The following is a 288358-nucleotide window of genomic DNA, read 5'->3' as shown; positions in this document are numbered from 1 at the left end:
ATTTTTTGCTCTCTCACAGTTAAGGCTAACACTGTCAAAAACGTGGAGGAGAGAGCATCATCATTATTTCCTTTTAGAGCCTCAGAGAGGGCGTGTGGTTGGCACCTCTGACCTTATTAAACTATATAGTTTAGTATTTTTTATGATGGGCCCAAACTGACACCTTATTCCTGCAGAGGCGTATTGCTCTGCTCTGACATTTGCTAAATTATCCTTCCAAAACTCATCAGAGGATTACTGATGTACCCTCTCGAAATTGCTGTAAGAAAGTAACCCGTATGTGACACGGTGTAATTGTTTCGACAGTTTGCCACAGATCAGAACTATTTCTAGGTGTTCTCCATTGGTGAAGCGTCTTCATTAGTCAAAAAGCGTGGGCGGGACTCTTGCTCTCTGCAGCGAGTCAAAGAGAAAGGCAATAAAGGGAGGCAGGAGCTGCACTTTGCCGACGAGCATCTCTGCCGTCCTGCTAGACTACAGTCATCACAGCCCCCCAGGATCTGCGAAACAAAAAATACACAGGGACTTCTCTGGAAAAGGCAGAGTTCATCAATGTGACTCCGTTCAGTCCGAAACTGCGCCGTTTACCTGGATAAGTCCATCCCGAGGAGAAGAGACAGCAAGAAAGAGAGAGAGAGAGACAGAGACGAACGGGAGTGGAGTGTCGACGTAGTAGAATTGTGAAGGAAAAGAGAAGAATATGATTGTCAAGCGGCACTTGATCTTCATCCTTTACAGCCTCTGTGCAAGCGTCTTTAAAGGTGAGCGCTGGATGTTGCTGTATAGAGACGGGCGTGGTGCTTGGAGGTGGCGGCTTGCGTTAAGTGTAGCCTAAAGCCCATATGTGCTCATGTCACACGTGAGTTCAAGTACACAGTAGACAGAGAGTTGATTTCCCTTATTTTTACAAATGATGTGCGTTTGCGCAGCAGTTTTGGCCGGAGGACGGCTGTCGTTGTGTGCTGGAATGCCTGGAAGTTGAATTGTGCGGTGCAATGAAAAGCAGAATGCGGCTGCACAAGTTTTTTTTTTTTTGTATCGGAGACAACTTGGATGTTGCTCTCCCTTTGGTAGTAAGTGACAAATAAAACATCCGGCTGTAGATGAGTCGCCTTTCACTCTCATCCTGTATGTTCGTTCGTCCAGTGCTGTCCCCTGAAGCTGACACAGGGATGCACGAAAGGTTACAGCAGCTGGTGCCGTGCGTCTTGTTTGTTGTGAGAGCGGTGTCATTGACTGAATCGTTTTTAAGTCGTACTGTCGGGTTTCTCTGCGCCTTTTTTAAAGTCATTTCACTCATAACATCAGTGACTTTGCAGAGGGGACAATAAGTCTCCGATACAGCCGTGGCTGCGTTTGAGTTGAGCTTTTGTCTCCAGCGCGGCCAGTTTGCGCACCGTGTTTTTAAGTGCGCGCGCGGACGCGTTCTCCAGGCTATACGCATTAGCCTACTGACCGCGCAAGCCATGTAGTCGCTCATTCAAAGTTCGGGCGGCTGGGAATAGACGCAGGTAAGATTCGCGTAATGCAGCTCTGCAGCCAGGCGTCAGTGTCGACAACTCCCTCAACTCCCCACACACCGTCCCGCTCTTGGACATGCTTGCGCAGCCACCGCCCTGTAGGCGACCAGTGCGCAGATACATAACGCCTACAGCAGAGGGGTATGGCAGGGACTCCCAAATCTAAGCAAACAAAGAAAAATATACTGAGTCCAATTCCACTAGATTCTGTCCTAGATGACAGCAGGGGGAAGATTTGTCTTTGTCACTGCTTATTCAGAGGACTGTAGGGAGGAGACAATAGAAGATGATACTGACAGTGACCTGTGATCCGAGTGTTAATCCTAAACAGCTGATGAATCTAATGAGTTAATTAGTTAGTTCATTGTGATTATTATTTTGCTTTTGGCCGTCTTTCCCTGCGGCAAGTTTTGACCCCACACATTTGTTCAATCCCAGCGAGTTGTCAAACTTGAGATGTCATCAAGTGGCTATATATCCAGCTGTGGCCTGATGACACATTCAGCTGGCGCCATGCCCTCTGACAAAAGTAAGATAAGCATTGTGTTTTGCTTGCTCTGCGACAGAAGGAACACAGTGTGCACACAGTTTAAAAGCAGTTTTCAGGAAAACTGCTTTTCAGAAAAACACCCCTCCTGTGGAGTGGATTGTGGTTAGGGTTAAATGATCATGCATGGTTTTGTTTTAGATGATTTGCTAACATTCAGGCAGCCCTTTGTGTCTGACCATGTCAGCATTGTATGAAAATGAACTTGCAGATACCTGGAACTCACTTTGAAAACCTTTTAGATGGTGCATTCAATGATACTCCGTTATCTGGGATATGAGAGATAATTGGCCTCCAATAAGAATTGCATTGATGGGTTATTTAGTAAGGTAATGCAAAGTAAATATCAATGATATTTAAGGATGGTAATGTGAATGTGGTAGGATCTTGCATTACCAGGTTGTTGTTTGTCAGCAGAGCGTGAGCACATGCAAACAATGTGGTAATGCTCTGTAAGGAGGGGCTCCTTACAGAGCATTACCACACAAGAAGAACAAAAAACTGTAGATGGACTTCATGGTCAGTTACCCGGATTACCTATGTTAAGGTTACGGTTCTGCAGGAGGATTTTAAAGCTATGCTGAAATGAATGGAAACAATTGAAACTGCTTGGATGCTTTGGAAAATGGTTGGAAGTAATATTCTGCAAGTGAGTTATAGTTAAAGGGCGATATGGAACTTCACTAGTATGATTATTTAAGGTTTGATGTGGGCTGCCCTGGATGCTCTATCTCAGTTTTATAGACTGAAGTTAAATCCAGAATAATAAATCAAACATGAAAAAATGTTCAGCTGCAAATCTTGACTTTAAAATGAGAGTGTACCATTGCAGGCTTGAAGTGATTTGCTCTTACAGTAGTTTATGGCTGAACTAATCAACTAATCACTTCACCATCTTTATCTCTTTTAGTGATAAATGACCGCATTATATTGCTGTTTCAACATTTAGCTGTATCAGAGGTCTGTGCTAAAACTATGCTTTAGATTCCATCTATCAATTCTGCAACGTGTACAGCAAAAGCTCAAAAGCTTGAAGGACGAGCATTTGTTGCAATAATACCATTAGCATCAAGAGCTAACACAACAGTGTTGAGTAGAAGTGGACAACAGAATGCTAGCCCATTTTGCAACAGATTTGGGTTCATGACATCCTGCCAGAGAGAACAGGGCACATAGAGGGTTTTATCATCTTGTCCAAAAGCTCTACTAAGATACTGCCCACTTCAAGGGCTACTTTAATTATTTATACTATGTGGCTTAAGTTTAGACACATGAACTAGGAGCGCCCAGGGCAGTGTGCCAAAAGTCTGTGGAGAAAGCTCCTGGAGAGCACACACCTCCAACAAGGCTGCACTCCAAATTTGTTATTAAAATGGTAAAAAAATACATGTTTCATCTGCATTGGGATTAGGATCTGCTGCAAAATACACAGAGGTGGGGAATGATTGAATACATGTGCCAGATTGTTTTCATTTAAAGAGCAGTTTGGGAGTAGTAGGTAGTCTGTGGCGAATATTCTAAGAATTCCCTATCTTGCGGTGTTAACAAGCCCATTTAACAAACTGCTGACGTGCATCTAGATCTTGCTCAGGCCATGGCTTCACCTCTGAGCAAATTCCATTACAATCTGTCGAATGAATGTTTGAGATGTCGTGCCTGCTAACAGACAACAAACCAACAAATGGGGCTGAAGACATAACCTCGTCGGCGAAGGTAAAGCGGTTCATGCGTCCTCCGCGCCATCACAGCCTAATCGACAGTTAAATTGCAGTGCGCCGCATCACACACTGCAGTGATACTGTGGACAAGACCTCAGCCTCAGCAGCTCTGTTCATGCTCCATAATGCTGTGAGTCCTTTCATGCAGGCTCATCCCTCTTGGAACAACTACACCATTAGTATTTTGTTTAAATGCATTGCTGGACTCTTATCTATAGCTGCAGCCGCCTATGGAGTACTACGCTGCCTAAATGTTTAATATGCTGTAGTGACAGAATAGATTTATTCTTATGTAGAGTTAGTGTAAATCTATTGTCCTCCTCTCTATTGTGCGTCCTGCCTTGTGCTCAAGCTCTGAGTGTGAGGCCCTGCTATGTCCGTATGTGCACCAGTAATAACTTATGCCACTCCGTGAGGTGTTGTTGAATCACTGCACCAGAGTCATCACACAAACATGTTTCACCAAAAGGCAGCTGACACCTGACAGACTTGTCAGAGCTAGGTAACAGTTTAGGTGGCAAGCCAGCTATTAATGCTAATTAGCCATGTGGTGCGGCTATACTTGGTCTCTTTACCTGTGGGCTGGTTACGCCAGACATGTACGTTTTATCGTCGGTGTGTTTCTTTGTTGGTCGCAGCTTCTCTGGTTTGGTCTGACATTCCTTCCACACAAGTGTTTCATCACTTTTCTTCTCACAGAGCCCAAAAAGCTCCCATACCGCCAAGGGAACTTGTCTTTTGTTTGAGCACGGAGCCTTTCATCATTTCTTATCTCGTCAGACATTTTGGCGTGTACAACCTGCAGGTGACGTTTTTGCGTTGGTGTGTGTTTGACCATAACGTGTGGGGGCAGTAATGAGGGCAACGCGTAGAATAAATGAAAGTGTCTGGCCTTTTTTTTTTTTCTAACAGCATTTAATCTGGTATCAAAACCACAGATATCAAAACCGCAGACAAAGAGAGACAAGGAGGTTGGCTTGAGGATGAATAATTCTCTCATAATGTAAATGAAAAAATGTCTTCCCTGATTAAGGAGGGAATTGAGGCAAGTCATTAAAAATGCAAAAGTGCCTTGTAAAACGTTTGATATCTCCTTCAAATATTGGCCCAAAAGTAGACCCATCCATTTCTGAGGGTTAAGACTACGACCGTGATTACTAGATTGGATTTGTGAAATTAATGAGACCGGTAGAACAGGATATCATGTCATCCCTACAACCTTGTGTGATTATATGAGATAAATAGTTTGACAAAGTTATAGAATTATTATTAAAAAGTTACATTGAAAGCATCTCAAAACATGTCAGAAATGCCACTCCACATTTGCTGGACCACTGGACAAATTGATGATCCTCAAAACCATATACATTTTCAAAAAATAGCACCTGCATGTGGAAAATTGTATTTGTCATTGAATCATAATCAAGCAACTAAAAATGCTTCAGCAGAAAGGCAACGTTTGAAACATTGCCTAGAATTTAAATCCAAAGCTCTTTCATAAACAAGTATGCACAGTAAGTGCATGCACATTAATGCACACATAACACATCATACAACGCTTTCCATTATTTAAATGTTTTCATTTGCATTCACCGGGATGGATATGCCAACCGATAAGAACAAAATACATTGAATGTACATGAATTTTAACACTTTCTGGTCTGTATGCATATGGTTAGGATTCTGAGTAGTACGTATCACAATCCAATCAGCTTCCACCAGCCTAACAATAGTGTAAAATATTGATTGTGTAGAAAAACAAAATATTGTGTTTTCAGAATTTCAGAGGGCCAGGATTAAAATCAAGCATCAAAGTGTCTCCTTTTAGCTTTCTTGGACAGCCTACAGTTGTCTGGGGCAGAAACCAGCTTATTATACAGTAGAGTATAGAGTGAGGATTCCAGCAGCAGCTTTCACAACACTGGGACTGTGGACATAGATGTGAAGTAGTGTCCTACCTGCACAGTCCATTTGTTATTTTGAGTAGTACAGGATTTATGTCACAATAGAATTTCCAGCTTGGATCGGGGTGTATCGAACATCTCTCGAAATTAAAACATGTTGGACCCAAGCGAGAGCGAGCCCCAAATTGTCATATATTGTGAGAGACACTCCCTGTGTCTCTCACAATATATGACAATTTGGGGATGTAGCCCTTGAGATGTATGCACGGGCGCATCTCCCGTGGATTGGAATAATCAGGCAGCAGGAACAACCCGGCGGAGCTGAAGGGAAGGTATGGCAGAGGAAGGTGCTTTACAGTCAAGGATACCCGTTGCTCAGTGCTCAGGGTTAGCTTAACCCTGCAGAGCGTCTCCCAGCTGCCAAGTGCTGGCTCTGGTGCTGTTCTGTATACCACTGCAAATGAATAATCCAGTAAAGGGGACAAATGTGCTCCGAAAGAGCCGCTGCTGCCCCGCTTGCCTTCTGTTGACAGATATACATCTGCAGGGATAAGCCTCAAGCCAGAGGCAAATGTGCTCAGACAAGTGAGGAACGGGCTTAAAGATTAGCTGCTTGCTTCACCAACCAAGTCGCGTGCTGTCAGTCTCTCTTCGCTATGCTCTTTGTCATAGCGCTTTTACACGCCATGGCCCCTCCGAGTGGGTATAGGCTTAGCAATGAAGCCGATAGACTGTAAGGGCAATTATAGTACTAAAGATTATTTTGACCCGAGTTTGAGCAAAAGAGGTGAAGAGATTTTTCTACTTCCAGGAAAGCCTGTCTCAAGATACTCATGATACGTTTAAAGCCACGATTGGTCACACTGAAAAGTAGTTAAAGCAGTGCTTACATCAATCTCAGGCTCCTGAAGAGGCACCTGCGTTCACACATCTTAAAAGGGAAATCTCCCGTAGAACAGAATTTACATGTGTTCCGATGGTCTCGGGACAGCTGAGTCAATACAAAACTCAATCTTAACATGAACGACTAGCTGCCGAAGCTGAAAGCCAAGTATTTCATTTGTCAAGTCATCAAGCAGCAGATACTCTATTTACAACACAAGGAGACTGCTGTATGTTTCAAGTTTTATACCTGTGTGGAACTGACTTCATAGTTGAGGTAGGATTTTGTATTTCTGTTTGCAACCACATTGATTATAACCAGCTGTGAACGGAGGCGGATTATTAAAGCAAAGTAGTTTTTTATTAAGTCATTTATAATGCTGCTAATTGTGAATCTGCTTATGGTGTATGATATATATTCTGATGCATTTCAGAGCACTACACTACACAAATGTAGGGATAAAAATAATACCTAATGAAATAAAGTTCTATACATTTTATATATAACATTTCTGATTGAACATTTGATGAATGGCATTCGTCTGTGCTGTTGGAAAGGTGGTAGGCGTATGTACAGTGAGAGGTTTATGCATTCCTTATACTTTCAGTATTTTGCCCGAAATGAAGCCTATACTTCATTTTATGCCCGTTTGCAGTGTTGACCTTTACCAATCTCTCTTGGCCCTCATCTCTGTTGAAGTGGGCTTTGTGCCCGACAATGGATGAGCCTCTGAATCTCATTTAGCCTGTGTGATGATCTCCCTTTTCTCCTCTTGCTGCAGTCTTTATGAACAAAGTTAATATTTTTTTGTTCAGAAATGACAGCCGTACACCATTCCCTGACCCAGCGGGCATGTAATCTGTTTTAGTCTTTTTATTTTTTTTTTTCAGAGTGGATGTCACATAGCCTTTATGTTTTCTGTTGAGCTTTTCTGATAATTATCGCAGAAGTGGTCCTCATTCTGCTGAGAAAAAAACAAAAAACGCAAGTTTGCTTTATGACAGTGAGAGAGGGGTAAAGTGCAGATTCTTAACCGTGAACAATTGGGTACCATCATTATCTGATTGCTCTATATGTCATTTTCTGCTTCTGTTTTTTGGGAGGTTCCCAGAAAGAGTGATTGACTATCTGAGGTATCCCACTGCAGCCCATCACCTGGCAGCCTGACTAGAAGTGACTGTACTTGTGTTGCGTTACGTAGGTCAGGGCCTTTTGCAAGTGCACAAACAAAGCCTCAATAAGGCCAATACGCCGAGGAGCCTTTCTTTTTTCAGATATTTAAATGTGCATTCAGTTCACACAACCTTTCCTCTCTGTCGTTTTGTTTGAACAACGCTTCAGTATTAAGGAACAGGAGTCCTCAGTGAGAAGGCAGCTTTGGTCAAGCCTTGGAAAATGCTTCTTGTGTAATGAGTATTCAGAGTTGGTGCATAATGATATGCTCAACGTTGATATTGTAAATAGGTTGTTGTAATGTGTTTATGTACTCGCTGGCCGCTGGCTTTAAATGTTTCTATTTTTATGTGTAACACAAAAATTCCATCAGTCTCACAGTCAATAGGATTTTGCATCACTGGGTCGCTGCGCTCATAAAGCCCCTTCAGTCGAGCAGTGAGGCTGGACGTCTGAGCTCCAGATAAAGGAGACTCTGTTGGACTGTCTTTGGAAATTTGATAGCTTGCTGGAATAAGCCACGCATTTTCATAGACTTGTAAGTAGCACATCATGGCAAATGTAGTTATCTATTACGAGTTAATGTTTAGCATTTTATGGCTGTATGATTTGATATGGTTTGTGCATAATGCAAAATTAAAGACCCTGAAAATAAATAAAAACGATGGAAAGGAAAACGGACAGATTTGACTTGTGAAAGAGAAGGGAGGCACAAATAAAACCCATTCATATTCTCAGCTGGCTGAATCCCTCTCAGGGTTATAAGGAGCTCTAGCCTATCCGGGCATATATTTTGCAGAATGCAAGCAGGTGCACCTGTCCACCGCAGAGGCCATCATAGACAGACAGACGATAACATTCATGTCGTGAGGCAATTTCGTGTCTCCAGTTCTCTTCAGACTTTAAGGTTTCTAAACTTGTATGGAAACCCGCAGGAACGTTCGGAAAAACGGCAACTTAAAGAGCACATACTATAAACTTAACAAAGAGGAGGCTAATTAAAAGTGTCTTCAAGTCTGGCAATATTGACATTGACATTTTCCCATGTGCTTTTCTTTTTTCCCCCCTCTATTCCACAGTGATGTTATCATTGCAAAATAAGTAAGGTGACTGTTTATGTGCCTGAGAGCATCCAGAAAAAAATGCACCACTCCAACAGTTTGTTTTCTTACAACAATTAAATTTGACAATTTTATTGAGCAAACTTGCTTGTAGTTATCAGTAGACTAATTCCCACTGCATTCGCTGTCTGACGGCAGTAGAACATTCAACTGAATCTCTGCATCTTTACAGTTGCATTATGCAACCAGTCCCTGACAGTTTTTCAAGAAACGTTCTCTGCTGTATGTTAGTAATGTTTTGCCTCTTATTATTGTTGATGTTGGAGCAACAAAATAAAAATCCAACAACCTAGGAGCATTTTACACATGCAACATGGCTGCTCTCCAGTTGCGCCTCGATGGTAGCTCTCTCTTGGTAACCACATATATATGGATGGACTAAAGCTTGTGTGCCAAACACACATCCCGATCATGCTGAGTAGCCTATAGTATAATATCAACTTTAAAATGTGCACTGCTTTACAGGATGAGGACTGCAGATAAGTACCTGGTGCACAATGTCTACTATAATTAATGACATGCTGTGCAGATCAGTTATGCAATGAATTGCATATTCTCATTGCATATTTTAACCAGATCTGCTAATGCTTATACAAATGTTAATCGCAAGGGTAATGTTTTAAATTGATTTCAACATGCAATCAATATCACAGAAAAGGTCCTTAATGTAAAAATGTCCCCTAACTAGTGAAGAAATTCTGTGTTAATAGATGCAATGCAAAAGCAGAAACATTAACACATTTCGCTTCAGTGTAACAAAATATGATTGTGTTCTCCATTGCCATCCTTAAAAGCCAACTTCGGAATAAAGACACAAAAAGCACAAACTTAAGCTCATGCATGTTTATACCCTTTTATTGACTTCCTCTTTAAAGGCTTCCCACGGGTCTCTAAAGCTGGAGTGTAGATGCTGAATGCAGGCATATTTGCAGGGGAAGGTGGGGGATAAAAGCATTGAAACTCATGTCCTCATAAAGAGGGATCAGCAGTCTGAACGGGAGCTGCATACCGATGCAAGGGATGCCAGTGCTCGGAGCCAGAGAGCATGCTTTGCTGGGGGAAAAAAAAAAGCCTTAAATCTGCTAAGCTGAGAGCAAGAGGGGGAAAGGAAGAGAAGGTGCGAAGCAGGAAGGCACACAAACTGGAAACAGCAGAGAGAAGTAGGTGTAATGTAATCTGCCATTTCCTTCTCCTGCTGTGACTGGGGAATGTAAAAGGGGTTAATGCAGTTTTAAAATAATGGTTAAACCATTACATGTGAGATAACGTAGCACACTGTCTTTCCTCAGATTTATGCGAGGAAAGACAGCTTAAAAGATGTTTAGGGGAATTAAGCATGAATCCAGATTTCAGTGAGTTCCCTGTGTTCAGAGGAGCATTACAATTAGCGAAGATAGATGACCTCCTCTTCATAGAGACTACAGTGCATTGGGAGTTGTCTTTATGGGAAGTGTTTCACCACCTGCTGACTTGCTGCATGAGCGTGACATTCTGAGGGTGTGTTCACACCGAGTTTGGATGTTTGGAGCATTTTATTCAAACCCTGGAGCATTATTGTTTCAGTGTGGTTTATTTTGGCAGGCATGAACGGTGCCTCTGAACCGCAGGTGTGCAAGTTAAGTAACCGCTCTGAGAATGAAGGTGCAGTCATCATACAGCATGATGTCTTGCACATTTTGTTCCAGTGTTGTGAAGCTGGAGCAAACTGCTTTTTTAAAATTACTTTTAAGTGCAATGAAAAAACTTTTGACACAGTTTGTGTCTTCAGTAGAGTCAAAAATAGTATAAATCCATTAGCTTCATATGGTGTGACCTTTCTTGAAGAGTACAGCGAAAAAATATATGTCAAATTATTGTTAATATAAGCACTACAAATATGGAAAAAGTTAGCGACGCAAAGGTGTTTAGAGGTAAGAATAGTAGTCCCATAGCAGATGTAAGGATTCCACTTGAGACTGTTTACAATATCACCATCTATAGGAGAAAAGATTATTTTTTTCCCCCAGATTTCCCAAAATTCACTGCAGCAGAAGTGTGATTTCCCCTGACTATAATTGCGTCCGCAGTGGAGTTATGAATTGCAGCCTCATGCTCAACAGTCTTAGTCTTTGGGGAACATTTAGTCTGACTAACACCCTTTGAAGTGGACTATACGGTTCATAATGATACACTGGACCTACTACGTGCCCTGAAAAAAAGAATAAAGGGTGCAGATGAGTTTAATTTATAATGGCCACTGTAGTAAAAAGTGTATCCTGTGCAGTTCATTTCTTTAATTGCTTAGTCACTGACAGTTTGCATATGCTAACTATACCTTCTGATATTTAAACAAATATTTGGCTTTAAGTACATGCATTGATTAAATGGTTTTTTGTTGCCGTATAATTGTTGAACAGGCATTATCATCAATGCGTTATAGGGTCTTTCATTTACATTATAAAGACTATGAGGTAAGTGACCCTGTTTTTAAATGAAACATCTCCAGGTGTCCCTGGTTTTAGCAAATGGTTTTCATGGCAAATCACTTTTTCTTTTTGCAATTACACCTTTAAAAGTGACTGTGAGCAGAGCTTGAAGTCAAAATACCCAAAGAAGTTCCAAACCCAATATGGGGAATAAAAGAAGAAACGGAATAGTGAAGGTCAGAGCTTATAGAAACAAGCGATGCTCGATGCCTGTGACAACATGGACTGTGTTGAACTAGAAAAGCTTACTAATATAAATGCACATACTCAAATCTGTTGATTTTTCTCTAATGGGATCAAATTTGTAAATAATTTAAAAAGGCATCAAAATGGTTAAGTTTAACTTATTAAGTGTCTCTTTGTGTCATATTCTGCTATGGTGTTTGTAACAGGGTTGTCTCGCCCTTACTCTTGTACATTCAACATTCAATTTGATCAGTTATCAGCACCCGTCATCAGCCGGGTTACTGCCCTCTGTTGGTTGAGGCATAAATTGTAAAATATTGTCATTGAGGACTTTTAAATTGCAAAGAATTGTATTATTTATGCAAAGTAAGGCTAACAAGATTATTTTTGAAATGTTTTACTTGCAGATTATTTTCTCAATGATCGATTGCTTAGTAATAAATATGACAAAAAGGTGAAATAGTGTCCATCAGATTTATTAATCAACTAAACATTCTACATTGTATAGGCGTTGCCTTCTAAGAGCTGTCCCTATTGGGTTTATCCTGGTGTGCATGCAAAGTCGTGAAGATGCGCCCTTGTGCTATGCACCTCCCTCGCTTTCATCTGCACTTGCGACATATAACAGCCGTGCGATGGTGTAACGGACCATTGCCGATCCGTGATCCGTACAGATCCCACCTCACAGTTCCGCACCCATGTGAACCACGGATTATTTACAGTTTAACGTTAACCATCACAGTGTGAAATAAAGTTTTACTGACGATCGTTATCCGCCAATATTCAGTCAAATATGCAATCAGGATATCGGCATTCATGCTTTCTAGTTGCCGATCTCTGATAATGCGACCTTTGTAAACAACCGATCTGTGTTTGAATCAACAGGAGGAGAACTAGTAAAGTTGGCAGCATCGGTAATGGCCAACGAACAAAGGTTATATTATGATGCGGTCAGGCTCTGTTCAGAGGAAATAAGTAGGTGAAGGTAAATTATGACGTCATCATGATGTGTTCATATTTAATCTCGTAAAATGTAGTGTTGGTGAGAAACTTGAATAAATCCAGTTGTTTGAAGGAGATGTTTTCACAACAACATAAATAGATATTAGAAAGGGAATTATGCCTTGATAACAATAGCACTAAGCAGCTTATAATACATCATTAAAACTACTAATGACAAGATTTGTTTTAATCAATAAAAATACAATATTTTCTTTCCTTAGAATTTGAATTGTGTGTTTTTATGAAGACAAAAACGCTATGAATTACTATAACAAAGTAAAAGGATAACACTTAGAATTTTTTATGGTTCACACTGACTACAGAGCGGTTGAAGTGATTTTTGGGACGATGGGAAAAAATGTGATCAGGGCTCTCGAAAAGTTTAATTTGTTCCCTTCTTTTGTGCCGATACGATCCACAACTCTAATCCGTGATCCGATCCGAACCGTGAGTTTTATGATCTGTTGCACCACTATGTGGAACCATAGTTCTGCTCCCAATTTTTTTGTCAAGTGCAGTGAAGAAGTAAAGAAGATGAAGAGGTCTAGCGATGTCCGTATGTGTACCAGCTGCCGGGTTGTTGAACCTTCATCCCAACTGCAAAAGATGCCTTGTCCATGTCAGGCTAGTGCTTACCTTGCCGGCTGCCCCTCCCAGGTCTTTGCCCCAGGTTTTTGCCCCAGGTCTTTGCTCGGTTGCCTGTGGAGGGGCTGCGGCGACAATTGGAGGCCCTTATGGCACTTCAAGTTGAAGTTGGCAGAGATGACAGCTGGGTAGATTGTCAGGATACCTTACAGGCAGAAGAGCTGGACATCTTCACCTGCGACTTTCTTGAGAACCCAGATGAGGACCATTGTGATGGGCACAAGTCTGCTGGCTCAGCCTCTGCCATAGTGGGTTCTCTTCCTGTCTTTCAGCCTCACTATAGACTGATGACAATGAGGGATACAAAGCCCCGCATTCCCGTCTTTCCCCACCTTGGTCAGGAGCCCTGCAGCAGTGGCTTTCTCCTTTTCCGCATCATCTAACCACCACTAAGCCGCTTTTTTCAGGACCTGCTGGGCATCATAAAAACGGCAGCAGATTGTGAGCGGCATCATGATGCTAGCAATACAACCTGTACCTGTTCGTGACCTCTTAAGTTGAGACGTCTATCAGCAGGAGCCACAGACCAGTCATTCCCCACTGTTACCTCATTTACCAGAACTGGATATGGGGAACGGGTGTCCTTTTCAGGGTCCCGCACTTTCCTCTAAAGGGCAGTTTCTTCTCAAGTCAGTCTGCACAAGGGCATGACGGAAATCTTTCAAACCCGCAAGTGACTGCTCTTAGAGGACTACGCCTATTTTCATGGAATCTGGAGTAACAATATGTAACTAACATTTCAGCTCCTGATTTCTTTTTTTGGCATATACCTTACCTTTGTTGGAGCTTTTCTCTTAATCACTGATAATCACCATTTTATTTTGTTTACATTTATCTACGACATAGATTTTGTTTGTGTTTCAGATCAATTCTTTAAAATGAAAATAAAGAGAAGTATGATATTCGGTCAGAAACGTTTTGGTTTCAGATATAGGAAAGTGGAAACAGTGGGACCAATGAGAAGAGCAGACACTAGTTTTACTCTCAGTATGAACTTTGTTAGAAAATGCCATAGGAAAAGATGTGCTATTTTGGATTGTGCTGCTGAAATAGCAGGAAATAAAGCCAGGATGGACCCTACAATAAGCTCTTATAATGACCAGTCTGGATAGACCCTGTCTTTTGTGGGCTCAGAGATGATTACACATTTAGTATCCTCCAGTACTCCAGGAGTGTGAGGACTCACACCTGGTGTGTTCCAGGTGACCTTAACTACTGGAGCTGTAGCATCCCCCAGATAATGACCACTCTGAACCCTAGAAGCAGGCCTCATCACCCCATAAATACAGGGACCATATGGACTGGCGGTGGAAAGCTGCCAACAGTCACTTTTCAAATGGACGCATACTTGCAGGAGGCTTTTGTGCTGTGGAAAAATACTTGTTTGGCATTTTCACAGATTCATGAAGACTGTGTTTTGTGGAGGCTGTAGTTTAGTTACAATGGCCAAATGGCAGATGTCTCTAAAAGTGTAATGCAATTTGTCAGTGTGTTCTCAACCTGAAGGAAACTATGTTCAGATATACTGACTACATCTGTGGTTGTGGAGTGTTAAAGTGCCATGTTCAGGGCAAATTCAGGATTATTGTGGAACATATCATTTTGAATTTCTATTTTCCAATAAGGTAAGTTTACCAAAATATTAACCAATTGGAGTTTTAACACATTACTCACAAAACGGAGGCGTCTAGAAACCAAAAATGTGGTACTGAAGGTGCTTTTAGGATCTACTGTCGCTTATGTTTCTAGACAACACAGCAACACATGGCCCATAGGTCTGTGAGCCTTGGACATGAGTAGGATGTTTATGAAGGATGTGGTTGCTTTGATATAACAAATTGGTCACTAGAAAACCACCAAGGAGTTGCAGAGCTTGGACACTATTCAAAATCCTATCCTCTTCCTTCTAAAGGGAAACACAATGTATGGAGTTTTTCTGCATCTATAGATTGAGTCCTGATTGAACAATCTCTGTGTGAGGTAGCTTGATGTAGATGTGGTCTCTCTGGACACGATTGCTTTTTGTGGTACACACCAACCAATTCTGCGATGCTGGTTTTGAAGCACTGATATGACTCAACCAGGGATTACCAATCTACAGTCTGACGGTTTGCTTCATATCAACAAGGTTTCTGAAGACTCCAAGTCCTTTGTGATACAAAGTGAATTATAAGGTGTTCTTCTGTGTGAAAATATATTAAATATTTTGCAAATGTTTTTCTTGGAGGAAAATATGACAACCATTACATCACAGAATCATGTCACAATAATCCAATAAATAAATAAACAAGAAATACAATAATAATGTAATAATATTCGAAATGCCTGAATAACAAAGTTTGTAAAATAACAACAAAAATAAATTCATTGTAATGTTTGAACAATCACCACATTTGTTGCTCTGCTGATTGAATGAACATGACATGGACAGAGAGAGGAGACGCATGTTTGCATGGGTTGACGTCTACATCAGCGCATACTTGTGTCTGTTTGTGTGCGTGTGTCGTCGTCTGTGCATGTGACACCTGGATAACATCACAGGGACTGGAGTCAAGCTTACATTATTGATGTAACCTTGTGCTCAACTGAACATAATGCAAACTGGATGCAGCAGTGCCACAACTAAACTCTCTCTAACCTTGTTAACAATAACATCTGCATTTGGATATGTTATCTGGAGAATGACATCTGATCACAGGTCTTTGCATTTCACCCCTGGGTTAGCGTTTTGCTTATCTTGATTTTGTCTGCACTTTGATTGGATCTCAATGTGTAAATAAGGTAGGTGGAGCGAGGTGATGGTAAACTAACAGGCAAACAAGCAAAGCCAACAAAACCCTGATTTTGCTGCTTCGAAATAAAGGGTTTTAAATAACAAGACAATGGTTGACTTTTATTGTGAATATTTTACAGGAAAATGTGTTTAGCACCAAATTAGTGACGCTTTGTTGGTGACTATTCTTCAATAAAACAAGTCTAGTAATACAGCAGGGAGGAAGAGTAAGCAACAAAAGTAATTGGCAACTTTTACTGTGTAGAATTAACGGGATATTAAATGTGTTTTTCTCCGTTGTGCAGCTGCTCCTATGATCATGATATATATATATATATCCGGCCACTAACCGATCAGGCAGGGCGCATGGAGGTGTCAGTGTGGACACAAATATGCGGACACAGCTGAGTTCCGATCCAACGCATATGATTACAAAAGTCCCTTTAAAAAGCCAGGTGCATCCCAGGCCTCAGTGTCTCAGAATAATGTTTTGTTGTTGGCAAAGAGTCAGAGGAGTTGTTGGAACTTGAAGATGCACTGCCTCCAGCGCAGTGTGTGTGATTGCATGAGTGCGTCGGTAGGCCTGCAACAATTACTTTATTTGGATGATATATTGTCTTAAAAAATGTATTGTGACTGTCCGAATTGTCACAGATATATTGATCATATGAATGCATAATAATGTACACCCTTTCAAAGAGCAATGACATTTATTTTTTAGGAATATTAAGACATTGGAATTGGATTGTGAAAAAATATTAGAATAACACATACATAAAATAAAACCACACAACCGAAACAATAAATATAATGGACTCTCTGGCTCTGTTAACAAAAACGTGCAATGTCCAAGTCTTAATGGCAGGGAAAACCCTGCTGGTCGTTTGTTTGGTGACAAATCTTTAATGTATCTAAAGAGCGACAAGGAAATGGAAAACCGTATGTTTCATCACTTGGATTTATCACATGAAAAAAGCATTAATGTGCACAGTGCAACTATAACTGATGATACTTGTAATTGTGTCTGACTTTAAACCATTTTCTGTGCTCTACTTTCTTCACTTTCCAAACACAATCAGTGAAACACAATCAGGATATTTTAAGATGTTTTTCTCGAACACTGCAATGGGCTGATCCTGAAGTACTTACTCTTTTGCCAATGACAACGCAGGAGCAGTAATAAGAAATATGGGTTTTCAAGATATTCTTAGCTCTACAAAGTCTTTGTCAAATGTATCCCAGATTGACAGGCTCCAGTGGGATTTCCACATTCAGTAGTAACACTGAAACTATAACCCGATGTCATTTATTCAATATGAGACAAGAGTTACCTCAGAAAATGGTTTAAAGCTGGTACACATCTGATGAGTTGCCTACGCTTTATTGAGGCTCACAGATTGAAAGTTTAACATTCCAACACGACTTCAAACCCAGATAATAATAATATTAATAATTGTTGTATTACAATCTTATCACAATTCTCGTTAGTCATATAATTCCTAAAGAAATCCCCTTTTACATTGCGTTCCATTTTTCCTTATGTTGCGGAGTTGTTATCATTGTTAAGACTGACCTACAAAGCTCAAGTGGCAAATACAATAATAAAATAAAAGAATAAAAAAAACCTAAAAGAGAAATTTAAGCAAGCTGTAGGAAATACTTTACATTATTTGTAAATGTTATACTCACTTAAAACATGTGTGTAAAGACATATTTTTCTAAACTTTGCCTGTTCCACATATATTCACAATATATTTATACATAATACATTATCATTAGTATGCAGATGTGTTTCACCCTTCAGTGTATGTTACTTAATACATCTTTACAACACATTTTCTGGTCTTTAGTGACCAGCGCTTGTATAACGCCAATTCAGCCATAGATCAGATTAATATTGCTTGTAAACCTCACAGAGCGTATTATTTAGAAAAGAGTATATATTTTGGCCATTCAAGACTTCTTTCACAAACGTTCATACCACATATCTGTATTTCAAGGTACTGTCCTTGTTAATTGCATTACAGTGCAGGGAATAATGCAAAAATGTTTCCAAAAGCAGAAAGTGCTCAAATGCAACATCATAATATTGACCTCATCCTGCAGCACACAGAGCTTCCTGTTGTTTGATATGCCGGATAATGATGTGACATTTTATGAGGGAACATTATGTTCATGGAAATCGCCCCTGCAATATGCTGTCATGAAGTCAAAAAGTGCATCTCTTAGAATCGTTCCCAATAATTGGCTTAATATTTCCGCCTTATAACAGACAACAATCACATTTCTGCTGGAACCAACATGCAGTTCCGTTGAATAACTCACTGTACCATTATTTTGACTTCATGGTCTTCTTACCTTCATGTTATACTGACCAAATCAGTGTTTCAATGAATAGGATATATGCAATTCATATTGAGATTTGATGTATTTGAATGCAGAACTCTGTCTTTCAGTAATTGGAGACGTAGAGCTGTAAGAAGCTGTAAAGACTGGTTAGACTGCTAATTTGCATTTAAATAAAAATTTACTTTAAAGTGAACCTCTTATGGTTGACATGTTTGAATAGACAGTATAGTGGGTATGCTGATAATATCAAAAAGCACAGAGCTGCAGCAAAGCCCCCCCGAATAGGAAGGATGAGGAAAATACAACTGTGCTTTTCTTCCCTCCACATTTACATGTATAGCATTAACGAAGGTGACGGGTGTGGGAGACTATAACGGCAAAAGTGGTAAAGTTGATAGATTGTTTAATCATTGCGTACATTTAATGTACCTTACACCTTGAAAAACAGTCGATTGGGGCTGTCTGGAAGTGCCATAGATGACATGAAATCACAAACTTAAAAGCCACTTTTACCTCATGACTTTTTCCCCCTCCACGTCCAATTGACAGAACCCATATGTAATGTCAGTGTAATTCATGCAAATTAATTTCTTGTAAGTACAGTATGATTTCTAAATTTATACACCACATTGAGTTAAATGTAGCAGGTCTCGTGAGTGCTGGGTTGTACATGATGATACCGCACGAGATTAATCACAACGGGCATATCTAATTTAGAGGCGACCTTTTTCAACCTTTTCATATACTATCAAAACAATTCATTTTGTACATGATATTAATCAGCGCTTTAAGGTCTTGTCTTTGAAAATGGAGAGGTCTTGTGAAAAAAAACGAATTTGAATGCATTTTCTGCGAGGACAAGGCCACATTATACACGATTACCAATCGCTTTTCATTACAACACATTTTGTATGTATTGATGTGGTATTTCTTGTTATTTGGTGTGAATTACATGTGATCATCACTTTTGATTGAGCTAATAGAGAGTCCATAATTATTCAGGGACTTATGTGCACGAACAGATGCCTCATTGGCGTGTTGTTTCCTGCTTTAGTTTTTGAATGTGGCAAGGGCTTTGAGTTTAATCAAGGACTCGACTGCTTAGTCAGCAGCACACTATCTGTGATGTGTTTCTTTTTGAAAAAATGCCGCACTTTAATGTTCTTAAATAGTGACTCAAGGCTTTTCCCTTATCAGATGAAATACAGTCACTAAGTTTGGGCATGAGAGAGAGACGGCATGCATGTCCAAGCAACATTTGAAACTGCTAATGAATCAATTTTTTGGCGTTGCATTCATTCCCGAAGCTATTTTTTATGACTTGTTTTTTTTCTTTGTTATATTATCCCTTCATTTACACTTATTTCCCCGGCCTGAACCAAACACCACCCCCGTAAGAGCTGCAGTCTGCTGCTTTCATCAGCCTTGATTATGTGTACATACTATAGCACCGTATGGAAGCTTCCAGCAATCTTTTGTCCTCCGCTATACAGGAAATTGGTTCCATTTGTTTATTTAATATACACATGAAATTATTTATATACCAAGCTAAGAAAATAACCGTGACATTTAATTCATATTTAAAGGTAGCCCCTCTCCATGTGACACATAGGAACTGAAGAAGATGTTTTGCATTAAACCTAACAAATCCTCTTCTTTTGCCCACTTGTATCGGAATTGCACTTCACAGTGTGAAGTGCAATTCCGGTACACTCCTTCAATGTGGGGTGGTCAAATTTTTCTTCAGGTTACATGATAATCAAATCAAGCATGTATTTCCTTTACTGTATCCTTAAGGATGCTGGTGGGAAGGATTTATTTTCATAATCTCTTGGCAAGTTATCACGTTACACCTTTCCTTCCATCCATCCTCCATCAGAAACTTTAAAGATAAACAGATTTACCTAGAAGCGCCCCGCGTTTTTTAAATACATTTACAGTAATGCACTCTCCAGTGACTTTCTTTCAGTTGTCACTGTGAAGGGGATTTTGTCACTTGATTAAAGAACACTTTCTGGAGAATTGTTTCCAAATTAGAGTTGAGACATTTGCAGAAAAGTCAATTCTGAAGATGGAGCACATCTACGTATTGTCTCATATCTTCACACAAGTAGATGTTTGACCCCCTGGAAGTGCCGAAGACTGAAATGGGGGGGGGGGGGGTGGTGAAGTTTTCAATAACTTCCTGATCCTGTCATACCTTTACACTGGCCTTCCACGTGGTGCATGTGGGGAATTTAGTTTCTTATTGATTCGCTTGGGGAACTATCTCACAGTTAAGTGAGAAACCCTGAACATGCAAGGAAAAACAGTCTGTTATATATGGTGGCAAACGGATCCCAGAAATAGTCATAACCTTCACAATTGTTACATTATTCTTAAAACCAGGGTGCTTAAGTGCTTTTCGCTCCGACTTGCTCCGTCTGAAAAGCTGCACAGTAGCAGCCTTAAAGGCCTGTTTGTGTTCAGCAGTTACGTAATTGGCCTGCATTCACAAGAGATTACAGTGGGGTGCCTGTTGCTTGCCGTTTTCGCTCGCACTCTATCAAAAATGCATGGTAGGCCTAGATGTGAGGATTCAAAGTAATAATAATCATAATTAGGATGATATTTCATGAGTAAGGAAGTATTCTTATCCCCTTGAAGACAGTGATGATCAAGTTATCTGCTTTCTTAATTGTATCCTAGACTGATGAAAGGTGCTATTTGGATCTATTTATATAATCGTAACATTAGTACCCTTCACCTTATAGCTTCTGTTTGTAATATGTGCCAGAGGATTAGATCACATCCACACACCAAGCTAGAAAAAGTTGTCTCTCCATTAAAGTAAATTATTCACACAGCATTCTTCAGACGTTCTTCAAACTTGAGTTTTATTTTGAAAATGCTCTCCAGAATGGATCGATCTGAAAATACCGGCCTCATCGTGTTTTTGTTAATTCAAGATGCCCACTTTCTGTCTCATCCAACCCACTCTGTTAATTAACACTCATGCCAATACAGCCGATCACATACAGAAAAACAGGAGGTGTCATTAATCTGTGTTCATGTGTCTTTTGTCAGTTTGAATGACATCTCATTGCAGCAGCACAGGAAATGCTGTTTACCTGGGTACCGAGTCATGATGGAGATTTGCGTGCACTGCTTACACCCACAGCTTCACATTTCACAAATAATTGTCACTTGTAAATTGCACATAAACTTGCGAGTCCTACAGGGCTCACTTCTGCTCATGCATGGGTTGCAGGTATTGCATTGTTTTGATTGGTGAGATGGATCAAAATAGAGCGAGAGAGATGAAATGAATGTTGAAAATTAAAAACAGTAATTGCATCAGAAAATATGGCAACGAGAATAATTAAATTGCAAGTTTTGCATTACTGAAACACTCTAAAGACGCTGGAGAGCAGGAGGGGGACAGAATGGATGTTTACAGCTGAGACAAAGCAGAGCCTTTATTATCGGCCAATATTAGCTTATCACATACATGTGGGTATCAACACATGTGTCGGCCAGTAAGGATCTAGATCACAACTCTTTAGTAACCAAACCAAAAGGATCCTCATTGGAAATGTTTGTTAATCCTTATGCGAGACACAGACCGTCTAAGATTTAAACCAGCTCATATGCAGCATATAAACTCTATTGAGGGTCGCAGAAAAGCTCCAAGCAATACCCATGTCCGTATCCTCATTATTGCCACTGCTCTGAGTTTGAAGAGGGTGCTTATGCTTATCAAAGAGTGAATTATCAAGCATGACATAAACAGGCATAATTAGACCATCAATCAAGTAAATTAGTTATGGATTATCTCTCTGTAATTGACCCTTTTGTATTACGGGTTCAAAGTGAAACTGAACCGAATATTTTCACAGTGGGCTGTGGCTGTTATTTATGTTTTCCTTCCTGCCTCTTATTAGTATAGAAGAGGGAATTTGTTTCTTGTATATGCTCAGCAAATTCCAGCAATAACAATCTCTCTGGGCTGAGGAGGGACTCGTTAGAAATGTGTCTGAAGGCTTGCAGAGTAGCACAGGAAAGAGAATAAATGATAGAAAAGGGGCGATAGTCTGTTTTAAGTGATGAATCATATGCTAATACTCAAAGGCAAAGCTTGGCTGTGAGGAGTCTATGCCAATATGGCACTTTCAGGATCCTGGAATGTAAATGCTTTCTGGCCGGGCTTCTCTGAGAACCCTAAATGAACTTGACGTACTGTATCAGAGGAGATAACAACAAAAGAGCTGCCAATGTGCGGAGGTGATTTGCATTGAGGCACTGCTGGGCCTTCTGCTATACCTGAGTGAGCTCTCAGACAGGTTTTCAGACACTCTTTGGTAAAGCAAGCAGCAAGTCTGTGATTGTGATGTCTTGAGATGTTTACTGCAGGAGGAGGTGGGGCAGCAGTATCTCATCCTCTGTACAGCCCCACGAGCCCGTGGCTGTTGCTTAAAAAATCACTTGACCAGGAAGTTGAGTGAGCACTTTGAGATTTGGCCACAATCTAGTCAAACTACAGTGTTTTTCCAGGTGTAGTGGTTGTTGGGTTTACTGTTGGGTTTTATGCCTGGGTCATGCAGCTTTAGGACGCATGCAAGCTCAGTACATAGACTGGAGGAAAAACAATGCATGCAGCATATGTGACATGATCAATGGTTCTCTGAAGGGATGTGTAAAGCAACATATATGCCACCCTTTGCTGCTTCTCAAATACAAAGATCTTTTGCATTTCTAAGTCTTTATATTATTTAAAATTGAATATCTTTGGGTTTTAGACTGTTGGTTGGACAAAACAAATGAATGCTAATGGACTAGGGTCCGGCAAAATGTACCATCCGTGATTTTGGTGTGATTTTACTTGAACAGAGGTCACGCCAGGTAGATATTGAGGTGAGCCACCACAGCTGTGTGTAATAGCAAGAGACACCTGTCAGCTAAGCAAACACAACCTCAAACATACCACTCTCTTTACATTAATACCTTCTGAACAGAAAAGGAGATGCATTAGAAGAAGTGACATTAGCTATTCAGAGCCTAACTTCTGCTGCAAAAAACAGTTGACTTTGTATTTCTAGAGAGAAGTTGGAAGTTTTCCAATTCACTTCAAAACAGTTTTATTCAGAGCCAGCATCTAGCAGCCATCAGGGAGCTGCATCTTAAGGCACTTCCACATTCATTTCAACATTCAGCCATGGTTGTTGGCGCTCTGGGCTCAGTATGGCATCTGTGGACCTTGGCATTTCGTTTTGTCCTTTCACAAATTACTGAAAGCTTCCAAAGTTTGGAGTTAAAAAGTTCAGCTTGAGTAGGACTTTTGACTGAAAGCATTTAGTAATTTTTTTAAAATTTCAGATGCATTTAGGTCTACATCAGTTTACAAAGCACACTCTGCCATCTTTGTTTTTGCATGAACCTGGATTTTGACATTTTGTGCAGTGCATTGGTGCCGATTCTCCGTGCAGTGAACAGTAGTCAGGTTGTTAGAAATAATGCACAGGAGTAGTTTCTCTCTGTATCAGTGTGTGGCCTGTTAAATCTACAAATCATTATCTAGACCTAACAGCAGACAGTAGCAGCACGAGCCAAATAAAAAGTAGTGAAAGGCTGCTCTGACAATGGCTGCTGTTGTTTATAAACAATAGGCTTCTCAGTGTTTAAAAATGTCAGTGTCTTAATTAACGTCATAAATTCTGTTTGCCATCTTTTTATGAATGCATGCACAGGCTAAACTCTTCTTTTACTATCAGAACTATTCAGCCCTATCGGCGCTATCAAGCTCTTTTTCTTCAATATCTGAGACACTCTGATATTCAAAACTAAATTGCATGAAGATAAAACTAGATGTCTGTCTGCATCTGTTTTAGGAATGTGATTCCACACATAAATCTGAATTTATGCCTTTAATAAACCCACACTGAACACATTCCACATCTGTTGAGAATGACGTGGAATCAGATACTCTTCAGATGAAACCAGATGACAAGGTCAGGAACCAGAATACAAGCTTATTATTTTAGACAGGGAAGCACTGATATTGGATATCGGGCCGATACTGACTCAAATAGCCGGATTGGGTATCAGCGACAATGGGGCAGATCAATTCAATTAATACATTATATGCTGGAATTTTAATTCCTATTTAAGTTTTGACCAATTTGTTGCTGCATTAAAAGGTTAACACTTGAACTGTTCCAGTTTATTTTGAAGATTTTTCACCAAGTTGCTGTTGATAATATGATTTATTATTTTAACAATCAACAATTTTATATATATATATATATATACAATTTTGACATTGGTATCAGGACTGAAAAGCCGTATTGGTACATCCCAATTTCAGACTTTCTTGTTTAAAAGCACTTATTTCATGGTGTGACTTATTTTCCATTTTTACCATTGCAGTCATTGTAGCAGGAGGTAATGATTGTGGGGCACCGGTGTCTTCAGTATTGGATAACTGCTGTCCTGTGTTCCAGTTGTCTGAGTAGTGATGTGGTGATGGTGGTGGTGTCTCTCTGTGTGTGTGTGTGTGTGTGTGTGTGTGTGTGTGTGTGTGTGTGTGTGTGTGTGTGCGTGTGCGCGTGCGCGTGTGTGTGCAGACGTCTGTAGGGAAGGCCCATGCTGCGGATATCTGTCACTCACGTATTCCAAAGAGCTTATCGCAGAGGGAACATTTTCTGCTTCACCAGTCATTTGAATTGAGATTTTTTTTTCTGTATGTCTGCGTAGTATATATTCTTACAGGATGAAATTGACAGTGTTAATACGAAACCTAGATATTAAATACCAGATGTGCTGTTATTTGATGTGGAACTACCAAACTATTTCAAATTCATCTCACGTTAGTAAAAAGCATCAAAGAACGGATGATGTCGGCTGACCGAAGCAAAGCAGAAGTGTTTCTAATTTTACACCTTTGTGAATATCTAACTTTCCAAAAGTTCGTTTTTTTGTCGGCTGAATGAATTTAAATGTTTGCCCTAAGTGTAATTGTCATAGCTATGAGTGAAAGGCGTTTGATGTGGTTCTTCAGTGTTCTCACAGTGGGTATTAATGTGTTAGCCGTGATGTAGCAGATGGTAAGGAGATGCCTCAAGTGAAAGTCCCTTAAAGGCATCTGTTAGTTGTTCTTCAAGATAAACACGAGTTGCTACTGTATGCAGGAGCCGTTACTGACAGTGACATCTTTCTGAGTTTTATCATCATTAATATTATTATGATCATATCAGATGATTAGCCGTACTTTCTGATCAACATCAAGCACATGCATTTGCCACAATACCTGTAATACGGCTATGGACTGTTGCCTTTAATGTCAAACCTCATGAAAGTTGTGAATCATTTCTGATGCTCATCCCAGCGGGCCTGACTGAATGCACAAAAGCCTCATGATTGGTTGAGAGATTGTGATAATTACCTTCAGTGCGGTACAGTAACACAATACAGTTAATATAAAGCTTTCTGTGTTACATGGTCCCAATGTGTCAATTTACTGTCATTTCAACGCCAAGCACACTCAAAATAATCTCATGATGCATTTAAAGAATTCAACTGAGCTCCTCTGAATTTTATAGATTTATTTGAACAATGATGAAATGAACTGCCTGATCATCACCACACAAATGCATGAAAGGAGGTTAAAGGCTCTTTATATGACACCCAGAGCATTAACAATAGCAGCAAACAACTATGTCCTATGTAAAGATACAATGGAGTAGTGTGTTTGTGTGCTTTAGCTGCATGTGAGCGTGCACAACTGGCTAGCTCATGGCGGCCGACCGATGGCCTCATTGCGGAGATTTAGTGCCCAGACTCTGGTTCGCGCTCAGATATACAGGTCAGCTCTGTCTGCAGTGTTGCCTCTGTCTGCGCTGTTAGCACTGTTAGCTGCGAGCCCATGTTAAGAGGCGTGGGGAGTCACTAGATATGTGCTTTGATTTTCGAATTTAGCACTTTTAAATTGTGTTGATTTGCACAGTTCACAGGGTCTGGACTTTTGAGGAAATGTCAGATTTAAAGTCTGTCAGTGCAGCAACCCCTAATCCTGATAGATTTTTAGACAAATAACATAAAAGCCTTATCAAATTGCATCCTGACATTCATAATATCTGTATTTTACCTCTCACTGCTGCTTAAATTCATTGCCTGCCACACATTGATTTGGCCTCTGTATGCACTGGCAAGACCCATACTAATTCCTCAAGTAAGATATTCAGCCATTGCCCTTTTTAACAGCACCAAAGTTTCCTGACCAACTTCACGATAATAACCAATCGGCCCCTGAGTCTGGTGTTGTGTTGTTGCCTGGAATTTATTTGTCCTCCCATAAATTATTCAGTATTTTGCATCGACTAACTGCCATACCTTTAAGGTTACGTACTAAGACCTTGGCACACCTTGCATGTTAATATGGTCCGACTCACAAGGTGAAAGACAATCCCAAAATGACCAAGGCTTTAGTAGAGTTATCCTAAGAGGAAGGAGTTTTGTCATGCTTTCTTATTGTTTGTCAACTTTCTGTGGTGCCAGGAAGTCTGTACTTTTTCTCAGTCCCGTATGTCATGCTCTCAGCTTGTTGCTATCTGAGCAGCTCAGTAACAGCTTGTTGGGCAGAATGTCCGATTATTGCACTGTGGAAGGCTCCTTTGTTGTCAGGCCAGCATAGTGTGAGGTATCATGGCCTGTCACCATCAGGAGGTCAATGCAGATCCTCAGTCCATCTGTCTAGACACATCTACTGCGAGGACACATCTCATCCCCTCTGACACTCAATGCAATTACAAGCGCCTGACAGAGGAATGGCAGCCTGCAGCCGAGATAAAACAAGCTCACTGTGAACCATGTTGCTTACATTCGATCTCGCTGCTAGTCAGGAAATGAAGTTGAACCTGTGCATGGCAGTTGTTGTGGTCGCCTCGGATAACTATATAAACTTTCCTCTTTCTCAAAGTTTCAAGGCTGCTATACAGTTGGTCAAGAAACCCCCCCCCCCCCCCCCCCCCAAAAAAAAAAAAAAAAAGTGCGCTCTAGAAAAACTTAAACTTTTAATAATTTGCTAAGATTATAGAATGTTGCAATTCTCATGCATGTGATTTTAGGCATAGTTAAAAAAATAAGCATATACAGTTAAGGTACTATTTAAGTTTTATTCATAGAGGAGTGCTTATGGCAGCCATCTCAAATTGATAAAAGTAAATATTGGCCCTGTCTCTTTTGTCCTCTGTTTTTAGAATCGCTAGGTAGGACGCACAGACAAATCTAATGCAAAATACAAAATAAAATCTCAATACAGCAATAAAAGTGCGCAGAATATTATTCAAGTGAGTGGAATGATGATCACTCGATTGTGCGGTTAACATTGGATACAAACACCTCAATTTAGATCCTCTAGATCTGACCTGTTAGCTTAAACTAAGAAATCAAATTGAATCTTACTCCAAACAGCAGCTATGAGAATCCTGTTGAGAATGAGCTGTGGACAGTGCAGCAAAAATATTCCTCTTTCACCATCTCCACTCCCAACAGCCACTAACAGGAAGGTCACAGCAATATGCAGTTTACTGACGTCATGTTCGGTAATGGGTAACGAAGACCCTCAAACTTTCAAAAATTGAAATGGCTATCTCCTGCTGCCACCTGGGGCTACCACAGTGCGAAATGTCCTACTGCAGGTCTTAAGTGATGTAAAGACCTACTGATCAGCAGGTAATAAGTGCTTTGGAGTATTTGCACCTAAGCCTTAGCTGTGAACGTAAAGTGATGATTGTATAGTCAAACTCCTGGATGTACTGTAGGAAGTTGAGGTGATAAGACAGCAGGAGGAAATCACGCCTGCATTAGGTGTGACTTTGGTGCCTGGTGTAACTGCAGTGACTCTCACTGCTCAGAATAGAAAACACAGGACAGGCTTTGAATTGATCGTACACAATGTAAGTGGTAGTCTGGGAGCAAACAATACAGTGTTGGAAGACTCTGCCTGAAGAAGTTGTCTTTCTACACCTGCCATTCCATGAACAAAAAAACATGAAATCTTACAATGCAGCCTGGTCCAGTCCCAAACAATGTGTACTCAAATATGTGGACAGTCTTCCAATGGAGGCACTATAGCAACGGTGTACATTTTAAAATATCAGCTCTTTTCTTTACAGGGATGAAAGTTTCATCATCAAGTCAGGTCAACTGAGTAGAATCTTATGGTTGGGTTTATCAACAATGGCAGAACTTAACAAAATGTTAAACTCTTTTTATAGCTTGGACATTTTGTTTTTTTAATTCTTGTGAAAATTAATAACATTTGGTAATCGTGGCAAAAATCTGATTGATGCAGGCTAAAGCAATACATGGTAGTCATTTTTAACGCTACTTGTGTAGCTCAGATCCAAGCTGTATGATAAATCAATCATACAGGGGGCGACTGTGGGGGCGACTGTGGCTAAGTGGATAGCAGGGCCATCCTTCAATCAGAGGGTGGGTGGTTCGATCCCCGGCTCCTGCTCTGCTAGTCGCATGTCGATGTGTCCTTGAGCAAGACACTTAACCCCAAAATTGCTCCCGTAGTTGTGCCTACTGTGTAGAAATGTGATAGAATCTAAATTGTAAGTCGCTTTGGATAAAAAGCGTCTGCTAAATGACTGTAATGTAATCATTTTTAGCAATGTTATCTTATTTCCAACAAAATATATTTTGTCCATTCATGATACATTTGACAAATGTTCCTGTTGTTGGTTCAAACAGCCACTTGATTAAAACCCAAAATAATATGAGGATGAATTGTTTCGGATGTAACTCTCTACAAATAAATTCTGAGCAAAGGTTCAAACTTTGACATCAACTTTTTTTTCTTTGATTACAAATGAAGCATTGCAGTATTGCTGCTTGCAGCTGTGATATTCTTTTGACTCTTGCCCTGTGAAGTTTGTATTTTAACGTTACAGTGCATGCCGTATTTGTCTTAATAATGATCCCAGACATATCACTGTTTCTGCATATAGATGTATTTTGAATCCCTGAGGTTTTGACTTGTAAGGCCTACCTGACTCGGACTGCATGTAGTATAAAGAGTCACTGTTGTGTTCGATCAATCAGCAGAGCTAGTTGTAAAACATTGTTTTACACGTCTACATGTTAGAGATTGTTACGTTAGACTGTTGTCTTGAGAATAAAAAAAGCATCCAGTGCCGCGGGTAGTTGTGTGAAGATACCTTTGGGAAAATAATCTTCTTTTGAGAAGCATATATATTGCACTAGTAAAAGAGTATCCGTCAGACCATTTGCAGTCTCGATGCGCTGACATCAGCCATCTTGCTTCTTTAAACTGCCTATTAGCTTGGGTACAGTAGTGCTGATGTGGTGGCTCAGGCTGCAGGCAGGCCAGTTTTTCCTCATTTAAATGTATTCAGGCAAGGATTGCTGGCCGCACATGCTCACCTCCAGTCGCTCCATGCCTCAGGTTCAAAACACAACCACCTGGGAGCTGCCCAGTACAACTGCAGTATTTTGCTACTGATCACTGAGCAGCTTCTCTGAAGCAGCTGAAGGTTACTTACCTTGCTTTAGGGCAGCTTTATGCTAATCCTTAACAGATTTTCCCAAATGATACGTGGATCTGAACCAGTGACCTTCTCTTCGTAAGTCTGCATTGATTTACTAGTTGACAGTTTTGTCATTAGTAGGCTACTGTGTTGGTTTATGGTCTAATGCCGTCATATTGGTTTTTCTGACCCTCTTTCCAGGGTGTCATTACATATTTTGCCAATTCATTCCATAGAGTTTTAAAGGGTCAGTTTACCGGAATTATATACACTTCCATTGATCCCTTGTGGTGCTGTGCTTTAGCTTATAGTTGAGATATGCATATTTTAGCATTCTGCTGCCTATTCAATACAGTAGAGGTGAGTGAAGCTCAAAGCACTGAAAGCGTCAACAGCATGTGTTTTTCCATAAACAGTTTCCCGGTTACTCTGGATAATCCACAAACCTCGCCAAGACTAGTTTTCACTGGAATTTCTTTATAAACAAATAGTCCCTATGTTAACGGTTTAAAGTGAGGTCTTTCGGTTATTCAGAGTATCAAGGACTTTGTTTTTGGAAAGGAATATTTTTGAGAGCCAAAAACTAAAATGACTTTCACCTCCACATTGGGGTGCTAGCAGAAGTTTCAGTTTCACAAACGGATATCTCAAAACTTCTTCACATAAAGCCTAAAACCATCAGCATGGTTGGATACTGTTAGTGATAGCTGAATAAAAAACAAAATAAACACAATCATTTTCATAATATGAGTGATTGACCCCGTTTTTTACTTGCAGATATTTAAATCACTTGAGACCTGGCTGTACAGTATATTCACAGTTCATAATATATTTATCTATGATTGCTCACCTCTGCTTGCCCCGTCAGTTCGTTAAATTTGCTAAACTAGATAACCAACAAAATTTGCAAATAATCCCCATGTGGCACAAAAACTCGACAGAGAAGCATACTCCCTGAGATAAAAGGAAGTGTCGGTGGAGGCAAGAGGAGGGATTATCAATTCAATCTGATCTCCCACGCTCATTCATTACAGCAATATGTTGTGTGTGCATTCTCCAGCACAGTGTTTTGTAAGAATCATTTACATTTTGGAAGATAATCATTCTTTGCCAGTTTGGGTGTAGAGGCTCTTATTATAAAAGATGATTATCCAGTAAAATGTGACATTTCCAGCAATTACGAACATTGCAGCTGCTGTAGGGAACATGGGATCTGCGGGTCTGACAACAAAGCAGACCTGACAGTTGAATGTGGGATTTGTACATTAAGATTTAAGAACAATTCGGAGAACTTGAGAAACCACTAACTACTCTTTGTACTCATTCAACAAGTTCAGCACTCATCTAAACGCACTTATCCTTGCAAGGTTGAAAGCTTCAAAGTCAGACAAATAGCTCCTTTTATTTCCTCAGCTGTGAGTTTGTCTCCATTATGCAGCATTGGCTGTGAGCTGTGGAGTTTGCACAGAGAAATACTGAAGGTTGCTTGAGCAAAGTGCCTTCCATACTCAAGCGAAGGACAGACTTTTGAGCAAACAGGTTAGTATTATTTCTATCAACACTTATGTGTCTTTGAGCCAAACTGAACTCCAGACATTCTCTGTCAATATTCTCCTGCAGTATAGGATGTTCAGATTACAAATAGGAGAAATTCTTGAAATTTTTTTTAGAAAATATTTTAAATCATCTGGAGTGAAATTGTTTACACTTTGTTTGAAAATGATTGAGATAGCAATAGTTTCAAAAGTCTTGGCCCTCATCTGGGTTGCTGGAAGTAATGAGGATTTTGCACTTCTGGCATGTAAATTAATGTTTTCCAAACATAACAAACGTCTATTGCAGTCCACAAAGAGGGTTTCAAATATTACTATAAAATGTATTTTTAGTACACCAAAAGAATTAGGGAATAAGATACAACACAGGAAGGATACATTTAACACTAGCTGATGGTGTAACACAATGGAATGGCAGCTAAGCAAAGAGCGAGAGTGAATAGTTTTCCAGATGTGGTGTGCAAATTTGAAAAGACACATACTCATAGAAAGCAGCTAACTAGGATCCTGTGAACTACATTAGAGACTAAACAATCACTTTAGCAATTTCAGAGTCATCCTCCCTAATATCACATTTACTATGATGCACAACATTTAAATGTACCTCACTCTACAGTGAAATGGTCACCACCTTAATGTCATTATGGAGATAAGCATATTTGGGGTTCAATTTACGTTTGCTTTCACCTAGAGCTGGGCAATAATTCAGTATGATAATTTATCGTCTTTCAAGGGAATCATTGATAATTTAAATAAATTGATAATAACAAGCACATTCTACCACAAATTTGTCAGAAAATCTGTTGCACTAAAGTTCTTAATTAAATAAGATAATACTTTATATTTGTCAAGTATTTAATTCACACAAACCTTGTGGTTATTTCATATAGACGATTTAATTATGGAATTACTAGAAAACACGCTATTTCTGGGTCGACTTTGGCTCGTATCGTCCTTCAGTCAAAGGATCAGCGGTTCGATCCCCAGCTCCGCTAGTCCGTGTCAACATGTCCGTGGGCAAGACACTTAACTAAAGCTGTTCCTGTGGTGTATAAATGGGTATGAATTATTAGATTATCCTGATGAGCAGGTGGCACCTTGCATGGTAGCCCCTGTCATCAGTGTATGAATGGATGAATGAACATGTAGTGTTAAAGCCCTTTGAGTGGTCGGAAGACCAGAAAAGCACAATACAAGGACAAGTACATTTACCATATTTCATGATATATATATATAAATATCAAGATAAGTATTGAGCAACATCGTGATAGAAGATTTTGGCCATATCGCCTAGCCCTACTTTCACTGCGCAACAATCGGCGTAGTGCGTGACGCTATGGCTCATGCAGATGCCCATGAGAGCGAAGCCACTCTCTTATTCAAAGAATATTTTTACTTAGCCTTCGCTGGATATTGGTTTCATGGAAACATCACAAGCAATGTGTGCATTTATAGTCCATATACATTCAATTCAATTCAATAAATTACACTTCACACTGAAAATATACAGCATTTGTTGGGGCTACACAATAAATCTGACATCAAATCAACTATTAAAGCGGTGTTATTCAATAAGCACAAATGCAAATCATATTAACTGTCTGCAACATTAGAACAACTCCCACGCATACTGTACAGTACATAGTCAATATAAGACAGTTCATAAAAACCTCTTTCAGAGTGGGTATCTCACACCGCATTCTCCTATTCTCCTAATCTATTTTGCAAGGGCACCATTGCTGCATCCTGACTTAGTGCCCAAGATGATTGTGGTTGGTTTAAAGAAACACAAATAAGCCACAGCCCTTTTCTCCCTATACCAGAATGATACCTTTTTTTTTAGTGTTGATACAGTGCTTTGGAGATAGGTCTGGCTATGCGAGATTAGAGTGGGGTTAACACTTTAATTCCTGTCATCAAATGTCTGCTCTGTTGATTTGCGTTAAATATAATAATGAATAAATAGCTGAGAAGCAGTCTCGTCAATGTAAAGATTTTTGTTTAATAGTGTGATCAGTGTTGAGTATCAGATTGGATAGTGGCATGTGAGAATTTTGATTTTCTTTTCTATAAAAATATTTATTTTAGCTTTTAATATGATGTCTGAAGCAAAGAATAATCCTGTATGAAGGACTGTTAGTCTGTGCTGGAAACTCAGGTGAGCGTTCTTTTTTTATGCTTAAAAGTAGGCCTACACTGCTTTGCAATTAGGTCTCATTAGCATTTAGATTTAATGTGAATGGTGTTATTTCTACAGCTTCCTGTGCATTATACATATCCTAATGTAATCAAAATAAGTTAACTCTCATATTGATGATGACTGACAGTATTGCATTGAAAAGAAAGTCTGTATGTCTCTAAATAAATTGTAATGGCAGTGGAATAAACACAAGATCAGAGTCTCTAATTTATGTAGTACACTACAATATTCAGTGCACAAGAAGTTATCATTTCTGGTTGACCTTAAACTGAGTGAAGACAAATCAGCTTAAAATGCCAGAATAAGGCAGAAAAGGGAGGTTTTCTAAATAATGTGGCATACGCCCATTTGCTTGTTGTAGCAGAAGTGAAGAGATCATATTTTTTCAAATCATATTTTACATTCAAAGCCTGGATACCCCTCAGTTTTTATGGTTATAAAATAAAGAAATTAATAAATCGAAGTGAAAATTAAATGTTGTTCTGTTATCAGAATAACGTCTGGAGACACAAAAGAACATATGAGACACATAATATATGCTGTTGATAGCTTGTGTGTTTGCTCTGTATACAGTATACTCGGTGCATACAGTAAAGGTACAGGCTGAGGTTGGATGCATGTCAAGCAGTTGCATCGTAGAGGAGGAAGGCTGCATCTGCAAAAGGAATTAAGCTTCAGCAGAGATTACATTACACATCCAGCACCGTTGGTCCTGGAGGTTTTTGGAAGTTGTGTGCCATGGAGTGAAAAATCAAAACAAAGTGCACCGACATGTTTGTGATTATACATTATTTTGGGAGACTCTCTCTCTGGGCTGTGGAGTTTCGACTAGTGTGGAAATTTTAAGCAAACTTTTCCACATTGCTTTAATATTAAACAGTGGTGTGGATTGGGAGTTTCAACAATTTCAAATGGAGCAGTCCCTCACCAACGGGGAGTCGCAAAATAACCACAAAGTTATTTGAATATTGCATATTGCACTTTCAGTTATACTCCGGGATATGCATCAGTGGATACATGGGTGTAGTAGACAAATAATTTTAATAATAACGAAGCTCCTGAAGATTAATCTTTGAAGCGTATGACTGTAAACAGCTGCTGGAGCAGAGAGTCCCTTGTCAGTCTGAATGCAGACGTTTTGAAGATGACTCTTCGGATTCAAGTTTGCACAGTGAAGCCCCCTCTCTCCAATTATAATGCCCCTGTTCAAGTATTAGAGACGCTAATAGAGGAGATGGTTTTTTTTCTTGAATTCGTCATGCCTCTCTCTGGTCAAAGTCAACTGAACTGTCAGGAACCTATGAGCTCATTTCCATATTGTTTGCAGTTGTATAATGACTCGAAATTAGCTTCTAATTAAATCTGAGGAATTCACACTTGAGTGCAGACAGTGTGTGTGTCTGTGTGTGCAAACATCTGAGTATGTGTGGGGGCTGCGTCCACTGAAATTCATTTAGTAGTTCTTCACGGAGGAGGCAGAAAATAATGAGTGATACACGCAAGCGAAAAACACATAATCAAGGATGAAGTTTACTTTGAGCAAAGGTAAATGTTGTTTGTATCAGATTTAAGCTGCAAGAATTATATTATTTAGTTCATCAGGGTTTTTTTTCACAACATGAGATTTTGAGATGATTGCTTAAAATGTAGGGTTTATTCAATAAAATGCCTGACAGTGGAAAATGTCTTATACAAATTTAACGGGTCTGTTCTCAAAAACCCCTTTAACAAGTTTGACACAAAGAAATTGCTAAAATTGGTTTTAGTTGTATCGATTCTGTTATCCGTGTTTCTACACCCTCGGCATTTCGAATGTGTTTTTTTTTTTCTTATCCTGCCTGCTACTGCGTGGTGGCTGCCATGAAAAATCACTTATCAATAACTGCTATGTGTTGGCGCATGCCATCAATCAAAAAACATGTGGGATGCAGCAAAGTAAGTAAGTTTGCCTCTCCTCCGAGGCCTCTTTTGCACACTCTAAATTGCACTTATCGTTATTCAACTAGCTTTTGTCGTCCCGTTTACTTGAATATAACTTCTTGACGTTTTGTAATTGCACTATAAGCTCATCGAGGCAATTTGCTAATTTACTGCACAATGTAAGTACATTCCTGTACACTATTCAGCTACTTCGGCTGTACGGAGGCAGATGGTTTGTTTTGTATGTGGTCGTTAAACCACATGTCCTCCTCGCTCATCGCTTATTTGAATTTGCATTTAAATGTGTTTGACCTTGAGACTTTGCACACGCTGCCTCTTCTTTGTTGTTTCACACCTTTAATTGGCTAATTATTTTGGGTTTTGTGCTCAGCCTGCTTCATTATATTTTGTGTTTGTTTTTATTTTCTCATGGCTTGCTGGCGAGAGGTGATTAGGTAGGAGATTTGTAAGTGTCGGATTTTCTCACTAATTTAGTTTTTAAGGATTCCGTAAATTATCTTGGAACTTGGCAGACGTAGTCTGAAACTGTAAGTTGTGATAAAGCCTGCCTTGCTGTAAAAGGTAGTCAGGTGAGAAGATTAGCATAATTGAAATTGACCAACTGACTGTGAGAGCTGTAGTTTGGTCCGTTGGAATACAACATATAATAAACAGTCTCTCAGAGAGTCTGCAGGGATCACGGGAGAAGAGCTTGTGCAGTAGACCCACCGATCTTGGCACAAACACAGCACAGGTGGCAGGTAACAATGTGAACCAAGACTGAAAACGCTGTGTGAAATTAAACAAATAGCGGTGTATTGTTGTCTGTGTTAACACAGGCTTTTGAAGCTTTGGAGGCTTTAGAGGCTCTCAGAGGCGGAGGTGCTTTGCTTCCTCATCAACACCACAATCATTTTAAGATTCTCCACCCTGTCGAGTGGTAGTGAGAGTAATTGAGAGTTACTAACACATACTCTGTTCATTTTGTGGTATAGCTGACGGATGATGCATTAGATGGAATTGCATGTGACAAATCCTGCAATGAGACAAGCTTTCCATGGCAGCAGAAAAACAGAAACATAGTTCTTAACTTTAAAGCTCAGCATTACAGCACAACAAACAAAGATGAAGCCATTTTACAGGAGAACAAAGGTAGACCTGGTGCTTTAAATCTAAGGCTAAGGCTAAGTAGCTGCACTGAATATCTAACATCTTGATGGATAAAACCTCCAGGTTTATATTATGTGTTCGTCTGCCTGAGGTGCATTAAGGCCCTTACTGATGAAGGGCAACTACTAATGAATGAATACATGTTCATTTAGCTGAAAAACATTCTGGCCTGCCCAGCAGTGCCCAGGCCGAGAAACAAACATGTAAATGATTAGCGTGATGCAACTCTGTTTTCTGCAACAAATTACATTTTCATTTGACATCACACAAGGCCTTTCAGTCACCTTGGAAGCCCTCTGGTCCTGCCCATCAGGAGCATTAGCATGCGGCCTTATAATGTCAAAGAGCTGTCGCATCACATCAACAGTTTGTCATTTTGCTCAGCCATCCACCTGTGGCACAAATCGCGGCCACGATGATGACGTATTTACATCCCAGTAAGGCCACGACACTGATAGGCAAACCCATGTCTGATTGAGGAGGCGCGTAAGCAATCGGGTTCCTTTTAGGTAACACAAATATTCGAAGCAGATGGAAATTGGCCTCTTGAGTATCAGTGATGAAAGCCGTTGCAATGGCTAACTGCAGTTCAGCAGGAACCAGTCTCTGTCAGATACAGACTCTTTTCATGCCCATCATATCTGTCTCTCTCTGTAGATAAGATCTAAGTGCACACTTCAGGTTTGAGGAGCTTTTCAAGCTCCTTGTCCGCTGTTATTGGTGCTAATTTTTACTTGATATAAGGTAATGGAAACTGGTTTGTTTGAGTCTATTTACATTCATGCAGTGTTCTGAATATTGGCTCGTGCACTGGTTACTATTCCAGTGCAGGTGTTAGTCGGGATGTTCTGGACAAAAGACAACACAATCCAGATAAGTTGCTTACATGCCATAGTTTTAGCAAGTAATGCAGCCAACGGTATTCAATGCAGCAGTGTTCAGGGTTTACAATAGAAAGGATAGAGGCTTATCCCTGCTACTGTAAACTGGAACCTTTAAGGCCTATACAGTTAAACTGACCTCTCAGACTTGACCATCAAACGGATGTCAGATTATACATTTAATATGCATTTAAATATGTTCATTTAGAAATGAAAATGCTAATAAGCATAAGTCTTTATGGTGGCTAAAGGATAAATGTTAAAACCTTTCCCCATTATGTGATGCAAGCCTGGTGAAGAATAACTTAAATTTAAAATGTCGAGGCACCTCTTCATCTTATTTCAGCTTTTATTAGAAATCCATCTCCTGCAGGATGGCAGTTTCAAGCTGCATGCAAAGTGCTCTTGATGTTCCCTTTTAGTTTGCAGTGTTTTACGTTTATTATTCTGATTGTAAAGCTCATTGTTGCTTTACCTTTTTAAGGCTTTATGCAATACAGTGAAAATGTCTTCATCGAGCTAAAGGATCCCTTTGATAGATTGGTCGATGCATTCAGACCGAGCCTCTTCATCTTGTTTACTCTGGTCTCAATGCTTCTCAGTATTGCGAGCAAGACCATCTGGTTGTGTGGAAACACTAAACGGCTTACTTTTCTGCAATGCAGGAAGATTCCAGGAGAATAATTACAGCTTTTTTGAAATTAGTTTCCACAGACGGCTGGCAATTTAAAAAGCCTCTGCTTTTACTCCTAATTGCACCAAAGTTTTAATTTATGTTTTTTCAACCTGAAATCCAATGTTTGAGGTGTACCTTCCATACGTATAATACCATCTTCACAGTTGAAGTGCAAGCAGTTAAAGTAGCACAGTGGAAGGTGGCATTTAGTGGCTTTAATAGTAAGCGCCGGAGATGAGGAGCAGCATGATCACACTAAGTTAAATAGAAGAGGGATATCGAATATAATTACATTCAGAGACTGAAAAAGGTGTCTGAATTTTGATTCTGTTATGCATCCATGATTGATTTTTTTTAATACTCCTCTAGTAATATTAATCTTTACAGCTACTGGGCCCTGAGCTGTCATGTTTAATAAAATGACAAGTAGTGAATTTCTCTCAAAACCTACATCAGGTCATCGAATGTTCCACACTTAGAAGAAGCACTGTGAATAAATGCAATAAGAAGTGAATGATCGATGTGTAAGAAAAAGGCAACTGATACTTTTGTCACATTTCCATATTTCCATGGAGGAAATTCTCCGCTATTCCCTTTCAGTATAAAGAAAACAGTTTCCTCCATCTTAATAATCTGTGCACTACCTGATTTTGTGTTGTGTTATTGCAACAATAGAAGGTGCAGGCCGTTTAACAGAACTAATGGAGAAGAGCATGACCCTACTCTCAGGGGACCGTAAAGTCCCAAGATCAACAACATGAAAAAATAATGAGTTCAGTCTCTAAAAAAAGCAACCACAGCAGAGTAACATAACGATTCAGTAGCTGGGCCCAGTGTGCACACTGCCTTCTCTTTATGGCCAGCGTCGCTCCTCTGTATCCTACTTCAATGACTGTGAATGATTAGCGGATGTACAGGGTACTATGATAACATGTCCGCTGAAACACATGGAGGACTCCAGCTTATGTGATCAGCTGATTGTATCAACAACTGGGTTGTTTTAATACATTTGAATAAAGACAATGGAATTAGACTTAATTAGAGCCTAAGGACAGTGATCTCCATAAAGTAGTAAATTATATATTGTTTAAACATGAAACATTTATTCATTTTCACTTAAAGGCAGGGTTGGTAATCTTGAGAAACTAGCAAGAGTATGCTATATTTTAAAAAAATCCTCAAACCGAAAAACCCAACCCAGTGTTGGCAACTCTTTCCCAATGAAAACGGCTAGCAGCACTAGCTCCAAACGTTTTTAAATCAAGAAAGTCGGCAACACTGATCACAGCCCGTCCCTTCAGGCCCCGCTCCAAAGCCAGCCATGCCCCAATTATCATTATGAACGTAAACGACAAACCAGGCTGGTCTCATCCAGCATTCGTAGCGATACATAAGCGTGGATATTTGTAAGGCAACTGCAAAGTCTAGATCAGAGTTGGAGAGCAGTTAAGAACCACTTGATTGCACCTTTTAAGCCATATTAACAGACATTTGATGTAACCGAAAGCATTGTAATAGTCTTAATCGTCTACTTAAACGGTAGAAAAGCAACAACCAATGTAACTTTTAAGTTTAATTTCTTTACATGATACAGAGACATGTGGTGATTACAAATGTTTTGTATCAGTCATGTCAGAGGTTGATGGCTAGCTGAGTCATACCAGCAACAAAAGTGTGCTGAAAAATAAATCTGTCGTAGCAAAGTGAAATATTGCTTGAACATAATGTGGGAAAATTGTTTTTTCCCCCCATCATTTTTCTTTAAATGTACTTCAAGTGACTTTTTGTCAAATGGTTCAAAGAAAGAATTGCCGAACTCCATCCTCTCTTGAATTATTTCCCGTTACAGTGGATATTTTTGCACAACGCACACACGTAATTGTATCCTTACAGCTTTGATGGATGAGACTCAAGAGTTAAAGTCGGTTCGTGCAGTGTTATTTTAGCTGTCTCTTCCGGCTTTCCCTGTTCTTTTGAGTAGACGGATGAAGGTAGGCATGGGCACAGTGAGGGCAATGGAGTGTGGGTTGCCTCAACCCTGTCACTTTGATAGAGTGAATACATTGTGAGAGATAATGGAAACTTTCTATTCAGCGAGGGCTGGAATAAAGAGAGCCTTCCTACTCATTCATCAACATTGATTACTGTAAAGCCCATGGCCTGGAAAGAGCATGGGAGCACTACTCCTCACAAAGACTCTGCTGAATTGCAGGTACAGGAATCAGAAAACAACAAAAGTGCAACACTGCCCTTTTAAGAAACATCACCCCAATTTGTTTTAAGGTGTAGCCCTACAAGATCTGAAACACTGGGCTTTAGGGTTATAAGGGCGGCTGTGCTGTGTGCAGAGTTGCAGAACAACGTCTAACAGGGTGCAGAGGCAAATGTTTTATCGAACGTACACATACAGTACATGAGAGCGGTACAGCCTTAAAAAAACTTTTAGGGACACCATTGAATGCTGACACTGCACATATATTGTGTTAATATAGTCACAGTGAAGATTACCTGTTGTTAGCACTTCAGCAGAGTGAGGACTTGATAGCTGCTCTGCCTCCTCTCACATTGGTATCTTGATATTTTAGTATTCACATAAAGATGTAAAGATATCTGGCCCCAGAGGACATTTTACCACATCACTGTCTTGGATTGGTAGAAGCTTTTCACACATTAACCCTTTGGATGGACAACATGGGTAAAAAGTGACCCGAGCAAAGATTTTCTTTCATATCTTTGAATGTTTTGAATTGTTTACTTAATATTTAATCGATTCTTCAACAACTTTTTTTTTTTTTACATCACACACTTATTTTAATGTTTTAAAAAAGATATATATTTTATTTTTTGCATCACTACTGAGTTTCTGAGGGGCAGGGGTAAAAAAAGTTAAAAGGCGATGAGGCACCTGTGCGCAGAGAGTTTTTTTAGCAGGGCAGCCTATATGGCACTGCATCACCTTGTGTCCACTACTGGACCCTAGAGTGCTCTGCATTGCATTTTGTCCCCTGGAAGAGCACCATAGTGGGCACTTTATCATGTTTTATCAACCAGGCATCCAAGAGGGCACTTCTGCTGTGTTTTTTTCGAGCATGGTTAATTGGGGAAAAAAATGTTATAGTCAGAACTGCTGCAAAAACAGTTAATTTGACACAAGTATGATTATGTTTTGTCTCTTTTTAGAAAACGAATAATACTGTTGATTTTCATCTAGTCTGCACATTTCAGTTAGACAAAACAATTAAGAATTTCTCAACATCCGAGGAGATGACATAGTTTTGTTCAAAATATTTTACAAATAAAGATTCAACTATGTATCAAATCATTTTGAAAATGAAGATGGGCCATTTCTGACCCATGTTGTGCATTAAATGGTATCGGTGCATAAGGTCAACACTCAGTTGAACACAGCTTAAACCGGTTAAAGCTGTTTAAACCAGCTTTATGTTGTGCTAGAATCTAAGATAGCTGAAGTTCATATATTTATTCACTGGCCTCTTTAGAGTTCAGTATCTTTTACCCAAGGATTTATACACACATTCCAGCTTTGCAGGATTCACCAGCATGTGTACTGTAAATAATTAACTTTTTTTATTTATCAGTTATATTTTGAATTAATTGTTTAGCCTAACAAATGTCTGTGTATTGAGAAAAACCCATTTGAGAACTAACAAATATTTGGCATTTTGCTTGATAAATCACCTGGATTTGTTGTCAATTGGTGATCAATATCTTGCTCCAGCACTGTTTAGCTGCAGGTGATGGTTCAGAAACGTTACAGAACTGTTGTTAATGCAGCTCTGAATATTTTAGGCCCTTGTGTGAAGGCGCTCTGCTTGTGTGCTGCAACCCCCCAATTTTTGTCACTTCAGTTGAACTCCTTTCAAGCAAATCGGATAAGACGGGGTGTAGGCTCAACTTCCGTAGCGGTGTAATGGCGGGGGGGTGTTTGCAGTCACAGCTGATGAATGTGAAGTACTTCAAGTTTCAAGTGACAATCACAACAATCTGAAAACATTTATTTTCTCCGCTGCTTGATGAAGCCAAGGCAGCAGCGATAATTGTCATTATATTATGAGCTGCTCAGTTTGCTTCGACACACTCCAGTGGTGCTTGCTTGTCAATATTTTCCCTTCTCCGCCTCCCTGGAGCAGCTACTGTATAGTGCTCACCTTATGGTTGAGCACCTTGTGTTCTGCACTTCGTTAAGAATCTTGTTCCGTCAGCATTACTCAGGTGTCATGTCATATCACACAGCGAGCTGGCTATCAACTTAAAACTGGTTAAGCTAAACAGACCTGGTTTCCTTTTTCATTTGTTTGGGCCCAAGAGTGAGACGAGCTGACTGCTGGCAAAGCCTGCATGAGTGGGCCGCCTTCTTTACTCCCCCTGGGTGATGTTTTTCTGTCCATATCCTGTAATATCCAGCGGAAGTGAAAACTGTAGCATGATTTAAGAACAGTTTATGTTAGCAAACATGGAAAAAGAAAGATAACAGTATGGTGATTCACATATTTAGACCCCTTGGCACATAAAGCTTCTGAATTAAAGCAGTTTGTAGCAAACTACAGTCTTAGGAATAGCTTTGCTATCATGGCGGCTTGATAACAAGCCTGGCGTGTTAGCTTAATAATACCATTTCACTACAGTTGTCTGGAACAGAGTAAAGGCTCTGCTCTGCCACGGCTCTATGTCCAGAGGCCAATTCAAGGAGCAACACTATGAAGATACAAACACAAATTCTGGCAGTGCTGTGAATTAAAACAAAAGACGGAAGCAGCATCAAAAGGGTGGATATGAAAACCGACATCAGACATGAAGACATGTCACATAGACACATGTAACATGCACATGGTGCAGTTTGATAAATGCTTGTCATTGTTGCTGACAACTCCAGGCTGTGTTTGTGCTGACAATGACTTTCTCATTCACTTGTTCTTGGACAAATTGAGGTACAGTATACTTGCCTTATCAGAATGTAAATGCCTGTTAACTAAACATTGACGGTGCCTTGGTTGGCCTCGACAAATATAATTACACACAGCAGACGTCAACAAGAATGGATAAAAGTTGGCAAAATACATTTCTCCCCTCTTGATTCGCTGCATGCAGCTGTATTTCAAGGTTTCAGACCCTGTGAGAGGAAAGCTTTCTTGGTGACCTGTCTAGAGAGTAATGCCGCCACAATAGTTTACAATCGGAACAATAAGAAATCTTGCTGAATAAGCTGTCGCGTGTCCCAGCATGGAGCTGGCCCATTGAAAACCCGTTTTCAAGGCAAATCTTCTGAGGCGCTTTCATGGGTTATTCAATTGATTATGGCAATGTGACAGCAGCAGAGTTATAAATAACAAAGGCAGCTACATTGAGCTGAATTATTTTCAATTACATCAGTTGATCATTTAATAAGTATAAATAGGACCAAGTGACTGCACAATAAATCCTTGATTGATATGTTAGCTAAATGTCTGCACAGCTAAGGTACGAGTGCAATCCAGCAGCCAGCGCCCTCGGCAGGTAAACAAAACCGTCAATATGAAAATGAAGAGTGATCTCTGTTACAACAGCTGCTGCTTGCATACAGTACATGCATCAGCCTGATTGGTGTGACTCTTTAGCATAATGCAAGTATTGCAAGGTGGCAATTCCCGGGGGTGAAATTGTTTTAGAGGAGATGGCGGCCAGATGTGTCTCACCAAGGATTGTGCATATGCAAAGATTCAAATGTGGCTCTCGCAAAGTGGGTGTCAGCTCACTTGCTTATGCGCTCCCACACAATCACTGAAATGGGAGGGAAAAGTCACAACATGACAACAAGCGTTCTGGCACAAAACCGTTTTTAATCTCAACAGCATACCTTTAGTAAGAGCACCACAAGCATTCTCAGCTTCTGAACAGTTCAGCCCAGACCACCCAAACTTTCCTTTCGGCACCAGAATACTGTGGAGCTGTAGTTTTTCCTGCCGTCCTTGTGACGATGTGGTGATATCAAGACACAGGACCAGAGAGAGATATGGTATCTTGCTTCCTCCTCATCTATACGGCTCACGCTGTGATGAACTCACGGAGTCTTATCTGGCTCACCAGGATATAGAGATCGACTTGCAGACTCACAATGACATAAAGAATTGCGTTTGACCTTGAAGGTGGGAGAATTTGGCCCAATACAACATTATATTATAGACCAGTATAATATACCGTTACAATCACCATTTTCCGTCCGCATTTGCATCATTCGACAAGGTTGTTTTTGGTTCTGACACAAATACGTTAAACCTCTTACTGTATATTATCTCTAACATAATGAATCATAGGTTCAAATAGCAAAGAGAAGCTGCATGTTTTCTACAAGTCTGTGAATGGGTGTGCTGCAGTCAAATATCAGCAGGCTACTGTGGGCTTATTAAACATGTTGGATACTGGGTGGGGAGACAAATATGTCCTTCACACAGAGGATTAGATATTATCAGCTTGTGTTTCCCACAGCTAGCCCAGCCCACTCAGTGTACACCTCAGGACTGCATAGTTAAGCAAACAGAGAAGCCTGGAGTCAGGCGTGGTTGCTGGCAGGCCGATGAGGATGAGCAAGGAGGGCTTTGGTATGCATGTAGAGAGGGAAGGATATATTCCTATCTATGAGGCCCGTTTTGATTAGGTCTTGTCTGAGTCTCCATTTTGTCTGTGTGTGTGTGTGTGTGTGTGTGTGTGTGTGTGTGTGTACAAGGAGGACACACTTTCAGGTCATATCTATTTTATTATGCCTAGGCACGGGCGACAGCATTGGCCAGAGGCATTATGTTTTTAGGTTGTCTGTCCATCTGGTCCATTCCATTTTTGTGAACTCAATATCTCAGGAAATCTTGAGGCCATACCTCAAGAATTCATATGCAATTGTGCTCCAATGTCAATTAGGATAAATGATGAAGCGATGACCTTTTGGACAGACATGGATGTGAACTGCAACATGACTGGCTGGCGGAGGCATACGACCGCAAGGCAGCGGTTATAGTTGATGAGGCATCAATGGATGGCTGCTAAATTATTCAGTCAGATCACCTTCCTTTTTATCAATATCGTTACACACATACTGCTGTCAGGATGTTCTGCTGTAACGCTGGTTTCTTACTCAAGCAGGATGCTTAAAAGAAAATAAACTAAATTATTAACTGCACATTGAGGCCTTCAATAGCTTTCAATATGAAGCAGCACTGGGTGCAAATGTTTGCAGTTTCATTTGCACATATAGAATATGTCACTTATATTCCAGTTGTGTATACGTAACATAAAAACATGCAATCTTATTATCTGTTTATTTCCAGCTGATGTCAATCATTTAACAACAAAGCAGCACCAGAGCCAACCTCAGAGTAATTTCCAGTTATTTAGTTGGCCAGGAAACAAGGAACTATAATTGATGGAGCAGGTCAGCCCATCCTCGTAGCAAGCTGGGCTAGTCTCCATAGATAGCAACAAGCGGCAAGCGCGCTGCAGAGTTGCTAATGGCATTTATTATGAGTGGAAGAGATTTGCTGGGCCCGGTTGTGTATTGTTTCTGTCATTCTGTCGAGGTTCGCAGATTGGAAAGCATCTGAGGAGGACAAAGTCTCTGAGCCCACTATCAAATAATTACTATCACACAGCACATATCTGACCCATCCTTCTCTAACTGTGAATTTACCTTGCAGTGAACTGGTAACACTGTAGGTTGAGAATGATTTATTTTTCTATCTCTGTAAGAGGAAAAAAAAGCGGAGAAGAAAAAAAGCCAAGAAATATTTTACAGTAGCTCCACATCTTCAGCACATCACAAATAATAAGAGGGAAAAATAAAATGATTAAATAATATGAATAATGAATACAAAATAAAAGGATTATCTAATATATAAAAATGTGGATTAAAGAGCAATTACCAAGGGAATGGGAATGATTAGTTCTACCTGACCTTTAGATGATTTGAAACTGATTTGATTGAATGAAACCTCAACCGACACGACAGACTCCATGTTGTTTTTTTTATTGAATTTTTTTTAAATTCTGCTTATGATTCAAGTTGTCACTTGGTTGTACGAGTGGTGGCGTGAGCACATTGTTAATAGGGAATCTTTTTTTTTTGCCTGAATGATGATGTGGGTGACAATGAGTCTTAATTATTCTGCAGGTTTGTATGTTATAGGATTTGTTTCTGCAGGCACAACAGAAGGTACACAGCACTGCTTTCCTTCTGTCTAATTAAGTTTGCTTGTGGCGATGGGATCTTGGGCTTGCTTGTCATGACCGCTGACTTGAAATAAAACCTGTCATACTTTCTTCAGTGTCACATTCACTTGATGAGATAAAAAAAAAAAATGGCGCGATCGTAGGTGCAAAGACTTACTAAAATAAATCTGTCTGAACTCTCCCATTATGTGCCAAGTGGGACACACAGATTAAATCTGCTGTTGACTCGTGGGTTTATCAGCAGTCACATTGCCCTTGGTGAGGCCTCCTGTTGCTTGACTTAAGCACCGCTTGTGGCCATGTTTGTCTTCCTTGAAAAGATATTTGCCTTTATAATTGAGACAGGACACTTGGCATCCAGGCCTTGATGTCCCAATTTCAAGGCTATCTCTTAGCACTCTGCCGAGCAAATTAAGTTTATTTTTCTATTTATTATTTCTGAGTGCAAGGTTGCAGCTATGAGCATCATGAGCACTCAGCTTTCTCGTTGTGTAAATTCATAATCAAGTTGTCCTGAAGATGAAAAACAGGCTATTACATACTAATTTATTATAAAATGACAATTATGGGTTTGTCAGTTGCTGCAAAATCTCACAGTTTGTCTTCTATCAAGTTTAGATAACCTCATTTAAAATGCTACGTTTGTGTCCACAGTCATTAGATACATATTGATACTGACGGATCTATTTCGTCTCAGGAAAACTAAACAGTTTTTTACTTGATCAAGTCTGTCATATATCCTGTTTTCACTGGCTATAGTCATTTAATTGCAGAAATGATTGCCGTTGATTAAAGTACAACACTGATATTAGTTGGTGGTGGCAGACAACAGATGATATCTGTCTTACCTGATTGCGGGAGGCTTATATAAATGACCCCATTATAATCAGGGAGATTGAGCAAACTTTAGATTTGTGTTGAAGCTCGAAGCTCTGTCTCTATTAAGTGTGCAGTTTGACCTGAAAATCATCAAAAATCATGTTTGGAGGGCTCTCAGAAAACTCTGCATAACATCGTATGTGATTTAAGGAAGTCAGCTCCTGCACAGCTGAGGTGGATCTTTATTAACAGAACTGAAAAGGAATACGACTTAAATCAGATAACTTGAGCTGCATCGTTTTTTTTAATCTTCATGTAACACTTAATGCTGTTAAACACTGATGGACATTACAGCCTACAAAACACTGCCAAGTATCTTTTTAACTGAACCATTAAACATTTAAATTTCAATAAGTATATAGCTACATATGTTTACATAGTTACCTGAAATATGAGCAATGAAGCAATGCAATGTTTACATGATCACGCTAGACAAATATGTTATTGTTTCTGTATATTTACATCATAACATGGTGCAGAATGTCTCATGAAATGTGTTTGTGATCGGGGGTATTTTTTGTTTACACCCTTGGTGTAAAAGTCATTGGAATAACTGGCTTAAACATTTTTATACTCACACATTTTTTTGTTGTTCATTCTCCATTGGATAGAATCTACTTGATGTACAAATATGTATAGTTAGCCTAAGGAAAGAGCATGTTCTGTCGGTTTTGGTCAGTTATTTTAAATGTTATTTAAAAAGTCCGTAACCTTGGTATTATTTTCTCCTTCGAACGCCAAGTCAGTCACATCACAAAAAACGCCTTCTTTGATCTGAAAAACAATGCCTGTCTACGCCCCTCCCTCTCCTCCTCAACCGCTGAAACACTCATCAACGCCTTCATCACCTCTCGACTGGACTACTGCAGCAGCATCCTGTACGGCTCATCCACCAAAATCATCAACAAACTGCAACACATCCAAAACTTTGCAGCCCGTCTGCTCTCCCACTCCCGCACCAGAGATCACATCAGCCCAGTCCTTCAAAACCTCCACTGGCTCCCCAAAGAATCCTGTTAAAGATTCTCCTCATCACATACAAAGCCCTTCATACCTGTCGGACGTCCTGCACCGACACGCTCCTACCCGTAACCTCAGATCCGCAGACGCCAACCTCCTTACGCCCCCCTACTCTGTCCAAGCACCAGACCTGGGGGGACAGGGCCTTCTCTATTGCGACCCCCTCCCTCTGGACCTCTCGCCCCCAGCACCTCAGACATTCTCTGTCACTCGCCACTTTCAAAACTGCAATCTATTTAAATCTACTTTTCACCTATGATGTGAGTTATGTCTGTTTTGTTTCTTACTGTTATGTCATCTATCAGCCTTGTTTATAGTCATTGCTTTCATTTTTTCTGTTTTTACCATGTAAAGTGCTGTTGAGTGCCTTTTTAGCGCTATACAAATAAAATGTATTATTATTATTAGGTGTAATTATTTGTAATTTCCAATATGTGGGGAATTTAAGAAAATAAATATAATGGTATAAGTAAAGTAAAAGTAATATATAATTGAAATGCCCTTGGGCAGTGCCTCTAATGAGTTAAATTACTTATAACAGTGGTATAACCTCTTCATGATAGACTAATGATGCTTTAGTTTTTGTCAGGCAGTTGTGATGTAATTAAATGATCTTATTATGGGCTTCTGTCTCTATTGCTGCTGGACAGTTTTTTGGCAGTCCAGTGATAAAAGCAGACCGGTTTGAGATGAGATCACTGTGCAGACCACCACTTTATTTTTTGAATTTAGCTATCCAACTTTGGCAACATGACATTAGCAAGGCAGTGAGTTCAGCCTTTAAGGCTCTGCTCTTTTAAGTGGTTTATTATCTGTTTTACTGTATCTATATTTTTACTAGCGTCTAAAACATGTGCCAGAAACCATATCTGTCCGTGCCACTTCATACTTGGTGCCAGTGGCTGGCATTTTAGTAACAAGGGCACTAGAGCTGCAGCCCTTTTCAGACTAGGCAGTAGGATATGAGTCATAAGCCGAAGATTATGCCAACCAGTGGTTGATGAAATGGCAGACGGTTGGGAACTTGTGAAGCATCCCATTAGCTATGTGCTATAACTGTTATCTCCCTAATTACTTATTCACTTTGGGATAATTACAACTGGATGTCACCATTTTAGCTGAGGAGACGGTAGAACAAAATGACTGACTGCTGGAATAAATGTTTTCTGTGACGCAGATCTATTCACTTCACAAAAGAAATCCATCATGTTCATGGTAAATTGTATAAGGCCTGGCATATTACATCGTTTAAAATGAGATTATTTAAATAAATGTAATAGATGCATATGATAATATAGCTCGAATGCACAAATTATCAGCATTTAACCGATGTATGTTTCAAACTCCTTTTGGGTTCCTTATTCAATTATGGCTGAATTATTAGGGGCTATGGGGAAATGATACTCCAATGATGTTGAATAATTAGATTAGGACAATAATAGGATTCAATATATTTTTTTGTCCTCCGTGGCAGATATTTTAATAGGAGTTGAGACCCTACCAGGCCATTAGCCAGATGGGTCAAAGCAACTTAATCTCCAAACAATGTCTTCAAAGGAGCAAATGACCTAATTAGCTTCATAATACACAAAACACTACACAGTGAGTTGCAAATGAAGAAAAATATATTTGTAGTTATTATTTGTGTTTTAAGTGACAACAGTAAAACAGACAAGTTGTGAGAGGCACAATGACACACCCTGTCAAACCAAATACTCGAAAAATATGAGTACATAGCTCTTAGTTTGAAAGAATATTCTTATTGATATTTTTTGACCCTTTTGACAAACTCAGACAGTTGAGGATGAAAGGCTCTAAAATAAACCTTTCCTATCAGACACGCTCATATATTTGAATATCAGACTGATTTAAGAGGTGATAACCTGCTCAGTTAACCTCCATTCTTTTTATTAAGTGATTTCCAAAAGGAGTCCTCTCCATAAAGCATCTTGAACCCCCTGTGGGTGCCATCATGGAGCTCTGCTCATCTGGCGATGTAACATGGTTCATTTGTTTTGAGAACAACTGATTAGCTTTTATTTACGAAAATTCAGTCTGTTTTGACAAGCTGCTCTGTTGATTCAGGAAGTAGAGTGTAACGGGCTCAACACATGGTGGGCGTCAGAAGACAATGGCAGACGAAACACGTCGCCCCCCCATGTGAAGAACTTGAGAATCGACAGGTAATGAATGTAGGTCGCTAGTTGCTAGTTGTGTTCGGTGAACAGCCCTGTGAGCGGTTATCTTAGGAAAGGAAACAAATTGTATTGCCTTGTATTTGTCTCAGTTTTTAATTAATGGAGAAAAACTTAGAAAAAAAAACTTAGAAAAGGAGAAAATGTTTCACATGATGCTGTTCATGTTTGCAATGCAGTGTATCAGAGCAAGAGACATTTATGAGATTGAGAATCTCAAAAGGCATTTGCATTGTCCTTTTTTGTTGGATCTTTTGGGGCATTATTGCCTTTTTTTGATAGTTTGTGGTGAAAGCAGACTAGAAACATGGCGGAAGACTGAGGGGTTGATATGGAACAGGTCCCTGGCTGGACACAAACTGGGGAAGCTGTATTTAGCTGGTATGTGCCTTAGACCAACCACTACACTGCACGCTTTGCCAGTGTTTCATTGAAATGGATACAGGAGAGGAGACTTGGCCTACTGTGTCTTAATGCCTTAATGCTCCCCCTGAGTGATACGACGTGACACAGACATTTGACCGAAACACTTATTTAAAGGAAACATCCTCAAACAATAACATTTCTACTGGAACACAGACAAAGCAGTGAACTGATGCAACATCCTATCTTTCAAGATTAGCATGTGATTTATCATCAGGTTTTGTCCAAATGAGGTCATCTGTAATTCAACTGCAGTTATCCAATTATAACACTGGAGGTGCTGCATTATAAACCTTTTCTGTAAATCTTGAGAATGCACACAAAAAAACAGGATGTGTGTGTGTATGTGTGTATGTGTGTGTGTGTTTGCAGCTAATAATCCAGCAGCACACAATGGCTGTGATGCTGACTGACAGTGGCTATCTATCCCATTTATGAGCACTGGGGATTGTGGGAATTACACATCTTTACACTCACCTAACAACCACCCACAGCCTTGTTTGACATCACCTCGTGCGGCCTGCTGTTAGTTCTGAATGAATTGTGTTTAACTGGGGAAATGGCGGCTACATTTGTGAGGAGACAGTATTGGGCCTTGCGGGCAACCTGGATGCTCACAGAGTAGGCGTCATTTGCAGTTGAAGTGGCCATTGTGATGTGGTTCTATTGTGTCCCTGTGGCTGCTGTTGTGGATATGCCTCTGTGCTTCTAATACGGCAGCCAACAAGTTATGCAACAATGGAGAGATGTTTCTTGTTTTAGGTGCTAAATACTTGTGCAGTAGAAGAGAACAAATAGACCGACAATAAAAGGCGAATGGTCTGATGTGTGGTGGGGATTGGAGGAGAGCTTTACCCAAGGATTTAAATAGAAGGCTCCGCCTCAGTTTACAGAACTAGGATTACAATATTGTAACCTTCTTTAACGTGACATCATGCCATGGTACTTCCCTTATATATTGAAAGCACATGCTTGTCACATCCGTTGCCCTTAGGCATGAATGGAAGTGTGAATGATTGTCTGTTTAATCCCTCTGATTAACTGTTGAGCTGTTCGTTTCCCCAACTTTTTACTCAAAGCGCAATGATCGAATTGTCTCCGTGACTCTGACTAACAAAAAGGGGGTGAATGAATTATGCATCTTATACCGTTCATTTTCACATCCGATTGAACCAGCTATGTACAGAGTACTAGAGCGCAGTTTGGACGTGATGCCTCATCCTCGCAGTGAATGATGTAGCTTCCCTTTCAATCCCATCAGCCAAAGTCCACGTCTCAGTTGACAAGTAAGCCTTCTGGGATTTTGTTTGACCTTTGTGGTATTTCACCTGCTGTATAGTGCACCAAATCTTTTGTTGGTATGAAATTAAACATCTCAATAATATGCTAAAAAAACAAGCTGTAGAGGTGTGACAAGATTGATCTTTCAAGCAGAGCACAGTTTCAGCCCTGACATTGATCTGGGTCATTTCTAGGGTCCATTTCATTTTTGAATGGTAATTCACATATTTCCCTTCCACAGTGTGGAAGTAGTCCATTTTTTAATGAATTAACCTGTAATCGAGGATTTGTTTTGTGTAACTACACACACACATGAAGCTGTTGAAGATAATGTATGTCTTAATTCAATACTATAGAGATGAATGTCACTGTTTGAATTGCTTGAACATCAGTATCATTAAAGGTTATCTTCTTCATAATGTAATCTTGAAGTTTGGTATGGTGCCATTATTTCTTCTGCCAAAAGCCGTCAATGATTTATTTATTTATTTTTGCCCGAAAGTTAAATTGCCAGGATTGTCACAGTTGTGTCTGTTGAGAGTCCACAGTTCTTTGTCAACGTTCCTTTTTTAATTTCATCCGTGGATCTTAAGTTGTTTATTTATTTATATATTGTGAAAACCAGATCCATTTGTTTTGACAGATGCTTGTTCTGGGGCAGCGGCCAAAGCTCTGCGTGATTTTCTGGATTGTCACGGAAGATTTGTGGTTTGTACTTTGTTGTCGGACAAACAAAATTATTAATTTGGCACATTGGTGATTAATTATCTCTCTGATGTAACTGTTGAACTTGTTTTGGATGGGGGGGGGGGGGGGGGCGCAGCACATTGATTTCTGTTTGGAGCAGTGCTTTGGCCTGTATAAAGCCCAGATGTAGCTCTAGTGCTTATTTAAATTATTTTGGAAGGCTTTTGCAGACAAATGAATTCCTGTTGGATACCAGGGCAGTTTGGATGGAATTATCACAAGAATAACAGCCGACATATTTTTTTGAAAAATTGAGGAAGTTTTCAGTTGCTTCAGGCCGGGGTTTAGTTTATGTGTCTGAGCTGATGTTGTGTTTTGAGCAGAAGAATTACTTGTGGGAGATTTAAGCCGGCCGATCAGGAATCCCTTGAGATTTGACAAGTCATGCCCTTCATGCAGTAGCTGTTAATTATGTGTTTAATCGTTTAGGATGTCTTTACTTTCAATCTTAATAACTCACCCTTTCCCCTCAAGCACTTAGCAAACGCAGTAGATTAGCAGTCATGTTTGAAGGTATATCTCTAAAGGTGACAGCAATGTCATTTTTCACGGGGCATAAAATTTGGCGCCAGGCAGAGACTTCATGTGGGCTCACAATGGAACCAAAAGGCATGTGATTTACAAAGTGGAGAGGAAAGGAGGACCACATCTATTTACTGTTGCTGCGACAGCCCCAAGTGATCAGATTTAATCCTCGCAGGTAGCTAATAGGCTTTTATCACAGAGGAGGTTTGTTCCTTTCTTTGTGTGAGGACAGAGCTGTTAACGAACACGCCGCTCTCCTCGCTGACGAGCGTGTGCTTACTCAACTGTTTAACATCAATTCAAAGGTCCTGTCTGCTCTAAAAGCCTCTTCACGGAGCAGCAATGCTCATAAAATGCTATAGGTTGATTGAGCCTAAACATTGGAAGACCGATGTTTATTAATTCCTTGTTTTCACTATTGTTCTACAATTGTTCTTGTCGCTACTTAAAGTCGACGTCACCCGAGAGAACAGCCAGGAAATGTTTTGCAGTGTTGTGTGGGACACTTTTTTTCCTCCAACCATTTTTGGATTGAACACCGCTTCATCGTTTGAGCTTTGTTTTCTTAGCTTTGATAACGTTGAATTGTAGCAAATCTTTTTATCCACGCAGATGTTTGCAGCAGCAGTCGGTAGTTAACAGTTCACACAGCCCTGCTCCTGCAGCTGGCGTTACCTCTGAGGACTGGTTCAATCACAAGAGGCTTTCATGTGTCTTTCAATTTGAATAGTGACCTCTGTGACTCAGTGGCACGCTGGAGATGTGTTCTGCAGGTTGCAACGCTAATCTTGGCTGAAGTCTAAACAGGGATTTATTAGCAATGCTGCGTACATGCATAACAAATTCCCATCTCAGCCACATTTTAAAAGCTTTTGAGTATTCTGGATGTGTCGGCAAGGATATTTGGAGGTGAGTTTAATTAGAGCACAACTCCCATCTGCAGTGCTGGCAAAAGAATGCATAATAGCTTGAAGACACAAGAAAGCCGCTTTATAAGCTTGTCATGGTTTGGATTTCTCTACTCTTCACTTTATTTCTAAAGTTCTCGAGGACAAGTATTATGGCAGACATATAATAACCTTTTTTGCTTGCAGTATTAGTTAACCGTAGGCGCTCAAAGTATTTCTTGAAAAGGTGTCTCTCTCTGTTGCTTGCATGTAAATGCCGTGTTCAAATATGAGCGAAAGCAATTGCGTATTTCTTTTCCTCCAGAACGGAGCCAGTAAGAGTCTGCAGCCTGACGACACAAGGGAAGAGTAATTGTTGGTCATGTACAGTATATCTTGGCAAAATGTTGGCTCCTTAAACATCACTTCCAAGCAATGAAAGTGGGCCAAAAAATAATTCATTACAATTGCAGCCATGACCTTATAATAATATAGGAATATACACATTACATTGTATAATAAGTTCAAACAGCAGTGAATAAAAAAAATAAAAAAAATGTCATTATCTAAACAAAGTAACTGCCAGATTAAAGAATTATTTATGTCTTGGTGTTCGGTGTATTAAGTAGGTCACGATAAATGGCAGTGTTCCCACCTGTTTTAGTCATTTTCTAAGGCCTCACAGAGCAGCCTTGCTTTCACACTGAGCTCCACTAAAAGCTGATAACTGGGTTAATGGAGTTTTAACACGATCATGGAGATTTCCCCCTGTTAAAGACTTTGTGTGGAATGAGCACACCTGTAAGAGAGTGAATGACAATCATATTCCCAGATTAGTAAATGAGGTTTAGAAGCAATGAGCCCTCAGCTCAAATAGGAGTTAGTCTGTTTCAGCACACTCTTCATCGAGATACAGGGCAGCATGTGCTAGCTCTCTGTCACTGTCCTGATGTATGGCTCTGTTTGAAAAACATTGCCATCTAAGAGTGAGAATTAAGATTTTGTGATTACTTCTCAGATTAATAGAGTATTACAGTCAAGGACATTGGCTTTGTTCTGCCACCAATCCTATTTTAGAATATTAAAGGTGTAATAAGGGCTATTTTACCATGGCACACAATTTCCTTAATACTGTGAATCTGCAGGGGTAGTTAAGTCCTAACAATGACTTTTACCAGAAATGCATATACAGTATATATATATATATATATATATATATGTGTGTATGTATGTTTCCTCTTACAAGAAGTGGAGAAATCCAGTAATCCAGTACCTCCACAAAATATTTCTGTTTGATCTCTGTTCTTAAATCTCTACTGTCAAAATACGACATTGTTTGTGGCCATTTAAATTCAACTGTAACTTTAAAATGCTTTAAGCAGTACAACCAAAAGCATATTCACCTCAGTTGTATTTGTTTGGCATGAGAACATTAAGCTATGGATATCTCAAAACCTTGGTACAGTACATGAAACCAAAAATTCTGCATCTGCTCGGCTCCACTACACTTTTAAATAGTTTTTAGAATTCAAGTGAACTAACCCTTCAATATTGCTTTTATAGCTTATAAGGCCTTTATTAACTATAAAGAGAGATTTTTTTCTTGGGTTTGTCTTTCCCTTGTTCGACAGGTTTCAATATTCTTTATTTTACATGTAACTCATTCTGAAGGGGGATTAAGAGTGCTATTGTTCTCTGTAGAGAACACTCAACATGGAAGCAGAGCAGGGGGGTGACCTCTCGCTCTGACTCTCTCTTGATGTGGCGTTCAGGTATGAATCAGACAGCCAGCTGTGACGGCTGATCATGGAAGCTGTCAGCCAGAGAACTTTTCAAGGCAGTCCAGGTTCATCGCCAACTGCTTCCAAGCAAGATTGATGCCAGGGCTGCGTTGAAAGATTGCTCTCTGGTGCAGTCATTTGGGCACGGAGATTGAGGCTCACCCATGGCAGAGCAATGGTGACACGACTCATCACCGGAGAATTATATGAAGAGAAGGGAGATGGAAAACACAAGGTCCCCACTCAATCAATCCTGTTTACTGAAAATTCTGAATGAGCACCGAATTGGAGGATCAGAGTACAGTAAAACATGAAGCCTGGAGCTGACTAGTTTTTTATTCACAGTGCTGCCGATCGTTCCACAGTAGATGCTTTTTTTATTGTTTTTTTTGTTTTTTTTACTGAATGTTGCTTGATGTGCTGAATAGCAGCATCCCAGTGGTTCACAAACAAACCAGCAAAAAAGAACGGCTTAAACACACAACAGCAAAGCCCAAATTCCCAATGCATTTCACTATTTTGCCCAACCATATGCAATAGTAAACCCTAGTTAGATTCTATTGATAGAGGACAACAAGCAACAGGGGCTTAAAAAGATGCCTTTCAGCAGAAATTTGGCAGTTTAGCTGAAACAGGATTCTGAGCACACAGTCGCTGTCCACAACAGGCTTGTTTAACAGTGCATGGTATGCGGTGGAGTGCTGCAATGTCATTGTGTCACAGAGAAATGTCAAATGCTGTGTTAATATTTGGTTATCTGCGCATCCATAATGTGGCTCTTGATAAGAAAGGCATTTGTATTGTCATTCTCACTCAGACTGATACAGAGTTTGTTGTGGGACTTTTTATTCAATAACAATTTTTCATGAAAGATAAAATTGTTTTCATTCTTTACAGACATAGTTTAAAAAATGGCATATACCTATATTTCTTGCTTCATTTATTTCATTTGTTACGGTCCATCATTCATTACTTCCATCCCCTAATCGTTTTATTTGTTCAAAAGAGTCTCGTGCTCAATGATTTTTTTTTGAAGTATAGTTGGGCTCTCCAGATAATTATTTTACCGGAGTGAACGATTAGCTCTCGAAACAAATTCCTCTACCTATTCCCACCAAGGAGGACTGAAGGTCATCCATCTGTCTGGCTTCATTTTTCCTGTGCTTTGTTGTTGAGTTGCTTTTCCAATATGTGAGGAGAGTCATTCCGTTCAATATACCGCCTGCCCCGGCACTACTGCTCGGCACAGTGATAAATCACAACACAGAGAAACAGAACTTTATTTGCATTCAGCTTCCATCCACTTTTGAAGCTGCCGATTTGAAATTGAATTTTCCCCTTCCCAGCTCTCTCTTTCTCTTCAGTAAGAGGCTATGATCTCAGAGCTCTGAGCTATCTCCCTTGTTTTCAGGGGGAAACCTGATTCAGCTTGAATCTGTTAAAGCTCAGCGAACGTTTGCATACCCATACAAATGCCACTTGCAGGTTACCGTGTTCTCTGCTCAATAGCAAGAAATCCATAAGGGGAAACAAATCTGTTTCAGTGCAGTAGTCTTCCAATCTAGCAAAAACATTATAAGGTGCATGGTCATTTTTGTCAACATAAGTTATGGTGATTACGCTGAGAGGAGAGAGCGGCTGGGGCAGGCCCAGAGGATGCAACCCGCCACCAGATTTTGGAAGATAAACAGCGGGGCATGTGGCAGGATGTTGACTGGCTCCCTCCTGGCTTCGCATGCTGCAAAGGGAATCTATCACGTCAAAGAGGCCATAGCCTCCAGCGTTCTCCAGATTGCTCCCTCTGCATTATGTACTCACACACACATGCACAGTCACACAAGCGTGCCTGCTCAAGGGCTGGCCCCTTCCACTTGACCGCTCTCGGTGGCAGAGAGGGTATATACTCCCTGTGACAGTGGCACTCTGTTGTCCTCCTGGAGATGGAGCTCAGCACCTCCAACCTGCCTCGCTGCCGTGAGCTGGCCCGCATCGAGCCTGGTGTGCTGTGACCTTCATGTCCTACAAGCAAAGGTGAAAAGCTGGGCGATTCTGGAACCACAACTTGCATCCGGCCTCTTGTCGGACGATGGTTCCTGGTTCTGCACGAATTAGAGATAGTTTTGCATTCATCTGTGTGAGTCAAATGATTCAACTGTGTCGCCGGTGTAAAGCCAGGCCAATCTGCTCTGCTCAATGCGATCTGAAAATGACCGACAGAGTGCTGATGAAGACAAGAGATTGCTCCACTTGGATTGCATTTCAGTGTGAGCCGGGAGCCCACTTTTGGAAACAGGAACAATGATATCCCGATAATTTCAACCTTATTTATCAGGATGCATTCAAAGTGAAAGCCCCACATTTCTAGGATGTCATATTCATCCCATGTTGAATTCAAACATAATCCATTATTAATAAATAAGCAAAAGTAAATAATTTAACTTAATAAAAAGATATTAACATATGATGTGTTTTAGTGGTAAAATACATTGAGCCTTAACAATAACAATTGTGTATATTTTTTTGTGTGGTTATAATTGCATGCGGTCACAGAAATGAATTTCAGTTTTTACTCTACATTGTGTTATTGTTAAGCCCCATAAAAAAGCGTTATTCTGAAGAGATGTCAGGCTTCTGAAGCTACACATTTCTGTGGTAGGACTGCACTGTTGCTGCGCTGCATGGATTTAAAATATATCACCATAATCTAGGACAAAAAGTTCTACTGCAACCTTTTTTTTTCATTATCAAAAGTCCAAAAGTTTATACATGATGCATGAGCATGAACATTTTAAGCAAATAGCAAAAGAACTTCAATGTACCTGAATGCTTAAATTTAGCATTCAACACCTTTTTTTTATACCTTTGGTTGTTCAGTTGAGAAATAGTATCACTATTGCTGGAAGGTTACTTGGTAAGGTAACAAAGATGTTAATAGAGTTATCCCCTAGAATTGTCATCATTTCCTGCACACATTCCTCCTCCTATCCTAATAGCAGTGGTAATTCATTGCTTCTTTAACTGCATATCATTTTGTAGAATACTCTTGATTTAACATTTACTCTTGTGAGTCCAAGAGAGAAGTTTGTGGTAGTACACCTTGCAGCTTGACTGACAGAATAATCTGTTCAGTGCAATAATTAACACTCTGAGAAATCTCTCGATCCCACTGTCTCAGCCCAGTAGCACTGGTTAAATGATTTTCTTAAGAGTCGCAAGTTACTTACTACCACCACCTTCACATAGATGGTTTTATGCACCACTGGCCTTAGCACCATTAAATACATTAAGCATGCTGTGATTAGATCTTGAGTGAAGGCATTATGTGAAGAATTGATTTGATCCTTTGAATAATCATTCTCGCTCTCCTTAATACAGTCAATACAGTGGGAAGTAATGAGTATTATGCAGGATTACATTAGAGGTCCTTCGACATTTCACTGGGTCCCAGATTGCTTCGGGCACAGACATCCCTCCTTCCTAGGCCTAATGAAGCATTGTGCACTCCTGTGGCAGCCTACTTAATCTCCCCACCATGGAGGCATTGTTTGAGAAGAAACCCTGTGTTGGGAGGTTGGAGGTGTGAGCCCAACTTCCCATCAGGAGTTCACAGAGTCGACATAAGGTGCCATCTGCTTCGGTGGTCAGTCCAAATTGTTTGAGTTGTTTAAGTGTTTTTAGACCTTTTTGATTGGTGATGATGCACAGAATTATTTCGGTGGTTCTCAAATTATTGTGTGTCGTTGTTCTATGCTAGCCCAGATCTTTAATTTATTACTGGAGCATTGATAGCACAAAATGATGGGGAAATATAGCCGAGTATTTGATTGGACGAAATGTATGTTTACCCTTTCTTATCAGCCAGGTTAAGGGATATCTAAAAGTACAAAATCAAATGCAACTGTTTTTTTTTTCTTGCTTTTTTTTTTACTATATCCCTCTTTTGCTGCATTGTTGTGCAGATGGTCCCTGGGGCCATCTGACAGGTATGATTTGGAAAATGAAAATGTTGTTCCCTGGTAAAGCACAACCATATAATGAGCTACACATACAGCAGTACTCAAATAACCATTTACTTTTCACCAATCTACAATATTGAAGAGGATTGCAGAGTAGGCATGCTGTACCAGTCACAGCAGTTTGGACGATCGTTGCAGCGCAGATACAGAAGAGAAGGAATTTTGGTTGATGGCTACCACTGTAGGTTGGATCGGCTCACAGTTTGCCACACTGGAAGCCAGCAGCACATACAGAAAAAAAGTTTGACATCTCCTTTGTCTCTGAAAATGCCGGAGCCCTGACACTGCTGAACGCCGACTGGCTTTTCTTCTTTATGATTATAGAGTCAGCGAGTGCTTCACCAGATGTCATCACACTGTTCTGTTTATGTTGGCATGTTGAGGGGTGAAACATTGTTATAGAAATGCATTACCACCCTTCATTAAACTGAGACCAATCGCAGGCAGGATTATGTAAATGAACCCTGATATGAGAATCAGTATGCCCAGGACAGCGGTGCCAAGAAGAGCTGGCTGGGAAGCTCTCACTCAGAGCCAAGAGTCTCTGGCTCCAGCAGTGGGGAGCATGTGTTGGTCCCGATGTTGGAGTTACTTTGCATTTTCGCTCCTGACAGTCTTCATCATCCGTTTGGAAATCGTGGAGGTAATTGGGGAATATGTCAGCACAGAGATAAAAAGGTAGTCATTAACTCCTCTTGGAGAAAGCTTTTATTTCTTATTGTTCGACAAATTGAGTGCAGTGGTCCATTTTTAAAACCGATGCAAATCACAGTGGAAATCAATCAAGAACTGACCTTAGCCATCTGTGCATCTCCCTGTTCTTTATCGCATCAGACTGGCTGGTTACAATCTGGCACGCATACATAGGCGCACACATGCAGACACGGAGAGGGAGGGTGACACCACAGTCATTTGCAGCATATTTTTGGAGAAATCACTTCTGTTCTGTTGCTGGAACTGTTGCAATTAATCTACACTGCTTGTTATTTCACAAGCCGCTATGATAAACCGGCTGCATATTCCGTTGAAACAAAGGAAGGGATAAATTGAACACATACTTTTAGATGTGGCTGTATTAGACAATTTAAACAGTCTAACTCAGTATTTTACAATAACATTAAGTGGGCTCCGCACACTGAGACTAATCCCGTCAGCTCAGGGAGAGAGCAGTACCTGCGCAGTAGATCCAAGAGTGCTCACATCCCCACACAATAAAGATGGACATCTTCCCAAGTGGGCACCACCAGGCACATTTTTAATATTCTTGCCATAGAGAAGAGCCTTCATAAGAAGCATCAGCATCTCTGAGTGTGTGGCTGCCCAGGGAAGTAAAGCTCCACAGGGCTGAAGGTAATGGCCATATTGCCTGCAGCTCTACCAGGGGAGGGATGAGTCTTGCCGGAGGCCACTGTCAGGAGAGTAGGGCTGAGCTCAGTACTTGTCACGGCTCCTATATAAGAACCGCTTTGAGATCCCTACCCCGACAGAGTGCTTTCCTAAGTATTGGCGGAGGAAAATCCCGCTAATATTAACTGTTGCTGCAAAGCTCTAATGCGCTCTCCATGAAATGATGATTAGATGACAGCAGCTGGAGAGATGCTCTGGTTTGAATATTAGACCGTATCAATTATTCAAAGATTCACCTGGCTTCTTTGCTCACTTCCGGGCCCCAAGATTCATTGACGCTCCTTCCAAGTCTCTATGGGATGTTCACGGAGTGGCAGAGGCAGCTTGTATGGATGGCTGTGTAAAACAAGAACAACAGTAATTTTGACTGATGTCCCGTGTATCCATAATTAAACTGAACATCATCCCTAGGGCTAGATATATATCAGAAAAGATGAGTCATGCTATGGGCCTGTGGAACAGCATGAAATAATGCCCTTGGTTGTTAGCACTTTGTCAGATCACAATGACCAGACCCCATGGCACCACAGACCACCACTAGGCAGTGGACATTATTACAGAAAGGCCTGTGGTTCTGGTGTGATATAGAGTTTACCCTGAGGATGTTCTGCACAGACAGAACAGGGTTTTATTTTTCTTTTATGATCATTCTGTCAGTGATGTATTGTACATAATTCAAAATGAGTGGAGATGTGAGACCTTCTTTAATAGCCTTTAGAATCTCACAGTGCAGATTGTTGGTTTACTGATGTCTTTTTAAGTGCGGAGGCTCTTTCAGTTTCTTTGATATAAAATTGTGTGTTTGCAGGATTGTGATGAAAGACAAAATGTATCACAACACATTTTCGAGTCTCCCCCCCAGCCCACGGTAATGACAGCATGCACTATGTTCAATATATTTAGGTTGTTTGCAGGTAGTATTTACAGTCTGTCTTCCCTTGCTGGTGACAAACACCTTGCCTATAGCGTAACAGAAGGAGAGAAAAATGGTTTTGATGGACGCATCACCGAGAGCTCCAGAGGACTGTCTGAGCTCTCTGTGCAGCTCTGTGAGGGATTATACAGAGGTTAGTGTAAGAGGTGCTTCTCTCTTCAGCTAAGCACTTATGAGACCAGAAGATATTGTATGTACATTTCAATAACAGTGATATCGGTTAAGTTGCCACAGCTGTTCTTTTAAGATGCTGCCTTACTGCTGTCCAATTTCATTGAACCACTCAACTTTATAGCACTATTACAAATGCTGTACTTTAGAAAATCCCATGGGTTCTTCCATTTGTAGATATATCATCCCTTGCATAATCAGTTAATAGATGCATTTTGCATTGAGAATGACAGCTAAATCTAAGGTCAAAGAGGAGAAGGAAGGGAATCTGTGAATTCGGTGCAGCTGAACACTGTTACTCGATGGCAACATATTGGGCAGCTCTGGTTGCTCTTTCTGGAAGTCTCCTGGGTCCCTCTGGGAGCAGAAACATGATCAAATTTATAGGGCAACAGCTGCCACCCCGCTCTCCTCAAGCTACTTGGCTGCAAGGAGATTTGTTAGTATTCACTCTCATCACTGATAATCTGATACCCACTTTTGACCGAGCAGCATAATGATGATAATTCTTAAGAGTGTCAGCTTATCCCTGACTGCTTCAGTAGACCAGTTAATTTAAGAGTGTGGCTTCCTCCCCTCATACAATAGAAAGACACTGTGTGTGTGTGTGTGTGTGTGTGTGTGAGAGAGACTGTGTGGATATTCTTGACGCAGACAGAGGATTTGACTATAAGGAGGTGTTGAAGTGAGGTCAACCACATTGATCAGTCTGCACAAGGTTCAATCAGTGGTTTTTCAAATGCTCACAACAAGTCTGTTGTAGATTTGATATAACTATGTATTTTGTTTCAATCTATCCACACGCTGAATTATCTGTGAAAGGTGATCAGACATTTTCCATCAAACTTTGCGACGACTTGCTGAAGCGATTGGGCTCGTCAAATTCAGTTTCCCTCAGTTTGTCGTGTATGGCTGTAGTTGCAAGTGAGTTGTGAAAGTATTAGTTGTAGCCTTCCATACTGTGGTAGATAGTGGTGGAAAGTACGAAGTAAATTGTTTTATCTTAATGGCTGCTGTTTAAGCGCCTAACACTGCAGTGTTAAAGTCTTGCATCACAGCTATGACTTGTGTCTACAACTACTCACGGTGCCCCCAGCTGCATATCTGCTGTAGGTGCAATGCCACTGCTTTATTACTGCACCGTGCTAAAAGTACAGATGAACGATCAGTATTAGTCAACAACGATGCAGACTGTCAACTAGTATATTTGATTGTCAACTCAACTATTCTGATGAAGTTTATTTGACAGCCAAAGTCTCTTTGCAAATTATGTTCGTAATAACGAAACATGTATTCACCTTGTATGAAGCATTGCTATTTATATCAGTACCCAACATGACATAAGTAGTTCAATGGGCCTCTTCTTGATCGCTGAAAGGATACAAATGCTGCTTACACATTAATCCATTAGTAACACACAACTAACACTATAATCATCTAGTGATATAACATTCTGGGTTACGTCACACAAGTTAAGAACCACTGACTAAACTAAAAGATTTCAATACAGCGCCCTCCATTTGTGGTTGAAGTAGTCATGTTAGTAGAAGTTACTGGATAAGGAGTCTGAACAGTTATCAATCCCTACAGAAAATACTGTCAGCTTGTGGCATACTGGCCCTACCATGTAAGCTATCTGAGTGGTATGTACTGTATGGCTGAAGAGTTAGAGGAGTTGTTCAAAGAGTCACCGCTGAGAGTCCAAGGCTCAATAGTTTAGGTGAAAGAGAACGTTCATGCTGAGCCGATGATACAGTCTACTGCAACTCCAGCAATTTTTTTGTGCCTCTGTCTTCTGCCTGTGCTTCCTTGCCAAAATTGGATACCGTCCTTCTGTCATGAGTCATTGGTTCTTTTCAGCAATGTGAAACCTGTTCAATCTGGCTCCTTCTTGTGTGCTGATGAAATTGAATGAACAGAACGCTTGTCGAAACAGAATGATTGCGTACTATTCATGAAAGAACTTCCGTTTGTCTAAGTGATACTGTAGCTTTACCCCATGTTATGTATTTTAAGTTGTCAATAGTGTGTGTTGTCAAAGGTTCAACAAACTCATTTTACTTCCCAAATGTTGCTGGATGATTCTTGATGAATAGGTCTCAGACTACACTTTTAACCTGCCTTAACCCTCCTTACACACACACACACACACACACACACACACACACACACACCTACACACACACTGATCTGGTGTTTCCCCAATCCAGTAGCCTACCTACAGCATAGCTGAGACACTCATTAGTTCTCATTTTTCGCAGTGGATCCTGGGCCAGATGCTTATGCTATAGTAGTTCTGTCAGGCCAAGCTGCTGGTGTCAGAAATAATGGTACTGTAGGTGTATGGTTATAAGAAAAGTGCGGTGAGTGCACTTTCTTTCTCTACAAAAGAGGAATAATGAAGTACATGGTCCATGTTCCCCATGGGAGGTGTAATTTAATTTGCACACCTGACAATCTGTGATGTGCATTCCTTTTTCAGGAGCAGAGAACATGATTTATTTGCTCTGCTATTTTTGTCTGACCTAATTGGACATTATCATATCAATGACAGGTGTAAATGTACCAAAGAAATATCAAAGTATATAATTCCCCAAAGGCTGAAAATATAGATATTCAGGCTTTATAGTAGACTATGAAATATGTTATGCTTGCTGTCCTTGGTTAGTGTTACATTTCTAAACTCTGTCAGCTAAACCATGAACACAGATTCATGAATTAACTATGAGACAACAGAGAAATATTGTCACAAATTCAGTCTCATCTTTACACCTTTACACCATCTCGATTACTTGAGCGTAGCACCCTAACTGTGACCGCATGTGGTCACATAAACTGATGTTCTGCCACCCGTGTCAACAAATTATTATAAACTCACTCTTTATAAGAGTATCAGAACCATCAAAAGAGGGTTCTGATGATGTTTCAACCTTCACTTTTACTGTAGTTCATGTGTAAAATGTTGTTTGAGCTCCAATCTGCAGTCCAATATCAGCTGCCCTATAAAACCAATCTCTCCTCGCGCCTCTGTTATGGGATGTTCATCTCACAACAGATGTGTCAGTAATGTGGCCCAGATACGGTAGCTGTCGGTATTATAGGTTGGTATAAAACTGAGGCCTTGTAAGTCACGCTTAACTTCATCAAGGATATCATCTATGACCAGCCCACTTAAAGAATTGAACCATGATATACCATATTAGAACTTTGGTGGAGAGATTGTCATGATTATCTGAGTTTTTGTACTTGAGTTTATGCAAAGCAGTAGCTTGAATTGGGCATTTGGGCATCTTATTTTAGCCCCATTAGCTGCTGAGAGTAGAATGCATTTCCCCAAAAGATCTGCTACGTATATACGTATGTTCACCATTTGGCAAGATTTAGTGCTACTGCAGATCATGAGTGCTCACACAGTGTTTTTTCACTATTTCAACAAAGAGAATGTTGCTATCTCAGTACGTGTAATTAGATTCAGCGCAAACTACTTTTCGAGATTTATTTTTATGGCTTCTAAAACTATTTCATATTAGTTGTTTTTTTCATATAATTGCACCATCATCCAAATATAGTCCTAATCAGCTCCTTTGATTGTACATGTCTGCTTGTGCATGTCTGTTATTTTCTTGTCTTTAATTGTTTTTACTTGCCCAAAATCAAATTGCCTTCCTGGATTAATACAGTTTTTTTTTTATTTAATTGAGTAACATTACCTTACAGTTTATGTTCCACCCTATTTTTTTGGATGGCTAGGTTCATCATAGCCCCATTGATCATATTGTATTAACAATGAGTAAAATTACTTTGTGTAACATGAGGGGGGATCACTGTTAGTGCTTAACTCGTTATCCCCATCCCTCTCTTTTAGCTCACTCCTTTAAACCATTCAGCAAATGTGCTGTAAAACCAACCTCACCACTCACATTTATTATATGTATATACTCGCACGTATTCCAGCAACAGCAGACATCTGATAACTGTGTTCATTTAGTGGTGAAGCAGCCACAGAAAGGGTTGATTTAGTCAGAGAGTTTAGCAACAGATTGACAATTCTTGTCAAAAATAAATAAATAAATAAATCTCTGTAATCTCAGATCACTTTAATATCCCAATAATATAGTATTTTCAAACTTGGCCCAGGATAAGAATAATCATCTTTATAATATTTTGCAACTAAACATAGTAGACTTTGAATTGCCTTATTGAAATTATATTAACATCTAAACCAGAACAACAATAATGCCGAGCCCTTTTTGGCAGACAATACACACATCATGATTTAGGTAAACCTACTGAGTAAAGGCTTAAGTGCTTCAAACTGGCCTGATTGGAAGAATTGCTTCCATTCATTCATTTGTAATTGATGTTGCTAATCTGGAACTGCCTGTAAAATCTGGTGAAATTTTGCAATGACTTTGACAGTTATTGTTCTGCTGAAGATGTGAATCCATGCAGACGGCATCCATTAGCAACATAACAAGCTATCATGAATGAACCCTTAATCAAGTATTGTTTTTTATTATGTAATACAGATGACATGAATCTCAAGCAGATGGAGTTTGGCTTGTTTAATTGGTGCAGGATGAGTAGTATGATAACATGGAAGACTGTCTCTAGTCTGATAGGTGATTTTGTTTTCATGATGCTCTGTTGAATTTCAGTGAAAATTGGCAGTTCGCAAAATAGCAGGGATGAGGTTTTGTTTGACCCTTTACTGTGGTCAAATGATAAAGGCAACTCTTACTCTGTTGAATAATCAATCTACAATCAAACAATCTGTGGCATCTCGTACCTGGAAATTAACATTTATCTATTTTTCATTTGTTAGTTATTTAGTTTATCATTTCCTGCATTTGGAGGTCAAAAGGAAGCAAATCTTAAAATAAAAAAATAAAAAATTCTTTTCTCAAATTAAATAAACTGATGCAAAAATGGTTTGGTCACAGTGCTTCTGCTGATCAAATAAGATAGTCCGTACGTAGATAATTCAAGGATAATAGATATAGAGGATGCTTATTGTAGGAGAAAAAACATGTTTCTACTAATGTAAATTACTGTCATCTATTTTTCGTGTCTTAGGTTAAAAAGAAAGTGAGCCTTTTCAGCTGTTGTTGTATTGTTATATTTTTTCCACCAATAGACAAGACATGTCAGACTTTTATTATGTTAGCCCTGAACATTAATATTGTAATTACTGTACATATTCAATTTAACACTTTTGATGTGAATACTTGATATCAAAACTACTCTGGACACAGATGGAACCTTACATTTCCTATCTCACAAGATGAATCTGTCCCAACAGCCAACTGCGGGCAATCAATCTTTGCGGAGGAAGAGTATTCTTTCTGTCCATCTTGTGAGGGGTGTGATGGAGGGCTCAGCCAGGGACATCACTTAGCCATCACCCCACCCAGACTCCGCCCTCTCTCTAGGGGCTGAAATGGTACTTAAGTAATGGTGTGTGAACGGCCCCTTCCCACGCCATGCATCCATCACTTCAGACACATAGCAATCAAGACACATTAGTCGAAGGGGATTTAATTTTTGATTGCGGAGAGGTTGCTTGGAAGGCGGGTTAATAGAAGAAGGGTAAACGCCACGGCATGCCTTTTCTTTGTGGCATATAGTAAACAAACACATGAATGATATCCTGCAGGAGAGAGCGTTTTGTAGTCAAGGGCATTCAGTGTGCCTTGACTGGGATGACTGCTGAACTGACAATGCTGATAAAATTGAAGCTCTTGTTTTTCTGTCAATATGGGGACATGAGCAAATCTGATGATTGTTAGTCTATGAAGGAACTCTCGGCAAAACTGTCATAGATATCAGTTATGACAGTGCTAAATTACACATTGCACAGGAGGCAGAGAAACAAGTGAAACAGACACTTGTTTGGACAGGGGACTGAGACCAGAACATGTTGAAGTTGTATTGAGAATGTGAGAAGCTTGTCCTGGCAACAGCAGTCAATAGTTATATATTTCCTATTTTCTCTGGAGTGAAGAGTAAAGCCATAAATACATAATTGAACAAAGGCGAAATAGTCCAGTACAAACAAAAACCCCATTAGTATGAGCCACTTGGGCTGAACCAAAAAACTAATTCCACTTTCTCTTCAATGTTGCTGCATGGGGAATAAGATATGGTGGCAATATGAAATTCTCCGAGAGGAGAAAGTCGCTATTAGAAAAAATTGGATCAAATTCTTTAGCACGAAAAGGTAAACGCTTCCATGTGATTGCAATAATGAACATACCGAGCCTCATCTTAAAGCAGTGTCTTCACCCTTAGACCCCGGCAATTGGTGGATTAGAGAGCTATAATTATCAAGCATGGTGTGAGAAAAAGGTATTTATTGGCATTATCTCAGTTCATGATGTCAGCCTGACTCGATTAACTCCTCTAGTGAAGAGTGAATGAGGTTATGAGCCTTATCAGGTGGGATTGTGCCTGTGAGCTGTTTGCTGTTTGCCTTTGTCAGTCACGAAGACCTTCTTACTGATGGCTGGGGTCCGGGAGGCTAAACCGATATTTTTTTAATGGCAGCCGTACAGATACTGTGCTCTCTGTGCAGCACTCTGAAACCTTTGTTCTTCATGCCTCTAAGCCAACATGCCTTTAATCAACTTCTAGACCTTGTGCTGAACAGTAGCTTAAGAGATCTGTTAATGAAAGCAATAAAGAAGCACATGCTCTATGCTCATAAGCAAGGATTGACACTTCAACACATTGCGAAATATGTTTGCAAAGCTATCATCCTAACAATTTATGTCTCCCCCTCATACTCTTGGCATCGTCTGAGGTGGACAGACTGAAACACAGCCCCGATGACAGATGAGGTGTTTGTTCTTAGCTGAAGTTATCTGTGGCGATCTAGGCAAAGACAACAGATTATACATGATGGATGAAAAGAGTTGACTTGCCACTTTTAGTGCAGGCTCCAAAAAGTTGAATAAGTACAACGCTGACATCCATTGCACAAGGATTCAGTAAATCTCTTCTTATCATATGGTGACATACTTTGAAAAACAATAATATCTTGAATGTACCTTTATTACAGAAAAGCCACAGCACTCCCATACAGGAGGGATGCAGTCGGATGATGCAACTACAAGGGCACATTTTAACAAAAAGAAAGAGATGCTTAGCTGGTGACTCATTTTCATTTTTACTAAGCAAAATACAGTGATTTTCATGGAGATGGCAGACATGTCTAGCTCCTTTTAACATTCCTGTTTGGAGAGAAGAAAACAAGTGGACTCAGCTGTTTGATGCCACGGTTATCTTCATACATATGGATCTCTCAGCTGCTGCCTAGAGCATTGTTCAAGCCCATTTGAATCATTGTCAGCTGCTCCTTCCCGTGATTGGAACAGTTTTGCTCCTGCTGGGAGATAAGAGGAAGTTTAGGTTAGTGCGGGAGAATGTGGTCTGAACAAATACATATTCTGTTCATCAACTACAGTATATGAATGTGCCCTTGCTGTTAGCCAAGGGGAATTTCAGTTTGTTGCTTTCTACAGTCATGGGTCATTCAATACTATATCCTCATGAAAGAGGCTTTATAACTCCTTTCAATGGCCGTTCAGTAACTGTAATCTGTGGATGGTGCAGTCTCAAGGTGAATGTGTGTTATTTCTCTTTCTATTTGCTGTGACATGTTGCAGAAAGACTGGATGCCCTCAGAGCACAACTTTGATGAGAGCTTGTGATGGCCTGCCCAGGTGCGAGAATAACATTAGACCTTCCGGACAGGTGGCTATGCGAGAGAGGAGGGCTGGGAGGCTCAATAATGAGGGGTACGCCAGCTAGACCCCCATCTGTTGCCATGCACAGAACTCTGATCCATTAAATTGTGGCACACTCAAGTTTTGTCACAGATGAGAAAATGTCTACTCCTCCGTGTGATCGCTGGGTTTCTAGTACCTTGGAGCCATTTTAAGTCACCTGTTAAAGTACATATTTTAATGGGCCACCTTGTGTCTTCTAGAATTATATTTACATTGACAGTTTTTGTTCTCATGAAGAATACCTACATTTGAAAGGCACAGTATTTAATTTTCACGAAGTACATATTTTCTTCTAACTATACTGTACTTGCTCTGTACTTCCCCATTCTAATCTACAGGGAAGCTATTTATAAAGAGCCCACTCAGCCTGTGTATTCACTAATTAGAATATTTGGCAGTGCTCAGAGGAAGTTGCCTCATACCATAGGCAGTGAAATGCAGTGAAGCCAGCGATAAGAACTCTTTAAAAACAGTTAATAAAACAGGTAGTCCCTCTTCTCAAACCCACTTTTCTTCTTCCTTAACTTCCATTCAGTTGGGAAGGAGGCAGAAATCAGCAAATATTTCAGAACTGCATGTTACTTTAGATACCATTAGGCACTGTATGTGAGAAAATAAGTTATTTTAGAATTTAGGTGAATCAGCCCTTTTAAATATATGTATGGAATGCAATACTGTAATAACTGTGTTGAATCAAACTTGTTCCAAAACACATAAAAAACAAACGTCTGATCCATCTGAAAGAAGCTTGAAAGAAATCCTGTCCTCACCTACAATGCCTACTCTACCTGGGAAGGCACAGGGTGACATGTGTAGGTCACGGTAGGAGATTTTGCACATCATAGTGAATACATCTTTGAGTGCTTGTACATGCCCGGCGTTCTGTTTTTGTCACTTTGAAAATCTTCTTTGACAATTACACTGTGGAAGTGTCATGAGTAATCCACCGTATCCATAGGGAGGAATGTGGATAAGTACTGCCTTGGTTGAACCCAAACAATCTCTTCCTTGAGCTATCTTTTTTTTATGTGCCATGCTCTTCTCTCTCGTTCTGCCCCGTCTCTCTCAAACCGTGTCATCATTACGGCACTAAATCCAGCAATAAACATAATAGGGCAGCTAAAACGAAACACAAGGCTTGTTTTTTCTCTTTTTTTGGGCTCTGCTTAGATATTGTGCATTGTTTTAAAAGGGAAAGAGACAGTATTTTAGGGATGAAGAGTACATTGTGGCACAGTGGGAACTGAGCTACTGGGAATTACCCTGTCGACAGGGATGTTTGCGAGGCAAGCGGTTTCCTTGCAAAGTGGTTGCTGTGTTGCCAGAGCCCGTGGTGTGCCCGGTGTCAAAGAAAAGTGAATTCCCACATACCCTGCCTCAGAACCAGTCTGGGCACTGTGCATCTTCTGGCTCATTTCCAGCAGACATGTCTCATCAACAGCAGGGGTGGAGCGAGACATTTACTTAGTATGTTATCCAAACAGTGACATTATTTCATCATCCCAAAAAAATAAGGCTTTTATTTCTTACACAAGTTTATTTTTTATTTTTTTACCTTGGCTCTACGACTGCTGCAAATATTGTGAATTGTATTACATAAACCATATGATCACTGCGTGAGGTTAATGCTGCATATTAGTTTGTTTTCAAGATTAAACAGCTTTTTATCATTTCCAAATAATAAATAGTAGTTAATCATTTACAACCTGCTCATTTGAAGTCATAGAAAGAGAAGAGGGCAAAAATGTAATGATGATGAAGAAAAATAAAATAAATGATATATCAACTTCTGACCACAGTCAGTTTTTCACAAACTGGCTAAAATTGATTTTGCACTGTCATTAAAGACGAGAGAATGCTGCCGAATGCCACATCATATTAATGTTTTTCCACTGCACAGAGAGGACCAGCTGGCACTGAGCAGTTACTGAGTCTTGCCACGAGCCCAAAAAAAAAAAGAAGCTCTTTAGGGTCATGCTGATTCACTTTTATCAGTGAACGATTACATGCATATCCCAAAAGGCACTCAGCAGGAAATATTCAGGCATGAACTCCAAAATACTCTTCAGGTCGTCAACAAAATGTCAGACAAATTATGTCCAAAGACTGCCACGAAAGCACGAGAGAATAAAACAGCTATACTGCCTTATTGTTGACCTTATAAAATCATAGGACAGTACACTGAGCAGTTTGATTTTTTAAAATATGAACTTTTAAATATTCTTTAGCGATCACTTCTAAATATATTAATGTTGGCATCTTTCCCAGATTTGTGCAAACTCCCTGACCAAACTCCCTGACCCATGCAGTACCTTCACCAGTCCAGGGGAAGGCGTTTGCACTCACTGCTCACTTAGCATACATTTTGTTCATCAATAACTTATGGAAATATTGCGCTGTAACATTCAATTAGAATAATATCAAAATAGATGGTCGCACCATAAGCATAACTAATGGATGTGAGACTGGGGTCACAGTAGCTGTTAATTGCATTACTTAGCCTAATGCTGTAAAGCATTGACATGAATGGAGCTATTAGTTTCACCAGGTTCATTTGTTGTGATGGCATTGAGCAGCATCATCAGAAGAAACATGGTTTGTTAGAAATGTCTTAATTCAGAGACACTGAGACAGCATCACTGGTACGTGATGGGGCCTGATGGTCATCTGAGCCATCATTTAATTTTGGAAAATTGTGTCAAAATGAATGCGAATGTGATGCATACAGATTAAATATGTTATGTATGCTACAAGTAGCAACTTTACAATACCTGAAGAATATCCGCAGGTGGACTTTGTTTGAGCATCACCCACACACTTTCCCTAAACCTGCCTTGTTTATTTCTGACCCATCGATGATTTCTTGCCTCCCAAAATTCCTTTAAACAACATCCAGAAAACCTTGATTGTCTCATTGGCATCGTTTTTCCCCTTTGGCTTTCATTAGGAATGAAAAAACAGGTAGAGTTTGTGGTTTTAAGAGAAAGCCAGAGCCAATAAGGATTTGATTATAAAGGGCTGATGACAAAACCTTTTTTTGTTGTTTTCTTATAGATTTTCTCCTCCATAATTGCAGTTCACTGCATTGTAGCACTGCTTTATAAGAAGTATCAGCACACAAATGCAGAGGCGCAGATGCACTGGAGAAAATACCTTAAAATAGCATCTACGTTTGACTATCTCACACCAAACATCATTGTCGATATGTGAAGTAAATAGGCAGACCTGAACAGTGACACATATTTGGCATTGAAAATAAAATGGCATTAAACAACAGGATGCTGCCATTGAAATCAAAACATTCATCAAAACTGAAAACTGAAAAACTGAAACACTTGACACAGACATAGAAAAATATGAACTTGGAATACTCGCTGAGTTTTTGAGCATGCACTTACAATGGTATTCTATTGCTTCATTTTTTTGCATTGTCAATGTCTTTTTTAGTGACAGGGTTTTGATCTTTTTCAATGTCTCCTGTGTTTTTGTTCTTTCAGTGAGTTTGATTTCCATATAATCTCTATAATGAGGAGGGTGTGTCAGTATAACCTGCCACACACTCTGAGGCCGTGCCTTTTTTCCTTAAAAGGAAAGCTAATAATCATTTCACATGTCAAAAGCTCAAAGTAAAAGTTTATGGCAAACATGGACTTCCCAGGTAAGTTGACTGTACATTTTGTAGATCGATGAAGGTAGCCCATTGGTACTGTAACTACCATTAAACCAGTCAGAGGAATTTCATCCACGAGCTATATAATTTAAAGAAATCTTGAATTGCTTCCAGAGCTGCAGGTGTTAAACAGTAATTGTTCGCTGAGTGAGTGTAGATAGCTGTGTAGCCGGTTATGATGCAGTATGTGATGAAGTAATGTGTCCAATCACGCAGCATTGTTTGAAAAATGTGTCTTATATGTAGACAAGAGACATTTCTGTGATATTAGGCTAAATACATTTTTACTTGAATTAACTTTAATGATGTTGCTCAGAGGATAGACATCCATCACTATCATGGACCCTGTTTCTCTTTCTATTGCCACAGTCCTCTGGCCGCCCACTGGTTCAGCTGCAGCTGAATCTTGTTTTAGCCAGGTAACATGGATCCAACTAGCCCCTTAATTTCCTCCAGCAGCAGCTTTTGAAGGGACTCCAAACAGGCACAAGATGAGGCGAATGATGGAGATGGACTGTTTGCCAAAATCTGGATGCCAAATCTTAAACTCTTTTTACCTTACAAAATCTGAATTTTGTCCTAAAAATACAGTTTCTAACATATCTTATGCATATCTTTGTGTGTTTTTCTTTTGAGTGCCTATTCTGTCTATAACCTCCCCGTCACCACTGCCACAGCCCCGGTGACTTAACCTCCTGCCACTCACAATGAGAGACTAGTTTTGTCATAAATTAGTCAGTTTCAACAAGGTTTTAAGTTTTACCTCGCCTCATTGCCTTCAAAGGCTTTACTAACAATAACAATGAGTAAAGTACTATTCTATCAGATAAGGTAAAGCAGTTGATAAATACCACAGTCCGTAGGTCTCGTTTGGCCACAAGCCTTTGTGATTTGCTTATGCCGTTTAACAAAATTGCCACTCTTCACCAATGTATTCATTTTTGTGTAATGCGTGGCATTATTACACTTGTGTGTAGTGGTTTTTAATTTTCTATAATTCTATGTGGTATCATATTTCAGATATTTGAAGTTCTGGAGTTTGATTTTCACAGAACAGGTTAATTTTACGACTCAGGATGACAGTTAATGATTATATATTACCTATGAGGTATCGTCATCATGATCTGTTATCTCACAGCAAATGATTTGGTTTGTGACTTTGTGCACATTTGTTCTTTAGGACCTGGAGAGCAGAGAGCTCAGAGTAGAGATTAAGGATATGAAGGAGAGATAAGAGATTAATGTAGCCGAATAATTTGTTTTCCTCTGCTTGTGTTTTGTACCCATTCCTTGAAAATAAAACACAGAGAAAATGTGATAAGAATATTAATAAGAATTTGGAATTGCTCCATTACAATGACGCCTATAGTCCATAAAGGGCCTCTGTGTAGAAACTTACTGCAGCAACTGTGGGGGATTTTATTGCACTGCTCCTGGTCAGCTTCCCTCTCGCCTCGAGCACCTGCCTGGTGGTTCAGTTGGCACCTGCATTGGACAGGTTACCACCTGCCTTGCTCCTTTCCAGGAGGCTCTCATGCTGGTCTCCTGGGGTAGTTTATGACAATATGTGGCCTTTATGCAGATTTGCAATTTGGAGGGTGCAGACCAAGCACTCTTCATAAGTACTCCATTATGTTGTCAATATCCCAAAAGTTGAGTCACTCTTGTCCTGGATAGTCGGTGTTTTAAAATGCAATGGGATTTTGAAAGCTGCTGTTTTGAGTTGGGCTTCAGCAGGTTAACCCAAAAGATGAAGGCCTCATTACTGACGATGAATGGAATCCAGCGGTTATGCTCCATAAATAAGGGTGGTCGGTGAAATTTCCAGGAAGCCCTGCTGGAGTTCCTGTCCAAAGGCGGATTCACAGAGTTTACCAGAATCACTCCCCTTGCAACAGGCACCCAAACATCACTGACTTGGAAGCAGTAGTTTGCATCTGCATCAGCTAGGTCCACTATCAAAAAGCTAGCTTTGTATTTTGACAAAGGGCACTGTGGCCCCGAGTATGGTAGAGCCTTTGTGACAGTGTGCCTTACAGTCAAAATAAATTTCTGCAAGAATTCAGCAATGATGGTTCTTGATTGAAATTCCATCGGCTGGTTTACAGAAGTTAGCTACTTTTCAACTAGCAAAACTAAAACGGTTAACAGTGTTCCATGGGGCACAATTACATGAAAATTCACCAGGAAACCTTACCGTTGGTGCAACCTTCTTGTTTGCAGCTCACCTGTGCTGTCATATAGAAAGTGGGACATGGAGTTGGTGATCATGAGCTATTCCTCCATGAAAAAAGTAAATGTGGCATCAGTGGAGGTCAACCACACTGACGGTCCCTCCTCATTATATAGAGTATATGGAAATCACTTCCCCTTCCCCTGATCTCAAACTCCTCCTATCCATCCCAAGAGTGACAGAAAATAGTTTCTTAAAAAATACTCCTGCGACTAAGAGAACACTGAAATGAGAATATCATTAAAAAAGAAGGCTGTTCCTGATTTAACAGAAAAAAATCTAAAGTAAACAAATGTATAGAAATAAAAACAACTTTGTAAGTGCATGCTTAAAAAAAAAACATTCATCATATACTCATGCCCTTTGCCAATAAAACCTCTCAAGATGAGCATAAAACATGAGCAACTTTACATTTTAATATGACTGTCCTGTTGTTTCATAGAAAATTGTATTGTCAATGCCAAAAAACAAAGTCACTGCAGTGGTTATTTTTTGTTCTTGAACTATTGAGTGTTAAGTGCCCCTCATTGTAACATTTCCAACACGTCATGTTTTCATTCTCAACAAGTTTTCAATTCTGATGTGTAATAAAGCGCGACGTTGTTTGCGAGCCGAGGTGATTTATGAAGCATCTATTTCATATCAAGGTGGAAGTCGATGACTTCAAAAGGCTTTAAGGATGACACTTTGAGAATGTGAACAGATTCATCAAAGTGGATTATCTTTGCGGCCGAAAGTACTCTCCAGAGGTTGACCTTTAGAATTCCATCACTGGGACATGGAACACCACTGTGAGTGTGTTTTGAAAGATAAGGGACTGATCTGTCAGGAGAGTGATGAAGTGAGTGTGTGCAAGTACGCCTCACATGTGGTTACGTTTTGACATAGCATTATCCACTGTTTCGCCACACAACATTTGTATGAATTACATTTAGTTGAAGGGTTTGCCACCATTGGCAACCGGCTCTTTCCGTTTTCTTGCATGTAATGACCTTGAGACCCCCTGTTTTTCTACCTTCCGAGGCAGGAGACGTGAACGGAGGCCTGACATGACGGACCAGTGACGAATCAAAATGAACACACTTGACCCAACAGTTCATTCAATTATGCATTTAGCTTCACCCAACACCATTTCCATAAATAGCGTCCAAACTAATTTTTACCTGGCAAGAAACACTTCATTCAATAGATGTGACATGTATTTGCTCCAAGTGAACAGCATTATCTGTGTTTCACAGCTTGAAATCCTATTTTGCTTAAAAAGAACAAGGGCGGAGAGTCTATTTTACCTTTTAAACATTTTCACATTACGGGGCAAAATATCTGGAACTGGGCCCAAACTAACTGCAAGGCGTCACGCAGGGTTTTAACTTCATGTAAACCTGCAAATAATATATCCAAAACTGACTTGCACTCACAGCAAGACAACTGTAAACACGTATTGTATTCCTCTGAACAGCACAAAGTGATGAGAAGATGTAATACAGCAAAGTACAGCTTTTTTTTTTGCACTTGTCACTCCCTGTTCATCACTTTTCTCTTAAGATTGCTTTCCTAAATACTAGGTTACATTTTGAACATAAATGTATCCCGGGGCACCAATTCCTTCTGACACAACACACTTTTTGTCTAAATATAGTCATTGAGCATCATTTTTGCAACATTAAAATATTGTACTTTCAGCAAATACTGGAAATCGCCCTGAATAATGCCATTTAATCCAATTCAGACTGCATTAACTTAAGCAATCTTTTGCATCCCAACTGTGCAGCACTTTAGTCAAAGTATAAATCGGGTGAATAGTGTAGTGGAAAACAATACAAATTCTCATCTCAGAAACGATTGGAATATTATTGTTTTATCAAATCAAACATGAAAATGTCAGTATAATGGGTTTCTCATCTAAACCTTGTTCCCAACTTTTTTGTTCCATGTTGATTTTAAAATGGGAGTTTGGAATTATGCATTTCCCTTGTGTGCTATATGAAGTCTGACAGTGTCACTATCATGCTAGAGGAGAGTAGTGGTGTGTGTGCCATTATCCCGGGGGTTGGCAGATAAAGACTTCGGAGGTTTGAGTCTTGGATTGCCTTAAGCGGGGACCCTCATCTGCATGCACGGGGCCTCTGCAAGGCATTGGTGCAGCCACATAATGTCAAGCAATTTTCTGTAACACAAGAAAATTTGATTTCTAGTAGAGCGATGAGTAGCAACGGATACTCCAAAATCACTTTAAAAAAATCTCAGTTTATATCAAATACAGCTCAGCTGGACTGAAGCGTAGCCTCATGGCATGGTGTCATGCACCCCGTGGTGTGCACACCACAAACCATCTTGCAGGTAATGCTGAGTGATAGAGGACCTGCAGGCACTGTGGTTGTCTTTGTTGCGGTGTGTTTCCCTTATTGTGACTACCACCGGGTTTCATTGTATAGCATACCTGTACACATGCTATTAGAAGATTTCTGCTGCACACTACAATTGTTTGGGCAATGCTCCTGCAGCCCCACCAACACTAAGTATCTTCCCTTCACTCCAAGTTTCAAAAATAAGAAGTACATTATTTGTCCTCGTTGATTCATCCAGTCGTAAAAATGCAACATCGAAATAACATGTTTTACTAATATCTGATTGGTTTGGCCCCATAAAACATAGATTATTGTCCTTTATAAGGTCTTTGCAGACCCCCTATAGCTGGCTACTTGTTTCCACTAGCTCCTCCGTATCCTTGTGGCAGACCTTGATTACTGTACACATGCCTGCCTTTCCTCTTTGGGGAAAAAACCATAAAACAGTGCGTGTTAAAGCTTTTCAGTCCTAAAGCATACTCATCTTAACCCCAACCCCCCCCCCCCCCCCCCCCCCCCACCAGACAGAAGCAAGATGGTTTATTTTCATATTAACTTGCAAGTCTGAATTCATGTTTCTGCAACGAAAACATCTTATTACAACCACTGTCGAAAAAAGTCAATGTTTTGTCGAATGAGCTATCGAAATGGTAAATCTTCAATCAAATCTTTGTTGTTGCTTCAGGCAAAACCATTTACGTGCCATGGTAAAGTTCAAGGCTGCTATGGGCAGAGTGGTGTGGAAGAATGCAAAAAGAGAAGCAAAGTAATTGGCAACGCAGTTCACTACATCATGGCAGTCTGAAAGCTATACTCCTGCTCTTACCAGTTTGATTAATGGCTGCATAGAAGCTACCACTTCAAAACTATGATCATGAATTAAGAAACAATATTAACCTGTGATAGCTGTCTAGTATGGGTCTCTTGTGATAAGGGTAAAAGAGGGCAGGGATCATGCCCCAAATATATAAAAGATATCATATTATACCTCACTTTTTGTCTACATGTGTGGTTGTAACCCCTCTGGAAATTCCCCCTTGCCTTCATATTTGTAATTAGTTCAAATGAGCCTCTTGAAATTACCTTTCTGTGTATCCAGAATGTCTGTTACACTGTGCATTGTGCAAGTTTGCATTTTGTCAGACTTTGACAAAATAACTATTTTTGTTATAAGACAGACTTGGTGTGGTTTAACAAGTGAAAAAGTAGTTTTGACATCACTTTTGTATTCATTTTCTTTACATTGCAGTAAGTATTACTGTATTTTATAGAAGTACCAGTAAGTGATTCAGTTGTTTTAAAATCACACTTGATACCAGCAAACCAGTTGAAGAAAATTCGGAAAGTAAACCTTGTGTCTGGATCTCAGTGCAGTTCAGGTTTTACTGACATTCTCCATTACGTGTACAAGGATTGTATATTTCATTTATTTTTACAAATACCAGTGTGATGTGAAAAGATGAATAGTTCTTATTCTCCACACAGTGGCTCTCACATGACACAGTAGAGTGAAAACAGGTTTTCTCAATTACTCTGGCTCGCCTTGCCATGTTTGTGTTGCTCTAACTGGAGGGACACTCGCAGGCTTTCGTTACATAAAGTGCTCCGATAGAAACACAGCAGAGACAAGAGGAGAAAATTGAAGAAGGAATTGGTTTAGGGCGTTGTCGGGAGGTGCCATATGTGTGCCTGCAATGCTACCTTTCAAAGTGCTCTAGAAGTGTGTTTGAATTGTAGTATTTTCATTGGACCAGCAGCAGAGATGCAAGTTTCTGCAGCAGCAGATGCTGCCAGGAGAGAGGAGAGCATGCTTGTGTTACTCTGAAGGGAGTTGTTGCTGTTTGTGGAGGAGTTGGCACTTTTAATCGGATTATTCATTTGGTATTATTCCTATAAAAAGCTGGAGGCATGACCATTTCTTACAGCTCAACCTCATCGATAATCCACTAAAACACTAAATTATTCACAGAACTCTGAACACAGGTGAGAGGATATTACATCTGTTGAACTTTGCTAGCTGTTTCACCTCATGTTGATTATATTGCACGTCCAAAGTTTTTACTTCCATTAACAAACACAGCTTTGTGTTGCTCTATTGTGATTAAATCCTCCCACACACAAAAAAAGCATATTTTTCAATCAAGAGCTCTACACAAGGGCAGATATTCTACAAAATACTGTGTTAGTCTCCTAAAAGTATGTATCATGAACTGGATTTGCAACACTTAAATTGCTTTAAATTAAAGTGTTACAGATTATCCATATTTGCTCAAATCAAATCCTAGTGTACCATAACTGTTGGAAATCTTGGTTAATGGTTTTATAAGAAGTGAAGCATCAAACTAATTCTGGAAAGATTAGTTAATTAATTAAATGTTTAAGGATTTGTGATGTGCATTTTTATGAATTGTATATAGTGATTAAAACAATTACAGATTAATAGATACAAAAAATAATTGTTTTGCAGCCCTAAACCATATGATTAAGAGAGAGAGAGAGAGAGAGAGAGAGAGAAATTCTGATGTTTTCTCACAAGATCTTTGCTCTTTGAAGCCCAACATGTTTGTTACCTGCTGCTGTTTAAGGGCCACCAACATGCACAGCTGTCCCGAGCAGCTATTTAAACTGCCTTGTGATGCCACGTGTGTGTGTGTGTGTGTGTGTGTGTGTGTGTGTGTGTGTGTGTGTGTGTGTGTGTGTGTGTGTGTGTGTGAACTGAATATGATGAAGTACTTCCCTGTCAAAGGGTTACTTACAGGCGCGTTGTCCCAGGAGAGTTTGTTGTGTGACACTGGCAGAGGGAGAGCAGTGACCCCTGTGATGGCCAGCTGAGGGACTGAGGCTGGCTCTCACTGTGTTAGAGGACAAACCTCTCAGTGGTCGGTTAAACTAATCACCACAGGGACCAGCCAATATTGCTTTGTTACAGGCCTGCGTCCCCACTTCAGAAATGACAGACCTAATGAATGGACTTCATTCTGTTGCATGTTGAGCCTAACAAAATGCAAATACAGCTAACAAGCAGACTGACTTACTGTTCCAAATATGTGCCTCTGGTGGCCAAACTGGCCAAAGTCCCATCTTTCTGCCTCGTTGTGCTGCTGTGTCTCTCATTGATATCTTATCTCATTATCATTGACATGCTATTATCCATTTCATTGTTTTGTTCCGGCACATATTGCACTCATCCGTCTGGTGTGGGATCCTTGTTTATCCTGTACATGTTTTTTGTTTTTTTTCCCATTTTGTATCAACGACATCTCCATGTCTTTACTGAGGTTGTTAGCAAAGCAAGGTAAGCTTTTTTTTTGTTAACCAGTCTGTTGTATTGGGTTGTGTAATGTTTTCCATTGTCCATTTGTTGATCACTAAGTGAGATTATTTGAGGTATGATATCTGGCATCATATCTGGGCATATAAACTATCATGCTATTTCAACAGTTATTTTTTTTAACCAAAATGTTTCATATTCTGGTCACTAGGCATTTCTGAGTCTCATTGATGAGGCAGTGAAGCAGAATTTTTCAAAGAAAACTTGTTTATCTGAGTATATTACTCATTCCAACTTAACTAATCAGTAATGATGCACTGTGTTCCATGAAGCAAATGAATGGATTGTACAGCAAAATAATCCTTCGCGTTTTACAGTTTACTGTTCTAAAGTTTAGTGGTGGGCATTAAGGTACAGGGTCATTGCTGCAGTGAAAAAACAACTGAAATACACCATCGTAGCACCTATCATTACACTTTCATAACCTACAGTGACACAGTTATAAATCATCTAATGAGGATTGTTTAGCATTCAGCACTAATTGTTCACAGAACGTTGCATAGCTACAAAAATCTGTAGGAGGTTTTAAGTGATAAACAATGTTGAGGAGTATAAATTAGCAACTGCTCTCCACATGTTGCCTGGCCAAGCTACTAACTGAATCAATGTCACCAGTTTCACCCTTGCACTGCCTCCGAGTCACAAATATTTTAATGTTGTTGATTAGAATGCTCCTATTCAAAGTCCTTTCAGGTTGATGATATTGCTTTCTGAGAGTCATTACAAATAAGAAGATATCTAAGACCCTGTTAAAGCATTAACTTACTGTATTCAGGTCAGGTAATCATATGAACACAAACAGCAAGGTGTTTACAGTATTTCTACGCAGTGTTGGATTTATTTAATGCACTCATGCATTTAACCATGCGATAAATGTGTTAAACACATTGACATTCTTACAGAGAAGTGTGTTGCTTTGTGCCATGCTATTGATTTTCAGTGAACGTCCTCTTAGGAATGTCAACGTGTTGTACTTTTCAGATAGAATATATTGATATGCTTGCCATGTGCTTGCAAACATTTCCAGTTCACAGCAAGGAGAATCTTATCATGGTGTCTGACTTTGTCAACACTATTCAATTTTGAGGGAGTCAGAGATTAATAACTTCCATGTAAGGAGAAAATAGGAAGAGGCGCAGGCTTGGGAGCATACAGAAAGATTAACGAGTGTCAAAAAACAATACATTCTCCTTTATATAATAGAATGGCATTTGTTACTTGTAAAGTCTTCCCAGTTTCTTCATCAGATAGGACATTGTTCAAGGATCACTAAGAAATGACCCATTTTTGTAGATAAACATTTTGTCCTTTCTGCAGACTTCATATTCATCACTGACCTATATTTAGTCAGAAATACTACTTTTTCCACAAGGCTTGATTTCACCAGTTATGGGTATTGTATGAGCAACATGACGTCTATTTATATATTCTTTTCTTTGAATGTTTGGCCTTGCTGTAAAGAAATGCAAAGATATTTAATGTGTAGAATTGGCCCTGTGGGGGCTAGTGACTGAGAAAAAGGGCAGATTGCAGGACAATCTTTGAGCCTCAGTGTACGTAATACTGAAGGTACCAACATGTAAACCCCCAAACACACAGACACACACAGAGCCTTGCCTCTCAAATAGCCATCTCTGCAAACATGTCATCATTGTTATGATGGATGCTGAGCAGTTCAGCGGAGAAACGCATGAATGCAGCATTGATGAGCATGTTGAATACAGATGCAACTTCGAACAGCAGAAAGATGGTAAGAAGCCAAAAATAATCCTTGACAACAACAGAAACGAATTAAGTGTTCATAGTGTGAACAGTGTCACCAGCACCACCAGCTGGAAGGGAACGGGGTCCTGCTAGTTGTTAGACACTTCCAATTATAGACAGGATGTGTCGGCACACAATCCATTGTAGACCGGAGGTAGAAGAGAGGTAAATACTACAAGACGAGCTTGTTTCTCGAGGAGCCAAGAAGTGCTCTTGTCAGTCCAACCTCCGCGTCCACAGGAAACAGCGCTGTATGACCCCCAGTCGGTGCAGATCTTGGTCAAGCAAGGAAAACCAGTACTGCTTCATATGCAGCTCTGTTAGAGGCTTCATGCACTGTAACAAAAGACATGCAGAAAAAAAAATATGTCAGGCAATGTCTTCTATATGCCTTCTAAATTGTAGATTTGCCAATTTAGATTTAAAAATATTATGACATGAAACTAATTATGCTAAAATCCTCTCTTTATTCTCACAGCAGAATGACAGGATGTAAAAAAAAAACGCATGGAAATCAGTTAAAAAAATAACAATGTACCAACCACCTTAACAGATCCTGCCAGCAAAATCTCATCAACATTCCCTGATAAATCAGATGTGAGCTGTAAATTAATATCACCTCCTACCCCACAGATATACTTAAACTTTCAAGATCTTGCAGGAAGACCAGCAGTGAGTTCTTGAATGCAATTTTCTTTTTTTCTGATGTGTGCTGTGAACGTGTAACGTGAACGTGTAAAAACTTGCATTCCTTAAGAGGCTTCTCAGTAAATCTATAGTGTTTCCATGATTTTTTTTTTGTGTGTACAAAGACAGAGACACAAACATGTCACCTTTGAGGTGGGTGGTTGCCTTGTTTGATCCTCTTCCTGTCATCTTGTGACCTGGGGTCTTCCTTTTTTTTTTGCTTGAAATACGCAATACTATAATCTTAGCACCAGGTTAGCAAGTTAGCTGTTTCCTCTTGTGAACAGAAGCCAAAAAAAAGTCAGTGCACCTTTGCTCTTTTGACAAAGTTTTGTGCATTAAAAAGCAATTGCTTTAACTCTTCTATCTCAACAGTGTTTCCACCACCACAGGCATAGTGCTGTAGTTTATTAAGTTGGGGGGAAAACGTGTCTGAAACTGGGCCTTGTCTATGGTGTTTGGTGCTTTGTCTTGTGTTGGGCACACAGTTCTACTTCTGATTAGCATTCAGTGCTGATTTTGTTGTTCATGCAATGAGTCCTTTTCAAAATCTTACTAGCAGATCTATAGTTAAGCCTGAAGCCTTTGGTAACAATGTTCTGTCCTCATTACATCTAACTAAGTGTCTCTACCTGAAAGACAGTAAAGCACCTTTCTTTATGTAACCAGTGACACTGGAGACAAACAAAGCACCTATCTCTTGAGTGATGATGAAAGGAATTTTCTTACCAAGCTGCCATGTGATATCGGATCAGTGAATAGACTCACATACTTGCCACCCATTTCAGAAACTGCTATTGGTATCGGTACACCTCTAAACACTGGCTCCGCAGAATATGAAGGTCCCCCTCACGCCCCAAACAGACATTGTCAACGATAACCTGGTATACTGTTCCATATTTCATGACCTCAGGCATCATGCACTCTGCTTAAGTTTGCTACCTACTATTTGCGTAATACTGTTTGTTCACTTCTCACATACAGTAGGGCGTATCATTTAGGTCATATCAGAGAATACTTGTAAAAGAATATGCAGAATTGGAGCTGGTGTGTCTTTTTCCCTGACTTGTGTGTAAATAACTACATTCTACCATCTGCATAATTGTTTTGTAGATGTAAAATAATTCATGACTAAGCTTAAATTGTAATCGTGTTTTGTTGTCTCTTTGCAATGTTGTATAGATGTTAAGTTCTAACATTTGACATGTCATGATGGTATAGTCGGTATGGTATGAATACATACCGACTATACTACTTACATTTCCACATTCCTAACATTACGAACTCCCTGTCGGCGTGGGTTGAGCGAATAATCACTGTGCTATCAATGTTACTTCTTCATACTGTACTTCCTATCTAACCTGCTCTTCCCTTGCTTTACCCCCTCATGCTATCAGTGGCTGGGACAAAAAGCAAAGTGAAAGGTGAGTTATTGCCTCCATTTTCTTGCTACATGATTTATGTTGCACATAGTTCCCAATAAACAATGTGTGGATCGTCCTTTTATCTCCCCCAAGAGCCCAGGAAGCATTAACATATGCTGCCTTCAGCAAAGCTTTCTGGGCATTTTTGAACCTTTATTTCTCCAGGAGAAATTTGTTGAACATGCTCACTGTTTCTCAGATACAACCTGCTTCCCATATGTATAGATTCACACATTCACACCAGGGAGCTGCCCGCCTCACCCAGTCATGCTTATTCTCTATTTTGCCACTGTGCAGCTCCAGTGGAGCAGCTGGGGGGTTGTTCCTGGTTCAAGGACACCAACGGTAGATGAGGGAGGAGAATGTTTCTCATTTGCTTTCCCAACCCATATTTTCCCAGAAATACTGTGCACTCAAACTGGAGACCTTCTGGTCACAAGCCTGCTTCTCATACTCTTTATTCTACCGCTGCCCTTCAATAGCCTAATTAATGCTTTGTCCTGATATTTGGCGGTGTGGGTATTCACACCATTGCCATTGAATATGATCTAGTGCCTAATAAATTGTCATATTCAGATGTATTATGCACTGAGAGGAGAAATCCAGCACCTAGGGTGTTTTCTTTCTTGCTGCCAACCCACAAATTACTTCTACCATTTGAGAAAAAATATCCTGCTACAGAATATTTGATGATTCACAGACCATTTCTCTTCCTTTCATATTGGATATTAATTTTCTGTTATTGTGCATGTTCTTGCTGCAGCTGATTATATTGTAGAATCATAGCATCAATACCCCAGTGTCTCAGTGGCTCTGCCTGTATGCTTATTGATGCCACTGTGCTAAAGGGTATTCTGTGAAAAACAAAACAAAAAAAACAACCAATATGCTAATTATTCTGACTTGTTTACTTAAGTTGTGCGGTTGACCAGTTTGAAATTGTACAAGCCTACTGTGTTACAGTGAAATGACTAGCTTCCCAACATACAGTACTAACCAGAATCACATGCTTATGCATTCATTATTGTAGGCCTGTGTTTTTGTTTGTTTGGGTTTTTTTTTTTCTTTTGTTCGTTTTATGTGAACATGACTTCAACCAAACCCATTAACAGCCGATGTTGCTGCTGTTCATGAATGAGTTTTTCTTTTTTCCCCCAGTTTTTCAAAATGCAGGGTTTAGTAATTACAGAAGTAATTGGGGGGCTAGTTTTTAATTAACAGAAGATACACATTCAGCATCTGCACCTCTGGAATCTCGTTCAACATTGAGAAGCCTTTTTCAACAGCACTTTCAGCTCCAATTACGGTTAATAACTTGTATTAATAATGATGAAGATAATGAATATAACCACATGTATCAGTCTTGAATATTGATTAATTGGTTTTATCAGCTTTCCTATTGCATGCTAATAATTATAGTGTAATTTGTGGCATAACTGTTGAAAAAAATAAATAAAGCGTACAGTAGAAGCCAGGAGAAAGATCATCCTAGCAGTTGTCAATAAATTGAAAAAAACATGCCTTTGGATTTATATAGCAAGACCTGCCTATAGATTTATGGCAATGTGTTGACCAGTGCCGGTGCAGAGAAAAGGACAATCATTTATTTAAGTGTAGATAATGTTTAGAGAGAGTAAATTGAAGGTAAACTCGATGTTGATGTTTTTTTTTAACTTAAGCAGTCGGGCAAGTGGATCTGAAATCTACGTGCTTGAAGTCCATATTTACTTTCCCCTCTACAAATTGTTTTATTAATTAGTGGTTTATGAATTAACTAGACTAAAGTTAATTGTCCTTTTTTTTTTCACTGGTTTTGCTTTCAAATTTGCGGCAAACTGCGCCATACATAGACTCCTGTTTGATTAAAATGCTGGATGCACTTACTCATTAACTTTGGTGTGTCACCTGCCGCTGTTTTTTCGCAAAGTGACCAATCAGTACTGTGCATGTGGAACTCTCAACAGAGATGAGAAGGAACTAAGATTCAAATTGAGTTTATTGATTGATTGATCAATCAATTGATTGAGGACATTTAAAAACAACATAAGTTAACCTTTTAGCTACAGTCAGGGCCATAAGTATTTGGACTGTGACACAATTTTTCTAATTTTGCCTCTTTACACGACTCCAATGGATTTGAAAGGAAGCAGACAGTATGTGGTTGAAGTGTAGACTTTCAGCTTTAATTCAATGAATAAAACAAAAATATTACATGAACCGTTCAATACAGCAAATAAACATAAAACAAAAAAATCACAAAGTACATTCCTTTTTTACTTTGAACAATGATGGATTAATTTCTGTACAGGAAGCTGCAGCAACTCCTATTTTGTCTTTAACACGTGGGCTGCTGTTGTGCTTCTGTGAAAGACGGTCACACTCTCTGATCTTTGGAGGAGGCGAGAGATCCGCTGCACTGCCGTTGCTTTCTGAGACGCTATATTAATGACATCAGCCTATTTGTGTCGTTACAGTCATGCAGCTTTGAGTAGTGTTTGTGTACCGAACCGTGAGCCTCGTACCGAACCGTGAGCCTCGTACCGAACTGTTCAATACCAATACGTGTATTGTTACACCCCTAATATATGTATATATGTGTTTTTCATTTTGACCACTTGGGCAAGTAAGTTGCTAGATTTAGTAGCCTGACGTGGCAGTTTACTTGCCCTGGCAAGCAAGAAAGACTAATTGCTGAGCCCTGAATTGCTTAGTGAAAATTTCATGTCCATCCCAAACCCATTTCTTTCATCTAGAAGTAGCAAGGCAACTTGTAATTTTTTTGCTTTTATTTTCTGCAAATGGGAGACAAATGCAGCAACTCTGTTCGTAGTAAACCATATTGCAGAGGTAAAACATGAAGCTAAAATCATAGAGTACAATTATGTTATGTAAGCATTATGAAAGGCACATTCAGGCAGGTTGAATGTGAATTTAACAGCATTTGTGATAGAGGTTATGATACATTTGAAGAGGACAGGGCAAGGATTTTCAGTGTGATAAGGTTTTTTTGAACATCTAAAACATGTTTCTGATTATACAGCGGGTTTTGTGGCGATGGAACATGAATGCATATATCACGGAACAGTCTTTGTAAGTTATATTTGTGTTAACTACTCTTATTACCAACTTTTGTCTCCTCAACATTGTAAAGGACATCTATGCTTGTGGTTGCATAAATCACAATCAAGTTTCTGTTCCACTGAATTTTAATTAATCCTGAGAGAAATCTGTGATTTCTGATGTTGGACTCTAGTCCTCTAGAATTGGATTGATCACTATTGGGAGCATTTATTGTTTCCGTTGCCATTTGTTTGCCATTATGTAGACTTTGTACTCAGCAGAATGTTTACAAGCACCGGGACACATAATCCCAAAGTTCATTTGAGGCACATCACATGTTTGGTCATGTAAGTAAAGCCAGTTGAACGTGATATTTCCTGTTTCACCTGGAGACAGTACAGTGCAACCCACTTTCTGAAGCTGAAGTATTGCCACTTCCCACTTCCTGCACAGCAAAAAAAAAAACACTGCTGAGAGTTTCCCCCAGCTGGGATATTTATTGTCAGTTCTGTGGATTGTCCACCCCCTACCTTCCCCGTACCTCCCCCACTGTGGCAAATCACAGGGGAGGACGGCGCTCAGTACCACCTCTGAGTCGAGGGAGGTTTACTTTTGCTCAGGTGCTACTCAGTAACAGGCACCAAATGTCCTTTTTGATGGAGGGTAAAGCTGACAGACAGCTCACTTTGTCTTGGTTATTTCCTCTCTAACAGGCTTCATCTGCTCTGTAACAGCTCAATCAACTGACTGCATCATTTAAGATCACACTATCGTTGCCGACTATGAATACAATGCAGAGCTTGTCGTGTGGTAGGTCATTGCAACATTGCCATTGTGTCCGTCTGATCTGCTGTGAACTGTTCTTGTTTACAGCTGATGGAAGCATTGTAGAAAACCACTATAATCCCAGGGCAGATAAAGGATGCATACGCTTGACTGTGTCTTGATAAGATTCCACACGAACACATTTAATGCAAGAAAGATTCATATGAGATTTGGAAAAACCCAACAGGAGAAATTTGCACCTGGAATGAAAAGAGCAGTTGAGATAAAAAATAACAAAAATGTATGCAGCTGCATTGCATCTGAATAAAAATGTTCATTCACAAGTGACATGTCTCCTCCAACCTCTTTGCATATGTACTTTATTGCCTGATGCAAATGGAGTGCAAAAGTGAGTGACATAGAGTACATTACTAATCTTGAGAAAAGTAATCGCAGCCTTTGCTTTTACCATAATTACATATGGATTTTCTATGACTGAATGAATTGCATATCGGAAGGCCGGTTTAGTAAAATTTGTAATGTTCCCTGTCGATTTTAAATTGTGACATTATCTAAAGCTGACTAAGTTGGAACCAGTAGTTTTCAAACATGGATCACTTTGGACAGGTAATTTAAAGATTAGCTGCAGTTAATGGATCAGATCTAGATTTAGTGCTAATTAGCTGCTGCCCTTAAATAGTTACTTAAATCTCTCCAATCAACTAGGCTGATAGCTTTTAAAATGGCACAGCTTATTGAGTGTCTCAGATCAGCAGGTTTGCCATAAACACGAGAAGCATCTTTGCTGGTGTTGAACCGATATAGGGCTTAAATTACACTGTCAGCTTCAATGATTGATTTTGGTGACAGATATGACCTTTTTGTCATAGAAATAAATGACATGATATTTTTGCCATTTTTTCTCCTTTTAAGAATGTTCAGTAAAGGTCACTCGAGGTGAAAACAATCGGATATGATGGGGATACTTCATGGGCCAGTTGATAAAAGAAAGCAGCCTTTCTTACCTACTTTCATAACCATTCACTTTCAAAGCATTTCCTTAATCAACACTTACAGTTTAAGGTAATGAATGTGTCAGGGAGCATATTATATTCAGATATTATATAAATGCCTGTGTGGTCAGATTCATCACGCTGTTTGCAACATCTCTGTATATTCTACCTTATAATATGACTGAATTCATGGCTGTACTGTAGTTCAGGCCTATACTGTATCAAGCTTTTTATGTTTTAGTTGAAATCTAGAGTTTTGCATTGATCAGATCCTCCTTTCTTGTTTTGCTTAACCGATATTTTGTCATTTTCACATAATTTCCTCTCTTGCCCTACTCACACAAACTTTACATATTACATCATATGCCCCAAATAAATAAGCAATTAGTACCAGCTACTAACAAAGCTGTTGCAATCTCATGACTATTTAAAATTGCGACAGACAGAAACCACATAAGGGGTTTGCATGCGTTAGTCTTCTGTATACTGGCAACATCTAGCCTACATTTTCGGAAGTAGTCTTATTTGGACTATAGTGAAGGGAACATGTTGTTTACATGATATGTTTGAAAGAGCGCGTTAGCACACTCCAGTAACAAACAGTATGGAGTATTAATGTGCTGAAAAATGTCTAAACAGCAGATAAGTTATATATGTATAGCAGAAGCTCTTCCTGTTTTGACATGTTGTCAAATATACACGTACTATATTAAATCACACATGAAAGTATGATACGAATTAGACATTAAGACCTCTTTATCTACAGAGAGAGAGATGTATTAGTAGAGTAGAAATGGCTTTGTTGAGTAGATTTCTAGAGCCATTATGTGAACTGGTTTAATTGTTTCAGAATGGATGAGTTGTGTGTATTCATTTTCAGCAGTCCTCCACAGAAGGGTCAGCATTAATCTAAGACTCTTCACTCCCTTTGAGGTAGCACTGTTGTTAGTGTTGGCAGGAAGACCGGATAAATGGCACTAAGCAATAATATTAATACCACTGTGTAGAATCATGTGACAGGCAGTCATTATCTGGACAGCCCAAGACCGACACTCTCGGGCCTGATTATGGGTCTTTCTGAAAGTTTTCACTAGTTTAATGTACAAATGATCCTCACCTCCTATGAATCACTCAGGTCTCTCTATTCAGGGTGTGCCTCTCTGTAAGAGAAGGATCACACAAGTCACAGCAAGTCACACAAAAGCTGACAGTCATATTAACAGTCTTTAAAATACAGTAACAAACTGAGACTAGCACTGTTGGTGGTAACACGTCTCACAGTGCCCTATTAATGATGCTAAATCAAAGTGTACGGCTCAGGGGATCTGCCGAGGATTTGTTCATTTTTTAAATTCCATGTCAGTGAGTAATTGTTAAGTTGAAAGCAACAAAGGAGTGATGTAGAGCAAAGTAGACCTATACTTGACATAACATGTTCATAACAAGTGATACATCTTAACCTCATTTCGGGCTAATGGTGTATAATGGCAACAGAATCCTTGGAAGAGTTGGTTGTATTTATTTCAGACAATAAGCTGAAAATAAAATACCAAACTTCTGGAATGCTAACCACCTTCAGTAACTAACATGCGTTTACATGCAGTGCATACCTTACAAAGGCTTATTGAAGTGGTGCCACATCATCAGTTCATAACCGAACAGAAACATTTTATTTACAAGAACATACTGCGTTTAAACATGAATAGTTTTAGAGCTGCACTAATTGCACAGTTTGGATGGCTGACAGAAACATCAGCTGTTCAGTCCAGGGGAAAACTAAAACCAGTACTGTGGCACTATTACAATGGAGATGTGTTTTTCAACAATGCTGTTTACAGTACAAAGAGGTGTGATTTCATTACATTAATAAAGCTAATGAAACGGTGTGTTTTAAGTAGATGGTCCTGGATTGTGCTGTGAGAAAAAAACAGCCGCCAATTTTCATTTCATGGTCTTGGGAATTTGCCTTTAAATAGATTTAAAATATGTTTCAACTAAAAGTTGAACTTATAAAACTGTGGAAAGATGGATTTTCTTCAAAGTGAAAACAATGTTTTGTGTAGTTTCACCACGTTACCCCGTGCCAGTTAAACCCAGCACCTTTCCACTGTTACAGCTCCCAATTTAGCAAAGTAAAAAGGATTTTATCACAGAGGCCTTTTTGGCTGAAACAGATTCACCTGGATTTTATTATAACTTCAGAATACTGTTGTTTGCATCAATGTGAGGATATAACAGATTAAATCATCATGAAATGTGCTGCTATGGTGTTTTTTAAGTGGACAACTGAGCATAACTCAGAGCCATTTAAACATTGGCTTCACAGATTTGAACTTGTCTACATTTTCACAGTTCCCTCTGCTCGCTCTCATGTCCTTCTTCAATAACCTTATTGGAAAACACTAAGAGGCAATTACCAAAGAAAAACGGAATTAATGAATTGAACTACAATCATTTCCGTTGACATAATCTGCTATTGTCATAGTGGCATTACAGGAGACCTTCACACTGTTGCTTTTACCGTGTTTTATACAGTGTAGTATTGCTGCTAATACAATGATCACTATTTCTGCTAACAGAAGTCAAAAGTGCCTGCCAAACAAGCAATTAAAATAATTAAAATGTGAATTTGAAAAGGCCTTTTTGTTCAGATGGAATTGAAGAGGTGATTTTAAATGATGATGCTGAATTAGCAGTCTGAGCTTGTCTGGCAGGACATCTCACTGCCTAGGTGTCCTGTCAGTGAATTCCAGTCATCTTTCATCTTGAAGCCAGACATAGCCACTCCCAAGAGCCCTGCCTGTGGTGTTAAAGCTGCACTCTGATGTATGAGGGGGCAAAAGGTCAGAGACATAGCTGAGGGCAAGGCCTTAACCATAGAAGTTATCAATCAAATATTGACATCATTTTAAAAAGATGGTTACCAATATGGCCCTTTCACTTAGTCCTGGCCAAAATTCCATTTTATTCATGTAATTTTCCTTTAAAGGGTTTCTGTACAGCATACAACATTCTCTATCCTTAGACCATCGATATAAGGCATGCCAGTTATTAGACAAGAATATATAACAGTAAAAGATATTAATGTATGACTCTCGACATTAGTAGAGCAATTTCATTTTGGCAGGATTCCCTCGTTGGAGAAAGAATTCACTGGACCAAAATTAGAAATGTTGAAGGTCATAAGTCGTTTTGAAAAAGCATTCAGTTTTTTCAGAGTTTGTCTGAATATTCTGAGATGTGTAGTCCAGGACACAAACTGAACAGAGCGTGTAAAACAGCCAATGTGGTTTAACAGACATACAGTAGCTGCCTAGTAGTAGCACCAAAAAGATCCATCTGTATGACTGTAACACATGATGAAATGACAATAGAACTGGTCCCAGAATTCAGCTTTGGTGTACCATATGCAATTAAAGAGGTGAAGGAATCCAGGTCACCTATAGAGAACTCAAATATTTCTGTCTCACAACTATTTAAAGTATTCCCAGAAAAGCCCACCTTTCACCTGTATCTGCTCTCATTTAAAAGGATTTATACATTTGAACAAGATGTTTTCAGTGCTTTCAGAAATAAGTTTATTGAAGAGCACAAATCTTAGCAATGGGTATACTGTAGGTCTTTAGTTTTGTAAGTAAGGTTGGATCGGTTTCTTCAGAGCAGGCTGTACTGGATTTTCTAAATATGGTACACAACCATTAGTCCTGGAGTTATTTACAACAGAGAAAGGAGTTGGTGTTACAATCTATGTGACCTCTGAAGAATTATGTCTGCTGAACTCGTGGATGAGTCATATGTGAAAGTGTCTTTTACTTCTTGTGGTGTTAGAAAGTGACTGAGGCAAGTGAGGATAAGTTATTCCAACACAAGTAAAAGAGGAGTAACACAGGGAATCCAACAGCATGTTGAGAACAAAATGTAAGCCACGCTTTTACAAAACTTCACACTGAGTTGGAACTCAGAGCTGTCTGTATTTGTTTCACTTGGGAGATGGCAAGCTCTATTATTTCTTGTGCTCTCCACCAAGGAATGCACACCACAAGAGGCTTCAAGTTTTAATTAAATGGAATATTTATACACTGCGGATGTTCAACTTCCCTTTCTCCCAACATGCTGGCAAATAGGCCACGCAGTTTAGAGTTAGCCAATTAATTACAATTTTGTCAAGTCACAGCAATTGCAGTGATTAATTGCTATGTTCTCAAGAGTATATTGTTCATTTAAATACCTTGTAAGTAATAATACAAGATATTTTATTTTATTTTCCAAACTTCTCTCTTTTCCGCTTCACGGCATTTACTGTGTACAAAATAATGAGAATGAATTTATTTGTAAAAAAAACAATTTGGGTTTGTTTTGTTTTTTTAATTATTTTTAATTTAGCATTCATTATAGACAGCTAGTTTGTCAAATATGTCATTATTTCCATAAATGACATATTTGACATACTGACTGTCTGAGATTCAAGGTCAATTTTAATCTCCCTCCAAAAGATGAAAAATTGCGTTGATTAAAGTAATTTTATGTGTATGTAAATCAGAGATTATTGCTTTCTTTGCAAGAGAATTTCTCAGACATTAAAAAGAAAGTATGCGTTTAAATGTGTCAACTATTTCCATGAAACAAGAATGTAAGACTTTCATCCATTATTTTTTTTTATCTTACCATTTAGTTTTAGTGGCATGATTAAAATGCTCTTCTTGAAATTGTTTTCATAGGTGTTGCCTAGACCTAGAAGTATAAGCAGTCTTTACATTGCAGGTCCACCAAATCAATGTCAGACATTCAGTTTTCAGTGTGGATACATAAGTGAATCGTATATATGGCATTTTGTCATTGACAGGCAATGTATGAAGTTGCCATGACTTATTAGCATGCAGAAGGGAGCTCATCCCCTCTAACATCTCTATCAGCTAAAAAAAAGCCCTCATAGAATTGAGCACTAGAGGTGAACTTGTGGTTTGATAAACTGTCTGGAATTAATTTCATATGAAAATGTATAATTGTTAGCATTTTGTAATGAATGGAGGCATCGCCTATTTCATGAACTATTTTCTGAGTTATTTGTTTTCTTTTTATCCTGCCTGCCGTTTACAGTTTATTCTGTAGTGGTGTGCTTGACTGCTCTCCAGCCATTCATCAAGGCACTGCTTTCCATTATTTGGTGCAGTCAGCTGAAACTGAGAAAGGCTTTTGGGGTGGTATGGCTCATTCTTCCTCCACTAACTCTCTGTTCTCCTCAACAGAGATGTTCTTCGTATTTTTCACCTCATGACCTGGATCAGTGATCATTAGATGAGTCGTGAAATTATACATGCAACACGGATCTCGTATGATCCGGTTTTCAGACCTGGTTTCCCTGAATGCTGTGATTTTCCATCAGAATCCTATCAAAACAGAACCAAAAAAATGTTCACATCATCAATAATGATAAAGCACTCCATTTACATGCATCAGCTATCTCTCTTAATCCTCCCTTTAAGTATAATCATAAAGATTTCTATCTCCCTCATATTCTCATTTTCTAGATGCCCAACCAGCCCATAAGACTCGCAAAATCAATAACCTAAAGTATCATATTCTTGGCTTCTAATATTGCCAGGCTCAGATTCCATCAGGCTACGGTCTGAGCTGCATTCTGATAACGGCATGAAGAGGGGCTGGTTGAGATGAAATGAAATAGTTTATGGTTAATGCACACTCAACCGTCAGACATTGTGAACATCTCTATTCAGTATTCATATTTATACTCTACACTTGCTGCACAGAGCTCATCCCACGCTAAAATGTATAGCGATGAAGAGCAGACATTTACATCGGTGTTTTAGCAGGTATTTCTGTGGTTCCCCTTTAAAATCTAATCATCACATATTTGTATTTACAATGAAGGTGCTGTCCTCTGCTCCCCATTAACATGTCTAAATTATTTCAGCTGTGCAGGTAAATATTTGAGTCATGAGGCAGTGCCACTTGATTCTGTATGAGAGTTAATGTCACCGCGGAGAGAGGCGTCAGCAGCATTCTGACTGTGCAAAGCACAGCAAACAACTTGACTAATCTCATGTGTGCTGACATTGTGACTGATGATCAGTGTGCTGGTGGCCCACCTGAATGTGGACCGCAATCTCCCAGCTCAGGGTGATATTGCCAGTTTCAGCTTTCATTGGAGTGGGCTCTTTGCTTCAGCAGTAAAAAAAATAAATATAAAAACAGCAGCTCTCAGATCCATGTGGCCGTCATAACAAAAACATTGTGAAAGGAGAAAAGCACTGCCAAGGGACCAATTATATCTTTAAGCTTTAGACCCATAAGCAGGCTGATGTAGGAAATATTTTTGATTAAAAGCACAAAGGCACAAAACAAAACAATAAAAAAGTTTGGATTTTAATTGATTAAGTTCGGTTTTAGTGTAAAAATCGGTTTTCAGTTCAGGTTTCATCTTTTCATGTTTTTAATCTTAACCTCCCTTTCTGGAAAGCTGAAGCAAAGCTGAATTGGAAATAGTGAGAGAGAAACACTGATGTGATTTATCACATATTGGATTTTTCTTTTACTATAGCACTTCATGATATTCATGGATTAAAGGAGAAGAGTTGCCAGCATGAACGCTAAAAAGGGCTTGTGTCCCATAACAGGATCCTTCTTTATGGGGACCTCTGGGTTTATGACTGCCTGTGTTCACACATTCGCGCGGATCTGGCACCTCTCATGGTAAAAAACAAGAACAATAACAACAGCTAAGCAAGTGAGTGTTTGTGCTGCAAATTGGTACAATGGCTAAATTTGAGAGAGAGAGAGAGAGATTTGTTGTGTGACTTTTTCTCTGTTGCGGGACTTTTTCTCACCCCCTCAACCACCTGATTTACAAAATGAAGCACTCGTGTTTCAGAGGGCGCCTGCTGCTTTCATCAAGATATCTCAGGTTACTCAATCCTCCCCTCACCTATTCAGGTCCCATACTGCCTCCTGTGTGGGAAAACTGTCAAACTGCAGTGCAACTGACTTTGACTGAAAATAAGTAGCCCCTCTCATTTAGATGTAGGCCTATATCTAAGTGCTTGAAAAATGATACAGCAATGCCCGGTATTAAAGTCATTTAGCCTGTAGAACTGATATGCTTTGTGTTTAAGAGATGGTATATCCTACCCAAAGGCATATTGCAAAAGTGCAGGTTTATTCCTCATTTCATCACTGCACTTCACTGAGTCGTCTTGGATCATCAATAAAGCAGACAACCTTCATACCTCCATCACTCCTCTCAGAACAGTTTGTTCCATTTCACTGAGTTGGCTTTTATAGAAAAACACAGCCATAGTCCAACATAATCTACACTTTTACCTAGAAGCTTTTATTGTATCTTTCCATACCTACAGTATTTGTTGGTTACTTACTGCTAAGGCCATGTGTTGATCTGTTGTATTTATTCTGATGTCACACGTTTTGTTTTGTAGATTTTGTAGCCTTCCTTGTCACACACACTAGGACATGTGCGTCTTTAAAGTGAATCAGTGTGTAGAGGGTCACACAGCACAGTGTAGCACCCGTGAATCAGTTTGTGGTTCAGTGACTGTTGTTTGGCGCTATACTGTAGAAGGAAGGCCGACCGCCCTCCAATCACCATCTCAAGAAAAATGAAAAATTCAGTATGGCGCGGGGGATTATGTTTCCACAGAAGGGACTGCATTTGCCATACTCTAGACTGCAACAGAATGTCAAGACTGGAATTTCATGAATGCATTTGTGAAACCCAGTTAGCTGGAGTGCACAATAACCTGCGCTGCCACTTCTTTTAAAACACTTGCTACTGATTATGTGAACAGATTTTATTGACCTTGCAAGCATAATTTAAAGCAATTTCCGCAGTACGTTTTTGCACCAACCAGAACTTGAGGGATTGAGAATTATATGTTTAGATTTTACTTTCTTCATATCATTGTTGTGAATAGTGAGCAGTAAACACTAGAGACAGGCAGCAAAGATACTGGGAAGATGGTGGGGTAGATGATATGACACAAAAAGTTGAAAGATATGCAGGAACTGACAACAACACCTCCACATGGTACTCAATGCATCCACATCAATTTCCCTTTTTAATATGACATGCATAGCTTATTTTGCTGGACTACCGACTGACATCCAGCCAACTGCATTTGAATTATTGTAATGATGACATGATGAAATGGTGGCGTGTCTGTTGATGTGATATTGGGTGATTGGGCGTAATGAGCAGATAGGTAATGTGCAATCTTGGAGTCCTATTCCCATCACTATTTATTGTCAGCCTCACCTTCACCTCTAGCTTACAATGGTCTCCATCAGGACAATTGAGGTCAAGGAAGGTCCACAGACCTTCTCCCCCATTTGAGCTGGACTAATGAGGCAGACAGCTGTTCCCTTAGTTGAAATGTCCCTGGAGTGAACTGTACCTTGGAGAGGCAGAGACAATGTCACCTTCATATTCAGGCACATGACAAAAGGAAAGCAAAGCAGGAATCAAGAGAGAACATGCACACAGATTAGCTTGTAGACAGCTAAATGCTCCCAGGCAAATACAGCACATTCAGCTTCAAGCATGAACTCAAGGGCTCTAACACAGTTGTTGTTTACTGTTGTCATCCTTAAAGGGGCTGGTCTGGCCAGGCTCATATTAGCTTACACTTTGTCTTCTCACAATTCCCTGCAAAAAAGTATTGGTTTTAAACATCTGTTTCTGAAGCTTGGCAGAGTTCAATAAAACACAGGCGGGATAGAAATGCTTCTGCAATGTAATTAGGGGACTTTGCTGAGACGACAAGTACAAATGTGGAATAAGAAGGTAAAATCCAGCAAGGCTGGGTGATTAGGCCTCATTTGGATGTCTTCTGCACACTGTGACGAGCGGCTGTTTCAGGGCAAGCCAGTCGCTCGGATCGAAGGTCCACAGTGTCTAGGATTATGTGTCAATTTACCACCCAGCTGCAGCTCTCGACTCTACAGCAGAACATGACTACCTCTAATTAGGCCATGCTACCAATTAGGGCCCTGCAATAAGGCAGCGAGGAAGGAGCTCTGGGAGACTAAAACCTACCATTGTCTCCACCGTAAAAAAAACAACACTGTTTTCTAGCACCAACAGCTGTCGAAGGCTGAAGTCCATGTCAATGAGGCTTTCATTACGCTATCTTTGGTTTACTGTGCTGTAATGAAGACATTAATGTAATTGGGCGATATGATGACAGAACATTAACTTTGAAAGGTGTCAAGTCTGAATGGTACATTAATGTGATTCAATGAAAAGACCGTAAGAACCAGTCCAAAACAGCAATCTATTTATGCCACGGCCATGACCTCAAACTCTGTCTCATAATCCCACAGGTAGCCAAGGTCAGTTCCCCATAACTCAGAATGTGACGGTGGTGGAGGGGGGCAGAGCCAACATGACCTGCCGTGTGGATTACAATGATAACACTTCCCTCCAGTGGTCAAACCCTGCACAACAGACCCTATTCTTTGGGGACAAGAAAGGTGAGTAATATTCCCAGAGGATAATGGCTGTAATGATAAAATGATGAGATATGATAAAGATGTCATAGCCAGATCACATTACTACAGGAGCTGTCTTCATTCATTTTTTTTTTTTTTGGAATGTGCAAAATTGGCCCTGTCTGCCTTAGACCACATCATTTTAGAATACAGTAAAAGACAGGATAACAGGGAAATGCATGTAATGTAGAAACAGACTTTCAATGAATTTATTTCTCCATTGAGGTCCCAGGGCACAAACTAAACGGAAATAGACTGTTTTTGAATTGAACTTTTGTAATCACGCAACACTGACAGTGTTGTTTACAACACAGTAACGCCTGTGGATTGTGAGATGATTGGGCTTAATTAGCATTTTAGCTGCCCTACATTTGTTTATAGCTGTTTTGATGTCACTGAAAAGAGTGCACTGTTGCAACCTTGTGAAACAAGGCCCAAGCCAGGATGAATTATAATGTGCTCTCACCAGCCAAATCCAATTTAAAGGTGACAAAAGTCTGGAGTCGATAAATTGGAATTGGGGTGAAAGGGAGTATAACAGTGGACTGGTCTTGTAAGAGTTGGACTGTCCATCTTTTAGTGTTTCTCACAGCATATTACCCATTCCATTTATGCTGTAGTCACTAATACAATATCATTGGTTCAGTGATTGGAGATTAACTTTCCCTTTGAATAACAATTGATAGGAGAGGGAGACGCCAGAGTGAACCAACAGAATGAGAGTCACAGTCTGGTTTGAAGAAATACTTTCTCCCTCGCAAGTGATTGGATTTAGTAATGAGGTCTAAGGTGTTTTATTAGATGAAATTACTTCCAAATACAATTAAACAAAAGTTAACTAAATCTTAAATATATACTCTTGTGTGAATGGTGTTAATGTGCCCAGAGATTTGAATTCAAGCAAAAGTCATTGAACCAAAACCATTCTCTTTTGTTATTTTTTCTGTATTCTCTGCAATATTTCATTATTGCACTTTTGAAATCCCCAAATTCTATCAGAACAAATCTCAAAAACCTTCACTTCTCTGTACTTTGAAGAGATGTAACACATGATGAATGATTCAAATCGTATCTTTTGGTTATTTCATTTGGTCTAAATGAAGCCAGTTAAGTGTGTTTTGTTCACATGTTTCATCTCCTGTGAATAGAAATCTGTATCCACATGAAAATCCAGAAGGCTCCTGTTATAAGCATGTAAGGGGAGCTTTAAGAGCACAATATGTATGAGCCACTTTGCCCTTCTTGGGCAGCCATTTATATTGCATGACAGAATCCTTTTCCTGAGCCATTCGGATGACAAAATGAATGTAGTCCCCTCAGCAGAGGTTGCCAGGGCTAAGTATGGAACACTTCCTCTCCATCTCCTTTTAAACAGCCAAATGAAAAGCTTTATTGGCACAACTAATATGATGCCTGTGAGGCCATCAGGAGAAACGGGAGGCGTGGAACAACACGGGCTTCATGTGAGGAAGAGGGTGGGACACCTGGGAAGAAATCTCTACTGTGCCAAATCACCAGTTAATTGCTTGGCAGAGGGCTGCAACTGTCCTTCTCCCATTTGTTGTGCCTTCTTGTAGGAGCCAATGAAAAATGTTAGATTCAACCTTATGCTACATTTCAGTCAAACAACTGCAGACTGGCTGAGCTTGAGGCAGGGTGCTGAATAGCTGTTCATAGACTGCTGTCATTCAGTAGATTAGATTAATATAGCTATGTTGCATTTTCGTGTTCACAGTGTTTTGATTTTTGATTTATTTATTTTTTTCCTGCTGTTTAGATTAATCTTTCATTTTCCCTGCACTTGTTATCTCTGTCCATTGCCTCTGTTGTCTACCTCTCTGCTTACAACAATCCCCTTGGGTGTCCATGACAGCATGGCCATATGTTAGCGTTTGATGCACTTGCAAGTTTTCCCCACTCTCTCCTCACAAAGGTAGTTTGTCATTGTGTGTGTGGAATCCAAAAGAAACTCTGCTTTTACAGATTTTGTGTGTGATTGCGGATGCTCAACACATACAAGTAATGATGATAAAAAATGCTGTTCTGTCTTAAATTAGACAAAACGCTCTGTGAGCCATTTTTGAAATCTCCTCTTGCTCTTTCCCTCAAGCTCTGTACGAAAGATAAGGGCATTTGTCTGGATGTGTTGGAGATTGTGTAGGGAAAAGAGTATTAAAATGACCTTTCAAATCTCTTTCAGCAGCTATAGTGGAGTAAAGGGAAACATCTGTAACGAAGCTGAGGTTCCTTATTATATCAATTGGGTTTGACAACTGCTGGGTAAAGTAAGACAAAATCTGATCTTTGCCCTGACTATAATTTGTTCCATTTTAATTCAGGTCTGACAAATGAGAATATGAAAAAAAAAGCCCCAATGACTGGCTATTACAGACAAGGTATTCAGTGTCTTTAAAATTCAGGAAAAACACAGACATCCATTTTCTCCTTAAGTCTACTCTACTCTACAGTTTAAGAGTAAGAAAAGCTAGCATGTGTATCTTTTGCATCAAACATTATTCAAACACAAGTGTCAGTAATGCAATGTAATGCAACTACTGTCTGTAATTTAAGTGGCCTAAGTGGAAAAGATATTGGTCGGATATTGTTATATTTGGAATGAATATGGAATGCGGTATCTGGTGTCAAAGTCAGGCATTTTGTATGCACTCAACATGGGTCATGTGATCAACTGATGCCGTAATTTCTCTGGCAAGGAGAGTCTCCATTAATGACTTTAAAGATTACTCCAATTAACCTTCTTCTGATGCATCTTTGCAATTTAATTAATAGAGCAATGTAAAAGGTGCACTATTAGTTTAAGTATCCATTGGGAGTCCTCAGGTAGGTATGTAGGTAGAACTTAATCCCAGCAGTGCATCCTACAAAATGTGATTTACAATTTGTCTACACAGCAATGTTACGTCTCGACACAGATGTGGAATTAGGAAAAGAGGTGTGTTTGCAGGCGGGAAGGAAGTAGTGGGTGGCAGCTCAATAGCTTTACATATCTTTGGTTAGAGTGTAAATGATAAGAAGGACCTCCATCTCATCCTCTCCCATAAGAGGTTCAGTCAAACCTTGTGGAGCTCCAAGAGAGTGTTAACCTTGCTGGATTCCCAAAGCCGATCCATATGGGTTGGACTGTCTCTGCACATTTGTCTGAAGCTGAACACAGCCTTCCTCTTATACCATGCCAGCTGGCTTCTTGGCACGCTCTTCGACAACCATTATGTATATCTGAGTCTTGGTTGATTGTTGCCACCTTAGAGGCTTCAGACTACACTATGGCAAACACCAGCATGCATCCATCGGACTACCACCACAAACATGAGACAACAGAGATAGATCCCCTTAATAGCCATGCCAGCACATGATTCATGCATTAGACCAATTGGCAGGGACTGTTGAAGGAAGTGGCTCTGTGGTGAGCTGCCACGATGAAGAAATCGATTTGGGCCATTTGTCTTTTGTAGAATTATCCCTTTTATATGTTGGCGTGGTTATGAATTATTATTACTGAGCAGGACAAATGAGAGCAAAGCTGTCCTTTTTCTGTCTTCATTATGATTTACTTCCATTTTAGCTTTTGTTAGAAAAGGGGAACAAAAAAAAGTAGTGATGCTGTAGAGAATGGTAACATTATTACTGGAGGCATGCAGGATGAAAGCAGAATATTTTGTCAGACACGGTGAATAAGAATAATGATATTAATGGGAAGTTACTGCAGGTTGCATGTCAACTACAGTATGTGTTTGTAGCAGAGATATGGAGACATATTCAACATATACATCCATGCTGTGGCAAATTGTACAGCACGTGTTGCTCATCTCAATTCAATCTCTCAGAAGTTTACGGTTCATCATTTATGACATTTAATTGAGGCATTCAGCTTGGATCATAAAGGTCACAAAGCAAAATTGATGTTAATTGGCTTGTAGTAATCAAAATGCTGTTATGTGCTAAATGAATGCTCTAATGTGAGCATTAAAACATTCATTAGCTTGAGAGAATGAAGGATAATTACCAAGGATGCAATTACTGGAGTGAGCACCAATGAAAGCACATTTTAATGTCCATTCCAGTAAACACACAACATTTGATGGTGGGTCTGTTGGAAGCAAGTGTAGTGGATATTTACCTGAGCTCGGTCTCAGATATCTCTGTGTACATCTATCTTCAGTTTGAAATTGACATCAGCTACCATATACAGGTTTTTGTTGCCGTTGTTGTTTTCTTCTTTTGATTTAGTTGGAATTTAAATTTTACATTGTTGCTTTTTGGACACACCTGAAAATCCGGAGGAAACTATAAAAGAAGGAAAACATCATGTAAAGTTGACAACAAATAATCATTACATATAAAGGCAAAAGTGAAGTTAAGTGTGTAAGAGTTAAACACACCGTAAGTTTAATTTATTAAACAGATTTACTTGGTCATGCTTTCCCGCATGTTCTTTAGATATCTTGGGAAAGAAATCTGAAGTGATGCTGAGGAAAATTTCACAAGCCACCAGTTTTTTCTTACAAGTATTTTGTTTACTTCTCAGTAACTGTTTTTATTGGAGACAAAATGTAGATGGCGTTTCATGGCCACAGATAATGTCTTTCTTCAGGGACTAATGGACTTTTAAGTGTACTGGGTTACCTCTAACTTCACTGAAAAGTGAATGTTCCATTATGGCACTATACACTCGGCTATTATCACTAATGTGAAGAGCCACTCTTGTATGTACACCCGTGGCCAAAAGTTTTGAGAATGACAAGTATTGGTTTTCAAAGTTTGCTGCTTCAGTGTTTTTATATATTTCTGTCTGATCTTACTATGGTATACTGAAGTATAAGTACAAGCATTTCATAAGTGTCAAATGCTTTTATTGACAATTACATTAAGTTTATTCAAAGAGTCAATATTTGCAGTGTTGACGAGAAGTTGCTCTCGGAGGATGTTTTGGTACCATTCTTTATTCATGGCTGTGTTCTTCGGCAAAATTGTGAGTGAGCCCACTCCCTTGGCTGAGTAGCAACCCCACACATGCATGGTCTCAGAATGCTTTGCTGTTGGCATGACACAGGACTGATGGTAGCGCTCACCTTTTCCAGACAACCTTTTTTCCGGATGCCCCAAACAATCGGAAAGGAGATTCATCAGAGAAAATGACTTTACCCCAGTAAAATGACTTTACTGAGGCAGCAGTCCAATCCCTGTACCTTTTGCAGAATATCAGTCTGTCCCTGATGTTTTTCCTGGAGAGACGTGGCTTCTTTGCTGCCCTTCTTGACACCAGGCCATCCTCCAAAAGTCTTCGTCTCACTGTGCGTGAAGATGCACTCACATCTGCCTGCTGCCATTCCTAAGAAAGCTCTGCACTGGTGGTGCCCCGATCCCGCAGCTGAATCAACTTTAGGATACGGTCCTGGCGCTTGCTGGACTTGTTGGGCGCCCTGAAGCCTTCTTCACAACAATTTAACCTCTCTCCTTGAAGTTCTCGATGATCCGATAAATGGTTGATTTAAATGCAATCTTACTAGCAATTCATCTGATCCCTCTTCATAACATTCTGGAGTATATGCAAATTGCCATCATAAAAACTGAGGCAGCAGACTTTGCGAAAATTTATATTACGTTAAATCGTTAACATTTGGCCAAGCATGTACTATACTAAGCTATGTGCCACACACATATATGTGTATATTAGCTCTTTAGAATAATGAAGAATATGCTGTATTAAAATTCATGTAGAAGTTTGAAACCCACCTGAAAAACTTTTAATTCCTTTTTGTAGGGGCTGGTCAAGTCATTGTTTTGTCATACTGTAATGTCTGTACAAACCCTGAAATGTGTAAAATGCTTTGAAAACCAGTACAATTATGTAACCCCACTGTGACTTGGTGTAATGAAAATGAAAATTAGAAAGTTCACATGAAAAAAGGGACTCAAAGGCAGATAAATCCCCGCAGTGTACAATCAAGCTTATGTCAGTGGGCTGAAAAATGGACAGACAAAAATATATTCTTTGTCATTATTCACCACATGAAGAGGGGACGTAGCATAGCTGCTGGGAGAAATCCTCCTTTCCTTTCCTCCTTCAAGCACTGAAAATGAGTCCAATTTGAGTAGCATCTGCTCTGTGGGATCTCTGAGAGTGCAGGCAGTAACAATGGCCCTCTGGAACAAGGCCCTTTCCTTCTCTTAATTGCAGCCACATGTGTGGTGAGAAAGAGCCCCCTGCCTGCACCACTAGCCCTGGAGCGCATCCAGAATCGCCCACACAGCCACTGAGTAAGCACAGCCAGCAGCAAACACTCTCTAATTGCGAAGAGTGGAGCCCCTAGCTGGACTGTGAGAAGGGGGGACCCTGTGTTCTCGCTGAAGGACAGCTAGTGCTTTCACATTCCAGTACTGGCTCAAAGTGGTTACAGGGCATGCAAAAATGGCAAAATGGGGACACTAGTGGATGTAACATATTTTGGCTGAACCCGATAGCCATCAGCTTGTTTCCAAGACTAATGGATAGATGTAAAATGTCCTTTTCTATCTGGACTGTCAAGAGATACTTCATCATTTTGGATTAGAAACATTGGGTAACATCTGTCTGCTGCTCAGTAGAGTGCGGACGCGAATGCCATGTGATAAGTGCACTTCGAGTTTCGCTGCCTCCGGTTTTATCTCATGGCAGAGCCAATGCTACCAACCAGACTGTTAGCCCTTCTCTTAAAAATCAAAAAAAGTGTACTGCATTGGAATAAGTCATTGTAACGGCTGTTTTACATGTTAAAACGGGTTCTTGGACATTGTACATTCAGATAACTTTTTGCACAGTTGACCTAGGTTGTTAAAACGGAATCTGACATACTACTGTTCTCTTGGGAGACCTCAAATTGGTCTTCCACTGACATGGTCGATGGTGCAAAGGACTGTCAGGGAAACAAGGCAAACATTACTTTGCATCAAAGGACCATAGCAACAGTATCCCCTGCCCTGAGGGGGAACCGGGTGTCAGTTGTACTGATTTGAGACAGCCTTGGTAAGGCCTCCATCACAGGAGATGTACTGCACATTAAGCTGCCATGCTGCAAGGCTGTAGCATACACAAGGTCAGGGTGCCGATTTATGCTTTCTCTTAAGCAGAATGAACAACGCAGGAGCTATCTAGGGTTTGGGGGAAATGAACCTTTTCATCACATTGATTTCCTAAAGCACCTGGAAAAAAGCTTTGTCAGCCGCTGGCATTTGGGTCTGATTGTGACGGATCTGCCCACAAGCTGGGCCTCTAGCCTGGATTGGATGCTAGTAGTAAGCTTTCCTGGCCATATGCTGTTTGAGTAATAGATAACACTTGTCTTTGGGTTATTCAAACCTTTGTAAATCTCATTCTATCAATGTGTCATTGATTCAAGTGCCATGTGCCTGTCTAACAAAAACATATCCGTCAAGTCCTTCTTTTGTTTAACTGTAAGTTGTATCTACTTGCCACTACTTGGGTTAAAGTATCTGAATCAGTATTCCAGCTACTGACATTTAGATTTGGTTCTGTTCTAATGGTAGTGTGATATTGTTCAGCAGACAAAAAAAAAAGGTGTAGCCTAACTTTTACTTTACACATCACTTGAAATTGTCAGTGGTCTGTATTTGGTCACTGTTTTGCATTAGTTTCAATGGATTGCAAAGGTGATTATTTTCAGAAAAATAAATTCTACAACCACTCCTGCAGCATAATCCACTTCTCTGTTGTCCAACCACGTGCTCAGTGTGTTTCAAAGAGTCATAATTTTTGTGAAATATGGCTAAATATGCTACTATAGAGCTTCCAGGGTCCAACACGGAAGCTCCAGCCATATTTTGCTAAAAACGATGACTGTTTGGATCAGACTGGCCATATACTAGATGTTAAAAATAATGGGTTAAAACTTTTGTAATAGTCATGAATTCAATGTAGTCACAGCTACTGGAGCAAATCAAATAAAAAATGTTTACACCCACAGATTTTTGGTGTGTCAACATTTTAACCAAAGGATGTCTGTTTTCCCTTGACAAATCCCTCTTAGGAAACAACCAGAACATTTATCAGTATCTCAGAGGTTGCTGGAGCTATTCATTGTTTTGTAATATTTAAGGAACAGGGGGTTAAGAAGAAGAAAAGTCGGTCTGTTTCTCCTCGTCCTTTCTACGTGCGATGCAGGGATGGAAGGATATGCAGGGGAAGTACAGTATGTCATATTGTCCAAAGCTTTGATCTTCTCAGCCTGTACTTCCATATCTTCAGAGCTCCGGTACAATGTTTGTTTAGACCCCATCACCTCTCCGATGCATCCATCCACCAAAGGCTTCGCTGTTTTCTGCCAAAGCCTCTAGGCATTTGCAAGATCTGTAGTGAGGATGCTTAACTACAAAGAACATCAGGCAGCTTTGTTTCAGGATGCGGTTTGCTACAGTAAGACTATCAAATGTTTGTATTAAGCCCCATAGCACATAATAAGCTGGCTCTCTGATGGCAGAGCTTCTTGTTAAATTTTAATACTGGCTTGAAGATTGTTTTTATTTACTCTTTATTCTTGGATAACAAAGAGTCTTTAATACGAAATATCTTAGGGCCATCAATATCTCTAGCCAATCTTTCCTTTTTTCTTTTTAGTGTGCGTGTGATTATAAGATAATGATCATCAAATGATATGGTGTAATTGAAGCAGAAGAAGAGCGTTGTTGATAACGACCTATGTTTGTATATATCTAATAATCATTTCAGCCAATCTAATTTAACTGTTTATTACATGGCTGCTCTGTATGTTCATCACTGAAATCAAATAAATTGGAACGGAGCAGTTGATTAATGATTTACACAGAGATGTCTTCTTTATCTGATGTGATTTTACATTGGCCATGTTGATTAAATCCTAATCAACACCCACTTCTGCTGCATTTTGCCAGATTTGCCCCGTGTAATACAATCCAATAGAGTTCAAATTACTTCAGATGAAAAAGTGTCCAGGGAGAGAGTTTGCCAGGCCTAAAGGGAGTGTGGATTAAGAATGTGTAATTTATTCAATGAAGAGCACTTTCCTTCCTGCCCTCTATGGTTGGTTGCATGTAGGAGCAGGTGATTTTCAATTTGAAACTGTATAAGAGATGACAGGTGCGAGATGACCTTCTTCAGCTTAGCTGTGTGGTTTTCCCAGGTTTATGAGGGTGTAATCTGAATGAGCAGTGGTGAAGGTGTCCTAAGAAAACACTTTCATTTCAAGGTGTGTTTTCAGAATGGCCATTGTGTCGATTATTGTATCATTAATCATATTAGTAGTAGTGGTTGATTTGTATGTAGCAGCTAATTTGTATTACTTTTAGCAGTATTGTTGTTTTGTGTTTTACCTTAAGATTGGACTAGAGCTGGGCAATTTGATTGATTTTAATATCACAATATTAACAAGAACGTTTTAACAATATTGATGCTCATCATGATACAGCAAATGCATGAAGAATTATAATACAAAATAATCAAATCAAGGTTCAGTACAGCAACGTACACTACAATAACGTATTGTACGTACAATAAATGTAATGCATAACTGTGAAATGGTTATGCATTACATTTTTGATTTCTTAGTTTTTCATTGCAATTTGCATAAAACCTTCATTTGGACAGTAGTTTGTAATACATTGACACAATGTGATTACCCCAATATGATACTTAAAAGTGAATAATTACCATGTGGTACTATTGTTTAACCTTTATCTGGATTCTTTTGGCCTAAAGTTACAGTGAAAAATACAACATAATTAAATAAGTACTAAGTGGTTCTGTATAAGGCCAGGGTAAGGTTTGGATATGAATGTTCAAAGTATAAAATGTCACAGGCAGAGCCAGTTACTAAAAGTGTTAAAGGGAGTGTAAATCAATACCTGGAATGTAAGTGATTACCTAAATAGATATTGCAATCTAGCTTTTTCTGCTGCTTCGCTTCAGTGCTTCCCGCTGATGCCTTCGGTGTTCTCACAGACTGAATAAGACTGTGGGCTAGAATGCAAATGTAAAGAAAATGTTTCAAATCATTCGCTACAGTATGTGTTTGCTGCATTTGACAACTATTTGAAATAACTGAAAGCACAGTGCATTCGGCCATGTTCTTGTCAGTGTCATCTGAATTACAAATGTGAATTGCCATCACTGAATTCAGCGTGAATTTTCCCCATTAGTAAACGGTGTTTTCTGTCTTTGTTCTGTGCACTCCGTGGTTCTTTGTGTCCTCTCTCCTGATACAGCTCTGAGGGACCACAGAATCGAGCTGGTGCGAGCCTCGTCACAGGAGCTCATCATCAGAATCAGTGACGTCAGCCTGTCAGACGAGGGCCAGTACACCTGCTCGCTCTTCACCATGCCTGTCAAGACCACCAAGGCCTATCTCACTGTTCTGGGTGAGCATGTCTGTTTTGGACTAGTCTCAACAAGGCCAATTAATTGTGGGTAATTCTTCACGTTCTGACAGCATGAATACGTGCACATTTTGAATTATAGTCTGTTTTTTTTCTTCACCTAGCACGTACAACATTACACAACAGAAATAACATTTCAGCATTACGTTTTACCCTTGTCTACTAGAATAAAGAATTGCAAGCTAGTTATGTTACTATATTGAATTGTCTGCCAGGCAGGACAGCCACACAAAAGACTCGATGTGAATCTTTTCAGACCTGTTTAAGACAGACAGTTGAAGGATATTCATAAATTGACAAAAACTAAAAATCAACTCTGTAGGATGACCTTCGTCAGGCATTTCACTGCCAGACAGAAATATATTTGCGTCAGTTATCTTGAAGGAGAGATTTTGGGTATTTTTCATCTTTGACTTTATTTAATAATATTGACTTTCCCATTTATACAATTCCTATTGTTTAGTTGTTGTTGGGTATATTTCATTGTTGTGATACTACTGCTTTTTTATCATACCTTTTTGTCGTGCCTTATAAAAAATCAAACATCAAAAGTCTAAATTAAATGTTATCTTGCCAATGAGAGAAGAAAACATGAATATCTGATCTGAATATCAGTTATTCATTTCTTATCATCAGAGGAATACAGGCTCATATATACGTAGATCGATTCAGTATGTTATTTATAATTACATTTCCATGCACCATAGGTATGCCAGGACGACCAGAGATCACAGGATTCACCAAGCCTGCCATTGAGGGGGACGTAATCACCCTGACGTGCACCACACCAGGCAGCAAACCAGTTGCCAATATTCGGTGGTTCCGAAATGACAAGGAGGTTCAAGGTAGGGCATGTGGTGTGGATTTCACGAGCATTGTATCTTCTGTTACCACTTGTACTCTCTTGGAGACATCATTACTGTCAAGTCATTCAGCTGCTGCATTCCTTTATGCTCATATTCATGCATTGTTCCACTGGCTGGGGTTTAGCGCTGCCATGATTCGCTTGGCTCACGGCCAGCATTGCTGCTGTTGTTGGACGCCGTCCAAATGTTGCTGGACTGTGGCAGAGCCTTCCACATTTCACTGCGTGACCAAGGTGAAGACATACTGTATAGGAGGGCCTCGTATTGATTCTAATTATAAAGTTAAGTGTACATCAACAACAAGTTCTGCACAGCATTCTGTTTTCCACTGTTTGTGGCACTAGTAACGATGTCAACTGGTTGATTCATGGAAACACAAATCAATCATGCAATAGTACAGGTGATCATCAAAAGGGAAATTGTACACTCTATGGGTTGGCTCATGGGCTCGTGCTTGTTTTCAATTTAAAATGATATAGAAGACAGAAGGTGCAAACCTTCATATTTTCGAAGCTCAAACCAGCAAATGTTTGACCTTTCTTCTCGGTAAAATGTGGCTCGGCTAATCGACTCAAATAATGCCACGATGAAGAATCACGCTTTTGAGGGAAGCTAGCCCTCCTAAACAGTCTGAGAGAGGAACAAGAAGAACGATTGCATGCTAACAGTTTGAGACTCTGTGCTTCATGTTTTGTGTTCACTAGTGGTGCAACGGATCATAAAACTCACGGTTCGGATCGTATTGGGTCAGAATCACGGATCGGATCACAGATCAGATCAGCACAAAGACAAAAGGGTGCAAATATAACTTTTAGAGATCCTTGATCAGGTTTTTTTGCCGCTGGTACTAATTGCTGATCATTATCTCTTTGTTGTTTGGTTATAGCAGCTGGTCTCCAGACTTTTTTTTTTGCCAACGTCACAATAATCATTTCAACTGCTCTGAAGTCAGTGTAAACCATCAGAAATTGTAATTATTATCCTTTTACTTTGTAAAATAATTTGTAATGTTATTTTCTTTATAAAAACACACAATTAAAATGATTAAAAAAAGATTGTATTTTAATTGATTAAAACAAATCTTGTCATTTGTAGTTTTAATGATGTATCATAAGGTGCTCAGAGCTAGTGTTGAAGTTAAACAGCTCATAATTAATCTTTTACGAGATAAGATTACATTTGAACACATCATGGTAACGTTATAATTTACCTTTGCCCAATGCCCATTTTTACTGAACAGAGCCTGAACGCATCATAATGTAACTGAAGGGAACCTTCGTTCGTTGGCAATTAGCGGTGCTGTCAATTTACACACTGATTGGTCGTTTATAATGTAACATTATCAGAGATCGGCGACTAGAAAAGCATAAATGCCGATGTCCTGATCGCATATTTTAATGAATGTTGGAGGATAAAGATCCAGGGTCGACACGCGTGCCGAACCGTGAGGGGGATCCGTACGGATCACGGATTGACAGTGGTCCATAATTACACCACTAGTGTTAGCTTAAAAGGACACACTGGTGTTAATTTATCCCCCAGTTACAAGTCTCCTGTATGACCTACCTTAGTGATGAGTTGTTCTTGCTGGGGATTCGTTCCGCAGCTGTTTTTTGTTTTTTTCAAACAGTAGCAATTAGATTAGTCAAACGAGTCAAGGAGGATTCAAGAACGCACAAGAATGCAAACTTACAGAGGCCACATAACTAGCTTCACCCAGAAGGAAAAAAAACTGTGACAGAGACAATGCATTCGGCAGCAGATGGTGCAGTGTGCTGATCACACTAAACCAGCAGAAGTTATCTGTGGTTTCACACGATGTGCCTTACAAGCTTTCACTTTGTTGTATACCTCTTTCCAAACTGTCTGAAGCTCGGCACTTTGTATTTTTATAGCTTTTATTTCAGCTTTAAAAATGTACAAAAAAAGACAAAAACATTTAAAAAAAAATAGGAATGGAATGTTTTTCCTCAATTTGATGGCAGAGGTAAGCCGTGTGGAGCTCTTTAATGTAACGGAGCCTGCTGTAGAGACTCAGTGTGACAGTTGCTCTTTATTGAAGATTTGCAGCAGAGAGCTTTTTCTTGGGGGTTCTGTCTGTGTCTGCCCAGCACTACATGATGATTGATGGGAGAGGGGCTGAGATATGAAGTTTTCTTGTTGAAATGACATCCACGTAGATTCCTGAAAGGCCAGTGGAGAGCTGGCTCACAGCGTCACAACCAGACTTGCTGTCCATCTCGAGAGGCACTAAGATGATCTCTTTTTTTGCTTTATGTCTTGTATACTTTAAGATAACTCTTTAAAGCTCAAAACTTAATATTAACATATATAGACATATGCACATAAAACAAATGCCAAGAGGTAATTTAACAAAGTTTAGGAGGGGCCACAGATGTATTCATGGCTCCAACTCCCGTCTTTTGTGGATACAAATAAAAATGTAATACCTTCATCCCAGTTCAGTTGGCATCACAAAAGTACATACAAACAAAATTACTAAATTAAAACAAAATAATTATTCCCAACATTTATATTTGATGTATAAAATGGAATTGAGAATTGCACATCTCTAAATATGTCATGTAAGTCTACCCAAAACTGCTGTCTTGTTTACAAATGTGCTTTTATTAGTTTTACCCGTGTATGGTGGGTTTTATTAAGCCGCTTGGGCAAACAGACCTGGTGTGATGCATCTCCGAGTCAAAGAGAGATAAAGAACAAAGCCGAGACTGGAGGGCTTGACTTAAAAACTTCATTTCCATGTCAAAGTGTCAAAGAGGAGGAATGTCAATCAGTGCTCCGGATCCAACTCTTTTGTAGGTGCTGCTTTAAAGCTTTCTTTAGCGAGTATGTGCTGGGAGCAGCATGTTTTGCCATTGGTTCTTCTGTCGTAGATCATTGCCGCCAGTGTCTGCTGTCAGTCAAATCTATCCCCACTGGGGGGACCAGTCTACAAAGCTCCAAGATGACAGCAGGTGTTATAGCAAAAACATGTCATATTTATTTCATGCTTTGATGATTTGTTTTTCAACAATTTATATGAGAAGCACGCAGCATTACAAACCTCAAACTGCAACTGTCATCCAGTGTCAAATAATTTGTTTGCAGAGTATAGAGCTATACAAATTACTTGTGTTGCTGAATGACAGCTAGACTTCAAATTATAATCTATTGAGGAAAAAATCCACCCACTGTCACTTTCTTTGCATACATAAAGTGGCCTATATATTCCTTTCAGAGTGACACAAAGGCACATTCCAATACACAGAAGCTCCAACATGGTGACAAATTATATACTGTATATATTCAGTTAGGCAAGATATCAAGACATTTAAATCTAGAGATTATATATTATTATTATCATCATCATTTCATTTATTTAGTATTTTTTTATTAAATATGTGTGCTCCATTTTAACTAGGCACCCATCCTGTCTAATCTGTAAAATTAAGCATTAAAATGAAATATCACAAACTTTGATTTATATCTTGAACAATATTACACCCTTAGGTTATACAGCTGTATACATCTTTTGCTCTTTGCTGATGCTCATATCAAGTATCCCCAACATACTGACTTTTGTGAAACTTTTAATTGCCCAATGTGAACAGCAACAACTTTCTCCAATCAGTGGAAAAACATGTTTACAACTAAATAATCAAATTGGTCGTGCTGATTAATATTTGCACTGCATGCTTCTCTAATCTAAGGATCATCACTGTGTTTCCCATACACATCGTTTACGGTAGCAGAGAGTGGGGGATGTGGTAAATACTTTCCTATTTAATAAGTGCATCATGTCTTTAGACAACTTTTGGCCTTCATGTTTTGTCTGGAGTGTGTTTCAATCTTTGTGTCTACATACAAGACTGACAGCATGATAATATACTACCTTTGCTTTAAATCATTAAAGCAACTTCATTCCTGCTAAATATAACAAGCTCTATACATGACACGTATATGGAATGTATTGTTTAAACTGTCTTATTTAGTTGAAGTGTAACCTTTATAACTTATTTAGACCTCAACATTTTGCCTAAATTAGCCACTGTGAGCAGGGTCAGCCTCATCATCTGTTGATTTATCTGAATTAACTGGGTCACGTCAGTCCAACCTTACAATTTATGGTAGAAAATACTTTTGTTTGTCCTCTATTTCCGAAGGTTACCATATTTTACTTTGCTTCTTGTTTGATATTCTCATCCTCATTAAAGCCATAATCCCAAATTAGATTACGTGCCTCATTCATACCGGAGCTCAGTGTGGTGCTACCACTAGCCTGTGAACAAGAATGATGTTGTATTCAATACCTTCAGCCATTACCAGCAGGGATGATCTGTGTGTTGCTGCACATTTTTTTACACAGTTTAACTGTGAAATTAGTTTTCAATTATATGTTTAACATCTGTTGACCTAACTCTAAAAACATTACTCTAATGTTACTATAATGTTTTCTGTAGCTTTTTTGTTCACCCACTCTCTACATTTTATGATAGGGGGGTAATATCTGAGTGTTTTGCAAATGAGCCATATTACAGGAATATACCTGTAGAACCTCATACTGGTTTCTCAGATGAATTGCTTTAGATGGTTTGATATGCTGTATTTTTAAGACAATGTACACTCACTTTTCCTCCTAACCCCATTTTCCATGTACCCCTGTTAGAACTTAGTTGAAAAACATTTAGAAACCAATAAAGTTCAATGGCCTGAAAATTATATACGGTTAAAACATCCCAATTATGCTCCTCATTTTTATGGTTAGTCATTTTTTTTAATTGATTAGTATTAGTAGAGTATTTATTTACTAAACAAATGTGTGTGAATGTATTTAGGCATATTAAATAGTTGCATTCAATTCATTCTCCAAGTACAGGCATCACATTGCTCTTCCCTGATACGCTGGGCATTGATCTTGTGAGGCTTCATAAAGAGAGTGCAGCGCTCCGGCATCATCTGCTTTGTAGAGGGATATGAGCTCACTGCACATCTCTGCTCTGATTTTATTCGCTGATTTCACATTTTCAACCGTTTGTAATAATGTTAACTGTGATCTAAAATGACAACAACAGTTGGAGACCATTTGTTTGAAACAGTGTTCTCCACTACACTACTCAGCCCCCACTTGTGTGCTAGGAGTATAATACAAACAGTATTACTGTTGCTAAAAATATTATAGTGTAATAAATCATTACATTCAGTTTTTTATTTTTAGGAGCTTTTCATCTCATTTTATTATGAGTATCAAATTGTATATTGCAACAGCTTCTTGATGTGCCTTTTTTGTTGTTGTAACTATTTTGATGTTTAGTAAGTAAGTAAGTAAGTGAGAGTTATTTATAAAGGGCTTTCCACAGACAAAAGTCACAAAGTGCTTAACAGGAGCGGAATTTCAAACAACAAAATGTGACCATACAAGGGCAAATAATTTACAAGAACAGATTGTAAAACATGAAACGTGTTTAAGAAGGCACAATAAACAGAAAGTACACAATTAAGAACATAGAGTAAAAGCAGGCCTAGAGCATGAGTTTTACCCAAACGCCAGACAAAACAGGTATGTCTTGAGCTGATTTTTAAACAAATTAACTGAATCAGCAAAACGTAGGGGTGCAGGCAGAGCATTCCACAACCTCGGTGCTACTGCCTCAAAAGCTTGGTCACCACGGGTCTTAAGGTGAGTGCGTGGGACAGACAGAAAATGTAACGTTTGACCTAAGAGCGCAAAAATAAAATCTAAAAGCCTGTAGGGAATAAACCAAGATGCCTTTTTAAACTGCTATTACCAATGCATTACAAACATCAAGGCTTAATGATGATCAAACAATTGTGTATCATAGTCATTGGATTAGTGCCAATGAGTGGTTTAAAACCACTTGTCAACATGGATAGTGTTGTATGTTAATGTGTGAACATATTTAAGCATTGCACTAGACCTCATTGATTCAAACTGGTAGAAAATATACCATCTCACACAGGAACCCAACCACTAATTTACCAGTAGAGCAGTTGTTAACATGTCCCATAGCACTCTTTACCCTCCAACTACCAAACACCAAAATATTAAATGTGCAAGATTGTTCACTAAGGATGAACAAGTTCCAATGTAAGATTAAAGACCCTGCTCAAAGAGGCAAAAACTTTTATTTTTTCAGAATATAAGTTCTGGGCTTTCAACAGCAAAGAAATTAGGGTACAGAATTTTTAAAAAAGAAAACATTTTAGGCTGTAAATATTGGTCATAAAATAACCATAAAAGAAAATTGTTGCATGCTAATTTCTTCAAGGCTGACCCAAGAACCTGACCCAATGAACATAAAACAATAATCAATCTGAAGACAAGCCATAATTTAAGTCTTCCAAACTATACCCAACCAACCCATGATACGTTTACAAAAATCAAATCCTCCCACTGAGGTGAAGAGGGTAGTAGCTCCAGTGGAAAGTCTTTCTGAGGCCTTCGTCAAGTAATGCCTTTGTCCTTTTTTGCTATTCAGTACAGCTCTTTCCAGAGAAAAGTGGCGCTAACACACAAAGCATCGACAGGAGAGCAGCAGCAAACTACAAAGAAATGCTTCCAATTATAAGTCAAGAGGAGTCTCTAAATGAAGACGGCATCACAGGGCAGGGACAAAACAAACACAAATCAAGATCTGAAGTTGTGTAAAGGGTGAATGTTCGGGCACGAAACTAAGTAAATGAATAGAAAGGTGTGACTACCTACAACTGTGGAGATCCACTCTGCACTGCCGGGTGTCTGTTTGTGTTGACTGGGATGTTTGAGAGGTGGTCCTGGAGGAGCAAACACACCCATTCAACCGAGTCAGTGCTCACACTGCTCTCCCCTCACTATTCACTCTACTTTGACTTGACTTTCAAAGGCCAAGGATTCTCTCCCTCAAAGGAGATGCAGAGAAAAACAACAACAACAACACTGCAGCTGTCTATGTCAGAAAAGCAACATTTTGAAATACAATGTCATGTTTCTCAAGTTTTAGTTAACATTCAAGCTGATTTCTGTTTCTTCCAAGCCAGAACTGTTCTCCAATAACATTAGCAATCCACAAGTATATTGCACCCCTGTTCATTTTCTCTGACTCTCTGCAGGCACTAAGGATGTGAATGCCACAGGAAAATCCTTCGCAGTGAGGAGTAGCCTCCAGTTCCAGGTGGACAGACGTGACGATGGCGTCGCCTACACCTGCAGTGTGGAGCATGTGTCTCTGCCAAACCCCTACATGACAACTGAGGTCCTGGAGGTCCACTGTGAGTGCAGTCATACACACCCTGCAAAGATGGATTAGGTGTAAGATTAGCAATGAGAAGAAATACAAGGACTGAGATTACATTTATGTCTGCAGGTTTAGTTTTGCATTTGTTCAGGATTAGTGTAGGATTAGTTTGCAGGTAAGAGATTAGTACCAAAGCAGAACAGGGATATGGGCCAGAGCTAAGAGCTGCCCAATGGGTAAAGAACTAACTACTGTGGTGCTTTGCAGTGTTTGAGTTAAAGCCTCTAACACACAGTACTGTCATAGCATTGCAATTGTTTTGTCCCCTCTCTGCAGATGCTCCCCATTTGGAGATCACACATTCACTGATTATTCCACAGGAAGGACAATACTTCAAATTGGAGTGTGTGTCCATAGGCAACCCAATGTAAGTTGCCAATTTTTGACACATTCAATTTGATGACTACTAGCATGAAAATAGGCAGAAATTAGACTTAAACAGGATTTGTCATCTTTACAGAATATGTCTTCAGTTAATTCAATATGTCTTTACATTTAGGAAATCATATTCAGCAAGATGAAAAGAAAACGATGTGTGTATTTTCTTTTCCCAGACCTGAACCGGTGCTGTGGTCTAAAGATGGAGGAGAGCTGCCAGACATCGAGCGTATGATTGTGGAGGGCAGGGAACTAACCATCACCACACTTAATAAAACAGACAATGGCACATACCGCTGCGAGGCCAGCAACCACCTGGGGACCAACAGTGCAGAATATATACTGTTTGTATATGGTGGGTACTGTAATGGTTAGTCTTGTTATGGATGATCGGTTTTGTTATCGCTTCAAACTCCAGGCTTTGCAGCACACTCTGTGCTATCTTAAAGATGGTTGGTGTTCATTACAAAGACACAAAGCCAGAAGAGGGATTGTCGGTCTGGCAATTTAACTGCTAGATGGTGCACGTTACAACCATTTAAAAAAGCTTCTAAATTAAAAAGCATAAGAACAAAACAATAATAGCGAAAGACATTATGAAGTATCGTATGAAAGATTTTTCAATATAATCACAACTCTCAGCGTCTCCTAGAATTCCAATGCTTCTGTCAAATAATCGATCACAACGACTTTTGGAACATTTCTAATGTCAGTTTTGTTTGAAAAGTAGATTGTGAACAGAAACTTTTGACTTTAGCCCTTAACAGTCATTTGTGGTTAATTTATGAATATATGCAGATATGGACTCCAGCTCCCTATGGCCATGGAAGTGTATAGCTAATGGATGGGTGGAAATAATTAATTCATTTGGCTATAAAGTCATGTGCCAGTTCAGTTTAGGTCATCTTGGATTTAATTCGTAACACAAAAAAATCCCTGACAGTATGTTTGCAATATTTAGCTCCTCAACTGCAAATTATGTGCACATTTTTGGATGTACTTGTCTTACCCTTTGAGACAGCCATTGGTTTCCATTAATTTAGAAAAATGTGAAAAGTACTATACTATGAATGTGTGATCATGCATGTGATCCTTGTAACTCTGACAATAATTAATGCAGACTTAGTTCAAATGTATGTTCTACATAGAAATGAATGGAAACAAATGGCTGCCTGGAACAGAGAAACAAATGCAAATCTGAAAACAATTAGCAGCATGATAAATGGATTGCACTACATTGCATTTCCTGCCAGATGGTAATGAATGATTGGATAGAAGAGAGTAAAGGGTGGCTTCCAACAACTGAGTAACAATGTGAAAACTAAAAGTAGTAAGTTTGTTTTCTAATGTAATTTTGTGGTTCAAATATTTAAAATGAAGTTTAACAGCATTTTAGGACAAGCACTGATAGTACAACTACATGTCACCAGTTTGCAGACCATTTCCTCAAGATTTCAGTCCCAAATCTTGCCTTGGCACGGTGCAGGATAACCCAGTTTACCTCACTGTACTGTACACATCGCTACATAGGTTTAGCTTTTGGACTCTTCCTATGAGGAAACGGGGGGGGGGGGGGGGGGGGGGGGGGAGTGTAAAGGATGCAGAATTTAGCTTCCGAGTACTGCCTGGAGGAGAGATAAGTTAATCCCGAGACAGTGGAGCGTCTGAGAGAATAAAGACAGCATGGTGCAGGAAACGGATCATTAAGGCCTCTGCAGCACATGTTTTTAAGGTTTATCAACAAGCCAAGCCAAGTAAAAGTACAAAAACAAGGACAGAATATTAAAATTCAACATGGATTTATTTGTTACCATTTTTGCCAATTAAACCGTCCCACAGTTTGTTTGGGAGCGACTTATCACAGCTCAGACGCTGGACTTATTCAAGCTCACAGGCAGTTAGTGGATGCACAGCAGCTTCTTTTTTCGATTTTAAAGGCAGAGACTTTTGGGGACAGGAAGCCCTTCATTTGGGGAAAAAACAAAGGAAAAGGAGAATGACACACTCGTCAGCTTTTGTTAGCTCAGTCTCTTCTTTCCGCATGCTCATTGAGGGGTAGGCAGTGGTGTCAGGCTAGTATCATCCTGTCATATCTGGGAGCCAGTTGATGGACCAAAGTTTCAATCCTCACATCCACTCATTCAAATTAGTTTAAAGAGAAACATTCAAATTTCTTGAATTGATCTAGCTTTTTGAGTTTTATGTGACAGAGAGCTGTTCCTCGGCAGCTCTCTCACTAAATTCAAAGGTTCTGGTTCGCAAGAAGGATGAGAAATTGAGTTGAGCAGGTAAAGGATGTGCAAGACGGGCTCATTTCCACCGATGATGACAGTCATTCTTCAGAGCTACATCGCGTCTGTCTGAATACTTACGCGGTCTCTTCGGATCATCTCAGCCTCTAAGCCTAATTTGCTAATGACAAGAGAGCTGAGTTGCAATAAATGTCATCGCTCCGACGCAATTCATCACCATCTGCAATCATGCTCCTTAGTACACTGTATTTAATAAAGCGAGGAAACACCAAATAGTATAATTACTTTGACATTTTTCAGAAATAGCAACAGTTAGTTTGATTAAATACAGTAGAGAAATAACTGTATCTGATTGTGAAGCTGCATTCCTGCTTCTCTCCCTCTTACCCTCACATTTCACTCGTTCATTATACATTTTGACCTCAACAAGTATGGCACATGATGAGTTTTACATTCTCTATGAGTGTGGCTCATTTACCAACCAACCTAGCCTGAAAATGTAATAGATGTAAGAAATACGAGTCCTTCATGTACAGTATGACTAATCCATTTCCCAAAAGATGTTGCTGAAAGAATCTAGTCATTTGTCGAACACTTTCTATTTTATCATATGTGCATCTTTTGTTATTATTTTGCCTGTATTCACTGAGGTGATAGACCATAATTAAATCAGCACACCAGCCACATGGAGTAATTTATTCATTTTTACTGTAAGTTTTGTTGAGTCTGTTCCCCATGGAGAATTTTGTTTTTGGTCCCCCTCTGTTGCTGCTTTCATTTAGTAGATGTCATCACCTTGATGGCTCCATCTTCAGCTCCCCTCTTCTTTAGCCTCTGTTTTCCCAGTCTGCTAATGCCTATACCCTCCTACATCAGGCATAGGCAGTGCCCCACCCCCCTCCTCCCATGGCCCCGCCTCAATGCTCCATGCACTCACAAACACGACACTGAACACAGTTGATGATTGATGAGCTAACAGCCGGGCTTTGAGCTGGAAAATAGCAATGTTTTACTGGACGAATTCAATACTCTGTCTATTTTTTCTCTTTCCTTTCTGCTTTATTTTTTGACACAACGCTGTTACCTTACCATCATTTTTATTGCAGTTTCTCATTAGTTTTTCTCATCGGTAGCTGACAATATGCAGACACTGTTGGAGTATGTTACCATATCAGGTAGTTACTGTTTGCAAACCACCGCACAAATTTACATCTTCGCAGAAGCAGAAAATAGAAGACATGAGTGTTTATACTGTTGTTGTTAGGCTGAATGATTTCATTTTTTTTCTAATGATTTCATGACAACCAAACAATAAGAACACATGCAATCGCATTTGAATAATGTTTACCAAAATCGCATGCTCCATGTAATTAATTCATGTTGTAGTATTTGGATATGACTTTTTCCACAAGATCACTCTGCAGGTAATACATGCTAACTACCTTAACAGTCGAAATAGCTCTGGTGTTGTGATAGAGAAAACTCAAAGGTTTCTCAGATTTGGGTTGTGCTTTATTTTGATAAGACAAACTATGGGCCTTAAAGGTGCCCTTTGGAGTGTTCCTGTAAATAAACAAAAGTTATGTTAATATTCAGTGTTTCTAACCAAAACCCATTATGTGTATCCTTTAGGTTTAGCAAACTTGTTGAAGGCATTTCCTTCCTCATAAAATACTTGAAAAGCTGTTTTTGTTTTTAATATTTGAAATTGTGTGTTGTTTACATCTCTACTAGTTTGCAGTCTTTGCGAGCACAACTGCCAATTAGCAAAATAGTTTGACACTGGTGGCAGGAATGTGTATTACGTTGACCACATGCACGTATATGCATTCTGAAAACAAACAAAACAGAAACCCAGTCATAAAAATATGCTTCATAGTACTACTAGTGGTAAACAAATTAAAAAATAAATGCAAACCTCTACTAGGTAACGGTGAGGACTTGAGCTGTGACTTAACTTTTCGAGCAACTTTCCATTTGGCCATATCTGTAGACTCTTACTTATCTTTCATCATATGCCAAATATATAAAAAATATATTACAAATTTCTTGTTGAATATGTAGATGCTGGCGAATCACAGTACTTTTTTTTATAAACATTTTTATTTGTAATCTTGACGCATTAAGGATGTACATATTGAATTACACCCAAAGCAATCTTTACATTTTTGTTCTTCATCTCGTCCTTGTTGTTATCTTGTGCTGCTCTCCCAGTTTCCAGTAACTCCACTTATGCATGCATTTGGCTGTGACAGCAAGCTTCGCTTTCCGTCACTTCTGCACGCGGTCAAAGTAAAAAAACAAACCATGCTAATTTCTCATGTTTCCTATACAAACTTTGTGGTCACCTTTTTTATCACGGTGTTGTTCCCCCTCGTCTTCCCTTACTGCTGTCACTGTCTGCAACCATGGCAACAGCCAAAGACTTTCCAGGGCCTACAACAGGTAAATATCCTACTAGACGATCATTGCAAGCCAGATTTACAGTGTGTGATGCTGAAACCGGATCTGGGTCAGGACGCATCACAGCCTCCACACAGCATGAGCCAAACCATCACCATGCATGGATGCTCACTCAGCTGACGCCAGCCGCTTTCTCTCCAGCCATGTCACAGGCTGCATAAGTTATCACACAATGTGTTTCTGATTTGGTTTGTCTTTGCACAGTGAAATGGACGTCTTTATCTGAGTGAAGCTGGGATGGAGATTGTGTCTCCATCCCAGCTCCATCTCCATTGTGTCAGTGCCAGTGTGTAAATATTATATTTCAGATCATGTGATTACTTGTGATCTTTCACATTTCTGATCACATAAAAAAAATATCTGTTCATTATATTTGTTTAGGTACATTCATGATTTAGTATTATGTGCATAGCATGTGGTTGCAGCAATTTCGTTTGATATGGTATTATGTGAGATCTGCCAGACACAATGAAAAGAAGATAGAAACAAGATTCACATTTCTTTCTTGATATACCTAAACCCCAGAACAGACCAAATATTGCAAATTGAGTCATTGATGTCCCTGTGTGCCATTGAAATGTCTTGAGTTTTCCTTTTGTGACAGTGTGTATAGTTTCTTAAGTAATCATCTTAGATATTCAAGAAAGTTTTGCATCATTTTTAAATGAATTACCGCGCTATAGTTTGTTCCAGGATAGACATACGAATAATCAGTGTTTTGAATTGGAGTCAAAAATCTGGTTGGACAAGTATAAATACTCATTTTGTCACACCGTAAGTGGAAAACTTACTAATTGGCAAGTTTTGTTGAGATGACATCTTCAGCTGCAGTGCAACAAGAGTAGTTCAGCTTGTCTTATTCCTGTGAGCAGTGTGCACCAGCCCAGTGTGATATGAAAATTACTTATGCCCCTTGTTGACAGCTGAATCACCCGAAGAGATCATTATATCCATCGACATGCAACCCGAAATTGAGTTAATTCAACTATTGTACCAAAACAGTTATTGCTTCAAAGTGTGAAGTGCCTGCTTGTGAGTCCCTGATACAACAATTGTGGTGGTTCTATCCTGCATGTAGTTATATAAACTGCATGTTTCTCGATGCCATCTCTTTTTATTTTTAACGTCCCACACTGGGTTGCTGAAAATGATGGTTGCATTTCGTTAACAGAGGAGAATAACAAGGTTTGTAGGAACATCCCCGCCGTCATTTCCCAGGGTCACTTTACAAATCTGAGCACAAGCCATAGCCATCCATCAGCTTGAGCTAATGAGAGCACACAAAGTGCACAGTAAAGACACAGCCACTTACTGTTTATTACAGCACAGGCACAAAGGCATGCTCCTACCTGGGAAACCTTCAGCTCGCTCTCTGCCCGGGGGACACCTCATGTTAAATAACACTCATTTAAAAAACCTGATCGTCAGCAGCTGAATGTGAGAACACAAAATATGTGTAGAGGCTTTGGCGAAAAAACTAAAACATCACTCAGGGCTAGACTTCAGTTTTCTTGCAGCATGTTGCTGTTGCTAATGCCACATTTGTTGGAATTGTGCAAAGATTTGTGGTATTTCCTATGATTACATCTTTTCTACCTCAATTTAAGCACTTCAAAGCAGCGATGACAGGTTTTCTCTGAATATGACAGAAGCTCATTTGGGACTGTGCTTTGTACGAGTGTGTCAAAGTGTTAAAGCTACATCAGGATTTTTCCATGACACTTGCAAGAGTAAATTATTTTCAATGCATTTGAATAAATGTCTACACCTGCATTAGATAGCGGCTAAACATCTTGCAGGTGTTTCTTTTGTCTCCACTTTTCCCTCCATTTGTCTCTGTCTCTGTCTTTGTACAGATCCTAATGCTTTAGGACAACATGGACCTGACCACGCTTTAATTGGTGGTGTTGTTGCAGTCGTCGTCTTCATCACCTTGTGTCTGATAATAGTTCTTGGACGATATCTGGCCAGACATAAAGGTAAAAGAGGTCACTTGAATAACTATTTTCTTGACTGGAGTAAATGTCTAGTGCATTTAAGCAGGTGGATAACTTGCTGTATGGCTCTGTATGCCTACAGGGACGTATCTAACACACGAGGCCAAGGGAGCAGAGGATGCCCCAGACGCAGACACAGCCATCATCAATGCTGAGGGAAACCATGTGCATGCAGAGGAAAAGAAAGAGTACTTCATTTAGACTTCTTTTTCTCTTTTCCTTTGTTTCATGACAACTTTTGACAGCAGACATGCAAATGAAGCTGCCTCAGTGTCACTACATGATCTGTTTTACTTTACTTATCATTCTTTTGTCTTCTCCAGGAATCTCATGCTTGGATACGCTTATTTTCAAAGCAGTCGCTGACAATATAGCCTTGTCCTTTTGTAATCAATGTAAACCTTGTACAATTAGATTATTTCCATTTCAGTTTTATGGTGCCTAAATGCTGTATATTTTTCTGCATTTCTTCCATCGCTTGCATTAACTTTTTTTTCTCTAGTCTCTCTTACTTTACTTGTCAACTTTTTGCAGATTTTTTAAAATTCAGAATCAACAAGAAATGTACTTCAACTCAAGTTTGAGTCAAGTCTTAGCTTTCTTTTCAAAAGGTTTTGCTTTAAGAGTGGATGTTAAACACATAAACAGGATTAAACAGTGGTTTTGGATCTTGCCTCGAGCTCACACAGCCAAACTGCATACGTTCAAAAGAAAATTATCAAATTGACCAGGAACTTTGACAAAACAAAACATTGAAGCACAATGTATGTGATTGTCTGTAGAATCAACTCCCTCTTAACTGTCAATATATTTCTGCATTGATTTACTTTCAGTTTTCACTCATGCTGTTGATTTGTACCAACAGAGAACAAGTTCGAAAATTTAAGCACAAAGTCTGAGGACTAACATGGAGGGAAAATACATCTACTGTTTCTTGTCTCAGGATTCAATATGAGTCTAGATGGAGAGATGGTGTCATGTGATGAAGATTTCAGTACACTTGCAGTTATTGTCATGGATGAAGATCTTTAATTTTGGTTGGCGATTTGATGTAAGATCCCAACTGAATGGGTGGAACCTTGTGGGGGTTCATTATTTATGTTGACTTTTATTGAACAACTATGCTCAATGTGTGGATATTGCTGTAAAATACTTTGCTAACGTGAATATTGGTGAACAATATTGTTGAATCTTGAGATCCCTGACATATTACAATTTGTATATTAGCATATACAGTATTTAAAGTAGTCCACGAGTCTTGATTTTTTTTCCATTTATCTAACAAGAGGTTGTTTTACCAGGTGGCATGTAAATAATGTGTAAGTATTCAATTTTAGTAAAAGATAAAAACTCTGGTTATAGATTTTAATTTCAGGTCTCATCAGTTCCCATCACTTTGAAATTATTTTCACAATTTGGAAGACTTTTTTTCAAACAGGGATTCTAATAAATTGCTTAAAATTAAAAAAAAAAAATATTCTGGTCAATATATGTATTTATTATTATGATTGATTGACATTTATTATATAATACTATATTGATTGATATTATTGCTGTTATTACTAAAGTAGTTGTCTGACATTAACTTTTCCATTTTTTAATTCTGTAATTTATCATTAAAAAAACAATACAAGGATCACCGTTATGGCCTTTGAGTTTGCTGCAAACAGTACTAATGTTGAGGCATTGGTGAATTAGACATGTCCTCACTGTATATAGTCACTGTATCAAAGACATTGAACCACATTGCCAATGCTCATACATGTTATTTTGTTAGTTCGGTATGAAGCTATAAATAACTCATTTTGTACAAAGTTTTAATCGCTGTAATTAATTTGCTTTTTATGGGGGATGTGTGAGGTTTGCTTTTTTCTCAGTATTGAATATTCATTTTTCAACTATGCCACTGTAAAAAAAAAAGAAAAAAGAGAGACAAAGTGCGGATTAAAATATGAACTTGAAAACTGCCATTTTGTTGTGACTAGATTTGTACTTTGAAATGCACTCAAGAGGAATGCTTTTTGCTCGTGAATTACAGCTCTATTACCCACAGTCACGATATGAGTCTGCATCTCTGCAGTTATATTAAAGGGAGCATATGTTGATGGACAGCACTATGACCAGAGCTGCACTGTAATTGTTATTCCTTGCAACTGTTGAGTATTGCTCATCCTTTAGTATTAATAATATATGCAAAGTGTTGAAGGATTAAAAAACCATGAAGCTCCTGAGGAAAATTGCCCGAGGCTCTGAGCTTGGCTCATGATTTGTGCATTAATACAGGGTGACAAAAGGAAGACTTGAGTCTCCCCAAATTCCTCCCCGTCTCACTGGAAGAGAGTTCGATATGCTTGAAGTGGCTTCAAAAAACGTCCCGCAGATGTCAACGCAGCAGGCTGCTGTTGCCCTTGTTTTAACAAACTTAAGAGAGGAATAGGCTGAGAGGAGAAAACTGGAGGCAATCCTGGATGTCCGGATGCAGCTGATTGCTTTAATTGAAAGTGAAACACTTAAGATGAAACTTTATTGATCCCTGTGGGGAAATTAGGTCATTGAATATGCAAATAACAGCATCAAACAGGAAAAAAGACAAATGGAATACATGTACTAAATACAGTAGATTACAAAAAAGGAAAAAAAAATGTCGGAAAAAGTATTAGCAGTAGAATAAAGTGGATACAATCGTGGAGTTCAAATATATGCAGACGTTGCCATTGTACTGGTGCAAAACATGGAAGAGATTGGCACAGGTAGTATAGGAATCCATGTAAATAAGGATTACTGCAGAATAACAATATGATATAGATGATGTTTAGAGTGCATGAAAATGCAATCTTTACAAAAATCTAATAGAAGTGTGCATATGAAAGTACCGTGATGTATGAGGGACATTAGAGAATTCAAAATTCAAGTATTCCAAGAAGATTGGGAGCAAAAGTGCATTATATCCACAGGGCCATATGTATGGACATGAAGTGTAATGGTCTGGAGACGAGCATTATAAAGACTAAAGCAAATGTTGACTATAGTATCTTACGTTTAGTAGTAATGTGGCTACTGCATGTACAGTAAACCCTACCAATTTAGAATAAAAAAGAAACCACTTTTTATGGTCCATTATCACTGCTTCAGTGGCACAGATGAACTTTTTGAAATTTTATGATGGAAATAATAGCCTTGTGCAGATTACTGAGCTCATATTAAATATCTAGACATCCTTAAAGGGAGATCTCGTTCCAGGACACGGGGCCCGTGTCATTATGATCCTCCATTCTTCAGCTCCCATTGACCTTGAGCATAATGTTGCTTCCCAGCAGACTAATGTTGCCATTATCAACACACTGTCCGGCCAGCCATCTGCCTGCTTCACACAATGCTTCGCTCCCCCTCTCCTCTCGCAGAGACACGGTTCCCAATGCTCAATTCATAATCATTACCATCAAAAGCCCAGCCAGTTCAAATAAACATCAGCTTCCACTATCACACTCCTTCGCGTTATTAAAAGCTCAGTGCTTCGTTAAGCTATGCAAATTGAGATAGACTGTCTTGAATAATGCCTGGCAGAAAATAATGCTAAAAATCCATCATAATTTAGTGATTGGATATGGAGGGGGGGGGGAACATTCATGTGCAATCGTAAATAGTGAGTTGGAAAATGGATTTTCTCTTTACCCTTGAAATGTGAGAACCATACCCTGGGCAATGTAACAATCGCAGCATGACCTCTGAGGAGGCCTTGTAAGTCTTACTAAACTGAAGAAACTGATACCCACTGTACCCCAAAGGCAGTGTCCATATCAGTCCTCCAACTCACAATAAGCTCTTATCATAGCAGAACAGAAGTCTGACAAAATCCTTCAGGACAAATTGATATCTTAAAAAAAAAACATTATTACACTTAAACATATCAGGTCTACAGCACAATTCTGATTTAGCAAAGTTAAACATTAATTCATGAGCTAATGATTGCATTTAGGTGGGGTACTACATGGGCATTTGGCTTTTTTGACTGAAAAGTTCTGTATTTTACAGTTACTTGAACCAGACTGATATCAACACAGTGTGTGTTTTAGTTCTGCTGTAGATTAGTAACGACTAGAGGAGCCGCATCGCAAGACTTTGCATGAAAAGCCCTCCAACCCTGACACAAATACCGGTCCTTATTTTGGATTAACAGCAAATGTTATGCCGAAATAACAGTAATTCCTCCTGTTTTCACTATCCAAGCATGTATATTGCCTTGTGCCATTCACTGGGTGATTTATTGAGAAAGTAAAAGGACAAAAGTACCTCAAATATTGGGATTGCAAGGCAAATGCAGTATGTTAAACAGAAGTGAGAAAGAAATCTTAGTCCTCTGGATCATGTTTTTTAATTACAGATTGAATATGTATTAGTGACACTGTGAGGTAACCCATTAAATCACCCAGACCTTGAGTCAATACTGTATTTACTGATAATCACAACATTCCCGACTGGAAAAAATCTATCCAACTATACTTTTTGTTTTATTAATATTGTGTCATCTTTCATATTGCCTGCCAGGCAGGACAAATATTTTGAAAGACTTTACTTGCAATCATTGCTCTGCGCCTAAAGATGAGGTGCAAAGAGCAGACAGTGGGAGATGAAATTCACAATTTTTCAATATCCTCCTTTTCATTTTCAAAACTTTGTGTTGGGAGTCTGTTATCGTTGCCCTTAGAAGCCCGAGGTTGAATTGTTTGTGTAAATGGTTTTGTCTTTGATTGACAGCTCATTCTAATGGTGAATTGGGTAGAATAATAATGGCATGTTTATAACACTGGTGCTACCTTTGGAAAGGGTCATTGCAGAATAATCTCATGATGATGCCACCTAGTATTGCAGTTACACTCCACCCACAGATAGATAAACTAAAAGGTTGCTTAATTTTATACAACTTCAAACAGCACATTTCATTTCTATATATGTCATGTTAAGGTAATAAAGGTGGAGCACAGCTGAGCCTTCTGTAGCCCCTTTAACTAATAGCTGCAACATTCACACATCATCTGTATCGCTGCTGAATCAGAGGGCTGTAGGATATTATCTTGAGATGTGTTTTGCCTAATCATATTTGATGAGATTAAACAGATCACTCACACTTCCACTTGTGACAGGGATGAGTGGAAGTCAGAAGGAGTCAAATGATCTGGAACAAAGAACATGAGCTTGTGTATCCCCCTGGATGCATCACCATGCCATTAGTCTAGATGAATGTGTACAGTCAGATGCAATTCCCTTGTTTGCTGCATGAGGGCTTCCACTTTGTGAGGCAACGGCTCTGTTGTTCGAATCAGGCCACATGCAGACCCGTGGATTGATGACTGAAAAAGGGCTACCCACTGTATTTTAAACTCATTCATCCACACTGACTCACATTCTCTGTGGTGCATCTTTAAATAGCCTGCCCTGGGATTGTCTTCCATTTGATTTATTCTTATATTGTATTTTTTGATCTAATTAAAACAAACTTTTCTGTATTGTTTGGCTGAATTTTGAATCGTGCAGGCCCAGGAGAGTATATAAAGGGAAGCCTTATCTAGGGTAGACTTTTGGGGGAAAAAAGCTAGTACCTGTGGCATAAGGTATGCAATACATAGAGTGCCATCTGTTAAGATTTGAGCACTTGAGATTCTTCCAAGCAACTCACCAGAGACTTAATTAAAGTTGGAATATTAGTGAGTGGGAGACTGATGTTACTCCAATATAATGACAGCTTTAGGAAATCTTAGCATTAGCTTGATAACAGAGATTTGAATGAAAAGGCAGTGCTGCTCTTTTATTAATGCTGTTATCCTCAGAGATTATCATAAAATATAATAACAATGCTTTTTACCAGTGGTGTTTTGTGCAGCCGTCATATCTGTAGCCCATTTCACACAGAGATGCCGCAATACTGCCGTAAAAAGGATCCGCCGTTAAGCTGGCTTTACTTTTTCAGACTGAACCAAACAACGGTGGCATAATGCCGCCCCGGTGTGTGATTTCAGATAGCACGCCGGCATCACTGGAGCAAAGGAGGCGTAAGGCTTTTTTAAATCCGATTTCCATTTGTCCTAGCAGGGTCTGCCATTTCCAGGTAATGTGCACATCTAATGGAAGCACAGGAAATGTTGTTCACGCAAAAAATATGATCATTGACACCTTTTTTAACCAAAAGCAACAATACCTAACTTTTTTGTAGGTATTTTTTTGTATGAACTAAAGTTATTTCAACTTTAGTTGTTGAAGATCTCATGTACCGAAAACTGTACTTCAAACATTCATAACCGATGTCATAAACTTGTGTGGTTGGAACAATTCCATTATTACTGTTGTTAGAAGAGTGTTTGCCATTCATTATTAAAGCCCTCTTGATTGAAGATTATTATGAGGTTTACATAAATGTGTCTCTGCATTAAATGCAAACAACTGGATGATGTCCTAGCACCATCAGAAGTGACGAAAGTTAGTTATTTGTTTTCTGGACAGGACAGCAGTGAGTAGGATTTAAGGAATTACAAAAAAAAATAGAAAAATCACAACCACATACCCAATTAACATAACACTCTTTCTCCCGTGTATTCTGTTAGAGAAATTTCATTTTCAAATAACAAACACTCTCCAAAGCAAACAGAATAATAATGTGCAAACAGAGTATTGAAAAGGTTCTGACAAACTGCTGTGCCTGCAGGATGCCAGCTGTTTGGATGTGGGTGGACATCAGGCATTGGCATCAGCCTCATTATCATCAAGGTCCCCATCTCCCTTCTCTGGATTTTTTTTTTCAGTATTTATAGTAATGACATAGGATGACATCGGTTTTAATTGCCCCTGGTTTAAAATAGCTTCACTAGGACAACATATGCTTTGGCTCAATATGCTGCTGTCTGTTGTTTGGACTGTGCTTTTCTCTATTAAATCAACAGTCATGTATACATATGTTTATCTTACATGTACACAATTGATTTATCTGCAGATGATGCTTGTGTTTTTTAAAATATCATGACTATCCTATTTATTTCATATAAATATTCTATTTTAAGTTGCGCGTGAACATCATTAGTTGTTTGAACTGTTATATGTGAATTATTCTCAAAGAGCTCAACATTTGGTTTTAAGCAGACACCACTGTTGTTGCTGGGAAATGCACCCATGCATTGTAAAGGAATGTAACTGCACAACTGAGTTTTTCTTTCTCATATAATGAAATTCTGGCAGACTAGATACTGCAAGGCCTATTGACCCCAACACTCAGTATTACATGTTTCATTTCAAACATGAAAACATGCCTGATACCACCACCAGTTGGCACAAGTGTCGCCAGATTTTCAGAGAAAAATAAATAAAACTTCAGCATGGTTAACAGGAAAATAAATCTCTGATAACACAAAAGCACTTCCTAAACCCTAATATAAATTAGCACTTCTCGTGATTTATTGGGTTGTAGTGTAAGCTGTGTAAGAGCGCATACAAAAAGAGGGGAAGGACCAGTGGGATTGCTAAGGCTTGAATACTTCCAGAGCAGTGTCGTCTTTATGATGCCAGTCAGTGTGATGGTGAGCTTCAGGGATTACTCCAGACAGACAGCTCAGTAAGACAACTGATTAAATAGTATAGTGTGAAGAGAGAAACTGTTTAATTCAGTCATATTTAGTATTCATAGGATGGACAGCCATACAAGAGTTCACCTTGAGGGGTCATCAGGGGAGAAGGTCCAGAATCCCAAAGAGCTCCCATGCCAAGCTTCCACATAGCACTTGGAAACACAACTGATTGTGTTTTTAATTGCTTTGATTATCAAGTTTACTTTGGCTGAATTGAAAATGGTAATGCAACACATAGCGAATTAACAGACTGATATGCTGTGAAAAGATATTCTGTTATGCACCTATTGTTACATTGTGATAGATTTACCAAAGCAAAATCAAAAGCTGATCTTCAGCTGGTGGATGTAAATTAATAAGTTCAACAGTCAACTTTAATATTCCTGTATGCATGTTTTATGGCATTATAGAGTATCTTACAAAAAGAAACTGACAAAATGGTGCACCCATTGGCTTCCTTTGGAGGGTATATTTTATTATCAAAATGATCAAGTGCATATGCCACCACATGTATTATATCACAGTACAACTAATGCTCCAGAATAACTTGTGGAGGAGTAGAGTACAACTGTGCTACGTCTAAGAAAGACAAGTTATGATTAATAATTACCCAGGAGTCTGGACAGTTTGAACTGTATTTGCATTTGCAACCAGCTCAAAGAACAAATATTGTTCACGTATGAACAATGTGGGAAGAAACCAACGTGGTGGACAATAAAGGTTTCTAAGACTAAGTTTTGGAAATTCCAATTCAAAAACCCTCTCTTCAGTGTTTGCAGCTTCAAGTAATGCAAAACAATACCATTTATATTAGCTTGGCTCTGTGAAAGAGTGCCGGCTATAGAGACATAATGAAATCCCTGTGTTGAAATACCTCACCATGGCGTTCAAAAACTAATTCAATTACATGCATCACCAGTTCAATAGACCTACAGAATTGGGTTATTGTCTGAAATGATGGAAAAAAAGAAAAATACCAGTAAATCATGTGTGAATGAAGTTTAATGTAAAAATGATTTTCATAAAGAGTTGCCAAAATGGGCTTTGAGAACAAGGGGTAGAATTTCTGCTGTCATTTGCCAAATGATTTAGTCTTCATCAACTAGGTCCTATTTACTTTGCATCTTCAAAGATATTCCTCTGGTTGGGAGATAATATGATGCTAACGCCTTCCCCTATTTAGCAATAAGCAGTATAGAAAAATGATCAAATACACACGATTATGTTGTTTTAAGCGGATATAAGGACATTATTAAGAAGTATTAATTAATGTACAACATTTGTCAGCAATTCTAACTTCTCCTGTGAAGACATATTGTTACCACTTTATTCGACTATATTGTCATTCATTATCTGTTTATTCAGCAGCCTCCACTTATGGGTGTGCACAAGAGGAGTTATAGTTTTTGATAAATACTGTACATTGATAAACACGTATATCCGCCGACTAATACATAACAGTGTGTTATAAACCATTTATCTGATAAACTGCTTATAAATGCTAAATAGAGTAGTAAGTAACAGAAAAGGTTCACAGCACAGTGGAAACTGCTTTTAATGGGGACTTTCATGCTTATTTTCTGGTTCAAACATACTAGAAAATGTTAACTTTAATGTTCAAAAAACACATTCTTATCCTCATACAGTCTGTGTGAATATTTCTGTATTTTGATCGATAGCTCATTGCATCAAACATGGGGTGTGAATGCATCTGTGGAAAGTCAATATAGATGATGAGTTTCATGATGAAAACCAGGAGATTCCAGAAATGTTGGCTGTGGGTAAAAGTCTCAGTTGATTGATTCAGAAGCTGATGTGTGTTTTTTTCCTCACTCCTTTCATGATCCAGCTTCTGAATGTCACCCCAGTAATTCAACAAGAGATAAAAGTACGCAATGTCCTCACCAACAGCCTTAGCCACATTACGTTTTAATGTAAAAATATTAATATGTCACAGGACAATGAAACGCCTTGACGCAGGATAGTGGAAGGAAATGAGCACCACCAACGCCCCAACCTTTACCACCTGCACCACCTTGTCCCTGCGGTTATGTGGTAATGATGTTAGAGTGGCAGAGACCCCTGATCAGAGGAAACACAAAAGCACCCCAGAGATTTTGAGACACTCCGAGCAGAACCTTTATCTGCTGAGCCATCTCATTGAGATGTAGCCCAAGCTCATTGTGTCCAGGTAGGCAGGACGATCATCATTAGCAAGTGGCCTTCTGTAAAGTATCAAGCGCAGTCCATGAGTTGAAGGACAGTGACATGTCCCATTGATTTAATTCTGCACTCCAGAAATGAAAAGAAATTATGACTCAGGTTAAAGTGCTGACTCTCAGTTTTTAGAGTGTTATGTATATACATAACACTCTAAAAACTGAGAGTCAGTGTGTCTGTATTATGCATTGTATCTGTATTTGATATACTCACTGGGCGACTGTGGCTAAGTCGACAGCAGGGCCGTCTTTCAATCAGAGGGTTGGCGGTTCAATCCCTGGCTCCGGCTCTGCTAGTCGCATGTCGATGTGTCCTTGAGCAAGACACTTAACCCCAAAATTGCTCCCGTAGTTGAGCCTACGGTGTAGAAATGTGATAGACTCTGAATTGTAAGTCGCTTTGGATAAAAGCGTCTGCTAAATGACTGTAATGTAATGTGTAGAGCTCTTAGCCCTTGCAAGGTTTCACCCTAGTGAAGGTGTTAAGCCATCTATCCTAAAACATCTTGTAACATGACGAGCCTGAACAATACGACCTAGTCACATTTGTTGTGTGAAATAGTGCTTCTGCTCTCTTTCCCTAAAAGGTAATGTTTCATTTCATAAATGTGTCAAACTCACTATCCTACCTCTTCTGGACTGCACTATTTGTCCATCAGTAACTACGGATAAAGAATGCAGAAGCTGCAGGTCAGTTACAATAACAAAGAGGAAAATATATAGCTGCTAAGGAGTGGTCTACGCTTGACCTGTCAATGTGTATTGACTAGAAGCAGTGCTAATGATGTGCACCTAGCTGCAGAACAGGTACTAAAAAGGCTCCATTGGCTAGATCAGTATTGCAGACAATAAAGTTAAAACTACCAGAAACAACATTATGGATACATCTGGCAGGTAGATATCAGCAATGAGCCTCTGATGAAGGGAGCAGCTGGCTTTGACTAATGTTGTCATTTTCCACTTGGCCATTCTTAAATCATACCTCGAGGCACAAATTAATCATGACTTTAGTTAGAATGGGAGTCATTTTTGGCAATGTCAATATCATATGGTGGAACATCACAAGTGCTGCTCATCAGTTCACTTAACCAAGGAATGAAGGACAATCAAAATGTGCAACAGTAGGCAAAAGAGCACTACACGATTTTGGGACAAACAAACATTACTCAAGAGACATTTCCTTTGAATTAGTACATTGGCACTTTTAAGTAAATCTTTAGGATGTGTCATCTGATGGTCTGTATGTCTATTGTAGTTATGGCAGACAGAAATGAAGGAGAAAATCAATGAAGCATCATAAAAGTTATCTGTGCATGGAATGAACCAAATTAACGGTGTGGAGTAAAAACCAGTCTGTCTTTATTGAAAGAGCCTTCACGATGGATTTCTAACAAAAGTTGACAATTCATTCTCCGTCGGTCCTTCCTCTATCAAAGCTATTATAAAAATATGTGAATCATTACTTTGAATCATGGCAGGTAATATTTAAATGTAGAGAACAGGTATTCTTCGTGATTCATGTCAGCTCATTTGATAACATATCGACTGATGTCCAGCTTATCCAAACTCTACAGATAAGACTAGAGATGATCAGCAATACTACAGCAGAAAAAAAGCTTTAATTCAGTAATGCAAAGCTATACAAATATTCATCAAATGATTTGATTAATTTATGTGTCGAGGTGATGCTTCATAAACCTTGTGTACTTGTGTTTGATATATCTTTGTTAAGTATTTTGATATTGTGGTATATTTTCAGGTCTTACACAGTACAGCGAAGACCCCAAGTGTAGTTGTCTTAGATGAAAACCAGATGTGCAGGAGACCAGGGGCAGAAGGGGGGATGTGTAGAATGAGGAGGCCACATACATTCTCTTATGTTCCGCCCAGATGTAAACATAACATGTACCTTATATAAAGATGAAGCGAGCGCCCTAGAAGGGGGGACTTTCGGATTCGACTTGAGACCTCCGGACGATCTAGACGTCCGTAATGGCATGTGTTGCTTGTTTGTAATAAACTTTATTATACCAGCAAGAACAGTGTCCACGGAGCATCCTTCCTCATCACTTCAACAGAACTGTCGCATGCAAGATACGACAATATTCAAGAACATTTTTGCATGCTATGATTTGTTCATGATTCATGATTCATTATTGTATATCCTGCTGCTCCCAGGCCAGTATAACTGTTTCTCTGAAACCACTTAGATTCTTTTTAAACAAGCGGTAAAAGTTGTAGATAGGAAATCAACGCCATTGTGACACATTGTCTAAATACACCCTCTTAAGTTTTCTCATTCTTTCTCGGAAGTTTGATTGATATTTAAGATAATTTACAATGCTTCTTCTCTGCCATTGGAGAGCTTTTTGTTTTAGCTCAGCTCTGAGCTAACGAGTAGAGGCTCTCGATCTGCTCAAAACTCAAACTTAAAGGCAAAGCGTGTAGAATATAGGGGGATCTATTAGCAGAAGTGGAATATAATATTCATAACTATGTTTTTTTAAGTGTATAATAACCTGAAACTAAGAATTGTTATGTTTTCGTGAACTTAGAATGAGCCCTTCATATTTACGTAGGGAGCGGGTCCCTCTTTACAGAATCCGCGTGATGCATGTTGCACCACTGTGTTTCTACAGTAGCCCAGAGTGTACAAGTCAAACACAGGCTCTAAAGAGGGCCTTTTAGGTTTTTGAACTTGTGCGCCGAGTTTTTCATATATCCCCTTAAAACTTGCACAGACTATCATTATTTTTTCCCATGGCGCAAAGAAAATTGGATATAGAGCAATCTGTCATGTCGACATTATTTTGACCATGATTCAGATTTTTAATTGTAATGCGTTGCAATTTAATAGTTGTACTGAATGAATGTGCTGGTATTTATACATTGATCCCTGTTGATGTTTGTATAATTGTTAGTGCGATAGAGACTATGTAATGCTCTTGCATGTAAATGAATGTATTTAGTAATATACACTGCAGCTATAATAAAGGCATCAACTGACTGATTCAGCCTAGAGACCTTACTCTAGAAATGCGAGGGGGCGGAAGAGGTTGCTCATCCGGATTTAGAGTAACAAATCCTGGGGGAAAACCGGAACGTGGATGCACCTGAGAGTTGAGCTCTCCTCGATAAACCAACAGTTCTGAAGAAGCAAGTTAGAGGTCTGACTGAAGTATCCACTCTCTGAGGGCACAGCGAGAACACGTAGTACCAGGAATAGCAGAACAGGAGACTACAAGCTGACCAGCATCCCCCAGAACAAAGGAGACATGGAACTCAAATCAAATGAGCACCCCACGTCGTGGCCATCTCTGCATCAGGTATCTGTTCATCAGTTACCAATTGTATGATAAATACTTTAAAAAGCTCAATCAGTGTTATAACAGATGCACAAATGAGATGATGAAGAGGAGTGTGGTCTATTTTAGAACGTCCTTGTTAGTGTCTTGTTGTTGTGAAAGTCCACAGATATAACCCACCTGCCATTTTACATCATAAAAGTAGCATTTTAATTTGCATTGATATTCATAAAAGTCAAACTTTTTTTTTAAATCATTACATTCATATTTGATTCAAAAGAGCCTTGCAATTATTTTAACCAAATCATGATTGTACTGCTTAAGCTGAGGTAAATACTGTTGTTTTTTTTAAAATCCAGGTTATGAATTGTACTAGAAACATCTAGGCTCAGGTTTTCCAACTTTGGTTACATAACGCTGCCATCTGTTGGGCATTGTAGCCTAAGCAAGTTTGCAAGTAAATGCAATGCAATACCTGCAACTAATGAATACTACTACTAGCTTTGTACAATGTGCTGATTTTCATTTGTTTCATCAGTTCATTTTTAACAAAGTGTGAACTCCCAAATGCTCACCCAGGGTTCAAACGCCTTTGAGGAGATAATCTTTAGTATTTCTACATCATTCAAATATGCAGTATATAATGTAATAATGCACATACAAATCTATGACTGCTTTTTGAAATTTTCATCTCAATGGGCTGAAAATGATATTCATCTTCAATAACCACGTTTTTTGATTACCAAAGTGTAATCCACAATTAGGCACAATTTATCTAAGAACAAATCATTCAAAGGAAATTGGAGAAAGTCTTTCCACGGTTATTTTATCTATAATTCACAGGAGGAAAATCAACAGATTTCAAAAACAGATATCTACCATATTGTTGACTATGTTGTCCAATTATTACTGTGGTATCAGACCTGAAAATCCTATAATAGCCTGGTAGTAATACAACCTGGTGCCATTTGAGAAAAGAAAGAAATAATATAACCGAGTTCCTCGACAAACCTCTCGATAAACATATTTTGAATGCTTTAGTTTGAAAACCATATTAGCTAAAATAAGTTTTAGTTTCTCAAAATTGCAGAAATGTTCTTTCTGCCTTTTATCCCAATGAAGTCCCAGGTGTAACGACTGAGCAGCATCTATGAAAAGCTTATTCAGTTATGTCAGTGACATGTGACCACAAGCTTACAATTTATTTATGTGCTTGTATGTGAAAAAAAAACTAAAACAGTAATTAAGGAATCAATTTTTAAGTTAACACTTAAGTGACTTCAATGACAAGGCACCAGTAGGTATATCTATTCTCCGTGGATCTAAACACTACCTCCCTTCAATGCCAAAATACATCTGAAAGACATCACAACAGCCTTTCTCGTTTAAGAACTGGTAGAGCTGCCCAAGGTCCATGTGATTACCTCTGTTCCCATGGGGGTCAAACATTGCCTCTTCAAAGCCAGTGAATTTGCGCAGGGAGTCTATACTTTCAACAGCCCTGCTGTCCTCGCCTTTACGATCAAGGGGAATATCCTCTCTATGTCGAATCATGATCTTCTTCCATGTCAGGACCTTCACTCTGTGAAATGGGAAAAAGGTTTGGAAAAATAATAAACCTGGGACCTCAGCAGGCTTCTGGTTGTGACATCAACTGCTAAAAATAACAACACGTAAGATACCTGGACCAGAACTCCTCGCAGGCAGAATGAGAACCTTCCACGCAGACAATACCAGGCTTCCCAGGCATGCTAAATCCTGACAGGCCCAGCTCCTTGGACCACTCCAAGATGTTCTTCCTTTTCGTCTTGTTGTAGATGTGGTGGCTGTAAATCCACAGTCGGCTGAACACTTCCTGTGGTGGTGGAGAGGAAGACTCTTTCTTAGAAGCCGTTGATGCTGATAAGCTCTTATTAATGACGAGCTGCAGGTTGTCTTTCACCCAGTCTACAGCGGAGAGCACACATATTTCTCCCTGGCAGTTTTCCATGAGGTATGCATTAAGATCTGTGTGGAGCTTTGTCTGCTGGGCCCTGCTGAGACCGGCACACCTAATGCACGAATAAAACATTCTGTAAGAAGGATTCAGAGAACATTCAAGGGCATTTGGAGTTAGAAGTTTCCATCCTAGAGAACAAAAACTTTTAATAAAAATCTTGAAGAAGCTAAGATTTGCACTACAACATAGCTCAAATAACTACAACAGATATTTAAGAGGTTGATAGGCTTACTAATCAATATAAATGACTACTCCCAATACAATATTATCTGAAAGCAACTTACCAGATGTGTTTTTTTTCTTTAATGCTGTTGCAGTAGTGTGCATTGTGATATACAGTACATATACATAACCTCTTCTCTACTAGATCTCTAGGCAACATTTTAAGTTTATTCATCTTGATTATGAAAATTAGATTTATGATTGGTGTCAGATACTGGCCATCTAAAAAGAAAGTGCACATGAGGATAAACTGAGACGTATCTTCCCACACAAGCAGCGATTTCCACTACTCATCAACAGAGATTGATACGTGTCATCCCACCCCTTTGATACAGTAGCTTTTATACTGATTTTGTAGAAGAAAAAAAAGAAAAATGAATGTTGCTGCTCAACAAATTCATGAAGTATACAGTCCACATCTACTGCATGTTATCTATATTTAATCTTGCAGATTCCTTAACTTCCCACAAAGCCATAACAGTAGAAAATAACCTCTTGCTTTCTTAAAGTCACATGAACCTTTTCCTCTGTGTCATCCGTCTGTAGGTCGTCTACGTAAATTAAGTTAATGTTCACATGAGGCCACATTAATTATATAATTATCGTTGGCTTCTTTTTGTGTCTCTTTGCAGTTCAGGCTTTGCAACTTATGGAATGAAAGTTTTTTTCCAACAGAATGTTAAAGTTGAATTGTGTGTGCGCTTGAGTTATTAACGTCTTCTTGATATAGACGTTTTAGAAAATGGTTCAATAATTTTTTTGGAAAGGCCTGCGCATTCAACACAGATCTCTAAAGTGTCTACTGACCTTCCTAACATTACATGACCATGTTAGGTTGCTGTTTTTCTAGAAACAATTGTGTGCTAATTGTATAATTATGCTTATAACCATCCAGACACATTAGCTATGAAAGTTATGTGTTCGCATGTGAAGAGTCTGTCACCTTCTCCACACATCAACTACTGCTACTGCAGTATTTTGCATTGTGATATACAGTGCATACATAACATCTTCTCTACGAGATCTCTAGGCAACATTGCATTATATGAACATATTATATTGCTGTTTTGCAAGATGTTTCCAAATGTACAAGTGTGCCCATTTTATAATTACGATAAACTAAGCAAATTAGTTGTATACGTTCTTGTTTTGCATGTGAAGAGTTCCTCACCTTCACCACACATCAAATGTGGATATTGACTTACCGGACTGTAATCTCTGGTAACACACTGGGATATTCAGATGGATACGCACAGGATAGAACGACATCCGTCTGAGTGGAGCAACACAATAAGAAAATAATTATGTTTTGGGACATATTTAAATCACAATGACATACTAGGACAGTCGGTTATTCAGTTACCCTCTCCATGCTTGCAGTGTCCAGCTTCTGTTTGATGAAAAACTGAGGTCTGGATGAAGGGGGGCTGTCTGTTGAAGCTGAGCCCTCCACATAGTCCCTCAGCTCAGCTAGAGCCAGCTGGTCTGTGATCTCCAGCTCCTCCCGGGTGGGAAACATGCTGGACAGCAGCTCTATCTCTGCAAGCTGAGACTCAGCCCACTCTAAGCAAGACATGCTGATAAAGGCGAACTAGCGCGTCGATCTTCACCATAAACAATCGCAGTTAAACGGCTTTCTGTCTCCACATTCAATTTGTGTCCCTCAAAGTATTGCCAAGCGTATAACATTACAAGTTATATACATGAGGTTCTTAACACAGTACAGACACCTGGACAACTTCTGCAATCACATTGCTAGTACTGCACGCCGGTAATCGAGCGTTGTTTCCACTCGGACTGCTTCAAGCGACGCACACAGGAAACACACGTACCGAAACAGCGGTACCGTCACATTTCTGTTCCTCTGTTGTCTGCATGTGTCAGCTGGGATTTTTTTTTTGCCAAATCAGGGGAGTGGTTTTTTTCGCGAAATTGAAACTTTGTAGACACCTTTTCTGAGCCCTTTTCAGCTGTGTCCGGATGAGAGAATTGATCTTTACAAAGTTAACGAAATTGTAAACTGTGAAGGTTTTAGGCTCCGTTTGTGACAGTAAGTTGACTGGACCCCAAGGATGGTCATTGACTTAAACGTTACATTCATTTATACTCAATTGTGTGAAGCAGCATTGTAATTCTATCTAGCTTACGTGTTTAGCCAAACCACATGTGACTGCTGTGTCTGATTTGCATTCATCTGTGATTGTGTTTAACGTTAGGTGAAAATGGGAAAGAAAAGGGGAAAGAGCTCCAGAGAGGACGATGACATTGACCTGGCAGGTAAAGAATGTATCATAAATTAGGCAAATATATAATACAAAATAATGTATCAAAGTGAATGTATCACCATCTTAATGTCATATGACGACCTGTAGAAGGCCTAGGGTGACTTTGCCACATTATGCGTGTTTTGTATCTTCATAGGTCCATCCTGCAGGCACATAAAAAAGGGAACAGAACAAACTCTTTTAAAGAAACTCTCAGGGAATTCTGATTGGACGAGATGCCAGGATTGTAAGCATGAAGAAAACAAAGAAAATAGCAGCACCACCGTGCCACAAGACTCTGAAGAGGAAAAGGAAACGATAGCCATATGGATGTGCTTGAAATGTGGCCATATAGTGAGTTTATTCAACCCATTTATCAATACGATTTTTAAAGTGCATGGAGTGACTTTTTGCTAAATAGCCAGATGCATTTCTACCAGGGATGTGGACGAAACTCTGAGAACCAGCATGCCATTAAACATTATGAGACTCCTCGGTCGGATCCACATTGCCTGGTAATCAGTTTGGACAACTGGAGTGTGTGGTGAGTATGTTGCTGTGGTGTGTTAATCGCAGAGGCATATGTTGTGTTTGAAATGAGAAGTACTCGGTCTTAATTCATGTTTTTCCAAACTTGCAGGTGTTACATATGTGATGATGAAGTCCAGTACTCCAGTACCGGACATTTGGCTCAGCTGGTGACCAGCCTAAAAAAGCAAACTTCTGCAGATCCCATCAAGAGACCACAGAACAGTAAGTCCATCTAGTTTTTTTTAAGTCAAACTGTATTATTGGAATTACATGTCTCTATCACCATGTCCACCATGTTGTGTTTGGTTATTTAGAAGTGAAGGAAGAAGACAGCTTTTTGGAAGTTGATCAGAAGACGGAGACTGTAAAGGCAGAGGAGAGCGAGGACAATGAAAAGAAGGGCCATCAAAAGAAAAACGCCAAGAAAGAGAGTGTTGGGATATCAAAAAAGTCTGGCACATCTGAAGACAATGGTGGTGTTTCAGTAAAGGGGCTGAGCAACCTGGGAAACACATGTTTCTTCAATGCAGTCATTCAGGTAAGATGGTGCTTTATAAGATGTCAGTCTTGAATTGAAATGAGAGAAGTTGTGAGTTATTGCTAATTGTTGTCATTGTGTTTTCCAGAATCTTTCTCAAACACAGCTCTTAAGACAGACTCTCAACAAAGTGACAGAAGAGAATATTAGTCTTAACATTAAACCCGTTGCCTCCTCGGATCTGGTGTGTTGCCATTCTTTTTTTTTTTTTATGTTTTCTTTTTAACTGTAAAGCTGATGTTTAATTTACACTGTTTATTACTTAAAGACTTGTTTTTATGTTGTGTGCAGGCGCCTATTGTCATGCAGTTAGGCCAGCCTGGCTCCCTGACTTTGGCTATGTGTCAACTACTCAACGAGATCCAGGAATCCAAGAAGGGTGTGGTAACACCGCGGGAGTTGTTCACACAAGTTTGTAAAAAGTGAGTGCGACTACAAATTGAGGTGGAGCTCAGCCTTAAGATGTGCTTAGAATGTACTTCCTAGCATCACTGCATGTAGTGTTGTTCATTATTGTCTCATCTCATTTCTGCAGGGCTGCCAGGTTCAAAGGATTTCAGCAGCAAGATAGCCAGGAGCTGCTGCGCTACCTTCTGGATGGGATGCGAGCGGAGGAGATCAAAGTATGCTTTTAGTTTTAAATGAATCTCTCTATATCTCACATTGGGGAACGATTTACAATTGAAATGGACTCTGTAGCTGTCCAAGTGGCTATGTGTTACGTGGCTGTATAATGTATTGACAGCAGAACAGTACTGCAGTGAATAAACCAGCTGATATGTATTGCACTGTGCACTTATATTTCTTATTTCAGGCTTATTGTCGCCAAGTCATTCAGATTCTAAATGTAGTCGAGGACATGTTATGTGTGAGATGCAAAGACTCATGGCTAAATAGCACTTGTTCCCTCTCCTTTAATGACCTTAGGGATTTTGCTCTCCCAGAAAGGTTCTCCGATAGGTTGGTTCATTTTCACAGAGCGGAGGTTTTATAAGAATGCGATCAGTGTTAAGAGGCTGAAATGATGACGATTCTGTGAACGTTTTGTACATCTTATGTCTACAAGAGTTCCTCTGTATGGTTTATCAAAAGGTTATTTTGATCATTTGCATTTAAAGATTGTCTTTGTATCTACAGAGAGTAGGCTCAGGGATCATGGAGGCATTGAAAGAATCTAGAAAAGGCACAGATGGAGAGCAGCTGAAAACACTAGTTAAAGGTAAGTAACCGGGCTATACATTAAACTTTAATCTCGTAGTCAAAGTAAGTTGAGCAAAAAAGATAGTAAAGTGTACAATATTGGTACACCTAATATTTAAATGTGGCCGTCTAACAATTAAGTTCTGATTTCAGAGTACGAAAAAAATGGATTTCCAAAAAACGTTGTCGACGAAGTTTTTGGCGGGGAAACGACCAGCACTATAATGTGTCAGCAGTGTGAAACGGTATGTACTGTGGAGGAAAATGTAGGATAACCTGTCAGTATTACTGTATGTCGATGTCACGCTAAATGGCCACTGCTTTGAATTCACAGGTGTCTGTAGTCACAGAGATGTTTTTGGACCTTTCCCTTCCGGTTTCTGATGAGGTAAAGATTGTTTTTCGTCGAGCAATTACTTGTTCATGTTTTATTTATGTTGCATGCATGTACCCTCTTGTGACTGCATCTTTCAGGCATACAGAAAGAAGAACCAGAAAAAAGCAGTTCAGAGCACCAGTGAGTCGAGCCAGGATGACAGAAACAGCCCTGCTTTGACAAACGGGAATGATGACACTCCCACCGGGTCTGGCAGCAAATACCAGCAGAAGAAAGCAAAGAAACAGGCAAAGAAGCAGGCAAAGGTACCTCACTGAACATATACAGATAAGGTTTCATTCTTTTGCCTTAATTCATCATTTTGATGGATGCGTGTTGAATAAGTGTGCAGAACAAAGAAAATAGTTTGTATTGTTTCCTTTTCTTGGCTTAAAGCATCAAAAGAGGCAGCAGAAGATTGTAGGCAGAGTCACTTTGGACAGTCTCTCCTCTCCGAGCCACACGGAGAGTGAACAGACCGATCCTACTGCAGATGCAAAGGACATGGAAAATGCTGACACTGCAACACATGAAGAAGCCTCGCTAAGTGAGGGGAACCCTGCACAAATCAGTGTGTCTGAACAGGACCAGAAGAACCTCGACCCAGTCCAGGATAAGAAGGACGAAGAGGAGGAGGATGAGGATTCAGTGATAGACTGCGACTCATTGGCTACGTCATCGGTCAGCAACCGTTTTACTGTCTTATCTGATGAGCAGCAGTCAAAGGACAGTATCTTAGACGATGACAGATCATCTGACATGGATCTGGAAAGAGAAGACACACAGCTGGTGAGTGAAATAGAGAAAGTAACCCTGGATGATGCCTTCATAGAAGAACCTGATGCTGTAGATACAACTATGGAGAGTGAAGATGAGCCACTGGAGGCTAAAGAGTACACTGTAGTAAGCCAGGACCCGGAGATGGCCTTCCGCACACTGGCTACCAGAACAGCCCCTGAGAAACTGGAGTGTTCAGTCCAGTCGTGCCTTTTCCACTTCACAGAAGTGGAAACCCTCACGCAGAACAACAGCCTGCTATGTGTTACCTGCACTAAACGGCAGCCAAACAAAGACAAAGCTGGAGGTATGTGAAATATATCTGACTGATGTGTTTTTTTTGTGCATCACAAATAATTCATGTTTTGCTGCTTTGTTTTCTCAAAACAACTCACTTTTACATTTTGGAATCTATGAAGTTCATCTTCTTTATTTGTGCTTTGATTAGGATCCAAGAAGAATGTCTACACTGATGCCTTGAAGCAAATGCTGATCTCTTCTCCCCCACCAGTGCTTACCCTTCATTTAAAAAGGTTTCAACAGGTAAGACCGTTGATCCTGTCAGTCAAGCTGTTGTTATTCACCCAACTGTGAACCAACTATTTAAAGAAAATAACACCTTGTTTAGTTTCGATCTTTTTTTTGTATTTTCAAATGCAGTGAAACACTTCCTTTTAATGAGACTTTTGTTGTTTTCCTCTAGAATGGATACAGTATTTGCAAGGTGAACAGACACGTCCATTTCCCCCTGATACTGGATCTAGCTCCCTTTTGTGCGTTAAAGGTAAATATTGGGATTAACAGCTTTTATTAATTATCAATAAACTTATAGGCATATTTGTAAATGTATCATTGTTTTATTGTAGTCTGGGCATTAACAAAAGTTCTTTCCAAACAGAACTTGACAGAGGGAAATACTCAAATATTGTACAGTTTGTACGGTATCGTAGAGCACAGCGGAACAATGAGGTCGGGTCATTACACGGCGTATGTGAAAGCGCGACCTGAGTGCCATAAACCCCCATCCAACGAACTTACAGCTGAAGGCAGGTGTACTCTGGCATGACAATAAATCTAATGATAACTTGATCCTAATGTTTTATGCAGCCCTCCACTAACTCATCACTTCTCCTTTAGGACATGTAGAGCCACCCAGAGGATCCTGGTTCCATATCAGCGACTCGTGTGTTCAACCTGTGAGCGAGAGTAAAGTCCAGAGTTGCCAAGCCTACCTCCTCTTCTACGAAAGAATCCTCTAATCGAACGGAGCTTCACTACTCAGGAAATCCAACAAACCAACGTGCTGCTTCTGCTCCACAGTATAAGGGATCAGTTAACTGACCAGATTTCTCTGTGACTCAAACTGGGCTGTAATTAAATTATGTTGATTATACAGAAGGTTCCACACAGTGTTTCAAGTAATAAACAGGACCAGTTGTATGTTTCTCACACTCACTGAATATTGCAAGGTGTGCAATGAAAGTCAGAATGGACATTGAACAGATTGTGGTGTTGGATTTGTTGGCATTACAAAAATCAATTTCAGGAGGCGAATGAAATGTTGGGGGAACATCATTTGTAAAACATATTTATATGTCTATTTTTATCAATGTCATGTAATGAAATCATAATGAAATGCTTCAAAATTGGATTTTTATCCCTGTCTCGGCTGGCTTTTTTGGTTCTTGCACTGAGCATGCGCAGTAAGTGCTGACAGTTTTTCCCGGATCCAGATTGTCACATGACGAGAGGAAAGTCTGCTTCCGGATGTCCAGAAACATCTCTACTCAAAACTCACCAATGGCAGTGTTATCTAGCTGACATAACAGGTCAGTAAACATGTGGCCTTTTATAAATGATTAAAATGAATGTTACGGAATATTTTAAATTGTAGTCAACAGGAAAGTGTTATCGCTCGGTACAGTAGTTATCGCTAACCTAGCCTAGCGTAAAGCCATTCCGTTTAGATATCATTTTCGACCATTACATTTGTATCTCAATGTAAGTGTTGTCAGTCGTTAGTAACATAATGGTCTTGTCGTAAATGTGGATATTATTGGTTGCGACTCGCCTGCAGGCCCAGTTGTGTAACTTGGCTAAACATGAGTCAGCATTAAAACTTGCTGCCCAAGTTAAAATGAAATCTGCCCTGGCTGCTGTAGTTAACGTTGACTCGGCATCTAACTGTCAGCTCACGAGTAGCTGTCTAGCTAATTATTTAACCCAGTCACTACAATGTTAACATAAGTTATTGTATTTAGCGCCACCGTCATTGAGTCAGATTGGAGCATGTCATTGCTTTGAATGAGCAGGTACAGTGTCCTGCATCAGGGTAGAACATGTGCCTGTCCTGTTTCTGCTGCCCATAACGATAATATTTATTATGTAACCTGTTCTTGTGGCAAAGTGGTAATAGACAGTAACAAAAAGTAATGTTACATTGCAGCCGTTTTACATAATTGTATATCTTATTTCAGTAATGCCATTAAGAAGCAGATGAGATTTCTTGAAATGCTAACCCTCACCATGAAAATGTGGTTGGTGGTTGTTTATGATGTAACATCACATCCCTTGCTTAGGACTGAATCCACCTAGGCTGCAAATAACGGTTGTTTCAGTATTGGTTTATCTATGGATTATTAAATCAATTTATCCAATCAAACAACAAAATTGTTGCAGGTTAGTTTTTTGTCAACACACTAATTGAACATTGACTAATCACTGCAGCTAGAACCTATAGTGCAGTCAATTTTGACAAATGGCGTGTGATCGTGATGCTTTTTTGACTTCACCCTGCTCCCTCTGTCACACAGGCTGAGCCTTTTTGAACCATGGTGTTCACCTTTGAGTCTGCAGTGCACAGCGACCATGTTCTCCAGCGTCTGGATGATCAGAGGCAGCAGGATGTTCTGTGTGATGTGACGGTGGTGGTAGAAAACAGGAGTTTCCGGGCCCACTGCTCTGTCTTGGCTTCCTGCAGTGACTACTTCCACAGCAAGGTTGCCAATGTCACAAGACAGAATCCCATCATCACCTTGCCCGAGGAGGTCGGTGTCCTGCTGTTCATCTGAATGATATGTGGAAAAATGTCAATAATGCACTTTTGGGCATCCTGAAAGAAGAGAGCTCATCAATGAAATTCTGCCAAGTTCATTCTGTGAATGGCTAAAATGTTACAACACGTGGACTAGAAAGCTTTTCTGCAAGACGATGCTGTTTTGAGCTTTGTTGATTTTTGTACTGTAGTATAGGCTACTTAATAAGTTATACATTTCAGGGCATGTATGAAACAACGCTAATGATCTGCATTTCCTATGTTCCTTTATTACCTGGTCACCTTTATAGTGTGGTGAAATTATAGTATTTTATTGTACAGTAGTTTGTTATATCTACGTTATGGTGTATGTTTTATGGTACCTCAACAATTTGCTGATTCTGTTTCCCTACAGGTGACCATTGCGGGGTTTGAACCTTTGCTTCAATTTGCCTACACATCAAAGCTCCTCTTCACCAAAGAAAACATTCGTGCCATTCACAGCAGTGCTGAGTTTTTAAGATTTCGTGATTTGGAGTCCGCATGCTTTGATTTTCTCGTCCCAAAGTTTTCTGACGGCAAAAGAACGTCACAAGAGGTCAGGCGTAGAGCCTGTTGTCTGAGCCGAGATCCCAGTGCCAGTTTTAGCCCGAGCGCAGAAAGCAGCCAACCAAAATCATTGGAGTCACACAGCTCAGTGCCTTCAAGAGGGGATGAACAAACAGATTTCCCATCACAGTGTCCTGAGAGTGCACAGGGTCAGACGAACAGTGGGGAAGAGCACTTTTGTTTGGAGAATTGTGGGCCACAAATGCCCCCCTTATCTTTGGAGTTAACAGCCAATGGTGTGTGCCCCATGTTGTCTTTGCCATGCCCAGACTCTGACAAAGCAGATCATTCCTCTCAGTTCTGCGAGACAGAAAGTTTAGAGATAGGAGATGTGTGTAATCAAAGTGAGTTGAGTTTGGCAGATTGTGGCTTACCCTGTGAGCTGTCAACCCCCGGGGATATGAATCTGCCAGAACTCATTGAGCCAGCAGGCAGAGAAGTTAAGCAGCCTGTGGAGACGCTTGGTGCTGAAACCGACTGCAACCCTGGTTCATGTCCACTCAACACATCAGGGGCGGATGATTGCCATGAGTTATTAGAGCAGAGTGAGGCTGGCCTTGAACAGAAAATGGAAGGTGATCTTCCAGACCATACACTATCTGCTCTAAGTCACGAAGAGGGAAATGGGGGGAGGAGCAGCGTGGAGAGGGAGGTAGCTGAACATCTGGCAAAGGGATTTTGGTCCGACCTATGTCCATCTCAGGCTCAACCACTCCCGTTGGAACCAATGGACCAACACAATCTGGCAAAAGCATCAGACTTCCATTGGCTTAAGCAGCTGGACCTGAGCTCCAGTGTAGGAGACTGTCCCTTCCTCAGGGACTTTGGGACAGGTGACGACCCGGCCCCACGCACCGACAGCCTGTCCCAGTCAGAGAAGAGCCCCTACATGTCCTCCTCGCTCAACTCTGGGGACGACTCAGAGCTGGACACAGATGGAGATACTGAAGCCAACAACAAAAGAGCAGCAGAGGTCATTTTGATACACAGCTGATATTTGTTTTTTGACAGTTTAAGATATTAAGTAGAATACATCTAGCTCTTAAACACTGTACTCTACAGATTCAGCTCCCATTCCCTGTGGAGCAGATCTCAGCCCTGAGCCGGAGTGCCTTCCAGCAGCTTCTGAGACACCATCACTTGAATCAAGATCAGCTTGAATTTGTCCATGATGTTCGTCGACGGAGCAAAAACCGCGTGGCTGCCCAGCGCTGCCGAAAGAGGAAACTAGACAGCATATACCAGCTAGAATGTGAAATCAAAAGATTAGTAAGTTGCCTTTAATACGTCTTGTTTTTCTGTTGACAAACATAATATGATTGAATTGTCTGTCCTTGTAACCATTATTGGCCTCTATTTATGACCAGTATGAACTGCAGCAACTTTGATGGAAGTACTTTTGTCTTCCGAAAAAAGTTTCTGGCACAGCCTCCACCCCTCCTTTCACCTCTTATTCATTTGCCATAACAAAAAAACAATGGAGGTCAGTATGCTAAGTAATTGGAGCACAAATCCAAGAGAATGTATCGACTGAAAAAGTAATGCAAAATATCTGTATGGTAGACTTTGCTGCACAGCTAAATGGCAGGGTTATATGAGCAGATCAGACCAAAAGGTGCACTTACCAATCAAGAGCACAAGACAAAAACAATTTATTACAGCAAGCATCTTGTCCCCTCCTTCATAGATATTTCCTGGGTGTAAATCCTGTATCACCTGTGGAAAGTTGAATGGTAGATTTAGGTTTACAGATTAAACAGACTGGATCAGACCAAACCTTTAAAGTTTAGATACTGTAGACTGATGAAGGAACATGAATGAAAGCGAAAGAAGCATGAACAAAGAAATGGAGAAAAAATAATTACGATCCTGTCCTAAATATTTGCATCGCTCCATTGAGTGAGCCTTTCATTTCACAGTTATGCATGTTATGATAAGGAGTCAAGGAAGTGAATGTACTTAACTGTTATTCTCTCTACAGAAAAATCAGAAAGAGCGACTGCTGCACGAGCGAACCGATCTGGAGCACAACCTGGAGGAGACGCGACAGAGTCTGTGCGGGTTATGTAAGAGCGTTAGCTTCGAAGCTGGCTCTGATCAGGACCACTTGCAGCTTCTCGCCAAGGTCTCCTCACCCGTCTACTCCCCTCACATTTTGAGTAAAGATGAGTCCCAGATCACTATCAAAATAGTAAGTTCTTCAGAGTGTGACCCAAGCGAGCCACCTGCAGACTCGGTTCAAACGGCTGCATCAGAGTCTGGCACACAGACAGAGGAGGCAGTTTCTCCACAGAGCTGCCCCGTCTCTGCGTCTCTGCTCAATGTCTGTCTGGACATGAACAACAGCTTATAATTGGACTCAATTTCCATCGTCATTTCTAATCTTGCAGAACCACAGAGCAGGGGGTGGACTTTATATACTATAATCTCCTTTCGGGATTGATATGCTTGTCTGTGTATTTCACTGAATGATTTTCGGTCTGATGTTGGTATCTTAAAGTGGCATAGAGAAATGTCACATTTCCTTTGCTGTATTCCTAATATGCATTTCACTGTAGTAAACACAGAATCTAGTGTCCATCTTTTTTAAAGTGCACACATTCCCAAATGTTTCCATTTCTAAAATAGGATGTTCTTAAAATAAGAAACTCATAACCCGACTGTTTTGATGGCTGAAATAATTCTCGCTACATACCGACCTCACACACATACACACATTTATGAAGATATGATATTTGTTTAATTTTGAGCTCATTAATTATATTCATAATCAATGTATTCTTAACACTTCATGTATTTTGTACATGAAGTGTTAAGTGCTGTTTCTTTGATCAAATATGCGCAGCACTAACATAACCTTTTTGTGACAGTAGAGGAATTGTTACAGCTAACATAAATTGTCGGCAGCATTATTTAATGCCGGTACATAGTTTGGATGAACAACTGTCAGCTTCTCGTGATGTTTGAGGAATAATGAAAGTGTTACAGGGGAACATATAGGAAATTATGATATTTGATGCAAAATGTGCCTTATGCGCTGGTATTGTATGAATACAGAAAGATAAAGGCAATCTCTTTATGTTCTTGTCTCAAGCACTTTTGCACATTAACCCAGAGCCCACATTGATGGCATTCTCTTACATTAATGTCTGTCTTCATGTTGAATATTTTTTATTAATGCTTTTGCGGATTACAGATTTGAATAAACAACATTTTGTAACATTCAGTGTTTTTTTTTTTTTAACCAACAAAAAGAATATATTCCCCCTCTATTGATGCACAGTACCACAGTTTGGCCAATAGATGGAAGTATAACTTAATATACCTCATCAGCTATACTGACCCTTAATTTACTGACTAGAGCACAATAACAATATTAATTGTTCCTTCTGTGATGTACCTGCAAGAGGAGATAAAACTAACTTGAAACCGCATGTACTGTCGCTGATGTCAGACTGTTCAGTCATCAACGGGGGACATGACATAATCAACATAACAAAACTGTTACTAGAAAGTTGGGCCGGAGCTCTAAATGAGGAACAGGAAGCTGACTCACAAAATGACTGTGGCCTAAAAGTTACATGAGATTGAGGTTTTATGAACGTGGATTAGGAAAAGACACCATGTACAGCCACCTGATACCAAAAGGATCTTGGGTAATACTACTGCTTGTATCTTGCAGTTTGAAATGAACAGTTGTCTGTAGAGTTATTTGATCTACAGACACTACAGAGAATCATTAGGAAGACTATAGATATGACTAGATTAGAGTGGAAATTAAAGGCAGACTCAGATGAGGCTGATGAAATGATCTATGCTATGTAAAGTGTGAAGGGATCTAGAGATTCTGCAGACAGGAAATTGGATAAAGTTAAGTGTGTATGACAGCCATCCCTGTAACCAAGCAGTGCAAACTGAGTTAAAAGGCTCAGTATGTAGATGTAAGGAAGATGCCTTCCCAACCTAGTCCAGAGTTATAATTATAAATCAGTGCAACATAAAAAGCAATGTTTAATTATTTGTATTTCTTATGCTATAAATCATTGTTGTTTTTTTTAGTCAAACAAACATATACTGTTTGTGTAGCCTTACTTGCTGCTTTGATTTTTCTACAAACAGAGCAACTCGTAGAGCTGACTTGTTAGTTATTCACAAATGTTCATGTTTAGCAGGCTGCAGATTGGGCGCAAGTCATTGTTAAACCAGCTCCACACATAACATGCAATTGCAGTTGTAGCGTAAATTGCCCGCGTTTGGCACAAACACCTAAACTGTGGCAGATATTCCTCACTTGCCTATAAAGGGCCCACATGTCTACATGTGCAGGTCCCCATGTAGACATATTGCTGCAGATACATTTGGTACCAATAGGTGGTGTTTGGCCTGGCAGGTTACCTTCATTCATGTGGTGAGTGTTGCACCAAATTGATGAAATATATCAGATATACAAGAAACAAGAGGTTCTGATGCTCCGATCTGACAAAATCACTGCTTTAGCTTCTTGCATGGAACGTGTGTTTGGCTGCTTTTCAAAGTGCTTTCATAGAAATCTGTTGTAACAAGCTAATCTTCATTTTATAAAGAAAAATAGTCATACAGTTTGAAGTATTTTCTTATATCATTCCTCTCTCTTTCATCACAGCAGCCCAGTTCTTATGCAGACTTAGCATTGTTTTTAACACATCAATGCACATGTAAGCCATCTTAGATCAATGCACAAGTGACATCAATAGAATTACAAAAGAAAAAAACAGTTTGATTGAGCGTGATGCTTACTTGCTCACTATAAGCCACCATACCCCCCTCTTGTTTTAGCTGCTTATTCTTGTAAATAAGTTAACCCCTAACCCAAACTAGGATAAAGATGTGTTAAACTAAGTACCTTGGCTGTAGCAATTGGGGACAGTGAAGGAAAAAGCAGTGTGTGTTCCTCAGAACACAGTCCTCAAGGTTAAAATGGTAATTACACAGGCAACCCTGAAGCCACTAATCAAACTTGAACCTATCTATTCGAAGTCAACCTTCACACATACTGAAAAACAAAGCTTCGATTCTAAACTCGGTAAGTGGTGTTGTATCTAATTCAAAAGTCAAAAGGATTAGATGATGAAATGCCACAGAGACCAGATATCATGACACACATCTGTAGAAAATCCTCAAGTTGATGTCATTATGAATTGGACCTGTTTTTGATTGACCCTCTCAGAAATTAGGATTCTTCCCCAGTGTTTGTGTCTTTTATTCACAGTTTGGATTTTACAGCATTGTAGTGCAAAAAGTAAGATTATCCTCTTTTGCAAGCTACACAGGAAGAGAAACTTGATTTGAGGAGGAAGCAGCTGTGCGACATGGCAAGGTCAGAGGCCTATAATCCGCGGCCTCATTCATGCGAGATTAAAAACCTGCTCTGAGTTCTGATTAAGAACGCAGGGTTAGAAGATTAAAGACCAGCAAACAAAATGAAAGCAGTTTAAGTCCAATCCTGGAATTCATCAGAATACCAAAACCTTAAACTGTCATTACAACGTGAGATTAATGCAAAGCCCCCTTGAACTCTGTATCTGTCTTGATATATCTTCTGTGTCAGAGCTAGTATTTTCTTTTTTTATCAAAAATCTAGATGAAGATCTCTCACTTTGTCATTTCTCTGCTCCTCCCTCTTGATTTTTTCTCTTATTGAAATTATTTTTCATTCATCTTAATGAAACATTGTCAGTATGAATTGGCTCAGATTACTGTAAAAAAAAAATTACCAGTCCTTTTTTATATTTTTAGTTTGGTCACACAATAAATTATCTATTTTATAAAGGGTTTACATATGTAAGGCTGCTCGAACCTGCTGGCCGAAAATGGCCCTTCTGTGTGGAGTTTGCATGTTATCCCCGTGTTAGTGTGGGTTTTCTTCCTTCCTGTAAATTGCCCATAGGTGTAATTGTGAGTGTGAATGGTGGTCTGTCTCTATGTGTTCGCCCTGTGATTGACTGGCCCTCTGTCACCTGATGTCAGCTGGGATCGGCTCCAGACCCACGCCCTCTCCCAAGGATCAGCGGTTAAAGGTAATGGATGGATGGGTTTACGTATGTCCCTTTTAGCTACTTTTCACAATAATTCCAGTCATTATCCTCTGACAGACTGACTCCACAGTACTTGGGTAGCAAGGATTAGGAAACAGAAGGCGAGGGGGAAAAACAAGGATTAGAAATTAAAACATCTGGAAGTTAGCTTGCTTGCGAAATTGCTAAAGCAGAGAATATATATGCTAATAAAATGGACAAACACTATTCAGTGTGGCACTCATGGAGCTGACTGGACATTTCCTGAAGGCTAACACTGACCACAGAGATATATATACGTATATATCATCAAGTCGGTTTTCTTCAACAAGGAGCAATGGCTACAGGTTGCACATTGTGGTTGCCAGAAAAAGTTATCCATACCCACCATCATTATGAGACTAACATTAGTTGTTAAAAAATAGCACAAAATCAAATTATTGGAACATCAGAATAATACAAACCAAAATTTTTGATTTGTAAATATTGGTGTCTCCTCAGTAAACATCAACTGATAAGTCAATTAGCTTTCAGATTCCCTCTTATTCACTGCAAAGAAAAATCTCATCCTATGTAAATATAAATAGTGGCACTGCAGGTACCTCTGTCACGGACTCTTAAGTGCAGAACTAATGAGAGGAAATCCATTGTATTAGAGTATATGTACCAGAGTTTAAACCCCTAGAAAAAGTACACAATACTTGTATAATCAATCCAACCATAAGGTCCACGCCCTTCTTGAAACACAACACGAATCTTATAAGCTATTGAGCAACTGTATCTTAAGTGGACATTCCCCTCAGAGAACCTTCAGGAAACATTCCCTAAAGGTTTTCTGAAGATTCTCCAAAGGTGTTTCAAACCCTTCCTACAACCTTTCGAGAACCTTCAGAAATGTCCTCTGAGGGTTCTCGTCCTAATATTTTTATAGCCAAATCAAACCAGGGACATTACACGTATCACTTTCATGCTTTATGATGCATTGTTGTTAGTTGTAGGTTTTTCTTGAGAACAGAAGAGTGTCTCATTTGTAAATATTTCCAAAGATGGCTATGTCCCTCCAGATTGAATTTCCTTCAAAGAAAATTATCAACACGTTCTCGAAAGGATTTTTAGAAGACCTTCAGAGTATCTAAAGGGAACGGTCCCTTCAGAAAGTGTTGGCTGAGGGTTCTCTGGACACGACCTTCAGAGAACCGTAAGAGAACTTTTCCTCTTGAGAACCTAGAAAATCTGCAGGGAACATTCTCTAAAGGTTCTCCAAAGGTTCTCTAAAAGTTACCACAAGATTTTTTAGAAGACCTTTAGAAAACATTCAAGGAACATTCCTTTGGGGTTCTCTCAATGATTTTTTTCAGAAAATGTTCTCTGAGGGCTCTATGAAGGTTCTAGGGAGGTTTTAAAACCCTTCCCAGAACTTTTAGAGAACCTTCAGAAATGTTCTCTGATTGTGCCCGCAAGGTTCTAAGAAGGGTTTTTAGTAGACCTTCAAAGAACCTTAAGGAAACGTTTCCTTTAGAAAGGGTTCTCTAACGTGTCTCTCAATCTTCACAAAAAACCTTCAAAGAAGGTTCTGTAAAGGTTTTTCAAACCCTTCCAAGTACATTTAGAGAACCTCCAGGGACCGTTCCCTGAAGGTTCTGTCAAGGTTTTTCAAACCCTTCTTCTTCTCTACATTTAGAGAACCTTCAGAAAATGTTCTTTGAGGGCTCTCAAGGTTCTAGGGAGGTTTTAAAATCATTTTAAACATTTAGAGAACCCTCAGAAAACGTTTTCTGAGGGTTTTCTTTAGGTTCTTGAATGTTCTTTTTCGAAGACCTTTAGAGAACCGTAAAGGGATATTCACCTTGATTACTTCGATGCATTCTTGGTAGTTATAGGTACTGTTCTATTGTGTTTGTTTATTTTTTTGAGAAGTCAACTTTTCCCTCCAGATTGAATGTCCTTCAAGCACAATTCCCTGAAGGTTTAGAAAACCTTCAAGGAACGTTCCCTAAAGGTTCTCTAAAAGTTCTCAAATGGTTCACAAAATGCTGACAGTTTTTCGAACACTTCCTAGATCATTTAGAGAACCCTCAGAAAATGTTCTCAGAGGGAACCTTAACTGATTACATGCTGCAGTCACTATATGAACTTCATTTTAGGGGTAGCAACAAGAAGGGGGCTGTATCCCATTGAAAGGATTATATAAATGAATACCATAATACTGTAATCTCTCAGAGAAATGAAAGAAACCAGAGGGCATTCCGACCCGAGCTAGCAGGCACCCTGCTCTGCAAACCTCAGATTACCAAACAGCTGGTTGTACATACTGTGACAGATTACATTTACACTTGCTTTCTTGTCTTAGAAGTCCTGTATTGCATTTGTAACACTAAGCACAGGCAAAAGTGCATCTCAGTACAAGATCTGTCAAAGAAGTCATACTGTATGAGAGTACGACTATTTAACCAGTCATGCGGAAATTGTTGGAATTTATCAGTGTCAAGAGCTAACTGCAAAAGCAAAAGTGATGCTTGCAATTCTGCCAAGTGCATTGGTATTTAATTAACTTTGCTGTTTTGAGAGTAAGATTGAGCATTGAGTCATTTTTCAGTTCAGCAGTGCAGAAATGATTCCCAAAATGAAAGAGAAGCCACCATCCTTAGAACACACTGTAGGTTATTTGTGCATTTGATGAGGGCTGGTGTTGATAGAGTACAATGCAATTCAATTCCAATGTTTGCCTTTATCATAGTTGACATCTGTACAGCAAGAATATCTCTTGTCAAAAATGAACAGATCATATTTCATCCTCATTTGCTGATTCACTTAAGTGCAATACCAATACCTAAACAGTGAACATCAGTTACAAAATGTTGTCAAATAAATTTAAAAGATGACCATTTCACATGTGCAACACAGTTGAAGCACTTGTGCTGGTGGTTGAAGGTTCTGCTTTATGAACAATTTAAAATAACATTTTAAACGGGGATATGGGAGTCATCTTTATTCATACATTTACATCAGTGAAAAGAACAGCCTTAAAATCTAAATAATAAAAAAGAACTTGATGCCCTTGATAGGTGCAGACTCTTTTCTTAAGGTTTGTTTTGTATGGCAAAGGACTTTTTGCTGTAGTTACACACTAGTGGTACTTACATAGTTAAAATCTGCACCAGATGAATCCTGATGTCAAATGTCTTGTATGTGTCTCAATAGATTGATGGTTAACATTCATTCAAACTCTGTTAAACAGTTACATTTTAATCTTAAACTAAAACTGTGTCCAGGAACAGTTTTTTTTAAATATTAAAATCTGCTCTCCAGTGATACAAATCAGATGATCAAAACTGCAATGTAATTGTGTGCATGCTGCGATTCTCATTGAATGTTTGGGCTTTCACTTCCAAATTATTTTTTTGAAACAATGCTGAAATGTATAATGCAAGGAATCTGTAAAATATCTAATAATCAAAGTAATCGTAAGCACCAATCAATCATAATTGTTGTTTATGAATCCCACTCAATTGTCCTTATTCACAAGCATAGTTATTTCAAACCTAAAAATTCTGTCACATCATTCTTCATGTGATGCCAAACCTATAATGTAGAGTCTAAAATCCTGTCAGATTTGGGGAAAGAAATAATTAATTGCATCTGCAGGATTTTCTAATCTGTGCCACAAGGCCTGTACACCTTTAAACTAGGAGTGTTTAAAATGTTTTGTAATCCACTACATAATGAGGATGTTATGTAAACCTAAGCCTGAGTGAGGTGAATATGGATCTGGTTAGAGCTGAAAGCAGGCAATGAGAAAGGCGATTCAGGGAGGCAATACGCTACTGCTGAGTCAGTGGTGTTTAACATTATATCCAGACGTCATCTCTCTACATTTTGGATTAGCTTGCCTTACTGTGCAAACCAATTTAGATAGTGTTTTTTAAATGCTCGATGCGCCGCTTTACACCAATGGTGAATAAAGATTTGCAAAATTCATAATACTTGCATGTTAGTGAAGTACTTGCAAGCAACATCTATGTATACCAAAAATAAGAACATGGTGATATATGGTGTAATATGTAAGCAAACCTGAGAAATGACTCATGAAAATTGTTCCCCCGGAAACAGCCAAACCGAATGATAAAAAGAAACCTCAAAAGTATCAAAACAATCAAATATTGAAAATGGGACAGTCGCAATTTGAAAGACATACTAGTTTTACAAGAGCTTGATGTAACTCAAACGCTTCATGAATGAAGCCGCGGAGTTGTGATAACAATTGTCACAATTATATAACTTCCATCCAGTAAAGGAAAAGGTTGTGCATGCAGAGATAGGGAGCAATCAACACCAAAACAACCAGAAATAAAAAGTTAAAGGATGTAATGTTCTCACGTAACTTTAGTCATTCTGAAACAATTCCAACATGACGAAAAATACACATGCATGTTTATGAACGTCATATGATACAAAAGCAACAAAAAAGTATAGACAGTAAGCAACTGATGGCCTGAGTGTCAAGCAACTTGAATGCAACTCTGTGGGAACAGTCATTCATAAACAAAGTGGAAACAACCGCCCTTGAATAAATCAAGATTTTTTTTTTAAATACATGAGTACATACAAAAGCGGTAAGAAGTACTGTCAAGTCAAAGTTTCTGTGCGCTATAAATATGAAAATTGCAAACATTTTATAACAGAATACTCTCAAACCTACTGCAGTTGTTGAAATGAACGTGGCAAACGTGCCTCAAAAGATAACACTTACCATCACTTACCCACATTATCATGGCATTAAAATTACTTTTTTTTCACATAAAAACAATTATACAGTTTTTTGCAAAAAACAGCAAGGCCAAGAAGGTCAGGTGTGAAGAAGTCAGAAGTCAACAACCATCTGTCATCATAAAAAGGGTTTCAAATGTATTCTTCCAATTAAGACTAAATTGTTCATGTGCTAAAACACAATTTTGTGTTAAAAAGGATTTCTGTTTTGATTGTTACAATGCCATTCAACACATTCAGACATCGAAGTTCTGTTGGCCCAGTGATTACTGTAGTCCTCTGAAGACAACAATGACAACAGGAATGTGTAGCAGGGCTCAGAACAGTCTTCGATTGAGTCCCCTGGTGTGTTAATACTTGTTGTGCCATTCACACTGACCGACACTCACCTCCTCAATGTCCAAGTTTTTTCTGGATTTGTAAATAAACTCTCCGATTGCTACAAAAACTGAGAGGACTAGTCCAGCTGCCAGGACAATAAAGATTCCCCCTATGTTCTCCACACCCAGAGCACTGGCCTCTTTGCTGTCCTCCTCAGGGCAGCCATTCCCTCTCCACCATTTCTCCTTCATCATGTGCAGCTTTCCTTCCTCCTGAAGCTGCAAGATGGCGATGGTGATCTTGTCTCTGTAAGGGGAGCCTACAGCAGGATAAAAAACATTATTACTGCCATTACCAGCGTCATAACCTCTGGGTTTGCTGTTTAGATATGTCGTATTATTGGTTATCTTTGTTACTGTGTAGTTTGTCATTCATCTCTCTTACCAATCGGGGTTCCCACTCCATAGCCCTTTGAGTCTATCAAGCCTCCAATCTGTGTGAGATTGCAGTTACGCTGGCTGATGTACTCAATGCTGGTCGATTCCATCAGAAGAGCGTAGTCTGTGGTGAGAACCCTCTGAATCCCCTCCCGGTTGTTTTTCACCAAAGCCGTGTTTTTTCTACTGCTCATGAATGCCCACATTTTCTCATAAGTTGAGATCTTCGATTTCTGTTGAATCAGAATTAATGTAAGTTTGAAAACGATGCACTTTGATGGTCAGCACTACAAACAACAAACAAAAACACAGAGGTTTACACAAAACAGATGATATTGATACATGGTCAGTGGTTGAAGTTTGTTTCTAATATTTCAAATGAAAGAAGACTGGAGTAATCATCCTGATGCATGGCAGGAGATGGGATGTGACAAGTGTATGCAAATCTGCCCAAGTACATTTCATTTTCTCTGTACATTCAAATAAACTCGTTGTGCTACAAACAAAACCATAAATCCTTGAATTTTTTGTGGAAAAATTGGCCACAAGCTTTTATAACTCTGCGTGTATGAGGACATTTCAAAGACACTAACCTTTAACCCATGTTACTGTAATGACTGAGGACTGATGACTCGAGGCTAAAACGTCAGGTTTATCAAAATCAAAACTGATGTTTTTCTTTGCATCCCTCCGCCCATTGCTGGACAGTTACATTACCTACTGTTCAGTGAAAAGGAGATTACCTTAAAAAAGGTCATGGTTGAGCCGTCTCTTACGGCACCGTACTCTATTTTGGTTTGCTTGGCCAAGTCATCTGCAGAGTCGATTGGTGAATCCATTCTCTCCACAGTGAGGAAGGCAGCCAAGTTGGCAGTGTAAGAGGAGATTATGATCAATGTAAAGAACCACCATATTCCACCGACTATCCTTGTAGAGAGGGCTTTAGGCATCAGTTCGGATCCTGTAAGATAACAACGCAAGGTACATTATGAACTCTACAAACAAACACAATACCAGACAATAACAATACGTTATGTATAAATAAATAGCCATGACACTGACAATCTTCTTTTTTTTTTCCAGGCACACCACAAACATTATGAAAGTGATGGTTGAGGGTGCTCTACCGAAGGGAAACTACTTCCAGGTATGAACACAGCATGATGACATAACACTATAAAAATTGCAGTATAGTGGGCCAATACCTTGCTGCATAAGTGCTCCAACTCCAAACCAGACACTGTTTATTAGAGTGAAGTTGTTTTCAACCACATCTGAGTCTGGGTTGCAGGGGTGGGGGTTGTACCACTCATAAGGAGTGAACCTGAAGGTAAAGAAGTCACAATTAATAAAATACCATCACTTGATAATGACACCAAATGTATGCCTGTGGCAACAGCTGATGTTTACTCATCTCTACCTGCATTAACTCTATTTTTCCAAATCATCTTAACGACATAATGGAAACCAACAAAAAACATTCTGAATCAATTCTGACCAAGGACACAGAAACATTACTGTGGTGAGTTACTGCAGCAGTGTGCAACGAAACTTTCGGTACTTGTTGTAGCCAAACTGAATGGTTGACTGTAAATGAATTCAAATGGCCTATTGCATCCAGGAAGTAAACATTTTCAACCAAAGTGAAATGTTGTTTTTAGCGAACAGTGTTGCCTAAAGTGCAACCAAATTCAATAAACATAGAAACCAAATTATATCTGAAGTAATAGATAGGCATTTTATACACACACTAATTGTTAGTCACATTTATAAGAAATTGCGTTCTGCTTTTACCTGGCGATAACAAACAGCACGCAGCTGACACCGAGGCAGGCCAGTAGCACATACATCCAGATATCAGGAGACAGTGGGTTGAGGAAGGAGAACACTCCTGGATTGGTGCCATTGGGTTTGTGGTAGAGGATGCTGATCCCCAGTGTCATGAAGGGCTTGGAGAAATCGATCACCTTTTCCCTCACATACGTGATAGTGAGAGGGGCCACGGCGAGGTCAGCCACCTGATGCAGAACAAAAACATCATGCAGAGTTTCAGTTGAAGACAGATGATACCGCTGATCGCTCGGATATTCTCTGACATGAAATAGCGATTGGTACTCACATGGTCAATGAGTTCTCGCACCATGCCATTCCACTCCCCCTTGTCATTCTGAGCTCCATATTTGCCATCGGTTACCAGCTTTACCTCATAGGAGAAGCCCAAAATGTTGGAGAGCTCTTTGAGCAGGTCCAGGCAGTAGCCCTCAAAGCGATCATTTCCATACAGGGGCTTATCAGATTTCTTATGCATGACATAAGGATTTTCCTGGAACAATGCGCATAACAGACTTCATTAGTTTCATCAGCACATTCCTGATCAAATGCTGCCTGATAATTACTTTAGTTCATACCAGAATAGTTGTGACAATGAGGGTCCTGTTGGCCATTGAGTCCGTCACATTTGCGGATGAGTCCTTGTTGCTTTCTGTTAAATTAAGGCCTGTTTGGGAGTTCCACACGCCAATCTGTTAGGGATAAGATATTCAAATAAACACACTCAAAGATCCATAGTTGCCCAAGTCACCTTCAGACTATCACAACAAGGAATGCAAAGAAGGGAAAAGAAACAAGTACTAAGAAGCAGACAAATTACAGTGGAAGAACAAACAGAGGTTTGAGAGTGGGGTCGGGGAAGAAGGAAAAGAATATAGACAAATATATAACTTGAAATTCCATGTCCCACCACTACCTAAAACTTGTCTTTTTTTTTTTAAAAAGGGAGACATCACAGAGGACAGCAAGGAGAGTAAATAGTGTCGATATTTCTTCAGTCTGCTCGTGCAGCTAAAGTACAGACCTTTTTCCACACTTTATTCAGGCGGTTGTTGCCCGCGATTGTCTTGCAGAAATAATAAAGAAAAAGCATTTTAATTACAGAGCTCTGAACTTAAAGGGAGAAACAGAAAACAATGATGGTGAAAAAGAAATGTGGAAAATAATAACTCCTCTGGTCACAGCTCTTATTTCAGTTTAATTTCAATCTTTACTTCCAACCGTGTTGTCTTAAGTTCAATTTCTTTGAAGTGCAAAGGTCTGTTTGTGACCTGACAAAATCAAGAGCAGCATTGTCAAAGTTTTCAAAGGAACATATACAAACTTTTGACCTTAAAATGACAGCTACAACTATTTGCAAAAAGCTCCTTTTTGGGGTATAATTAGTGCTCTAGATGTCAAAACACTGTATACTGTTCCACAGACAAGTCATCTTTCTGCAATTTTAGAAAAAAAAAGGAGTTTACATTGAATACCAGTCGCTCTGTTTGTTTGTTTCCCGTACTCTGTTCAGCTCTCTTGGATGTCTACAACAACAGCATGTGCTGACAATACAGACATGGGTCAGATAGTTCACCTTCTCCAAGCCATCTTCCTTCAGGCTGATGACATCTAAATCAAATTCTTTCCGCAGACCGTCTGTCTTGTTTATAGTTATTTGTCCCGTCAAGCCGTTCCATTGTGCCTGTGGCAAAGACAGCGCAGAAAACAAAACCAATGAATCCCCTCAGTTTTGTTTTATTGTCATAGACATAAATGCAAAGCAGAAGCCTGGAAAAATGAAAACAGTTAGCAAAAAATGAATAATTGATGAGTGTTACAATAAGCGAAGAACATTGATAGAGGCTAACTGCATCTTAATGGACATTTTTGCATTGGCTGGATCCTCAATGGAAATATTAAGCACCTCTGAGTATATAACGCGCTGGACAGTGATGTAAATAGAGCAGGCAGGCATGGCCTCTGTCTGAGGGGGGAGCAGCGGGTGGGCAGCAGAGCTCAGAGATATTTGAATGCAGTTTATAATGAAGTGAGCTCAGCTGAATAACAGTCAGGTTAAATCTCTGTTACAGAGAGAGGGCTTAGAGAAATGAGCTGCATCTCTAATTTGCACTGATGCAGGCAGCTGAGGAGCCAATTTGTTCATGGGAAGAAATCAGTACACCTTCTGTATATTTGCCCAGCCCATGGCATTTCAAGATTAAAATTTTTGTCTGGCTGGGAATCACAGTGAAAATTGAATTAAAAGAGCATTTCACCCCATAACACAAAGTCTACATCAAACCTTTCCATGTTCCTATTAAAGACTGTTGCATTGCATCTAAATGAGAAATAATCTATCACACATTGATGAAAACAAAAACATGCTGCTGTTCCCTCATCACTGACAAACTGGAGACTGATAATCTGCAACATGTTTTGGAGCCGTTTCCTCTTTCTGCACAAACATGAGACAGTCGGTTGGTGTTTTAAAGAAGAAAGTAGTTCTGGGAGAAACTGATTACAACATGGCATGTGGATTATTGAGAGCAAGCGTAACAGTAATAATGTCATGTTTGAAAATGGACATAGCTGTTAGGTTTTTCCAAAGAACAGCAGCCGATAATAATAGCCAAATACGTTTGGGAAATAAAGCCTGTATTTGGGAGTAGAGCTGTCTCACTTGTTTATCTTTAAAAGGCTTGTGTTGAGGCTCCCGCTAGTGCAGCTCACTGTGTGTGTGCTCTCAGAACTAGACATTATTGGGGGCATGGAGTGACACAAACCAAATGCCATTGAACACATGGTACTTGCAAAGCTTCAATACAAATCATACCGAAACTCTCTGAATGAATAAATGACTTCTGAGGTAAGGGGGAAAAATGTTATTGGGTCTTTGGGTGAACTGCCCCTCGCTTATTGTAATATGTCCTAATAATCTGGGTAAGTGTCCTGCTACACTATTCCTTCGATTTTACAAAATACTCCAAATTCATTCTACTCTCTCGCTATATCAGCCTGAAGGATGTATTTGTTAGAAATCAATTACAGGTGTATTAAGAGATGGCGAACGACGCTGAGCCTTATGTTTCATCATCTTGTTCTTTCAGCCTTTAAACAGAAACTTACATCAGTCAGATTGTATCTGAAAATAATTATATTTAATCTACTGGAACCAAAACAAATGCACCCTGAGCCATTAATATGTGCAATATGCGGTATGTGGCAATGCACACACACACAAACATAAGACTCAAGATTAAACTTGATGCCGTCATGAGAAATGTTTGTCTTTTGTTCTCCATTTCTAATGCAAAGATCTTTTGCATCTATAGAAGGTTACAGGGTATCATTTGGTGAAGTTGATCTTTGATTAGACCGCTTCACACAGTCTTATCGCACACATCTGTGAGGCCTTCTTAACCCCTAAATCCAGATTTATTCATGTCATTAAGTCTCTTTTTAAATCCTCACCAATCAAAAGTGTCTCTGTCTTGACCATGTGTTGGTGTCATTACTGTACATGTAGTGATGACATGGATCTTCTCAGATTGGAGAATCCAGATGATAAAAAAGGATGAGAATGAGTTTCAACACACTGCTGAAACCTCACTGATTACCCATGAATATACTGCACGGACCATCAGGCCTATATACTCCACCTTCACAAACAAACATGCTCTGCATGTTCATTGGTAGATTTAGGAAAATAGTCCAAATGCACAAAGCTGACCCTTATTATCTTGAGCTGTTAGTTCTTCGTGAAACTTTCTCTGCTAAACTTAACTATTAGTATTGAATATGTGATACAGCTATAATATACAATCTGAAAGGACCATAACAGTAGTTTGCATGTTTTAAACAATTTAACTGAAATTCTGTAAACTATGCTCCTGCTGATTATTTTCCAAAGCTAACCACAGATTTTGAATGTATTTTACAGCATCCAGGAAGCCACTAGTATCTGTACAGTATCAGGTTCACCTGACCATGACTTTCTGTAAGTGATCCACCACAGTGAACATCGTGTCTGATTTGATTGTTGTCAAAGTTACATTATAATTGTCTGGTAATATAGTGCAGACTTAAATCAGTCATACCTGCCGACCACACTGTAACAGAAATAAGAAGGAGAATCGTGTAAAATCCACGTAACTCATTCTATATAATAAATACACAAACTTAAGAAAAAGTTAACGCCAAGTCAAACTTTGGCACAACGTTGGGTTGCTGGGTTATATGAGCACTATGATCCCTACAAATAAAACTCTCATGGACATAGAAAACAAAGTCAGCATTTTATCGTTGAAAGACATTGGTGGTGGTGAGATGTCTGTGGATACGTTGAACATGTGAGTCTCATGAGTAAAAAAATGACACTTGGCAGGCATGCTAACTCTCAACAGTATTACCAAGCAATGATAACTAATAAAGTAAGCATAGACAAGATGTTTACTGTGATAGATTAGATAGAAAGTCATGTTCCTACCAGTTCATAACATATGTTTCAGTATTCCCCCCGTTGCCCTGCCCTAACATCTCCTGTCATTTCAGACCCTGCAAGTCTGTCACCCTCCAGCAGTTGCCCTCAGCTCTTCCCACCTTCCCCCAGTCACCCGAGCTCCACCTGCCACACACCTGCCTCACATTTTGTTCATGTAAAAACACGGATCACAAGTCTAATGACAGTCGATATCTGCTGAGGCTTTACAGCTGTAAACATACTTTACTCACACCCTGCTGTCTGGACTCTTTGGCATTGTCTGTGCCCTTCATTATTCTGTCCGCACTTGTAATTGAAAAGCTCATTTGTCAAAGAAACATCTAATTAGAAAGTATAACATAACAAGAGAGGCTATTAAATTCAAATTCATATTTTTTTTAATTTGAGTTTAAATTACCCAAGATCTACTCTACAGGATACATGTACTATGGCATCCTTCAAACTTAAAACCAGAACAGAACAAACATATTTTAGAATGACTAGAATAAGTCTAGGAAATCGTATTTATCATTATTTTATTATCTAAGCCTGTTTTCATTGAGTACCCTAAAAATCTCAAAGGACAGCTCATCAGTAGCCTTCTGAAAACCCACTTATCTAAGAAACCCCCAAAATGTAGAACATGACATTGATTCCTATCTCCTGAGAGAAATTATTTAAAATGTAATCTTCACACACGCGTTCCTTGTTCGTGACATCAGATCTCCTAACTCTATGGTTTCTGCTCCTGCAGCCAGAGAAATGAAATAAAGGTATAGCAGGCTGTGAAATGGATGGATGGATGGAAGAAGAGGGACGGGTGTCACACATTCATAAACCAAACTCACGTCTTTGAGCAGGCTGATGAAGCGTGATCCAAAGCGCCAGGGTTTATGTCGGTGGCATTGAAGGGAGCTGACAGTGATTTGGGAGGTCCGTTGCGAGGCCGCAGCCACCATGTAGACGGCATCGTACATCAGAGCTGCTTCCGTCTGAAAGAGAAACGTGGCCGTCAGCGTCCATCAGCGGGGATAACGTTATGTACTGTTGATGTAGATGTGCAGCACCGTATGGTTTCTCAAAGCAGAGCCGGCTTTACAAACTGCACGGAAAACAATCAAACAGGAGACACAACCAGCCACGGTGAGCACAATATGGGGAGCAATTTTATTCAAAATACCTTTCTGATTGTACACACAATCAGAGAGCAACATGGGGGACTGCTGCGTTCTGACTCAAGTGTGGGTGATGAGGGGCTCAGATTAAGCCTTTGTAAAAGTCTTGAGTAGCTTCCCAAAATAGGCTACGTGTTTAATCTCCCAGTGTCTGGATGTTGAGAATTACCTTATTTGATATTAGAGCATAGTTTTTGCTGCGGAAATCAACTTGGCTGATGACAAACAGATTGTTTCCAACCTTGCTCAGCTGACAAGCTCAGACTCTCCATATATTTTCCATTTAATGTTTAGCTTTTCATAGAATTAACGCACCTTCTTTGACCTTTTGAGCATGTTGCTTACATCAGGCTATATAAACAATCCCAATACCTTCAGAGGACACAGTATAGATGGGAGTCCCCACTGAGAAACACAGCCCCTGCACCTGGTGGACCTTTGGCATGCGGAACGAAAGGAGGAAAGTAAAGTCCACTCACTGTCATCATCCCCTCCATCATTCCAGTCTCTGCTTTGGAGGGAGACTGCAGTCGCTCCATGGCCCACCTCTCTACCACCGAGGCCACCTGTGGACTGTCTATGTTGAGCAGTCTGAACCCCGTCATGTTGACCCCACTGTAGCGGTACGGCTCCAGATCGAGGGAGAACAGGTCCTGTAGAAGTACAACATCATCAGTATAGAATTAATGTGATTCTTAAAAATTACCCCAAAAAGTTATTCAGCAAGGGTAAAGGGACAATTTACCATGGAATTACACCAACAGCACTGAAAACATCCAGCAATCTTATTATAAAACAAACCACGGATGTTTGAGTTCATCTGCATAATCTTTGCACAACAGAATCACTGGGTGAATATGCACGTTTAAGCATGCGGAGGATAGAAGGACACTCTACACAATGGAACAGTGTTATTATGTGCATATCCATTAGGTTCGTCATTCCTCTTTCAGGGAGAAACTCATGAGTCAAAGTTCCTGTGCACATGTATTAAAGAAAACAATCTTTGTTTTTGTTCTTGAGATGCAGAAATTCCCTGAAATGTGGCTCAATAACAGTATTCTTACCAGTGTGGTGAAGAAGAAGTGGTAATATTCAGTCATCATCCCCATGGACAAGATCTAAACAGAATAACAGACTATACATTCATATTTCTCTCCAGGCAGCCAGTATAAATAATCTTTTATTTCCCTAACATGATCCAACCACATCTGTTACCAAGAGACTCTTGCAAATTACAAACCACCCACTTTCTAAATTTCCTCATTTAGTATTATTTGTATGGTCTGCATTGACAAGCATCCAAGTGAGTTGCTCATGTTAATGTAGTGTTTCCAATCAATCTTTTATTTCTTAATGTGTATGTCTGGCTCAAAAAAAAAGCTCATAGGATTTCTGAAGGGGATAGAATGAGACTAATCTTGCACAAGTGAATATTAAACCAAAAGCAATGCAGAAACACCAAAAATAATAATGGATTTCTGACAGAACATTGCATTTTAGGTGTCAAGTTATGAATTGAATCCTCAGAGCAATGACTTCTGCCTAGTGTGTAGTGTGCCTAGAGTGCCTATGCATACTGGTAGATGTTTGTTATTCACCTGCTTGAGAACATCGGCTGATGTTTGGTAAGAGCTGTCAAAGATGACGTAGAACTCCTTCCCCTTCTTCATCTCTTTCAACAGAGGACGGGCATCTTTGCTTCCTGTTGGCAGCTGGCGGATCTTGATTTTAATGCTGTATCTGGATGGAGCTTTGATCAACTCTTGCAAACGAATCAGTCCTTAAATTAAAAGCCAAGAAGGCCATTATTAAGCTCAACAAAAACATTTACAACAAACCCACCCTCTGGAGACATTTTACTTCCAAATAAAAAGGTTATTTTTTGAAGAAAGGCTGTGTAATTAATACATGATCAGCAGGGATGGGAACAGGTTTATCATTGTTGTATAATCATATATGTAGAGGCACTACAACAGTATGACAGTTTGTATCAATATAACACAATTTATCTGAGAATATGGAGCAGAAAACCTCACAAAAACCCTGCTGAATTTAGTCTAGCCTTAGTGCAACATTTGCTAGCCATCTCACCCGCACTCCCATGGGTTGCTATTTCCATTGTTCATCTGATAAACACCTTTTCTTGTCAACAAATAACTTGAGGGGGTAGAGGGTTTAAGTCTTTAACATTGAACACAACATATGACATAATTATTTCGGTTAGTTCATTTATTTTGAATGCTTCCGTTTGGTCACTGTATTTTGAAAGTCTTAACCGGAAGTGGTAGCAGGCTTTTTCCCTACATTGACGCTAATTTGCCTAATATAATATCGCAGTTCTTCGCTGTGACCACAAGGGGGCAGTAAACACTCTCGATTATCATCAAGTCCACATAGTGTCCCGACAAAAACGTTTGCCGAGTTTTATTGTCTTCACCGGAAGTGTTGAAGTATGCTTCTGAGTCTACATGTACGCCGTGCGACCACTAGAGGGCAGACTTGGCAACTGTACCTCATTCTGTAAGAAGATAATCAATAAGGAAGAACCTTATTAGCGCAACATTACATTTGGTCTACTGAATACGAACCCCACTGAAGAATGGTTAGCTGTAACCCAGTACAGTCAACTGTTGAGAATAATTAAAGAATATTCTTGTCTGTCGTTTCTGATTCCGTCAATTTGTCTGACTTTATTTTGAAAACATTCAACGGAAGTGTTAGCATAAACTGTCATCTCACTATTAATGCTAGCTTGACGAATTTTATATTGTAATTACTCACTATGGCCACAGGAGGGCGACAAACAATTATTTCTAATGGTCAGTCGCCATCTCCACCTAGCGTTAAGACAGTTACATGCCTAAAATGCTCTAAAATGCAACAGTATATTCAAGCATTATTTCTCAATATGTAAATTGTGTAACATAACCGTTTGAATGTTTTGATGTATTAAATGTTACTTATTATTTCCTATGAACCCCTTCATTTATTTGCTCATTATATAGATATGTGTTATGTTCAGCTGTGTAATGCTCCTACCTATGGTTTCTTGATCTGCAGTAGGAATTGTGGCTCAATGCTAAAATTTTCTTCCTGGAGGTCAAAAAGTATCATCTTATCTTATATTTCTGCAATAAAAAAAAAGATGTATCATGAGAGTTTACTGCCCTCCAGTGGTCACAGTGAGGAATTGCAATATATTAAATTCGTCAAGCGAAGATTTTGTGGACATGATAGTTACCCAAACTTCCGGCTTTCAAAATAAAATGTTCAACTGAGGCATACGAACTGCGACGGATGTTGCACTCATCACGTCTCGATCACGTCATTGGAGCGTGATCGAGACGTTTGAAAGGTCTCTAAGGTGTGGAGTATGTTTGTCGCGCTAAACATCTCTAGCATATGACACTAATCGTCAGCAATAAAGGCAGCTAGCTAAGTTGTCTCGGCCAAGCTAGTGTTTGGCATCTATTCATGGTCCAGGAAAAGAAGAAGCCAGAGTGTGCAGCCGCTGCTCCGTGCAGATAGCAATGGCGCGGGACTTGACTGTGCAATGAAACATGAATCGTTTTCATCAGCAGGACTACAATATAGCCCCACTTTCGCACTACGTCCTGACCAACATGCACACAGTGAGAATATTAGTTATGTGACATTATAATCATATGTAACCGGATTTGAGACTGGAGTGAACACCTTGGCCATCAAAACGCGTGCTGCTGTGAGTGGAGTGTGGCCTGCAGAGAGGATTTACGAACACAAAGTCAAAGAAGAAGCTCTTTCAAAGGTAAGACATGTGCTCCATTACATCGCTGTCTGTGCTACAGTTTGGAGACTGGATACTAATTCAGCTCGTTGCAAAGTTCGGCATGATTCAAAGCATATTAGCGCAGCAAGTTAACGTTCTAATGTGATTTGCTGCATCCTTGATGCTGAAGTTGGTGTGACGGTCTGTTGTGTGCTTAGATTCTGTGAGTGGAGCTGTTAAAGGTGTTACAACGTTATACAATGAACATAATCATTTCTGGTGTAAGCGGGCTGCACAAATCATAATTATTTTTGATTTTGATTTTTAATCTGAATGCAATTTTTGCGATGAAGCCATTACCCAATTATTCCAAAAGATTTTTGGGGATAGTGAAAAATCCCTCAGTCCAAAACACAATTCAAACCATCTATTGGCTTTACAATATAAATACCAAAAGGTCCATGGAGACCACCAAGATGCCAACTGAAGGATGAGAACATTTTTACAGCGTCCCTTTTATTTCATGATTTCTGATAACCTTGCACAGAAACCGTGTCTATTAAAACCCTTTGGAGGAGCGTGAATGAATGAATAGAGTACATGTTTAATTTCAAAACATCGTGATATTTGAAGAGACAAAGTCTTGCCGTCTTACCAGCCTTGACTCTGTTTCCACTAGCCTTGGATTAACAACGTATTATCCCCCCCCCCCCCCACCCATCATTGTTCCTTCTGAAAAGCTTTCACATTGGGGTTCTCTGGTTGTATTTTAAGATGAATGAGTAATGCCGATTAGTAAAAATGTACATGTTCAAATTTATATAATTCACTATATTGTTGTCGGCATTCAACAACTACAGCTTCCATGAGATTTTGTGGCGAAGACTTGTTGAAGCTCTTATTGTTCAAGTCAGATTCCTGAATGCACAATCAACAACAACAACAACAACATCAACTATTTGCTGCAACTATTGCACATTGCTTCTCAGTACTTGTAGCTTAATTAAAAACAGTGGAGGTCCCTCCTGCCGACCACCAGCAGACACTCTCGCCTTCAGGTTCCACACTGCTATACAATACTTTGTCACACAATCAGCTCTCCACAAACAAACACAGTATTCACACATGCACAACAAACAACATCCAATACACTCTCATGGCCGTCAGATTTGTAAATACGTACGATATAATTAGACCGTATCGTGAGTGTGCTTCCTGCTATGTTTTTATCAATGCTGACATATTTGGCTGCCGACGTGTTTTAGTGCTTCACTGGTTTCACTCACCAGTTGCATCCTCATAGACCACAGTGACCGTCTTCCACTTGTAGTACTGCACTATGTCCAGCACAGCTCGGCTGATGGAGGTGTATTCCGGGTAGAGGTTGATGTAGAAGCTGTCTTTGTTGTCCACTGAGGGGTGTTTCCAGCGTGTCTGGATGTGAGGGACTTCCAGGGCGTTACAAATGGACTGCACCGCGCTGACGGATGAGCTGTGAGAGGGGCCAAATACTGCCCCGACGCCCAAAGCCAGCTGGTCGCAGGCTGAAGTAATGAAACAGAAAGCGGAGAGAGAAAATAACAAACGACCAACAGGAGAGACACTTGTGTCATAATAAACGACCTCTTTATTTGATTATTCAGCACAAAAAGCTTTCATAATTAAATGGGGTCATCCTTACCTCTTCTTGAGCCCTCAAAACTGTCATATAGGTTAATTCTCTGGATGTCATAGGTCAATGTGGTGTTTGGCATTAAGGTCCGGTTCCTGTTTATGTTGGTAACAGCAAATTTAAAGGCCAGTTCTTCAACACTAATGGGCTCATTCTCAAGCGTCTCAAAGATGCCGCCTGCAGGAAGAGAAGAAAACAGTGTTGGTGTGAGAGTGATAGTCCGATCGCGCTGAAGTAATATCAGAGAAACTGTTGATAGAATGACTTCTCTCAGCTTAGTTATTCACCTCCGTTATAGCGTGTGAAGGTCACCACAACTGAACTCTGACAGTTGCATAATGTGGCCCAATGTTCTCTGTTACTTCGACCACATAATGCTACTAAGGGGCCTGCTGGAGTTGACAGGATCTTAATCTCATACGGAGAAAAGCTTGACCTTTACTGACTTCACCCAATTTACATGGCCTCAATTTCACCAGCTGACACGATGCCGTATGTGATAACTCGGCGAGGTAGACATGCCTCACCTTCGGCTCATTAGAGAGCAGCTTCACAGCTACTGTATGAAGGATTTAACATTATCTTGGCAGACATTTAAAAACACACCATGCCATCTGTTTCTCCCGTCTCCTTTGCAACAGTAAGTCAACGGATGAACCGCTGCACTCATTCACCTCACAAAGTCATGTTTCCAGTCTTTTTTTTAAATTTACTGCTCGAGACAACAATTGCCTTCGATGAACTCAAACTTAAACGTGTACCCGTCAGCTTGTGATTTATAGTATCGTATAGCGAAGCCTCAAAAGATAATGTAATTGTGAAGATGTTTTTCTGTTCAGGCTGCCAAAACACTGTTGCTATGAAAGGCGGTCTTCCATTAGAACCCTAATACGTTACCCTCTAAATACATTATGTTTTCTTCTCTACAGGGTTCTTGGTAACTGATTAGTTTCTGGACTAACTTGTCTATTATGTGAAACATTTTGGTTCTCTAACAGAAGTGAAATACTTCTGCCACTTGATTGGACCAAAGATTATTTTTACTGTAACATTTGGTGGTCAGTCTGTAATAATCCAACCTTTGCTTTAACCGTTTACTAGTATAAAAAAACTCAGAGCGTGAGACAAAAGCTAACCTCCGAGGTGTCACTGTGTCTAGAGAAGCTGGTTCATTGTCCCTTTTCTTTACTATCGCAGTGTAAGAGAAGAAAGACTGCGAGGTTGGAGTGGATCAACATCAACATCATCCACTCCTCTCATGTGACAACTGCACTTTATATATTGTAAGACTAACAATGTTTAATTTTCTAAAACATAATCACCAGCCGTGCAAAAGGGATTTCCTTGTCATGTTTGTCTCTATAGTAATTCTATAGCACGAGTTTAACATGCCGACGTGGAAACCTGATACTCTTGTGTGCGTTACATTTAAGGGTGCAACTATTCCTTCTCCTTACTAACGTTTTAAAATCCAACAATCAGTTTTCAATAGATGTGATTTCTGTCAATTGACTAATCAATTAATCGACTTATATTTTCAGCAAATCCTTTCAGACTAATGGTTTAAGATGATCAGATATATGATATTATATGAATAATAATGACGACCGAATAGCCGAGTTGAAAAGGCACCAAACAGTAATCTCAAGTATCAACCTTTTATAAAGTAAGGAATGACAAAAATGATATCCTCTGTCTGCTGCCTTATCGGCCTCTTTATACAAAACTGCTGACAATGCCATTTCACATTTTCCCGCTACATCGGACGAGGCAGTAAAACCTGACAAATGCAACTGTCAAAATTTACAATTTCAAGATGCATTTCTCTTTTAAGTACAACCGTGTTCAGCTGGCTGTGTGTGCCAGGGCCACAGGATGGGGATTGTGTCAGAGTTGAGGAGATCGTTGTAAAAAACCGTCCCAACTCTTAATCCGCTGCTCCAGAAAGACGACGGCTCTAGCATATAGCCATGGCTGGCAATATGGATATATATATTACTCTAGCCGGGGCCCAAGCTCTACATTCAATGTTTCACATTTCAGTTACATGAAGCGCAGCAGGAAGAGCATTGGGATAAAGGCCAGAGAAACGTTGGATTGTCACCACCTGCATATAGGGCGGGCAGGCTCGTGTGAGATTCAGTGTTCTTATCCCTGCTGAAAATGCCCCTGCATGTCAATTTCACCCAAGCCTTTCAAATGTAAATGATTTCAAACATCTGGGCCTTAAGTGATAGGCTTTTCTCAAATAATACATTCGAGGTTAAATGTTTGTTCTCGCCGCGTTCATATTCATGAGTGCAGATTGAAACAAGGACAGTCGGGGGTTAGTCAGTTTCTTTATCCTTTTAACAAATCAGAAATGATTGTTGAACGTTTTGTTGTAGGAAAAATCATGTGTATGCTACAAACTGAAGGTACTTTTAAAAAGCTCAAAGTTGTTAATTAATTAACCATGAACACAAATCGTGAAGATACCATTTTAATGCTACAATAGTTTACAAATGACCTCACTTCAATAGAGAGGCTACAGATGGCAATAGGTCATTGCACTCCCTAACGCTGTTTGAAGACTTGCCTGCAAAATTGTGATCGATTTGGAAGGAGAAAAGGGCCTTTAAAAAGCTCCCCTTGAGACCTTGATTGTGAATGACCTTTTTCTTTGGTGTCGCATAGCCTCAAACCCCAAACTGAGAAAGCCTTGTCTGGACTCCCTGGTCACTAAAAGCATGCTTGAAAGTGCCAATCCTAATTATGGTTACCGAGCCTCAGTGAGCAGCTGCTAGGTCCCTTTAAAGTCTTTAATTTCCACTGAAATATGACATTTTCATTCCAAAATACAATTTTTTTTCTAATTTGCAGAGGACATTTATTTCATCTCACTTCATCTTTTATGTGTTTTGAATATAAAAGGGGAAATAAACATGAGTTTTGACCAGGCGGTCTTGATTCAGCAAATGCCTCCGTGCTTAATGATTCAACAACAAAGTAATCCTAGTGGCCGCTTCACAGCATCGTTTCCAATCAATCATTTTGTTTTCCACATACAGGGCTTTGAAAGTAGATGGTGCAGTTTGTGTGAAGGGCCAAAATAGCTGCTGCAATTTAGATTTTCTAATTTATATCTTTGTAGCTGACCTCTAATCACACTCATAATAACATGCATCCATCATGATGCACAAGCTGAAAATGCAGCCAAAATATGCACCGTATCTGCAAAAGTCTATTACATGGCAAATGATATAAATGAACAAACGGGGAAAAATGAAAAAGCTAAATCTGAGACTCGCCACAAATGAAAAGAAGTTATCTTATGAAATCAGCGTTTATTGGTAGCTTTTATTGGATCGCCGTAACAGGCCATTTATTTAACGCCACCTTCAGCAAGAAAGGACTGTAACCTCATTGACAATCCTACACTGGGTCTATAAGCTTAAGAGTTAAATGAAACAGACATATTAGCAGCTGTCAGACAGTGGCAGCATCCACTCACGTCTGGGTAGGCCACTGCGTTCAAACAGACGTGTAATTGCTTGAAAGGTTTTATAATTGTGTGTGATGAGCAATATAAACTATTTAGACACACAACTTTCAATTTCAGCGAAATACATACATATCTATTTCATTGTACTGCTCACTTATTAATTTTCTCTTTGAAGCTGGGTGGAAAGGCGTATCCTACGGTGAAAGAAAACAAATTGATCTCTCCTCACTTGCACCTGAAGAAGAGATGTTAAATCTGTGTGATTGCAGATTTTCTGCAGCTCAGCATGCAGAGCACTGGTCCAAGCAATCAGTGCTGGTCCACATCAGCAAAACACTTATAGGAAGTATTTATAGTGTTTAAAGTAACTGAGCTCTTTGGACAACGCACATTATTAATACACTTGAGGTGATTATACACTGTGTAAGGAAATGATGGATCCATCTGTTAGCTTGGTTATCGTGGAACAGAGGACTAAAGCTCTGCTATAATCACTCAGTTATAATCACGCCCATGACCACCATCAAGCTTCCAGACATCTGGAGTGAAGCAGCAACAATACTTCACTTCATGTCTGGAAAATTGGTTTCAAACAAGCTTCTATATTCATGTGGAAATCATCAGTCTTATCTTTGTATGCATTTTCAATTAAAAGACCCAACAAAACATGAGTGTATCACCAGGAAAATAATTATTTTTGTCTCTACTTCAGGCTTTAACATTTGTGGTCCAATGAGATTTAGTCAACAACACAGAGCGGCATTTAGTGAGTTCCTCTGCCATTTAGGCAGACATTTGTACACCTTTGTGTTACAAGAGATATCCGCACACTTAGATCTATGCAGCATTTTCAGTTTATTTGAGCTTAAATTATTTAAGCACCTTAAAAATCCTACAATTGCTTAAGGCCGTTTTCATATTTATGATTGATTCGTACCTACTGGAGCTAGACCTGGGAGGGGAGCTCGTTGGTGGCCGGGCCTTGAGAGAGGGCTCGGCCGGGCTCAGGCTAATAAATCTACATGGAGCCGCTGCCCTGTGGGCTCCTCTCCGTGAGGTCTTCAACTCCCACCTCCGTTAGAATCTTCTCTGCATCCCGAGGGAGGCTGGGGGCATGGTATCTGAGTGTAAGTGTAGTGTGAAGGTCATCTGTGCTTGTCGTGGCGGCAACCTAAGAAGGAGGCCGTCAAGATTGCCTCAGGGAGGAGAGCCGAGTTGGAAGCAAAGCTAACCCTGCTAGAACCTAAGGCTGCTACACTACCCAGCATGCTCCTGGCTATCTGATGTCCGATCGCAGAAAAATAAGATGGATGAAGGCAGCGAGAGGTCAGTGACTGTTGAGTCCACATCTTCACAGAGACCTGGCTCCATCATTCATTCCGGATCAAACTGCACTTGACAGGCGGACAGCAGGACAGAGTGCAGGACTCCGGTGGGAGGTGGACTCTGTGTTTACATCATGATGCTTGGTGCTCAAACACATGGACAATGTTTTCCTCATGTTGAATTTTTTTTTTTGTTGCTGCTGTTTATATTCCTTATGATGCAAATTCAAAAAATGCACTACAGGAACGTACTGCTGTTTTTGTTTTGTTTATCGTGTGTTTGTTGTGTTACAAATGGGCTACTACTGAATTTCATTGTGCATCCCTGTGTTGCATAATGACAATTAACGATCCTTGAATCCTTGAATAAAGGAGTCCTTTGTGGCTTGGCTGGCCCAGGGGTCTCCAGATGCAACACTTTGAGGAGCTCTTAAACCTGACCAACACGTCCTCCGTGAAGGAGGCAGAGACTCAGGGAAGACTTGGGAGGAAATCCACATCCATGGCAGACCTGGCAGAGGTCGTTGAGGTAGTCAAAAAGCTCTTCAGTGGCAAGGCGCCAGGGGTGGATGAGATTTGCTCTGAGATGCTGAAGGCTCTGGACATTGTTAAGCTGTCTTGGCTGACCGCATCTTCAGTTTCACATGGAGGTTGGGTACAGTGCTTGTGGAGTGGCAAACTGGGGTGGTGGTTTTTTAAAAAGACCAGAGAGTGTGCTCCAATTATCTGTGTATCACACTGCTCAGCCTCCTCTGGAAAGTTTATTCTAAGGTACCGTAAAGGAGGTTCCGACTAAATGTCGAACCTCAGATCCAGTAAGAACCAATGCAGATTGCGTCCTGGCCGTGGAACAGTGACCCAGTGGAAGTGGATCAGCTCTTTACCCTCCGAGGGCTGTTTGATGAGTCCTGGGAGTTTACCAATCCAGTCCACATGTATTTTGTGGACTTGCAGAAGGCTTACAACCGTGTCCCACGTGGAGTACTGTGGGGCGTTCCGCAGTGATTACGGCTTACCGTGGTCGTTTCTACCAGCCATTATGTCCTTAAAGTGAGAGCTGTGTCCGTATATTCAGCACAAAGTCAAACACATTTCCAGTTGGTGTTGGCATTTTCCAGGGGTGTCCCTCGTCACCAATTCTCTTTGTCTTCTTCTAGACAGGATCTCATGGTGCAGCTAGGGGGAGGAGAGTGTCTGGTTTGGGGACCTCAACCTACGTCGGGATGAGGGTCAGTACTTTCAAGTCTGAGGGCATGGTTCTCTGCCAGAAAGAACTGGGAATTGTACCCTCCGGGTTGGGAGTAAGTCACTGCCCCCCCAGTGACGGAGTTCAAGTATTCTCTGGGTTTTGATCACGAGTGAGGCGATTCAGTGCGGCGTCAGCAATGATGCAGGTGTTGTACCGGACCGTTGTGGACAAGAGGGAGCTGAGTCGAAGGTATATCAAGAGCTGTCCATCTATGTTCTGACCCTCACTTATAGTCATGAGCTTTGGGTGGTGAACGAAAGAATGAGATTTGGGATACAAGCGGCCGAAATGAGCTACCTTTGAAGGGTGACTGGGCTCGGCCTTATAGATAGGGTTAGGAGCTCAGACATCTGGAGGGAACTCGGAGTGGAGCAGCTGCTCTATTACGTCGAGAAATTGATCCTGGCTTTTGTGCCATGATGCTGTGGCCTGTAAACAATCCTGTCTGAACACAAGGGTTTTAGCAGCGCTATGTGGTCACTTTTCTCTAAAAATGGGTCATGGGATCATGGCACTGTGCACTTTTCCATTCTGCACTTTCCCTTTTCATGGAGTTAGACAAACCAATACTGTAAATGGGATTGGTTTTCAATACTGATGCCAAGACAATAGGGTATAAGGATTTCACACTTTCATACTTTCAGATGACACATGGATCAATGCACTCACTCAGAAGTGTATTACCAAGCAAATAAACAAATGCACAAGAAAGTTGGAGGTATCTTGGATCATTTATACTTCAGTAAATACAAGTTTAAGCTTGTGCAGAGGTGCAGGTAAAACTATAATGTTAAAGCAGAAATCACTAGACAAGCAGTTTATTGTGCATTGTTGAAGAAGAATGCAGTCATCCATTTGCAGTCCTTAAAAGTATAATAAAATAAAATTAACAATGTATGAATGTATGAACCTGCATATTAAAGCCCAGCTTTGTTTCCAATGAATAAACGTCTTCCTTGTAATTACAGAGTTCACTATTTCTGATCAGGGCTTTATGATCAATGCAATTTATAATGAAAGGTGGAATGGAAATTCTTGCTATAGCTACCGTTAATTACTTTCCAATATAATTTTCAGGATCACTGAGCTTCCGTCTCATCTTTAATAGGCCAGACAATGCTGTGGGGTGATGCATGCTAGGAGGTCACAAAAACAAAAGATTCTGCTTGTGCTGCAGGCAAATACTGATAAAGCCTTAGGCGTTGCTTTTTATAGACGGCTGTTCCTTCCTTCAGGGCTAAGAGCAAGAGAAATAACAGAGTTCAGATTTAGGCAGCTGGGTGGACCTTTTTTAATCCAGAAACCCAAAGTAAGAGGTTAATATTAAGGAACTGATCTGTAGGCCCTGATTCTAATCTGTGATTTTGTGACTCTGTGCAATTATCACATGAAGGAGTCTTTTAAGGCAGAGGAACACAATGACGTAGTGTTTTGCTTTCTCCCCTCTCCCCATCCTGGGCCAGTTCCCAGTGAGACCCCCCACCCCCACCTCAACAACACCACCAGCACCACTCCAACCTGGGCTCATGCCAGACTGTGAATGAATGAGGAGGTCCTAACCAGTCTAATATCTTCGTTTGATGTGGAGCACTGAGGTTCCTCTGTTTATAGGATCGCTGCTTGTGACCCAAAAACAAAACATTTAAACTGAAAGAATAAAAATCATGTTAAATAATCTGTATCAAATCCACCTAATTTAGGAATCAGGACTTTAAAAAACAGCACGAAAGAGTGGAGGCCAAGCCACAAGCTGCTGCTTCTGTGCACTCCCCAACGATGAGATTTGGTTGCTGCTTGAAGAGACTTTCTGCATAAAGAAGATTATTGTTTGTTGTTTAAGGGCTTGAGGGAGAAGATTTACCATTATTACCAACCCCAGTGGAAAGAGTGGAAGCCAGTCACAATCTGATGGCAGCACTTGCCAAGACAGAGAAATGCTAATTGAACGAAGCCACACACCATATGGGAGAGATTATGATGTGTGCGGGTCATGAAGAGAATGACGAAGATTAGGTGGCCTCGGAGAGTGATAGATGATTTAGAGAGATTAACAATATAGAGAACAGATCGGGACTGATAGAACAGGGAGGTGGCACTGGCCTATTAGCCTTCAAAGTTATGCAACGGCACAAATCTGAATGTTAAAGTCTTTGCAAGTAGAAGGAATTTAGAAAAATAGTGAGTGGCCTTTGGCATTGAGCGGAGCAGAGAGTCCTAAGGCCTGGATTTAGAAAATAATTTTTGTGATGCAATCTTCTAACCCATTAGAGGAATGGAGGATAACCAATGGGACATGAGCAGAGCCCATTCATTTTGTTACAAAGTTACATCAGAAATCAAAGGGGAATAGTTGGAGCCAGAGCTCTGTTTGTCTAATTACAAGTGAAAGCAGAGTTCTTGTCAACTCTCAAAGGCTTAACAGCAGACTTTGGACTCAGATCCACGCTCATAGGTGTCATTGTGCATCAGCATACATATGCACAAAGTCTAAATAACTTTTGAGTTTGTGAGGTAGAAGAGAAGCCTCCGTTTCACTGATACGGTCCACCCTATACTCTTTAGCTCTGTATCCATTTCACATTCCTCAGTGCCAAGGATATCATCATGCCAACAGTACATGCTTTCAGATGAAGTCATAGGCCAACTTAATCACTCATCTGTCTCTGATCTGCCTGTCAACATGGAGGAACAGAGACTTTGGCATTAGCCAACAAAAGTGGATTAACATGATTTTTATGAAAACCAATAGAGTTGTTCTGTGTGGACTATCTAGCACTCTATCCCCAGTGTACCTCCGTTGTGAAAAACAAATCTAACAATGAAACTCACTGTACAAAAGATCACAACATTTTTTTTTTTTTTATAAGATTACTGTTGAATAACATAGGCATGCACTTGTATGTCCATTAGGATAGTTACAGGATACTGATAATGTGATTGCATCATCCAGTGACAAGAGTATTATAGTCACACAGCAACATACATACACATGTACAACTAAAACACATATGTATCGTGAACACAGTGATTCTTTATTTTAAGTTTTGCTTGATATTGCCAGAACTTAAAGGTTCTCCTGCTTCCATTAACTGACCTACAACACATGACCTGCACAATTGCTATGAATGGATATCCTTGCATGACTTCCCCATGTATGATTTCTGCATTTATTACCCTGGCTGTCTCTAATTTAAATACAGTATCTATTTGTTCATCTTTAGAGAGAAGCAACGCTACTGTGGGATATTGGAAATAACGTATGATAATGCCACAAAAGTCAACCTTTGTTCTTTTTTTATTACATACATAAAGACAGGTAGAGTAGGCTATCAATCCCAAATGAAATGGCCCTCAACCCAGGTATTGCAATCATATAATTGAATATTGAAAAAAAGCATATAGTGGCAGTATTTATATTAATGACATAAAAGAAATCTGACAAATTTACTACTTACCAATTCTCAGGACCTGCTGCGAAGTGAGCCAGAACTCTGCTATAAAGTACAGCAGTGCAAATAACAGTCCCTTCCTTTTCGCCATGGTCCTCTCTCCAGAGTCAAATTTAACATTGATATCAGTTTTTCTGCCACTGGTAATTCATGCTGATAACTTGCCAGTCCTTGTATCCGTAACGAAAATATACTGACAACCGACCCACATCCATCCCTCACACATTGTGAGGAAAAAAAAACAACAACAAAAACACACTCCACCTGCAGCTGCCCCTGATCAAAAGAACTCCAGTTTTTCCATTCTAAAATCCTGAATGTGCCAGTAAGGTTTTGCTCCCCATGTTCAACTCTCCACACATCCCTCTTATCATGTTTCTTTTCTCGTGCACACTTGAATAGTAGGCTGCAACTGAGGAGGAGGACCGTGCGCTGGGCTCCTCCTGTCAAGCTTGCATGAATAGAAATTGGCATTTCTGATTACCACTTTCAAAATAAAATGTGAATTTAGTTGTGTTATTTCCCTTTACCTACTTATTTACTTGTAATTGCTAGTAATTGTTATTTATTTGTAAAAGGACATAGAAATCAACCATACAATATTGCCGCAATATTGATATTGAGATATTTGGTAAAACAAATTGTGATATTTGATTTTCTCCTCATCACCCAGCCTATAGGGGAATTGGCAACAACAGAGAAGTTCAACATATATAAAGAGTAGACTGCATCTATGTCCGCCATTAAATGTGTGTGATAAACAAACAAAATACCAGACCTCCAATACAACTTTGCTGCAGATCACACTGTAGGTGTATGTATATTTAAGTGATTGTAGATGATTTCACAATAACTATTGCAATATGTTACTTATTTGTTTATTGAACAAATATTTACCGTAATACGTTTTTTTCCAGTGCTGTGCCTATTTATTTATATATATAATTAATTAATTAATTAATTAATTAATCAATCTTACATTGTCCATACTTTCCCCTGCATACAACTAATTCCCATATTCAACTAAACGTGGGTTGTTTATGATTCCATTTCCCTATCTCCAAGGCTTTAGTCCTGTAAATATTCTATTTATATGTTTGTTTCCTGTTGGTACCTGATATTCTTATCATTTGAATGCTTTTATTATGAAATCAAACATGTCTTGTTTCCGATCTTGCTCTTTCTGTCCTTGGTTGACTTGACACAGCTGAACATCCCTCCCGTGCAGGCGCTCAATTGAGGGCAAAACCAAGCTGCTAATCCGCAAACATGGATACGTCCTGAAGATTAACTTCAAATCTGGCAACATTCGACCTCGACAACGTCTTTGCTTTGCTACACCGAGGAATGATTAAATCTTTGCTCCAGTCCTGATAGAAATGCAAATCTAATCTTCAAACTGGTCTGTGGTGCTCCCTTGAAGATTAACTACCTCAACTTCTTTATCTGACACAGTCTCGTAGTAAAGTAAAGTCAAATGTTTATGTTACCTTTACCCACTTGAGTAGTTTGGGATGGAAGTTAGAAGTTCTCTTGGTTGCTCAGCTGCACCAATCAGCAACTGGTGATAATGCTCAAAACGACTGCTCCCCAAGCAAGGCAGAAGCATCAGTGGTGGTTTATGGGTTTTTGGGATTAGTGTAATCTCATTCCCTATTATTTAATTCCCCCGAAATTAGCAAAATCAGAGACTCATAGTTGAGAAAAATGTCTCTATTTACACACTGAGTTCAAGAACATCCTTAATTGGAAAAAGATGCTGTACAATTTAAAGCCTCCACTGGAGATGTAAAAGTAAAAGCTAGGTAACCTGTAAAGTAAGTAGTCTACAGAATATGAGCATCTTGTTTTGGAATCACAAACCCAATTTTAGTATAACTATGATTTTATTTTAAAAAAAACTCCCCCATTGCTGTTGAAAGCAAAGATACAGAATATAATAATGCAATATGATTTAATTCACTTACTCCACCGTGTTATAGAGCCCGTAGCTTAGACTAGGTGATCATGTTCAAATGTATTGTCGTAATATGAAGTTGCTCCAATTAAAGATTTGGCTAATGAAATGCAGTGGAAGGAAGGCGTTATTCCTCTGACACCTGCACTGTGCGGAGGTCTGCTCAGGGTTTAGGACACTCTTCCCATTCTCTGCTGCCCTCTTGTGGTGTTTAATGACAATGTTTGAGATTAGCTCAGGCCACCATGGTGTTTGCATTACTGCCAGAATGTTATTGCTTTTATCAAGCAATAATCACAGCACATGGAGTGTTTGGTGGTTTTGACCCAAAGCAAATTCATATAAATGTTCAATAGCTCTCTATGTGTCTGTGAAGACAAATTCAGGTAGTCTCACTGTTTACATCAAAATATTGTGACAGAAATAGTTTAAAAGAAATAGACTTTGGGTACAGTGCGATTGTTACATACAAGGCCTTAAAACAACATCTATACAACTAGAATCTACCTGATCTGTACATCTTTAGAAAACAAAAAGCCCATTCAAAGCCACTAACCCCTAACCCTAAGCTCCTGAGTGAACTCCACCTGCTAATTACTCAGCGTTTGTCACTCAAAATGATCATTGCTAATACAAACTATAACTATCTACAAGTAGGTTGTTTAATCATATACTTCAGCACTGCTTCTATTTGAGTGGTTACAAAGACATCTTGACAGAAAAAGACTTAAAAAAAAAAAGTAAATGCATTGAAACACGAGTAATGATAACCACAGAACATTTAAAAATATAATAAACAAACGGTTACAAATATGCAATAGATAAGGCTACGATGTTCCAAACAGATGATTTCTCATAAATCTCTATTTTGTGAAAGTACGCCCTTAACAGGTCTTCATTAAAACAGCACATGACACCTTTATTTACACTAACAACAAAAGCAGATCAAACAACCCATATTTAGTTTTTTGTGTAAATAGTAGAAACAAGATGAACATGCTATTTACTCTGGGCGTCAGGATAATTCTAATACAAGCAGAAGAAACATCATTTTACCTTCATCTCAACACAGAAGTGCACAGAAGTTTAAATTTGCTTGTGATGAAAAGCATAGTGCTTTGTGTCTTTAACGTTTAACCAGCAATAAAAACTCACTCACAATTGTTGTTGTTTATATGTATACACCAGCACGGCTCTCACCGTGAGACCCTGGTTGAAGTCTTGATGATTTATATCCTATGAAAACAGGAGTGTGTGGAACCGGATGAAAACTGGACTGGTAGGATGCAGTAGGATCGCCGATATAAGCCTGTGAATATGGCGTGGCGTTTTGGCTTGTGTAAAAGGAGTTGCCTGGCGTATACAGGCTTCCAACATGGGGAGAACTCCGTATTGAGGAATGGTGAGCCATACCACCTTGATATACCAGTGACGCATTGTCAGGCAGACCCGGGTTATAGACAACAGGAGGGATGTTTTGCAGTGGCATTGCAAGGTGTTGTCCAACATAGCCGTTGCTCTGCAGAGAAGGATGGTATGCTGTAGAATGGTGGCTGGAAATACTTGAGATGGGATGATACCTCATTAGAGATGGCTTGCTGGGTGCTGGCTTGTAACTGAGCAAGTTGGCTTGGTGGTACACGTCGAATGAGCCTTTGTCTGAGGGTATACGGCGGCAGACAAACAACATGGCAGAGGCAAAAAGGAAGGCGCCGGTCACCCAACCGATGTAGAGAGCCTCTCCTAGCTCCCTCCTCTGGGCATCAATCAGCAATGGATTATAAAAATCTCTAATGATGACATGACCTGTCCACGACACGGGGATAAAGACACAGATACAGGCCGCAAACTGCATACCACCTGCAACCATCAGGATGATAGTCTTAGCCCAGTCATTATCCTGAATACAGGATGTACACCGCATTCCTGCCAGAGCCACAAGGAGCCCCAGACCCGAGAGGGCCAGAGAACAGCACATCAGACCTCTGGCTGCCTGTAAATCCGGTGGCAGGAACAGCAGGGAGTCATAGACCTTACACTGCATCCTGATGTTGGCCTGTCTGTAGCAGTTCATCCACAAGCCCTCCCAGCGGCTTTCCATCACAATTATGTTTTCCCCAATGAAAGCTGTCACCTTCCACATGGGCATCCCTGTAGTAGCCGCCGCCCCGATCAGCCCGATCAGGCCGACGCACATTGCGGCTATCTCTGAAACACCTTGAACCATTGTGCAGCCTTCAAGAAATCAGCTGTGTCCAAATTCAAAATAAGGTTAGCTCGCGTAGACTATAAATTCTGATTCTTCAGTAAAATATCACAGAGTCTGAGTCAGAGATGTGTAGGCAGCGTAGCTCTTCTCATCTAATGCAGTTTGTGTAAGAGGTGGTTTGTTGTGGGAAAGATGCTTTGCTGTCACCTGGTTGGCTCAGGGCAATGGGGGTAAAAAGAACCTTTGCTTATTTTGTGTTTATGGTTCCTCTGGCTACAGTGGTATCTGTGCCATCTGCTTAAACAGCAGTAAACCGATATGCCGGAAACCGCTTCACAACAACTTCAGAAATGTTTAACACTTGCCATGTTTTTATTCTCTATAATTATATGTGATACAAATTCAGAAGCACACAAATATACTTTGTAGCACATAAGCTCCTGCAGTACTACTGTTGTCCACAGGGGAGCAGAAATGACTATCAATGTGGTTAAACAGAGATGGACCTTACATCACACAGTCCAAGCACGATTATTGATTTTTCTGAGTACCAGAAATATAGTTTTATACATTTAAATTGAAATATGCCAGATTTGTATAAATCTAGGGTTGTCGAGAAGGCATACATAGACAAACAGGTCGTTTGATTTAAAATTAAGCAACAATGGAGAAAGACAACATTATCATTACATCACCACATATTTTCAGTATGAGACATCAATGTCATTACATATGTTGCATAACGAATTGAGGTTCTACAGCTTTTGAACTCACTGAAAATGAAATGAGCTGACCAAATAGTTCAAGAGCTAATATACTTCCCTGAGCAGAGACAGAAATGTTCTTTAATTGGTCAAACATATGGAGTCAGATCAACCTAGATAGACAACTTTTGGTCTAAAACTCTGTATTCAAAGTGACTTGCAAATTCTTATCACATGATCATGCCGCCAGGTCGTCCCTGACTGGCTTCTTCACAAACACGGACGCAGCTGTCCACACCTTTAACAAGCAGTCTTAAACCTGCATCTCATGTTTACTCAGCTATTTGTTCAGTTCTATTAGTTCCCAAGAGCTCCAGGGCACCATACCAAACTTAAACAAAGACTTACAATTGTGCTCCGATTGAATGGATACGCACACAATGTTTTGAATATAGAAACAAATGCCTGTGTATTTCCTTCACAATCAGTCACCAATTTAGCATTTGCTGTCCTAAGGGTACTTCCTGTAAACGCCTGATCCTGTATCTAATACTGGTCAAAACTAAGCAGAACAATATGAGGACTGTGTGTACTAGGGGGATTGGTTCTGCAAGATCTTCTTTTTTTACCACACAGATGTGGGCTCAGGCACAGCTAATGTTGCAGGGAAATGGGTTGAAACATCTGTTGAGCCGACAACAACAAATACACTTGTCACCTTACTCATTAGTTAAAGGTTGCATGAATTGTTATATTAAGCATACACATACAAAATTGGTAAGCTAAAATACAAAAAATAAATCTGTCGGTATAAAATTTGATATACAACACTCATAAAAGTAATGGAAAACATGTTTTGGTTTACACAGTCTGGAGTATGATATAAGTCGTTGATATCAAGATTCTGTAACTATTGCTCTTCAACAAGACATTAAGTACTCCTCAAATAATTTATATTGTGAGTGATTTAAAACAAACGTCCGTCTAGATTCGATCCAATTGCATTCACAGTTTATGTATTTATTGAAATGTTCCTTTTTTAAACTTTTTAAAATTTGAAATGTGTCATAGATTACAGTGCCAATCCATAACTTATTAAAAAATCCCCTTGCATATCTGGACTATTACTGTGATCATCATTACCTCAGTCAGTTTAGGTGTTCAGAGATAAGCCACCCCGCTGCGTACAGAGGGGTATCTGGAATAGTAGCTGTAGTTGGTTGATGGGTGCCTTGACAGCACTGGCTGAAACTGGGGTTGTGGTTGGGGAAGTCGCACCAGCTGTTGAGGCTGCAGGGGCTGTGGAGGATAGGTCATGTAGTCGGAGGTCTTTGAGTACACATACCTCTCTGAACCTTTGTCCTCGGACTGCAGATTGCAACAAATAAACATGCATCCTCCAGCGAACAAGAAAGCAGAGGCCACCCAGCCAATGTAGAGAGCCTCACCGAGCTCCCTTCGCTGGGCGTCTATCAGCAAGGGGTTGTAGAAGTCCCTGATGATGACGTGACCTGTCCAGGACACTGGGATAAGGACGCAGATGCAAGCCATCATGATCATGGTTCCTGCAATGATGAGGACCAGCCGCTTGACTCGATCGTTGTTTTCGATACACGACGTGCACTGCAGCCCCAGCAAAGAGATCAGCAGACCGAGGCCACTCAACGCCAGAGCGCAGCACATGAGCCCCCGTGCCGCCTGTAGATCGGGGGGCAGGGCCAGGAGAGAGTCGTATACCTTACACTGCATTCTGATGTTGGCCTGCCGAAAGCAATTCATCCACAGACCCTCAAAGCGGCTTTCAAAAACAATGATGTTCTCCCCAATGAAGGCTGTGACTCGCCACATCGGCATCCCAGTGCTTGCGGCCGTCCCAATCAGCCCAATCAGGGTCAATATCAAACCCACTATCTCCAGTGCTGAGTTGGCCATTCTGTCCTCCTCTTATTCCTCCAAACTCATACGTACAATAATGTGCGGACACGGTGCAACTATAGTAGGAAGCAGTAGATGGATTTACTTTGCATCCCAGTGGAGGAGGAGCAGGTTGATGTTCACCTGTACAGCCACCTCCCTGTGGACAGGACACCAGAATGGGAGGGGTGGGAATCGCGACCGGTTGCTAAGAAACAGTATCCCCCAGGCCTTGTTTTTTCTTTGTACACCAAACCCCAGGAGCTGCTGTTAAGCTGCCGCTTTGTTTATTCAGAAGTCTCGATTTACATTCTCAGATCACACTTCACAAGGGAGCTTTAGAAATTAAAAATAGGGTGTTATTCAACAAGGCAAGGGGGTTATTTAGAAAAATATATGCTTTATGTTCATGTATTACCATATATACAGATATCGAAGTCATGAATCAGCTCTGGTGCTTACAATTGTCTGTTTGTTGTTTGAACTTAAGATCGTTCACCACTGTGGTGTCCCTTATGTTACAAGGAATTACTAAAAAATACAACTGTAATGGCATGGTATACACAAAATATTTGCAATAAAAGCATTTAGAAACTCTACGTAATTGTTTGCACTATGTGTGTGTGTTTCATGGGATGGGGGTAATACTTGTGTACCCATGTGTCACTGTCTGTATCGAATTTCTTTTCTCGGTCTCTTGTGGAGAGAGGAAAAAGCTTGGAGAGAGGAAAAAGCTTGCAATTGCAACTCTGGCTTGGTTGAAGTGAAATCTCTGGGCTGGTTTGCATTGTGGGTGGACCTGTATGATCAGTCTGGTTCTACCAGTTTAGGCCCTTTTCTACTGACAACAATGGAGACAACATAACTTTCCATTTACACACCCGTGAGCTAAACAGCAGCCATTTCAGAAGGACATTTTGAATCCAAGGCAAACTTGAGAGCTTTTGGCAGGAAATGAGACACTGGCCGTCGTGTAAGCAATAGTTCACCCTTACTTCTTAATCAATTGCGCCTGTCTTAATTAGGCAACAGAAAAACAAAATTCACAAAAAATGTTTGTCAACATTACCTCTTCCTTTATTGGAAACAACAATTGACCTTATATAGGCCAGCATTTTTAAAAATAGTGTACATTTACAACAAAAACAAAGCAATGAACACAAATCATCTGGAGGCCTAGTGCATACTTTGTCCTCAAATAGCATGTCAGCAGTGATATCAACAACTATTGTATTAATACAGATTAAAAATACTTTTGAATGACTGATATAATTTAGTGTAAACTAAGCATATGGAAACAAACAAAGCATTATTCAGCACAGTTCATCATGATCAAAACACCATCAGTTCCATGATGAATTTCAATCAGCAGTTTGAGAAAGTAATGACAAATGTAGCCATTTCCAGTGACAGCCTTTGGGCATGTTAGTCAATTAAATGTGCCAAATCTTGGCAAGTCAAAAAAAACAAAAAGGTGTCCAAAATTGCCTCTGTGTTAGATTTCCCACATTAGTACTGACTTGGTGTGTATGCGACAGATCCTGGTGGGGGTGCTGAGTAGGGAGGCTGGTAGGTGTATGCTGGCTGGTACGTGTACGCTGGCTGGTATGCGTATGCAGGTTGGTAGAGATTTCCATCGGGGTTGTATACAATCCTTTCATCTGAGTCCTGGGTGCGGGGAGCATGACGGCACAGCAGGATCACTCCGGCAGTGAAAAGCAAAGCGGAGGTCACCCAGCCGATGTAAAGAGCCTCCCCAAGCTCCCTGCGCTGGGCATCGAGCAGCAGAGGGTTGTAGAAGTCCCTGATGATGACATGGCCGGTCCAGGACACAGGGATTATGGTCGTGAGACAGGCCAAGAGGAACAGACAGCCTCCAGCAACAAGAACAACATGCTTGGTGCGAGCCCGATGGTCCACCACTTTGGTACACTTCATCCCCACTGCTGAAACGACGAGGGCAAAGGTGGCCAGGGCCACAGAGCTGCACATCAAACCCCTAGCAGCCTGAAGGTCGGGGGGCAGAAACAGCAGGGAATCATACACCTTGCACTGCATCCTGATGTTGGCTTGTCTGTAGCAGTTCATCCACAAACCCTCCCAGCGGGTCTCCATCACAATGATGTTCTCCTCAATGAAAGCTGTGACTTTCCACATCGGCAGGCCTGTCACGGCTGCCACTCCGATTAGTCCAATGAAACCGATGATGAGGGCCACTACCTCACAGCAGATGGCGTCCCGACGGTCTTTCTTCTCTTTTTTCTTTTGTTCCTCATATAGAGATTCTTGATAATCTGCATATGTCTTGGCCTGCTTCTCGTCGTAGTAAGAACCTGCGTAAGATTGAGGTGGCTTATAGCCACTGTAAGCAGTGTAAGAGGCCATTGCGGCTATCGCACAGAGAGCCAAAGACAGCACTCCCCAAGCTCTAGAAACGGATCTGAGGAAAAAAGCAAGTCAAGGAACTTATACACCCACAAAAGAAATGCTAAGGATGCAATGCAACCTTACTGGTTGAGCTGCTTTACAAACAGATAAACAGGTACATAACAAAGAGTGCTTGTTGTTTTGAATGAAATACAACTCCCACTACTAACAATCAACCATTTGGTCTTGTGATTAAGAACACTTAATCAAAAACTAAATAAATCACTTTATAAAGTCACAGTTGATCAAAGCATGTTTAATCTCTTTTAAAGTTTAGCCATGAGACATTTCAACACAGTTTCAATACTACACAGAAAAATATTGTTATTTTAAACTAAATAACTAATCTAGATAGCAAATGAGATAGCTAAAATTGTACTATATAAACATTAAAAAAAAACAATATTTTTTCTTTTACTAGTTGGAACTTGGAGCTAAAAATGTATAAATTAAATGTGTGGTCTTTCTTACCTCCTGAAACTAATAGGTAAGAGAACAATTTGTAGTTTGGGAAACTAATATGTGAAACAAGAACACTACATTGTCTTCCTTTTATTTAGGTATTTTTATGGGATGGTCAATGATGTCCAACTGTCTCCTCTGTATGTAACCTGAGCTGATAAAAAGGTGTTGAGCATAGAAACTTGAGTAGGATTGGTTTCATTATAACACAGTATTTGTCTGTTTGCCAGCAGTTCTCAGCTTGTCAACGCCACACTGAAGTCTTTCTACCATCGGAAACATACAACCAGTGTGTTTGTAGTTAATTTGTGCATGCACTGAATAACTATTTACTATTCAGCTGTATTTAGTTTTTAGTATAGTGTAGTTGCAGTCAAACTGAGGGTTAACTCAAATGTTGGGATGCAATAGAAAAAATACAATCACACAAGCAAATGAAGAATCAAATCTTTATTGACTGTTTATTTTCTGTTGACTAGGTTGATGTGACTACTTTGGCATGAGTTACTACCTGATCAAAAGGATCAAGAACAGAATGAATTAAGCAGTTAAGTGACAGTTGATAAGCTAAAATGCACAAACAAATGGCATGACAGTACAGAATTGCAAAGTCAATTGTTACTGATTACATTAATAAGCTTATCCAAGTACGAATAGTTTTATATGTACAACTATCACTCACACTGTGAAGAATTGGCAAATTTCCCCGCTGTGAGACTAATAAAGGATTATCTTATTGTACCTTATTTGGGCAGACAATACAAACAATGGACAAGAGAAGAACCATTTATAGTGCAATAAGAACAGTAGTACATTAGCAATTTTAGTCACAGTAATTAAGGTAGTGAAAACAATACATTTATACTTAATTTGAACACTCTTGACATAATCATATCTTTTAAATATTAGAAAAGTAGAAATTCGAAGTTGCACATTTCAGGCAGTACAGTTCAGTTCTTTACACATATTCGTGATGCTTATGAAAGCTGGATGGCGTCCTCTCTAGGTACACACTCTCCTCTTTCGGTACATCCCTCGCCTCCATAAGATACGTGTCGGTGTAAGGCCCTTCCTCCTTTGATCTGCGTTTGCTGTAGATAAACAGAAGGATGACCCCGGTGATCAGCAGTATACTAGAAGTGGTCCAGCCAATGAAGAGGGCCTCCCCCAGCTCCCGTTTCTGAGAATCCAGCACCAGTGGGTTGTAGAAGTTGCTGATGACAGTATGGCCCACCCAGCTGACAGGGATGAGCGTGGTCAGAAAAGACAGCAGATACAAAATACCCGCTAAGGCCAGGGTGATGTTCTTGCTCTTCATATTGTCACCACAACAGCTGCTCTTTCAGGTCCCACATCCTGTGACGGACAGGGAGATGACAACCAGGACTATGGACACGCACATGAGCCCCCTGGCTGCCTGCAGCTCTGGTGGGATAATGAGCAGTGAGTCGTACACCTTGCACTGCATCCTGAAATCGGCCTGTCTGTAGCAGTTCATCCACAAGCCCTCCCAGAGTATCTCCATCACAGTGAGATTGGCACCAATGAAGGCGGAGACCCTCCACATGGGCAGGGCAGTGACAGCTATGGTCCCAACCAGGCCGACAAAGCCCAGAACCAGAGCGAAAACCTCCAATTTTTCTCTCATGGCTCAGAAGAAAGTGCAGTCTCTGTCGTCTTATGAAGAGACTGCTATGCCAATCTCTTTTGCAGAGCTGTAAGTCTGTGGTAGTATCAATATGCCTGTAATGTCATCTCACTGGTTTTCACTGACCCAACCTTTTTATTCTTACCAGTGTTTCGGGTACAAAGTACTCTGCATTTATTTATCTTTTTCTCATTTGTCATCATTGCTCTTCATGCATGACAAGCACAGATGAAAAGGGTATGATTTGTTGCCAAATGGAAACTTTGCTAGTTTAGTTTTTGGTGACTTTAAAGTTCACATGATCTTCTCTAGGCCATACGTCTTGGGCTTGTAAACCTCTTCAAACTCATTTGGATAAAATCTAAATGCTCAAAACTAACTTATTTCATGCAAAGAAATTACATTTGGAGATAACAAGTTTTCACCTGCCTTTACCATAGTATATTTCCATACTGTACCCTATCTAGCCCTGGAGATGTGATTTGGCAAGTGATTGAGCTGTTAACATTATGGATAAAGGACACTACAAATAATCCACATTTTTAAATAAAAAGGTATTAGGTCAGACTACTGAAACATGTTATTTCCTTTTGTCCCAGGAAACACGTGGTGTGTAGTCACCCTACAGTTTTGACACTTGTTATGCTGCTATGAAAATGAGCATTTCAAATTGCCTCAACTTAGACTAAAACAATCTTTAAATCTGACCAGGTGTCTGATTGCAGATATGGAGAAACAATGGGGGATTTCACAGATCTTAACAAAGAGACACTCCTTTATCCAAACTTCAGTTGGTCGAGCAAAGGTAACACCCTGTTGGTCACCATGTTTCTGACAAGTAGGAGAGACTAAAAAGGAAAGGAGGGTTGCGAGCCGGAACTGTAGCTGTAGCAGGAGAGGTCACAAAACAGGAACAGAAACTGGAAAGCCTGTTGAGCAGGTTTGCTCAGTGATACTATCGTCACATCCTAAACATGAGTGCATCTGTTTACGTTTAAAGCAGCTGAGAAACCCATAACTGAACTGCACTCAAATACAAACGTGCTGTGAAGTATTTTCTGTATATGTGACCTCTAAGCTGCCGGTGTTGGAGTTTGGGATTTTGATGTGAGATGTGTTTGATTAAAAATATGATGCAAATGGAAGTAACTGAATACGCAGAAAGCTGTAAGCTGGTGCTGGTGCAGTGTCACAGGAAGTAATGTAGATCTACAACAGACTGTGCGCCACCTGCTGTATGTAAATGTGACTGCACATTCCTGGCCCAATAAGATTGAGATATTTTAAAAGAGATGAATTGCATGTAATTCCAGATTCCTTCCCTTGCTATCACATTTAATTGTTCATTTTTAGATTGAAGATGCAGAAATCATCACAAGCCTGATCTAAGTCTGGTCCTTCAAAACAAGTGCATTAGCAAAGCAACCCTGTACCATTTCAGTGTAATTTAGTCATTCAGCACTGCTGCCGAAACTACAGCACACTGAACTGATCTTTCCTCTTTATCTGAAGAAGAGCCACAGCTTTTGTGGTGAGGGTGGTGATTGACAAGAGTGAGGGGGCTGGTGGAGGGGAATGAGCCTGGGTGACAGGATGTCCACAGAACTCAAAGACAGAAAAGAGGAAATTGGTCTGTGGGAGCCATAGCTCATAGTGTCTAAGGCATGTGCAGCCATGCCTACCTCATGTACAGCTATAAATTGCTGATGAAATTGGTCTTTGCCATAATAGGAGGTTGAAAATGTAACTACAGCTGAAGGAGTGAGGAAGACATGCGTCTAGTCTACAACTCAAAATAACAAACAAAATTCCCTGCATAATGTCGCATCACCTGTACTTAACAGGCTGCCTAAAGCAATCTTTTAATTAGGAGGGTGTAAGTGATGCAATGTTTTGTTGTTATTGTCTTGCTCTTTTTCATACATACCTGCCTAACACTGAACGTCTGCAAGAGCTTTATTGTTGTTCAAAATGCAGTTCCGCTGCTAAGCCCTGGATGTGCCACCTGTAGAAAGATGTCATCTCCCTTCATCATCAACTGCTCAATTGTCTAGTGCCATTCAAACAAACAGGGGGTGGTGGACACTTTACAGAACACAACACAATAGCCCTCCAGTAAATGCCATTTTGGTGAAGCTCATGTTTGTTGTTTGTCGTCAGGGATCCTGATTTCAGTTGATATTTGTAGGGTTGTGGAGCAAATATCCCAGTAACTGCGTCTTTCAGTCAGTGCTGCAGAGAGTCTACTTTTGACCACTGTTCATCTTTGCTAATGCAATTTTTCTGTGATTGGCATGATTTTACTTTTATTTATTTAAATTCGTTTAGCAGAGTTTATGACAGATGAACCTACATTTTTATCTCTCAAAAATGACTTTTCTAGACAAAAAAGAGCCGTGGAAATTACAAACCGACCCTCACCAACACTAAGAAAGACACTTAATATACAATAGTTGCTCAACACAAAAAAATATTCAAATATATTCAAATATACAAAAAAATATTCTCCAGAAGTGGAGTGGAACTCCATGAGCATGGCTCCTCGTTTTCTTATTCAGCCCAATGTGTTCACTTTAACCTTTATTGTGTACACCACAGGATTTCCCATTTCTCAAGATAACTTTACTTTAGTCTTCACATTTCTAAGCTGATATATGCATGCACACAACTTTATTTTCAAGCGAGAGCATATGCCTGAAGTGAAAACTATACAGATTAGACATTCCTTAATCTTTGTGTAGCTCCCTCACCCTCATTCAGACACTAATCAGTCATGGCTTGCAAACACTCGAAGTGGCTCTTACCATTTTTTTAAGATTAAAGTTCTTCGATTAGCTACATAGTTCCACCGTTCTCAAGCATATCTGAGCACATTGGGCATTTGTGTTTTTCAGGGAAGATGTCTAAAGAGCTGCAGGAAATGAGTTAGGCTGTTTAGGAAAAACACGAACTATGAGTTACTACAGAGAGGCGCTTTGAATTATAAGTAGGAAACAACTGTATTTATTGTGATATCAATACATTTTTCTATATACACAGTAATAAAAATGCAGTCTTAGTAGCACAATGAATTGTTTACAAGTATGACTTCTTTCACTGTTCAGGCATACTGTAAGTCTTTCCCCTTGATTGCTTGAGCAAATTTGGACTTTCTTTGTGAAAAAAATATGATTACTTGTGTTTTTTGCTAACATATTAATTTACATATGAATAAATTAAAACAAAAACATTGCTTTGTGATCCATTACTAGTGAACAGTGTTGTTGAACACAATACCTTTTTATAATAACTGGTGTGCAAATCCTCTACAGAGTGTGCACGCTGAGAATGAAATGTAACATTTAGCATTCTTTAAATGGCAATACTGAAGAGTAAAAAGGAAAAATACAAGAAAATGGTTTCACAGTAAAACAAACATGAAACAGCAAATTCAAGTAAAACAGGATTATGTTAAGTTACAACTTATTTAAAAATCCCCCTAGCCTCTGTGCAATAGGGGCTATTACATAATTCCACTATTAAATGTAACAAGAGAACAAACAAAATATTTCCCAAGCTAAAAAGATAGCTTTGTCTGTGAAACAAGAGATCAAAATCATATATTTTACATAACTCTTAACATAACAAAACTGTTACCAAAACATGTCAGTGTATAGTCATGTGAAAATGTACAAGTACAGTAAACTATGCAAGACAACACTGTCCATTGCAGTTATTCTATTTCTTTAAGGACAAATAATATACAGCCCTTAACTATGATAATATCGCTGAGTCACACAAACAAAACAAATATCAATGTTCTCACAATTTGGCAACAGCAGGCAGGACTATATTATGCTGCCCAAATGTGCAAACCATGCCAATCAAAGCAACTGATTAGATTCCATGATTGTACCATTAGTTCATCTCTGAAAGCTTACACTTGACTTCTATGTACCAGCATTTGATTTGGGATAAAGCTCCCTCGTTCTTGATTCCTGTATTGCTCCACTGATGGTTTTACCTGTACAAAAAGCATTCAGCAAAAGTAAGGATACAACTTCTACTAGCTGTGCAATCGACGTCAATGCCCATGCATTGTTTGTGAAGCCTGAAGACTGATCTTTATGGAGCCCATGTAAAGCTGTCTGCCGGTCCTCTTCAGCTTTTATGTGCCACAGTCTGGGGACGAACCCGACTTCTGCCTTCTTACCCAAATCTCATCCTTCTCCGTTTGCTTTTGATCCTCCACGTTGTCATCGATCACGGCGCTCTGCTCGTCTGTGTTGGACAGCGTCACGTCATCAGGTGTTCCACTGGCCTTTGCGGACTTAAGGCTCTCGCCCTCATTGGTTTCCTCACTCTCCAAGGACAAAGCCATGACGGGGGCCTCCAGGTCGACCTCAGCGGACGACGCTCTGGGTGTCTGGCAGAACTCGTCATCGTCATCACTAAGGATGTCTGTCTCCTTCACCACTTCCGGGTCCTCGTATTCTTCTAGGTCGAACTGTTCTTCCACCCAGCGGTCTGTGTCACCTGCTAACTCAGGCTGCTGGAGCTTATCTGGTTCGTTGTCCCGCTGCAACTGATTTGAGTCAGGCTCCTGTGGTGAAGCGAGGTCCTGTCCGGGCTCGCCGTCAAAAACAATATCGGTGTCTATAGTGAAACGGTTGCGCACTAACTTCCTCCTGCCTAGAGTCCTGGTTGGTGCAGATGCTGCAGAACAACAGGAGGTCAAAAGCTTTTACTTTAACATCACATTAGTCATTTTTCAGATTTTGAGGACTATATTAATAAAAAAAACAAGGTCCATTGATTAATCAACAAATGAGCAATACTGTACAGCACAGTATAACAAAGGTTGTCCTGTCTGGACAGGGTTGAGTATAACTATGTTATGAAAATATTTTTGTAATGCATTGTTATAATACATTATGTGATTATAATGAACTTTAAGTGGTCATTGTTTTAAGTGGAAACAAAATGCAAGTATACAAGAATTGTTATAATTGTTGTAAAATACATTTTGTAAAAACTTTACTTAAAACAAACAATAACCACTTCGGGTAACTTGATAATGATGGGTAATGATGATGCATTATAACAGTGATTATAATGTATTATGAAAAGATTATAATTTATTACAACTATGGGAATTATAATACACTATGATCCTGACCAGCAATTATGACGTATTGGTGCTTGACCTTATAAGTCATTATTAAATGCTTTATATTGTGCTATGAGTGTTGTTATAAAACCACTCACAAATATTCACAATTATTTATAAGTACAAATACTATAAGCACATCATAGCGCATTATAGACATGAGCGTCATAGAAAGTGTTACTGATGATTCTTAGTTACAGTTACAAACTATGAATTGAAGTTAAAAGCATTAAAGTCCATCTCCCAATGGTGTCGGAACAGAATAACTAAGACTTTTTCCAATAAAAGCTTGAATGTCGGTGTCTCGCCACATTAATTCAATCTTTAAAAGGTGCTTTAATCTCTAAATTAAAAGCAGACATTTTTTGTTCACATTATACCAAAGCATCCAATCTGTGTCTGCTAAGAAAGAACAAATCAGAAGTTAGACACTTGGAGCTGCAAGGTGAATGTAGCCACTGACTGGCATGTACCTGCTCTATTTATGGCTGGACGGGCTCCCTTCAGGGCAGAGAGGCGCTTTCCACCAAAGGGCACATACTGTTGGTTGAGGGGTAAACTCTCCGTTTTTAGGAGCTGCCTGCGGTGCTTTTCCCTCAAGATGGAATGTACTGTCTTCAGAAAGTCTTTTCTACTCTCTGGAGAACTGAGGGAGATAGAAGGGCACGTTTATCAGTTTGTCACTCTGTAGATAGCAGCAGATAGGACTGTATCAGTGTCACACAAGCTTTAATCTCCAGTGGAATTCTACCTCTATTTGAGGGGACCCTCACCTACAGCACAGCTGAAACGTCCTCTCTGGCCTTCCCTCTGACTCCGATTTTGTGTGGACAATCTCACACACAGCCGAGCCGTCACCATCTGAGGAAGTAATCGACACGCACACATGATCTCATGTACAGAGCAATCTGGTGAGAATAATCATTTCTGGATTTAGGAGAATATATTTTAATACAGTGCTGTAAATTATTCATTGACTTGTCTACCTGCGTTGGCCAAGGATCTGACTTGAAGGGCATCAGTTGGGATCATGTGACGATATCTGAAGGGATCCTTTTCTTCTGAAGATACAGAGACTCTATGGGAGCCACCCTACAATCATTGAAACAAAAGGAAATCTGAAATTATACTTGTGAAACGAGCTGTTTCCAGTTCAATCAGCCTTATTAAGGTTGGTTTAACACGTGACTAGGGATGGGAATCTCTCAGCACCTCACAATTCGATTCTGATTGAGAGGGCTACGATGCGATTATAAAACGATTATCGATTCTTGATCCATCAAAATTTTTATATACATGGTTTATTTTTTATGACTGTGTTTATCTGCTATTTTTTTTTTAAACACTGCATATTTGTAATGATTCAAAAACAGATGAATTTACTTCTATTATCTGTTATTAATTCAATATTAGTAACAAATAGAAGAGATGTGTCAACTGGAGTGTTACATATCCCAGCATTGCAAAGAGAACCAACAGGAAAATAAATAAAATTGGGCCTGTAGCAGCATCCTCGTAGAAAAAACACAATTCAGCATGTTCTGAGTCATGTGACATAACATAGCTGCTCTTATTCACAAGTAAATAATATAGACTTCGCTTCAAAACAAATCCTCCCGTTATAGGCAATGAGCATTCAGCTTTCGTACACAAATAACGCTTTCTGGAACATGTGGTAAAACTATACATATAGTGATAAAGTGCACGTTTACGGTGACACAAGATGCTGTGGTAACAGATGTCCCGCATAACGTGATACTACCACCCGACGTTAGCTTTGGGGAGGTTGTAGAGTACCGCTGTGTCCGTAAACACGCCGAGATGAATGTTCTATCCCGTTTCCAAAGTGTGCAACATTGCAAGAAAGCTTTCTGCATCGAGTCATAATCGTTTGAGAGAGTCGCGGTGCATCGTAGAATCTAATTCCCCCCCCCCCCATCAGATGTATTCTAAAAGTGGCACATGGGCAGTGAATTTATAATGCCTTAACAAAATGTGTTTTATTCTAAATGGGCGCTGGTGTTGCTTCTTACTTCTGTAAAAACATACCATTTTCTTTTTCTGCTTGGATCCCTCCTTGCATACAAAGACCACTGCCATTTTGAACACTAAACGGTAATGCAAAAAAAACACACAAGTTGTCAATCAAAGCTTAAAGCATATGACTTAGACCTTCTCATTACATAATCATGGAGGGAAATCATCTCTGACATACCAAATGTGGCCATCTGGGGCTCTTTCTTCCATTTTCCTAAGGAGGCAGGGGGGTTGATCCATGTCACACTGGTGTGGAGTAGCAGATCCCCCATAGAAAGATCAGCCACCTGGCAAAAAACAAAATATCAGCAGTCACTCCACATGTACTCTATGACAGAACAGAGCCAAGCCACTTTAGTCCAACCTACCTCTTTCTTTTCACCACTCTGCTCAGTGATGAGCAGATCAAACACTGCTCCGAACTCCTCATGGATCTTCTGCATCTCGTTGATGTGGCTGGCAACTTTGTTCATGGCTTTCATGGCAACTGCAGACAAGCAGAAAACAACATGGTTTGCATTGAATTGTTACACGTATGCATTCTCTGTCAAAAATGATTTCATCTTCTCAGTCAGCCTTGTGACAGGGTCGTACCATCCAGGTGGTAGTGCTCCTCACTGTCTGGATCTGTGAGCGAGTAGAGCTCCTTCAGCAGGAGGGGATACTTCAGCACCCTCTGGATGGGTTTGATCAGGTATGACTCCAGGGTGGAAGAGTGCTGCTGCTTCGGGTTGCGCTCCTCCAGGAAGGCCTTGAAATCAGGATCGGTTTTGGCTGGAATGACCAATAAAACACTTAATGCAACACACTTTTTTTTTTTTTTGTCCTTTCCACAAATGATTGGTGTGTTGTCTTTTACTCTTTGGGCTACCCGTATTATTTTATTTAAGGTATGTTATTCACAGTAATAAAGCTTGTACTTTTGAAAATGGAAGCTTATGTTGCCTGATATTCATGGCATAAACATGTTGCTCTTGTGCAAACCCAGACCCAGTATTTGATTGTTCTATTTTACTTTTAGCATTAGAAACAGCCATAGACCTTCAGCCAAGTCAAAAGGACTTAACTGTTTCATGCTTTTGGTAGACGAGTCATTTTATCTAAGAGCATGCAACCACAAGTGGGCAGATATAATCTGTTAACGGCCTTAAAAACAGCTTTATAACAAATAACACCTCACAAACTCAATATGGCCAATAGCTAGTTGACTCATTGAATGTATATACAGCAAACAAAGCCATTAAGAGCCAACGGGAGTGGGTGTTCTAGCGAGAGAATAAAATGTTCAAAACCGCTTATTATATATGATACAATGCTGCTGGGCTTTTAGCCCTCAGAGCCACCAGCTTCAAAGTATGCAGGGGTCAAATGGACAACTGTCTGGCTGACAACTCTGCAGAGCAGATTTATGGAGCCTTGCAGGATATGGCAGATGGTTGATGATTAAATGCATCCTCTCCTTTGAGGAATGTCGCCCAAAGAGTACATTTACTCACCCTTTACAAGGACCTTAGGGACTTTGGTGTGGCTGGCGCAGAAAGCACTGTAGATTTTAAAACGGTCTGCATAGTACAGGAAAGAGCCTCCCAGGGAGAAGAGGATTTTCTGTGAAAAAGGGAAGAGAAGTTACCTAACCAGTAGTTATAAAATACTTTATGGCATATGGGTAAATGCTGGTTGACGGTCATATCTTTTGGTATACCTTAAACTGATCCACTCTCTCCAATTTCTCTAGATCAGGAACAAGTCTGGTCCCGTCTTCCAGGGTCTTGAGAAACTCGAGCTGAAACTCCACCATTTCTAGCAAGTTCCCAAATAGTACATCCAGCTAGTGGAAAAGGGTATTTGAGCAAAGCCAAAATCAATGCTCCTCATTAAAAAGTGTTTTTTAATATCTATTTAGTATTTATTTATATTTATCTAATATAGTCCTTATCTGGTGCATCCAATGTTAGTCCCTTGCTACAGTTAGCGCATGGAAAAACTCCAAAATTAAAATAATCAAATGAATTTCATCATTACAAGTACATGTAAAACATCTCTCGCAAACCTCCCTCCCTCTCTCTCATCATCCACCCCTCTTGTCCTCGTATACGGCTACTCGTCACATGATTATGTAACCCTCTTTTCTTAGAACATTCAAACAGTGTTGGCATTTAAAAGCCAACCACATTTTAAAGGCTCACAGGGAGCATTTGACATACCTCATCCTGCGTGAGGAAGGTCTCTTTCTGTAGTGGGGTTAAATATCTCCCGATGAGGCAATTGAGATCCTGCGAGAGAAGAGTAAATTATGTGATTGATTCAGGGTTACCCAAGTCATGATGTGGATAACAGACAAAAAAACAGCTTTACATAAGGCTTAAATATTCCTCACAACAAAACTGAATAGGTAATTAAGAAGAAGAAGAAACATTCCTTTACTAGTCCCACAGTGGGGAAATTATTCTCTGCATTTGACCCATCCCTGTATATATAGGGAGCAGTGGGCTGCCAATGACAGGCGCCCGGGGAGCAGTTAGGGTTACAGTGTCTTGCTCAGGGACACTTCGACACAGGACACGGTGCAGCCGAGGATCGAACCGGTTGGCGGACAACCCTCTCTATCCAGTAAGCCACGGTTGCAGTAAGCCACGGTCGCCCCCTAATTAAGTTGCAGGGATAGTCTGAAAAGTCTAATAGATCAAAGATAGAGGAGCTAGCGGATTCACTTCAAAAAAAGTGAAAGCAGGTGTTTGGAAATGAAATGAATGACTGTGGCTACAGTTCACTGAAGCTGATCTGAAGAAAGCCGATGAGATCAATTAGTAGTTCTGCCAAAAAAGTAGAACTAGCCATCCTTTCCAAAGAAGGATGGCTAGTTCTACAAAACATTGCACTGTCATTTACATGTTTCTTCCTTTTTTATAGTTGATCTAATAATCAACTCAAGCAACCTCCTAATGACTTTATAATTACTGGTTTTAAAGAAGAGTAGCCTAAAATAAAATGTAGTTCTTTGTTAGTTCAAATGTCTACATGGAATAGACAAAATTATGTTTAATCTGAAGTATCTTAATCACACAAATATTATAACTCTGCTAGTACACTTGTGGGTATGAGTAAAAAAGAAAAGCCCCAAGCAGGCAAAATCATCTGTGCCCAAATTTTTTTACGTTTTTAAAGAAATAACAGCAATATGTCAGCAAGGATACGATAGGTATGTTGCCCACAGTATTTGTCAAACACCAACCTTGCCTTCCATTATTTTGTCTACTCCTATATTACAGGAGCAGTTAAGCTACAAAGTCCCACTACTGCAAACTGCACAGAGACCCATACATTGCACGCACATGTCTGTTTGACATGTCTGGGTAATTAGAACAAATAGGCCAAGTCCACCAAATATCAAGCTATCCCCTATGAAGGTTGTAAAATACACCATGAATCATACATAATGTGATTTCTATAATACGTATATATGTGCCCGCTGTAAAGAGGTATAACATTTGAAATAGCCTTGACATTATCCCATTATATTCCCTCTCTAACCCAGTTATTCAACCAAGCCACATTTATAACCAGGCAGAAAAAGATTAGGCAATATCCAGGCAAGGGCACAGCTGTGTCCCCTCATATCTCCTGGGACACAGAGATAAATATGGATCGGTCTTGTGGAATAGGTAATGTGTAGGGCTAACACAACCCGAGGCAGACAGAACATAGATCGATGGACAAGAGGAACACACGCTCACTCACACAGACCAACTGCCCCTTATAAGTAAGATGAGTGATACGTACTTTGACATAGGTGCGTTCAGTCTCCACGAGTTCACAGATGACTTTGCGGAGCTTGTCAGCATCGGAGAGCTGTCGGAGGGTTGCAGGTGGTGGGAAGGGTGAATCCGGGCTAGGCGAAGAGGACACACACTCCGTGGGATTCATGTCATGGAGACTGCGGCAGAAAGCGGCGACTTGTTCTGTACTCTACAAGAAAATGAGTGACCAAAAAGCGTAAAAATTTGATGCAATTATGTAACTCCAACCTCCTCATAATAGGAAAAATCAATCAGTCAGTACAGAGCCAGCACCTCAAATATTACCTGCAGGTGTGGATCATAACTGCAGAGTGTGAGCCTAGAAAGAGGCAGCTCCAAAAAAAAAGTAATTTGGTCTATTTTCACGCTGTCATAACAATGACTCTCCGCCTCTCTCTTTTTCACTCACATCTCTCTTTTCCCTGGTGTTGTCCTCCTACCGGCGGATCGGTGGTGTAATGATTCATCTCTTTCACAGAATCAAAATATACACACAACAGTGTCTGTCCACATACAGTATGGGTTGCCGGGGAGACCAGCCCTGATGTGCATTAGACTATCATTTTGGACAAAAATAGACTCCACTCAGCAACAGCCCACACGGCTTAACACAGTTACTCTGTTCGCAACAGGCTACAGCCTCACCAGTCATAACAACAATAAGAGCATTTTGGCTTTTCACATTCAAAGCAATAAAAATAACTCCTTTCATACCCATCAAAATGTTAATCCATTTCATGAGAAATAATAGAATACATGAAATACCTTTTATTTTAAAGTAGGTAACACAAAGATTGAAGGAGAGAGTTGCAGGGTACAAACAGTTATATCCACATAACGGGACCACTCGCAGGTACTGACACCACTGAGTGCATAACAGTGAGCGGACAGGTCTCTGGTTGGTATTAGAATAACTTTTATAGGTCAGAAAGAAGCAATGTATCTTGTCATACCCACAAGCTCCTCTGGGAAATAAGAATATAACCTCCAAACAGCTGCAGCAGATGGAACGGTATTACTCTCCGATACAAACAGTCTTAATGATGATCTGAGCTACTAGTCTATTGTCACTGCTGTGCATATATACATTTGCATTGTTCATATAACTGATAGACTAAATGTTTGTACTTGCACCAATGAGTGGACACTAGGTCGAAACAGCGATAAGTTAGATGCCATTCACTTAGATACAATGAAAATAACATTGTGTTATCCAGTGACAGTCACGCATCTTTGCAAATGACAGTGTTTATCAGCATTATTATCTAATCAGGCAGACACATCCATATGTGAGACACAACAGCAGTTTGTCCCTCTTGACAATGTTCCCAAAATAACCAAGCAGCTCCCAGATCAACAGATGAACTGGGAAGTGCTTAAATGCCCTTAAATATAACATAAAGCACTGATGCTAGTGTAGCTAAATGTATAGTTAAGGAGCTGCTGCAATAGGCATTTAGTCAACTTTTATGACTTTGCTAATAAAGTAATGTTAGAGTACAATAATTTACAATACCATTTAGCTGCGGAGAGGGTTAGGTTTTAAAAAGCCAAGTTGCCTGACAAAGATATTGCCCCGAAACATCCCTTTATTAATACATTTACCGCTGATGATGTGTGGAATGCAGTACGTTTTTACACACAAACAATCAGCGTGAGAGATCCTGTCAAAACAAATCATATTGAGATCTGCTTCCATCATACATGTCTCATCACTTTTACTGATGTGATGATACTGTACATTCAGCCCAAATGGAACTGCAATATGACAGCAAAGAAGTTAGACAAACACACTCGACAGAAGAATGCATTAAAATTTGCAACCCCAAAAAAATAAATGTAATACCAAGAAAAGAGGAAAGAAAATTATGGAAATAAATCTGATTCTTTCCTGCCCAATTAGTCAACTGAGCTCGACCAGTTTTACTAAGCCTAAAAAGTCCATGACAGTTCAGTCATAGTCTTCACAATCACAATCTGGACTAATTAACACCATGGCAGCTTTGGGTGCATGGACAGTCATGACATGGCAGAGAGAAGAGAAAGAACAGAGAGCGCGGGGGAGATAAATTAAATATCACATGAAAAGAACAATTTGTAGATAAGAGGGGCTGTTGTGGGTATAACTAGAAAAAAAACGGAGATGCCAGAGACGAGCATTTCCACTAACGAATGAAATATAGATTAAAGGCTGTGTCAAAGCATGAAGGCACTCACGATGGAGTGGAGAGAAAATTCACACGTCTGTCCTCTTGAAACTGAGATAAGCAGAAGATCACAGCTTGAAGTGCCAAGAGAGAGAAAACTCTACATGACAAACTACCCTGACGTTGTTGCAGTGACTCTCTGACTGTTGCAAAGTCCAAGTCAGCTGTAGAGACTCAGCTCCTACATACAGCGTTTCATTTTGGCATCCCTTGGAGCACTTCAGTGATTATGGGGCAATTCTGCGACACAACAGTGACTCACAGCTTCCTCTTTTTTCGTCTGTAGCAGCAAAGAGGAGGTGTGAAACAAACGCTGAAAAGGAAAGGTGTTTTACGCTCACTGGAATAAGACAACAGCAGCTTGCCATCTATCACAGCACTAGCAAGAGCTAGCCAGGTAAAGAAAAGTGATACAAGGAAGGAATCTCACCAGATGAAGCACGTCACAGATGGAGTCTGAGGAGCGCTTGCTGGGTTTGCTCCACTTCAGGACGGACATAGCCGAGTGCAGGTGGACAGTCAACACCAGAAAAAGTGCCAGAGAGAAAGAGACTCCAGTCTTAGGAAAAAGTCAAGTCTGTACTGCGCCTCTCCAACACATGTCTCAGCCCTTTTGTCTTTCCTTTTGTATTAAAAAAAAAAAGAGAAGGTGCTTGTGATGAAGGATGAGTGAAGCTGCTCAGCCTCCTCCTCTCCGCCCACCAGTGCCTACAGCCTTCCAACTCCCCTTCTTTTCACCCTCAGAGTCTGCTGTAGTTCTGTCACTGATATTCTGCTCCTTTCTCGCTCTCTCCCTTCTCTAAACTCAGGCACACAGTGTGAGTGTGAAGATCTGGCCAAATCTAGCAGCATTGTAAATGAGTCTTGATAATCCTCCAGACCGGCGAGAGAGCAAGGGAGCAGGAGGGAAGGAGTCTCCTCCTCAAGGTTGTGGTGGAAGAGGATTGGCTGGGTGAGCGACACCGCAGTACAATAAAAATGCAGGGTTTCAGGAATGGGGGAAGAGAGATGGGGAGAGGGGAGCTGCAAATGAACAGGCTGCAGTGGAGGGTGAATACAGGGACTGGTGTGGGAGATCTTGCAGGAAGAAAATGAAGAGTGGTAAATGTTTAGGCTTGCCAAAATGTATTTACTAATAAGTAGTAAATGAAATGAGGAATGAGTTCCACAAGCCCAGAAACGAGCCCTTTTTCAGATCGGTAACTGAAAGAAACATCTCTGAGTAGATTCCAGGACTTACGTGACAATTGACTCTCACGACTTTGATGTGTCCTCTCATCCTCGTTTTTTTTTCTTTGAAACAAAACTCTTTGTTGGTGTTGCTATTGACTGTTGGAACATTTGTTGCAACAAGAAGTTCAAGGAATGGTTTAGACAAGGGGAGCACTTGTCAAGCACAGCCCAAAGTGGATAAATTCTCAAACAATTTTATATGTAGAAATCTGTTCTGTTATTAGTGAGCTTGTGGCGCAATTCCAGTGTTTCAGGCAACTTGAATTTTAACCTAAAAGTTTTTCAGAGTGCAGCATGTTACACTGATTCATCAAATACTTTCAACATTACACAAAGACAGATGAACTAGCTTCAAACAGAGAGGAGGGGCGGTCAGCATTTAAAAAAAATTAATTGAAAAGTTACAATTTAAGAAGACAATATATGCCCTAAAACCACCACTATGATAGAATGCTCCACAGTTTTTTTTTCCCTTATTTTGCTCACATCCTAAATCTATATCACCATTCGAACCATATCCATAATGGTATTATTATTAATTATTACACCGGCAGTTAACTAGAATTGGTACAATATTTGATTAATTGCTGCTCATTCAAAAAGAGAAGTTAAAAGAGCAGTAGTTAGACCCGTGCACAATTTGAAGGGCAAGTGGGATGACTGAGGATCTCAGTCATCCTCAGATCCAGTTGGTAAAATAAAAAATGATGTAGTGATCAAGTGTTTGATGAGAAGATCAAAAAGATATCATCCTTTCCTTCAGAATTTCACAAACAGGAGCCCAGTTGTTGTTTGAAGTCAGCTATTTTATTTTTGTTGTTTTTTACTGCGAGGCTTTCTTTTTACTCAGCATAGCATAAGAAGCATTGGTCATCATGTTAGCCATGACAAGCACTTAGCTAAATAGATAAATGTAGGTCTTTGAGATTTTTACTTATTTAGCCAAACCTGCTCTGTGAATCTGTAATTTGTGTCTGACTGTTCATTTAGGGTTAAAATGAATACACCTCCATTCATTACATTATCCTAATCACCACACATAATTAAACAATTCGAATGCAAGCTTAATCAAAGACCCGTACATCAAGTGGCTGTTACATTCAAAGTCATGACACTTTGCTTCGAGTCTCTAATGCAGGGGTATTCAATTAAAGTTCAGCGAGGTCCATTAAGAGAGAATTTCCTCATGCAAAGGTCCGGAACATCACAATAATGTCTAACTTGTGCTATGATTTAGTCCTATGTATATTGAATTAGCCAACAGTTGTATTAACGTCTGTATGTAGTCAACAAATTAATAATATCTCAACAATATTTGTCAACTGGATGAATTATAAATAATACATAATAAATAATAATAAATAAATGTTTCAAGTAAAATAAAGGCTCGATTAAAGAATAAATTACAAAACAGAAAGCTTTAAAAAAATGTGCATCTTAAAATAAAGTACTTCATTTTAGAAAAATGTATTTCACTGAATTGTCCTGCAGCTTTAAATTCAGTTAATTCAGGTGTGAAGTGATGTCACCCAAATAAGCCACAATATTATATTCTTCTAATAAGATAAATTAGTGTGCAGGGACTTTATCTGTGGTTATTAAAACCACTTGTTTCAGCTCTATTCCTCTCTGTGAACATCATTGTTGGTCAGTGAATGAATGCATTAGGATTCTGATCATATTGGGCTCTTAGATTGTTTATTTTCTGTGACTTCATTTCGGATTTAAGTGGGTACGTTTGCTAAAAAGAGTTATGCTTTGTCTCATAATGGTACTTCATATTACCGCTTGTAATTATCATAATGGTCTCTGAACATATGAGACATACTGGTTTTAAACTGCCCCTAGGAAGAATGAAGATATAAGAGTCTGTCCATTGTTGGTTCAAGACTCTGGTCTCGCTGAACACTTTTCTCTTTTGTGAAATAACTTCTGACTCACGTAATTCTCCTACTCCTCTTTCTGTTTCCTCGTCTCTCCCCCGTGTGTGTAAATCTCACTCGAGTCAAGAAACTTGTCGGAATACACATATTTGATTGGCTGAGCAGCATCACGTAATGTGATTTACAACACATGTAATTGGTCGGTGTGTTTCTTGGACCGCTGAATGAGTGCCACAAAGGCTAGAAAGGCTGCGCCAGTTAAAATAGAAGTGCTCGGTCAATTATCTCTCGGTTTTAGGTCCAGGGTCCAGATACAACGGCGTCTAGGTCCGCCTATTAGTGACCCCTGCTCTAATGCATAAGATGCACAAGAGGCATTTTATTCAGCAATGTGGGCATACATTAATATTTAGGCCCCTTTGATTATTTCATTACGTCAGATGCTATATAAGTGCAGATAAAACCACTGTGTGTCATGAAAGGAAAAGAGAAACTTGATGCAGATTTGTATCTGATTGGGATTAACACCTGGCTAATATAGACACGGCTCCGCTTTCCTAAACAAGATTGAATAAGCCAGTTACAGACTGTTCTAATGCGCTCATTTCATAATAAAACTGAGTTGAAGGGAATGGTTTGAAAGACAAGGACACCATTTTAAAGATGTGCTGTCAGATGTTTTCTGTAGTGATACTCAACCGTAATCCACTCAACGATGAATAAACTGGTGCTCTTACCTTTCTGCACTGAAACTCACTGAAGATCTCAGAGTCGTCGTCCAGGCTGTCTCCTGAGCTCTCGAGCAGCAGTCCCACTCCGTCGTCCAGAATCTCCTCTGCAACAAACACAACAGTCATGTATGAGCTTCATGAAACACTGTATAAGATACTTCTTTCTTTTTTTAAATGAGATGAATGCTTTTTTCACAAGCAGCGTACAGTACATGAGAAAACATGTCCTTGCTTTGTCATTTTTTATTAAGATTGAAGACCTTTATGTAAAACCTGATGACCTTATCAAACTGATCCACAAAGTGGGGCTGTAACACACTGCTGGCAGCTTCCCAGCCTTCCTAATTATGACCCTGTAGATTCACCGCGTTTGTATAAATGAAACTGCTGTCACCGAGGACACTAGCGTGAATTCTTTTTTGACTGCCTACTATTGCCTTTCTGGTCCATTTGTTATTCTTTTAGCCGATTACAGGCCAGCTGGTTTGGTAAACATGACCACACTGTGAGCAATCGATGGCTTTAATACACTGTGCATGATTTCTGGAAATCAAAGTTTGGAAGTTAAACTCTTCAGTTACCTCGGCTTATCGGACCTGTGAATGGGCCAAGTTGCACCTTTTAAATGCGTTCGGGTAACAAAATATTAAGAAGGTGGATTTCATGTCCAGCAGTATTTGACGGCGCTTCTCACCTTGACTCTGGGAGAAGATGTCCGTGTATAGATCCTCCTCCGCATCGGAGCGCCGTGGCGGCAGATAGCAGAGCTGACGGCGCTCCACAGAAGGCAGCGTGTTGACTGTCAAAGCCAGCGAGGCTTGAGAGAAAGCTACCTTCATGTCGGAGAAGTTGAGACTGTGAGAGTCTTTTCCGTTCAACTGAAGTATTTCATCCCCTGCATTGAGACCTGAGAAGTGGGAACATTAGCTTTGATTGAATGTTCTGCCTGCCATGTGTGCATACACTGAATTAAAAAGTATCTACTTTCCCAAATATCTCATTCTCAAAATGTATTACCGGTAGAAACAAATAAAGTAAAAATAGTACTTTGGAGACCATTCGTTGCACATTATCATTATTATCGTCTTTGCCTTTCGGAGGCAAAAGCATGGCCCACCTCTCTATGCCCTGTAAAGTGTCAGCTGCTGAGACAGTGCAAGTATCTCACTTTTATCTGCACTATGACCAACTCCAGCATTTGAAATTACTCAACCCTGCAGTATAACTTCATAAGGGTACTGATGTGAAGCAGCTGTGGTGGGGCATCGTATTTAGCATCCTTCACAAAGGCCAGTGAGAGGCAGTGTGGTTATGATTATAGTAATCAATGCCCTTGAGAATTGCTGTATTCTCTGAAACCTTTTGGAAAACATGCGCTAATGCATTTCTAAAGAGATGTAGCGTAAAAAAGTCCATTAACCTCGATGTGTGAAAAATGCTCCGTTTTAAAAACTTGTAATAGAACAGAAAAACGGCCAATGCACCCCACATTCTTTTTCTTTTGTCTCTAGCTGTAAATCATCAGTTCACAGACACATATTGAATGTATTTGATGGGAGTTAATTTAATGGAAATGAAGTGTAATGAACCTTTGGCGAAGGCTAATCCGCCCGCCTTCACATCAGTGATGTAGAGCTGCTGCACTCCGTCCTCCTCCACCACTGAAATGGAGAAACCTGGAGGAGGAAAAGGAGAGGCAGAGAAGCGAGAAGAGGTGGAGTGAGAGCGAGAAGGGAGACTCTTATATAAAATATCAGAGGGATTTGTGCAGTACAAATGGGAATAGGCTAAAAAAAACAAAAAACAGGTGTATAGGCCAAAGAAAAGCAATTATTTCGCTGAAAAGAACAGCATTACATATGCAATCTTTGACATTGAGATAAGCTGAAAAAAAATTATTTTAGAAGTCAATGTAAAAGAAAATACACTGGATCATTTAAATGGCTCCTACCGTAACCGATCATGCAGGATTCATCTCTGTCAAACTGGATTACTTTTGTAATTTTGGAGCAGAGCTCAATTTCTTTGTAAAGCTGTGAAGAACAAGAAGAAGTTATTATATAAATCATGAGACGGCCTATTTTATTCATATTCTGGTGGGTGGATTATTGACAGCATGGAAGGAGAGCGTTAATTTTCTGTATTCTAAGACAAAGCAGCTCACAGAGTCTTTTATGCAGGATGGTCTATGACGTGTCATGATTACATGATGGAAATACAAAAGTAACTACAGGCTCTCCATGAATAGATTTATGTTTTGATGCATGGTCCTCCCAGGCAGGCATTTCTCCAGAGATGTGCAATCGAAAGGATAAAAAGACAAAACCTATTAATAATTCACAACGCAGGATGCTCCTATGGTCTGTGGTTTTCTCCGTGCTGTGATTGAAATTACTAGCGTTTCATTTTTTTACCTTTTATAATCTTGAAAAGTCTGGTGGAGAAGGGGAGATAAGATCAAGCAGGTAGTTACATACCAAGTCGCACACATCCTCTTCTGGTTTAGGAATGTAGAATTGCACTTGGTTTTCGATAAGGAATTTGAGTCGCAAGTAGTGCTTGGTGGGATCCAGCTGGTGAGCCTGTGGGATGCAGGAAAGAGGAGCGGATTAGAAGGTAGCAAAAAAAAAAATGTTAATAGAAATAAAGATTACAAACTTCCTGACCGTGCATAACTTCTATTTGTCGAGTTTAAGGATGTTATGAGAGGCCAGACCGTAGCTTTCATTTCAAAAGTCTTGTGCTTTCCAAGTGTCTTTACATCTTTGTCATGCAAACATCGCTGGAGTGAACTGTGGTTCAGGTCAGGCCATTGGCCACTGTTACCTTGCAGATGGTTTCCAGAACGCACAGTGCCGACTCCCCTGGCTGGATGATGGTTAGCACTGGCTGGTCATTTGGCAGACACACCCAAGAGGGGGTGAGGTGGTCAGGGACCCAGATATCACTTTCCGTGCTGGGCTGTGGAAGGCTTTTCACAGTTCCATCCTCACTTTTCTTAGAACAGAGACATTAAAAAGGCATATTCAGTCAGCTGCTTTAGTACAGAATCGTTTTTTACTATGTAAACATGTTTAACTGCAAAGTTTGGTTTCGATTAAAATGGTTGATGATTTAACAAGTATGTTCTAATCATTCCTCCCATCTAAATATATTATAGTATATTACATTTGCTTAAAAGGAAAGAAAGGAAAAATAATAGCCGTTATAGTTGTAACCTCTGGGCCTCGGCTCTGCTGCTTACTCAGGGAAAATAGAGGGATAATATTTCATTAACGTCAGTGTTGACTTATGATCTAGTGAGTAAGTTCCCACTTGTGTTTGCCCTCCAAGTCACTGTTAAGTGTATGCATACAGAGAATCCTCCTTACTGTATTGTCCTTGGTGGGATCAACAAATACGCCATCAACAGGCTTTTTCACTAGCTCTTCTCCATCAGCAAAGACCTGCTGGGTCAAAAAAGAGGTGAAGTGGTCATTACTTAAGCAGAGATGTGGAGGATAAATGCTTGAGGAAAAGGCAAAATGTAATATTTTACTGGCCAAGGCAGTGCTATTGATTGCATTGAAACTAGAAAGTAACTGTAAAATATCGCAGACCTGGTTGATACTGGGATGGGCTTTTGTTTTTTTCTTTGAGGTAGTGTCCAGACCCCAGAGGGAGGAGAACCTGCTCTTGCGCTTGCTGCAGGAACGAGACATTGCCTGTGTTCGCCGTCTCACTCCGTTCTCTGAGCGAGCTGCCACCTGCAAAAATATAATGACTCAGTCAGGGCTCAAACGGTAGGTTTTCTATAAGCAATACAAATGTCACCAGACTGAGGAGGAATGAGAACAAGGGATCGCATGTGCATCAGCATGAAGTCGACATACAGATACTGGGCTGTCATAACTATTTCACACACAAGTACTGGGCTCATGCAGGTTCTTACACAACCTCATTTTTAGGCTACTCATTTGTGAAAATAAGCAAGAGTAAAAAGCTCTTTAAATGATGACTTGTTTTGTTCTGTCAACTTGTGTCATTTTTGGACGTAGGGCCGATGCAAGTATTAATGGAAGTAGAGATGAGGAAATTAGAGGGGGAGAGAAACAGGAAAGATAAAAAAAGAGAGCTGTTAGAGTGTCTTTTGTTAGACATCCCAGCCTGCGATCTTGCAGCTCAAACACCCACATGCTCCACAGCACTGCGTTGGTGGTGCCTCACTGATCTGCAAACATGTCTTTGAAAAATCAAATAGATGTTTTCCTGTACTACCGGTGCTTTTAGCTGTGTAGCACACAGCACAGCAGTGGGAGGCTAAAACTGAACCAAAACGTCTTCAACAGGTGCCCTGTGTGAGACCCAGGCTCCAAAATATTGCTCATCGTGGAAGAAAGAAAATAAAATTTGAAGCCATGCATTTAGTTTCTAGAATCAATTGCCCTGCCAGGAGACTGACCTGGTGTACTTAGAGATGACAGTGTGTGTTTTGAGGGAGATGCAGTACCGAAGGAACTTCTAAATATAAGGGCAGTGTAGTGTTAAGAGAGATCCCCCCCCCCCCCCCCCCCCACAGCTGAAAGGTTACAGGTATGATCCCAGCAACAGCTATAGTTTGTGTTGCTGAAGTATACTTGAGCTACACATTGGCAAATTGGTTCTTCAAATATTCACTGATTTCTAGTCTTATTCGTGATGGCTGCAGATAAATGCATAAATAGAGGTAAAACTAAGATGCTATGTAAAAAGTGTATCGTGACGATTCTTCATAAAACCAGACTTAATGAGGACCTTTGATAAAGATGAAGATGATATTTACCAGTGCATGGAAGGAAGACACAGAGAATATCCCCAGTCGGCCCATTGCCAGCTTGGTGGGACGAGAGGCAACAGCCAGGAGGCGTTTGGGGTTGGGCAGCTCTCCACCTTGCAGACTGGCCAGGTAGCACCTGAAGCGGAATAGATCCATGTGAAACTGCTCTAGGTTCTGCTCCCACAGGAAGATCTGCAGAATGAGAGGGACACAAATAAACATCCAGTTAATTGTTCATCGGGGCTCTAGTTTGTCAACTGCAGTCCTCCTCTCGCCTCAAGAAACTCTGTAACCAGTTTACTCCAAGTGTTGCCAACCTGCGCTCTCGGTTCCTAATGGTTTGATGTTTACTGGGGCAGTAGAGCAGTACATTGTGATTATTCACCGATCCGTCCCCACCCAGTCACGGTTTTGAACTAGTGTTCGGAAGAGCCTGCCAGTGCCATGGCAGAGGGCTCTGTATCACTGCCAAGTAGCCAGAGAGGAGAAAGAAACAATACTGCACATTCCACTGGCAGATAGAGGCTGGGAGTGTTTCAGCTTTCTTAGGAGCGGGCCTATATCCATTCAGCACTGCACAATGTGAAACCTGACACTGCCAAACAGAGCTGCTCCAACCACGTACTCCCTTCTCTGTAAACAGATCTATTAGAAGACAATACGAGCTTTGCAATTAATTGAAAGAATCAACTGATGCCAACGGCATACTGGTTTGAAAAACAAAACAAAAAGCAATCTAATGGCCGATAGGTGTGTAGCATCAGCAGCCTCTAGCGGATGATACCTCTGAGATCTGTTACTTAATCCCCTTGTACCTCTCCCTGCTTCTCTGTCCATCTCCAATTCATCCTCCATTCTTGCATCAAAACAACTGACTGATATTGAAATACCTACTTTCATGCGATACCTGTAATTAAGCAAACAATGCGTAACTTTAATAGGTTATGAAAATAATAGCTGTTATTGTCACTATAGCCTCAGACCAGAGTGAAATAAATCTTGAGAGCTACCCTATTTTGCTTCTTAAGTGAAGACAAAGTTCATCCTGGAGAAGATATCTTACCCTTTAAAGTTCAACAGTTAGAAAGAGGAGCAGAAGGTTGATGACAAGAGCTCTTGTGTTGATGTGTTTTTCTACTACTTTACTAAATCCAGACAACCCTTTTATCAATCCCTCCTAGCTTGTTACATTTCTTATCAGCTTAGAAAAGTTAGGTAAATAGGTTGATTACCAGTAAAACTGGCAAGCTGCATGCAGTACTTTTAACCTCAATTGAATGACAAATAAATAATCTGACTCATTAGGAAAATCTAAACTCATTTGAATATATTTTTGCTGCAGATGTGTTTTCACATTTAAGGATTCGGCCCAATGAGTGGCAACAAAAGTAAGAAGCAAAACCTGAACGATTAATAAGATTGCAAAAAACTTTTAAAAGAATAATGACTATAATTTTGGAGACAAGATTTAATATTCTTCTGTGAAGTTTTCTTGATATTCCCTGACTTCCTCAGAGGGCCAATCAAATTTCCAAACTCTTTCAGTCAGGATGATACTTCTTAAAATCCCACATAACTGCCTGACATGCGGGGAACAGACAAGCCATGTGAGAAAGAAGGATAAAACCTACTTGATCCAGGATTGTCTTCCTCTTCTTGGTGTCAGTAACAGCTGACAGCTGCATGTCTCCCATCTTCTTCATCTTCTCGTCCATGTCTATCTTCTGCTCCAGCTTCTTGATCTCTGCGCGAAGCAGGCGCACCGTGTCCTCTCTGTGATGCAGGCGGGCGACGGCAGTGGCACATGCCGAGTGGATGGCTGTGATCCAATTCTCCAGCTCTGTCTGGCTGCAGGTCTGCGTGGGGACAGACAGGGAAAGGTCAGAGGTTGAACAACAACAAACGGCTCCCTAACATTTGAGATAAAAAGCTCTCTATTTGCTTTTCCTGAGTTGATTCATTGCTAATTATTATAGCAAATCAGACTTGAGAGAGCATGAAAGGAAAGAAAACACTACATATAGGTCAAGGTACTTGGGAGAATTTGCACTTATTCACAGAGCACAGACGACATTTAAGCATTCTCTTACCTGAAACAGAAAAGCGTCTCCCAGGGAGTTGCTGAGACAGAACACAAAGTCCTTTTTGGGATGCTCGGGTACAGCCTGGAGAATACTGTTCTCCACCCAGATGGCATGCTTGGGAATACTGTTGTTGTCGATCCCTGAGCGGCCATCGGTCTCATAGAAGAATAGAGTGCAACCTGGAAAACCAAAACATCTATTACATTACATGCATAATATGCTAATTGGCCGCATAAGCTCGTGATGGCCCAATCTCTAGGAAAGGTGAACAATGACAATCATGTTTTGTTTTTTAGAGCCCGATTTGCTCAAAGCAATTTAATTCTGCTCTCCAGTGGCCAAATAAAAGAAGTGCAGCATGGCTGATAAGTCACCGAGGGAGGAATCATGATCATGAGAGATCATGAGAGATCTGATTTGATTTCAAGCCCAGTCAAGTGGCATACATTTGACAATGAGGTTTTCTATCATGCTTGAATTGAAGCTTGGTTTACTCAGCTACTGTAAATTGAGGTTAGATTAGATTTGAAGTATTTCTGTATAAGCTACTGTATGTCAGCAAAAAAAACTACATCAAAAGTGTCCCGTGTTATCTGGGCTGTATTAATATTGAGATTATGGAATAAAATGTAAATGTTATGGACACATTGAGGGCATAACAAACCTTTCAGGGAAACCCAGTAACTCTTCCACTTGCGCCTTGTGGCTGACTCCACTTTCTTGTTCTTCTTATGTACGAGGAAGTTCTTGACGGCGAGCCTGCCAGCTTTACGCACCATCCCCTGGGTGACGCTGAGCAACGGGTCAGACTGGTAGGTGGAGCTCATAGTACTCTGCTCGTCACTCAGGGCGGACCCTGCCTCCTCCAAGCTCTCCGTCTGGCAGGAGCTCATCTCCAGTTCTTGGCGAAAGTTCTCGTACACGCCCTGTACACACTCGCTGGCCCCACCGCCACTGCTGCTGCCACTGTCGCTGCCAGCGAACATGCTCCTGCCTGCCGCCGAGTACACGGAGAAGGAGGCTGACATGGTCTTGTAGCGTCTGGAGTGTTGCTCTGCCTCCACAGTCACCCCATCGATGCCGCTGTCCTCGTACTCACTACCCTCTCCGGCAGTGACATCCTGCGTCGTGGCAGAAGCACAAGAGAGGTGAGACGGCATGGCAGCCACGTTGTCTTCATCACTAAGAATGAAGCCTGTCAATAACTGCTACCCTCACTGGCAACTAAGCTGTCTATGTACATACAGCATGTAGCCATTCTTCTAAACATGTTGCAAAAACTGTGAGTAAAGAGGCCTAACGAGAGTCCATGGGTTGCTTAATCCTGAGGTTCTGCTCAAAATGAATTACTCGCAGCAAAGCGTCTGCTGTTGTGCGAGTACAGCCTGCCCTCCCTGTGGCACCGCAGGGTCTGCCCTCTCCTCCCCACATAGCCAAAGGCTCCTGGGAGATGAAGGGGGCTACACTGAGCTTGGTATCTCCATCTGGTCACATGACCCAATCATGCGCTCCAGAGCTCCTTTCTCTAGGGCTGACGGTGCCCTGCAGTGACAGGGCCACCACACACGTTTTACTGTTACACTCTTCCGCAGGCCTCCCCTAATTATCATGACAAAAGGCCGAGGCATTCCAAACAGGGAGTGACTTTAAGCACTGCTCCCTCCCTCTCATCATTGCAGTCTCCTCGCCCAAGAAAAACAACAGTTTCATCAGGAGACGACACAGTGCTCCCCTGACATAAGCGTTATTTTTACATTTAATCAGTTTCAGCAGCGTATTATCTATGAGATGAATGCAGCAGAGGAAACGCTCGGACACAATGGGAGGAAAAAATAAAAGGAGGGGAGCTGTGTTATTGATGATGCCACCAGACCACATTAAGATTCTGCACAGTTTACTCTGTCCAAGGAGCATAAAGGAGCCATGACACAGCTTTAACAGTTCAACTTAAGAGAGTGTCAAGAGGACATAAATACACTGTTAACACTTTCATGGATACAGGAAATAGTTTGTTCAGTTTTCTATGAATTGAGCCACTTTAAAAGATCATTTGAGCCAAATTGGTATTTTAAAAGAGCAGCACAATGTGAACTTGCTCTACATCTTACCTGTATAGTCTGTGCCCTCCTGCCCTGCATACTGGCACACATGGCAGCTTGGTGGCTGCTCAGGCCTTCAGAAAGGCAGTGGGAACGCCGGCAGGGGAGGGTGTATGCACCATAGGTGTTCCCATCCTCCTCTGATGGGGAGATCATCTTATCGTCCTCACCCTCTCTGATAGCCCTGTTGGCGTCATGCCACTTGGCATAGCGACCGTGGGGTTGCCTGCGGGCAGGGCACTTCTGGCTGTACAGCTCGTCCAGGGAGTTTGTCCTGTCAGCAGAGTCCGTGGGGCTGGACTGCAGGTGTCCTTTGCAGTCAGTAAAGTCCCTCTCGTTGGTCGTGTCTATAATCTCCTCTGTGCTTGTCAGGTGCTCTTGGCTGAGGTCAGACAGTGAGAACTCCAGGCTGTCATCTCGCCACATGTCTGCAGACTTGGACCTCTTTTTCTTGAAGCTGACAGTGTCCTTGGAGCAATCCCGAGTTTTCTGAAGGTATGTTACCTCGCCTGTGTACGCGTCTTCATCCTGCACCTCCTCTGCTGTGGGGCCAGGTAGGGTTATGTGCATCGTATTCATGTGCACAGAGGGATTGGCCAGGTCATTGTGAAAGGACACAGGCCGCAGGTTCATGGCCACACGGTCCACCCAAATGGGGCTTCCAAAGTCTGGGAGGATATTCGTTTCATTGAAGGGCTCCAGGCCATTGTCAGCCAGGGATTGTGGGATACTGGGGGTGCTACTTGAGCGTGTGCTCGTTTCAGAATTCCTGTGCTCTAGTTTCCCTGATGAAGCATGTCGAGAGCGTCTGGACTGTTTGTTGGAGATGCGAAGAGACCGAGACATGTGCTTACGTGACAAATAGCCATGTTCGTTACGGTAAAGGGTATGGTCCCCATTCTGGCTCTCAACATTTCCCATGATTCAGAGGCTGAAAAGAAGTAGGACAAAGTGTAAATTAGCTAGCTCCGAAAGAACACAAAATCAAATTAAAAGACAGAATTGTGATGGTTAGCCTACCTGCAGGATCGTGTTGAATTTTCTGGCATTTTGTTTGTCACTGGATCTACGGACAGTTTGGTCCTTCAGTTGCTGGTATGATCCACAAAGCTCTGAAAACAGATATCCAGATGAAAAATCATATCAAATTTGTAATGTGCTTTCAATTATGCATGCTGCTTATGGATAAATACTGGCTTGTGTTTTAAAAAATCTGCAGCTAAATATGGAAACATAAACATCCTTATTTTTTACGTGTCCAGAGTGGCCTTTCATTGGCTGTTATGCAATAGTCAAAAGACAGAATAACTGTATCAGCACTATATAAGCAAGATACAGTAATGATCAGATGAATCTAAAGAAGTTTGATCATTTATCAACTGGAACTATGAGGATAATTTAAGAAACTTATTAAAAGATCATTGCATGATTGCTGAGGACATACAATAGTTATTATGAAACACCTCATATGCCTTCATCTTAAATTACTTTGTTTCACTGATCAAGTTACCTGTAATTGTATTACCAAGCATTTATTAACTGTGTGTACCCCATTACAACTTCTTCGCAAAGTCCCTGTTCGAAATTGCAAAGTGACACTTTCCCCTAAAACAACTCCGACGCTGGTCAGAAAAAAGAAATTAGAAGAGAGGAACAGACGAGCAAATGTAACTCGATCCTAGCATATTTTTATTGTGTTGCAGAGGAAATGATCCACTCATCCCCGTTCAAAATGCACCGGGGTTGTCGTGTGAACTGGAGGGGACGTAATGACACTATGACCACTGTGACAGTCAGAGAGAACATGAGTTATTCACAGCGTGAGCCGTCCATGTAGCATTGTTGGTCTCAAGAGCATTAGAAAGGGCTGTGAGGAGAAGGGACAAGGTCATACGTTTTTTTTTTCCATAATGCACATTTGGATCTATCTACCGGCCTTTAGGCAAGACAGCCTGCTCTGAAAAGGCCCCGTTCTGTGCCTGGGACCATCAACAGATAGAACAGAAGATTAAATAACCACATTGTTACTGTTGTTCCTCCTGATGTGTGCTCCCCTCCTTTTAGGACAGACCCTTTGGGGGGGTACACTGCTTTTGCGTGTGTAGCCGCCGCAGATGAGTGGGAGCCCAACCCTCTGCTGCTGCATGCACTCGGGCTTACTGTGAAGAGGGGAGTTACGTAAACTGAAGCTGACCCCGTTTCTCTACCTTATGTTGCTCCCTTTCCTTTCTTCATTCTGCTCACTCATCATCCCTCACCAGTACTGCAATGCACAATGTTTGATGGTGATGGAAGTCCATTCATATAACCCCACAGTTTATTGCCACTTTCATTAAATCCTATTTCGTAGAGGAAAATATCAGAAAACAAAAGAGGGGGGACAGAGCTATGAAATGCCACTGCACTCATTATAGGAAACAAGATTCGCAGAGGGACACAAACATGCTTACAAAATGCTAGCACAAACATTATGCCAAGGGCTACCTCCCGGGTTGTTTGTACTCTTTCCCACATCGTGCCCTTTATGGTTTCATATGTTAGGTCAAAGTTTAATGGCTTTGCAGATGTCATCCCTGGAGAGAAACAAAAATGTCCTGTGTGTTTTAGCCCAGATCGTCACTCTGTGAGGCCTACAGGGCTGCGTAAAACTGTAAATACAATTTTTAAAAATCCCTTCGAGAATGTTTTTGACGGGTTTAATGGTCAGTATTTAAAATTGAAGTGTCTGCTGCTTACAGGGGAGCTTTACTATGTTGCTGTGCTCTATGTGATAATGTTCTCTCAGTGGTTTAATGTTAATATGATGTGAAATTGGCCAGAAATTACACCGTTTCAAGCAGCGATGAGGGGCTTGAATAGTGGAAGATGTGGTTTCCTCAGCTGGTACAGTTAAGGCAACCCACTGTGATCTGACCTTGGATTTTACAGCACAACCTCATTTGTTTGGCCCTGAAATATGTGAAGCAGCTGTTCATAAAATAGTGATAATGGAAACAGCTGATTAATTCTGCAACACTGTTTGTGTGCAACAAAACCCTTTTAATTCTGTGACTATACACGTACACTGTCCTTTACAATAGCTGCGGCAAAGTCAGAGAACACTCAAAACCGAATAGAAAAGAGGGAAGTAAATGTGTATAAAATCAAATGCCAAACTCGCATGAAAGCAAAGTCAAATTGGTAGTCCAATATGGGCAATATGGGTCCACTAAGCTAATATCGAATCAGCACTTTCATAGGGACAACAGATTAAAACCAAACGGCACAAACAGCTCGTTGTTCAAAGCCACTACATCATGATTAGTTTGAGATTACAAAAAGAGAACACAGCTCTCTTTACAGTACAATACTTTTGCAGTATGATCCATGATGCATCAGCAAGCTACTTTGGCCTCTTTCAAGGAGATAACGATAACGCATTCCCTCCGAGCATAGTCATTTCCACCAACGGTTTTAAGATGTAAGAACACAGATAGTTGACCTGGAGAGCTCTAAGGAATATAGATGTTCGAATGAATATGCATGCATCTTCCAAAATTTGACATACACAGATTTTACTGAGTCACCAGAATATTTAAATAAAAAGGTTAAAATGGCCTCAATTCCACAACACTATGTTCTCTAAAGCTGCAATGCTGCTGGTGCACATAATTCATCATCAAATCTACATTATTACATGATAATGATAATCCTCAGGAGCAGGCAGTGGGTTCTTCTAGAAATACTTGCTAACAAACACTAGTTTGTTAGTGTCCCCGTCTTGTCTCGTCCCTATTGTCCTTCATCCACAGCTAAATAAATAAATGGAAATGAACAAATAGATTGGAAAATGCTGCCAGTAATTTGGCATTGGGACATGCTGCCAGTAATTTGGCATTGGGACAGAGTGAGGACCCTGTGTAAGTGGGTAATTTTCAGCAGGCTGCATAAGAGCACAGGACAGCAGAAGTCTCAGAGGATTCATCCGTTACAGGCCCTTATTGAAATACATACTGGAGATTCCAGCCACCCACAGATCACAAAGATGAATAGTTTTATTGTGATTAGCAACACAACGGCTACAGGGAAAGGCACAGAGATTCACCACCTCTGGAGGTTGTAAACAGTTAATCCATGAAAAGTATCAAGATGCTTCTAAGAACAGCTGATGTACAAACATCCACTTCATAAAATCCATCAAATTTTTTTTTCATGTCGAGACAATTGGGATAGTAACAACAATTTGAAAGTGCTATATAATTTCACTCTATGCAGGATACTTTTCTTTAATGCTTATGAAATGATTAGTTACTTTTGGAGCAAGGCTGACATTTCTTCTATTCTCACAATGTTTTAAAATTAGAGCAGGAACATGTTATTTAACCATAAAGACGTTTTAGGTTTGGTTCTCTCCCCAGTGGCCGAAAGCTGGATTTATGGTACGAAAGACTGATTTATGCCCGAACTACTCCAATTACCAACAATGTGGATGATATCCGAGACTGTTTTGGGAGAGTCATGTTCATATTTCCATCCCATGTGCCGTTTGTCTTCCTTGAAATATGTGACAGGTAGATTTAAGGTTGTTTTGTTATTAAAGACCACTTAAAAGCCCCACGTTATATTTGACAAATACTTGGGCCTGTTGGAACAGGAACAAGGGAAATAGTCCTAACCCCCACCTGCTCTTCTTCTCTTTTGAATACCCAAGGACAGAAATGTCAAGTAGCTTGTATTATTAGAGGAAATGATGAAAATACATGCCCTATGGCTAAATACCCAACCTATTGACTTTCAAAAGAAGGTAGAATCTACAGACAGTGTGAAACACCTGGTCACACATTCCTATACACATGAGCTCCATGTAAAAAAATAATAATACAATAATACACTGGAGTTACTTAGCAACATAACACATTGGAATCAGACACATATTGTGACCAAATATACAAACACAAATAAATCTAAATCCGGACACGGTCTGATTTTGACTCTTTATGTTGCTATAACTCCTGCTAACACATTCCTGTCATTTTACCTAACTACACTGGTGAAAGGCAAGAATGCACCAGGCCGACTAGTTACAAGCTCCAACACAAAACCCTGTAATCTGAACACTCCTATCTCTAAAGATAATAACACAGGTAGTTGTAGAGGAGGAGGGGGTCTGCTCTCAAGACAGCTCACGGTTCCCTGCTGATATAGTCCTATGCACCTGAGAAAAGAGTACCAAACGGCAATCTCTTCTTATCATGACTCATTTTCTGCTCCCGAGTGTGTGTTAAGATTCTGTTAGGCCATACGGAAATTTAGCATCAACAAGGTTTGCATCCTCTTGTAAATGTTATAAATGAGAAACAGCCGTACCAGTGTATCATTTATTTGGGATTTTGATGAACATAATATATACTTCCTCCAGTGTTCATTTAATAGCTCGACTGAAAACGATATACCATATAGTATTTTTTGTGACTTGAATTTGTAGCCCGAGAAACCATGAATAGCAAACAGTTGGAAAAGGAGGCTTTCAGTGATAATGAATGCAGTTTGACTCGTCTCGGAATAGCATTATGCTAAGACGTGGCAATGAGTGTATCACAAAGCAACGCGCTAGCCAGCATTTGGCTCAACCAGCCAAGATTCATACAGCCTTATTAAAAAAATGATCCGTCGAAATTACAACAGCTGGAAAAACTGAACGGATAAAGTAATATTGCTATTGCTATTATTTGCTGTCTAGCTACTCTGGCTATAACAATTGACGTAGTAGCAGGTGAAGGGGACATTGCACAATAAAAACATTCTCAAACAACATATTTCAGCAGCAACAAACACAGACAACCATAACCCAAACCACCCAGTCATTTTAATTTGCTGCAGGAATGATTTCATGTTCAGAGGACAGTGGCAAATGGTGGTGCTGTGTGTGTGACCTGTGTGACCCTGTCAAGAGAGGCTCAGGTGGTTGTGTGTCATGGGACTTTGTTATTGTAGGAAGAGCAGCCTTTAGAAGGATGCCAGCACACATCAGGCAGAATAATGGCTGACAGTAAAGTGGCAGCAACCGTTGATTGGTAAAGGTGGATGCTGTAGGAAGATTGGCAATTTGACGTTGAATTTTGAGTACAGAGGTATATTGTTATGCAAACTGATGCTTTTTCTCTGTGTATATTTCCTACTAAGCTAAGCAGGACAGCTATTTTTGTGAGAGATAATATGGTGTAAGGGTTGAGTGAGTTAGAACCCTCATTTACATTATTCAAAACTGACTGGCGTATGATTTGAGCTACTCTGAGCAGCCAAGCAGATTTTAGTGTCCCAATGTGACAAGCAGTCAGGAGTTAAATGTAAAGAGACATTTGCCCTTTTAGCGCTAATCAAACAGTCTCTTTGCAGCATAACATACAAGTTTAAACACAGTGACCTAATATATTTCCTCTTTTTTTTTTTCCATAATGGCACTTGCTGCTACAATTATATTTGTCAAAAAAACGTTTTTGCATCTTGGTCCGAGTTTACCATGGGTCTATGTACGGTGGTGCCGCAGTGTTTGTCTATCTTCAGGGTTGCAAAAGATAAGCCCTAACTGTGTGTTACATTCTTTGCAATAAATCTGCAGGCACTGATTTTGGGGCCTGTTGTTGAGCAGCAGCTGGCGTTGTTTAGCCTGGTGGCACCTTTGTCCCTGCCAGTGTTTTCTCTAGGGCACCACTGTGTGCAGAGGTCATTGCTTCAGCTGGTGTTTAAGCTGTATGGGGTTTGTGTACTGACAGATGCTGCAGGTTTTGTTGGGTCATCAAGTCTTTTGTCCACTCTATAGGTGTAAGAATGCTTTACAAGCTCATATGGCCACTGGTAAAGTGGTATTTTTAAAAGTATAGAGATTTTCCTCAATTCTTTTGCGCACATTGCTCAGCAAAATCTGATCCTTTTAACTGTAGATCCTGTCTTTTTACACATTGGCTGCACTAGGAGATGTGTGAAATTACATCTAAGATAATATATATATAAAAGAGAACCGAATGATATATTATCTCACTTATAAATAAATGCCACAGCGGTTGTCTTTTTCTTTCTTTTCCAACATGGCCTAAGAGACAAGATTTTGTGATGTCATTGAGTACTTTCATCTCTATGATCAATGCCAGCAATTTGCTTGTTCAGAGGGTAACAACTGAGGTGCCATCAACCACATCCTGCTTACGGCTCTTTAGCTCCTCATTGACCGCCTTTGAAGTCCTTAAACAGCTATTAATTGGAGGAACACATGAGCCACAGACCACTGTTAAGACAAAGGGGGATGAATACAGGTTGTGGTTGTGATTCCTCTGCACTTCTGCAAGGGTTAGAGGTTTGGTTTTTTTAATCTGCTTTAGGGAGTGGAGGCGATTTCTTTTAAAACTATGATTTGATATATGCCACTTACAATTATTAGAGTATCTAAAGATGCGCTTGCACGTGTTTCTGGTTTTACCAAACAGACTACTCCATCTGAGTAGAATGTATTACTTCTACTCACAATTACCTACTAACTGCCAACACCGTTTAAAACGTGAAGGTTTAGCCACACATTTGTCTCTATTAGTGTCAGATGGATACATGTAAGGCCCACTTATTGCCTTTGATTATTTGGATTAACCAGAACAAACATTTTTTTTTAATCTTCCTTAAATTGTATCCAATAGCTCCCGTTTTCATTACGTAAGACACATCAATATTCAGTGTCACAGCATCAATATTCCATTCAACCTTTTTTCTTTAATTCTGGTAGCGGCGGGGCTTTTAAATTTGGATGCAAGCAAAAGTGCCAAAGTAAATCTTTTGCAAGTCATTCAAACTTATCTCCCAATAATGTGAAACTTACATCAGATGCTGAAGAAATGTTCACTGCGAGATAGTGACAGAAGGATCACACAAGAATTCAACAGTTTGCAATGGACGGATTCATCTGGGAAGTGCATAAAAATGCCTCTTGTAATGAAAATGGCAGCAGCCGCTGGGACAAAACATCACAACCACAATCACTGGAGACTTTCAGTCGTTGACCTTCTCATAGCTTGTCACTGTAAGTGAAAAGGTCTCCCCTGGCTACATTGAACATCAACACCAGTCTGCCTTTACATGCTTCACATTCCAGACTTTTACAATTTGCTCCTCCACAGTCGGACTCCAAACACACCCAACAATTTCCCCCTCACACAAGGAAAAAAATGTGCTTGACAGTTTTATGTTTATAGATTTGTCATCAACAGTATCAATCCTGGGACACACTGGTTACCAAAACATGGGGGTTCTGTTGCAATGGTAATTTGGTGCATGCATCAGGGAAGATTATCTACTGAGCGCTGGCACACCATGATGTCTATGGAAAACAGCTGCAAGCTGAAATCAGATATTGGTGGAAACAACTGAGAGTGATAATAATATATTTTTCAATCTATCTTCCCTAACACTGCCAATGTCTTGATGGGCTTCCTCACTCAGTCTTCAGCTCAATAGCAAGGTGAGTCAATATTCAGCCTGAGGGTGTAGATGAATAGGAAAAAAAAAAACTTATCTACCACTGGATAAATTAGCACTGAGACCATGTAAAAATAGTTGTAATAGAGAAATGTCATGTCAGTGTGGAGTGTACAATTCAGCCTTGTTCAGCACACTTCCGCTGACCCCAGCTGGCCAATGCAATCTTTGCATTATATCAAAAATGAAAAACCAAACAAATGTTCTGCTCATATTCAGAAAGCCAGCAATACCACAAAAACAGCCATGAAATGGATGTTGATGTCCTCAGACCAGAAGCCAGTCCACTGCTGGGTGAGCCATTCACTTACCAATCTCAGTAAGGCAGCTGCCTTGTCTTTGCCTGAATGCCCCTTTGCTGGCAGCAGAATAAACACAATGCCAGGGACATAGAGGAGTAGCAATCCTGCATTAGAAATGTGTTTTCTAAATCTGGTTCACTCTGGATTTTCTTCCACAGAGGCAATCACTTGCTTTCATGTCAATGAGTGGGAATACCAAGCTTTTTATGTAGCATCACAAGTGCAGACACACAATCCAAACATCACATCTGGGTCAAAGTCAAGGCCCATTTTGGTCATTTTGATTACAATATTAATGATAATAGAAATATCAATAATCAATTTAGTTTATCTTGCAAAAAGTTACTTAAGAAGGGAGAGGACGCCTAATCCTGGTAAACTAGTTGATGAGATGAACTCTTCATGAGAAAAACATGTGCACTCTTCAGACTGTTTTGTTCTTTTATCACATCACCAACATTTACATGCTGTAATATATTTTTGATTTAAATCATATCTATGGACAGAGCATGTGCAGAAGCCATGCCTGAGCACCACCTCAACCATAACACTCCTGGAGCTCCCAACTACTTACAGTGTTGCATTGTGCACTGAAGCAGAGTCGCAGTGGATCCTGAAACACGCATTAACAACGCAAAGCTGCAAATGTGTCCACTCCCTCCAAGCAGTCCTGATCACATTTCCCAGTACAGGCCTCTTTTATTACCCTGTGGTAAAATGTAACTTCGAAAGTCACATTTCAGCCGGATTCCAGGACCTTCCCACGTTTTGAAGTAGTAAACATTACATTTCATGTAAATATGTGTAAGCAGGAGGATACTTGTAGAAGAGGCACTCTCTACTATTGTGGTGCAGGACAATTTAATTAATTTCAAAGTCAGCATATTGGAGAGGTTATACTCAAACCACAAACATGTTACTGACAACTTTAGAGAAACCAGCAAGAGTAAGCTAGGTTTTTAAAGCCTCCCCTCTTTTAGGCCTCCCTCCGAAGCCACTCCCCCACCACACATGAACTGAATTCTGCTGGAGGATAAATCCACGAGAGAGCGTTTGTGTTGTCGTCGCTAACCGTACACAACTACTCATGTCGCATTCACATGTAAGAAAACATTATCATATCATATTGAACCATGAACATGGCTTTTGTTAGTACTCACAGCATTAGGCAATTTTGTCTGCCTAGCCTTTGTTGAAGACTCCCAGTCACGCTCAATGTGTGCATTGGCATTACAAATTCATGTCTTGAAATGGCAGACCAAAAACCTGAAGTGACTGGTGATAAAAATCGTCAGCAAACAAAACAATTAGTGGCAGAATCTCATGCGGCTCCTAACGTTTGGACTGAGGAATGTGTATTTGAATAGAAACAAATTAGCTTGTGCCTAAAGCAAAAGAACAACGCTGATGACTCACCTCAATCAATAGTATAAACAAATAAAGAGCATTCATTCTATGTAATGCTACTTGCTTTAATACCATCAAAGTGCAGCAGTTTAAGTTGTGTGGTATCTAACTGAGTAACTGGAAAAAATAAATTTTGCTCTGTATTTAGTCTAACATTTAAAATAAGCTAAGTATCTGAAAGACTACCTGATCTCTGATGAACTCTTCTGGCTTGTAAATCTACAATATAACCTTTGTTCTACTGGACACTGTGCCTTTCAATTAAGTGAAGCTTATGACAAGACCATGCAAACCAATCTGTGATTACAATTATGTTCCTCTCAGGAGAGTATTGTAGTTAGGTTGAATTAAGATTGAGAAAAAGCCTGCCATTGTATATGCTTTTTTTAAATAAAGCTATTGAAAAGTGTTTTTTTTTTTTTTTTTTCAAAGCTTGCTTTCCTTCAGTCATAACAGGAGCATTATCAAGATTTACAAGCCTGAAAGCAGAGCCTGACCTCCTGTCCTGCTAAGCCTCGAACGGTCAATACATTTCCATAACTATGACACCAGATGACCATTTCATGCCCCTCTCCCCACCGCAGGAGTCACAACGGGCTTTCAAACACAAAGCTGGGGTTTTAAATTAAGTCACACATCATGAAGTCCTCCAGCCCCCCCTCTCCAGGATGCGCTCTGGGAATACTCCTTGACTTTGACCATCTCTTACATTTGCAATTCATCATTTCTCTTTCTCAGCATCACAAAACCGCCACCACCACCACCACCACTTCTTTGTCATTATAACGACACAGACACAAGCTGTATTGTTTGCGTCTGGCAGTGAAGACAATGGCTCGCTGCCTGCTGTTGGAGGTAAAGCTGTGCCCTACACAGGAGTGCTACAGGTACAAACATGAGGTGGAAAACCCACCCTATAGAGATAGGCTGTGAAGACCTCAGGATATGGTTACAAAACACACACACACACATAATAACGAGAAATTATAATGGTGGAAACTAATGAAAATACAAACCCGAAAGGCACAACAAGATCAGAATAGTTGCTTTGGTTGCACCTGATAAATAAACTACACTCTGAAATGCACTGAACCCTATGCTTACAGGCCAAACGTTGACTCAGTGTGTTACTGGTGGTGTGATTTAGCACCTCTGTTGGAAAGTAGCAGGTTTGAGGCTGAAGAGCCATTTGTCTCTATCTACTGACACAACCTAAACACAGCGCTATAAAACACACAGCAGCAAATACAATGACTTACCTTACTGTGTGCAACCAGAAATGGTCACTTCTGCTTCTCCACAGAAGCCACAGGAGAAATCCCAAGCATCACTAAGGGGAAAATTGCAAGCCTCACATGACAAGATTATTGATACCCCTCCTGCAAGTCCACAGCAGACTGACTATGCAAGGATGGGTTGAAGAACTGAGGGAGGGAGGTGACTGTTTGTAACCCCCCCACCCTCCTCTGACTCTTTCACACTCTTCGCCCCCTCCCTCCCTTCTTGCTCCCTCCTTCATTCTATAATTCCACCCCCGGAAACTACAAACCTACTGCTAGCAGGAATGCGTGTTCCCTCCCTTGTCTCCTCTGTGATTGCCCCTCGCTCCACTATGAGAAGCTTTATATTTACACTAAATGTTGCAGCCTTTTAATTGTACAAAAAAGCTGATTAGATCAACAACTGTCAGAGTCGGACCTGCATTTCTCAGTCTGGATCAGAAGGGTTACTTAAACCTTAAATATAAATGTTGCCTAATTTTTTGGCTTTGACAGAAAATAATCTTTCTTTTATCTTTGTCCTTTGTGGTTTAAAAGAGCAGGATTTGTAATGACAGGACTCTGGAAAATGAAAATGGAAAATGTTCCTTTCGCCTCAAAGGCAACAAGGGCAAAAAGGTTCCCGTCTTAATGTGTTGCGGTGCATAATTTGGATCATTCAGTGACAGCCCCCAAATGGACCCGTGAATGAGAGAAAGGCTGGACTTGCTGTTGTCATAGCACCACGGATGTCGTGTAGCAATCACGTCAGCAGTGACAGCGGTGCCGGATTCATTTTGTGATGATGGAACCGGCAGAGGGAACAGGGGAGAGAGGAAGGGGAGGATGTTGGATTGAGGGCACAGCGACGAGTGTGACCAGTTGCAGCCCCGCATCATGTGCTCCAGAAGCAGCTTTGCATGCACACTTGAAAGTACAACATGCTCCGAGCTAGTCAGGGGTGTGTGGACACCATGACAACCATGCAGAGGAGAGACAGAGAGAGCACCGAGCTTATAGTCCGTTTGAAAGGAGTCCAGAGATTGGAGGGTTGAAATGCCGTGTCTAGACTTTGCGATGACTATGACCAAAATAAAAAAGCACTCAGCACCGTGGTCAGGCCGACTTCCTCTCAGTGCATTTTAATGTCCTGCCAAGGTTGTGACCCTGATATTAAGCGTAACCACTGGGGTTTCTTAGTAAAGACAGGAATGTCTGGTATGCAGAAGCAACCAGACATAATAACCTGTGCTCTTATCAACTCGCTGAGCTTGATTTCATGCAGGTAATCTTCCAGGATAACAGAATTTTCATTGATGGTTCTGTGCCAATTTTGCTTCAAATTCAACACACAGGGCCAATTTCTCTATTTCAATTAGTGGACAGTCTGTTGGGACGAGATCCAATGACAACAAAAGACTTGAAAACACACAATACAGTCTGAAGACATGATGTTGAGAGATTATCATTTGTACTCACAATCTACTTAAAAGTGTCAAAAAATATATTGATGTAGTTCCTGGATGGTGTGTTTTGATAGTGGTAAATCGCTGATTTATCATCGGTGTAACTTAAATACATAAATGTTACATGAGTTGAGATCATCTTATCTGTTCGTGTCCTCGCTACCGGATCAGGCAGCAGCGCAATAAATGCGTCTATCAGTGAAATGTGGGCTAATGCTGAATCCACGTCTGCTCTCACCACAGGAATTTCAGAAATGTAGATTGCTTGCGTGGAGCTCAGCTAAACAAAATACTCTGCTGCTTTCTCATCACAGACACAAGGCTGTTAAACCCAGTGCTACCTACACTCAATTTAGGAGCGGATTGAACAGGACATCCAATACATTGACAGGCCATTCAATACTGCCGGAGCAATTTGGCAGGTGAGATTACGTTTACAGATCCACGGTAACATTTAAGACTGCTGATGCTGTCCAGGTGTCATAACCAACTGCAATCACTTGCCAATCACCTTCAGCCATAGTGAACGAAAAACAAAACAAAAAACTGTTGAAGGTGGAGGAATGACAGCAATCCATTTCCCAGGATATGCAAATTCACTAAGTGTAACATTCCAATAATCTGGTTTACTGTAAATATTTTTGTTCCAAGTTATAATATTGTTTTAATTTTATTTGGATTAATAGTAACACTTTAAGAAAAATACAAAATCTGACTTTTTCATGTTCGCAAGACTTGATTTGCTCAAGCTGGCTCAAGTTAGTCAGGAGGCCTCTTAACAATTATTCTACAGTAATAATTCCATAGTTGTTCCAATGCGATTAAAGTCTAGGTTCACTTACTCCGCCCTTTATTTGCATGTGCCCTAGCTCCCATGCTCCCGCCATGCTTCACATCAGGGACAGTGTTAGACAGGTGATGAGCTGAACTTCATCTTCAACAGAAACAGCCTCATTCAAAAAGTAGATTGGTTGTACCAAACTGAGTTTTGAGCGTCACTGGATGCCTAAATACTGATAAGAGAATGAGAAAAAATAAATCATATTTCAAATTATTCTTTGGCTAAAATTAAAACTTGCCATTTTAGGTTACTGCATGAAAATCAGTCACATACATTCTTCTTCTTCCTTCAGATGCGAGGCCTTTACCATCAAAAATCAGATGGGTTTGACACTTTCTCAAGGCTGTGGACCCTGAATATCTTGCACCCAACAGGATGAATCACAGCGCGGCTCCTCAGAATAGCATTAAGTAAAGGTCAGTTAATAAGTGGTTCATTATAGCAATTCTGAATGGACCAAAAGACGACATCATTCAACACTATGTGATGTTAAAATACATTGCATAACGTATTCATTTAAAAAGGACATACTGAGGGATACAATCAACAACACTAGGGATTGAAACAAATACATAAACAATGATAATTTCAATATAGGAAGTCATGGCAGAGTAAAATTAGTAGGCAACAGTAGCATGACTTTCCCTGGCCAGGTTGAGAATGTAAAAATAATGCCTGACATTCAATGAATTGGACCACGATATGACAATGCTACGAAACACCAGTCTGTCAGCAACAGCAGGAATGTTGACAGCCAAAATGCTTTCTTGTCTCTCATGATTAAACTCCCAATTAACATACAGGGGCCCACAATTATGCATCTAGATGTAGAATCAACAGCATCTCTCTGCTCATTGAAACTTTATTTCCAGAACTGTACACTATAAATACAAACTGTGTATACATCGTATTGAAGCTGATTTTACCATTAAACAAGATGTCGGCTGTATACAGCATTAGGATCAGCCTGAGGCAGTTTTTTTTAAACTACAACAACACTGAAAAGAACATCCATCACCATAAGGGTTCAAGTGTTTATTTTATTTTGAAGGTCTCCTCAATCACAACAACACGCGTCCCCCTAGTGTCCCTGTGAGGAAACACATGATCCATTATACTGAAAAAGAACACCATGTACAACTGATATCTAAAGAGAAGAATGCAACTGTTACGCAAGACATGAAAGCAGTAACCCCAGCCCGGGTAGAGATCATTAGCAGAGGATCCAGTGGTCTCCAGCAGTGAGTTGCCTCTCAAGAGTCGACATCAAAGACACCGGTATAGAGAGGGAAATAATTTAGAATGCAGGGGAAAAGCTGCAATTGACTGGTCGAGCTGAACCTATACATGACAGGTAGCTCTTCAACACTAGTTATTAAAAGATGCTTGGAACATGTTACAGTTACAGTGGCCACAACGTAACAAGCTGCTGGGTAGGGTCAACTACAGTATATGCTATGCTATAGTTGCAGAAAGCACACTGACCATATAGCAAGCTGTGAATAATTTGTGCATGAAAGCCCAGTAAGCGTAGGGCCTTAACAAAATGTGCAAAAAGCCCATCACAATTTCTGAGAGCCTTAGGCAACATCTATAAATGTACTTGTTTTGTTCGACTAACATCTCAAAAACCCCAAATATTAAATGTATGATGTTAAAAAAGAGAACACACCAAATTCTCACATTTGAGAGGCATGTCTTTTTCCTGCATAAATTAGTTAAAATGATTAGGCAATTATCAAATTCTTCATTTTCTGTCAGTTGACTGTTTGATTATTAACATGTAGTTAGGACCTACCTTAAACTAAAATAGTTATTTAAATGAAAAGTGTTTCTTTATATAACAGACATCCTACAAATATCCACTATTGCACCAAATGAGGGTAGTTTTAACCTTGACTAGACATCCTTTGACCGCATATCACTAAAAGATACTTACTGAGAGAGGTTCAGATGCACACCCAGGATAACGAATTATCGCAGTACCACACTTCAAAACATATCCCAAGCCAGAGTCTACCTCAAGGAAACAAAAGGGCACCGAGAAGTTCTTGTTTATGATTGATGCCGTGGTAAAGTTAGCCTAATTTCGACCTCCCAAAAGTGACTCATAGCCTCAGCAGTGTAGCGCACGAGAAGCTGATGATCATCACCATGTGCATTTCTGACAGCCAGTCATATGTTTCTGCTCACAGCTCAGAAATGGGAGGAGGAGCTTTGATCAGGCCGTTTAATGCTCATCTATCATGTCTTTCCAAGCCCCATGACCATTGTGCCTTTGTGGAGACGAATGAACTTGGCGCTACTGAACACCATCCACTGGGCGGTATATACAGACACTGGCCTCTCACTTTGGAATAGTAGCCCTCTGTAATATTTTTTCCGAGGCTAACACAACCTCAAAGGAAGCTTTGAAGCTTGAGTCAATACTCAACAGTGCAGACGAGTCGACGTAATTTGTGGGGAGCACTTGTTTGCTTGTTAAAAAAAAAAAAAAAAAAAAAGGTACAAGCCACGGCATAGGGCTTATTCGTTTTGACTTGAATGAGAATATTCGTTTAAGTTTGTTATTATTCATGAGAAAGCCCATGTCGTCCTTATGCTTGGAAGTCAAGCTGAGAATCATTGAGTTTGGTCCTTGCTTTTCAAGGTTAGTGGAATAGAACCCAACATTTTCTCACATTATACGAAGTGTATTGTCACTCTAAAAAGCAGTAGTGCTAAAGAGGTTGGTTTCAAGGAAAGCGTCTGGGATCAAATCTTGGCAAGCCTTTTCCAGATCATGCCGACTGTCAGCACATCATGAATTCATCATACGTGGCCTCACGTTGTCAGATGCTGGAATATGTGGCAACTTCCAGTCTTCTGCATCCGTAATAAATAAGAAGAATTGCATATTTTAATGCATATGAAATACCTAAGTAGGGTTAAAAAAAATTCTGTGAAGGTGCCAGGAGAAAGCAATACTACAGTCTGTCAGATGTGTACAATGTGGTTCATTGTGGAGAACAATGGGATTCCTCCCTTCAACTGGTAAAAGACGGTGGAAGACAGGCTGATACAGAAGCACATCAATAGTACTCTCTAATGGAGACAGATGTCCTGTCAGGAGGAACAAGGGGAGACCGAGCTTTTGTCTGAAACTTAGTACAACGTGGATGTAAACAGAACAGGAGAGGAAAGCAAGCTTGTCCTTCATCCATCAACTTGGGCTGAAAGGCAACAAAGACTGCTTGGTTTAGAAACCAAACTCCTCAACAAACTCTTAATGCAATTATTTGATAAACATGTAAAAACAAGAATTGTCTGTCCTGTAAAATACTACCTTTGAATATTTTAGGGCTACAATTAATGATTTAATTTTTAATTTTTAATTAAGTGACTTTTTCTTTCAATTATTGGAATTAATGTTTCATCAAAACAATGCACATCAGCATAGGCCAGAGTTTATTCAAATATTTAAAAAAACTTTGTCAGCAGTGTGCATTAATGTGATCTGCATCAGCATATACTATGACCTCTTCTATGAAATATGACATACTGTACTATGGGCCTTTTTTATAACGTACTATACTATGACATTTATGACTTTTCTTTATGTTTTTTGTGGCAGAATTGTTCACTAATTTCTTGTTGCTCAACTAATATCAGCTAATTGTTAGTGCCTGTGTTATTTGAGCTTCATATTCTGTAGTTTAATAAAAGACCTGAAGCATTTTTAAGGCAAAATATACCTTGACTTTTTTGTAAAAACTGTATGATGCACCAACTTTTTCGGCTTCTTTTATGACATACAAAAGTCATAGTTTAGTGACATTTTTTCAAGACATCTTGATACATCTTTTATGAAAGTTCTTATGACAAACTATATTACATCTTTTATTGAACATTTTTATGACATACTAAACTAAAACCTTTTGGTGACATTTTCATGACATACTCTAATGTGATTTATTTTTTCTAAACATCAGACTTTTTCTGAAAATATTTCAAGACAAACCATCCTCTAACATGTTTTTATGATATACTATACTAGGACCCTTTGGTGACATTTTTATGGCATACTATACTAAGACATTTTTATGATTTTGTTAATGACATACTATACTATATTATTTTGTATTACATACTAGTCTATGACTTTTTATTACCTTTATACTATCGTCTGATATTTTTATGACATAGTATACAATGACTATTTATGACATTTTGGTTGACACACGAATATTTTGTGACTTTTTTTTACATACATTTTGTACATACTATACTATGACTTATGACTATTTGTATTACATCCTATAACTCTTTAATGACATTTTTTATGAAACACTTTAGTATGACATACTATGCCTTCTTAGTGACGTACTAGACTGACTTTTTGGGACACTTTTTATGACTTATACTATAATCTTTTATGAAATTGTAATGATTGACTAAACTATAGCTTTTTATGATATTTGTATGGCATACTATAATGTGACATTTTTTTATGGGATACTATATTATGACTTAATGTAATTTTTATGACATTGTATGGCTTCTATTATGGGATTTGTATGACATGCTTTAATATGATTTGTTTCAGAGATACTGTTTTGGCCGTTATGAAACATTCTATTTTATAACTTTTTCATGTCATACTATAATCTCACGGTTTTGCAACTTTTTTATAACAAACTATACTATGACTTTTTAGTGGCAATGATATACTAGACCATCACGTTTGTATGACTTACTGTACCATCAATTGTTGTGACATTTTTTATGGGATGCAATGCTATGACTATTTTAATGGCATACTATACGAAGTCTTTTAATCTCCTATTAAACTATGATTTTTTATAACACACTATACCATGACTTTTAAAATGAAATATTACACATATGTCTTTTTGTAACATTTTCTATAATCTATACTATGACTTTTTCCATGTCATACTATACTATCATATTTGTAAGACATACGTTTGGCCTCCTATGACCTCTTATTTACATTTTAATTGCATACTATATTCTGATACACTATTCTATGACTTTTTTTCTTGACATTTTCATGACAAATTGTCATACAATGACTTTTTAAGGACATACGATATGCCTCTTTTAATTACATACTATACTAGGACTTTTTATGACATACTAATCTTTAAAATGTTTAATGACATTGTTATGGCATACTAAACTATGACTCTTAATTACATCCTATAATATGACTAATTTGAATTTCTACCTTAGCAGAGAATTAATTATGCTCCCCCTCTGTGTGCGTTGTAATCGTGAGCTTCTCCGTTCTTTATTGACATGCCTGGGCCAGCTGTTGCCATGTTGAGAGCCGTTGAGAGGCAATAGAATTGCTCAGAATCTCGTATTCATCACTTTAAAGATGGTATTTTCCTAACACATCTAGATGCAAGGCACTGAGGCTTTAGCTTAGCTAAGTATGCTCACTGTGATACCTACAATCAGTCACTTACAAGTCATACACAAGTTTCCTGCTAGTAAAGATTTCCAGCTTTGTGGTAGTGGTTTAACTTGGGTACTTATTTTTCCCACAACATAACCTCTTCTCATTTGTTGATTATTTCAAACACATGGCTCAGCTAAGGAACAAAGCTAGCAGTTACAGAAATCAAACATCAGCTAAACACACTCAAGAATAGAACATTCATTTTGTAAATATTAATACAGAAGGTAATAGTGACTTTGTCTTGGAATGACTAATGTGTCCGTTATCACACTAGGCTCAGTATATTGTTCACTTGGCATTAAGCACAACACTAGACTGTCTTCAGTATTTACTTTGCATCACTTTGAAAAGACATGAAGAGTTATGTGCAAGTGGGACGGAAATGAATAATTCACAAAGAGCACTTATCAGGGTTAAATTATGCGCATTTCAAGAAATCATCTGTGTTTGGTAGTACATGGCTATAACGCATGAAGAACAAAGTCCTGGATTGTACAAAAAGCCAACTAATTAGCATATGAATGTGTAGACATTCTTTCATGTGTGGCTACGCTAGTCGCTACACTGCCTCACGTTGGACTAACTTTTGAGATCTTTGAGATGGCGAGTTAAAGAGTGTGGACACAAGCCAGAGGGGGAGTAAAACGAGTTTCAACTTGATCACAGAAAGAGAGATAGCGGGTAAGGTCTCTGTGCAGGCATGTCACACAGGTGAGCTCAGGTTACCACCCCGAGGACACAACAGCATACACTGAAACCATTCTGCTGGATGCTCCACAGTATGGTTGTTTTCTTCCCATGGTTCCCCAACACAGGCCAAAGTACTCAACCTGCCGATTGGGTCATTAATAGGTTCTGTAACCACTGCAGAGAACACCTTCCAACGGTCAATCATTGCCTCTGCCTTTACTTGGGACTTGGATAACTTTTAGGTCATCCACAGAAACAACTAGTGCCCAATACAATGGACCAAACTTAAAAGGATTAATCCGCCCCAACTCTAAAAGCATCTTTTAAGTTCCAAACACTGACTGTGAAATGTTTTTACATTAATACATAATTTGACAAAACAATGACTGGATAGATCAATGGATGAAAGGTGAATTAGCAGACATTCAAACCGAAAAAAAAGCAGTTCATTAAAAACAAAAGGCCAGCGTTGCTATTGGGACTTGTTATTTCAGTTACTGGTGACAATATAATGAGTCCAGTTTGAGAAATCAATCCATAAGCTTGAAAAATCAAACACCAAAACATAACCCAGGGGTTCTGGAAAGTTATCACAGCAAAAAAAAATAAAAAAATGTTGACGGCTTAAGAGTAGAATTAAGCCATTCGTGCTACAAAGTTCTCTACTAGAAGTGACCCTCTACCACTACTGAGTCAACACAGTGGTTTCAATAAAATGAATGAGGCGGCTGCAATTTTTTATACAGTGCTTTTAGTCTGAACACGGCAATTTGCTTTTGACAAGATTTTAAATCTTGTCATCATTGGAATCCATTGTGACCAACGTAATCCAACACTGAAACATTAATCACATTAACATACAAATTACTTTTCCTATTCATTTGTAATATTCACTCAAAGCCACTTTATCAGGGTCAACACTGTAATTTCACAACGAACGAATTGTAGTCATTTCATAAATGTGCTGTTTATTATCATGTTATGAAATCAAACTACATAAATTTATATTTTTTTTAATTTAACCTTTATCTATCCAGGGAGTGCCTCACAATTCAAACCTCTTTTTCGGGGGAGACCTGGTCACAACAGCACACCAGTTACAGTTTAAAGAGAAATAAAAACACCACAGACAGGAAATACAATCATCAAACACAAGGAAGTGACTAGATCCAGCTCAAAAAGCAGTTACATTTCTCAGTTACATGTATATGTAGTGGAAAAGAGTACTGTAATACTCCAATTTTCTTACATTTCTCAGTTGTCTTTGTTTCTTGCCTTCTGTTTAGGATGCAAACTCTGGACCCATTGACTATTGGTCTGATGGCAGATAAGGTTACGGGGGCAATAGGCTATATTTCTGGGGTTATCCGGGGCAAAACTTCTTTTTCTGTGCGCTGCTCGTTGTTTACAGTCCAATTAGCAACCCGGTGGGTTCAGATCATCGACAGACGGTGAAGGAAAAGGCTGAAGGGTTTAAGAGATTCCCATGGGTGTTAGAACCATCAACTGACATGAACTCAAGCCACTGCGCTCTAAAGCCATATTTTAAAGGCCACAGGTAAGTTGTTTGATACTCAAAAGATAAATTCGGATGATGCCACAAAGTCTGCCTTTTTAAAAACAGATAATTGCTTTGTATTTTTTCCTGTAGGTCAAATTGTTACTTGAACATCTATCGGTGAAAATCTTCTGTCGTTGGTAATTGGTCCTTGGCGTAGCGGTTAAGATACTAGCGTTTCTCTGGTGTCCAACTCCCCTTGACGGATGCATTTACCAATGCCTGTTTGTGGGGCAGTCAGGTCATACTAGACTCACCATAAATACAAGCTGCTGACTGAGAAAAAAATGATATTTCTCTTGGCAGCACAAATTGCAGAAAAATAACAGTGACAGCAAACACAAGACACATACTCAAAATGTGTATAGTGCTTACACATTAGTACAAAAGCAGTTTTAAAACACTAAATAAAAAACATTTAATTAAGACGTTATGTCCCATGAGTGAAATCTGTTGCAGCAGTACAAACCAGCATCAGCTCAGTCACCTCTGCAACTACACCTGTTATGATGATCTCAGCCACCACACAGACACGCAGACTATGGCAGTGACGCTGCAACTAACTTGACACCATAAGGTCACTGTAGTATAGCAACTGCACAAATGAGCTATCGCCTTTCAGTTGAGTCACCTGCACATGATCTGTTTGCCAAAAGCAATGTGTAAATTGACAGCAGCAACAGCCTGCATGCTACAACAACGAAGCGATGCAACGACTCAGATTGAATGACTCTGCTTCGTGCAACAATTCACCGCACTGAGGCCATACGTGGCTTATCCTCTCCCAGTATCAATGACCACAACACACCCCGAAGGTATCACGGCGGACAGGTTGCCGTGCCCGTTTTACTGCATGTCTAGTCAAACCAACATCCTATTGCTGAAGGAAATCCGTTATTCATCAGCAGAGCTGCTGTGCAGGATGCGCATGCATGCACTGGGAGAGAAACGTCTGAACATGCACTGCTGTAGCCTATGTCCACCGTCATGCAGGCTACGTGGATGTTTTTAACCCCAAATCACTGACGTCTGAATGAATCGACTCAAGATGCGCAACACCCCGTGTAAGAAAACGCAGGTTGTCGGCCTTTTCCACTGGACCGCTCCGGCCGCCCCAGTGCGGCAGTATCTGTCACCCCTGATAAACTTGTATGATTGAGTGACGCGGCGATGCGTTAAAAAAAACGGCGCTAGGACCACGCGGAAATATGATCGGACATCGAGCCTATTATTCTCATCATCATTAGACAGCGTGCATCCCGGTCTCCTTACATACCTGTCACAACCACCGTCGGGATCCGACTGCTTCTGTTACGACATTGAAATCTTCATGTCTCACACGCCGGTGTTGCCCATCCGCGTCTCTGTATCCTGCCGCCCGTCCAAGGTCTGCCTGTCCACAGACCATGCGTGTTGTTTCCACACCGCTGAGAGGGGCGGAGCCCGCGGTCCTTGGAGACGGCGTGCAAGTGGATCGCGAGAACGCCACTTATTTATTCGCAGAGCCAATCAGCTGCGGTTCACCTCGAATTGGCATTCAATGACGGTGTGAAATACACTGGTGCTGAAGCGTGTTTAGTTTGGGGATAACGGGAGCAAACAGCGAAATAATCTCTTTCTTGAACCTGAACGCATCATTTCAATGGTCTTTTGTGCAGTCTGTCTGGGCATCCCACCTCCTGCAACACACAGTTGTTGTTTTTTTTGAGCAAATACATGCAACAAGAAATGTGATGGAGACTGAAGGCTGCACTGACTTCAGTTCAAACTGTAAAAAACAAAGGGATAATGGTTAAGCCAGCTATACAAACCAAAGCCTATCATTATCAAGATAAATAGCTATGGTTTATAATGAGACAAAAGGTTGGTAGTTAAACTGCAGATTACCAATCGTGTATAGCTGTAGGTTCCACAGAGGATGGTTCCTAAGTGATGTTTGAAATTGATTTATCAAAACAGCGTAGTTTTGTGAGAAAGAGGTAAAAAAGTGTCCGTGTTCGATCAACACAAATGAAACCATTTGATAAAATTGTACCGCATTTTAATATTCACTGCACATGATCCAACAAGGTGTGACCTTAATGTACAACAGAGGTTGGCCATGGTAACAGGTTTACACTACCCTCTGCTGGCAGGACAGGAAATATTCTCCTTCAAATGAAATCCAACTTTTCAACTGAAGAATTAAACATTAGTGTGTTACAAAGGCATTTCGCTAAAAACTAAATACCAAAAAGGTGAATGAATTATAGATTTGTTTTAGTCTCCTTCCATACACAAAAACTATGGTGAGGGAATAAGCTCAAAAATACAGACTTTTCCTTTGTTTTCCCTTCAACTACTAAGATTAGACTTCAGGATAAACTACACAACTTCAAATATACAAAAAGATAGCAAACAGCTACGAGCACATACAGTATTTACAGCAAAGAGTCTCTTCTCTGGTGAACTTGACGGTGCATGGATCACATTCAGAACACCGCTTCCTGTTTTTCATTGTTTATGTGACAGTAGGAAAAGGTTGTGGTGGTAAAAAAAGAAAGTCCGAACACAAGTTTGTGCACCCTCAGTTTATCACAGCAGTCCTTGTTGAACCAGATGTCCCGATACTTATCTGTCACAGTGATTCAGCCTCCTCTCCCCTCAGGTCCTTCATTCAGCCTACCTCTACCACCTCCCTCTCTGGAAGGGTGGGCACCCAAACCCTGCTCTCCCATTTCTGAAATGCCTCCCTTCTCTGTCGTGCATGCCGTCTGGTCCCATAGAAGGATGTCGATGAAAAGGAGGGCCACGAGGAGGAAAGGGCATATGCATTCTGAACCTATCTGGAGGAAACATGGGTCCTCCGGGCATCATTTGTGGGGGCATGTGTGGAGGTGAGAGGAATGGAGGTAGGTGAGGGTTCGGCATGCCGGGAGGAGGCTGCATAGGTGGCATCCCCAGTCTGGGACCCTGCATGACTCCTGGGCCTGGCAGGGTCATCACCGGTGCTGCAGGAGACCCCAGCTGGTTGTCGGTGCCAAGATCTGAGGGTGTGCCTGTGTCTCCTTTGGAATCCTTGGTGGAATCCTCTGGAGGCTTTACACTACCTGCTGCAAAGAGGATAAGATAAAGTATTTTAATCCCCAGTTGGAGTTAAGTGTTGTGGCAGCACAAAAGAAAAAAAATGATCAGACAGCAAAAGTTTAAAGAAGTTACTTCAAGCCAAGAACAGCGACAACACTGCAGCATAGATCTGTTCATCTTATCATCAACTTCAAAGAGAAGTTACCTTTAATAAACATGAAAGCACTCACATCTCCCCTTTAGATGATTGACAAATCCACTTACCTGGTGCCAACTTTGTAGGGTCAAACTCCGTGGAGATGAAAGGAGCTCCTCCTGGAGGCATGGATGTAGGGGACAGCAGGATGGGGCCAGGAAAAGCAGGTGGACTTCCCATGGGTGCTGCCTGTTGAACCGCGGGCACCTGGAAGACAGAGAAACACAAAGGCATCCTTGTTAAGATTAAAGTAAAACGAGCAGTAAGAAGACACTGTATTAACGTGTTTTGATTCCAGAGCATGAAGCAGCTTATTGATGCATCCTATGTGTATCTTTGTCACGCTTGATGAAGGGACAAAAACATCTTTTGATGAGTATTTTTTTAAACAGCATTTCTGACAGTTTCCCCAGGAATTTTCTGTAGAGTCCTCAGAAAACAACATACTCAATGTAAAAAATATTTAAAAAAAAAAGAACATACATCATGTCTAGTGACAAGCAGTGTAAAAAAGGTACACAAGTGTGTAGAGGAGGAAGTTCACACATCAGAAAATGAGGGTCACACACTGGCAAGGAACAGTGACTGCAAGCTTTGTTTGGTAAAACTGCCTTCATTCATTTGAAGTGATCTGAAACTATCTGTGTTGTGAGGAACATGAAAGCTCACTGGGCAAACGGAACAAGGAGCAAATCTTCAGAAATTCAGCCCAGTTTTCAGCCAAGGATGGGGTTGGGGACCTGGGCCCCTCTGGCTGTGAGGTGACAGTGATAGCCACTAGACCACCGCACAGCCCACACTCTGACATAACAATGCATTTTTCAGAGGCTGAAGGACCTCAATCCCATAATACAGAACAATAAAGTAATTGTACATGTCACTAAATGCATCAGTCCTTAATTACAAATGAACAACTTTCACCCAGTAAGAATCAGAATAAGAAACACCTTCTAGGCTCTTCTTACAGCTTTACAGGTGTGCGTGTGTGTATGTAGGAGTTATTATAGAAAGAGTAAATTAAATTACATTTCGAGGTGTGATATTAGACACCAAAATCTGCTGGAAAACCTCATACAAAATATGTGCGAGCCAAGTTGGCAAGGATTGTTGCATTTCTGGAAAATAATTGACACATTCTGGATCATAAAGCAGCACAGACTCTGTATTGTTCACTTGTATCACAGTATCTGAATTACTGTGTGGCGGTATGGGGCCACACCTACAGAAGTATCCGGCTATCATCACGCATACTAAATAAAGAGCAATAAGATAATTAACAATGTGGGGTTATAACATAAGAAAATTATATTTGAAACAACGTGTTTGCACCAATCTTAAAAGTATCTGCACATCAACTTGTGGGGAGATTTTGTGGAACGGACAGAAAGAAGAAATCAATCTTCTTGCCTTTTTTTCTTCTTCACATGCTTGATTGTTTGTTGTTGATTATGTATGATGAGGAATATATTAGTGTATTTTTGGAGTCGATGCTGGGGCGGGGAGTTTGTTTATGCCATTGATTTAATTGAGTATCGATAAGTGTTGAAAAGGGGTAGGACTAGACTATGTTGCTTATCTTCATCGTTATTTATTTATATTCATTGTTTATTTTTCAATATGTTTAAAATAATGTTTATCTTATTCAATTAAAGACTAGGGTAAAACTACCATTGACATGCTTTATCACAGCATCAAATACCATTTATATATACTACGCACTTTGTAAACACTACAACCACACAGTTATGAATAGATGTTAACAAATTAACATCCGAGGAAGAACAGTGACCATATACGGGAGGATGGTTGCCATTGTTGAGGCTAATTGTTACAGGAAAAAGTAGTCAGGCATTGTCAACACACTTCAGAGTTTTTATGTTTTGACTGTCCTCACTCGAGGTCTTACGATCTCAGTCATCTGCTTTTCATTTTAATGTTTCCATCTTTGCTGACACGGCTAATTGCTGCTGGGTAGTGGTGTCAATTTGTATCTGCCACAATGACAATTGTTATACTGCCATTGAGGAGCACCATCGTTGGAAGCTTTAAAATCCTACACAGTGGCTTTAACTTCAGCTTCTGTTACAGTTTCAAATGTTTGATGAATCATTGTGCATTCACAAAAAAATAATGCAATCACATGAGACTATGGGCGACTAGCTAGTCACACCCGTCGTAGAAAACCACAATTAAGTTTTTGTGGACCGTAGTAGCTAACAGAGCAGTTTTCAGAAAGTGTGTCCGTTGATATGCGTTTCCCCCTAACCAACAACGGGGCGCTATCATTTTGACTGGAGGGAAACGCTCCATGATGGGGGGCCAGACTTCGGCAGAGTTTTGCCGGAGGGTGGACAGGGTGGTCGGGCGTTGGCAGCATATAGGTAGGCCGGACCCCGTTCGTCTGCATATTCTGCAGCAACACAGCCAGTTGAAAATTGTCAATGTGTCCCTTTCATTCCTCCCTTGTCCTCCTCCAGCATCTGACAACAGGTGAGGGAGGTGTGTGGAAACAGCAGTCACCTGTAGCTCCGTATCACGCTAAACTCCAGCCCACTTGGCGGTCCAATCAAATGCGAAGGATGTGATGTAAATCCCTCTTGAAACTGTACATCCGTCAACTATTTTCTTTCTTTGTGACAGAAGTCACAGTACAGAAGCTGAAGCTCCAACTTCCGTTTCACTATAAGTTTAAATAAATGAGTGAACCTCATTTGAAAGGAGGAAGCACTGAGGGTGTGGGGGGGGATTTCATTTTACTAAATTCACCTACAGCAACTTTAAACCTGCAATTCACTTCTTTAATTATTTGCAATAAATTACGACAGCCGGATGGATGTAAAACGGACAAGATTTAGGTTTTTCATAATCGTTTTGTCTAATGATATACATGGTATTTATATACACACACACACACACACACACACACACACACACACACACACACACACACACACACACATATATATAGTTAGTTAACTACCTGCAGCAATTAAACTTAACACAAAGGAAACAAGACAAAAGATCAAATTAAAATGAATTTGCAACCAAAATAGTTCATGCTGTTTTACTACTACTAACATATAATTGAAATAGAGAATGCAGTTCATAGAATCAAGTCAAACAGCCTTGAGGAAGTCAGTACGGGGATAGCAACATAGGGGTCTGCTCTTACCCTGGTGTTTCACTCCATCAGCAGAATATCGAGGACATCTGCGGCTCCATTTTTCCTGCAGGTTATTTAAACTTGCACCACAAACCAGGCAGCTGGGCATTGGCTCTTTGATCAAGACTCTCAGCTCGGTTGGGTATCAACTGAATGCTTTCACTCTTGTCAGTATAATTCCTTTTTTTTTTTTTTCTCCTTTGTTTGTACCCGTTACTTCGAAGACATGTCAAAAGACGGTAATGAGGCAGCTCTACAATAACCTGGCCTATATCTTGATATTTTAAGATTATTCATGAGAAAACAAATGTCATGGAACATTTAGGTCAATTTTATTATGAATGAGCCTCTCATTACCTTCCAACCGTTCCATCCAAGAGAGGGAATTCCAACATTCAAAGATAATTTCCTTAACACTCACCTTCGTGAGGCCTCATGAGAGTCTAATTGAAGAATTTCCCTCTTTCCTTGAAATGTCACTTCACTTGAAAAAGACTGAAAGGAGAAGACTGTTCAGTTTACATTATAATCCATGTTAATGACTGAGCTACCTGAACCTATTCAGCGCAACTGAGAATGCTCTAGAGGGCTGAGTCAGACCTGTGATTTCTACAACGTGTAGAATATGGAGCTTTTTCAAGCATAAACGGTAAAGAATTAGAGAGCAGCATGAGGGTTTTAAACACGACACCATTACATTCTGAATTTGTTATTCTCTTTTCTTCTCCCGTCTCTTGCTCACAGTCAGAAGCGCTTTACTTGTTCTAAACAGGTTCAAGGATGTTACGAATGTAAAACCTTTGTGTAAACCTACATCCAGAAGAACCTGTGTAATTACTATGATTTACAATACTTAAAAGCAAAAATCTAAGGGATAAGTGATTTGAAATGTTTAGATTTTTTTCTCTACATTTTTTGAACAAAACATTTTGAAATACAAAATCACATCCATCTAAACAACACATGGGTTGAGAGAAGGGCTTGACGATATTTTAATATAATTTATCGTCTTTTAATGGAATCATAATCAGTGTTTTACAAGTTCAATTAAATTTATTTTAACATTTATAACTGCCAAATGGAAAAGCTATATTTAGAAATGTTCTCAAACTAGGGAGAGTTTACAGGGATGTTTGTTCTTTAAAATATTACCATAAATGTGGAAAAACTAAAAAAAAAGTGTAGTTTATGCCGTTTCAGAATGCTACTTTACTGGCTGCTGCATTTTGAAAGTTTATCATTTTGAATTGTATATGTCCTTAGAGCATAGTACATTACATATGTTTTTAATGTTCTTAGAATTGCGGTATGTTGCTGACTAATGCTCATTTTTGCAGTATTGCTTGTAGGCCATTTCCCATTGAAATATATCTTTACTACTTTACAATTTTGTAATGAAAAAAATGTTAACAATATAAAATTGTTTTTAAAAGAAGTATGGAGGCCATGTAAACACAGGGGTTGTAATTATGAAATATGTTCCCTGTGTAAACTCCACATAAGCCATCTTTGCGTTCTCTGTAGTTCATAAAGTAAAGTAAATCATTTTATCCTTGGCTTACAACTTTTACCTTGTCCACTTCATTCCGAGGGCTGGCAACCTTTTTTGTTGCATCCACTTTACTTCAATATGCCTGGTAACCTGTAGAAGCAATGGCTAATAGATGCACTGGAGAAATCCTGCAGTGTTTGCTTATTCATCCATGGAAAATTGAGAAATACGCTTTCAACCATGGACTCAGGGATGCAAACATGCTGGGTCAAGATCTTTTTTAAACAATGTATTAAGTAGATATATGACATTTTTGTTTTTCTGAACTTACAATGCAACACTGAGCTCATATAAATGGGCTCTGACATCAGACTTTATCATCTTCAAACATCGCAAGAGCAATAGAGACAGGTTGCAGAGTGATATTGCCCTCTGCCATGAGACTAGGCAACGCAGGAAGTTACGCACTGTATGCAAGATCAGAGATCATTAACTTGGCCGTGCAATTAAGAGCAGATTTTTGGAATAAACCAAGATTTTTTGACAAAGCTCAGTCTAAAACTGAACCACTGTTCTGAGGCATTTGAGGGGTATACTTCCGAGAAGACACCGTTTAGAATTGTAACATGTAAATGGAGCATCCTAATAGATTAATCAATTGAGATTAAAATTGGGAAAAAGACATGTTGGTTTTGAAGCTACTGTGGGTACGTTGCAAAAAGAGAAAAAAACATGGCACATGCCACGTCAACCTCACTACGTTCAGCAGATATAGCATGAACAGCTCAATTCAACTCCATGTTCATGGCAGAATTTCTTCTATCTGGCACAACTTAGCCGTGTAACCGTTTCGTGTCACTTCTCTCCTCTCTGCTGCACTAACAGATGGCTGACAATGAAACTCCATCCTTTAAGGGCAACATACACACTCGCCGCGTCAAGTTCGTCTAGGTGTCATTTGACACCCATACCACATACCAAACAGACAGAAGAGTCCGTCAAGTTTCCCATCCAGGGAGCAAATGTGGTGAAATTGCTGCTTTTTGGAGAGTTGACAGGCACTGATGTTGGGGAGAAAAAGGACAGCAGCATGTCTTGACACTTGTATGTGTGCCCAGACACCATTTGTGTGAGGGATAACGTAGATACATACATAGAAAACAATGTGTGTTATGATGCACGTCATACAATGCAGGCTGAGCAAACGGCGTCACTGGGCCAGACAAAGCTAAAGTTAACTGCTTTCAATGCGCAATTGGTTTGGACAGGATGATGTTTTAAGTAGCAGCATAACTGAAAACCAAAGGGTTTACCTCACTTTTCATTACTATCCAAGTATGCAAACGTGCGGGCAAATAATCCTGCAAGAGGTACAAGTTTGCTGTGATTTGCACAGGCAGAGCGCAGAAGCAGAAGATTATGCAAATATGAAGTAACTGACGGGTTGAAGAAGTATTATTTGCAGGTATTAAAAGTATGTAGCCTGAGAGAAGCCACTTTTCAAAAGCCATGTCTTGAATCCAAAGAAATGAAACGGGTGCATTCCCTTTCAAATCAAGTTTTGCTGCTCAAGATTTAGAAAGATGACAAGACTTCTGTAAAATCGAAGAGATGTAACTACAAATCATTGTCAAAAGCAAAATATTTAAAAAAATAAATAAATCCACAGACATCAAGAGTGAAAGCATCTCATTCCCCTTAAGTATCACTACCTGAAGGTGCTCTGATGAAATTCAGTTATATAAAGTAGCTGAGCAGACGTGGACGACAAATACAGTAGACAACTCAGATTTCTCTAATTGTTTTCAAAACTAGTGCTGAATCAAGATGAATCTTTACCCGTTTTGATGTTTTACTTCCATGTCCATTCTATATTATATTATTTGGTATAAAATGGCTAGGTGGGTGAATATGACTGCACACTGGTGTCATGTTGCATATCATTTGTGGAAACGATTTGGTGTAAAACGACATACAACGTGCATTATGGTACTATGAATTTTCCTTTTGCTTCACGTCTGGAACTCCACATATTCAGAGTAAAGGACTGTGTGAGTTTACACTGCCAATGTGTAAGACCCACAAAATAGTGTACTTTACCAAATCAAACTCAAGTCCCTTAGACTGCTACTCAATGAGGAGAAACATGAAGAGGTTTGCAGAAGTATCTCTGCTCACTAATCTAGCACTATGATGAAAGGACACCAGTAAGGAAGAACAACACGGATTAGCTCATGCATCTTTTAGAGTTTCCAGGTCAAGTTAACCCCAAATGCAATGCATCTCTTTTGTGCAACATCATGATTGAGCAGGCAGACATTTGGACACAGGCCTAGTCCCAGTGTCCCCCCCTAAGGCCTCAAACCCTGAACCCTCAAGGACTTACTGATGTCACCTGGTAAGTGGTCGAGTGTGAGAGACTGTGAGGGCTTCAAATGGTGTAAATATGAATGGGACAGCACTTTGCTGCAACATATCACGTTACCAAGACATCAAAAATGATGATGTACAATTGTGTGTATTTATTTTATACTTTGTACTCCCTGATTTGAAAGTCTTCCAGGCTCTTTCCTCACAAGATGAGAGGTAACTTCATATAATCTATTTACTCGTTTTTGTCAAAACAGCTTCAATGACAAAATCAAATATTTGATGAATAAATAAATATCTTCTGATTTCATGTTTTTTTTGTTCCATCTTTAACCCTTAATGTTTCTGTGTATATTTAATATGACAGGCTGAACACACGTGAGCCGTCCTCTTTGTTTACCTCTTCTTTACGTCTCTATGCGTCCACTGGTTACCCCGTGTTTAATGTCACATTGCAATGATTTGTGGGTAATTCCCTTCGGCAAAGTCTGCATCTAATGCAGACTTACGGAAAGTGTTCATAAAAGGGTTTAACATGTTTGCCAGAGAGCCCTCAAGCACTGGATTTGACAGTGGGACAGAACTAAACCCTCACGGTTTTTACTGGAGCGCGCCTCAATGTCCGTGAGTCCTTAAGGTGGAGATTGGGCCACACAGCCTCTTTGGTTTTATTCATTCTTGTATAAAAAAAGCTACGCCAATTAATTTCAAGTGCTGGTTTGACATTTTCCATACGACAGCTCCGGGAAATTGCTATAGTATACAAACTTATAATATTGTGTTCTGTTGTCATGGTTACAAAGACAATTATAGAGTACTACATTTTAAGATGTTTTCTCAAACACAGCAGAAGGCCTGGGCAGCACTCATTTCTTCTTAATTTGATACCATACTGTATTGAGCAAATGTAAACAAGTCTCAAAAAAACAGCTCATTGTAGCGTGGCTATTTTAATTATCTCCTGATCTTAATCTACTTTGATAACTTAACTAAACTAGAGCAAATGTATTTTACTGATCTGTTACAGCGTGGTAGAATAGGGTCAGAGGTAAGCATGAGAAGTGGTTAAATCAGTTGTAAATGACCAAAGACAGGATTGTAAAAATTAGGATAGCATACAAAGTGGTATCTGGGCTTCGTTGATACCCAAGCCTATGCCACATGAGTAACTTTAGTTTTTTTTTGTTGTTGTTAGAGATTGCAGGAGTTTTTCCTTAATTCGATCAATGGCACACGCTCGAGCTCCATGTCCCGTATTAAGAAAAGCATAGACAACTGAAACCTGCTGTGTGTACTGGAGTACATCATGGACACCGGCTCATTTTGTTCAGGCAGTATTCCCCTTGCCACAAACATATCGAAACAGATTTAGAAAATCTCCTGTCCAGTTTTCAATAACCAGCTTGTCGCAACGTTGTGCACAAGTTGCTACGGACGCTGTCGGCTTACCTTGTCTCCCACTTGGTCACTTCCTCCCAATCAGGCCTTTAAGTCCCACCAGCAGCAAATAGTCACACACTCTGGACCTGTAGACGTGAGCAACCTTTCTCTTCACAGAGAGGTGTGCAGTCTAGCATGACTGCTACGTATGGCAGCTTGCGGACAGTCCAGCTGGATCATGTTATCAAACCCATAGTTCAGCATGAGGCCATGAGGACTTTTATTTGCTGCTAATTAAAACAAGCTCAAGTCCACGAGTTTAGGGTTCACACCTATTGCATCCAATACACATTTCATTTGTTCAACAAGAAGCTGATTCAATCTATTCAACCGTTACTGGTGGATCGTTAGGATTTGTTTTTTTGTAATTGCATGTGAAAACTGAACATTATATACACAATTATTGATGACTTTGCCAAACTCAGACAGTGTGTATAATAGAGCTCAGATACTGAAAACAGAAAGGATCACATAAATGCTTCCCTCTACACATACCACAGTAATTAAAGTTTTTTGTAATTCCCACTTTATTTGAATACGTTATACTGCACAGTACAAGGTTACTGAGTGAAGATGCAAATATTTTGCAAAGGAAAAGGAGAAACGAATATATAAGCATTGCTGGATTTAATGCCTATGAGCAGAGGAGCTTATCTGAATGGTAATAAAGTGAATCAAATCACCAAGTTAGACTCGTCTCGTTATTTGGTGACTCTGAAACCACCCTAATGCTGATTCACATGTCGACAACCCCTCTTATAGAGTAAATAATCATTCATTTAGGACAGAAACAGGAAAATTCCTCTTTTCATCAACAGTTTAATTCAGCACTCCAAAACACCCATAATAATCATATCCCCTTCTGTTGCACACACCATGACTGAGAAGGTTTCCTAAAAGCAATCAATTGTAATGTGTAACCAGTTACGAGTTGTCTTACGTCTTTAAGAAACTTTCACACGACGAGCGTTAATCTCAGTCTTCAACACCAAGTCGAGACTACATAATGAAGAACCAAGTGCTCATTTAGAAAATCGAGTTCCTCAAAGTGACAAAAGGTGTTCATTTTTAGCGTTTACGTTTCTGTTTTTTACATTTATGTATCTGCTATCAGCTGAATCTATCCAATTTATTTTAGACCATCTACAAAGATATAGATTTTTTAACATTTGGTTTTGGTAATGTACAAAGCTAGTTATTTTTATATCTAAATATGCTCAAGAATTCACATAAATAAAAATGCATAATTTAAATGACCAAGTACATTTGTATATCACCACGCCAAACAAAACATATCAGGAAAAGCCAAACCTGTTTTGCAAATGTTAGGGCCCGACCAGACACTGCTGTGCGCCGCACTTTTTCCAGGTTGCAAAAAAAATTGAAATGCTTAATGTATTTCTTTTACTGTTGCAACCATCGATTCACCGCTCCTTAACCTCTGCCTTCCTCCTCTGACAACCCAGGGTAATGAGGATGTTAGTTAACAGCTAGTCAGTTGCTTAACGTTGAACCTCAACTTTAGAAAGATGTTGAGGCTACATTGACCCTTCGCTATCGGACAGAAGACAATGAAATTAGGGAACACTGTTCCTGTAAAGCCAGGTGGGTCTTTATTCACTGTAACAACCACCGAAAACATTCAGTATACCTTCAGTATACCTTCAGCAGCTAGCATGGCATAGTGCTAATAGTCCTAGTTAATGATGTGCTAACGTACTTTGCTAATGTTAACGCCACAGTTCATTATGTAGAAACCTAACATTGTAGAAACGTCCTCTCCTTCCAACCTCTCTGGGTGACGAATATCACTATTACACGTGCCCCAGGCACAATGTTTGACCATTACGAGCTCGAAATCTACAAAACCAGCCTGAAAATGAATCTGAAACGATTGCATGAAGGAAGGTGGTCCTCGGAAGTTTTGTAACAAATCAGAAGTGTCATTTCCCATTTGTCCAACAGCCCGTTATCCCAAAAACAAACCGTCATTGTCCCGAAGGCCCATTGCTCTGATAATACAAACTCTCTTCTCTCTCATAAATGTATCATTGTTATAACGTGGACGATTTTATCGTGAACATTTAACTTTGATTATGTATTTTGTCGCCCAGCCCTATGTGCAATCGCCTAAGCCGAAGGAATTTTCTACAAGAGCATATGCATCTTGCGGCAAACTGAATGTTATTACTCAATTTTCAACCTCTATTTCGGCTGAAATGGTGAGCACCTGTTAGTTTAACCATTAGTTAATTTCAGCAACAACATAGCAGAGGCATCAGTAATATTAGGATGTTACTTCTGGCCTAGTATAGGCTGAGCACTAATTTACAGTATAACAGTGATTTCACTGAACTAGGTATCACATATCCCAGTACACAATTTGAATATACATTTGTAGACAATTAGGACAAGGTACTTCCCCTGGCCAATGGTACAAGTCCTGCTGAAATCTTTCTGAAGCTAAGTCCGCCTTAGAAAGGTACCGTGTGTGCACCTTGATTTGCAGAGTAGTTCTCACTGAATTGGGATAAGTCTTCCTACACAGTAATTCTAAAATTGTACTATTTGATACTATCACAATATTTCAGATTTGGCTAGATGTTTGTTGTTCACTGCTGTATATTCTGCAGTAACTTGATTTTTGAAGAGAAGATGAGATGATGGTTTAGATAAGCTCCACTACTCATGTGCGACAAAAATGTATTTTCCTTACAGCCTCCACAGTGAAAATTGTGAAGTAAGCCTCCAAAACAAAGGCTATAAAACCAATCAATTTGAAGTGCTTGTAATATCAAAAAGAAGGTGTTTAAAGACTGTATTAGCATTACCTGAATGTGAGCAGGGACAGTTCCTTCTGCAGGTACACTTTCCATCGCTCCATTTACAGATGCCTGCTTACCGAGGTCCTTGCCATTATTCCACTCTGAGCACAATGGAAAACACAATGACAGGGTTAGGGAAACTGTGTCTAATAGCCTGCAGAAGGTGAATCTTGGCCATGCTAAAAGGAATATGTAAGCATTTACCTGGATTTAGTGTCTCTGCGTCCAGCATACCCCCTTCCCGATAGCTCTCCAACTCCTCAACTTTGACTTTGCTCCAGGGAATGTAGGTAACTCCCCGCTCCACGTCCCAGAACTTTTTGTGCGTTGATTTTATACCTTTGTTCAAAGCCCAAGCAATCTAGGAAAAAATGGCATTAGCTATGATCAAGTTAACAATCACAACTAAAAAGTTACAGAGCAAATATTACACTGGAAATAGAAGCAATATGTGATAATTTACCTTAACGGGTTTCTGGTTGACTTTGTATGAGCCTTTACTGAGTTTGTTCAGGGCTGTATTGGCATCTTGTCTGTGGACCATAACAATATAGGCACAACCCCTCGGAGGAATCATCTGGGCATAGAGAAGGAAAAAAGTAAAAGTGCAAATACTTGATAACATTTTCTTAAGACCATGGAAGATTACAAGTATCTTTGAGAAGAATAGTCCAAACTTACATTGATGGAATCAATCATGCCAAACTCTTCCAAAAGGGACATCACGTCGGACTGCTGTGTTTTCTTGTCCAGTTGTCCAACCCAAAGTGTAGTGCTGCAAACTAAAAGCAAAATAAGGTTAGTAGCTGCTTGGAACATGCAAGAGATTTTAGTTGTGTTTAACTTTACTATCTTTTTAATTGTGAATGCTCGATACTCATTTTGTTATTATTTTACTGCTGAGAGTTGGCTCAGTGAGAGTAATTGTAAATGTTACAACTCAAGACTCCCTACGCAAGCTGAGGGCATGAAATAGTTGACAAATCTGGTTGCCTATGAAAACCAGATAATGGTACGCAGTTCTGCTGGGAAATAAGAAAGCTTGACAATTCTGGTTGCCCCGTAAGCAACCAATTGTCCTGTATTTTAGAAGAAAAATAAAACCTTGTGCCTAAATGAATGAGACTTCTGCTGCTTTTTCATTAAAGCACTTGATAAAAATGAAATTGTGTGGAATAAAACAAAAACAATTAACCAATCACAAAGGATCATAACAAGACAACAGAACAGCTACTGAGATAGTGGAACCAAAAACAAAGACAATGGCAATGTCATCAATACTTGAAATAAAAAGAATCTCCAAGGGTGTCCCGCTGTCTCAGGGACAGAAAAACAACAACTGATCAGGGACTATTTAATCAGAATTAAGGTTAGTTGCGGGACAGAAGCTTTGTCAAACACACTGACAAGCGCACACACCGCCATACCACTGATCAGTTACCGCATCAAGCACTAAAATAAACAAATCTTTGAAGAATGTGTACGTATACTGTCAGCCCCCCTTTTCAAACGAGCATAGAATAAGTCAACCAATTGTATATTGTCCAAACTATGGATAATTATGACGTATTTTATCAATTAAGTTGTACAGATAAAAACTTTGTAGATATAAGAACAGAGAGTTTGAATTGAAACACAGCAACATATACTCAACAATGGTTTGTATGATATCCTATGAAAAGTTACTCGTTTTAGGTGCGTTTCCCTATCATTAATAAGTATCATTTTCTGCTTAGTAAAAGTGTTTAAGGGACAATTTAAACCAGATTTATTTTTAGTTTAGAGGTTATGATTCAAATTTCATTTCATATTTATTTTCATTATTATCTACCCAAGATCTTCCTCGTTGCCAGTGTTTTGGTACATTTTGTAAAAAGAAAAATAAATGTAAGCAAATCTTAAGTAAAGAGGTAAAAACGAAACACCAAAGTATGGTTTACATTTCGTACTACATTGTCATTTGCAAGTGCCTTCATCATTTCAAGTGTTGATTGTAAAAAGAAATGTGACAAATGAGATTAAACTAATTCTATCTCTGGGCGCAGCCGTATTGAAAAATAGGTGCTCGGGAATGCTTGCGCACCAGTGTTGCTTCCCTTTTGAGTGCACCTTACGCGTGTCTACATTGACAACAATGGATTTGAAGGTGCAAAAAACGTGGCACATGAACAGACCCGTACAGATGTAACACGCAAAAGGTTGCTATACTTAAACATATAAATAAATATACATATAGGCTAAACAAATTCATTATTCTTCTTCCGGATGCACAAGGAAATAAAGTCCATTATTAAAAAATATATAAACCACGGGTACTTGTCTGTATAGATTTAACTATTAATTGATTACCAAAAAAAGCATAATCAGAAACTACTGACAAAGATAATTGTGTGTTGTAGTTCTCTGCAGACACACAACAGTGTAGTTTCAAACTATCACAATTATCCCATGTGAAATCAGAGTGGCTCCCATCTGTGGGGTGAGATGGATATTGTTGCTGTGACATCACGTAGTAGTACTTGCAGTAGTTCTAAGTACTACAGGGTTCATAAATGACATTCACAGGTTTGTTTCTGTTGTAGAACGTACCGCTGAGTGTCTGGCTCTTTATGCTGGGAAGACCTTTCTGTCTGCGCTCTCGGTCCTTCTCTCTTTCATTCCTGTCCTGAGAACCAGAGCGAGACCTCCAGCGCTGTTCTCTGGTGTGGGAATCAGAGCGCCGATGCCTCGACCTTCTTGAGCGGGACGAAGACCGTGATCTTCTTCTCCTGGGAGATCTGAAACACAAAATATTGAACCACCTGAAATGTGTTGTCCCCAAAAAATTAAATTCATGGGAGGAAAGTTATCTCTTTCATTATTGGCAGAGTAGAAAATATCAACATGAACACTAAGTAAAGGGAGTCCACGACAACAGCTGAGAGTGTCATAGCAGCAACTTCTGGATCTGAAAAAGTAAGTGCCACACACTGCAGTTCTCTGAATGGCCACTTGAGGGAGTCAATCCCCATAGAGCCCCACGGTGAAAGGAGACTGCAGGGCACGCCATTTGACTCTTATTCTAAGTTTTTATGTAGCGACAGAACAGAGGACGCTGGCACGAAAAAATTGGGAGAATGAGCTTTATGGTGAATAATGCAGAAATTGAAGGAACCGACAGGATTGCATTTCACTTGTTGTACCGTGTACGATTTAATTTGACAGATAAATTAATTAAGTATGTGCTCCATTTTTTTTTTTTTTTGGTGAGTGAAATTCTAGTATGCCTATTTTTTGCCAGACAAAATTAGCATCCAAATTTTCATCCAATATCATATTGTTAATGTGCTAACCAAGCTAGCGCTATTGTTAGCAGCTAACTTACATTTGTAATGCCAACAGAACCTGCCTCCCATCTCTAGTCCAAATATAGTCCCTTCTGGTTCCAAAAAACAAGATGGCAACAGCTGGAGCCACCATCGTTGAGCTAGTTTGTATAATATATGGTGGCAGTGCTTGCTCTGCACTAATTGCTCCATGCTTTCTGATGTGTAATATATTCATCAGGATGCATTCACTATTTCTGCAGATTATCAAATAATTAACGGTAGATACAGAAATAGGCTTTGGCAAGTGTTACATGTGCCCGAATAACAACTATGACAAACAGAACTGTATTTGATGATGAACATCTCAGTGAAATCCACAACATTACACAGTAATGGTGATAAGCAGCCCCTTACCTTGAACCAGATCTGGATTTGGATCGCCTGCCGTAGCCTCTGTGTCTGCCCTCCCGCCTCATAGTCGAGTCTTCTCTTGAATTTCCCTATTAGACAAAGATGACATGACAATTATAATGAGCAGAGGATTCCATGTACCAGTTTAAAAAGTTGAACATAGACACTTCCCTGCCAGTTAAGGCAGCCATGTCAATGTCTTGTTTCCAATGAGAAAAACTAACTTATGGGAAAAAGTTGACATTCAAATGCAGTGAAACTTGAGCTGAGGCTGAACGTCCTTCTCTCACAGGAGAGACCTTTAAATCAGGTTCAGCTAACCTGGGGTTGAAGATTTACCTGTGACTGTGAATAAGCCTCATTTATGGAACCGTATCCATCTAGCATCATATGATGTTCACCATGACTTCCTCCACCGTGCTGAGGGATGACAAATAGACAGGCGATAGTTCAAAAACAGAAACCACATGGTCCATTGACCACAGAACATTTTACTGAAGCTTGCAGCTCCACACATTTGAGCCTTTCCATAATCAAAACATGAATATATGAAACATTCATTATCATAACAGTCATTTTGGCTTGCCTCCACATATCAAATGAGCAACAGTATTTGCTTCAAACAATTTGTGGACAGCATGCTGGTGTTATACCAGAGAGTTGCTATATTTGAGATGTAGTTGAGTAATTATATAATTACAGTTATAATTAGATACCTCTATACCCCCGCTCTGTCCCATCATATGTGGATGAACATTCTCCGCGTCGGGCATCTGACCAGGAAACTGGTTAAACACATTTTCAGGAATGCCTCTGTCATGACAAAATATACACAGATATTACGTTTGGGTATTACAAACCTATAAAGACAACAAAATACATTAAACTACAATTACCACCTCGCAATTGTATGTATTTTTCATGTAGCAGTTTACATCGATGTCAGTCCAAAATGTCATCACTTCATCGTTTTAGACATTTGTGTGAAATTGTCATAAGTAGCATATGAATTATTGCACGACGGCCAAAAATAATTTTGTGAGGTCACAATGATCGTTGACCGCCATAATCTAATCCTTTCATACGTGAGTGCACATGGACATTCTTGCCGACATTAGTCCAAGTCATTCCGGAGATATTGCGTTGACAAGAGCAGGACGGGCGTGAGCTGACCAAAGTGACCGTGACCAAGGACCATCAAAATTTAACTGCAGATATTTTATAGCAAGAAAATCACATATGTGAATTATTTACAATAATATGGTCTGTATTCATTTCGGGATTCCAGTTCCACAACCTTGGTGTTGTGCATGCTTGCTCAGTGGTATGGTATTAGCAACTTTCTCCAAAGCCGTTACACCAAGTGCACATCATTTTGTCTGACTTTGATTTGATTTGCTACTAATGATAAAAGTGTTGCATTTCTCTCCTTACTAACAACGGGAATTTCAAGCAAAAATACATTGACATTCCCTCATCACTGGGAACTATTTTATCATTCTGAATCAGGAGTGTTGACCCAATTGACCCGTCACCAAATCCCACCCCTCAAACGCAGACTGGCCAATCATAGTGTAGCATCAACCAGCTCTGACCATAAACCCGCTACTTGTGAAACAATCCGGCCGTGCATGTTGTCTCTCAACTTAATGTCCAGTCTTGAATCTCAAATATGCCAATCGGACTGTAAACAATGAGCAGAGCACAGAAAAACAAGTATTGACTGGGAGATCTCTTAGCTACACTGGGACGCCAGAAATATAGCCCATTGCCCTCAGAGGCCGATTCCTCTAATAGCTGGTTGAACAGACAAGTGAATGTATACTTAATAGCTGCATTGATTGCAAACAAGGCATTTTTTTTCACAGGAAAAAAATGCCTGCTGTGGTGTGATAAATTAAACATGCTTCAAAGCATCAATCTAAAGATGTATGCTGAGTTGTTTATACAAAACATACACAACAAATGCATCAGCATAATTACAGTGTATGAAACTCACTGTGACTGGGCAATGCCTTCTTTAGCTGTTACTTCCTCAGGTTCATCATCGTAATCAAAACGGTCAAGGAGTTTCTGAGGAAATATATATTATACGATTAAGTAAATGATGTAAATGATCCCAGTAGGTTATGTTGCGACACTGAGCGATGCTGTTACCTCGGCTAAAGAGCTTCTCTTTTCTGTGTGTGCACTGTATGGGTTGAGCTGGGACACGGGCGGCTGGGGTTGGTTTGGTATGTTGTTTGCCAGCGTGGCTGCCAGGGTCTTATCTGCCTGCTGGAAGTTCTGGAGCATCCTATGCAGCTAGAGGAGAGAGAGAGGGTCATTTAAAATGTGAACTATCCGTTACCTGCCATGACACAGAACAGATAGAGGACTTACACCAATGCACTACTTACCTCCTGACCATGGGGCGATTGAAACAGCTGTGCCACAGCAGCTAAGGCGTCAGGAGTGGGCAGCTGGGGCACAGCTGGCACAACCGAGGCACTAGTGACAGGAAGCTGTGTCTCTGGTTGGGGGTCAGCAGGAACTGTTCAGATACAAGAGATAAATTAGCACCTTACAAATTACAACCTCACTTTAACATCAGGTAACGCTCGATTATATTGTTACAAACATTGCCCAAAGTATTTTGATTTATTTCTCTACCTTCCAGTTCAGGGGCGGGCACAATGGCTCCGTTGGACATATCCATCAGAGGCTGAATGATGCCCATGTCAAACACACCATTCTTCTGCCACAGGTTCAGGACACGGAGAATTTTGCACTGATAAAGAAAGAAAAAATAACAATCCCATCCTTGCAAAATGTCTTATTATAATTAACTGTAATGACAGAAAATACCAAAAGGATTAACAAAATAAAGTACCTTATCATCCTCTGGGCATCGGTAAAGGTTTTGAAAAGTATCTGTGAAGTTCTTCAAGAATCTGGGCGCAAATACATCTTTGTCAACACCGAACTGATGCCGTGACTGTCGAACAATGGAATCCACCACATACAAACCAGGGACTTTTAATTCTGGCTTGCACTATTGAAAGAAAAAAAAAAAAAAAAAAGACAATTTAGTACTATCGTCTCATGACAAAATGCATTTGTACAATGCATTGTGAACTCAAATGTTTCATATCATGTACTCACTAAGGCTCTGTAGTACATACCTTCTTGATGAACTTTTCAACAATCTGGACAACATGTTTGTAAAGCTGATGAAAGAAAAAATAAAATAAAATAACATCAGTGACGGCATACTAGGAAACACTTTAATCATGAACGATATAACCATAGGGGTAAGGAACAGCAATGAAAGATTGTGTTGATAAAGTTTCCATTTAATACAGGATTTCTGTAATAAGTCAGCTGAACTTTCAACGTTTTTTCAGCAGTTATCTGATACAGTTAAGCTAAGTAGAGACAGACGCATTTTAAAAATACAAAAATGTCAAATGCAAAACTACTATCACAGTATTCTATTAGACCATCTCCACCCGCGTGTTGAAGACATCCAAACAAGTGTTTTTACTAAAATACAAATAAATGTACCCATCTCCCCAAATCCCATCTATGGTTTGTCACTAGTAAGCAGAACTACTGGAGCAGCACTTCTCAGTTGTTGCTCATGCACTGACTACTCGGTATGTGGCTAATGAGGAAACCCCTTTGGTAGCCACATCTCAGTCGGTTGAAACCACAGAAATATGGGTATCTTCTAGGACAACTGTTATCTTCCAAAATCTCACACGGCCAGAGAGCTATTGATGTGAAAATTATAAATTGTAAATATGTTATTCCTTGAGGTAATACTCATCAATCTACAGCGAAAGTGTTTCATTTTTGCATTATGAAAAATTGCAATAATTAAGACAAATTATGAAAATTCTAATTATTCTGTTATTTACTGAATTAAAAAAAGCTAAGTGGGTGAAATGCTTTCGGTATGACAGTGTTTTCATTGTAAAACAACTAAATCAAAAAGTCTAGGAGATCATCATCACTATCCACTCTTTGCCAAGACAATTACACTGATCCAGCATTCACTTTACCTTGATAGCTTTGATGGCTGACTTTGTAACGGACATCATCTTAGCACGGGATATTGGAGGCTTCATGTCGATCATGGAGAACAACTGATTGTTGAAAAAACGAGAAAAAAAACAATAACATTGAAAAAGGCATAGACACCACTAAACTACAGTAACATAGTCATTTCCCACTAACCAATTATAGAAGATTCAGCAACAGCACAATATAATTAAAATAATAAAAATAGCTGGCGTAAACCAGATTTTTCCACTGTAGCATTCGCTCTATATCCCATTCCCATTTGAATCTGATAAAGCCCTGTATTTGTATTCATAAAGCTACATATCCAAACACTTCCTGACATGGGTAAATACAGTGCAGACAGAATAACGTGAAGATCTCTGTTGTTTTACTTAGCTTGTAAACAGATAAGTTGCACATAACAACCATATTCAAGCATCTGTGATTGAAGGGAGTGGATTTGTCTGAGCGTCACTCATTGACAATGTTTTGTTTACATCAGGCTAACTAACACTCAATTTCTACAAGAATGAGTAAGAAATTATAAAAAGGAATGTCATTGGCGTTGCTACCCAAGACCAGTAGTCGGGTCAAACATGTGTTTTACGCACGTGCACAACACGTTTAGAAAGCAGCTTATAGAAACTAAACTACATGCATTATGTCCAACCAACAACGACACACACACTGTAAAGATACATACAGTAAGACAAAACTACAGTTCAGAGTCCTCGGGTGGCAACAATACAATAACATGTATTGATACGCATAAACGTAACATTGAACTTCCTCAAAACAAGCACCATTAGTTAGAGGGCAGCATTCCTACCATTATTGACATCCTAATGTTTTAACACGGACAGCGCGACACAATTCATTTAATAGGAGTGGGATGTAAAGCGAACGGTGCAGACGCTATTGTTATCCCTGACGTTAGTATTGATAATGTATCGAGGTCTCAGTGGTGTAAAGTAAGTCAAATTCGCTGGAAACTGGAATCACAGGCCTTGCGAGATTAACGTACAAGCGTTGATCTCGATTTAAGCTAGTGGCTAACAAACCAAGTCATGTTTACGTTTTAATCGGCCACGTTCAGGGGAGCTGATACCCCACCCAAAATGAATCAATTTGACTGATTATGTTGGATATATTTACAATTAGCTTAGTGATCAAACAAATTATCTAGCGCTAAACCAAATGACATTAGTTATGGGTAACGTTAGCCTTCGGGTTTAGCGTTAGCTCTCTGGGTTAAACACGAGCATACTTTACCTCCATGTTGAACGCGTTCACTGCATCCATAATGGTTTGTTGTGTTGAACACCGGTGGACGAACACTTATATTTCGTTACTCTACCAAAGCATAGTATTGTGTAGTTACATAACGTTAGGTAACATAATCAGCGACGTTGAATTACTCTATTTTAATTCGAGTGTGTGGTGGTCACATAGCTCTGCTATGCTAGCAATGGCTGCTAGCTTCGTGGTTCCGCCCCAGCGTGTGCGTGTCAGCGTCTGATGTCACAGGGTAATGCTGCCTTCACGGTTATTGGAAAATGGTAAATCCTTTTGGGGGAGTCCTCTAACACGGAAATTAGTTTAGAATATTTTTTTTACTTCTGGTTCCCTCGTCACGGAGTCAATGGGTGTTTTGATTAAATGCCTGAAATAAGGTCCGTGGTAAACACAAGCGTGAGATATTTTAGAATTTTGTTCTACATTATAAAATATGTCAGTAAATATCCCACACATCAACTTTGAAGCTTTTACGTGTCTTAAAGACACAGGTTGTTGCTACTACACGCCTACTAGTCCGTGTTTACAGTTGTGTAGTTCGTTTTACATCTAACGTTAGCTTTATTCGTGTGTATGTAAAAAATATATACTTTTTACATTTTAGGAATCATATAACTCACTTAAATATGTTGTTACAGTTGAGGATTAATTACCATAGACTGTATATAAGATTACATGTGAATGTCCATAACACAAATTCCTCAAATATAAATAAACCTATATTCCTAGATTCCCAGAGTATTTGAAAGCAGCATTTCTGCGTGCTAGCTAGCCCATAGTTCGTGCCTCCTGCTGGATTTAGATTGCAAACTTTCTCTCTCAATGTATCCATATGTTCTTGAAGCAGCTGATTCAAACCGGCACGTGTGTAGCTGTGATACCAAGGTTTCATTTGAACCAGTTTATTGTTCAGACCTGGAGCCTGGACCAGAAATACAGAAGCGTGAAGATCGTGCCTTAAACGTTGCGCTGATCACACACTGACGCCCCCTAGTGTACTGGAGTGTGTAGTACCATGAGTTTTGAAAACAAACGCACACGATCCATCAACTCTTATATAAAAATATAAATAACCAAGAAATAATAATTGACTACAATAATAAGCCACGTATTAATTGAAAACAGAGCACTAAGCCACAACATTAGGCATTTTTTATTAGTCATGTTCCCCTACCCGATTCTATTTCAGTTTCTCTGAATTATCTTGATCCCTGTTGAATGGTTATATCATGCACCCCTGTGGTCAAACCTGCACACTGCATGCATCTGCTGAAATATAAGCAGGCCAGGAAGAGGAAAACAACTGGAGTTGAGCAGACATCCATGTGGGTGAGGGAGCTTTTCTTAGGCCTGCTGAAATATGCAATACCAACGATATACACGTTAGAAACAACTGATGTAGTTTTTCATTATGGATTAATGGCTATAATTTTTCACTACTAACTTTTTGGTGCTTCCTACCTGAGATAATGGAGAACTCAACCAGCACGGTTGTATGGGAATACTATTATGATTACCTTGATCCTGTGATTGTGGATGAGAGCAAGCTGAAATACAACAAATGTAAGTCTTTATGCTTTATAGGATATTTGTATTTGCCGTCTTGTGTTAATGAAGATAACAGAAGTTTTCTTCTTCCTTTTTCAGACTCAATTGTTATAATATTTTGGATCATTCTGGCTGCTTTTGTTGGATTCCTCTTTCTCAGTTTGAATCTAATGTCTCATAGTGGAAACTTTCTACGGTAAGTGTGATACGTGATCTTTAAAAGTCTCACTACCTTGAATGGAGGAAGAGGGAAGTGGTTACCAACACCAACATTGAATACAACCATATGTGTATACACACACACAGTCATATATGCAAAATTAGGCCAAGCTACAAAGCTCTACTGAACTTTAAAAATGTCTTCTTATTGTTGCAGGAGTCGCAGATTCAGATTCAGAGGAAGCCACAAAACATCAACTGCTTGACGTGGGACCGAATCTGAATGAGAGCACTTTTTATGGATGCGAACAGAAATGTTAAAAACTGAGGTGATGGAGACAATTAAAAAATCTGAATAATGAAAACACAACTGTTAAGGTGTTAGCGGAAACAAATAAATGTGAACTCAGAGGCTTTGAGGCAGTGTGTAAGAAAGAGTAGCAATTATTCATTTTTCCATCCATTTCACTGATTATCTACAAAGTGCAAGACTACCTCTACCATTGAACAGATTATGTAACTATTATTGTTTGCTTTAACCTGCAGTTTGTGTATCTGTGAACTCTGCTCTAGTAGTTAAAAGTTTGAGTGTATATTATTGTGCTTCATCATGAAGGCAGCTTTACGTTTGTGTTATAAAACATCTTCAGATACAATTACATGCAGGTTTAAAATAGTTAGGTCATGCAAGAACCATTAAAAAAAAAAAAAAAAAATCACATATTTAACAGATTTGTAAATCGACTTTTTTTTAATAACAGAGGGTTTTACAAAATACCTTCAATTTTTTTACAAGAACCAAAAAAAAGCAGCAAAATAAATGAAGACAAGATTTCTTGGAATTATCTCTATTTTAGTGAACACAGTAGTATTCTCTTGACATATTTAACTTTTCATGGTCATGATGTCATCACAGATGGCTCTGATGGCTGCTTGAGTCTGTGATGATTTGGATGCTTTCCGTCTCCTACACTTGGCTTTGGTCACCAAACTGACATGAGACAGGAACAGCTCTGCTGACGTGGCTCCACTCCACAACTCATGGACGTACGACGAAAACAGAGACAGCCCCGCTACTGGAAAGGGGAAACAAGAGGCTTAATTAATTCACAATGCAACGTATTAATACTAAGTCATCTTCCAGGATAAACATGCATCTACTCATGTTTTTAATATTTGAGTTAGTATGCATTTTACGTTAATAGAGTAGGTATATCTTCTCAAAGTCAAGTTTCTCCTCCATGCTTATTGCAAATGTGTCACATATAGTGCTACATAATTAAACTGATTTCTAGCAACGTGTAACAACTGATTCCATTGTTGTGTACGAGCACCACCTCACCAACACTTGCTATTTGATGGGAACTACAATAAATGTTGCAAAACTTAATGGCCTTGACCACTTTCATAGTCCACTGCTGAAGTGGACAAAGTTAATGTAATTTAATCATAGAAAACAAACACAAAAAAAACAGGATCTGTATCACATAGTGATAAACAGTCATGGGTCACATATGTCACATTTCTTTAATTTCATAAGTTTAGTATCTCATGAATAAATTGCAAAAATGTGAAAATAAAATCCTGGATCCAATTGCACATCAAAAACTGATCATGTGTTACTCGGGGCATAGCCCAACTCTTTGCCAAAGATTTTTGGGGATCTGGGACCCTAAAATTATTTTACGTCTTAATATCGTATACCACTTGATGGCATTCCCTTCTAATTTAATTTTTGGCCCTCCTTAGTCAAAAGTTGGGCACCCCTGCCCTAAAAGTCTCCAACTCCAGTGTTTCAATGCAACAGAGATCTTTAAGTATATGGAGTAGAAAAGTGAGTTTCTAAGTGAGGCATAGTATTTTAACAGTATTGACATGGCATGGTCTGGTATGCACACTAGCAGTCATAGACAGAGTCTGTGTATAAGGTTGCAGGTTCTTACCACGTCTAGACACGTCAGGTGCGTCTTCTGGCAGGCAGGCAGAGACGACTGCCTGATGCCGCTCTGGAAGGTGGCCGTGGGCCTCCAGTAAACACATCATAATGGTGGTAAACAGCTGGAGGGTTTCCACTCTTGCTGAAATGCTGGAGTGACACTGAGCTTCAAAGGCCTGATGGTAGAGTCGAAGGATGTCCGCTTTCATGCCAGAATCGAGTAGCACAGCATTCACAATTTCCCCGTGTTTTATCACAGCCTTTTCGAGCCAGTGCAAGAACTCTTTTGTTCTGCTTTCATCATACGAGTCCTCCACCAAGCACCTCAGAGACCACTTGGTGAGCAGGTGTGCAGTATCACCAGCCAACTGACGAGGATCCAGTTTGTCTCGTGGCTTAGCCAGCTGGGGTTCAGAGAGGGGACACGCAGGCTCCCAGTGAACAAGGATACTGCCGAGGTACAATTTACACTCTGTCAGGAGACTCTCTTCTTGTTTCTCAGTGTCAGCATCTTCTGCCAGGTTCTCTTTTCGTGTGTGGACCTGGGGAAAGGAGCCTTTACCTCTGGTCTTATCCTTCCTAATCCCTGAGGAGCAAGATGAACAAAACCATGTTTATGCCATTAAAGATACAAGGAATGATTTAGATACTGTGAAGCGGAACAAAAATCTAAATTCTAAGAAGTCCAGGATGTAATGTCATCACATGTAACAAATTGATACTTTTAAAAGGCTCATTTCTTTTAATTCCCCTACAGAGAAGAGAACACAGGGTCAGCTAAAGAGCAGCCATCTTGGAGCAGTTACTGACCTGTTCGATATAATCTTTCAGGGTTCAAACTTTATAACACAGGCCTGGCTTCATTGTAGGCCCTGAAAGCCTCATATCAAATATTCAGCATAGCTATTTTGGTCATTTTAAAAGCTCATCTGCCTCATAGGATCAGCAGAAAAATAATTTCAACAGAATGGAATTAATTGCAAAAGAATTGTGATATATTAGAAAAAGTGTTTCATTGTCCATAATCTACAATCTTTAGTACTGTAATGGAACATTTCTACTTGGTATATATTTCTACTTAGTATATTGTGTAAATGCTTAAGTGCTTGTACTTTTTCTCTGAACTTAACGTTAACATACGTGCTCAAACGTATCTTGCTGTTTGTGTAATAGAAACTTGATATTCTTATGAGTACTTTATATTCTTATGAGTAGAACTGTTTTATTTACTTGTTGTGATCCATACAGCAACTGACTGCCTGCACCCATATCCTCTTCTTCTCTGTGTTGGATAACAAGTACCTACTGTATATTCACATGTCCTATGCCTTAAGGATAAAATGTATACGTCTGTGTGTCTGCTGTAACGCAGATAAAGCACCTCTTATACTTTACTGCCATGGCCTGCACAGCCTGAAACAGGATGTTCCAGTACCCAACCCTTGATCACTCTTGTATATAACTCGGTGTGATTTTTACTTCTGTGGTGCACACTTCTGCAGACTCAGAGTGACTCTGTGTAACTGTGCCTCTTCTCTGGCCAGAGAATAAATACTTTTGAAAGAGAAGTTCTGTTTGACAATATTCTTCATTTCAGCATAAAAAGACTCAACAGCAGGTAAAATCATTTTTCCACCACAGTACGCAAAAGCCCTGTTTGAGCAATAGTGTATCCAAAATAACTTGTGAAAAACATTCATTATGAAGTAATTAAACCTCAATTGTAAGCATTGCCACAACTTGGGTTATATTAAGGTTTTCATGACAATTACTGTGGTAGTATATGTCAAAACCTATAAACTGTATACGTCTGTCATGTTCATGTTGGTATGTGTTTGTGACAGATTTATACAGTGCAAGTTAGGCAGAGATCCGTTTTGTCCCTTTACCCCATTGTCTCCTGTTGCTGTGAAAACTCACATCAAAAGGCTTATTACTGCAGGACTTTGTTTTGACTAACAGCATGCAATCAATCTCCTTTTCCATAAAGTGTTTACTGTATTTTGTCCACCCCTTTGAAAGAAAGACAACCATGACCACATTCTCAAAACCTCCTCGGTATGACAGAATTTGTTAAAGGACACACTTAATGACACTCACCCAGCAATTCCCGCACTCTGTGTTTTTCAGACACGGCTTGTATTTGGGTTAGGAGTGCCGTGTTGCGGGACAGGGAGGCCCAACACTGAAGCAGAGTGAGGGCTTCGGTACAAGAGAGAGGCTGTGGGTGGAGTGTTAGCCAGTCAGCCTTTCTGTTTGCATTGACAGCTGTCCCATAATGCTTCAGTATGGAGCAAAGAGTCTGCAGAAACATGCTGAGCTGAGCGGCCTTCACACGCAACCTGAGAGGAGATCAAACAAACACTGACATCCTTCACCAAAAAAACACAGTTGAGATCTATTACATCATATATATGTATTATTAAGATCTCGGCTCAAGTGCCTGCAGAGTGACTTGAAAGTTATGTTAAATTACATTTACACTGCGATAGTTACCTGAGGTGACTGCTGATTGTTGATGCCACACACAGAAACTCACTGATGAGTGGGAGTGGGAGACACTTCACTGCGCTCCGAGGTTTCTCCTCTGTAGATGAGGACGTCTTTGCTCCATCCACCGGTTTCTCCTTCTGCCCAAGGTTGGTAAACCACAGCACATGGAGCAGATCTATGATGGCACTCAGCAGCCGCTGGTCTAGATTCCTAAAGAGGTTAATAAGTACAGACGTATAGTAGAAAATATGGAAATGAGTTATTGTAGAAACATGAATGACCATGTCAAAATAAAGAGTCAAAATTGAGATGGGACCTTACCTTTTTTCCACCATCTGTATTATCCAGGTTAAAAGCCCACAGCTCTTGGTGAGGTTATAAGCTGCTCTGGTCACACGGGCGGCCTGGCACAACACCCTGATAATCTGGGCCTAGTGGAGAGAGATATGTGAAATATATGCACATTAGACATCTCTATTCATGCGTTTTCCTTATGAAGTGCATCTCAGAGCATCTCGACTTCACCGCGATTGTGTTGCATCATCGTGATTCCCACAGTGTGTACCTGGCAGTGTTCATCGCACAGAGGGCTGCTGCTGAAACCCAAAAGGGTCTGAAAGATGCCCTGTTGTTCACACAACTCATAGCAGTGTCCGTCACTTATCCCTTCCTCCAGCACACTCAAGATCCACTCCCTTTCCATTTTATGCTGCAGGAAAAAAAACAGACAGACAATCAGTCGTACTCTCACGGCCGACAGCCCTGAAGAGATAACATCAGTTTAGAAAAAGCACGAGCTGAGCAAAACAAACAGATGAAGGTTAAATGTTGTTGACACGAGAAGAGTTTATTTGGACAATCATTTATTTATAGAATATACTAGAAGATACTTTGGAGTACCTCCAGGTCAAAGCCATAGAATAGTTTGAAGAACTCAGGGACTCTTCTGAAGTCCAAACTCTGATGGGACAGCAGAAACCTGTTTAACACCATGTACATGTGGTCCTCTGGGGAATGAGGGAAAACAAGGAAACGGGTCAATGATCCTGAATATAGAAATGCAACAAATAGAACATTCAAAAAGATTACAATTTCAAAAAGTTCCTTATCAGTTCAATAATCTTTGTGTAAACACTGAGTCAAATCACTCTGGTCACAACAAGTTTTCAGAGTTACACACCAGGTCTGAGCATCTGCTGAGCCACTTTAGCGATGTAAGAGGTCAGGACAAATGGAAGTCTTTGATTCTGCTGCCGAATTCCATTCTTCACTGTGTCCATCAAGTACAGCAACTGTTCGATGAAAAAAAAAGGCTCATCAGTGTTTCTGGAGGTGACTCCCACACATACAATATTTAAATACTCACACACCACCTGCCTCACACCTTACCTGTCTCTTCTCTCTGAACCGAGCACCCTCCAGGTGTTGGTAGAAGCAGCTCAGCACATGGTACGCTGCCGCTCTCACTTTTGGGTCATAGCTACTTAGAGCCATTACGGTTACACCCAGGGCGTGACTGGATACAAACTTGAGGCAGTCAATCACACACTCTGTCACACAGAAAAAGGAAAAAAATGAAACATTTATAAAGCAGTGATAACCTTAGCTGATTTGGAGTGATGACACATCAATGAAACATAGTCACCTGGCTGCAGTATGGTGCTGAATAGAGGCAAAAGAAAACGAGGATCATACAATTTCTCAAGGTCCTTTACTGCGTTGTTACAGTACAGCAGCTCCTTGTTATCCTATAAGAGAGAAACATTTACATATTCAAGGTTTATCCAAATACCAACAAATATGTTTCTCATTCATCCCTTTCCCTTTATCGGATCACAATGGACGTAGAAGGAATTTCATTTGTGATGCTCAAATAATTGAAAAAGGACAAACATCAGACCTGCAGGATGATTCTGCGTTGCTGAGGAAAGTGTGCAATCGTTTGGAGCATCCTGTCACTTTTCAGCAGGGCCAACAGGTCGTCTGAGCTCGCTTGCTTCCACAAAGAAGCTCCGAGGCTTTTCCTGGTCTTGTGGTGCTCCACAGCCGCTGGGCCCCACAAGAACGACCTGCAGTTGAAAACAAACATTCAGCATTTGCAAAATAAAGAGTGCAATTGTTGCATGTGCAAACTACAAATATGCATGGAACTTACTGAAATTTCAGCAGGCTGACATTGTTTCTTTCATATTCCTGAAGAAGCAGTAACAGTTTCTGATCTGCAAAACCAAATCAAGGTGTGAGAGGAAAGAAGGGCAACAGACACACACACACACACACACACAACGACATTTAGATTTCCTGTTTTACCTGAAGTACTCAGTGTAACTCCATATGCTCCCAGCAGGACAACAAAGTGATTCATGCTACAGACTGTTGGGCTTTTCTTCACCAAACAGAGAAGTAGGGACACTAGCGCTTCTGAAAGGACAACAAAATAAGAGTATTTGTGCTTAATAATAAAATGAACAATTATGGGATAAGTCATTTACTGTTTTTCTCCATTCTATTCTGCTAGATACGTACCTTTAACTTGACACCCGCTAGGCTCTTCATCACAGTCCAACATGGTGGGCAGGAACAGAGAATGGCTGCTGGTCATCATGTGAAGGGTGGATAAAGGAATCAGATCCTTCTGGACGTCACTGCTCCCGTACATCACTTCCAACAGGTTGCTCAGTGTGTTCAGAAAGTGAAGATCTCTGTAGCGATATCTACAGCAGAAAAACGTCTTTTAGGTCATTGATATAAAAAATATCATCTCATGAGACGCTCTTGAACAAACATCTAGCAAACTGGATTTTCGACAAATATCTTACTTCAGTCCATTCTTGACAAAGCTGTTCCATTCAGATGCAGTGATGTCTTCAGCTGATGTCTGTGTAATGAAGATATATTATGAAATGCATTACATAAAAACATAAACCTAACAGTATGTGTGAGGAAGATAAACCCACTAGGAGTCCTTGCAGTCTTTCCAGGATGCTCTGCTCCTGCTGTGACCATGAAGTAGTCTGATCTTTAGAGTGACTGAAAGCGGCTATGAGACACTTTAGGGCAGCAGCGGTGACAGACTTCCTCCAGGTTTCTTGTTCTTCGGGGCAATCGGCCAGTTTCTCAGTGATGACATCTACTAGTTGCCATCTGAAAGAGAAAAAAAACATTCAGCTAACACCATGTGACACTGATAATGTACGTAAAAGTATAAAGAGTGAATTACTACCTTTCAAAACTGTCCACTTTTTGAAGAGCACTGGGCAGAGTGTTGATCAAGTCCCTGGTGTCCTTGATGTTTGCAGAGAGCTTGATCAGATTGGCTAGTGTTTCCGCCAGCTGGGCTCCAGACTCTTCCGTCAGGTTTCCCAGAACACATTGGGACAATTTGGCGAGCAGTGCTTGCTTCAAGGCCTTTACAACCTCATTTTGCACTACAAAACACAGCAATTGAGCATATCTAAATTAATATATACAGGTGGTGTTGAGATACAAAAGAGTGGCATACATCCTGGGGCTGTATGCTTCAAGATAAATAGGAACTTGTATTAGTACAAACCATCTTTAGGCCTGGCAGGATCCTCTCTACTTGCCACCTGTAGGTAGGTGTTGATTAATGGAAGGAATGTTTCCATCTGATCTGAGAGCTTCTCCGTGTTCGCGGGCTCTAAGCACCACATCTCAAAGCAGAGACGGTGTGTGGAACAGTTCTGCAGCAGCAGAGAGCTGATGGCCTGAGTGTCTGGGAGAGGCCACTGGAGACAGTGCAGCAGCACATCTGTGTGGATGAGCTTAGCACTGCCAGGCTCACTGGACAGAGTCTGCAGCAGGAAGGTCTCCAGAGCAGAGCTGGAGCAGGACAGCAGCAGGGTGCTCAGGCCATGGAGGTGTGCTTGAGATAGACAGATGCCGTGTTCCTGGGACGGGTTGGCTTTAGACTCTGTGAGGATCTGCAGCGCTGCGTGACCATAGACACTGAGCTCGGCTTGTGCGCCCTCACTGCTGGGGGAGATTAGGCTCTCTTTGGGGAGGAGCAGCAACTTGGAAACCACCTCTCTGAGATTGCAGGAGTCCATGTAGCTGTGCAAAGACAGGAGGGCCTGGAAAGGTTTGGACTGTTTCTTCGCTGCCTGGGAGCCCTTCTCTGTCAGCTCCTTGAGCACAGCCTTTTCTATAGCCCCCATGTAGCTACTAATGAGCTCCAGGCGACCAAGATCACAGAGAGTGGGGGTGCTGGTTTTCAGCAAGGCCAGAATGTCATCATTCATCTGAGCACACAGATGCTTTAGCCTGACGGGGTTCAGAGTGTGAGGAGGCAAAGCAGCCAGCTCCAGAGCCAGAAACCACTGCTCAAAACATGGATGCTTGAAGATGGAGCCGAGGGCAGAAACCAGGATCTAAACACAGATTAGATTAAAATCAATAATTAAAAAAAAAGAAAAAGGAAGATCAAACTTGATAACATTGGTCATAGTTTCAACATCATTTTGTAACAAAGCTGAACTTCTCCAAACCTGCTCTTTATTGCCTTCTACTGTGGACGACTGGTTGATTTCCAGGAAGAGGTCAGATCCTTCTTGGGAGTTCTCTGCTGCTGGCTCAGAACTTGTCTTCTCCTCAAAGCCTTGTAGCCTGGTCACCAAATCCAGGAGTATCCCCATCAAGGCCTTGAGAGGGGCAGTTCCTATGTCTTTGGAGAACTGTGCAGAACGATATGAAGTGTCGTGTTTAGTTTTAACTTAGTAATGTACTGAGTAGTAAACTTGTTTTGTGCTCTTACCGTGCCAACGTTTTCCACTGTTGATTTTATGTAAAGTAACATCTGCTTGATAGCTACTGGAAAATCAGCCATCAACATGGAAGCTAGAGTTCCTTCCACATTCTCCCTGAAGGTGGCCTCGAGCAAAGTGTTTGGTCCTTGGCTATACGCAGCTTTCATCAGTGCAGTGAAGGAAATGGGGGTTGATGACAATCCCTTTGACTGGCATTCAGAGTCCTTGAACTGCGACAAAAAAAAGACGACTGTTATTTTCTACATCAAGAAATAACAAGTATGTCACTCTTTCTGTTAAACAATGTCTTGGTTTCAACAAAAAAACGAACCAGTTGCTCCCGGCACTGCTGTGGTAGCCATTTGGAGTAATACTGATGAAGATGTATGACGGAGGGATGAGGAGAAGCGGAGAGTTCTGCGGACACAAGCTCTTTGTCGTACTGCAGCAGAGCCAAACAGAGCGGGAGCGGCTCTCTCTGACAGTGCATGACATCTGAAAGCACCGCAGACAAGTACTCAAATACCACCCCTGAGAAAAGAAAAGACATGTAGTTGTCAACATTACAACATACGACACAAGTAGATACTAAATACTTATCAGGGTGGAGAAATCACTTTTAAAACGGTAAAGTTGCACTTTTAATGCAGCAAATTGTCAAGCTGAAATTTACAATATATGTACATTATAATATGTATTCTGAATATTATACTATCTGTCCCAATTAAGGCAGACGTGCTTTACCCTTGTCTACTGGAAGTTTGTTTCGGGCCTCCAGAGCAGCAGGGACCATCACACTGAAGGGGAATGTCTGGATAATGAGGTCTTCACTCAGAGATGGCCCGAGCTCCTCCAGCACACCTTCATTACTCTCCATAATGACATCCAGCATGTCTAAGACATCTAGAAGACAGTCAGTTGTCAGATTGTTAAAAAACACACAGGCATGCTTATGGCTGAAAGAAATTGAATTAGATTCCATCTTGAAATGTTCACCATCTATGTGTGAGATTGGGATGCTGGCAGCGTCGCCCTCCTGGCTGCTCAGGTTAGCTTGCAGATAAGCTGCCTCCTGGACCAGGCTGGCAACCTTATCTGTGTATGTGTAAGAATTACACACCAGTTTCACTAATACCTAGAGAAAGAGACCAGAAGTGTATTACCAATTATAACTACTATGTCATTATACACAATGTGTTATTGTCTCTAACCAACACTACAACAGTAACAGACAGAAACGTTGACACGTAAACACAGATGTTACGTAGATGGGCTCACCCTCTCCAAGAAATGGATGACAGTCTCTTGTTGGTGTGCCTCCACTCTGGCCAGCTGGTCGAGCCAAAGCTCAAGCTCAGTCCAGGTGTACTCGAACACCCCACTGTCCTTTAGCACCTGAATACGAGGCAAGAATTATAAGACGGCGGTCATTTCCTTTCCTAAAACTCAGTTTGAGCATCTTTAGCAGCCAATTATTAACAGAGACTTTTGCCTATCCAGCTTTTACTTCGTTAACTTAATGAAGTTCATAAATAACTGATATGCAGTTTACCACAGAATCATTTTGCTTCAGGCTCTTTCAAGTAATATAACAAACTACTTTTCTCAACTGTTTCCTGATGTTGCGGAAGAACTGCTAACATATCCTCTAGAAATGACACTGTGCCCTCCGCTGAAAAAAATGTCCTCACTTTTAGAACCAGCATCCGCGTGGATGTTTTCAGGTGGCTGCTGCTGCTGCTGACAAACATCTTGAGGAGCAGGTAAAGTACCGACTTCTCTCCAGATGATGATTCTGTATCCGCAACATCCTGGGGAAGACAAAGCAATACGCAACACATTAGAAACAATGTCGACAACAAAGCAACACCTGTATAAAAAAATAAAATTAAAAAAAAAATAAAATTAAAAAGTAAATAAAATAAAACAATGTAATGTCTTCACCTGTATGCGAAACCAGGAGAACTTGCTTGCCGGAAGATCTAAAGCTAACTGCAGTATCTGATACTGCAGCACTGGGGGAACTTCTTCTCTCATTCCTTTCTCTGACACAATCCCTAGAGAGGTAAAAAAAAAAAAAAATAAAAACTACTTTGAAGGCTTTGTTGGAGAACCACCTGCATCATACTTAAAACATATAACATATATGAACTCAATGATAAATGATAAATGATAAAGCCTCACCTTTTAAGAGCTTGCTGAAGTCAAATTTGCACTGGCTTACCAGATGTGGCACTACCTTCTGGTAAAGACATATGACCTGAAGAATCAGAGTCTTCAGCAGGATTACCTCAGCTGTCTCTGCAACTGCTGGACACAAAGGAACTTAACTCAATCCAATGTTTTTGCTGGTCATCCCCTTTACTTTACAGGACTGATTACAATAAGCAATACACATGTAATGCAAATGTTATTACCAGGCACTTTATTATCGGTCTGTTCAGCACTCCCTTCAGTTTTGGTCTTTTTTTCTTCACCATCTGTCTTTTCCTTCTTGCTGAGCGACTGCCACTTTGCAACTATGCTCGTGATATCGGGCAAAATCTGGAACAGAGCATGAATAGTGGGGACGTGAGTTGTTTAACGGTGCAGCATTACTATTTGTGGGTATTGATACAGCTCTTTGCTGAGCTTACCTTGCTGAGCGTCTCCCTGTACTGCAGTGCCAAATCCCCCATCATGTCAATAGTGTATACATCCGAGCTGTGCCACTCAGACTTATCCAAAAGGTACTCCATGTTCTTATTGGCTCTTTTCAAGATGAAATTCATCATGGACAGAGTAGTGAGCTGCACTGCTGTGTTGGCAAGCTGTCAGATACAAGAGGAGATATTTGGAATACGTGACAAAGTATTGTTCATTTTCAGTGTTTTGTGTTACAGCATTGATCGATTCATTTCACCACTTACACTGAGGCCCTGTGTGAAGAATGTCTTGTTGCAGACCGGAGGAAGGGATACCACCATGATCATGGACAGCAGGCGAGGGAGGGGGATGACCTCACGAGTTTGGAAGACTGTGGAAATCTCTGGCTGGCCCTCGTAGATCTGACATATGAATTCAAAAAGGGTCATTCTTTTTCTATCTTCTTTTTCTTAAATAGACAAGCTAGATATGAACAAACACTGAAAAAGCCTCATTAAAATCAAATCTACTATCAAGTATTACCTTTTTAACTAACTTGACGTTGTCCTGCCAAGCACTTTTGAGGCGGGGGGTGTATGAATACTGAGTCTCCTGAAAGTATCTGGCCAGCATGTCAGGGCTAGCTTTCAGCACATTCACCACCAGCTCCGTCACCAACTCATCCTCTGTCGCCTGTTTCTGCCCCACCAAGAACTGAAGCAAGACAATGTTGCCAGATCTGTAAAAAAAAAAAAAATGAAATCCTTTCATCAGCACGAGGAGTCTCCAGAAAAGTGTGAGGTAAACTTGATTCTCTGAGTACTTACCTGCCAGCCGTGCCAAAGCTGGCATCATGAAAGCTGATGCCATGCTTACGAGAGCAACACAAGTCGAGAAGGAAACCGTGGACAAGTTCCCGGATGACAGATATCCCAGCATGCTCCGAGTCCTCTAACATCTTTAAGACGACAAGTAACATGTAGACCCACAGGTTGAAAAGCTAAGTTACACAACAGAGCCTGTGTTCAAACAAGAAGTGAAAAAGGAAATAACTCACTCTGTCATCATCAGTGGTTGCATCCACAATGCCATTCCATTTATACAGAGACGCTACGTTGGCCAGCACAGCAGGTGCGAAGAAACGCACTTTCTGTGTTTTACTTATGGTCTTGTTAAGCACAACCTGCAGCAAGACAAATACCAACACATAGAATCATTAAATCCATGAATTAATTTGAAATGGAAGGTGTAAACTGCTGAGCACTTACTCTAGTCTTCAGCGTGGACAAAATCAGATTGACTATGGACATCCTGTCCTCCTTCAGACCCGTGCTCAGGATCTCTGGCAGGAGTTCTGACACACCAAAATGAACATGTCATCAACAAACCTGACATGAGAGTATGTTGTGTAAATTGTAATGCATAGCTACTTATTACCTTTGCTTTCTAATATCTGTCCAACTGTAGCATTATCTCCAGACACCAGAAAGGACAGCACAAACTGGATAAAAGCCATGCGGACATCAGGTCTTCCCTGGAGAATTCACAGAGAAGAATGTAAGCATACGTAACCCAACAAAACATTGTGAAAACTGAAGAAAAGGCCAAAGCTACAACACACCCTCTTATCCTTTCTCTTTGCCAGTCCAGACAGAGCTTTATTGATGTAAATGTGACTCAGGACCTCTCTGGCAGCTTCTGGACCCTGAGACACCAGGGCGGACAGGAGACTGAGGCACTGACGGACAAACCTGTGCACAAAGGACAACACAAGATTAGTGCAATGGGCAGAAGACAAAATCAAACTGTGCTGAGGACTGATATTTGATGTCCTTGTAGTGAAGCCCGTCCACTAACCTGTGATTTTCTGAATGGAAAGATCCCTGCAGAAGTTTCACGTAGCTAGAAACAGTCTTTTTCACAATAGCATTGCCAACCATGCTGAAGTGGGACAAGTCACTCGCTGTCCTTAGAAGGATCATCTCCAGGCTCTCAAAAATCGGGATCATCTGGACAGAAGCAGGATTCAGAGCTTTGCACGTACAAAAACAGGCAACCTAACAATTCAGTCCCATCCACTGAGAAAAGCACTTACCTCGCTCTCTGTGTGATTTTCTCCCTCTAGCAATTTGAATATTTCTGCACACTCCATAGAGATTTTAATATAACCTTCCACCACATCATACAGGTCAGGGCATGGCAGCTTCTTGGCGGTTGAAATGAATGTCTCCAGGCCTGCAGGCGATAAAAAGGTCAGAATTAACCAAAGCAAAACAGAGGAGAGCACTTCAGACGCTGAGGGTCGGGAACGTGATGCTGAAATACTAACTGCACAAAAGTGGATGGACGGATATGTGAATAAATGTATGAATCACTAATGTGACTGAGTATCACTTCTGTAAGTTGGTGGAACAGACCGCACACTCACCCTTCATGGCTGTGGTGGGTTCCTTTAGCATGGCTTTAAATACAGTCCCATTGAACTCCGGGACTTCTTTTTTCACCGGAGTGTTTGACTCCGCAGAGTCTTCGCTTTGGCGCTTTTTACCCATTTTCATCCGAATAAAAACAGATAATAGTGACTGCTTGTTTTTTTCTTACATTCCTGCCATACAAGTTCTGTCACAGTGACCCACGTTGGTCTGTAAACAGAAAGCCGTCCAACGAAATTGTCACCCGGTCGGAAACGTTTGCTCCCGAACTTCAGTTCCGCATTGTTTGTGTTCCGCTTACTAAAAAAGGAAACGTGTCCCCATTAGGCTTAAGGACCTATTTTAAAGTGATTCTCTAATTAGCTGGCAAAAATACGTTAAAATGATAATATAGCCTACATAGGAAGAAGAGGTGTTTGAATTCAACTTACCTTTGATAACGTTTAAGTTGAGTTTTGATTTTTGGTTTCAAGTATACCCCCTCTCACAAGTGATCCTTTTTGCAAGAGAGAGCTAAAGTAGAATAGACTCAATAAAAATAAAAATAAACATAACCAGTTAAATAATGGTGCAAAGCATACAAGTAACATAGCCAGGCATAACAAAAACACATCCAGTGTTTTCACGTTCTTAATATACATCCTGTTTAGGTTTGGCTATAGCAAAGATAACACAGACTTGATCCATTTTATTGAAACCTCTCTCACATTCACATTCTGGCATTTACTATTTAATAACAAACTGTATTTCATTTAGTAAAGTTTTAACAAAACACCCTTGTTATAGTTTCATTCCATGACAACATGGAAACACACATTTGGGGAAACACACATTTTGCTGAGACCATGTAGACATAGTTGTGGTTTATCTTTGTAGCCTATTTGAAGAGTGTGTGGTTTACAACCAAAGTGGAGCCTCTTCTCAGTTATTCTTTCGACAAACCATCGCAGACACTGCCGAACCGGATCTCAAAGTTTAAGACAAACTTTGTAACGACCCAATGCTGTTCAGTGAATCATTTGAAAAGATTTTCTGAAATATGAAATCTATTTTTGTCAAGTTGGGGTGATCTGTATATTGTATACAATAAATGATAATATTTATTTAATATGTAATAATGTATTTTTAACACCATCATGAAGAGGGAAAATCAAAGAGCACATCTGCTGATTGCACTGAATGCTCAATTAGAAAATAGTTAATTTTTACAATAATAATAATTAGGCTTACACGGCACATAAAGGCTGCTTTTCCAAATGACACACATCTGTTTTCAATGACTGCTGAGAAAGACAAAAATGATGTTATTTAGTGGAATGAACTTGAATGACATAGCAATATATTCCACTAAAAAAGGAATAACAGCATCAAATCTTTACAGTTTGTGTTCTCCAGAATAAATGTACTCTTTTAGTTACCGCTCAGTTCTATGGCCACCAGGGGGCATCCTTGCTTTGATTGAGAACTAGTCCATGAGCATTCTGCAGCTGTATTGAAGAAGGGAAATATACACTCCAGTAAGACAGACATGCTGTGAATCACTTTTGGATGCAGGTGCAACATGATGGATGTTGTAAGGTAAGTCACTGTGAGGAGCCTCCAGATTCACTGTGTTAAGACATAACTATTGTAGATCCACTGTGAAGTTGGGCCTGCAGGCAGTCTGCTATTGTCTGGGATGTTACTTGAGATTCTGGTGATTTGATTACAGCTCACTGCTGCACATGCTATAAAACGCATCTGCCTGTGGTGCAGAAACCACCAAAATTACTCGGAAGACAATTTTAGAATAAAGGTCCTAAACTATGCAAATATGGCTCTGCCTTTGGTGCAATACACTCTGAACTATCTGCGATATGACAGGGCGGAGCATAGTAAAGCTTCACTTTGACTTCATGCTTCTCTTTTCACAATTTGATTACAGAGCTCCTGTAAATATGCAGCGGAACAAACTTGCGCCAAAGAATTAGAACTCATTTAACAAATGTTACATTTCTGTGGAAACAGCAGAAGTAATTAGACCCACACCTGCCTTCTCTCAAGTGGTATGTATATTTCTAAGGTGTACAAAGTGAAAGTGACCATATACAGTATATATATATATATATATATATATATTAATGAATGCTAAAACTTTATACCCTGCTCTGATGCAACATAGTCAAAGAGTGATAGTTAGCTTGGTCACAGCAGAATATTTAGTCAATGAATGCCTGCGAGGCATGGCATAACTGATTTAAATATGTCTTTAATCATGATGCAGGAATGTCAAACTGTGCTAGATAATATAAAAATGACTGAAATAAAAAAAGAGAAAAGTGCAAAATACAACATGATGAATGAGGAATTGAAATGACGCAATTATGTATTATAGTAACATTATAATGTTTGGCTTGTGTCTTGACTTTAGAATCATAAAACCCTAAGATGTTGAACAATGTGTGCAAAGAGCAACTAAAAAAACAAGCACAATGAACAAGCATTGAAGTCTTTGCTCATATAATTAATCCATTATATAAAGGGGTCTGTTTCTGTTTTCCAGGTTGTACATCTGATTTTTTTCATTTTCACAAATCCTCTAATTCCTGCAGCTGTCCAGGGGTCTGCCCGTGGAAATGAGGAACCTTTATCTGAGCCCTGGCTGAGCAAAGCTTTAGGGGTCTGAATACGCCAGACATGGCAGTAATGCCACATATGTTTTTGCATTTTAAAATGAATGACAATAGAAGCACAATGCCAATATGAAATTTAAATTTTGATCAGATTTCAAGGATTTTGTGAGTTATGTTTGATAATATTTGTTTATTACCATTGTTGATACACAGGAAGCTGGAATTTGTTTTCATTTTGACTCAGGCTACAATATTTGGCAGAATTTCTGTTATCTTAACTCTTTCCTTGTTTTCTCAGGGAGTCTGGACTTGACTTTACAGCCCGAGTTGTGATATTGAGCTGTACAAATGAATTCAACTTTGTACAACTCTTGTTGAATTGAATATTCATTCTCCAACTTTTGTTTCACAGTTGATACATACATTTATTGCACTCATGAATTATGCTCTTCATGAGATTCCAGTTGTGGAAGAGGCTCGAAGTCAGAACAGTCAATTCCAACTAAAACTCTCCATATCTACCTCAGGCTAGTCTGAGATTGAATCCCATGATTAATGTGACATGTATGTGAACGGTAGTTGAGATTGGTTGTTTGGAAAATAAGGAATATGGTGTGTTGACATCTAAGATAAGCTTCTGAACTTTTTATTTCGATCCAGCTAGTTTTGAGACTTTGTATGGCTTGAGTTTTGATTTGAGATTGCTTCTAGTGTTACTTACTTGACAAAAATTATTGAAATATTGTTAGTTGATTAACTCCATCCACTTTGTGCATGGATGCTTTTTCTGACCGTAAGCTGTTTCCTGCCTCTCCAGTTTGTTATTACTCTCTGATACATGCTCTAAACTGGTGTATCTGAACCTCAAGGCATGGGTATTTAATGTATGGGAGAGAAATCTGCTGTGCTGCCTTTTTAGGACCTGTTGCTGAAGTGCTCTTGCAGTGGGACCAACCAAGCCAAGCTGGATGAGAGAGGAAGCAGGAGTGGCATAGCTATGCAAAGCCTTTTCCGGTCCGTAAATGCCATGTTTATTTTTGAAGTTCTGGCCTGGTGTGCACCACTTGTCTTTTAAAGAAAATGGTGGGTGTATAAAGCCTGTCACAGCGCTGACAGGGATGGTCAGGCCTTTATAGCCCTGGGGTGTAGGAGCAGGATGTTCATCAGTTCAAAGAGGTTTTAGCCACGTGTAGCTCAGGCTGAGTGATCATGTCAGCAGAAGGGCAAACTTCTTCCCTTCTGGAAAAGAGAAAAAGGGTTATTTATGACATTGGTATCCTCCATGCCACAATGTGCTACACTACTCAGCACCGATATATGATGGAAAAAGCATTTCAACGTAGAAATTGAGCATCATTTTTGCTGAATACATTAACATTGATGTTTTTATGAGTTAACATCTTTTAAAAGTTTTTTATTACAAAGTTTCAGAGATTTCCATTTCTTTCATATAAAAAACACTTAAAGGTTACACACTCATCTCTTTGACTGGTGTAACTGTAAATCACAAGGTTATATACTATACTTATGTGTTTACTTCCTCCATTACGATGCCAGTAGCGCGACTGGGTCTAGATAGAGGCGCTGGGTGGTTTCCAAAGAGTTCTTTTCCACAGCTGAAGCCACTTTACCATGCCTGTTTCCACCACAGTGCACCACAGGCCCTTCTGTGAGGTTGCAGTGCTTCCGTTGTGTGCCTCTCGGAGCCTCTCAGGCCCTCCTCACCATAACACTACGGCCAACGCTGTCGAAGGATCAAAGATCACCCCACGCCTAACAAACAGCTAGACACTTGGCCTATCAGAAACATCTGGGAGTGGTTGGCTGCAGCTGTTGGTGCATGCCCACACCCTTGCAACAATCAGGACTCAGGCCAGATGTGGAGATCATCTCACGTAAGGTACAGATGTTTCTGCTCCTCACCCCAAGGAGAAGTAGGATGCTTTCTGAAGTCCTATTATATTTAGAATGTTTGTACTGCACCCAGATTGGGTTCAGTGCTTTGGTAAATGCCACTGGCTTGTGGGTTGTCACTATTCAGCAAGCTGATTGAAAACAGTGCTGCTTGCAAAAATGCTTTTGGAAAACAGTGCAAAAATGTCAATTTCTTTCCAAATGGGTGAGTGTGAACCACTAAATATCACCTAGTCTGACCCTACTGATGATATAGAGGCGAGAATGTTGCAGAACCTTTTCATTCTACATAATAAGCACTTATATTGCAGTTCTGGAAATACGCTGCCTAAAATTGGTGCTTGTTGAAGAAATGTTTACCACAGGACACTTCATTACAACCCATATCCTCTCAATGTCGATTCACAACAGCTGTTTCACTAGATTATTGCTGTGATCGTCCCACATAGTAGAACAATTCAGATCATGTACAGAAATTACACTTAAATGCAAGTAAAAGTTCAAAAATCATATGTGGTGGAATACAGAAGTATCAGCTGCAAAATGCAATTGTAGAAAATACTCAGGATGAGTGTACTCCATTCTGTGTGTTAAATTGTTGATGCATTAATGTGTCAGCCGGTTCAGCTGGTGCTGATTTTCACTAATGTATATAGTGTTGAGTAGCTTAAACTAGGGCAATGTGTGAGCGGATATGTTTTTATGTGAATGGTGCAACTACAAAGTGACTAAGTGCAGCCTTTCTGATGCAGCGGAGTAAAATTTACAATTATTCCTTCAGAAATATGAATT

General features: G+C 39.9%; 11 protein-coding genes and 1 pseudogene across 13 annotated transcripts; 3 read left to right on the top strand and 9 right to left on the bottom strand.

The window, feature by feature from the left end:
- Positions 1–100111: 100111 nt before the first annotated feature.
- On the top strand, positions 100112–126184 carry cadm2b (cell adhesion molecule 2b; the record flags this gene model as incomplete). The annotated part of the gene is made up of 10 exons (XM_076100536.1): positions 100112–100289; positions 110562–110714; positions 111440–111577; positions 112488–112490; positions 118709–118867; positions 119170–119260; positions 119448–119626; positions 123942–123968; positions 125843–125965; positions 126066–126184. Coding segments are annotated over 10 exons (1170 nt in total), but the record flags the coding sequence as incomplete, so codon positions are not given.
- A 10970-nt stretch (positions 126185–137154) lies between these two features.
- Positions 137155–143139, bottom strand: rwdd2b (RWD domain containing 2B). The gene is made up of 4 exons (XM_076100028.1): positions 142702–143139; positions 142544–142611; positions 140800–141168; positions 137155–140699 (listed from the first exon to the last, which is right to left on the bottom strand). Exons 1-4 carry the CDS (start codon positions 142912–142914, stop codon positions 140447–140449), a joined length of 903 nt encoding a protein of 300 aa, XP_075956143.1. The 5' UTR covers positions 142915–143139; the 3' UTR covers positions 137155–140446.
- A 24-nt stretch (positions 143140–143163) lies between these two features.
- Positions 143164–148681, top strand: usp16 (ubiquitin specific peptidase 16). Its single transcript, XM_076100024.1, has 18 exons — positions 143164–143388; positions 143555–143615; positions 143760–143956; positions 144043–144146; positions 144243–144355; positions 144448–144671; positions 144760–144855; positions 144963–145093; positions 145207–145294; positions 145809–145890; positions 146025–146116; positions 146206–146259; positions 146346–146513; positions 146644–147331; positions 147473–147567; positions 147728–147808; positions 147923–148070; positions 148162–148681. Exons 2-18 carry the CDS (start codon positions 143561–143563, stop codon positions 148281–148283), a joined length of 2538 nt encoding a protein of 845 aa, XP_075956139.1. The 5' UTR covers positions 143164–143388; positions 143555–143560; the 3' UTR covers positions 148284–148681.
- A 55-nt stretch (positions 148682–148736) lies between these two features.
- Positions 148737–153889, top strand: LOC142958957 (transcription regulator protein BACH1-like). Of its 2 annotated transcripts, none has more exons than XM_076100027.1 (5): positions 148737–148853; positions 149838–150071; positions 150474–151640; positions 151730–151936; positions 152035–152150. In XM_076100027.1, exons 2-5 carry the CDS (start codon positions 149856–149858, stop codon positions 152053–152055), a joined length of 1611 nt encoding a protein of 536 aa, XP_075956142.1. In that variant the 5' UTR covers positions 148737–148853; positions 149838–149855; the 3' UTR covers positions 152056–152150. The 2 variants fall into 2 exon arrangements, with proteins under 2 accessions (XP_075956142.1, XP_075956141.1); XM_076100026.1 differs by lacking the exon at positions 152035–152150 and adding an exon at positions 152649–153889 and having other exon boundaries at positions 148738–148853.
- Positions 153890–161837: 7948 nt separating this feature from the next.
- Positions 161838–185110, bottom strand: LOC142959566 (glutamate receptor ionotropic, kainate 1). The gene is made up of 16 exons (XM_076100895.1): positions 184649–185110; positions 175145–175312; positions 174750–175007; positions 171314–171495; positions 170780–170833; positions 170192–170365; positions 169386–169529; positions 165652–165759; positions 165100–165141; positions 164654–164767; positions 164365–164568; positions 164040–164263; positions 163451–163569; positions 162989–163206; positions 162253–162478; positions 161838–162127 (listed from the first exon to the last, which is right to left on the bottom strand). Exons 1-16 carry the CDS (start codon positions 184731–184733, stop codon positions 161838–161840), a joined length of 2610 nt encoding a protein of 869 aa, XP_075957010.1. The 5' UTR covers positions 184734–185110.
- Positions 185111–187770: 2660 nt separating this feature from the next.
- On the bottom strand, positions 187771–188826 carry LOC142959567 (claudin-8-like). Its single transcript, XM_076100896.1, has one exon. The coding sequence runs from the start codon at positions 188824–188826 to the stop codon at positions 187771–187773; it is 1056 nt and encodes a 351-aa protein (XP_075957011.1).
- A 1847-nt stretch (positions 188827–190673) lies between these two features.
- On the bottom strand, positions 190674–191444 carry LOC142959177 (claudin-8-like). Its single transcript, XM_076100381.1, has one exon. The coding sequence runs from the start codon at positions 191442–191444 to the stop codon at positions 190674–190676; it is 771 nt and encodes a 256-aa protein (XP_075956496.1).
- Positions 191445–192935: 1491 nt separating this feature from the next.
- On the bottom strand, positions 192936–193811 carry LOC142959183 (claudin-8-like). The gene has a single exon (XM_076100387.1). The coding sequence runs from the start codon at positions 193809–193811 to the stop codon at positions 192936–192938; it is 876 nt and encodes a 291-aa protein (XP_075956502.1).
- Positions 193812–195273: 1462 nt separating this feature from the next.
- LOC142959538 (claudin-17-like) lies at positions 195274–195963 on the bottom strand (annotated as a pseudogene).
- Positions 195964–199612: 3649 nt separating this feature from the next.
- On the bottom strand, positions 199613–222899 carry LOC142959153 (rho guanine nucleotide exchange factor TIAM1-like). Its single transcript, XM_076100353.1, has 26 exons — positions 221988–222899; positions 220544–221000; positions 219886–220058; positions 219427–219651; positions 217802–217987; positions 216600–216746; positions 216372–216446; positions 215827–215997; positions 215478–215582; positions 214952–215033; positions 214590–214676; positions 213695–213907; positions 213007–213104; positions 206930–207115; positions 205354–205422; positions 204852–204977; positions 204646–204754; positions 203744–203923; positions 203518–203636; positions 203328–203436; positions 203162–203220; positions 202099–202204; positions 201886–201973; positions 201586–201758; positions 200588–200658; positions 199613–200527 (listed from the first exon to the last, which is right to left on the bottom strand). Exons 1-26 carry the CDS (start codon positions 222897–222899, stop codon positions 200111–200113), a joined length of 4743 nt encoding a protein of 1580 aa, XP_075956468.1. The 3' UTR covers positions 199613–200110.
- A 22587-nt stretch (positions 222900–245486) lies between these two features.
- On the bottom strand, positions 245487–267319 carry LOC142959694 (SR-related and CTD-associated factor 4-like). The gene is made up of 18 exons (XM_076101098.1): positions 267058–267319; positions 265785–265868; positions 264903–264947; positions 264611–264772; positions 264391–264508; positions 264138–264271; positions 263896–264042; positions 263738–263811; positions 262455–262551; positions 262078–262158; positions 261742–261827; positions 260609–260796; positions 258701–258801; positions 258483–258596; positions 258224–258380; positions 258026–258120; positions 246798–246936; positions 245487–246559 (listed from the first exon to the last, which is right to left on the bottom strand). Exons 1-18 carry the CDS (start codon positions 267085–267087, stop codon positions 246135–246137), a joined length of 2277 nt encoding a protein of 758 aa, XP_075957213.1. The 5' UTR covers positions 267088–267319; the 3' UTR covers positions 245487–246134.
- Positions 267320–269203: 1884 nt separating this feature from the next.
- urb1 (URB1 ribosome biogenesis homolog) lies at positions 269204–283261 on the bottom strand. Of its 2 annotated transcripts, none has more exons than XM_076101097.1 (39): positions 283037–283261; positions 282704–282843; positions 282466–282617; positions 282230–282359; positions 282046–282142; positions 281877–281962; positions 281666–281791; positions 281436–281566; positions 281152–281347; positions 280893–281030; positions 280620–280793; positions 280401–280527; positions 280168–280290; positions 279928–280040; positions 279675–279794; positions 279262–279378; positions 278980–279118; positions 278728–278886; positions 278315–278514; positions 277992–278213; positions 277726–277911; positions 276771–277608; positions 276441–276645; positions 276175–276361; positions 276037–276095; positions 275744–275931; positions 275528–275638; positions 275373–275436; positions 275118–275286; positions 274863–274965; positions 274607–274767; positions 274398–274509; positions 274118–274224; positions 273783–273926; positions 273539–273648; positions 273221–273427; positions 272825–273066; positions 270732–271310; positions 269204–269864 (listed from the first exon to the last, which is right to left on the bottom strand). In XM_076101097.1, the coding sequence occupies exons 1-39, from the start codon at positions 283164–283166 to the stop codon at positions 269674–269676; spliced, it is 6783 nt and encodes a 2260-aa protein (XP_075957212.1). In that variant the 5' UTR covers positions 283167–283261; the 3' UTR covers positions 269204–269673. The 2 variants fall into 2 exon arrangements, with proteins under 2 accessions (XP_075957212.1, XP_075957211.1); XM_076101096.1 differs by having other exon boundaries at positions 269206–269864; positions 280168–280293.
- Between the last annotated feature and the right edge of the window lie 5097 nt (positions 283262–288358).

Source organism: Anarhichas minor, unplaced genomic scaffold (genome assembly GCF_050575085.1).
Source record: "Anarhichas minor isolate MPS153535 unplaced genomic scaffold, ASM5057508v1 ptg000026l, whole genome shotgun sequence".
Taxonomy (NCBI): Eukaryota; Metazoa; Chordata; class Actinopteri; order Perciformes; family Anarhichadidae; genus Anarhichas; species Anarhichas minor.
Note: the sequence above shows the minus strand (reverse complement) of the source record. Positions and strands in the feature narration are given on the sequence as shown.

Coding starts and splice junctions, on each gene's coding strand:
- rwdd2b (XM_076100028.1), bottom strand. CDS start 142,914: ATGTCTTGCTTAGAGTGGGCTGAGTCTCAGCTTGCAGAGATAGAGCTG. Junction 141,169..142,543: donor TTACCAGAGATTACAGTCCG/GTAAGTCAATAT, acceptor TTCGTGCATTAG/GTGTGCCGGTCTCAGCAGGG. Junction 140,700..140,799: donor TGCGAGGAGTTCTGGTCCAG/GTATCTTACGTG, acceptor CCCATTTCACAG/AGTGAAGGTCCTGACATGGA.
- usp16 (XM_076100024.1), top strand. CDS start 143,561: ATGGGAAAGAAAAGGGGAAAGAGCTCCAGAGAGGACGATGACATTGAC. Junction 144,672..144,759: donor TCTTCAATGCAGTCATTCAG/GTAAGATGGTGC, acceptor TGTGTTTTCCAG/AATCTTTCTCAAACACAGCT. Junction 147,568..147,727: donor ATTTAAAAAGGTTTCAACAG/GTAAGACCGTTG, acceptor GTTTTCCTCTAG/AATGGATACAGTATTTGCAA.
- LOC142958957 (XM_076100026.1), top strand. CDS start 149,856: ATGGTGTTCACCTTTGAGTCTGCAGTGCACAGCGACCATGTTCTCCAG. Junction 150,072..150,473: donor TCATCACCTTGCCCGAGGAG/GTCGGTGTCCTG, acceptor GTTTCCCTACAG/GTGACCATTGCGGGGTTTGA. Junction 151,641..151,729: donor ACAACAAAAGAGCAGCAGAG/GTCATTTTGATA, acceptor TGTACTCTACAG/ATTCAGCTCCCATTCCCTGT.
- LOC142959566 (XM_076100895.1), bottom strand. CDS start 184,733: ATGGCGAAAAGGAAGGGACTGTTATTTGCACTGCTGTACTTTATAGCA. Junction 175,313..184,648: donor GCAGCAGGTCCTGAGAATTG/GTAAGTAGTAAA, acceptor CTCTTCCTGCAG/GCGGCATCTTTGAGACGCTT. Junction 171,496..174,749: donor GGTCTATGAGGATGCAACTG/GTGAGTGAAACC, acceptor TTTTAATTTAAG/GACTGATTCGTTTGCAAGAG.
- LOC142959567 (XM_076100896.1), bottom strand. CDS start 188,826: ATGGTTCAAGGTGTTTCAGAGATAGCCGCAATGTGCGTCGGCCTGATC.
- LOC142959177 (XM_076100381.1), bottom strand. CDS start 191,444: ATGGCCAACTCAGCACTGGAGATAGTGGGTTTGATATTGACCCTGATT.
- LOC142959183 (XM_076100387.1), bottom strand. CDS start 193,811: ATGGCCTCTTACACTGCTTACAGTGGCTATAAGCCACCTCAATCTTAC.
- LOC142959153 (XM_076100353.1), bottom strand. CDS start 222,899: ATGGGAAATGTTGAGAGCCAGAATGGGGACCATACCCTTTACCGTAAC. Junction 215,583..215,826: donor TTCTGGAAACCATCTGCAAG/GTAACAGTGGCC, acceptor TGCATCCCACAG/GCTCACCAGCTGGATCCCAC. Junction 200,659..201,585: donor TCCAGCCATAAATAGAGCAG/GTACATGCCAGT, acceptor GTTGTTCTGCAG/CATCTGCACCAACCAGGACT.
- LOC142959694 (XM_076101098.1), bottom strand. CDS start 267,087: ATGGATGCAGTGAACGCGTTCAACATGGAG. Junction 265,869..267,057: donor TGAACGCGTTCAACATGGAG/GTAAAGTATGCT, acceptor TTCAACAATCAG/TTGTTCTCCATGATCGACAT. Junction 264,773..264,902: donor TTGAAAAGTTCATCAAGAAG/GTATGTACTACA, acceptor TTCTTTCAATAG/TGCAAGCCAGAATTAAAAGT.
- urb1 (XM_076101096.1), bottom strand. CDS start 283,166: ATGAAAATGGGTAAAAAGCGCCAAAGCGAAGACTCTGCGGAGTCAAAC. Junction 279,119..279,261: donor TCATCCATTTCTTGGAGAGG/GTGAGCCCATCT, acceptor CTCTTTCTCTAG/GTATTAGTGAAACTGGTGTG. Junction 276,362..276,440: donor AAAGTGGACAGTTTTGAAAG/GTAGTAATTCAC, acceptor TTTCTCTTTCAG/ATGGCAACTAGTAGATGTCA.